Source organism: Hirundo rustica, chromosome 1 (genome assembly GCF_015227805.2).
Source record: "Hirundo rustica isolate bHirRus1 chromosome 1, bHirRus1.pri.v3, whole genome shotgun sequence".
NCBI classification, from domain to species: domain Eukaryota; kingdom Metazoa; phylum Chordata; class Aves; order Passeriformes; family Hirundinidae; genus Hirundo; species Hirundo rustica.
Genome location: NC_053450.1, coordinates 60,318,249 through 60,579,731, shown reverse-complemented (window position 1 = coordinate 60,579,731; position 261,483 = coordinate 60,318,249). Strand labels below are relative to the sequence as shown.

General features: G+C 38.4%; 2 protein-coding genes and 1 long non-coding RNA gene across 11 annotated transcripts; 1 reads left to right on the top strand and 2 right to left on the bottom strand.

The window, feature by feature from the left end:
- The first annotated feature begins 36,581 nt into the window (after nt 1-36,581).
- On the top strand, nt 36,582-144,533 carry MBP (myelin basic protein). Of its 5 annotated transcripts, none has more exons than XM_040057680.2 (10): nt 36,582-36,736; nt 61,448-61,521; nt 91,260-91,350; nt 126,322-126,752; nt 136,360-136,386; nt 138,756-138,863; nt 139,339-139,374; nt 139,943-139,975; nt 140,949-141,071; nt 142,745-144,533. In XM_040057680.2, exons 2-10 carry the CDS (start codon nt 61,471-61,473, stop codon nt 142,799-142,801), a joined length of 957 nt encoding a protein of 318 aa, XP_039913614.1. In that variant the 5' UTR covers nt 36,582-36,736; nt 61,448-61,470; the 3' UTR covers nt 142,802-144,533. The 5 variants fall into 5 exon arrangements, with proteins under 5 accessions (XP_039913614.1, XP_039913631.1, XP_039913623.1 ...); XM_040057697.1 differs by lacking the exon at nt 36,582-36,736 and adding an exon at nt 37,308-37,461; XM_040057689.1 differs by lacking the exon at nt 36,582-36,736 and adding an exon at nt 37,448-37,642.
- Nucleotides 144,534-146,244: 1,711 nt separating this feature from the next.
- Nucleotides 146,245-218,498, bottom strand: ZNF236 (zinc finger protein 236). 5 transcript variants are annotated; one of them, XM_040067415.2, is made up of 33 exons: nt 218,469-218,498; nt 208,171-208,313; nt 206,580-206,744; nt 203,750-203,928; nt 202,101-202,225; nt 198,693-198,865; nt 195,986-196,132; nt 194,122-194,193; nt 189,280-189,483; nt 187,966-188,194; nt 186,013-186,285; nt 184,063-184,266; nt 182,135-182,279; nt 179,600-179,860; nt 179,108-179,358; nt 178,381-178,482; nt 173,391-173,542; nt 172,181-172,287; nt 171,935-172,086; nt 171,599-171,811; nt 170,803-171,082; nt 170,252-170,355; nt 166,206-166,571; nt 164,141-164,286; nt 162,720-162,960; nt 161,813-161,992; nt 161,149-161,301; nt 160,327-160,517; nt 158,536-158,667; nt 157,036-157,233; nt 151,299-151,428; nt 148,352-148,528; nt 146,245-147,956 (listed from the first exon to the last, which is right to left on the bottom strand). In XM_040067415.2, the coding sequence occupies exons 2-33, from the start codon at nt 208,195-208,197 to the stop codon at nt 147,829-147,831; spliced, it is 5,607 nt and encodes a 1,868-aa protein (XP_039923349.1). In that variant the 5' UTR covers nt 208,198-208,313; nt 218,469-218,498; the 3' UTR covers nt 146,245-147,828. The 5 variants fall into 5 exon arrangements, 4 of the variants coding, with proteins under 4 accessions (XP_039923349.1, XP_058277549.1, XP_039923338.1 ...); XM_058421566.1 differs by having other exon boundaries at nt 164,141-164,256; XM_040067404.2 differs by lacking the exon at nt 218,469-218,498 and adding an exon at nt 217,962-218,062.
- Nucleotides 218,499-236,757: 18,259 nt separating this feature from the next.
- On the bottom strand, nt 236,758-239,010 carry LOC120760390 (uncharacterized). The gene is made up of 3 exons (XR_005703363.1): nt 238,898-239,010; nt 237,048-237,408; nt 236,758-236,958 (listed from the first exon to the last, which is right to left on the bottom strand). It is a non-coding gene; the product is annotated as an uncharacterized LOC120760390 (long non-coding RNA).
- Between the last annotated feature and the right edge of the window lie 22,473 nt (nt 239,011-261,483).

The window sequence follows — 261,483 nt, the reverse complement described above, 5'->3', positions numbered from 1 at the left end:
TGCACATCTAAAGAAGGAAGTTGAAAAGATGGAGCTTATATATCCTGCCACCAGATATTTTTAGAGTTCTGCACATTTTAGTTATCTGCTAGAGACATGAAAAAGGCATGATAGCATTTTTTTATTACTTACTTAGTTGAATGTTCTTGCATCTCTAGCATGATCAAAAATTCAACTTTTGAAGAAGTTTTATACACTTATTCATAGGAGATAAGGTCATTATCTTCATAGTCACCTGAAAAAAGTGATAATGCATTTCTTCTTTATTAATTATCCATTTCTCAAAATCTCCATGATGGTAAAAAACACTTTGGCATGATTTAGTTAAAAAAGGCCTACTAAGCAAATCTCACCCTGTAGTCTGACTGAAAAATGTATTTGATATTTCATATTGATTGAATTTATTTTGAAAAGTATCTGGTCTAATAATGAATCAACTCCCAGTGAAGTTCCGCTGTTACACAGGGGAGCAGAACAAAGATTCTTTTTCCGCTGTTTGACAGCCCAACATTTGAGTCCAGGTCTCCCTGGGGATTGGGTGATAGAAGGGAGAGGCTTAGCTATAAAGCTAGCATGGCTATTTCACCTCCCACCTGAATATTGGGCTCCATGTTAACCGGAACTGTAAATGTGCCCCCCTTGGCTAGGTGTGAGAAAGAGGGGTATGTAGGAAGGGAGAAGAGGGGTGTGTAGGTAGAGAGGTAGAAGTAATCTAGCTTCTAGAGACAGAGGAGCAGCCACTAGTGATTTTCCTTGTGAGGCTTTCCAAGATCTCCTTCTGGACCAGCAGAAGCATTCCTAGTGAGCAGGAGAGGGAGAGGGAGGTCCTTGCAGGAGCTCTAGTGATGACCTCTTTTAAAGCATGAGATGGATTAAACGGATAGACAGTGAATTTCAGGGTTTTTTTTGTCAGGCTTCCTTCTAGAAATTCAGGAAAAGAATCCTTTATTGATACTGTTTAATTGGCAGAACTATTCCAAAGGAGTTTATTTAACCAAATACAGTTCCCTTTTTTACATATCCACACAAATGCTGTGCTTTTGTCTACACTGAACCATTCTCCCAGCCTTTGCAACCAATGACAAAGCATAAAATTATATGTGCCATGGGGTTTTATAATCCTCATTTACTGACAGGAGCAAGATGTCAGAATCAAATAATCTGAACACTCCTTGTGTCAGAAACGGCCCCCAAACCAGTTTGACATCAGTGTGTTCTTCACCTGTTAACTTCAGATGTATCTTGTTTTTACAACATGATGAAGGAATGCTGTTATGTGGCTTTGTACAGCTTGAACACTTTGGAGTCAATTCTGGTTTTCATCTCAGAATTCCCAAGCACACCAGCCTGCTTTATTTTCTCTTGAAGTCAGAGCTGGCTCGAGTGTTAACTACAGATCAATAGACTATGTGAACAGTTGCAGATCAGATAGATAGATAGATAGATAGACAGAGTTTTATATCTAACATATAATCTAATAAAATATTCCGTGTCTTCAAAAGGCATAGAGATACAAGGCTTTCCTTCCTCCTACTGTTTTGTCTATCTCAGTTTGAAACCTGACTCATGCTTTTAACAATGTGAGATTCTTCAAACATTCTTTAAGTATACATATGTATTACATGAGTCAAGACAACTACCGTTAATGCTCACAAAGCTTTTCTTTCTGGAAATGTATTCCTGCTATATTTCAGCAATGAATATTTTGCTATCACGTTCAAAGACAGATGGGTTCTTGGCTGCTTGCTTTCGACCAAGCAGCAAATATAAATCAAGATTAGATGATAATGATACAGAAATGTGGCAAGTGTACGGAGGAATTATGTTGCAGGAAAATCCATCTTAGGATGCTCTTTTATATATATATATATATATATATATATATATAAAAAGATATATAAAGATATATATTGCTTAAAGGTCCTTGTGCTAAAACTTATCAGTGGATATCAAGGGAGTATTTTATCCTTTTTGCTGCTTAGTGTGAATTTACCTGATATTGGATCCTTTTTCCTTTCTCTATATTTGTTATCATGAAAACATGTCTGAAAAGTAATTCCTCAGTCATACTCCTGATAAAGTTTTCATTATTTCCCCTGGTGGATTCTGCCTGCTGCAGATCAAATCAGCAAGAAAATTGTCCTACCATGTACTATTTAACTGAGTGCACATCACAGTGGCTCTTTCTCTGGTAGCATTGGCTGTGTCTTGTCTTCAACAGCGGCAATTTTTGTATAAAGAGAATACTCTGAACAACAACTTTACGATATGTAGCCAGTTAATATGCAATTGGTTAACTGCAGCACTGTGAAAGTTGAAGTGCAGGGATAATGTTGTTTTCTACAGAGGTTCATGGAAAGAAATTGGCTTTTGTAGAGGAACTGGTTTTATAAGGAACCGCAGGATTCTAATTCAAAATTGGAGTAATCTCATATGGTTTACGGCTTCTAATTTAGTCTTGCTTATAACTCGAAATACCAGCAGCAACCTGCTTTGTCCCCACAGAGCTTTAAATCTTTGGGGTTTTAAACCTTTGTTCATTGAAGAGAACATTTTGGGAATAGTCAGAGGGCTTATCAAAGTCCCAAGTACATTAGAAGATGACACGCTCATTCAAAGTGCCTAAAAGAAAAACATTTCCTCTCAAGTCTTGATGGGAATTGCAGTAAAAGAAATATTTTTTCTTTAGTTTCAGAGCTATTATAAGGAAATCTATAATATATGATGGAGGACATTTAAAAGCAATGTTAAAAAACCTGGGATAATGGAAACCATTCTTCATGCTGACATACTTAAAAAAAAAGTTCCAGCAGAAACAATAATTTTTACACAAACTAGCTGTCAATGAATGTCTTCTGTGTACATATACAAATGTGGACTGTCTTTTTTTTAGGAAGAATAATTTTTCCCTAGGAATAATACTTGATGATAGATGTAAACTCTTACAGTTAAAGCAAGCATCAATTAGTGTTATAACTATAAATTTGAGAGCCACCAAATATCCTATCAATGTACAATCTGGGATCTTTATTTTTACTGAGCTATTTACAACAAATTTCTTCTTCTTCTTCTTTTTTTTTTTTTTTTTTTTTTTTTTTTTTTTTTTTTTTTTTTTTTTTTTTTTTTTTTGTGTGTGTGTGTGTGTGTGTGTGTGAAATCAGGCAGATTTCTCATGCTTGTTTGATAAAAACCAGTTCCCCATATTTCAGTTTCCTCTGCTTTCAAACCAGGGTAATAGTTTTAACATAATATCGTAAGTCTTAATTTGGATTTCCTAAATAGTTATTCATGAATGCTCTGTTTTTAAGGATTATTTCTTATCGGCTAAAACACTGACTTTTTATGTCAATAATTTTTTTCACATTGTCATTTTTTTTTGTAAATGGAAGCAAAGCTAATTTTTAAAACATTTTTCTCACAGAAATGATCACATATTTTCACCTTATAGTTAAAAAAAAAAAAAATTAAGGAAGGAAGAATTTTACTTTTGATGTTCTTCTTTTATTATAATATTTTATACCACATTATGGTACAGAGGAAGTGCCTGGTGCAGCACAGCAGGCACAGAGCGTGGTAGGGCCCTGCACGCCTGCTGACAGCAGGGCTCTTTCCCCCCTTGTTTGTCAAGTACACAGCAAATCCTATCACTTAAGGTGCCAAACACTTTAGTTTATTTTTCTTATGCTTCTTTTATTACACTGTATTTCTATTTGTTTAGCATGTTGGCACCATGGTGCAGTGTCAAGTAAAGGTTGCTATTACAATTTAGCTTGTTTCCAAGCAAAGATGCCAAGGTTTTTCCACTTACTGAGCTTTGTTTGAAAGAAGTCAAGTGAATTCACACGTTCTCTTGTCACAAAGCGCAATATCCATCTTCAGAGTACATCATCACAGAGAACAGCATGTTCTCTGTTCAATGTGAATCTATTGCTTATACTAGAACATGAAACACTAAGAATTTCTTTGGAGGGGAAGCTCTTTTAAAAATATCCTGAAGATAGCTCACATAATTTTCTTCATGTACTTGGTGCCTAACAAAAATCATTTAAGCTCTGCTGTGATGAGAATTGTTTTCATATTGTTTAAAATAGCCTGTACCGGTTGCGAGTGAGTCTTATCAAGCCCCATGGTTGTCACAGAAGGTGGATCAAACCCTGTATCACATGAGAGGGAAAACATCAAAGAGGTGGGATAAACACTCAGCATCTGACATGACAAATGCATGCAGGTTTATTTTGCAGAGTAGTCACGACCATATACCAGAGATAAATGGTGATGATCAATTTCTCTTCCAATAGAAAATCATTTTCCAGTGATTTTTCTAGAATGTTCACAAGTCAGTTCATTTGCAGCATCTGCTTCATAGACCTATTTTACTCCCACACAGGACTTTATATAATGAAGGAAAATCTCCTCTATCTATGTTGAAGGTTCATCCACTGAGTATTCCTGAGTACTCTGCAGCCATAGCTAACAACCTTGACATGACCCATTTACCAGGGTTACTTACGCAGAACTCTTTTATCAGAGAACTTTTGGCCTGCTCTTAATAAAAGGGAAATTTCTTCCTGCCAGCTGCAAAATTATCCTCATTCACAGGGTGATATGAACAGTGTATCTTGGTATGCCTCCTTCAATAACTGAGAATAAAAGGATTGGTACAACATGAACTTACCATTACTGCTCCTACTGCTGCCACAGTCCCTTCACTGACTCCAAATAAACCCTACGTGCAGTACAACGGCACTAATTCCTCTGCCTGAGCAGTACAATATCCCATGAGTATATGAAGGATGATATTGCTATCAGGCACTAGAGAGGTTTCTAATATTCTAAAGTTTTTTAAGCAAAAATCCCCTCCCCAACCCCCCTTCTATTCTTTAAAGATAATTTTTATGCAGTGTTATGGAGTCAAAAAGAGCATGCATCAAAGTGTGAATTTTACACCTAAACTGATGGAATCACAACTATTTTTGATTCATATTCTAACAGTGTGGCAAATCGTCACGAGTGTTTATGTGTGGATATGCACAAACATACATTAGCTTTAAGTTTTGGTGGGTTTTGCTTTATGGCAATCATAAAGGCATGCTCAGGCCAGGAAGGAACTAGAGCATGTTCATGAGTCATTGATCAGCCTCAGTGCAGATGCAGAACTTTCTTTTGCTAGTATGCCAGGTGGGCTATTACTGTTATAGGGAAGGGATGTAGAGAAAGAGAATGGTGCTGAGCCAGACAAATAAACAGGAGCAGCTCTTGCCTTGGGAATAGTGGGGTCCATCCCATCAAAACCTCATACTTCTTACTAAATGCCTTTTTTTCATTCTATCTTAATGGTAACATGTGCATACCCTCAATAAAAGTTGTCAGTAGGAGGCAATATGCCACAATAAAAGCAAGATTTCAGATGTTACAGTATGTCCAACATGCACTTTCCATATATATATGTGTGTGTGTATATATATATGTGTGTGTGTGTGTGTGTATATATATTCTTTTTTTTACTGGTGTTTTAATGCATCATAAAGTTCTCATGCATTAATCCACCTGCACAATATCTCTATTCCAGAAATTTTCTGGCTATGCTCAATCTTTCAGAGATGTGCCTGCAGTAATTCAGTCAGTGCAAAAACATTCCAGAAGAAAATTACAAGGCCTTTTACAAGGTTATGGCTCCTTTCTCTGGTTTCCAAAACAGAAAAGTTTAACACTGAAGTTGTTCTGTTTTCTTATTGTATTACTTTTAGGAATAGCACACATTGTTCTTGCTTTGTGCTCTGCTGCTCACTGAAATATCAAGGGTGTTACACTTGCATGGATTTGCAGTTGTGCACAAATCTGCTCTTGTGTTTCCTGCTGAGAGCTTCACCAGACAAAATGTGTTAAGAGTTGCCACTGAGAATGCTTCATTCTAACTAGCTTCTAGTGAAACATCATTCTTTTCTTCTGTTGAAGTGGCTGATAGGGGGTTTTATAGCCTTATGGAAAGACTTTTAATTCCCTGTGTCTACTAGCCACACCTAATAAGGAAACAAAACAAGAGAGACAACTTAAGGGCTGGTTACTACATCCAGTTCCCTCCTGTAGTGTGCATAGCAATTGCACACATCCTTTCATCACCATCATGTGTCGTACATGAGAGCAAGGGCAGGAAGCATTCCTTTGGGCAGTGATGTGATGAAGAACCCAAATATAATGGATATTGTCCAGTTTCAACACTTCAGCGGCGCAGAACAACCAATGCACCTACAATGAAACCACAAGGGACAATGAAAACATCAGAAACCCAGAGGAAAGGGGATAAAACCAGGAGCATCTTACCTGTAGAATGTTACTTTGTGGGGTTTTAGTGGTCACTATCTTCAAAGGCATTAATGAGTGGTTTAGACAGGCTTATATGGTGTCCTGTCAAAGGGAGACTGCATTTCAGCAGTTTCTCTCTCTGGAAAGGGAAAAGACTGCAGCTGTATAGTCACAGTACAGCTGTCTTGAATTGCACAATTCCCCCAGCAAAGATAGAAGTCCAGCCTGTGTAATGGTCTATAAAAACCACTAAGATTGTCCTTGATTTCTCTGACATTAGGGAGCAGTTCTTGGCAGAATCAGCAGTATCATAAACAGGCAGATGGTTCAGTAGCAGAGATGGAGTATTGCTGTGCTCCTTTCCTAATTTAGTATGAAAAGTGGGGTTTTTGTCTGTATTTGTACATCGATCCACCTGCATTCCCTGAATTGAAAGAAATACGCTCAGTCTCTTGATTTACATTTCTACCATGCAGAATTATTTTGTACAGTTGTTGTCTAAAGCTCAGCATCCTCCTTTTAAACTGAGCTAAAAATGTCATGTTAATGTTAGATTCCTCTTGCCTACAGAAGGGAAGCCACAGAGCACCTCTCCACTAGCATCAGCCCGAATAATGTACAAGTCCAAAGGATTCAAAAATCATCTGGCTAATGCAGTTAGAAAATAAAACAATTAAGGAAGTTTTAAAGATCTTATATGCCTAATTATTTGAAATCATATCCTGTTCTTAGACTGATATTGGGAGGAAGTTAAATAAAGTTAATTAGCAGGTATTTTGGCATTCTGCTCAGTTTAATTCTAATGCTACATCCTGCAAGGTTGGATTATCCAGAGGTTACTAATGAAAAAGATTTGGAAAATTCTGTCTTGACTAAGTGGCTGTCATGGGCAATTTTTTTACACCATTGCTGTACATCTTGTACATATTATTTTACAAGTTACCTGACCAGACTTTGCTGTCAGAGATGCAGGTGGTCACTTAGCCACAATGCTAAGGTGGGGAAATAGGAGGAACATTTTTTATTATTCAATTACTTAGAGAAAATAACAATAAACTCACAGCCTTTGAGGGGTATTCTGTTACCTGACTCACCTCAGCCTCTTAAACTGAGGAGGAAGAGGTGCTTGCAATGACAAAATACCCATCAGGAGATGGCCAGGATCTGTGCTCCAGGTAGAATAATAGTGCAGAAACGCTGGCTTATTGAGCCAGTATTCAGACTGGCAGACTGACATGTTAAAAAGCCTGAAGCACCAGATGTGTTTGGTGCACATGGTTCATCCGTGTTTCAGCTTTGCAGAAACACCAGAAGCACGTGGTGTAGAGTTGTGCTTTCTTCAAGCATCTAAATTTATGTAGTGAGACAACTCTGCTAGAGAGCAGGTCCCCACAGGTATGTGGGTCTTACCAGATCCCTCTCTGACTTCCCACTGCAGCTGGCCAGAGAGCAGGAATCATTCTGTGCCAACTGAATGCAGCAGCTTCTGGACAAGTCCTTCACTCATATGTTCAGTGTAAAGCCACGTTACGATTCCATAAGCTCCTTCTATAACCTGCTCGATAAAGAACCATGTGCTTTACTGGGGATAGGTGGGTAGGAACATGATTTTATATCTCAGCCAGAAGTCAAATCCAATTTGCCTTGGCTGGTAGGAGAATCTCTCCCACAGGATCAGCTACTAGTCTTCCCCTCACTCAGTGGTTATTCCTTCTCCCAGTCCAACTTGCTTCCATCTCTCACTTGCCCAGTCACGCACAGGATGCACAATGAAGGTCAAAATATCCTGCAGAAGGACAAACTAATGGGAAAAAATCCCTGACTGGCAATGCAATTTCATTCCCTGAATGAATTGATTGTATTAAAATCCAAATCCAGGGTCCAGTGGAACAAATGATTTTTGCAGGATGAAGCACCCAGCACAGGAGACATTACACCAGCTCCAGCCTCCGACTCCATCAGCCTGACTTCTTCACTAATACCACATTTAATGGTTTACCGTGCATCTGACAACTTCATGGGCTCCAGTGGAGTTGCATTACTTTTTCCAAGGTAATACCCCTTTCTCTTCACATTCCTTTATTTTGTTATGTGTTGGAAGAGCCTCCTGCACTGGAGGAAGGACTCTGTTCCAATCAGATCTTCAGAAATCTCACTAAAATCTTCGTCATTCTGTGTTAATAAATGTTGACGTGCAACGGCAGCATAGCACCGTGAAGGCAATGCGTGATTCTGGAGATAACTGGTAATATTTGCTTTCATATGTTTGTGTGTATAAATGTATATATATGCATGTATATATCTTTTTCTAATGTTTATATGTGTCATAGACATCTCATGCATTTGAGCCCCTGTGTAGGAGCATTCACTGAGGATCTTTCTGACTATACCCAATTTTGTAGAAGGCAGGCCTGTGGGAATTAGGACTGATGAGGAAAAGGGGCTGGGAAAAAATCACAAGATGATCTTTTACAAAGAAACAGCCCTTTTTTCCTCCTGTGTTTCAAACCATAGCAACTAAATATTTTAATCTGGTTAATATTATCTTGGTTATGAGTGACCCATATTGGTCTTATTTTCCATAATGTTCTCACAACCCCTCACTATTTGTACACATATGCATGAATCTATGCAGAATTTTATAAGACCTGGCAAAAAGAACTAGCTCCACTACCATAGAAAACAAAATCTTGGTTGTCAAGGGGTTCAGATTTAAACTTTTCTTTAGCAAGTAGAAGTACTGATAGATCTTGCATTCTGGATCTTAATTCTTGTACTACATGCCTTTTGAATGACACACTGTACTTTTGAGGATAAGCATATCTTTGGGGCTGTGGTATGTTTTTTTAAAGTAAATATTACACAGTACTGTCATTGGATCTGCATAGTGTTACCAGAAACATCTGCAGATCTTCAATTCCCTGTAATCTTATTATTTTCCTGACAGCTATAAACTAATGCTTCAAAATATAACATTTACTATGGGCAAAAATGTTTCTTCGCACCAAACAGAATTCCTCTGCTAGAGAAATAGTCCAGTCACAACATCGGTAAGGTAGGGTTTGTGGTGGTGCTGTGCCCAAGAGGAAATAGAATAATTCTTGTTAAAGTTTCAAGGTCTCAGTCCTCCACTGTGACTTTTCAGATACTACTGGGTTTTCTTTCTAAAAGTCATCAATTGTTCATGTTGCTTGACTGCAACCTCTCAGAGTCATTGTTTCCTTCGCAGCTGATTCAGTCAGAATGCAGGGAAGAGTCACCCACTATTGTAACCATTTAAAATCATTTTAATGGGTTTAGGTGTTAGACCGGCAATATTTGTTCTTGTTAGAATATTTGGACTTGAAATATTCTAACAACTAAAAAGCAGGGCAGATGCTGCAGGATAGCCTCTAATCAGTGTGTTTGTGTGTTCACACATGGTCTGGAATGGCTGTTAATAACATCAGCCAGCTGCAAGAGCTGGTAATTCTGTAATGAGAAAGGACAACTTGGATAAGTACTACCCACAGGTGAGATTGAGTTTGTGTACATATTCACCACAGATAATCTAAAATTCTCATCCTTTCTGTTATGCAGTTATCTAACCTGACTTGTGTTGTGTTTGTGTTTTCTGACAAATCCCTCTTTTTTGCCTTAGATCAGAAGTGATGTTTAGTTTCTGACATGATGTAGTGAGATGAGAAGTAACCACCTCATAAAGCTGTTGCCGGCAAGCAGAGAGACTGCAGGAGGTTGCACTGCTTCATGGTCAGTCTGCACTTTGAAATGTTTCTGTCTTGAGTCCAGAGCAAGGAGTTTTAAAGCATTGCCGTGCACAGGACTGCTGAATGACCACGTTGTTTCAGTCTAGTGAAAATGTATACTTCACATTTATGGTACTGATGGAAAAACGAAGAGCAGTCTGTATACAGGTCTGTTACTTTCCAGAATATGAAAATTCACTGCTCTTAAATAAAATGTGTTACACATACAAATCCAAGCCTTCTTGTTTCTGGTTACTGTTTCAGTCTTACACTATTCGTCCAGATTCCCATTTCTCAGTACACAGGCATCATTTTCTGAGTGATTTAATAATGGGTGTTAAGATGGACCTTTTGCAACTTACATTCAGAAATTTGAATTAGAATAGACTTCATTTCTGGCTTGATTAATTCAGTGGAGTTAACCATTACAACATTTGTTAATTCAAGGTTGGTTTAACTGAAACCATGGAGAAATATTTTCGTTGTATTAAAACTTTATCCAATGAAGACAAGCTTCTAGAAAAATGTAGAGAGAGGTTTTAAGGTGTTTAAAGTGCTGGAACTAATGCTTGAGGCTGAATCATATCGACTAGGTAAAAAAAAAAGATTGTTATGATAGTTCTGTTCAGTTTTAGTCTCAAAAATTAGCCTTTTATTCATAATGAGACAGATGCAGTTATATGAGAATCTCTGTCAAAGTAAGGCAAGAAATTAATTGGAGTGGAATATGAAAGTTTGTCGACGAACACTTAAAAATACTGCAGGTTGGGCATTCAGCAGATCAAAGAAAAACTGAAGTAGGGTAAAACTGCTGAGTTTTAAAATCCAGTTTCACAGTAAGTAGTTCAAGTTCCTGTAAGCAATGAAAATGTTCTGAAATTCTGGAGCACAGATGCAACTATCTTCTGTAATATAAAGAAACGTACTTTCTCTCCCGCTAAATGGGTTATCATCAAATCCTCTAAACAATCTTTTACAAGAAAAATGGATGCTGACCTGGCCATGGATCAGCAAAGTCATAGGGAAAGAAGCATTTTCCTCAGCTAAAAGAAAGAGAATTTCAGAGATTTGTGTTTTAAAGGGGAAAATTTTTTTTCTATACTCAGTTTGAAGTTGAATAATATGTATGGGAAGATAAACTTTTTTTTTTTTTTAAAGCTAGTTTTTTTGACTATTTATCTGAAACTATAAGCTTTTATAATTAGATATAATGGCTAAAACTTGAAAACATGAGAAGCAGATACAATACTCCAGTGAAGAAGTTTCAACATGCTTCAGTTCCTGATTTAAATTATATTTATATGCTGTGTTAGTAGTATAAAAGATTAGTGGAAGAAGATGTTGGTTGAGACAAAATTATAGAATATACCAGGCCTGGCTGTTTGATTAGGTTCAACCTACAAGCCCTAATTTCCATATTCACACCCATTCTTCAAGTGTAGACAGGTCTTTCTCCTAAACTCAGAGACTGCCAGTTGCAGGTGGTAAACATGAAACAGTGAAGTACTTGTTACAAAATTTGAATGTACTGCTTTGAGGCAACATCATTTGAACTGCTTGTCCTAGACTTCTCTGAATTTTGACATAAGTAAAAATTTATCTGATGAACAAAAAGGTCTCTGCTACTTCTCTTGACTAATGAAGTGAAATGTATTTGTTTGGGTTTGTATTGTTTTATATTTAAATCCCAAAAAATGTTTCAAATTTTGTGTTGTAGAGTGATTGCATCTTGTTGACAGCTCCTTTTGTCAGAATATAAGATCCATATAAACATCAATTCCCAAGAATAAGTTGCTATGAGGGCAGAATCAAATATCTAACTGAGTGTCTTGCAGAAGAAATGTTTGCTTAAATTTAAGTGCTGTACAAGAGAGCTGCTTAAATCTTAATGCAGTAAAACATCTTGAAACTTAATAAGTTTAAATGAGAAAAATTCGAAGGACAATTCTAAGTCCATCCTCCTTTGTGCTATGGCAGCACACATGCATGCTGATAATCAAATGGCAATGGAAATTTCCAAAATGAAAATGGAAAAGGCCTGCAGCTTGTCCTTTTAGGCTTGTCTACAATGTTTACTGTAATTCTTTCTCACTTTTAGGAAAGCAAGGCATTCAGGCTAGAAATTTCCATTCCTTGCTTTTGTAACATTTTTTTTCAGAGGGCTTGAGTAAGATCAGTTGCGCAGAGACTGGAAAAATGAAAATGTGGAGCTTTCTTAATAATGTTTACAAATAAAGCCAGAAAAGCTCTGTGACGAAAATCTCCAGTCATATCTGCCCTGAAGTACAACACAATGAAAGCAGTGCACTTTACTCTGTGGGTTGAGTGACAGAAAAAGCAGTAGCAACCTCAGAGTTTTTGCAGGAAGCTAATACCTGTGGCCAAGAAAGGCTCTTGCGGCTGTCACCATCGTTGCAATTTTGGTAGAAGGCTGTACCAATCTTGACTGTTTTTCTTGTGGGCACACAGTGTGCTAGTTACATAGTATGATAGTTTATATAATCAAACTGTGTTTGTTCACTGAAGTGTAGTTTTGCTAAGTGACACTGTAAGTGCTATGGGCTAAGTTGAATTCACTTATGCTGTTCCATAAGCACAAGCTAAGCCAAAGAGACCTTGGCTTTTTTTTTTTTTTTTTTTTTTTTTTGCATTCAAAATGTGACATTCCAGCATTTATTAGATACTTTGAAAGCAAGCTATGGACAATTCAGGCTACATAAATTCAGGGTACATAAATGAATAGAAACATCTCTCTTTAGTTTCTGACTGTATTCTTCTCTTCATGTATCAAGTGAACTGTGAAACATCCTAGTGCTGTGTTCACAAACAGCATGAAAGGTCATGAGAAAAGAAATCATTCTGTCTTTAGAGCAGTATTTCTATAGTTTAGTGTAAATGTGATAAATAAGGCATAACAATGCATTACCTGAACATTGTGAGGAAAAACATTGCCAAGATACTGAAATGCTGTCTGTCTGCAGAGCACTGCCTGGCTGCGTGCTGAATGAGGCAGGGGGACACTGGAAAATGTCATTCAGTTATGTGGCTGGACAGTGATGACCTCTACGTTTGCATTTCTTAACTTTAGAAATCTTGAGTTAATATGTTTTCTGTCTATGGTAGGTTTGTTTTGTAAGTATTGTGTATTCAAGGAGTATCAAAGTTTTTTGGAGTGTGGCAAACAACAATCCAGAGAGTTCATATTTCCTTAACTAGCAGTCACAAAATAACGACAGAGAAGATGGAGAAAGCCTCGTAATTGCTACAGCAAAATAAATAACTTTGCAGTTTTATATTATTATTTCCACTTTTTTTAATCTTTTCCTTGTTTCTGAAGACTCTGCTTCTCTATCCTGTGCTGTCACCTGCACAACAAGTGCTGAAAATATCGATAAGAACAACTATTTCCAAATCCCTTTTATTTTTAGATATTGTAATAAAAATACAATGAGCCTTCAGCAAGTGATTTGCAACATCAGAACTCTGGTTTTCACTTCATAAAAGGAGTGAAAAAATCTTCAAAAATAACAAAAATAAAATATTGAAAATTAAAAGACTGTTAAAAATTATACTGTACTAGCATTTACTACATTTTAGCGTTTAGATGTTCTTCATTCTAAAAGTGCCTCTTTTTTCCCCTTCAAATTCTGTGCTAAAACAGTGCATAAATTCCTGGCCAGATAACTGCGTGTCTGCAACAAAATGAAACTGTAAATCAAATGCAGTATGAAGCATTAGGTTAAAGGTTACTACCTTTAGACATGATAAAATATAAATAAAATAAACTTTTATCAGTAATGACAAGATTCTGAATTTTTCTTTTCTCTTCAAATTCAGAAATGGCTATGAGTATTGCTCTCAGGATTGAATTGTTAGCTGAATTCTTTATGTAAATCAAATCTGTGTAAAACAATTTTGTAAAGTTTTTTAGATCCTAAAAACTTCAGTAATTTCTCCCTAATTTATATGTGGTTTCCAGCCATTTCCCACTTAAATTTTAATAGTATATGTTATCATTCAGATGCAATAGCAATAACTTCTCTGAGCCTCACATAGATCAAAATTAAAATCTTTGACAGCCAACCTGACAGCATGATAAATATAAGCCATCTGATTAAGGCAAAACTCCTTTAATTTCTGTGGTGTCCTAGTTGCTAAAAATTAGGTAGACTCGTTCAATTCAAAGAAAAAAGGACAAAGTGTAGAGTTGCATAAATATTCAATTTATTGAAATTGTTTAAAGTTAATCTATAATTGCCTACCTTTGGACAAACCTATGCCATACATGCAAAAGAACATAATCTAACATGTATTTAAACCATTCTGCAGGTTGAATGTAATTAAATGCATGAGCATCAGTGCGAGATGGAGAATTTAGGAGGAAGAGAGTTTAATAATACCTGTATAGGCTGCCAGTTTCCTTTCTTTTATTCAGGAAGAACAGTATCCACACCAGCATTATATTGGAGTGCACTTTTCAGGAGCATTAGAGTACAATAGCATTTAAATGTTTGACAGAACTGATTTGTCTCATTTGTTAAAATGTGCCACCAAGTACCAAAGAACTGCTTAAACTGCTGGAGAAAGGGTTCAGTGGGTGTCAGATGGAAGACCATGTCCAGAAAAGGCACTAGATGGCATGGAGATGATTATTTAGGGCAGTGCAGAGAGTGGTAAGAGACTTTGGAGGCTTCATAAAACAACAATGCTTGGTAGCAATGTAAACTAATCCTTTTTTATGTAATTTCCCATTGAATACATTTAAAAATGCAATTCTGCCGTAGGAGAAGAATATTGCCCACCACTTTTAATCTTGAAAAGGTTAGGATTATATGAAATTAATCTACTGCCTTGACAGACCACAGGGACTTGTAAATTTCTACTAAATTTCTCTTTCTCTCTGCTCAGACTTTGCTTTCTCCATTTTTTACAGGAATTAACCTGAACCTTTTCGAGTTACATCTGCTGATGAAGCACAGATGCCTTGGAAAAAACCTACAGTCTGCCTAAGGTGTAACTCTGACACAAAACAGTTGCTAAAGATTATTGTAGCAAAATGGCACTGTCTTCATAATTCATTCCTAAATCAGCTGTTGGGGGAATGGCCAACATGTCTCCAGGCTCTTCTCTCCAGAATTTCCTCCTTTCTGCTATGGCTCTGTGAGTTTCCTGCTCTGGCAAAAAGACTGACGTCAAGGATAATGAATGTACTGACTCACACTTCTGTTAATGATTAAGTCATATTAAAGATTCTCCCTTTGTGTGGGCAGAGGAAGCTGGGCTTCATTAAGGGTTCAGAAGGGAAGATTAACATGCAAATTAATGCACCAGAAAATGACAGCCAAGATCTCCGGATCTGATTTCAGGCTGTGTCCTAGCTGCAGTAGCTCATGACACTTCTAGATTTAGTCAGAATTTGTTCCATTAGAATACTGTTCATACTCACAAATTTAAGCAGGATTTCCCATTGTTGAATAACAACACTAATGGTTTCTACTCCTTCTGAGAAACACAACTTGTATCTCTTCATCACTGTGTATCATTGTCACGGCTTTAGTTAACTCAGTGCAAAATCAAAGTGAAGCCCAGACAGAATCATTCCCATTTTCTTATAGTACTGCAGACAAAATAATGAAAAATAAATGGATTTGATTTATAGTTACTACCTTAGTTCAGCAAAGACTCATCAAATTTTGTGTTGCTTCTTCTCTTGGATATGTAAATAGAGAAGGTAATTTTATAACTCTGTCACTAGACAAAAGCTTTATTTTATTGCTTATTTTCAAAATTTTAAAATCTTGTATGCACAAATACACTGCTTTTTGAACTGTGAAACTTTCTCAGAGATGATAAACACTGGGTGTATGGAGGATTTGGTCTGTATTTTGTTCTTAGCAAAGGGCTGTTTACACAGGCAACAAGGAAACAAAAAGTCCTGTGCTATTAAAAACTACTACATTTAAAGCTGGGTGCACCTAAATTACTGTGCCAGGCAACTATCAGTGTCCCAACAAGACTTCCACTAAAATGAGCTATCCCTCCTATTTGTAAAGATTTGTATTTTATTTCAAAAATACTTGCATCTCCCACTAAAATATTTGGAGGTGGGTAATGGAAAATAGAATAAAATAGAATTGATGGTAACTGATTCAGCATATTCTGAAATCTTAAGCTTATTTACTAGAATTTATTGTACATTATATCACTTTGAGGGTGTCAAATTAAGGCTGTAAGCTGAAGGAACTATCAAGGGAATTAGAAGCTGGCTAGAGACTTCATTCAGACTTTTGTTAAGTGCCACTGACTGCTCACTCTTGCCCAAGCTTTCTGTTTCCATTTTTCTATAATTGCGAAATACTATTTTAATGCATAGGGTTTACCTTTTTGGCTTGATAATGAATGACTGGAGCCCACAGAACATGATAAGTACAGTTGCCTTGTTGGTTTTGTTTGTTTGCTTTTATCATCCATTTCTTGCCTTTCTATGATATCTTTAGATCATAAGTTCTTCCAGGTGAAAGCATTGTATTTTTCCATACATTCACTCAGTTCATTTTCCCTAGGTACCTTTTAGAATCATAGAATTAAAGTTGGAGAAGACCTCCAGGATCAAGTCTAACCTTTGACTGAACACCACCATTTTGTATTGCAAAGTGGCACAATTTTAATGTATTTTAAAATATAAATGTATTTTAATTGCTAATCACAAGACAAGAACAGTTATCATTTTCACCTGTAGACTTAACTTGTTTGCAAAATACTCAGATGAACATTTTTTAAGACTTTTTCCCCTTACATTTTTTCACCTTTGAGAATAACTGCTCAAATTGCTGCTTATGCTTTGAATCCATTGACAGTCAGCTATGCCTGTTTCTAAAGTTCAATCTCATGTTTAATGATTCTCATTGGAAAAGAAATAATTGCTTAGACCCATTAATTTTAAATGTACTTTGGCAAGAGTGGTTTATGACTGTTATTCCTATTCTGCTCTCACATTGTTCATCTCTGAGTGACTGCAAATCCCAGCAAGAATTCTGGGACACCTGTAATTAATGAGTACGCTTGGTTGACAAATAGACATTAGAGAAAGAATGAGATGTGCTCTGCTGAGTATCACACAAGGAAAGGATAGCTGACATGCATGGATGGTGTTCCCTTTAACACTACTTAATTCCTTGCATTTGGAAGGGATTTTGCTTTTCTTGTTTGGGGCAGGAGGGGCAGAATGTTTTGTGCTCTGGTGTAGTTATTTACAGGATCCTTTCTCCACTTCCTGTGCATTAACGTCAGTATTTTCTCTCCACCCTTCCCATTCAACATTTCAGAGTATCACAAGCAACTAAGGTCCTCAGTGTAAGAAATGGGCGCAAATAAACTAGAAGTTTAAACTGCTGTGGGTATATTTCAGATGGGACACTTTGGGTTTCACTCTGATCCATTTTCTGTGCCTAAGCTGGACCAAGAGCCTCAGAAAATACATGCCCACCCCTCTGCCCAGCAAGAGCAGCTTGACTTCTCATTCTACTTTTTCTGGGCCAGGCAGGAATGGACAAGGCGGTGACACATCATGGCATTGGCCCATGACATTGGTGTTAAAAACAAATATATAGTTCCAGCTTGTTCTCCACCAGGAGGAAAATGCTGTGGGTGTACATAAGACCGAGAAATTACTTGCAGAAGGGCCTATTTCTGGTAGAACCCTCCATCACAGTGAAAGGACTGCGTTAAAACATAGGTGAATTTCCACAGGAAGAAGAGATTTGGTCAGCATGTAACTTTTCTTGGTCCCTGCCACTAGCAGTCCCACTGTGTTACAGACAACAGCACTGAGGTGCAAATAATTCAGATAAGGCAAGCATTCTTCACTCTGCCAATTCTGTGTTTATGTCCTGGTTTGGAGACAAATTTGGGAGAAAACCCCTGTAGAGGATCCCTCTGGGAAGCAAACTCAAGTGGCCCCTCCTTCCAATTGGTCCGGTAAAAAAACTTCTTTGGAGAAAAGTGGAAAAAACTATTTTACTAAACAAATGAAGTGCATACAAGTATAAAGAATGAATAATATGAAACAATAAAACCTCTCCTTCTGAAGTGAGATGGCAAACTGAGAAAGTCCTTGCCGTGGGTGTAGCTCGGCTCTCTCTCAGCGTCTCCTCAGTCCCAGTCTCTCCAGCGCTGCTGGAAAATGCCGAGGTCCAGCCCCAGTGGGCCACAGGTGCAGCCCCCAGTGCTCCCCTGGGTTTTCAGTCCAGAGCAGGTTTAAACAGTTCCAAGAAAAAGCAAAAAAAACAGTCCAGGGAACTTCTCTGCCCTAGCTAGCTGAAACTAACTAAAAGCAAAAAAATAAATCTCTGTCCTGCAGTCTCTCCAAGCCTCCGCCGAACACCCCGTCTGCAGAAGAATGTGGAGGAGTCGGGCAGTTTTCTCAAAACAAACTCCGCGCTTCTCCTTGCTCTTAGAACCAGTCTTAAAGGCACAGGACTCAATATACAGCACAAACAGAACAGACGACTGGGGATACAAGCATCATAAAGTTACCCTAGGACAGTTTAATATATGTGGATTTTACGCTGATTTTAGGTTGATTAATGAGGTTAACTTCTTGTAATTCCAATGTATCACTGTTAGCTAAAATGTGTTCTTGTGTTGCACCCAAGAGTGGTGAAAGCTGAACTTGTTGTCACGCATCTAAGAGGAATTCCAAAGTTACCAAAGCGGATCGTGACTCTCAGTGTGGTCATCACATGCTTCAAAACAACATACGCGAAAAGCTTCCTAAAGTGAAAGTCTCGGAGTCCCAATTTGTTCCCAGATCTTTTCAGGAGACTTGTTTTGCTGGATTGGTTTGGCTAAATTTCCTTGGCCAGAGGTTTTGTAACCTGACAGAGTTGAATGTCACCAGATGCAGCAACAGTAGCATGTTAACTTTAGGAAAAAAAAAATAAAAATAGTGTAGATTATGCATATCCACCCAGCAGAAAAAAAAATCCCACTTTGTTTTCCTGTGAATCTGCTTTGAAGACTATAACCAGATATTGTATGTCAGACAGTAAACAGAATACAATTTCTGTGGGGTAATTTTTTTTTTTTTTTTAATGAAAACCTGTGACAGATCTTGTCTTTAATTTATTTCTTTACCCTTACTCCCACTTTTCTAACAATAATATTCGAATTTTTATAAATAAAAGGCACCACATTTTCCAATCAACACTCTTCACTAGCAGACTAGAGTTTCTCACAAAATGAGTAAGCAGGAGTGCATTATACTGTATTTTCAAGTTCATAAAGTGCAAGGAATGGAGTGAGCTACTCCCTGTTAATGGCAGACCCAATCCTTTTACTCTTCCATCTGTACAGATATACAAACCACATACCAAGGAAAATATGTTAGGTTTTGACTGCTTCTTGGTGAAATGTATCTTGGCCCTATCCCTATTGCATAGCATTCAAAATTAAGTGGGGAAACAATTTTTTTGAAACCTTGTTGAATTTAATTGTCTGCTTTGTTCACATGCTAGAACACTGTGTAGGGATTTCAGCCATAGGATCTGGTATTTCAGATGATGTATCTTCAGAAGGTACAGGATAGATCTAGGAATTGTCTTGGTTAATTTTTCTATATTTATTGAGAGTATTTAATGCTCCCTACCAACACAGAGTTGTTCGAGTTTTTTAGTGCATTTTATCCAGAGTCTGCCACAGTGCCTTACTCATGACTCAAGACATCAACTAACACTTAGGGATTATGTAACACATGATGCTTTCTCTTTACCACAGACTATGTCCCTCAGGGACAGTCTCCTTATAGAGGCTCATCTGATTCACAGATGATTTTGTCTGTAAGGTCATTTCTGTACAGAATATTACAGATTTCAAGATCTGGGGACTGATATCACGAGGCTGAAGGGAAGTAGTGAGGAACGAAGATGTAGTTTAATAAAACAAATAAAGCAGATGAACGTGGGTTGTTCCATGGTTTTAGTTTTTCCCCAGATAACGTTTGTGTGGGACTTTGATTTGTGAAATTTGGGTGAGATTAACTGCAGATTTCAGATTTGTGACTAAACTTTTTCAAAACTTCATAGACTGTTAGCTCTGATTTTTTTTTTAGGAAGATCCGCATTTTCTGCAGCCATTGTCACAAGTGAACCGCTTATTTAAGCAAGCAATTTCATCTGTCTTTGCATCCATTCATTCCTTATTTTGGCCAGTTTTTCTCCTGCACAATGGCCCTTAGTATATTTTTCAAATCTGCTGCTATAATTGGCAAATACAATCTTGGCAGCATCTTGCAAGGAATACTGTAATAATAATTTAAAAAATAATAAACAATATATTGTTTTGGTTTTATAAATTATTGCAGAACACAGAAATGTTAAACAAAAAGCCTTTTCTATGCCTTTCTGAGCATCAGAGATCTACACTAAAGCCTACAATTTCAGGGAGGTACAGAAATAAAGGCAGAGTAAGAGGATGGAAGAGCAGTTCCAGATTATGGACTCTCATATTACAGATAAATATGAAGTCTTAAATATCAGCTAAATGCATTGATTTTCCCATTTTGGTTTTGAATGAAATATCTTCTCTCTTCCTTTTACATAATCTCCTGCTTTTGAAATTCTTGTCATTCCACTGTTCAAAAAGGAGAAAACCCCTGGGGGCTTTAAGAGCAATGCATTGCAAAGCTTTTGGAAAGAGCTTGCTGCATTGGAAGCTCATATTGTAGTTTTACTGGTTCATTAAATATGTATGCCTCATCTCCTAGATAGTTTTCACTCCGAAGTTGCAGAGCAGCTTGTAGAGCATGTGGCTTTGTTCTATTTCCGACAAGATTCTTTTAGCCTTTAATGCAGTGGAAACCAATAATGACACTGACATTTTCCCTGCAAGCCTCACTTTTAACCATGACTTTCTCCTGATGTCTGTGGTGCAAACTCTCCATGTGATGGTGTTACTGAAATGTTGTCTCTTCTGTCACCCTCTGAGTATAGGAATATGTACTAAGGAGGCAGGGATTTATTGAGGTAACTCAGAAAATGGATTTTTTTAGGTTACCAATGTCATGCAGTTCCAGTTGAATTAAATCCCATTCTACCTCAGTTACAGTAGAATGCAAATGCAAGCATTCATTCACAACATCCCAAAGCAGCACAGCTACAAATCATTACCAAAAGAGAGATATATATGCAGAAGTGAAAGAAAACCTTGCTAGTGGACCTTAGGCAAGGTTATGTTAGAAAAATATTTCACCCTTATTAATGCAAATACTCTGTCTGTTTTTCATTTGTGGCTTGGGTCTTTTCCTCCTGCCTCATATTGCACCTGCTCAATAACCTCCAGCTAAAATGTTGCCCATCTCTAAGCTGTTTTTAGCTTCCTGTGAGGAAGCACCTTCACAGTGCATCTTCACCTATGCTTAGATCTCTGCTTGTCCCCTTCTTATCCTTTGTTGGAATATTAGGTCTCCTTCCCTTCAGTCCTTCAAGGATGTCCACAGGAACCTATTATTTTGCTCCAAAACTCATGTTAATCCATGCTTATGCAGGAAATAATCAGCCCATTCTTCTTAATGAAAACCAGGATTGTTTTCTCTCATTCCATATGTATATATTGCTTGCAGCAACCCTTTGGCCAAGGCCTATATATAATTAGCTAGTAGAGAAAACTTTCCTTTGGTGAGTAAAAGTCTTTTGTTCACCTCTTTACTGACTGCTTCTCATGTTGCAGTGTGGGATGTAGCTTTCACTGCACTTTCATTATATAGCAATCTGTACATTGAAACCATGACTGAGATCATTACACTTAGGTGCTTGTTTGCCTCTCATTATTGCCTGAGTACTGGCTGAGCTGACAATGAATTTTGGTGACTGATCTCCAGCCTCCTACTCCAAAGCATTCAATTTGATATGTCTTAGGACAGACAACAAAGCTGTAAATGTGTGGGGTGGGTGTTTGGGTTTTTTTTTTTTTGTTTTGTTTTTTTTTTTTTTTTTTTTTTTTTTTTTTTTTTTTTGTTGTTGTTGTTGTTGTTTTTTGTTTTTTGTTTTTGTTTTGTTTTGTTTTGTTTTGTTGTTTTGGTTTTGGTTTTGGTTTTTTTTTTTTAATAATTGAAAAGGCATTTTTCTACCAATCAGCACCATCTTAAAATTGAAGCTTTTGGTTAAATTAGAACTAGTCACTGTGTGAACACTGAGTATATATGCTTATTGACCTTGATTCAGAGCACCACTGATATCCAGCTTAAAACACATGACTGAATCCCACTGGAGTTCCTGTAAGCATCTGCTTGAGTGTTTTTTATGAGTAAAGATGGGCAGAAATCTTGTAGATCTACATTCCAGACCTTGTGTCTTTGTTCCACCCTCCAAAAATTAAAATCCCTATGGCTGCTTCAGTCCTGAAAAGGTTAGAGAGTTCCAGAAGATTCTGTCTTGCAGATAATATTTGTTTGTCTGGGAATATAAGTCCTCTACCTGAAGCATAATTCCTAGAAGAATTAAACCCCTGACAGTGGCTGAATGAAAATTTTGATTCTATCCTGTCACTGCTGAGCAATTCACTGTATATGCAGGATCCTATCCAGTAATAAAAAGTGATCAGTGGCTGGGTTTGTTAATTGAACTCTGTGCCAGGGCTATGACAAGACTTAAAGATCCCTCTTCCCTTTTTTAGGACCCTGAAAGATCTCCATCTAATAAATATGCTACTTCAAAAGTGAGTAGTTTCCCTTCAGGCTTCTTGGCACTTTGGGATACTTTTCTCAATCACTCAATGGGAAGCTTCAACCAATAATTTCTTTGTCTTCATGGTAGAGCAGTATGGAAAAAAGAATGTGTTGAGGATTTTTAGCTTGATTGAATGCATTTAGAAAGCATTGCCAGTATTTACACAATTCTGCTATCTTTTCATCTTATTCTGCTCAGAGATCAAATTTAGTAATTTCATTAATCTGGAGGGGGGGGGGGGAAACAGTTTCATAATAGATAAAACTGATCTTTATCAATATAGCTAATGGACTCATCATGTACTAATAGTTATCATTAACTTTGTATCTGGTGTCATGATTTTTATCTTTTCCTTTACCAAATAATTTGCATTTATTTCACTACTACAGCCTTTTTCTCTTTGATTAATAGTAGGAAAAAATAAGGAAAATAGCTGGAGTTTTTTCTCAATGAGACTAATTTTTCAAGAGCAAAAAGCAACTTACAGATTTTGTCAAATTAAAAAAAAAAAAAAAAAAAAGGCCAGAATAAACAGATCATCTCTAAGTCCTTTCCAAAGCAAATGATTCTATGATTTTATGATCCTATGATAAATCTAAGCCTGTTTGCCCCAAATAAGTGTAACATCCACTATTTTTACCTCTTTTCACAGTAGTTCAATCTGAAGCCTTGTATGACGACTGAAAAGATAATTATCAGTGTAAGCAGAGGTTAGGCACTGAATTGGGTCACAATAGCTGGGAACTTAACTCCCAGCCTTCGAATGGATTGGCAGTGACAGTTTCTTTGGAAAAAAGACAGGTGGCAGCACATCTATATTAGATATTTTCTTAATTATGCCTACAGACAATGACACTTTTACAGGTCTTACAGCACAGTACCTCCCTTGAGCAGCACATCCACATGTGCCAAAGGCTCCTGATAAAACAGGTCATCGTGTAAAAGGCGAATTCACCCACTCTGACACTTTGTATAGTAAAGAACTTTGCAACGAATGCCACTCTTTTTTAAAAGTAATCCTTGTAAAAAAAAAAAAAAAAAAAAAAAAAAAAAAGTACTTCATGCCACGTTTAGAATTTGCAAGGTCTAACCCTTAACTGAGATTTTTTCCCCAGTACAGTTATGTAATAATATGCACTGTGTCACCATTCTCAATATGACTGGATAAAGCAGAATTATTTATTTACTTTGTGATTTAATATTCAAGACATGGATACAGAGAAATTGATAACACAAAAATAATTTACTTCTAAATACATTCCTTTGCAAGGGAAATAACAGAGAATGTGAAATTGATAAGTAACAGTCTATTACTGAGGAAACATTCTTGATTTATATGCAGTGCTGAGTGATGGACTTCTGGAGTACCCATAAATACCAGTTTATGCTCAAGATATTTTATCTTAAATATTCCACTTAAACTGTGGCCTTATGGCAGGAGTTCTAATTAAAATACTCTCTTCTCCACTTAATAAAATGCATTCCGGGGGGTGGTGGTGTGATCTTCTATCACCCTGAATTAAATCTCCGACAGCCAGCTAGATTCCACGTATCACAGGAAATTCAATTCCTCTCCCCGAAGAGCTTAGAGTCTGATTAAGCTGACATCAAAGTCGATGTAGATCTGCCCATTAAGTTAAGGGAAAAGGACTGATTGCATCGGCCCGGGTTTGGAGTCAAGGATAGCAGACACATTCTGCTTCGAATAGGCAGCTTCAGTGATTGCAAGTGCAGGATGACATTCAGCAAGCTGTTCTTTGCAAGTGGAACGCCCATTGAAAGCGCTTTTTACTCCCCACTCAAAAGATGCTTTCCACGGGAAAAATGGGATGATTTTAAGTGCCACTCCCAGCACTCAGCGCGAGCAGAGCACAACACAAGATTTCGTGAGGCAGGAGATGCTGCTCAGTGTCCTAGGGTAACTTTATGATGCCTGTATCCCCAGTTGTCTGTTCTGTTCGTGCTGTAGATTGAGTCCTGTGCCTTTAAGACTGGTTCTAAGAGCAAGGAGAAGCGCGGAGTTTGTTTTGAGAAAACTGCCTGACTCCTCCACATTCTTCTGCGGACAGCGTGTTCGGCGGAGGCTTGGAGAGACTGCAGGACAGGGATTTTTTTTTTTTGCTTTTAGTTAGTTTCAGCTAGCTAGGGCAGAGAAGTTCCCTGGACTGTTTTTTTTTCCTTTTTCTTGGAACTGTTTAAACCTGCTCTGGACTGAAAACCCAGGGGAGCACTGGGGGCTGCACCTGCGGCCCACCGGGGCCTGGACCTCGGCATTTTCCAGCAGCGCCGGAGGGACCGGGACTGAGGAGAGACTGAGAGAGAGCCGAGCTACACCCACGGCAAGGACTTTCTCAATTTGCCATCTCGCTTCAGAAGGAGAGGTTTTATTGTTTCATATTATTCATTCTTTATACTTGTATGCACTTCGTTTGTTTAGTAAAATAGTTTTTTCCACTTTTCTCCAAAGAGGTTGTTTTTTTTTTTTTACCAGACCAGTTGGAGGGAGGGGCCACTTGGGTTTGCTTCCTCAGAGGGATCCTATACAGGGGTTTTCTCCCAAATTTGTCCCTAACCAGGACACTCAGCTTGTTGGCCTTCAGGATCAGCAAGAGGCCTGATGCTGAGAGGGATCTTTTAATTTTTGCAGCTTAGTTTCAATAAAGCAATCCTAATTTTAGAAATGTAATACTTCTTATGCATGTTGAGAGTTTTTGGAGACATGCATAATGATTTGAAAACAGCGATTTAAGTAATTTCTTTCCCATTTGATGGGAAAACCAGGATCTAATTAATTGTCATGAACTAAACATGTTTGGTCATTGAAAAGACACATATTTTTCCCCATCTGTCTGCAGATTAGGTAGTATTGGGGCCCTTCGTTTGTGCCAAACCAGCAGGAGGTAGGAATTTTCATTAAAAAATAGGTAGTACATATTCTTCAGAGAGTGTCATGAGCTGCAACTACACAGCATGAGAATCTGATGTGACCAAGTGGAAAAAAAAAAACCAACAAAACAACCACCCCCACACAAACAGTATTTTAGCCGCAATTATGTTTATTAATGTCACGGTGAACCTGAGGCCTTTTCATACTAAACACTGTTCCCAACGTGGAAGCAAAAGATGCTATAAGGACCTTGAATAATGGACAAGGCAGCAGATGGACACAGGCAGATGGGAAGCAGTACAACGAAATAAATTCTATCGGTCAGCCTGCCTGGCACTTGTCTCTGTCCACTGACAGCTTAACTGCACTCATGCTGCAGGTGGCTGTTTTCATTTGGGCAGGGGGGGGAACATTTTGCTTGTTGTGTTGGGGTTTTTTGGTGTTTTTTGTTTTGTTTTTTTTTTTTAACATATGCATCATTGCAATTGAAGGTATTAAAGCAAGTGGAGGGAGGATAAAGACAGAGCTCTGCAGATGGTTACAGGGAAAATTGAGGGCGCAGATAATCTGACAGTGCCATTTCTGCCTTCCTCTGTAAAGATTTGTGCCCGTTTTAGTGGGTTATAGTGGGTTATATATACTCAGGAACAAAACAACTGTCTTCAGACCTTTTCACTTCATACATTCAGTCTACCTTCATTTTGGTGAAGTTCAGCTCTCAGAGAATTTTATTGGTAAAGGGGGTGAACTGTATGTTAACCTGTAGAATCAAATGCTGTTATGCGAAGAGATATTCAATCCTTGTAGTATTAAATATGTACCTGATTTAACAACGAATGATGGGCTATTACTGTCATGAAAAATCACATTTTCCCTTGGTAGTCTTTCTACAGTAGAACTCTTTAATACTCTTCCCTCTGTCACGTTGTTTTTGAATACATTGTTTTCTTGTGTTGTGAGATGCTGACTCTTGATGGAAAAATTATGCACCAGCTACATTATTAGTGAAAACACCACAACTGTCTTCTGCTATTTTGGACATGCACGCACACACCAGCACAAGCTCCAACACAGGCTAATTTACAGAAATACTTTCACAAAACCTATCTTTGAAAAAAAATCAAAATTATGTGACTTTCCAAGTACAGAGAATAAAATATTTTTCTTATCATCTTAAAATTGCTCTTTAAAAATTATTTTAGAAGTTTATTGCTAAATTCATTGGGTTGAATATTATTTAAAATTTATCTAGAAAAAACCACTCATTGTTTTATTAATTTCTAAGGACTTTTTGAATTTTTTTTCAGGTTTTCAATGGGCTTGATGGAAAATCGTGGAAGAGAAACTTAGGCAGGTCTTACAATTACTCTTGTAATTTAATGAAAGAGTTTAATGAAAGAGATGCAAGGGTTTATGACAAGTGAAGGAAAGCTTACACAAGGTTGAAAACAATGTATGCACAGTTCTCGTCATAAGTATGTCTAAAACAGAGCTATTTTCAGAGAAAGACTTCCTTGGGCTAAAGCTGAACCTAAAGCTGAACCACAGATAAGCCCAGTCTACAAAAAACTCCTCACACTGGCACTTTTATTGGGACAGTTTCAGCCACTGGCAGCTGTTCAGCTCTGACAATTTTTTCCAATAATTTACACCTATCACTATATCATTACAATTTATAAACATAAAGGTTTGCCACCATAGGTTTATTAATTTTTAAAGACTTTTCTGAACAGTTACACAGGAGTTGATGTTCTGGGCTGAAACTTCATGACTTGACTGTTTTTACGAAATTATTAAAATACACTAAAATTTATGAATATGCTCACTTTAATTCCAAACTCATTTACTCATTGAATTTGGGTGTTTCCCAATGAAGGTGCTGACAGTAAGTTTAAAAACCATTCACAAAAACATCTGGTGGGCTTTGTTTTGCTTTGTTTCTTCTTGGAAATTCAACTTCATGCAGACAATTAACTAGCTTTTTTTTTTTTTTTCCTGTTTTCCATTTTAAATATTTTTTTAAAAATACTTGAAATGTCCTATTTTCAGTTTACATAATTTCTCTTTGTGATGAATCATATTCCAATCCTGCAACAGCTGTGTAAGCTGTACACCAATAGAGTATAAGTCACACTTTCTTTAGGATAGAAAAAAGGCATTCTTCTAAAGCACTGAACACTGGATATCTCATCCCACTAACTGAAAATCATACAAAGTCAGTTATTTATGCAATATTTAAGATTTTTTTTTTCCCCTTTAACCTTGTTGTTGCCTCTCTGCTTAGTGGCATCATTAACATGCACAAACATCCTTGTTTCAGCTGGAGTAGAAATAGCAGAACTGTACACAGTATTTTGATTACCAGTTTTACTAATACTAATTAATTAAAAAATTGCTTCTACTCTGGGAAAAGAAAAAATGACAGAAAGAAGATACTGAATCTGACAAACAGCTATCTCAGCTACCACCACTGAGTCCCTACACCTGACTTGCACAGGAAATTGAACACAAAATTTTTTTCCCAACATTTAATCTTATGGAAAACTTTGCCAGCTATTTGGGTCACTCTGTGTTGCCTCCACAAAACTGCCACAGCTGCAGGACATCAGTCGAGGTCTGGCACCGTGGTGGCATTCCTTAATCCAGTGAGTGCCATGGTGCCCATTGCTTAGTCCTCATCAGATATTTTGGACAGTCAAGAAGACGTGTGACTTTGGTGGCATGCATGCCATCAGCAGGGCAGATGACAGATTTTGAGAAGTACAGAGGCAGCAAGAAGCAGCCCCAGGAGAGAGCACAGACTGTACCTCACACTGCTGCAGATAGAACATATCTGAGGCTCTAGGAGCTGGAACTCCTTCTGGTTCTTCACCCCATGCTTTCATTTAGCGTTCACCATCTCTAAGCATTTTTACTACAAATGAAACCACCTTCTTTCTGCTCTTATCTGACCTGCTTATGACAAGCTTTTATACACTGGAAGATTTACAGGTTCAGCCCTTTTCTAATAAAGTTAATGTCATATTTGTAAGCCCCAGCCATTTCCTAGAGTACTGCTGCCTACTCTTATTTGTATTAATGCCTTTTTTTTTTTTTTTTCCTTTCATAAAGGCATGACCAAGGAAAGATTTAAAATTTTCTTTTCTTCAAGATATTAATTTTCATCCTCTTCTATCAAATTACTTGCATCCTTTCTCAGCTGGCTCCTTCCACCCATTTTATGGCCATCCTTTTTCTCTAGCTCATATCAAACAGGAAGGAATGAGGACTACTGTAGGGTGTGTCCCTGTTGAAATGCATCAGAGGCCCAAATTTTCCTTTCTTGTACCTCCTCTTACTCCCACCTTCTTCCATACTGCCTAGCTTTTCTTTCATTTCCCATTTATCTTTTTTTTTTTTTCTCTGTTAATGAAACTAAAGTTTTATGCTATTACCTAGAGCTTATCAGAAAGAGAAAAACCAGGAATGTGGTAGACTACTGCTATCTCTGAGCTGTCTATTCTTTTACCTTCAAGAGAAAGGTTTAAGATTTAAAATAACTAAACAAAAAGAAGTGGCATCATTTTCATTATTTCAGAGATCAGAGAACCTTTTAAAATCCATACAGTAGTGTATTTTGGGAAATAGAAATATTTGCCCATTTCAGAAATATTTGCCCATTTCATAAGAGCATATAGTTTTTTTACAAGACATTTATATCAAATACATTATGAAATACCTAATAATTACGAACAAAACAGACCATAGATCCACCTGGAATTATTGATAGGTGGTTACCACCACCCATTGGAAAACTCATCTTTGGACACTTAAAATTTTGTCAAATTTCAATGATTTAGGAAAATGGTTTATTTGGTCTAGGCCCCTCCCTAAAACCTCAAAACCACTGCTTAATCTATTTCATATACTAGGATTATAAAGAAAGTTTTCTTCACGTAAAAACAAGCGAGCAAACTTAGATTTTGCAATGTATGTCTAAAAATCCACATGGATTGTTGATATTTAGAGTTTAGATCTAGAATGCAGGTTAAAATTAATACTAGGTACCGCTGCCCTATCATACCTTACATTTGATTTGGCCAAGGAATAGAAAGCTTGGCATAGTCTATTCCAGAGTTATCTGAGTTAAAGTTTTCAGTATTGACTGTGGAGGCATAAGGTAACAATTACCCTGCTCAAGGCCATGTGAATCTTCCAGGACAGTCATGTATTTTCTGAATGTTTGGGGGCTGTGGATTTTCAGAGTTGAGAATTGTAGCGTTGTGACTGTAAAGACGAAGGGAATTGAAAACAATTCAATCTACCATAGTTCAGGCACACAAGATCAGAACTTCATTGACAGTGATTACTGAATATTGTATCTGTTTTGGTAGACTTAGATTTCTCTATAATTTAAATTTTTACAGGTTTTATTACAGCCAGTCAAAATAGCCATCTTTTATTACGGTTAACCTTAGAAGGTGCATAAATTTGAAGCACTTTTCTGATTAAAGTTTGATTTATCCTTCTATTCACCATGTCTGAATCTGGGGTAAACTCTAGTATTAAGCAATGCAGCGCAGCACACCCAGTAAAGGAATGAACTGCTACTGAAAACCTCTCTCTTTCAAATTGACTGCTTAGCCCATAGGATAAGTCAATCCATACCTGCCAGTCAGAAGAGATCACCAAGAACAGGCATCCTCTGGCAGAAATTGGGATACTACTCTGCTAATCCTTAAAAGTGCTACTGACATCCAGATTTTCCCCACCTCTTCCATTATAGTGATACAACACCCTGCAAGGATACTGTATCCTCCTTTCTAAAAACAAACTTCACAGGTGCAAATAACATCCTTTTGCTGTTCATATCCAGTTGGCTAACTTGCCCACTTTGCAAATGTACAATCAGGGGGAGGGAATGTTATTCATTGACAACTCGAGCTAAAGTCAGTAGCAGAACAAAGTTACGCGCAGTCCATAAACGAGCACTGTAAGCACAGTTGATAAAATTCTTTCTTATGTATACTGCACTAGCTATTTAATCTGCTAAACTGCAAGAAAAGATAATTCGCTGGTTAGCACAGTGCCACGTATGAAAGAGAAAACTATTTCCCAGAGGGGAAAGCAGAAAGCAGTGCAAGCAACTACATGCCCTATAATCGTACACTTTGCATAGATTTGTACTGAAAACTGCTGGTTTTCAGATCCCTCTAGATTACTCAACAGCAAACCCGAAAAATGGCATGATTTCCTATCCTATGAAGCTAACCCCCAGCTGCAAAATAGGATTGTTTTTTGTAGCAGGAGATTGTTTTCTGCAGTGTGAAGGGGAAGGCCCCAATTCAGTTATCAAAAATGTTTTCTGCTCTTTCTCTGCTGATACTGCCGCAGCTGTGCTGAGGCATTCTGGAGTAAGTTTTATGTGTGAGGCTGGTTGACTTCCTCTTGTTGGAAAGGCATTGAATAGCAATAAAGCAGAGCTTTGTAGATGTCTGCCCACAGTGACTACGGCTTCTCTCTTTTGCAGCAGGAGAAACTATAATGATGGCTGTCGTGTTTGAGTTTTAAGGAGTATGTTTTACATAACATAAAACTGATCTGAGCACACACTAGATTCCCTTGTAGAGACATATCTACATTCTATGATTTACTCTCAAATTGCACTGAATTCAAGAACTAGGAGGTCACAAGTTGCATGTAATACAAATCTTAGCCTTTTACAGAGTTTCACTTCAAGGATTACACTATAGTAAACAAAATCATATTGTCATTAAGTTTTATCATGCATTTTAATCCCCTTTTAATTTCCTTACAAAAATTAACTTGGAAAATAAAATGTCAGAATCTTATGATTTTATAAAGAATGACACAAAAGTTATTTCATTGTGGATGCCAGGCGACCATTCTTATTGGGAAGTGTACTACATGTGTCTTCACCAGAGCAGTTCTAAGCCTGGCTTCTTTTCAGTTACCCCTTTTGGAAACTTTCACTTGAGGACTTGGAAATCTTCATTCTTAAAGCTGAACGAAAGCATTATTCCTCTTTTTTTTCTTTCATGACAGAAAAGTAAAAGGACTTTGAGCTGGACAGCCCTGCCTGTTCCATTTGTTTCCAAGTTCAGTGTGACAGGAAGTTAGATACTTCACATGTCTGGAATAAAGATGATTTTTCCAAATGGCTGGAGAACTGGCATTAGAAACAAACCAGTACTTCAACACACTGCAGATAACGGATCGAGAAAACGGATGGAGACACAGACGGGCAGAACTTCCTCTGGCACTGAGCTGAGTGAGGACTGTTATTTTAAAAGCATCTGTACTGAAATAGAGGAAGTGTTGTGCCGGTCATCCCAAAGAGAAGTCCCAGTTCTGAAGCACATGCAATGTAAGAGCCAAGGTGTAATAAGCAAAAAAGGGAAGGTGGGAAGAACAGAGGTTCACAGTAGGTAGTCTTGTACATACTGATTTCTGTCTCTCTTTAAGTTAACTTTCCATCTGCCCACAGAAACCTTTAAAACATTCTATCATGGCTTAAAAAAACCAGGATATACATAAAAAAATTATGTATATCTGTGTGTGTGCATGCATCTGTAAGTAATTACTGAGAATAGAGACACTTTAATTTGTATAAACAAAGAGGTATTTATACACAGGCTTGTTTTCTACTCATTCATTTGTAAATTAACTGTACACAGCAGGCATGTTTTCTCTAGTGATTAAGTGAAAAGCAGAAACATGGTAATGTTCTTAACAGCACTTGAAAACATCAAATATTTTTGACGAACTTTTTCCATTAGCTTGAATGTTCGTGTCAGGAGAAAAAGAAGAGTGAAATCTCCTTTAATCATAGGACTTCCTTGACCTATATTGCAGCAGCACGAGGTGTGTTTGAAATAACTTGCGAGATGATCAGTTTCACAGAAAACTGGGTTGTCAGAGGCAATGATTAGACAGAGACAAAAAAACCCCCATAAAATGGAGAAAATTAGTTTGAAAGCCTGCTACGATCATCTTCACAGTTCTGTCTTACTACAACTGCTTTTCAATGTTTTCCTGCAAACAGGATATTGGTGGTGTCATAAAAATAATGCTCACCTCTTGAGCAATGTTTTAGAATCAGAAGACAAATGTTTAGGTCAACAATTTGGAACAAAAATTCATGTTTGACCACTGATAGGCTATTTTTGCTCTAAAATGTTATCACTCAGATCTTTTAAATGCCTGTATTTCTATTAAAAATTGCTTTTCTTTCTCATTCAGGCAAGGATATATCATATTTGCAAGGATTGTTAATTATTATATTGTCATTCATCCACTGCTGATTCATCCAGTAGGGAATCATAATTTACCAGTAGAAAGATCTTCTTTACAGTGCATATTTACAATGAGGTCAAACGTTTTAATACCCGTGGCTAGTAAGAAACTGTGAGTTCTGACAAGATTTCTGAAGAGGGTCTGTCCCCTTTTGGCTGCAGAACACCACCCCGATTCTCAAGGTTCATTGAGAAAAAAACCACAATTTTTTAGCACTCAAAGGCTTCAGAAATGGTGGCTTTTTAACTGCCCCTTTCACAGGTATTTGTTGAAGAAAGACATATGTTGAGCCATTTTTCTAAACATTTGGCAGAAATCTTCCAAAGTTTAGCCACTCATACAGAAAATTCCTAACTAGGGATTCTAGTTTAACTTTGAAATATATTGACTGCTAACACATAGCTGCCAGCCTGTGACAGTTTCCAGCATCTGCAGGTAATGGTGTTCTGTTTGCCTATATAAAGTCTGACATTGCTCAAAAAAAAAAATGCTTGCTGAGATAATGCTCTTGAATCAGAGTCTTCTTGGGAAAAGAAGTATCAAGAACTTGTGTGATTGTTCTCATAAAAATAGGTTAAGCATTGTGTTACGATTTTAAGGACTCACACATCATAAAAGTTTTTGTTAAAACACAGCAACCTCCTAAGTCTCTATAAAAAAGACTTGATTCTGAGACTGAAATGAAACTATTATCATCTGGAATTCACTGATGGTCCATTCATGAAAAATTTCAAATGAGTTCCTAATTAGGTCTAGATTATGTTTCCTCTGCATGTAGGGCTTGATATCATCAATCTTGCAATGGCAATCTCCACTGTCTCATTGATGGTTCCTCATTATAACATTTGCATTTGCCATTTTCAGTTCTTGAAAGCAAATAGCTGTTCTTTCATCTTAATTCAATAGTGTTCCATGAATTTTAATTAATTCCTTCTCTGAGTTTATATGATGTTGGTCTGGTTACCCATTATGAGGCTATTGCACACAAACTATAGTTTTCCTAATAAGTCTAATCCTTTGGCCAACAAGGTCAATTGCTTCGCATTAAGAATAATAAATGGCAATTCTAGTATAAAAGTACACATGAAATACTGTGCAAATTCTGCTCTCCTCCCATTGCCTTTCTCTGATTTGCATAAAAGAACATTTCATACCTGAATCAAGCAAATTTTTTCATGGACAGCTAATTAAAAAAAAGAAATCAAAATTATTTTTCCTGTGTAATTTGTTTCCATACTGTCTTTTATTCCAGTAGAGTTCTTTATAGTTGCCCAAAGACCGGAGGTGAAATAGTGTGTGGAGTATTTAAAAAGATGACATTTTGCTTTTCTCCCTGCAAAAGGAAGCAAACAAAAGATGGAATGATACCAGCTTTGTAGATGTGGGCACATTGCTGCTGAACATAAACACTTGCTTTCATCATTAAGTGTTTCCAGGGGCTGGCATTCATTAGTAGCATAGTTACAAGGGACAAATCAGAATGTCTACATTTCTAGCAACCAATGCTGTTCACTGATTCTAGTGTTTTTTACAGAAGTATGTCTATGAGCACACTGACCTCTGCTTACGTACAAAAATCCTGGAACAATAGGGGAAACTACAAGCTGAACAGCTGGGAGATGTTCAACACATTGAGAGATGTTGCCAGGTAACACAGCTGTACAAGGGCAGTAATTTCTTCAAACTTTTTTTCCCATATAGTGTATGACAGTGCACACTGCAATTGTGAGTCTCCTCATACCTTCACAGACATTTAGGCCTCAACAAAGAGTGTATAATTGTATGTCGAAACACACACACTCTATATAAAAATGCATATTTTTTGTGTGCACATCTGTATGCAAAGCTGTTTACATGTGTGGAAACATGACCCGCTCCACCAAGGGTGATTATTGTAGCTCAAACCTACATATAATATGAAAGAATGGAAGATTTGGGTTCTAATCTCATTACCATAATTTATTCATCTGCCTTCTGAGGGTGTGATTTTTGGATCTAAATCTCCCCTGAGAATTTTAGGCAAGGAAAGACAGAAATGACCACAAAAAAATCTGAAACTGAGTGTTGTCTCTTAAAGTTGTTAAATATTGGTTTCTTATTTTCATGCTTTTTACGCAAGTTACCATTTAAAAGTACACAAAGCTAAAGAATCAAACTCATTTAGTATCTTCCTCAAATTTCCAAGAAAAGAAGCTACACCTTTTTGCCAGTGAAGAAGTGTGAGGAAAGAGACGATTCAAAGCAGTATTTTATGTATCCTTAATATAAAATTCCCAGACTCTGAATTGCTCATAATGGTGATACTCCACCTCTTCGTTTCCTCTGCAAACCCTCCTTCCTTCTGTGGCCTTTTCTAACTCACACTCCAGCATGTTATCTGCACAGTAGTCTTCACACACTCAGTAAAGACTAATGTAAACTTCTCACTTTGCACTGTAAGGAATTAGGAAACTGGGATGTACATTTCATACAATGGAAATATTTATGCAAATAACTGTTTATTCATGAGAACACAGAGCTCCTAATCTGGCCCAAAATACTTTTCCAAGATGTCCTCCATCTTTGGAGATGAATAGCAAGATAAAAATTGGTTTACATAATGAGAAATTGGTGTCTAGCTAGCTTAGTAAGTCTCTATTTATAGAGGTTTAAACGTGGTGCAGGTGCACCAGCTGCACTAATCACCAATGAACTTTTCAAATTTAAAAAAAAAAATACACAAATTTACTTTGTACTTTTGCATTTTCGAACTGAATGGAAACACTGCCTAAAGTATTCAACCAAGTGAACTGCCCGCAAATGCTGGATGAAACGCAAGAGGCGGTTTCTCATCCCTCTGAACTCCAAACAGCCTGATCCCCGGGGGTCGTGCTCTGGAGCTCCATTCCACGAAGGCGGCTGAAGTTTGCCTGCGCCCAGCGCTAAGGTGACACCGGGTCCTGAGCTCCGGGATGCCCATCGGACAGCGTGGGATTCCCGTTGGAACAGCGAGATGCGCCGCGGTCCTCGGGCCAGGCAGAGCACGGCGATACCCGGTCTCTCTTGCGGGTGTGTGATTTTTGAGTCTAAAACAGCAGGTCCCTCCCGCCAGCCCCCGGGAATCAGATGTATCCCAGTAAGCCCAGTTACGGGAGGAAGTTCCCGGCTGCCGAGCGGGCAGCCAGCCCCGAGCTAGCAGGACAGGCAGGCAGGTTGCCATCGCTCGCCTCGCTGAGGCCAAACGCAGCTCCCAGTGGCCCAGAGCCACTCGTGTCCCTTTCTCAGCTGGAGCCCCGCGGGGGTAAGGAGCCCCCGTGCCTCCTTCGCCCCGGGGTCCCTGCCCTTCCCTGCCCTGCCCGCCCCCGCCGGCGGGAGCTCCGGCCCGCCGCTCCTTCCTGCTTGCCGGCGGCTGCCGAGGGGCGGGCGAGCGGGCGGCGGGGCGCGGCTGCGGGGCGCACCTCCCGCCCAGGTACCGGGGCACGGCCGCCGGGCTTCCAGGGGGAGGGCTGCGGTCAGGCAGGAGCAAGGGAACAAGCCACACGGCGCCGACACCGGCACCGAGTGGGGGCCGCTCCCCGCTCGCCCGCCGCAGGAGGCGCGGCTGTGTGGCGGCGGGAGGGACCCACGCGCGCTCCTGAGCGCGGAGCGGCGCGGAGCGGAGCTTCCCCCTTCCTGCTCCATCCCTGCCTCTCCCCTCACCTGGCCGCCGCTCCCGGTGGGCGGCGGGTGCGTGTGCGCACCTTGGCTGCCCCCGCCCGCTGCATGCAGCCCTCGGAGCGCCGCAGCCCAGGAGGATACGCAGGGTGCGTTGGGATTTACGAATTTCTTTATTATTATTATTATTATTTTAGAGGTTTTCTCTTTTTTTCTTTTTTTTTTTTTCCTTCTTCTCTGCGGTCGGCTTCGAGGCGGGGAGGGGAGAGGAGAGGGGCAGACTCCCCACCACCGGCGGCTCGGGGCTGTGCCCGCCCCGCACGCTGCGCTCCGCTCCGTTTGTTGTTGTTGTGCTCCGGGAAAGAGGCGGCAGAGCAAGCGGCTCCCCCGGGGCGGCGGAGGGCGGGCAGCCTTTCGGCTCGTTTCTCTTCCTCTTGGCCGTGTGAGCCCGCGTCCCGTCCTCCCCGGCGGGGCAGGCGCGGGGGCTCGGCGGCGCTGCGGGACGCCTCGGGCAGGTGGCAGCGGTAGGTGGCCCCGCGCTCTCTCCGGGCGGGGATCCCGCCCGCGGGACAGGCGCCTGGGGAGCGGCGCTGGCGAGGGCGGGCAGGGCAGGCGCTGCTGCCCGGCCCCCGGGGGTGTCTGCGGGGGGCGCGGGGCTCCCCCTCCCTCGGGGCGGCCGTGCCTTACATAACCGGGCGGGAGGCCCGCAGTCCGTACTGTGCCTTCCGGTTTCACGTCTCGGCCGTGCCCGGAGCCTTACACCGAAAGGGACAACTTCTCCTTTTATTTTTGTTTTGCGCTGTTGATTTCCGCCCCCACTTGACGGGGCCGAGGCGCAGGACAGGCGCTGGCGGAGAGCTGAGGAGCGGCGCAGGTGCTGTCCTCGCCGTGATCCCACCGCTGCCCCCTGCGCGGCTGAGCGCTCCGGCTCTGGCAGGCATTTCCTTAGGTTTCCGTGGGGAAGGTGTGCGCGGGGCTGCGGCGCCTCCGAGCTGCCGCTGGGACGCTCCTGTCAAGCGCCCGCGCTTGCTGGGGAAGGTTTGGAGGTGTTCGAGGTAACCGTGTCTCCGTGTGCGGTGAGCTGTGGCGATAGCAAAGGGCGTACTTTTAGTGCCTTCGTGTGCTTGTGGGGACTTTGTAAAAATCGCTGCGTGATTTGCCTTGGGAAGAATGTAAACATGTATTTTTGGAGTAGGTCCATCCTGGTAGTATTTCCTGTGTGCACCGCCTTATATCAGATACTGTATGTAAATAAAGTTGATTGAAATAATATGAAGACACTAGGAAAATAACAAATTCTTGCAGAGAAACAGAAGTTTTCCCCCTCTTCAGTGGAACCAGAATTGAGTCTCAGGTGATCAGGAATGATAGCGTGTGTATTGCACTGTTTTATTTTTGCTGTATCCACTAATCATTTTTAAAGAGCTGAGACTAATATAATTTTGTTGGTGTAGAGTACTGCCAGTTCACAGATGCAAGCAAGTTAACCCATAGATTGTGGGTGATTGTGTATAAAGGCTTGAAATACCTGGCTGGAGGAGTGATGAAGTGCTCCCTGTCAGTCAAGGTAAATAATAACAGAGTAAGAGAACAGTCTTGATTTATATTAATGGTTTGATTACTCTTGGCATTCAAGTAGGAAACAGTTCTCTGAAATCTTTAAATGGTCTTGGAGCAGTTGGTAATAACTGGTGTGAGTCCATCAAAACTCTTGAGCATCATGGATTGTGGGCTCCATCAGCTCTGTCTGTCATGGATTGCATTCTGAATCATTCTAAAGAGCACCCATGAGAACATTACAAATGCCATACCAGGCTATTCCCAAGTTTCTACTGGTAGGAGCCTAGAGAGGACCAGAAAAGGAGAAGCTTGCATTGATAATTCTCTGGAATACCTTCTCCAGGCAGCTGTGGCTCAAGCATTCCCATGGGTAGAAGTGTTGCCGTTGTTCTTGACCAACACAAAGTTTGTTGTTCTTTCTTTGATTCTATACTGTAGTTTTTTCAGTCTCTGAGGAAATAGGTGAGTGAAGCATTCTACAGACATTATTAATCACTGATAAGATGGGCAGAGGGCAAGTGCTTGTTTGCAAAGGCCCATGCACAGGACTTATATTGAGGGCTATTAATTTTCCAAGTAGTGTTCATGCATTAGGCTCTGATACAATACATTTGAAATAAAGCTTGCTAATGGAAATAAAAAGGCAAAGAGTGGTATCTTAATGAAATGGATTTGGATTAATTTTCACAGAGTTGGGAGAAAGCCATGAATACAATGTATAGTCAGCCTCGCTGGATTTGTTAAGTAGAGAATTAAGAACAGAATTAAGTTTATGATATCCTGTACAGCTGAAGAATGCTCACAGACTTCCAAAGCCCCTGTTCTGTCACAATAGTTAATATAAATAAAGTAGTGAATGTTACAGTCACTACTGTGATAAATTTTAGCTCACCACATGTTCTTAGTAATAGCAGTTGGAACATGTTACTTAAAAATAGTTTCATATTTATAATTGCTTAATTTTGTCCATTTATTAAAAAATTCATGACAGAATTGCTCTTACACTGGGATTTGTTTCTCTAGGTGCCAGCTCCCATATGACACCTAGAGCCTTACATCCTTATTAGAGACAAGTGTATCAGAATTCTGGAAATCATCAGCTCAGAGTGTCCTGCACATGTAGGGCAGGATTTTATCTGTTTTCAAGTCTTGAGAACGGCCAAGATGACATTGGTCACGCCACAAATTGATAGCATAACTGGGACGTGCATCCAGTTCTTTTCAGTTCTGAAAGTTTGAGAAGATGAGTGTTAGTGGTGTGTTAGATTACAGATGAAGGTACGTGGAATGGTAATGGTGCGATGAGGCAGGAGAGCAACCCAAGTGAGTGTCCCTACTGTTGTGTATCCAAAAATTTCTTACTTGTTCTTTTTGTGGTGGTTTATTCAGTACTTGATATAAATTACCCATATGGTTGAAATAGCCACTTTGGTTATTTATTCCATCAAACAGAACATATAATTTAGGTTCTAATTGCTCTGCTACATGATTTTTGTGACTGAAGAAACACATTATAACCTGTTGAGAGAAGGCCAAATAAGCTGAAATATGCACCTCATACTTACTTGACGCATAAGTACCAGACATTGTTCAGTGTTCAAACGCTGCTGTTCTCTGTTGGCTTCTTACCTGTCAAACGAGAGAGCTGTGCAAATGAATTGGTGCTCATATATTAGAACCTGGGCCATTTGGCTCAAACTTTTACTTACCAGAACCAAGTGAATTTAATTTATGTAAGAACATAACAATTTTTGATTGGTATTGGACTAATGTGGATGAAATCTAGGGGTTTTTTTGCTAAAACACTAAAAGCGTAACTAGTGTTTAATGAGGAGAAGGCTGGAAGGTTTGTAGTCTAAGACTCTGACCTTGCCTACAGGTTTAAAGTATAAACTCTACCATGTATTAAAGGACAGCAGACTTTTCTGGATCATTGGTAAAATGCTCTGTCCCGTGGTATTTAATTACCTGAATAATTTTTCTTTCGGGCAAGACGTCAGGTTGAAATTGTTATCAGTGTGAAACTGTTATCTTTCTGAGGTGAGGCTCTTAAATAAAGGACAGCAGTGATGAAGAGCAGCGGGTCAGGGACTGCTGTTTGAAATACAGATAGCTGATAATTTTTAATAAAACAGGAATTTCTCTGGATTCTTTAAAATACTCTGTTGATAGACAGAAAGGCGTTCAGAATTGTTAGAGGCTTTCAAGAAAAAAATCAGCGGGACATTGCAATTTCTGGAGAAGCCCGAGTTTATATGTATTAAAAAGAAAAGCTAGCAGACAATGTAAGGAGAATCTGAAAAAGGATATATGCCTTAGAGCTTGACTGCTCAAATCACTTGTATAACTGGAATTTCAGACAGATAACTCTAGGCTCCAGTACTTTATTTGCATATTTCTTTTGTTAGTATCCATTTTCCAGGGCATCCAGCCTTCTGCAGGGAGTGCTTGATTGGGACCTAATTAAATAATCAATATAAAATGAACAAGTTGGTCTCTGAGAGACCAATCCAGTTGCCCAAGGCAGTGGCTGGCTGCAGTGGAGATGACATTAGAGCTGTGTTACTGCAGCCTTCAGTCCCAGTTCTGGCTCTGGCTGTGTTGATCATTCTGCAGGTGGGTTGTTCTCAGCCCGAGGAGACAGCCTGTGTGTGCTGGGTTTGAGCTAAAGGGGCACAATGTGCTGGCACTGACTAAGCCCTAAGTTGAGATGTCACAATTGAAACATAGTTCTCTAAGGGTTATGCCAATGTGGGAATTCAGACAAAATATTCTTAGTTATGCTAAGCTGTGGTTTGAAAGAGTTGCACAAAACTTTGATGATGGCTTTCCCCTAGGGAGACAGTGATAGTGCCTAATCTTAGGTATTCAGTGGCATTAAATAAAGGCTATGTCGCAATCAGTTTTAGATTTTCTTTACTTCATAATTTCATTCAGGTGACTGTGGATTTTTTATGTTCATTTCTGTGGTTGTTTTCTTGTATTAGTAGCGCATGAAGAAGTGTCTTCTTCAGTCTAATCACCACATATCAAATGTAGTCCTATTGGAATCCTTGTGTCACATGAACTTCTGGATATAGTATTAAATAATTTTTGATGTTATGTTTATGATTAATAATCTTACTAATTTCTTTAAAGATGAAATTGAACTCAAGTTTTCTTGCTTTCCCAGCTGTTTTCAGAGTTTGGCCTTTGGGTTTTTTAAAACACCTTTTCTAGATGTTTAGGAAATGTATCAGTCACTCTCATCAATTTTCTATACCTCATCTTCTTCCTTGAGACATTTCCAGAGACACACCCTTCTGTAAAATGTTGATCATCCTGGGTTCAACTTTTTCTTTTAGAGACTGGCTCATAGCTTGCTGCTTTTTTTTTTTTTTTTTTTTTTTTTTTTTTTTTTTTTTTTTAAGGATTCACAATCTATTATGAACATTTATTAGTAGCTAAAGAATTTCTAAATAGCAGGCACTTAAACTGTTCCTTACAACAGTATTCAGATTTTAATGTTTTTGGGCTTTCATATTCTGAAATAAGCGTTATGTTTCTCAAAATGCTCTGTTAAAAATAAGTAGAGAACTCTAGTTAATATAGAGTGAGATCATTCCTATGAGGCTTCTTGAATCAATTGCAGTAACTGTGAAATCCCAGTTCTGTTGCTTGGAATAGCTGTAAATCTTGGACATATCCCAGGAAAGCCCACACAAAAGGCACGTGAGAGAAAAACAAGAAATTACATGGAGTTTTCAGACAGTTCATTTTTTTTTTTTTTCCTTCTGTCCTGAAGTGATTTTGAAGTAACTCAGTGAGGAAATTAGTTTTTGAAGTATTTACTTAAATATTGCTTTTTATTTTACTTCCTCCCTGCCAGAACTTTTGGAATGCCTTTCAAAGGGGAGAAACAAGGAAAATAATGAATCTGAAAAGGCTGATCAAGTCAGAGATTTTTTTTTTTTTTTTAATATACAATGACTGAAGGTAAAATAGTAGGTTTTATATATTTTTTTTAAATATCAATTTTTTCTTGACATTTGAGCAGTTTTTGAACAACATATCAGCTGTACTAGGTTTGTTTTGGATGTTGGAAGGAAAAATGTTTTTTAAATCTGACCTTTTTTTGTATTTTGTTCCAACACTTGTAAAATTTCTAAGTGTGCAATTAAAATTCTTAGCATTTATTTTTTTAAACTTGGGAAAGTTTAAACATTTGGAAATGTTTAAATTCAGGTCTTTCCAGGTTGGTGAAGTTAACAGCTGAGGGGATCTAACTATTATGAGTAGAAAGTGAGAGGGAAAGGAAAATGAAATACAAACCAAGTTATATTTCTAAAATTAATTCAAGCATGTAGTGTATTTTTTTACACGTTTACCTGGTGCATTATCTTTGGCTTCTGCTAAAGAGTTGAAATCACTGGACCACAAGTGAAAATCTGTTTGTTCTTACCTTACTTCTTACTTGGAAGTCACAAAATGCAGGTAAAATGATGCAGTTGGACAATTCATAATTATCCTTGGAATTCAGATACTTACAAAAGAGGCTTGTCAGTGTGAGAGATCAGTACTACCAGACATATAAAACCATTCTGGCTGCATTTTTGAACCAGTTTTTCTGACTGATGTTGTGAATACATGAAATACCATGAAAAATAATGTAATGGACTAAATTAGAACGAGGACTCTTATAGTGCAGTAACAGCCATCTCAATGGCATATATTTTTTCTCCAAAGATTGGAAAAGTCCTGAAATACAGCTGTTGTGTTGTTGTCAGTGCCCTGCCAGTTTTTTTTGGGTTTTGTTTCTTTTCAGTTATAAATTGGGCTGGGATAGTTTCCAGATTAGAAGGCAGTTTTATTCTAGTTATTCAAGGGTCTTCTGGGGGACAGTGTACAGCTGCTTCATCTGTTCTGGGCATGATCTTGCTGAAGTGTGGTATGGTGGTAAAAGACCAGTCATGAGGTTTGTTCATCTTTGGACTTAAGGTGTTCAAACTGCCATAGTGAAATCGTAGTTTGCAACAGCGCAATAGCTTTGGAGCCCTAAGGACAGTTGTCCTGGAATTTTTGTCTATCATTGACTTCCCTAGATTTCCTTGATAGAGTTCAGATGGATAAACTGAAGTGAGGTAGGGTAGCTTCAGGCTGGTAATGCTGGTTGGATAAAGCCTAGACTCTTTTTTTTTTTTTTTTTTTTTTAATGCAGCAGTTCTGCAGATCCCAGTGACAGCTGTAACTGTCCTCTGCCCTTCAAATCTGTACCTACACCTGTGTCTCATCAACATATCCCCTTTATCCCCTTGCTTGTTATAATATATATATATATATATAAAAAAAACTTGTATTGGCTTCCTACAGTACCCACTCCCAGGAAGTATTCCTGCAGTTTGTGACAAATCCTTCAATTACTTAGACTTTCAGTTCTTCTCAGAAAAGACTCATCAGCTTCTGGGGGTGGCAGTTCCCTATCATGCACAATATTTTACAGTTAATAGCAAAGCATTGCTTTGTGATGTTGTCTAATGTATTGCAATGCTTTTCTGTTATCCTTCTCCAACATTGTTGTTTCCTGGATGTCAGCATTGCTCTTCTAAAACAGTCCTTAGTTAAACTCTCTTGTCAGATTTTTTTTAGTTCTCTGGATGAAAAGTAGTGTTGGAATATTATCTGACAGAATTTACAGTGATTAAAATAAAGTACTTGTCCCTTAGAGCATTAAGAAGGTACAGAAGAAATTATGGCAGATTTGTGCATGCACTGGGGCTTTGGTGTTTTTTTTGTGGAGGATAGCTGTACAAGTTTGTGTCCAGAAAGGACCTGTGATACTGAAAATTATGACAGCAAAGTCAGAAACCCAAATAAGTAAAATACCTGGCCTATGTTTCCAGTAGTTCTGTGGTACAAGATAAAATACTGATGAAACATTACAGAACAGTAGCTTTGGGGATTGGTGTGTGCCTTGGATATTTATCCATGAAGAATGATATATATATAATCATTGTAATAGGAAACTTTTGGACTCCTACTGTGTTGCATTTGTAATGCTTTGATAGTTCACACCATTCTAGAGAGCTAAAATTGGAGTAAAACTCATAATCCCATGAACTACTAAAATCCACTTTCAAGTTACACAGTGATCCCATTTTAATTTGTCCTTTCAGTGGAATGGTCACTGAATAATAGTCAGAAATTTGATTCCAGACATTTTCATCTCTACATTGCTTAGCTTAAAAGAAAAAAGCACAATGCCTGGAAGGCTGACTAATGAACAGCGGCAAACTCTTTTGAAAGTGATTGCCTGTTGTGCTTCACGTATTAACAAAATTGGTGATATGAGTAGAACCTTTCCACATTTCTTAAGTCAGCCTCGATGTTAATTCTCCTTTTATTTTTCTGAAGGTAGAAAGAAGACGGATTTTTTTTCCATGGTTGTTTCTTAGCTTAATATACATACTCAAATAATTGGGACTGACTTCAAGGAGAGCAATTGCAATTATCTTGTGCTTTGGCTCTTGTTGAGTTTTTTACTATTAGATTTTTTCCTGAAATGTTGGAAGTTACTGAAGGACTGCTTGCTGAAGTGCAGAACTTCTACAAATAGAAACTCCCTGGCTCGTATTTTGTGTTATCTTTTATCTGTGCCATTACTTTGCCCTGACTTGTTCCTGGAGAAGAGATGCACGTGAGTTTCTGCAGAGCTTTCAGCATAGTCTGAGTCAGTGCTGTTCACCTGGAAGTTAGGCAGTAATTTGGCTGTGGTCTTGTTCTTCAGAAAGATATTCTTGTCAAATGGGAAATAACCCGTAATAGGCTCACATGGAAAAATTGTTGCTTTATTGGAAATTGTAGTAGGTGCCTTTCAACTGAGTTCAGGGCTGTTGGTGTTGAAAAGCTAATCTTAAACTTTGGTTTAAAAGTAAGAGTGGGTTGTGAAATACTCCATTCTTCTCCTCCTCCAGTGGTAAAATACTCTATATGTGGTTTTGTTATTGGGTTTGGGGTTTTTTTGGTTGGTTGCTTCCCACTCCCCACCCCTCAATTCTAGCTCCTGAATGCCACAACCTTCTTTATTAATGAAAGCACTGTAGGAAGATATTTGGTTCCAACTGAAGGCTGAAATTATAGCCACAAGTAATAATTTTTGTGCCTCTAGAAAGAGTGAGAAAGAAGTAATGAAAACTACTTTGCAGCATAATTGGCCTTTTATTATAAATGGCTTGCATGTTTCATCCCTGTGAGTAATATTTTGTCCATTAGGCCTCAGTGTGGCCACAAACAGCACAAAGCAACAACAAAAGTATGCTCCTTGTCTTAATGGAGTCACGTGGTAAAGCACTGAGTAGCATCATATTCAGAATTCTTAACTGCAGTTTATATATTGCCATTAGGGACTGTGATTCTTTTCCCCTTACCTAATACATATTTGCAACTTCCCAGATCACTGTTCTGCCCCCGTGCACCTTGGTGAAAAGCAAGGCCTCATCGCTTTTATAATTTACTTTTAGGTATTGAAAATTTGATCCTAGGTGGTCCAAAGCTTTCTCCAGGCTGAGCAATCCCGGTGTGCTCAGCCTCTCCTCACAGGACGTGTGTTCCAGCTGACAGCTCTCCTTGTGACCTTCCTCTGAGCTTGCTCCTGTGGCCATTTCATAACGCGGATGCAGAAGCAAACCTGCTAGTGCAGGTCCCACAGAAGTGGATTGTGCACGGAGCAGAACAATTGCTGCCCTCAGTCCACTGGCTGTGCTTCAGATTCCAAAGCCTGGGAAGCTGTTCGCTCTCCTTGCTGCTGCCAGGGGGAGGCTGATTCCTGTCTTGCCAGGACCTCCAGCTTGTTTTCGGGGGAGCTGCTCCCCAGTAAGTTGGTCTTCAGGCTATGCTCTCATGACATTTTTGTTGGTCTTATCTAAGTTACTCTGAATGGCAACCCTGCCCTCCGGCGTGTCTTCTACACCTGTAAACGTAGTGTTTGCAGATTTGCTGCGTGCTCTGCCGGGTCGCTGTGAAAGAAATTAAACAGTATCGGGTTCCTAATCTATTCACTTTGTAACCATGGGCAGATTGTGAACCATTTGAGCCTAATGAGAGAGATGTTTGGGCTTTTTATCAGCTAGTGCTTTACCCATCCAAGCTGTAACTTGCAAAGTTGCCGTGGGAGAGATTTTTGAGTATTCCTAAAATCGAGGTGGGTGACACCACTGATCTCTCAGCCACAAATGCTGTCATTTTATGACAGAAGGCAATCATATTGGAGAGGCATGATTAAACCTCTGTAAATGCATCCTCGTGATTCCCAGTGACCATCATCTCCTTAATATGCCCAGAAATGACATCCAGGCAGGCAGGCCTATGTCTGAACATACTGTGGAACTAGATTAACAAACAATGAAAGTAGGCTGGACTGTGATATTTTCTTTCCTAGTGATCCCTCAGACTTGGTAACTGGTAACCTGTGCATAATCCCTCCCCTGCTCTTCTTTTCTGGGTGCCCAGCTGCTGTCCATCTGCAGGTGATGAGTGCATGCTGGTCACAGGATGGAGCACCTGCATCTTTGGGAATGTGGTGATGAATAAGCTGGGACTTCATGTGACCTGGGGTAACGAGTTGGTTAGGAACAGGATGTCGCTTCTGGAGTGATTCCTGCTCCCTCTGTGTGTGTGTGTGACGAATTTACAAGATAAGAAGGTGACAGCAAAAGTGACAGTAAGTTTAATAATTATTTTGGCTTGATCCAATGCATGTAAATGATTATATTGGTGATCATCTTAAAGCCAGTGGGCTTTGCCCTGGGTTTTCTTTTGTATTGATTTAGTTCCATTATCTTGTCATTAGCTTTACAGTAAAAGTAATGCACGTGCAGGTGTCAGGTTGTGTGAAAAATCTGTATTTGCCTTCTGATATGCATTTTAAGCTTCTTTTTTTGGTAGCCATTTGCTTTTGTTTTGTTCTGTTGTTACTGTTAATCTGCTTTTACAACTTCTGTGTGTTGTGGCTTTTTTCCTGCTAATCACAATTTTGATATTCCCTTATCACTCATAATTTTAGGTGGTCTTTAGAAAACACCATCACCTGTCAAGTGCAGTAAGATCCACAGTAAAACTGAGACTTGCTTGATTTGCACATAGTAAGAAGCAAAGAAATTTAACCTGACTGTATGATCCTGAATAGTGAGTTCACAATGACTTATTGGGGAGTTCAGTGTTTCTCAGATCTTATAATTAGCACTACTTGCCTTACTGGTTCAGATGCCTAATTTTCCAGCTTCTGTTACTGATGAACAGTTATTACTCTGCATAGTTCATCAGGTATCAAAATAATTTTGTCACATGATGGTAGTTGTCCTTAGTTTTGTCCTGTATAGAACCATACATTTAGATATTCATTTTTATTAACTGCATTATTTTTTAGGACCTGAGAAGCTCCTTCAGAGTAAGGTTTCAAATATATTTAACAAAGCATTTCTAAAGGAGCAGTAGCTGAACTGATTGTAGGAATTACATTCTACAATTTGGAAATGTTCTAATAACCATCTAATCAGCAGTGAAATAATCAGAAATACAGTATTCATAATATGTTGTGAATGGCAGGTAAAATTAATTCATTATTTTAATGCTTCCAATAGGGTTTAATTGCAGTAAGACTTTAATACTTTAGGAATAAGATCATAATAGTTGGCAAATCATTGTCAGTATTTTAACTCAATCTTACGTGTATTCCAGAATCATACTGGCATTTTCTAAACTGAGACTGAAAAATGCATGTAGGGGGAAAGTCATATGCTAAATGATTAATAGTAAATGGTACCTCTATGGTAAATTTTAGGTATCTGAGTTCTTACTTTTATCTATAATGCATGTCTCTCTGGTTTTATGCTTATTTGTGAAGTGTTAAATCACATTTTCCTCTTGTTCACTTTAGTAAATAGTTTATTTTTGCAAATAAAAGATTAACTTGCAAATACAGTATTTGTAGAATATTACATTTTGAAATGGACACATGAATAAATGTATTTCACAATCAGCTAGCTCTGTACTTTAACCTGGGAGGAATAACCATGGCTTTGGAAAGAAGGCAGTTAAGTAATTTCATAATCATTCATGCATTACAGCAATAATACTGGCACACACAAGCATAAAAACTAGTTTTGCAGTGTCTTCCTGATACAAATAAATGCAGCTATCTTCAGTTGGCTTTCTTGTATAGGAAAAGACCACCTAAATAACTAAGATAAATTAAAGCAAAGTTTTACAACATTAAGGTTTGTTGGCACACTGATTTGAAATAGATAATAAACAGATAAAAAAGTTATTCTGTATATGTCCTTTCATGGTATTGAGTCATTTTGTGATTTTTTTTTTTTTTTAATTGATTGAGGGAAGCATTGACTTTGAGTAAGTTATTCTTATTTGTATTTTGTGTGGAGGCAAGAAATTATGGTTCAGACTGAGGAGAATGCTGAGTAGCATTGTGGTGGGACATACATAGTGAGTTTTTGGCCAAGAGAGAAGATCTACTTCTGCTTGAAAATTCTGTATTTCCAATATAAAGTAAGGCAGGTTGTGGGGGTGGAGCATGAAAAAAACTCTTTTGTGAAAAATTATATATTCTGGACGTATGGACAATTTTCAATGGGCAGATGGTAAGCAAGTGATGGGCAAGATAATTGCATTGCCAGAGTGTTATGATGTGAAATGAGCAAAATAGTAATCAGTACCAAAATGATGAGGTGCCTTTGTTTCTGTGATGTTGTGCCACCTCTTGCACATCAACTTGTGCGTGTTCCAGTCCCGCTGGACCTGGCATCACTGTGCATCTTATTCTGTTATCATCTGCCTACACCTTTTCTCCATGTGGGATTTGAGAGAGAATTTGTGGTATAATCTGCAATCCTCTTCTGTTTTAGCAGACCACCAATACCTGGTGATATTTTAAGTGCTTTAGGACTGGCTATTTGTGCTATGTAGATGGCAAGATAAGGGAAACTTCTGTGTATGACTAATTGAATATGAGAGTGAAAAAAGTGTTTACATGCAATTATGTTAAAAAACCCCCCAAAACAGTTCTGGTGATAATTGCTTTCCACTTTGCTTAGCTTCAAACCTAGAGTGTGGAGTGCTTTTAGCTTGTGTTTTTAAACATACTTGCTAGATGCTGTGAAGCCTGTGGTTTTGGGGGTGGAGCTGTGTGCTTTTCTGAGTGAATGGGGAAAACACCTTTTTTTTTTTTTTTTTTTTACTTCCCTAGCATTGCTGTATTTTTGTTTTGGAAATTTGCATTAATTTTAGCAGATGCTCAAATACCAATAGATACTTACCTATAAACAGTAATGCATTAGTGTTACTGGATGAACCAAAGAAGGTAATGAGGAAAACAGTAGCATTAGCTTAGTAAAGCCAGGTTTGGTCATTCAGAATTATTTTAAGGTTTTAAAATGCCACAGACTAAATATTAGGGACCACACAGTGGGGCAATGTTGAAATAAAGAAGGGATTATTCGTTTGGGAGTGAAGGACTCTAGCTGTAATATCTCAAACTTATCATAACTGTTAACTTAAGTAGCTGAATTCTCACTTTAAAATGTATTATAAATCAGATAAAACCTATTGGTATAACTTAATTGCTCCCAATTCAATAAAATCTGGTTTAAGTATGATGCTATGTTAAATAAAAAGCCCATTGCTTTCACTCATAGCTAACTCTTGTGAGTGTTAAATGACAGGTTTTGATTCAGGTATTGTAACCTGTATTAATGACTGTATTTATGCCATGAGTAGTTGTTGTTTGAAAGTGCTGTAGGTGAATTAAGAGTTGGATGGTAGTAGCTAGGTGGAGGTATTGTTTGAAGTAAGAAGTAAAGGATTTGGCCAAACCAGCACCTAGGTATCTCTTTTCTGGAAGGTTTTAACTCTCTTAAGGAGTGGAATGAGAAGCACTTTTATGGACTGAGTCAATGACAAGATGCACAAACAAATTGCTGGAAGAGTTTGTTGTATAGTTTGTTCTATTCATATGTGACATGAAGTTTCAGTCACAGACTGGAAATATTACTCATTATTGCATTTCCATGGAGGAGTGCTTACTGCAGTGTTCAAGGAGGGGATTTTAAGTACTGTTTTGGAGTATGGTCTTAGGGAAATGTTATGAAAAGAGCAGTCAATTTGTAAATGGCTTGGCAGATAGGGGTGAAAGAGACTTGAAGAGCCTTGTATGAGGTCCTTGTCTATCTAGTTTGTAGCCAATGAGCAAAGGCTCCTGAAAGTCAGTATCCATCCGAACAAAGTGTGTTTCACTGCTGTTGTGGCTCCTGGAGCTGTGGGCACAGAGGTGGACTCTGTGTGTCTCACAAGTGTTTCCTGAGGGCCACTGCTCACAAACTTGCAGGGGAGCTGGCTAGCCAAGACCCCGCTGTGCTGTGGTTGGGATGGAGATCAGCTCCAGCTCTTTCCCAAAGGGTTTGGACCTGTGTTTCCTGCTGCAAGGAGCAGGCTGCCAAGGTAGAGGCTGTTGAGCAGGAGTCATGTTCCATTTCTCCAGCAAATGTGTGTCTGGGTGCAGAGAGAGTTACAGCTCTCCCATACTTACACTGATCTCTGACAGGATAAAGAGGATGAGCTCAGAGTGGGGAATAAAGCCTGTTTGTCTAGTATCCTACATGCCAGTGAAATCCAGCTGGCTAAGAGCTATCCTATTTCATTTCTGTTCCCCCTTTCCACGATATTGCTGGTTTTGCGGCCTTATTTTGTTTGGGGCTTTGATTATTTTATCCTTTTTTACAGTCAGTTGTCAGTGTATGAACAGATTCAGAAAAAGGTAGGCTCTCTCTGCCCCTCCCCTGCTTCCCACCCCGGTGCTCCAGGTACACTGTTCAGAAACATGGATTGAAATATTCCCAGGCTAAAGGAGTGGCCTGTGATATTTGGGGCTGCCCTGCCATGGTAAGAACAACGCCATTCGTGCAGTCCCTGAAATACAGTGGTCACACTCTTTTCTTTCTTCAACACAGCTAGGCTTTCTACACTAGGCAGTGTTTTTCTCCTCCTCCAACACTCATTTAGCTTTGCTTTACTTAGGCTTGACAGGTCATGAGCTTTTAGTCTTATCTCTGTCTAATAGGTTCCTGTTGCTCCCCTCATCTTCGCATCTGTTCTAGTAAAAAATTCATGTTGTTAAGATACGGCTGACCAGAATTGTACCTTGTATTGAGCTGATGTTATGCTAGTGGCTTCTGTGATGACTTTAATTCTTCCCTGTCTTAGCTGGAAATATTCCCTCATGATACAATGTAGGTCTGTTTGTCTGTCTTTTTTTTTTTTTTTTTTTTTTAATGTATTTTTCCCCGTGCCAGATCACATTGGTGACTCACAGTTATCCTGTGATCAAGCCAGACTGATCTTTCCCTTCAGTATCATCTAAAACAATCCCTGGTTCCCCACATCCTGTGTGAGTGTGCTAATCACAAGCTTATTATCTCATGGTATGGGTGACCTTCTTCTATAGCTGCTTAGAGAAAAAAAAAAAAAAAAAAAAAGGTGGGGGGTGGGTTGTTGCAGTGTTTTCCGCTCTGTCTTGTGATAATCTTGAGCCTGATAGTTCACATTTTCTGTGTTTGAGACAAAGTTGGCTGAATGAGGACCTAGGATGTCAGAGAAATAACCTCGTTGTATATTGACGGGGTTCTGGTGTAAAATCATGTGAAGCTGCTTGGCTGTGTCATCGTGGCTGGAGCGTTACTTTGTGTGACTGATGGCAGAACTTGAAAGCCATGAAGCATTTGTAGAATAAGAAAGGAGGTGTGTGTTGTGATTACAAACCCTGGCATTATGTAGTAGCTGAGAATGGGTTTTCAGAATTACAACTCTGGATTTAATTTCCTGATGTCTGCCAAAGCTTCTCAAGTGGGCTGTAAGTTTTTTTATGTATTGTCCTTAACTTATCTCTGCCTGTGCTCTATATCTGTAATATGGGAGAAAGGTTTATCTTCTGGTCATGTGTTTTGTCTACTTATGTTGCAAGACCTTTAGGGAAGGAACTTCCTTGCTATCTTTGTATGCTGTCTGGAAAACCCCTCTTGGCTGGAAGCTGTGGACCCTGTCACAGATGATGGCATTTGCAACGTTTTCTTTTTTTTTTTTAAATTTAGTTAACAATAAAATAGCTTACAAGTGAAACTTGTTCAAGAACAAGATATTCTTCTGATGGGCGCTGAAAATATTATATACAAGCTTACTTTTAATCATAGAATGGATTTGAGATAAATTTTGGTAATCATGATTGAAAGCAAATACACTGCTAGTCTCCTTATTGAAACATATTTTCTCACTCCATTATTTTGATATGTTGCCAGATTTTGTAATTTTCTTTTGTACACTGATAAATGGTGAACTGCATTTGAAAACCGTGCTGAAAAAATGAGTATATGGCCTGTCACAGGCTTTTGTCTTCCTTTTAACATGGAATAAACAATCATGGTTTTTGTTTTAATGAAAGAAGGGGAGATAATGGTCTTGTGTAAATTTAGAACATTCTCATGTTCAAATGGAAATTTTCCCTTGTGTCTGTCATTGTTCTCTTCAGTAGTTATTCAGTAATGACAGTTTCTATATTGGCTTTCAATGTATCCCTGATAAAGATTGGGAAAACAACATTAGTACATGACATTTAAGATTTAGATCAAATGAGACAATGTCCAAGTACGAGCCACGAGTTCTTGAAAGCATATTTAAAGAAGCACACAAGTACAATAATTATGTCAGGGTGATGTTTCTCATGCAGATTTCAGTTGCTGTTACTCATTAATTATTTAAAATTCCAAATGCAACAACTCACAGCTTAGTGACTGTAACCTGCCGAGCCTCTGACCTAAACAATTAAAGCCGAAACATCTGGATTAAAATTCCGTTTGAGGAGAAAATAAATTGATTTATTTATTTCACAGCTATACAGTTATCCTTAGCAAAAAACTAATTTTGCTTTCTCTCCTCAGAAGGGAAAGCAAATCAGTGTGTCATCACCAGGGAAAATCCCAAACTGGGGTCATAGTATCTGTGCTTCCAGATAATAATTTATGAGCCCAGAAAAATTGCTTCTCTACAGCTTTCTGAAATACTTTGTTCTTAAATTTATTTATTGATTTCTGAGAAGAGGAGATTATAAATCTTTACTTAAGCTTCATGAGGTGTCACTTGCAACTTGCGTAGCAAACCATTTCTGAGTGGACAAATGTCTTGTTAGTGTTAATGGACTCTGGATAATAAATTTGAGGAGGCTGCCACATGACCTTTGAACATTCTTGCATGTCTTCAGTGTGCTTACAAATTAAAATACTGAGGACTGAGTCTTCATCAAGTTACTTTAAAAAGTACTTTAGGTGCAAGATTTCATGTATGAATGCTCAGACAATAAGGCCAGGCAAAAGAAGGCAAAAAGAAGTGAGAAACACAATGCACACAAAGAGAAAAATACAGGCATAGAGCTAAGGATGCATTTTTTCCATGTCAGAGAAGAAAAATTGGATTTTGTGCCTCTCTGGCGGTGTGTTTATGGGAAGGAAGGCAGGGACATGACTGTAGAGAAGTAGATTGGGCCAAAGGGAGTCAACTTGGAGTATGGTGAAAGTCAGTTCCTTTCGCAATATCAATATTTATGCCAAATGTTACAGAGGAGAATCTACAGGAAATCCATCTGTTGGCTGATATGTTTGCAGTATAGATAACATTTATGAAATCAGGGGAGAGAGAGTGAGATCAGGGAGAGATTGAGATACTTTTTTTTTTTTTTTTTTTTTTTTTTTTTTTTTTTTTTTTTTAATTGAGGAGGATATAGTGATTCAGTGTTATCTCACAGCACAGTTAATGCTGTCTGAAGGGGGTGAATCATCTCCTTGTCCCATCTGTCAGTCTGTTGAATATGAGAAGAGCAGGCATACAGTGCCTTTAATTCATGTGTGTTTAGAAGTGCAGGTGTGCACTTTATCACCATTCTCTACAAAGTGTTAATGAAATACTGATCATCAAAGTGCCTGTGCCTTCTCTGGGAAGCTTAGGTAACCTACCTCACTTTGAAAGGGAGAATATACTGCTCAACATTTGGAGAGGGCTGGTTTTTCTAAGCAGAGAACGGGAAAAAAAAAAGTGAGTTATCAAATATATCACAGTTTATTCTCTTGGCATTTTTTAATTTTTATTTCAAAATAGGTGCTAGGTCTTGTCTGTTTTCAGAGTATCTTAATATCAGAAACTGAAAATTTTCAAGTAACAAATAATTACAATTTTCTGTATCATTTCTCAGTTGCCTTTTTGTTTTGTTTTGGTTTTTTCCCCCTCTGGTACTGGTAAGATTATTACTTTGGCCTGGAATTCTCCATGATTTGAATATGAATTTGTTCTTTTTTTCGTTCTCCTGGTTAATACTTTACTTGGGTTATATATTCTTGTGCGGTGTTTCCTATTTTTCAATACTACTTAGGAATATAGGACAAACGTCTTTTAGTTGTTGACTCACTGAGGCCGAATGTTGAGGTTCACAGCTGTGGGGGTGTATTCATAAAGGAAATATGGTACTTTAGAAGCCGTGATGGTGGAAAGCACTGATCTTCGGAGTCTACTGCATATCTTATATAGAATGAGGCTATGATATGTCTCTGTTCTTAGTCTTTATACCTTTCTCTCTCTCTTTTTTTTTCTTTTCTCTCTTTTTTTTTTTTTTTTTTTTTTAATGAGATGATTTATTTTACTGTAGTATCAATTTATTTTTTTTTTTTGTCTCTGGAGCACATAGATGCTGAAAAAAATAACTGATGAATATGTGTCTGATCCTTTTCAGAAAGCTGGGAAAAATTGTTCCTAGCTCCAAGGTGTTGTATGCCATGAAGACCTAAACATATATTAAAAAGAAAATAATAACACCCAGCCTATTTTGTTTTGGTGCTCTGCGTAAAAGACAGCATGTTGCAAATTAAGTGAACCTGTTCATATTAGTGACTGAGATAAAAACAGACAAGTCTTAGTTTTGTAGGAGAGCGCAATTTTCCTTTTGATATTTACATTCAGGGGAGGTATATGTGTGGCCCTCTCTGTTCTCTGGACTGGGAGTAGCTGAGAGGCACAAATATCTCAGCAAAGCCATAGAGTACTTACAAGGAAATCCACGTTTAGTCGAGACCCAGTTGTAGGTACATTGCTGGAAGGGATGGAGCTCGAACGTGCTGGGTGTGTCTGTACCTTGCCCCAGGCCTTTGGGGTCCTACCTGGCTCCCTCCTCAGATGCACTGGAGGTGATTAAGGAGATTTCCTTATGACCCTGCAGGTGGATTGGCACAGAGTTCACAGGGCTTTGCTAATCTTAGTGTTTTGAAGACAAACAGTAAACATGTGGCTAATACCAAATGATTGTGGTCATCGATGACTTCTGTTTGTGTAAAGGAGTGTAGGTACCAACATGTGCTACATGACCTTAGGGGAGCGTTTTTCCATTTGGGAAGGAGAAATGTCCTGTTGAGAAATTTGTTTCAAGATTACATCTTTTCTTTTTCTTAATGGTTGGGGCAGGGCTGATGGTGTTCTAGCAAGGAGAGCCGAGTGGGTTGAAGGAAGAAAGGAGAGAAAAGCAAGAGAAGCCTAAGCTACAGAAAATAGGTATATGTGGCTTAGCAATTGCATTGTAATTTCATGTTGTCTAGATTCTGTTGTCTAGAATCAAGTTTGGACTACACTCAGTGTGCTGAAGTGAGATTCCTGGAAATCACATGCTTTTATAAAAAATAATGTACAATATCCTTCTCGTTGGCAATAGAGGAAAATGATAATCAAAGCAGTCAGAAAACATCTTAAACCTTGGGTCCTGCTTACCCTATGGCAATTCTAGGAAATAGTTTGCAACAACGTTTTTTCATAGAATATATTCTCTCTCAGTGTTGTAGCCCTTCTCATGTGCCATAGTGTTGCAGAAAATTTTAGAGAAAATTAAATAAATTAGCTATTCTTTGAAATGACACACGAATAAATTACTGAGCAACTGTGCTAGCACTGGGGAGTACTTGCTCAGGTAAATAGTGTTTCAGGTCTTGGCCAATCCCTCAGGGGGGTGGTTTTCTAGGCCTAGTGTCCTTGCTAAGGTACATGCAGTTATCTGTAGATATGGAAATTGCTGTAATATCTAGATAGGTCAGGACTGTGATATGCAAGGCGCTGTACAAGCATGATTAAATACATCTGTAAGTATTAAACTCCCGTTGACTTCTCTGATTTATAGGCTATGGTTGCCGCTGAAGTCTTGGTTTTGATAATTCATGATGGAAATATGTCTGGAATAATATGTTTTCCTTTCAGAGAAATATAATTGTGCAAGTCAAAAGTGAAATAAAGTTTGATTTAGGAAGTATTTTGCTCTTTTGCAATAATGAAAAATTAAATCCGCGTTAAATAACAATGAAACTTGTAAGGGATTTAAGCCACTATATTTTATGAAGTAATTTAACTGTTGAATTAAGAGGGCAGGATTGCTGGGGAGCAGTTTGTCCATGAGGCAGGTCACTTTTGTCACATGGTTGCTCACATCTGTCTGTGAAGCATCTGACTGTGGCTGCTGATGGATTTAGCTGCAGGTCACTCATTCGTGCCTGCTGGAGGTTTTCTTTCTTGGTGAGTTGGAATATTAGGTTACCACGATGAGGGAATTCTGAAGAGTCAGATGAGGCATGCCCAGTGTCTCAGTCTTGTTTTGAAAGATGAAGTGAAAGGCTTCCTTGCCTTTGTTTATCACACTGAGAGACTAACAAATCCACTCAGAGATTTCCATCTAGCTGGCAGCCCCTGCTGTGCGATGTGTCAGCTTGCTTCCCAGGAAGCTATGTAACCAGGATCTGACACTACCAAAAACAAACAAAAAAACAAACTAACACCAAAAAAAAAAAACCAAACACCCCCCCCCCCACCAACCAACCAAACAAAAACCCCCAAAACCCAAAAACCAACCAACCCAAAATTGGGAAAAAAACCCTGCAAAAACTTGGGCAAATTTGTAATGAAGAGTTTATATCAGGGGGCTACCAGAATTAAAGAACTTGCATGTTTCTTAAAATAAATTTCACTTTTTTTTTCCTAATAAGATCTGTATATAGGAGTAAAGCGTCATATTTACTTGGATAAGAATAAGTATGAATTTAGCAGGAAGTTTTAAGTAAATTCCTCAAATGTTTTTGTATTCTGTGGTTACCCTTCCCATGCGTGAGTAAGGTTAGGAGCACTTGCAGCTCTGCACTATTACCCAACATCAGTCTGGGATGAATACATATTCCTAGACAAGGTAGTAATTATGTTCTGATACTTGTAAATAGGTAAGTCCTTGCATACCTTTATTATTATGTGTAGTTCTGTTGAGTCATAATTAACTTGTGGGAAGAGGTAAGATCGTATCTAACAATCCATTTTCAGCATCGTGTGATGCACATTCAGTAGTTTATGCTTTTTAATTTGAAGTAACCATTAATGTTCAATAAAAGTGCTCCATGTGGATTGGCTTTTACAGACTGTTTTGACTCCTGAATTACAATATAACTTATTTAAAGTCTGATGACTACATGGGTGAACTTTTTTCAGGCTCCTGTGAGTGAGAAAATGCTATTTTGCGGCTAAAACTGCATCACCTGCAGAAAGTAATGCCATTGCATTTCTTGTTATATTTAGAAGGTTTGGAGAAGTGTTTTTCTGCCTTTCAGTGAAAATTGTAAATCATAAGCTTCTTTATAGGACAGTGGGTGTGTATGAGAAGATGATTAGAACCACTTGTTTAGCTGCACATATCGACAGGCAGATGAGATTGGGCTAAAAAAACGCTGCAATGATATATGTTTCTAACCCCTACATTATGCCGACGTAAGTGTATTTTTATAGGTATGTTGTGTGGAACAGAGTTTTTCCATCTCTTTTTTTTTTTATTTTGAGTGTTGGAAGTAGAAGTTTTTCACCTTGGGTAAGGCACTGGCATTTCTGTAGTTGTTGCTAGTTGTAATATGGGTTCGTGTTCTGAAGAAAGTGGGAAAGCTGCTTGGTCTAGGCTTCCATCCGGTTCTCTGTTAGACTGACTCTGTAAGAAGGTGACTTGATGGGAGGAGACACTCCATTCCATTTCCCCAGGCAAAATCCCTCGGCTGTTTTTGGAATTACTCAAAGCAGCCGGCACAGGTGGAATTACTGCTGTATCAGTCATGGATTGGGAAGTGCCAGGTCATGGCAGCAGAGCTGATTCAGCTCAGCAGGTGGTTGTGGCAAAGTGCTGAGGCAGCCGGACGGTTCTGCTGGTGGCACCTGCAGCGGTGGTTCACAACTTCCTGCCCCAATTCACTCACTTCACCCTAAAGAGCTTTTAGGTAGCAGAAGTGTTTTCAGCTTTTAGTCCTGTTAAATCAGTTTACTCTTGTGGCCTTTAATTTTCTGAGCCTCTCAGATGGTTTTAGTGTGAACCAGCAACTCTTGGTAGGGAGTTTTACAGGGGAGCTGCTGATGTGACTCCGTTCACTGCAGGCATGCAGTGTCCAATCTCATTTGTGACTCAAGCTCATGAGCAAAATTTGTCATCTCAGAGGATTTACAAAACTTGCAGGGTTTCACTACGAAGGTTTCTGGCAAATGCTGTTGAGGTCATAAGCTCCATCTCATGTGCAGGCCTGTTTTGACAGCTTACTGTCAGGTGTGATTCATGTGAGATTCAATGAAGGTATTGCATTTCCACAGTGCTTCTGTTTCTTCATTGCTTGGAGCACCGTGACTGTTCCTATGGCTGTTCATCAGTGCTGAATCATTCATGGATTCCTCTGCAAAGAAGAGTTGTTCAGTGGATGGACACTATTAGGAAGTGTAAGAAGCTGTTTCTTCACTTCATACAGAGCTGCTTAGTCTGGCAACCTGTACATTATGAAGGGGACTAAAAAGAAAATATGAATCTTTTTCCAGCTGAGATGTTTGGAATAGTTGGCTGCAAGTTCCTACAAAGATTGTAAAGTGAGTTGGAGTCAGTGACTCAACTGAAGTCAGTGACTCAGCTCATTGCACGAAGATTGGCGCAGGTAGAAACTGTGCAGTAAGGTCTCCCTGCAGACAGTAAGAACAAAAGTGTTTAAGTCTGTGTTGCAGGGTGTACTTTCATCCTCAAGTGGAAACCACCTGTGTGCTCAGTTTTTAGTCAAGTAAGGCAGATTTCTGCTTGAGGCTGAAGTGAAAAATTAAGTCTTTGTTGCTATAAAAGTTTTTAATATTTACAGGTTTTGATGTATGTATGGTTTTGCTTCCTACTTAGATATCTGCAGAACAGTTGGCACTATACAGTTTCTTTCATAATTCATGTCAGATTCTTGGAAGCCTTTCTTTGCCAAAGGCTTACTTAGAATTCTCTGTTTAATAGGTAGCATGAAGAAATCTGTAATGTTTAGGATACCCTTGCTAGTGGCAGGTTGCTTTTGTCCCTTTGGCTGAAAAGTAGTTTTATTGCTATGTGAGGAATTAATACAGGAGTTACCTGTAGCTAACTTCTCTTCAATTCAAGCATCTGCATTCATTTATGCATGAAAAAAAAAAAAAAGATAAAATCTAGTTGTGAGTGTTTTATGGGTACAAGGTGGTTGTCCCTCCAGCGTTACTCAGAAGACCGGCGGGAGGCTAAGGGGAGGCAGGAGGACAGGATCACAGATCTACTCTGCAAGTGTCATGTTGGCTTCATCATCTGTGTACTTAGACATATGTATGTTATAGACCGGTTTTGATTGTTAATTTTTTGATAAATGAGTGGAAGGATAACACATAGAACATTTGCCTTTATATTCTGCCATAGACGTCTCTTAGAGTTTTGTATTCCACTCTGGTTTCCTCATGTTGGGAAGCAGGTGATGAGGAACGAGCTGCTGCTCATAATTTGTGGAGCAAAGGCCAGTTTGAGGAAGTTTGGGTCTGAAACTCAGTGTGAATGAATTTATTTGTATTTTTCCTTGAAAAATTTTAGAACATTAAATGTGTGTGAATTGGTTGTGCTGATCTCACAGTTGGAAAGTACAGGGTCTTTTTTTAATCTTGTATGCAGTAGATAGTGCTGGTATGAAAAGACATTTGTTTCCAATTTAGCAGTAAATTTTATCTTGAGTGCATTTACTGAGTTTGGATTTTTTTTTTTTAATTTTTATTTTGTGAGACCTTGGAAATGGATTTTTGTGAGGAATTGTTTAATTGGACACAGTGATAACAGGGAACTTAGGGCAGATTGAATTCAGTGAATTGCCAAATGAGCACTGTAGACCCTCGAAATTTGAAATTTATCACTGGGGGTTGGGTGGGCTGGTGAAGTGTGTGTGTAAATAAATCTATCAGTCTCTCCAAAAGCTGAAGTAGAGATAAAAAATGAGATGGATTACTTATGACTGTCCATCACAGATGTGTACTTTGTCAAAAGCAAAGTTTCTGTCTTTAGAATCCTTTTATATGCTGTGTGCAGCTGGGGTTATAACAGTATATGAATTTATATAGCCTATTGCTGTACTTCATGCATGTAATTTTAAGTTTCATGACTTCAGATGCTGTGATGCACTGCATTCAGATCATGTCAAGGCAGCAGCTGTAAGGTCCTATACAGACACCTGCTTCTCTGACAAGAAATATGTGGCACAACCATGAGCATGATCTAGAAGCTGAAGTTTGAGTCTTGTGGTTTAACCTACATAAGCTCCGTTCGAGCTGTGATACAACTGGATGAGCCAGAAAAATACAAAGAGACAGCTGGCATTGCTTTCTTAAGTGCTCCTCATGAAAGAGGGAGCTGTAAGCAACTTGCATGTTCTAACCTCCACAGCAAATTGTTAGCAGTTAGTGTGGTGCTTTTTTCACTAATTGCTGTTTATATGATGGTAAATGTGAATTCAAAAGAACTTACTTAAACTTATATGGAAGTTTATAGTTACAAGTTATTTGTTATGTACTAAACTGTTTGTTGTTAAAAACATAGTATCAAAAGACGGCCTCTACCTAATTTCTAATCTAGTTTTGGTTTATGTGCAAATTTCAAAAAGAAAATTTTATTTTTTTCCTTCTCTTTTATGTATTTTTTTTTTAATAGAAGTAGGAAAGCTTTCTGATATTGCTTAAACATGCAAAACACGCCAGATAAGCATGGGGTTTTTTTCCTTAGGATCTTTCACAGATCTTACCATGGATTGTAAAAATTCTCCTTGTGTGTGAGGAATTTGTTATGTGTCAGAGTAAAAATTATTTTGTATTTATTTACAAATGTATTGGTTTCAAAAAATGTTGTTTTGTTTTTATCTTTTCAGAATTTGAAGTTTGGTGATCCAACATGGGGAACCATGCAGGAAAACGAGAGCACAGCGCTGAGAAGTCAACCAAGGTGAGTATAGAAAATTGAAGAGAAATTGGGAAATATGTGTTCTGTGAAATACAGGGGACAGTATTTTTAGTTGTTTACCAGATCACTGTTATCATTACTGTTTTGTAGTTTACACTGTAAAATTACCACATTTTTGAAGGAGTGTCCTATGAGATGTGGCCAGATGAAGAGTTTGTTGTGCTGGATTTAGTGAGAGATGGGATGTTCAGTCCATAGCTGATAATAATCTTCTCAATCATGGTGGAAATGAATGAAAGGGACTTAGAATGATGATATTGCAGAATGTTTTTAAGAGTCAGTGAGCAGAGATATGTTCTCTGTGTTGACAGTTTTTTCATTTGGGAAATAAAATTGGCTTCATCCATAAGTAAGACACTATGAAGAAATAGGTAAAATAAGAGGATTTCAAGGGACAGGATTGTCAATCCAAGTAGATACAGCTTTAAAAATCTCCTCCCTAGGATAAAAAAAAATAATAAAAAAAAAGAGAACTGTCGAAATGTTAAATAAAAGTTAGTATTTGATTCCTAAGCATCTGCTGACACTGTTGTGTATTCTGCGCATAATGTGGTATTCTGTTTGCCTTGTGATAATATCTTGTTTATTTGTTTTCTGTGTTATACTGGAAGAGATTTCACACTTCTTAAACCAGAACATCTTTCTATATATATTTATACGTTAAAAAAAAAAGAAACCAAAAAACCCCTCTGCTTGTTGCTAGCTGTTGCTATCTTCCGTCCACACATTCTCATCCAAAAATAACAGTTTACAGTCTAAGCCCACACTGTATAAAGCTGTTGCCCTTTGCATTGGGCATAGGATGTAAACAGATAGCTCTGGGCTTTATCTGGAGCAATGTGGGTATTTTGCTTTGCTGTGGCAGATAAGCAGCTATCCCCAAAGAGTGTACAAACCAGAATTCAGTTCCTTGCTGTCTCCTTTCGGAAAGTGCATAGTCATACTGGAAGGAATAGGGAGAAAGCAGCAGGGACAGAGGACAGCTGGCTGCATACGGTTTTGTTTTGTGTTGATGCAGTATTTTGCAAAACGCTTTTGTGGCCCAGAGTTTCGATTTGAGTACAAACAATAACATGAATCCCGAGTTGCTGTCTTGTGGTGGCTGGTCTTGCAGAACTTGCCCTTTAGAAAACTGGGTTGTGCAGCAAAGTCAAATGCACCGAACAGATACATTTATCCAAATATTTTGATCCTTTCTGAGTAAGCATGTGAGAGCCTGGAGGTGTGATACATAAAGTTTACAGAGCTTGATGGGCTGCAGTGCCCCGAATACCTCCTACTTTGGTCTTTGAGGATAAAATTTTGTTCAAAGAAAACACGTTGTATCTTCTCTCCTGCTGTGGGATCGCATGTGTTTGGTGCATCTGGATGGCAGGCGGGTGAATTGTGGGGCACTTCTGGCTTCAAAAAGCTAAAAATTCTTCAAATAGTAACAGCCTGTGCAAGAGGTGCAAATTCTGTGGGGGTTAGCGAGAGTCAGGTCACCATGAGTCTGCACTTGATATACAGGACAGAACTACATGGAAATGGATTGCTGCGATTCTTTAAAATTCCTTCTTTTTCCTGATCGGGTCATGGAGAATACTTGACTCTGCAATCAAAATAAAATTTGCTTACCAAAATTGTTTTGTGAAGCAGGAACTTAACTACTGTAGTAATATTTTCTGCCCTTCACTCATCCTCCTAGAGGGTCAAAAAACCAAACCACCAAATGCCTAAACTTTCAGATTGGCAGTGCTTGATCAAAATCTCCCTTCATGCACAGAAATGTGCAGGATCTCCCTTTATCTAAAACAGTAATCATGCCACAGGAAATTACAAGGCCAGAGATGTAAAATCAGGAAATGCATGGTTAGGGCGCTACTGTGGATTCCCTATAGTTGTCATTCTTTATTCAGTTCTTTCAGACAGCATTAAATTACTTAGTGGTTGCATTAGCCAAACCATTTTTTTCTCTCCTTTTTTCAAAGTCAAATGAGGGTTTTTTGTTGTTGTTCAGTGCTGCTGTAGATTAGAACTGTTTTCCCACTAATCTTCTAGACCTTCTGAAGGCTTGCAGAGACTTCAGTGGCAATGCTGAACTGCCTCTCCTCACTCGTAGTAATAGAACTGCAACAAAGAGGTGAACATCTCACCAAGGGTCTTTCTAAATTTCATTACTTTCACTCTCTGGGCTGTTTACTGTAAGTCCTTTCCCAAAACTGTAGGTCTGAAGGAAAAACATGGTTTTAGGCAGCTTCTTTGAACATTTGAGGTCAGACTTACAGCCACTGTACTGCTCCTGGACTAGTAGATCATTTTTCCACAGAGCTATTTTATGTGTAGTGACATTAAAGAGACCAACTGCAGCAATCGCTGTTCTTGGTTGTCCAGTAAAAGTCCTTTAATCCAGCAATTACTATCAGGTTGGTTTGGTGGTTTTTTGAGTTGACATCTAGCATCACTTTACTTTTAGTAAATTTGTGTATTTGAATTACAGAATTATAAATGGACTTCTGGAAAGCAATTACTTCATGAAATGTCTAAGGTGACACTAGCATGCTTTCAAATTAGGAAATTTACAGAAGACATTAAGATGGCTTCCCATGCTGTGACACTTCCTTCAAAATATTGTTCTCCTCTTGATATATAAATATGGCAAGCTAGAGTGATTATTCAATAAATAATGAGATAGCGTGAAATTGAGTGAATGCTTTGAAAAATATTTGACCTAAATAATGTGGAGGAGTACTTACAAAACCCTTCTGTTTTACTCACAGCAATAGCGTACACCACCTCATTTCTGTGGGATTTCTTTCTTCTATGTTTAATGGATCTGCATTTTTTAGAGTTTTGTAAGATACAAAAAAATTCCTCAATGAACCCAGCATTTTATCTTTTTACTTTGAGTGATACTAGGCTGCATCTGCTAAATGCATTAGTAAATGCTGAAGTATTTGTTTTGTTTACTTTTTTCTTAGTGTTAATACTTGAGTTTGAACTTAACATAAATATATCTAAGAACAACAATAACAAAAAGAATGGGCTGTCCTGAGCTTCTTGCCCTGAGTTTCTTTAACTTCTCACAGAGCTAAATGTAGAGGAGTAAAAAGAATAGACAGTGGAGTTTTACTGGTTCAGCATTCTAGTTGGTGTGTGCTGATTTGTCATCATTATGCTACAAAGTGCCACAATCTCTTTTGCAAAGACTAAAGCTGCCTGTGTTACAACAGCACAGTCCTCTGCTTCTCCTCATTCGAGAATTCTGCGCAGCACATTATTGCCATCCCAAAATATTTGAATTTTCTTGCTGTTTGTCAAAACTGGCTCTTAATGTCATTGATTGTTCAGGAAGAGGGGTTTGGGAGGAAGGTTTCTGGCATTGTCCAGTTACTCCACAACAACTTCCAAACACACCTGGTCCAAGTGGCTGGGTTTCCATGGTCACATAGGAGTGTGGGGAGCTGGAAACCAAGCCTGTGACCTATAACAAAAGATCAAAAAGCACTGCATTGCCGTGCCAAGGGATTGCTCAAGAAATTTATACAGGCTTGGGACATGTTGGATTATGGGAAATGCTGGATTACCTACCTAGTTTGTGTCCTTTATGTAATTGGGGTGTGCTGTAAAGAAACAGCAAGGAACCAAACCCAATTGCCACTTCTGGTACCCAGCTCTGAAAAGCCTTGGGAAATGTAATTGCAGGCCAAAACTGGAAACAGACATAATGGCTAATAGGCATTCAGTCTGCAATGTAATGTTTTCTTTGAACTAAAAATAATCATTTAATAATGACCAAGTCTTCCTGGGTAATGAACTTGTGACAAATCTGGCCTGTAATTGCCCTGTGTTATGTACCTAGATTCTATAATGTGTTTTGCAGTGGTTGATTTGATATAACTTTAATAAACTGACTGGTTCTCAGTGTTTAAGGAGAGCTCAGTGTAACTTGTTCAAGCTAAATTGCTTCAGTGAGCATGTTATCAGTAAATCTGATGGTTTCTGTACTGCTTTAGAGGAGATCCTATTTTCTCTCTTTTTCTCCCCCCGTTGCCTGGCTAATGTTGTGAAATTTGCACCCTGTCTAGGGCCGCAGTCTGGTAACACTGACAGAAAATTTTCTGTCTCTTCATGGTGAAAGGGAGTTGAAATTCCTAAGGTGACTGGCACATGATGGTAGTTGAACTGTTCATCTCATATATGCGCATTGATCTGCAAGCATAAAAGCTTTCACTACCTCTCATGGCTTAGGCTGTTTACAGACCCGAGCTGTATGTGTGGTTTTTGCCAGGTGCTTCCTCTTGGTATGCATCATAAATTATCAAAAAAGGAAAAAAAACCCAACCAGATGAAATACTATTTACTTGCCTAGTTAATTGCTCTGAAGTGTTATCTTCATAAGATGAAAGTTTATTACTTTTTAGAACCTGCAGTTTTAGAGATACGTGACATACAGATTATATGGATTTTGAAGTCTGGGTTATACTTTTCTGTAAAAAAGTAAACAAAAAGTCATATTACCATACAAAATTAATCACGAAGGCTTTTCGCTTTTCTCCCCTAGCAAAGTTGTATAGTACTGTTTTTATTTGCCAGTGTAACTGTGTGTTTTCTCAGAGTTTCACTCTTTCCTGTAAAGCAGTAAAGAGCCCAGGAACTCTTACGGTATATTCTTTGCAAATTGATGGATTGATGAAAACGCTCCCCCTTGAGCCAGTATGTTTTCTGAAGGCAAGTGAAAAGGAGAAAAAAACTTTGAAATGTTGAGAGCACCATTGTTTTCTGTGAGAGATTTGATGAGCATTTTCACCAGTCAGTTTTACAAGTTAGATTTGCTCTGTGGAATCCTTATGACCAACCAGTGTGTGCTTATGCTGGTGCCTGGTACAAGGAACTGCTGCTTTTGGAAGAGACAAGTCTCCTTCAAGGGTGTGAAGGGAAGTTCTAGGCAGTCAGGTTCAGCAATACCAGTTGAATTTGTTAGATGTCTGTTTTCCTCGTTTTTTACCATCAACCTAGCTTTGCCCTTGGGAAAATCCTCATGTGTTCGCTCTGTCTTCCTATTTCATTTCTTAACCTTCGTGCTGTCTAACTGGATGGTTTGTTGGGACAGATGCAATGTCATTCTGTATTAATAGTGGTGCCTGGAGACGTTGAGTGGAGCCTTCAGGCACTAATGTGCTTCTGTTGGTGAGATGATATCATAGTGATACAGAAATGACTGTACTGTATGAAACCTCTGAGAATGCCAGGCATGAAGTTGCTGTGACATCTATCCTCAAAAATTAACCTTAACACTAGCACTCAGTATGGTATCTGAAGTCTGTGTTAATGTTTCGGTGGGCAAATAGTTCTACTGTGAAGTTTAAAGGAGCAACTTGTGTCTAAATCCAAGTAATGTGTTTCAATACTTGACTGTTCATTTAACTCTTTGGGTGCTGAATTTAGTGTAGTCAGTTGTAGCTGCAGTAATTAATCTTTCTCATGTCTAAAATATGGCAAGCTCGTAGAAATTTTGTAAGGAAGATAAATTGTCCCTGAGGTGAAGCTGATACTCCAACACTTTTCCCTTTGTTGCATGTGAAGGCTATTGGAGGTACAGTGTTCTGCTGTGCAAGGAATGGGTGGAAAAGTTAAAAGGTGAGAAGCAAGGCAGGTGCAAGTTCTGGCCCTGCCACAGCTCCCATTGCTAATGTTTAAGGACTTGCTTGAATTGTATAACCATGGCAGTATATCACTGGATCTGTGTTTCAGTGAAAAAGTGGGTAAATGTGTGGGCAATGGTTGCATAAAATAAGTTGCAAGCATGTTTTTGTGTTTTGCATGCAGTGACTAAGTCCTAGTGCTTCTTGGTTTGGGTCTTGAGCTGGTTAAGCCTCTATGGTTGTAAAAGGAAGAGGTGCAGTCACTGTGGTTTAGGCTGGGGAGGAGGTAGGGTCTTAGGGTTTGTTCTCCCACCCCCAGCCTGCAGAACTGACTAAAAGAGGGAAGTGCACTCTGTGCTTTTTTAAGGTCTTGTGCTTCAGATGCCATGTTTTTGTGGTAGTTTTCTACAGTTCCCTCCTTGTTAGCTTTGACGCAGAGCTAGATAAATGTCCTGTCAAATGAGTTTAATGCCAGTGCCACTTAAATTAGCAAGGAGCTGGAAGAACAGGGGTGTAATGCAGTAGGCACTTTTTGTGAACTCTCTGTGAACTGTTCTAGCTGCTGAGATGACTTTTCTAGTAAATCAGCCCATACTTCAGCCTGAGAATGTTGTTCAGTGTTTTGGCACCTTCATGCCATGAAAAATGAAGGGGAGTTTGTTGAAATTTTTAATTTTGAGGAAGCAGTTAAGTGACATGAAAGGGAACAATATCTTCCTGTCCCACGTAACCTTTTGTGCTTTTACTGTTGTGGATCAGCATATGGCAGTTATGTTGTATCACCTGGTCTGAAATTGGATCAGATGAAAATTCTAGTTTGTTCCTTTGACCTTGGTTATATTTGAGAAGAAAATCTTCTGCAGTAATGTGTTACCTTAAGATGCAGTTGTATCTGTAAAATGAGTTGTGGTGAAATGTATTTGCCCTTTTAGAGAAACAGCCAAGGTTTACCTGTGGGTATCCAGTGTTAAGCCTCAGTGGAATCTCCAGTGGCTAAGACAGTGACTGGCAAACCTGCCCTTAGCACCTACTAAAGTATTAAAACTTGTTAAAAGTGCATTTTAAACTTTGTTGTCATATTTTTCCTCCTAGTGCTAATTCAGTTGTGTTTGATGCTCCTGGGCAGCAGCTGTGAGGAAGAGTTTTGGAGCCATGTTTTATTTTAATTCTCAGTTTCTCACAATTGTATTTCTGATAAGGCAACTGACTGTGCAGATAGGGTAGTTGTAAGACAGTTCTACACTATGCATCAGTTCAAAGTCAAAACACTCTCAGATCTGATGCTAAGTATTCTGTCATGAGAAAAGAGTGGTTCCACATTAAGCTGATGAAATTTTGCTCTCGTTTGTAAATTCAGCAAGTGTGTAATGGACATAGGAAGGAAAAAGTTGTAGGGCTTTCCCATGAAAAGTGTTGCTGACATTAACTTGTTTTTCCACTTCAGAAGTTGAATTTCTTGGGTAATTGGAGCTATTTGTGCAGTGAATAAATTTAACTTGTCTGCAGCTACAGTTCAGAAATTGATTTTTCCACTTTGAGCAGAAATGCTACAGAATGCTTTTTCTCTTCATTTAACATTTTCAGGCCATCTGCTTTAAGTCAATGGAAATACTTTGGTAGCATTTTTGGGGGGAGAAAAAAAAGGCTTTTGTAAAAGGAAATTGAAGAACTTTTAAGCAGAAAAATATGATGTTACTCTTGATTGCTGAGATAAGATTTACTCTTAAAAACAATCTGATCTTTCAGTGGATGGGGCCATAAAGATACCAAAATTTGCATAGAGCTGAAATCCACAAGATACATGCCAGTTAGCTGGGATGATTAGGGGGACTTCTGAGCATCAGTTGTTTTTAAGAAGAGGCAATAATGGAAATCTTGCATTTTTTGTCTCAGTGCCACAGAGTGATTCTCAGGCTGGTGTGGCTGGACTTAGAATTGAAAGCTGAATTTACAGAGGCCTGAGGGTACTCAGCTTGCTTGGAACTCTAGGCAGCTAAAAAAACATTGAAAAGACCCAAGAGATGCAGAAATCTTAGCAAGTCTGTCACCAGTGAGATAGATCTTTAAATAAGCACTTATCAAAACAGTAGTCACCATTTTTGGGTGCTCAGATTTTCCTGTTCAGTGTAAGACCTTCAGGCATGGATTCACTGGTGGTGCACATGTTTTCAGATGAATAATGGAAATACCAACATACTGGAGACATTTTGATTAAAATAAAATTGAGGCTGTGACGTTGAAGTCTGAGTCATTTGGGGTTTTTCTTATTTTGGCACTGTGGTCATAGCTAATTTATCCGTCTAGCTCCTTCCTTTATCTTCCTTCTACTTCTTTCACCCAGTTTCTTCCTGTGTGCTATTTTCTCCCAGCACCTCTGATGCAGTCAAAATGCATTGCTTTGATTTTTCTGAGGAATTAGAAATAATATTTAGTTGCTAACAGTGCTCGGAAACAGTGACGAGATGGTCTGATCAGGAAGGCATGAACTCTGTAGAAGAAAACAGAGAAAATTTGCACTCTTTTGACAATACATATCCACTGGAATAATTGCTTTCTCTTCAAGCCAGTTCTCTCTCTTCATGCTATGAGTTTCTGCAACCTTCCAAGCCTACCACAGTACATTGCTTTACAAACCAATCCAGTAGTGCCATTGTCCATGTTTGAAAGCTGAAAATCAAAGCAGTATTCTCTTATTTTTATCACCAACTTTCATTGTCACTTATACACTGTCTTGTTATGAAGTTGTTTTGGATTTTTGCATTTTTACCTTGTGCCTGTTAAAGAATTTATTACATGCAGCAAATGCAAGAACTTCTGTGTAGTCCTTTGGGGGAAATGTGGCTAAAAGTTGTCAGTGTGAAGTGGAACTGTACAAAAACTTGTAATCCCACTTCTGTTTCTTTTTTGCACATATATGTAAATATGCACACGTCTATATTGAAAAAAGTACAAGTGTATATTTTAAAAAAATTTGTAAATAAATGCAGGTGTATATTCAAGTAATGATACTGTGTTTCTATCCCTGTATGGTTGCAGATGCGCTCCGTGTATTAGTTTCAAAAGGCAAGACCAACAGTCTTTCACCCTGGGGAGTCTGCCTATTCATTCTGATCTTTCCTGTGAACTACAGACTAAATGTTTTCTTAATGTTAAGCCAGAGCTTTCTAGTGCAGATGAAACTTGCCTTATGGTGCACAGTGATTAAGCCTGAATAATCAGCCTGAATTTTTCTTTTAGACTCTTGTCTGAAATTCCAGACAATCCTGGGGTTTTGAGACTTGGAAGATGAAAGATTGGTGCATGTGAGACTCAGAATCTCAAGTCAGTACCTGTAACAGTTGAGAAATATTTATATATCATACAATATATTGAATATTTTTCAGTACTTAATATGTATTGATTTAAAATTAAATATCTTTAATATATTTAACAAATCTATAGTACCAGTATAAATAAATATATCTTCATGTTCTAGAAGAGGCTTTGGAGCTCACAGTAGGTGAAACCCACTGGATAAAGGAACAACTGTTTTGTCTTTGCACTACTGCACAGAAAATTCAGTGTGTTTGGGATGGTTGACATTATTTCTGGAGCTTGGTCACATGAGATGAGATTCTAGGTCAAGGCTGCACACGATGTTATATTTTTGTGCTGAAATAAATAACTTGTCATATGCTGCAGGGTACTTCCTGATAGGAACTTGCTGAGAGGAGGTCTTCTCCTATGGTGGGGTGCTGATCTTCAGTTTTCCTTCAGAATCAAATCCGTGTTTGGAGAAAACCAATATATTTTATTTGAGATGGATCTGAACCACTGTTATCCAATACATTCAGATTGGCTTAAGTGAAGTGTATTTGTTTGTAGGTTCTGATAATGTGCCCTGAACATTCAGCTTTAGGATTCTTTTACTTGACAATTTTAATGTTGGTATTTTGTTTCTATAATACAATATTTTTAAAAAATCAAAATAAAATATTTTTCTTTATATGCGCTTCAACTAATTTCTTGCCATGCAAGTAAAGGTATTGGCAAGAAGAAAAAAATGGGTGACATACCTAATAAAAGTTAAGCTTTGACACTTTTTTTCTCTTGTTTTGACCTCAGTGTTATGTGTTCTACTTTCCCGCAGTGTTCTCAGGAAGGGAAAAAACAGAACTACATTCAGGAGTCTTTTCAATATACCTTTGCTGTCTGTTGCCTTCTTTTCCTTTCCACTGGCATTTTGTGTATCGTTTTTTAAATTTTTTTTTATTATTATTGTATTATGCTGTGCTATATAGTCCTTATAAGGATTGATAAAACCATATATAAATGAAAGTTTTATGGAGCCTGGGGGGAAGGAGGCCAAAAGATCCTTGTCATTGGATGTGTTCAGTTAGGGTGGGGAGCTCTGGGTTCTAATACCCTCTCAACAGATTGTATGGGTGTCCTGACCACTGTCTTTAACTCCAAGTACAAGAACAACTAGTGGAGCGAGGGATGCTGAGATCTTCCAGGCATCAGATTCTGCTCTGGGATTTTGCAGAGTTCATAATGCCATAGCATAATGCAGTTAGTACTGTAATAATGTAATACTATATTGCAGCTGTTGAGTCACCTGATTATGGGAGAGCAAAGGGTTTATGGCATTTTGGAAACCGGTAGGGCTTGACACATAAACTTGGTATCGACTAAATTGCGTGTCTTTGATAATTTCTGATGGTGTCTCTTGCTGCTGTATGTAAGGAACAGGAGGGATCCTCTGAACATATCTTGCACGTAGCCTCAAGGGAGATGTCTCTGCCAGGAGCAGGAGCCCTTGGCTTGGATCCCAGCTTTGAGCTCTGGTCTCAGCAGATGACAAGTTGTCCTGGGTTTTGCCCCGTGGGGCTGCTTTAACCAATTAGGCTGCAAGCCGTGGGCTGGTGGAACAGGTGCACAGCTGCTGTCTTTGTGCTGGAGCCAGATGGCCATTTAATTGTCCCAGTCGCTGAGTAAGACTTGGCCAAGTCTCCTGCTCAGTTCTCAATTCTGCCGCTGCACTGCCAAGTTGGGTCTTGTGGCCTTAAGAAAATGAGGACTGCTGAGACAACTCTGAGCATCTGGACTTCTCTTAGTTATTATACAGTGTGGTTAGTTTCAAACCTCAAAATGGTTCATAGCCTAACGTTGTTTTCTTAAAAGAAAGAAATTGCTTGATGCTTTCCTGGGGTGAAGATTTCTGATCTGAGCTGGCGTGTCTTGCTTGTTACAATGTTATTAATATCGAGGTGACAGGAAAAAAGCTTCAAGTAGGAACCCTTATTTCAAAGGGTTGTTTCCCTGGGATTTTTCAAGGAGAACCTTTGTAGCTTTTGAGTTACCTCTTATTAGGACAAGAGCTAAGGGGAGGAATTTCGAGGGTTAAGAAAATTTTGGTTTGCTAAAGTTTTCAAAATCCTGTTTTAGAATAACATTTTTTCATTGTTCAGAAGTAAGAAATGATTATTTGAATGCTCCACTTAAGGGGAAGTGCTAGACTTTGGGGCTTGTAAACTTGCTGAATAGAATTGCAAATTAAGTGTGTTTGCTTATCTATATGCTTATACTTATTCACTTGGTTTAACAACTGCAAATGTTGTTTACCTGTAACCTCTTCAAATGAATATATTTGTTGCTTATATGTAACTCAATCAGCTGTGGGGTTGTGGTGTTTTTTGTTTTGTTTGTTTGGTTTTTTTTTGTTTTGTTTTGGGTTTTTTTTTTCAAGATAATATACTTTATTATAGTAAATCTTTTAAGAAGCTACAATTGGGGGTTGTTAGAGGCAAAGGACAGGACTAAGCAGAGTAATAACAGTGTTATTTGCAGTGCTGGGCAATTGAATTAAAAAGATGTCTAGGTATTTCCAGCAGGCCACCTCTTTAGTTCAGTGCTAAAAAGGCAGTCTCAGGGTCTAAAGTGATTATGAAGTACCATGTTGATTCAAGCTGCTTGAGTTAGACTGTCAGTCAAATCACAAGTAGCCTATATATGGAAAGGATCAAATATATATGTTAATAAAATACAGCTATTTAAGCTTTTGTGTTTAGAGTTGATGGATTCTATTCTGCATTTATTTTAAGATTTTTTTTTTTTTAATTCATCATGCTCCACCTGTTTTCTTCTGTCCTTGATCTGATTCCCTTTCTTTAGTATTGTTTTGACTGTGGCTCTGGCAGTACCAGTTCTATCCAGAAGTTACCTAGGCTATGGGTTACATTATCTCTAGGTGAAGAGCTTTGCATGGTCTGTTGTGCTTATGTCTGCAGCCTCCATTGCCCAGCACATAAATAATGCCAGCAAGTCTGCCCAAGGTCTACCTGCTCCTTTTTTATGATGAAATACCACTGAAAGAAGGGCAGTGGTAATAGCTTCTTGTTTGCCCACGGGTTTCTCTCCAGTTAAATTCTCTGCCTAGAGAAGGAGTTGAAAATAGTTGGTGCAACTTTGTTTTACAGTTGCCCACATGACTGGTTTCCTTCCTGCCAGCCTATAGAACCGAGGCATGGATTTTAGCCTTCACAACACATATGCAGTGATGTAAAATTCTATTTATGTGCAGAGGGTTACTAAGTAACAGTTGCTGAGGGAAATGCAGTCTTTAACTGTGTGACGTCTGTGCACTTAAAATTCCCAGCCAAGTAGTGCATTAGCATAGATTTTGCACTTTAATGTAATGGGATTTGCTGCCGGCAGTGTGAGCAAAACCTTGGGAAAACGACAACAGTGTAGTTTAAGGCACTGTAGTCTCTGCAGCCTGACCCTGTGGACAGGAGATGAAACCCAGATTTTGCCCTTCTACCTCATCCTCTCCATACCACACCATAATTAAGGACCCTGCTATATTTCCTAGAATCATAGAATACCCTGAGTTGGAAGGGATCCACCGAGTCCAACTCCTGGCCCTGCACAGGACATCCCCAAGAATATCGCATCACGTGCCTGAAAACGTTGTCCAGACATTTCTTGAATTCTCTCAGGCTTGGTTCTCTCCAGTGCCTAGCCACCTGCCTAAGTGAAGAACCTTCTTCTAATACCCAGCCTAAAGCTGCCCTGACACAACATCAGGTAATTCCCTTCAGTCCTGTCACTGATCACCAGAGAGAAGAGATCAGTGTCTGCTTCATTTGCCAGCTTCCAGACAACTGGGACCCTTCTAGATTCCCAAGACAGTTGAAAAATCATTGATGGAGGTCTCATGGTGACGTTGGGCAGGTCCTTGAGTATCCTGGGATGAATCCCATCGGGCACCATAAACTTGAAGGGATCCATCTGAAGAAGCAAGTCCCCTACAGGTTCAGATTGGCTGGGAGTTTATATTCTGGGGTTTGTGGTCCTCCAGTTCATGGCTATGGAGGTTCTAATTTAAATATTTGTGTGTATTTTTGTGTATTTTAATATTTGTTTGATACTTGTGTGTATACCTATATCGATATCAATATCTATATCTGTATCTATCTATATCTATCTATAGATAAAAAGGATTCCACATGTAATCAGTTTGTTTTGCGTGTGTACATTCCTTCAGGGGGAAGAAAGTTGAGTGCCAAAACCCAAAAACAATTGGGGATAGATTGGGTGTTGATAATACAAGGAGAAATTTCCTTTGATCTGTGTCTCAAGTGTGTCTCTTCTATTAACTCTGCTTCTAATTTTTCACGCGCTATCAGAGGATTTCTTTTATCTAAGGAATTTTTTTTTTCAATAAATGTTACTTGGGAAAGGTCATGTGTCTAGCCTTGAAAATGAGCTTTTGTATTGGAAAAGATTCTACTTAAATGATCAACCTTTCTGTTAAATCACACCTAGTATGACTTAGAGTAGGGCTTTGAACTGAAGACCTTTATAGGCTGATAAAGGTGATTTTTTGAACTTTCATGAAGTTTTACAGCTTTTAACTAATTTCTCTGTTACCAGGCTCCTTTTTGTCTGAAAATACTTGGAGGAGAGGGAGAAGTGTGATGTATGTAAATAATTATTGCAGTGGGAAGGTAACATGAGCTTCTCAGGCTGTGTGATTTGCTCACTGTGGCTTAAAGGAGATCTTCATTTCAGTGAGTTCTTAGGTTAATGATGTCATTATGTCAAAGTACATAAAAAATGGGCAAAAATAAATTTCTACAATGAAGTACTATCACAGTCCTTCTATAAAAGTGTCATAAATATCTATCAGGCATATCTAGTCATTATTTTATTAGATGTTAATGATGTTGTTTCAGCTGAATCCAAGGTGTTACTTGTTGATCACTGAGAAATGCAATATGGCCGGGGGTTTATCTTATGTTATTTACCTGGAGTTTATCTTATGTTATTAATCAGCATTGTCACTGTCTTGGAAGTAGTATTGTAATTTGTCAACCGTGCAAAATTTACTTCATTTATTTACTTATGACAGTTGTTTTTTTAGTTTATTTTCTTGTTCTTTCTGTGCAGATTAAAACAAACAAACAAAACCAACAAAAACCAAACAGAAAACCAAGCAAAAACCAAACCTAGTGATACTATCTCTGTAAAAGTGTATGTGTTTTCTGTTCCTGGCATTGTAAAGTCTCTTCACATTTTTGATGGGGTATAATTCTCGAGTACTGTCTGGCTGCATTTTTTGCCTGTGTTGGAGAGAGTGTAGTATCTGAGGGGTTTTGTAGTCTTTCATGCAGTTCACTCATTTTGGTTTTGAGGCCAGAAACTTTTCCCTCTGGAGAGAAATTGATCCTGAATTCTTCGTTGTTCAGTCAATCCCCTGTTTTTCCGTAACTCTTTGTGATCAGCTGTGACTGCTCTAGTGGTTTTAAACTGGTGTATTGGCCAAACTTTTCCCTCAGGAAGCTGTCATCACTGGTGGGAGTGCTGACTCTTAGCAAAGTATCTTTAGAGTCTACAGAAGAAGCAAAACAGAACAAGGGGAAAAAAATGGTCACACAATTGACACATCTGTTCTTCCAAAACCTTTTCTTGTTGCTCCATAGGGGCTCATGTGATTCTTTTCTCTCAAATGGCCAAGTTCAGGAGAACCGGAGTTAAACTGATTTGCCAATAGCACCTGCCTTTGCCATCTGCTTCAGGAGCTGCTCATCAGTTCCGAACACCTGTAATGCAACCATTTATAGTTACTTAACTAAAATGGATGCAAAAAATAAATGGAACCTTTTCTGCAAAGCTACTTTCAGGCCATTTGGCCCCTACCAATCCTCGTGAATGGAGTTAACCCATTTCAGCTGCAGAGTTCTGCATGTGCCTTTATTGGACTTCATGAGATTCTTGTCTGTTTACTTCTGTAGCCTGTCAAGGTCCCTGTCTGAAGAGCACTTCTGCCTCTGTGTACTGACCAGCCCCCCAGTTATTTATAACCCCCCTGGGTTTATAATAAAGAGATTAAATGATACTGGCCTTATTGTTGATACCTGAGGGGCACTGCTGCTGGCTGACTGACAGATGGACTCTGCCTTTGGTTGCCATCCTCTGAGCTTGGTGGTCCAACCAGTTAGCCACCCCTTGTATTCCACCTGCCCAGACTTTATCTTCTTGGTTTGACTGGAAGGGTGTAGTGGCAGGCTGTGGGAGGCTGTCATAGGCCATGCCCAAGTCAGGGGATATGGTGTCATGCTTTTCCCCTCCTCCACAAAACCAGCCATTTCATCACAGGAGGCTGTCAAGGGGTTAGTCAGACACCATTAGCCCTTGATCAATCCAGGCAGGCTGTTCCTACACACCTTATATCCATGGGGAAAAATTACTGCTTAAACCGTTATGTCATCCTAAAAAAGAAAAACAGCTAAGCATTTGAAATGCTCTGTAGAAAGCATGTCTCATTTTACCAATGCATTATCACTCCTTCAGTGTTAATGCAGAGGTTTCTGTTGAGTACAGAATGTACCAACCTTTGACGGTCTTTTATCCTTCAGTAAAGTATTGTACTTTCAAATTATTGACCAAAAAAGAAAAAAAAAAAAAAAAAGTTACTGAAGACAAATCCACATAAAAGAGAAAAGAGATGTGAAGTGCACTTTCTAGTTGGATGATTATCCTTGATTTCTTGAAACCTTTCTAGAAAGATGGACAATTGTTACAGTTACCAAGTCTTGACTGATAGCAGCCTGTATAGTGTAACAGTACAAAGTTAATGTTGAATGGTCACAGAAAAAAAGGCAATGCTGTCTGGTTGAGCTCTCAGTTGTGGTTTTTTGTGTGGGTGTTTTTGTTGTTGTTGTTTGGCTGGTTTTTTTTTTTGTTTTTTTTTTTGGTTTTTTTGGGGGTTGTTTTTTTGTTGTTGTTTGTTTGGGGTGGTTTTTTTTTTGTTTGTTTGGTTTTTTTTTGTTTTTTTTTTTTTTTTGTTAAATAGCTATAAAAGAGGAAAGATCTGAAATCTGGGCACTGGAGGAAAAGGGAAGTACAAGTGTTCCTCCCTGGATCTGGAGACATTCCCAGGCAGTGAATAGGTATGCTTGCTTGTAGAGCTTCATGCTGCCTCCCCAGAGCCTAGGGCTTGCACAGATGATGACTATAAATAGTACAAAGTAGCACTTCTTTGAATCACCTTCTTTTCTTTTTCTTTTTAACACATAGCTCTTGAATTTCAATGCAGTATTTCTCCTGAAGATGTAGAGCTCTTACTAGAACCACACTAATGAATCAAACTGGTAAATTGAATCATCTCTGAAGTGACCAGTGACAGGACCCAAGGTAATGGTCTGAAGTTGTGTCAGGGGAGGTTAAGGTTGGATTTTAGAGAAAGATTCCTCACCCAGAGGGTGTTTGGGCACGGGAACAGCTCCCCAGGGGAGTAGTCACAGCACCAGCCTGACAGAGTTTAGGAAGTGTTTGGGCACGGCTCTCAGGCACATGATGTGATTCTGGGCCAGGATGTGGTGATCTTTGCGGGTCCCTTCCAACTCAGCATATTGAATGATTCTGTGATCTTTTTAAATGATGGTTTCTATTTGGTTTTTGGCTCACCGAGTGATAAGCCAGCTGCTTACAAATTGTATTTCTGGTCTTAACCATTTCTCCTGTCTGTACATGCATGTGAGTGTTTCAGTGTCATCACTTCTGATACTTATTTACATTGGTATTAGAGAAAATGGGCATTTATTTCACAGTCAGTATGGGATTTATATTGTTTGATCTTTCTCAGGTTTAGTTTCTTTGTTTGACTCTGTATATTTGAAAAATGGTAGCTACAGCTGTTTAAAACCATACTGTCCCTGTAACAAAACAAGAAATGTCCCTGAAGAGCAGGACTGTGTATTGTGCAGATGGTGTCTTTCTTATTCAGTCATTAGATTAGCTGTTTAAGCTTGGCAGAAGGTATGAGAACAGGCTTATGAACCATTTATGTTATGGAGCACATATCATGTTGGCCATCTGAAGACACTTTGGATAGAAGCTTACTGACCACAGTCTGGTTTTTTTGTGGTGTACAAAAATGGCAGCAATTAACTCCACAGGAAAACCTTCCAGTTGCAGGTGAGTAATAGTAGGTATTTGCTGATGAATCAGGTGTCACCTGGGACTGAAGAAGCACTGAGTGTGAGATATGAGTGAGTCATTTCCTTGGGCTCTCAAGGCTTGTCTCACCACTAGTTCAGTGTGGTAAGCAGCAATACTTAACTTGAAATTACTATTTCTGAAAGTCAGGAACATGTTAAATTACTGATACATGGGGGGAAAAGTAACATTTTAGCTGTACTCCTTGCATATGAAATCACCAATATCTGCTGGAAGCTCACTACATCATTTTATGGAATTTTGGAAGAGCATTGATCAGATTGCGTATCTGACATACCCACATCTGCACGTTACAGTCTGAGCTGCATTAGATTGTAAGTGTGCTCCAGAGGAGGGCACCAAAATCTGGAGGTGTTAGTACAGCTGGTATAACAAACCAGTTGGTGGCCTGGTAGCCAGGACCCGATGAGATCAGGCTCTGAGTGACAGCCCTTAAAATGCCTGGAAGCCCCAGTGTGATCAGATGGTCTGACTTAATTTTCAATATACCAGTTGTGGGGCAACTAATGAAATTGGCTTCTGCTGTTCATTAACATCCCTATCTTCATGAGTTGTTGTTGTTTTCCTCTTCACAGAGGTCAATACAATTTGAATGCTAATTTAGACATTTCAAACAGGCTGAAAATAAACAATTAAAATGTTGTCTCTCTGGGCAACTTTGGGTAAACAATCGGGTTTGTTGTACTTTTTTCCATAATTTTTTACCTCTTAGAATTCATTATTCCCTTCTGAAATGGGAAGGTTCACCTGTTGAATACATATATTAGTATTTCAGTGTGCAGCTTCATACATGTGTTACAATGGTCGATTTTTCTTCTAATATTGGTGCAGTTGTAAGTCTACACAGTAGTTTTTGTGAGAGTGCTTCTGTGTTGGCTTAAAGCATGGAGGGAAGCATTGTTCTCTTGTTTGTTTTCTGAAAATGTGGTGGGTTGACCCTGGCTGGACTCCCAGTGCCCACCAAAGCTGCTCTATCACATGTTCAGTGCACATGAACACTGTCAAAGGGAAATGATTATGCCAGTAAGGGTTCTGCTCCTCTCTTCCTGATAAAGGATGCAGAAGTCAAAGCAAGCAGTGAATAGGGGCAGTTTCTATTTGTGTTGTGAGAATTTGAGGGATTTGTGTTCTATTGCTGTGGAGGGGAGTTGGAGTGGATTTTTTTTTTTTTTTTTAAAGATTTTTTTTGACATTCTCCTGATTTGGGTTCTATTGTTTTAGTGTTATTTAGGTGCATTGTTTTGAGTTATTTCCTTTATGACACTTTTTCTGGTCCAGTTTAGACAGTTTCTTGAAAAATGACTGCCAGCTAGAATATTTCTGAAATCGGTGAATCTCCTCTTTAGATTTTGTGTTTTGTGGTTGTTAAGGTAACTAGGAAAAATGAGGAAGAGATCCTCATTGTGCTCCCTTCAAGTGTCTTAAGCAAAACTGTAAATTAATTTTAAAAGGTGTTCTGGAGTTGCTCTGTAAAAAATATTCAGGTAAGTATTGCATACATTTCAGTGTATATTCTTTGTCTCTTAGGAAATCTCTTAGGTTATTCGTCTGTCTTCTAGTAAGTAGTTTTATTTATGTACCATTTACAGCTGTCTATTAGTTAGCAGTTGATTTATGCTTGAAAAGCTTATAGTTGCTGCTGGAAGAAAGGCCAGCCTGATGTGAGCCTATAGTTGGACATCAGACGAACAAAAAGCTTACATACACTTCACGGTGGTGCCTCTTTCCTGTCTTTCTATATCCAAGGCCATTATGTGAGGTGCAACTATATTTCTGTGCACATTGTCATTCCTTCTCATGTATTTTTTCTTTTAGAGAGAGATTTGGGTCCATGGTGCTGTGGTGAGGCTGGTGGGGCTTGTGAAATCCTTGGGCCATTACTCCCTATTGCTTTTCTTCCTTGATACATGGGCAGCCTTGATATTGGTAGGGGGATCCAGACACTGGTTATATGGCTCTGGGTCTGAGCAACAGGGGCACAGGAGCCAAGGTTTTCTCCCTGGTCCTCCCAGGCAGGGCGTAGGGCTTGGAAAGAAGTGAATGGATCCTGGAGGTCAACAACTGGTTGTACAGCTGATGTTGACAACAGGCGTTTGGCTTTTACAACCATGGAGACCCTTTCTGAGGGTCAAGAACTGCTCAGAAGAGATTGAATCTACCTGAATCTTGCCAAATCAGGCAAAAGCATTTTTGCCAACAGGCTGGCCAAGCTGGTGAGGAGAGCTTTAAATGAAGAAAAGTAAGGGAGAGAGAGATGACAACCCACAGAAAAGTGAGGAAGTGATGGAATGGGTTGGCAAGCAAAGGGCACAGGGTGATGCAGACAAGAAGAACCTTGGAAAGAATGTAACAGGGCCGAAGGCAGAGGTTGGTTCCCTTAACTATCAAGCAAATATTCCGTTTTGCCTATTGTCTTAACTTTCCTGGTGAGTCTGCATTAGACTCAAACTTTTGATAAAACTTAGTATCTTAATGTTTGTAACACTTTTTTCAATAGAATCTCTCTTTTTCCCTTTGTTTTTAATGTAGTCTTATAGTGGGGAGCTATTTTTGACACAGTAGTGTATTGATAAAGTGATTCTTGATAACATGATCAATGTCTTTTGTTATCTTCACATATTGTATGCTTGATGGTTTTTTTAAATTTACTTACATGGGAGTTAAAAGATGCCATACCATTGTTTTGCAATTATACAAACTGTTTTGTGCCTTTATCAATTTCCCTTAACTAAAAAAACCACCCTTGCTTCCACGCCAGCTGCATTTGAAAGCTCTTATCTGAAAAGAAATCTTTATTTACGTTTTGAAAAAGGCAGTTGTGTTGATTATCTTGTAAATATTGACCCTGTAAGTCTTGACGTTTGAAAGCATTTTCTTCTAAGCGGTGTTTGTGCATTTATTTACACTACACAGAGGACCTAAGCACATTCTGGGAGCATGGAGAAATAAAACTCATTTTCTTTCAAGATCGTGCATTTAACATTGGCCTCTTTAAATCAAACAGGGAAATGGAAAAGTAATTTTCTGTCTTGGGTGCATAGGCAGCTAAGTGCACAGCAAGGCCTTGTTTTTTTATGGTGGCAGAGTCCTGGGAGCTTCCCCCTTAACCAAGAGTTACATAGCAAACCTTCTTTTCCCACACTGGCTGGAGTGAGCGAGGGGCTCTCTGTTGGATTGCACCCGAGAGCTGGTTTGGTTCCGTTTTCTCCCTTTCTCTCCCCTCATGTTACTAAGATGGATTGTTTTTAGCCCCTCTTTCACTCCTTGTCTGGTTCCATGAGGGCCCTAAAAGTTTTGGGAGCAGCCCAGCTTGTAGGTATGGTCAGGAGGGAAGGACGTTCCTTGGAGATGGGAGAAGGTTGGGATCTTGGCAGGAGTGCATGCTAATGATGAGCTGAAACGTCTGTGTCGCAATATCTTGCCACTGTGGAAAGGCAAAAGTGTCTTTTTCCTAACAAGTCTCAAGCCCCCAAAAAACCTTTTGTACAAAATTTAAGAAACGTCTGTTAATTTTCTTTTATCACAGTTCAGTAACATTGATGAGTACTGTGGCCAGAATGTTCTTTGAGCCTACAAATCCTGCAGGGAAATGTAATGTATTTTAGCATCAGGCAACTTGTATGTGCAATTTTTCTTAGCTTTGGCCTAGAAATTTACTTCATGAGGCTAGAGGCTAGTAACCTAAAGCACTTCCAGTGTACTGAAAAATTTCCCTTCTAAAATTAACTACTTGATGTTAAATTTAATTCTTCTTTTAGTACCTGGCAAATAAAAGTAAATATTGCTTTATAAAAGCTGAAAATGTCTTGGTAGTTTTTAGGGAGTTGAGGGGATGTAATTTTGAATGTTTTTGAATGCTTTTTACATAGCCGCTTTTGAGCTTTCTTTCTTCGTGAGCTAGAGACTTGGAAGCAAAAATGAAATTCAAGAAGCTGAACGCTCATGTTTGGTATGCACTGGCAATTGTTTCAGAGTGTGTTTCATACTCATTAAGCTTAAAGGGGATTTGAATTTTTCTGTTGTATCCCTTGCCCATGGTGAGCAGAAGAGTGAGAAAGTGTTCTAAAGCTGCTACTGTTTCTGTCTTCTTTCTGTAACCTTAGAGAAAGCGCTATAAAGATATTTTTATTATTCAAGAGAACCAGTCTGCATCCGTGTTGAGGAAATGACCCAGACACATATTCTGTGTAATTATTTTGCATACTGAAGGACTGGTTCATGCACGTAATGGCATTAGGAATAAAATACCAGAAGTGAAGTTCTGGCTTCCCTGCAGCCCGGTTTGCTGCTGGGGAACTGGGCAGAGCTAACCTCTCCTGTTGGGTGCTGAGTTCCTGCTGTGCATATTTATTTGGCACAGTTGTGATTCAGCTCTCTGTAGCCCCCACGGTCACATGTTCCACTTCGCTCCTGCAGGCCGGTGGAGTCAACAATTTATGTTGACAAGGGGAACCTCGTGTGTTTTCTCTTAACAACGTTAAGGCCAGCTGCAGAGTCCAGATATTGGCTGTGTTGGGTTTTTGTCAAAAATACCTGTCCACTGTCAATTGGAGTACTGCAAAAGCCAGAACATATTCACACCTAGGGGCTGAGAAAAGATGTTTTGCTGGTAATGCAGGAAAGGTTAATCTCTAATGGTTGTTTACTGTTCTTAGGTTTGACAATTTTTCAGTGAATATATTTCTGAGATGCTCTGCAAAAGCTTTCATTTTATAATATATTTCACTCAAAATACCTTTGAGATAATGGGAGAAGGTGAATAGGATTTAACTGTGTTGGGTTTTTGGGGGGTTTTTTGGTTTTTTTTTTTGTACTTATCTAAGGCAACTGAGTATCTTCCTGTTCCTGGGTTACTGCAGGTTTGATGAACCAGATTTGGACACTGCTTCAGGCCTAATTTCTTATCTTTTATTTTTTTAAACAACCGTAAGCATCATGCAAATGCAGCGATGCAGCCTCCCATAGCCATGGTTGGTGGGACTCTGCAAAAGGACCGGAGCCTTTCCTCTGTGTATCATGACATCAGTTCACTTCTGCACTGAATCACGGTTTGGAGCCATGCAGTCTCCCAGATGTGCTCCTTTGTGGCCAGCTGTTTCTAGATCGCCTGCAGGGAGGTGTAGCAGAGCTATGGGTGCCTTTGCTTTCTTTGCTGTGCTGTGTTGTCCAGGTGCGGAGGTGCAGCATGGCACTGAGCCCTGCAGGAGCTCTCCTGGTGCTGCTCCCAGCCAGGATTGTGGTGCTGCTCAGTGCCCCACTAGGCCACTGCCTTGTGCTCCCCACAGACAGCTGCCACCACTTCTGCATCTCTTCCTGTGGATAAAAGGTGCAAATCACCAGGTTTACTGCCAAACTCAGTCCTCTATAGGCCCCTGAGAAGGATTCAAGACTGAAGATTTCTAATTATGCCACAATAATTTTGATCTTTATTCATTGCAAGCTGCCAAACTGAGACCTCTGGTATAAGAACTTCAGGGTATAGGGTTGAAAGGTATTTTTAAATGCCCAAAATATTTGTAATCACTCCCTGGCTAGTGGATTGTTATTTTGCACTTTTTAAAAAATGGCTTTGGTTTGTTCTTTCCCCCCTGTTAACTACTGGGCATCATTCTGTACCTAGCTGCTAGTTTTTACATCTCTGTTGTGCTTTTACAATAGATAGTCAGATGCATATTTTTCTGGTATATTGGAGATACATATATATATATATGAATATATGTGTGTGTGTATATATATATGTATATGTGAATTCAGATTTTATCAAAATGTTATAATATAGAAGTGATCTCATTAACTGTGAAGAAAACGGGATTGCTGTTGTACACTTTTGTTACAACCCTTCAGAAAGACCTCATGTGGTGGCATTTGAAAATTACCAGTCTGCTGGGGCCAGACACTGACATTGTTCAATGGATTTATGAAGCTTGTAGGGTGGTACACAGAGGGTTGAGGCTGCAGCATTAACACTGTATTTATGACTTAAACCACATCCTTTTCTTTAGAAACAGAGAGGGTGAAATATTTGCAGTTGTTCAGTATGTGGCTAAAATAAGTGCTTCAAGGAAAGTAAATTTGCACTCAGTTTAGATGAGATAAAGATGATGAGTGGGCTGTGAAGGCATTGATATTGACAGCTGTCACTTTTCAGACTGTTCTGGAAATCAGCTTGAACACCTTTTGTAAGAGACATGTGCTCTTGTGCTTGGTGTCCAAAGTACCTGTTGTTGATTTTGTCCCTTGAATGTTGTTACGATTCCTCTTTGATTCGGGAGGTCAGGAGCTGCATCCATCAACGTGCCAGGTGCTGTTTGCAGGGGAGCTGTAGGAAACCTGCCCGGGCTCAAAGCAGGTGCCACGTGTTCTTTAATAACTTTAGTTCCAGGTCAGGTGTTCTGGAGGCTGTTGGACCTCCCTGTGTTCCCAAGTGTGGGTGTAGGCCCTTGTAGTGGTCTTCACAGTTTCTTCCTATGTTGCCGGTGCGCTGCTTGTGCAGCTGTGTGGGAATGGTTGCTCTGCTCTGTAGGACCAGGGTGGGATTGGCAGAGAAAGAAACAAGTCATTGCCCTGCCAGTACTTGTCTGAATTTGATGTGATTCACGTCTGGGTTTCCTATGTATGGTTTCAGGGTTAATGTGCACAGAGTGACAGACAGTTGCTTGAAATTGGAAATATAGACCCAGAGCGTGTTTTCGTGTCTTGTCTTTACTTGTTCTGCAAATTCCTTGTGGTCCTAGGAGGATTTCTGATCCTGTCAGTATCTTAGAGTATCTACAAAGTAAAAGGTCACTCACAAAGCTTTTCCTCTCCCTCTGCCCCTGTGCACAGGGCACCTGAGATAATTTTTTTTTTTTTTTCAATTCACAGTATTAATGCAAAATTCTTGAATCTTGCACAGGATTGTCTGACCTGTTTTTTGTTTAGTTTTGTTTCCAAAATGAATGCTGTCATTTTAAGAGCATTTAACACTTTAACAGTCCCAAATGCCTTTTTTCTCTGTGGGTTGTAGGGACACATTAATGTACTCTCATTTTCTTCCTCTTGCGTGCTTGAAATTCTGTCCTCAGTATAGGGGAATACTGAAGGGACTAGTAAAAGCTGACAAGTAGCACACTGTAGGTCAATTAATTGTCTTTATCTGTAACATTCTGAGCTGAAGAGACCTCTGTTAAAAAATATGAGAGCCCCAGTGTGGTCAGGAACATTTAAAGGCGAGATATAATCTGTATTAACCCAGTTTGTAAGAACACGGAGCGGAGTGCTGATAACACCAAAGTCATGAGTTCAAGCCCAGTATGGCCATTGCCTTGAGTTGGACTCAGTGGTCCTTGTGGGTCCCTTTCAACTCAGAATATTCTGTGAAATCTGTGAAATTTCTCCACAAACAGAAGTAGTTTTAAAACTCCTTTCATAAAAGCAGGGAAGCACATAGCAAAATAGCATGGAACCGTAATGCATACGGCAAATTTTTGAGTTGGAATTCAATGTTTTTTACTTCAACCCCCTGGTATTTAAAAGTCTCAAAATAGACGGAATTAGTTTCTTCAAAGACCTGGATAATGTGTTTGAGGCATCTCAGACCTTTTTTCAAAGTGCCTTGGTCTGCCTTGGGGGTTAGTGATGAGAATCCTTTTGTTTGCAACTTCTTTTGAAAGTCTCCTTTGTGACAGCAGCATTAGCACTGTGTTGTTGAAGCTGAGAGGAACAGAAGACTGTCCTTGGAAACTCTAGCCCTCTCTTTTTCCATCACCCTGTCAGGTTTTTTTCTTTCTTTTACCTTAAATAAGATTTTGTCACACGTGCAGGAGTGTAAAAATAATTACATATAGAATTTTATAGAAACCATGAAGTAGAGGATATTGTGAGTCTTGCATGAGTCTTAGAAACTGCATGTAAAAAATGTGTAGAAATGAAAATTAAACTGAGAAAACAAAGTGTAATAGAGAGCTGGAGATAATGATTGTGATTTGCTTGATGTTTAAAGGAATTATTTTATTTAATGAAAATTAATAATAAAATTTTCATCCTTTCCTTGGCCTGTGGGGACTAAAAAATGAACTGGTGTAGGAGTTCCTGGAATGTTTTCAAGAGCTTGGAGCTGTATAGATAGCATGAGCACAAGTTTAGTCTGGCATAACCTTGTTCTGAATGATGGCAGTAGTCTTATTTGAGGAGTCCAAATCTGCCAGTGTGACACTGTTAAAACTGACTATTTACCCTCAGTGCAAGAGGCCTGGTGCTTGCTAGTGTGTGTATGAGTTTCTGTATCAGCGGGAAGGCATTTGGGAAATCTGCATGTTCAAGAAGAATTGATGGTGGAGTTCAAGAATATGTTTGAACATAGTTGTTAATGCAGGCCCAGGAGATCTCTGCTCGCCTGAAGAGAGCCAGCTGCCATTCCATGAATTCCTGCTGCTAATAAGTGTTGTCCACAGCATCTCATCTGTTGGACTGTGTTAAGCTGTGTGTGCAGAAGTTCCTCTCAATGAAAAGGAGCTAAAAATTCTGATACTTATTGAAGTCTCTTGATATGAACTAACAAGGAGTTTCTCCAGCTTTTATGAAAAGAACATAATTAAAACTTAATATGGGGATGCAGAATACAATCGTTATCGGAAAATTATGACTCTTAAGTTTGACTTACATTGTGCCCTGCTTATTGGAGCAGTATTTGGTATTTAGGGAAACATCCATGCATTTGGCAAACTTACTGATACTTGTCTCTCAATCCTGTTACTGTCACAATTTCGAAGGAGCACATATTCATGTTTTAAAGAATTTTCTTACTGTTTCCCCATGCAACTCTGTGGAAAATCAGTTACGCCTGAGAAGAGACAATGTATAGATTTTCCTGAAAGTATACTGTAGCCTGAACATCATCTATACATTTTATGAATATTAAATGAATGGTAGCCTTGCATGGTAGACTTAAGGGGAATAACATTGCAGAAGTGGAAAATCAAGAACATTTTGCAGAGTTCTTCACTTTTTAACCTAGCCTCATACTGTAGTACCTGCAGAACACAGCTCACTGTAACTCAGGATTTCTTAATATTTCCCACGCAAGTAAAGATCATCTAAGTAAGCACTGATAGCAACAAAAAAGTAGCCTTTTATTGCACTAATGGGTGTATATGTAACGTTTTTTATATTGCTGTTCATTTGTTGCGAATGTTTTGATAGCTACTATATTTTTGTATATTTATTTTTTATTTATTATTTGTATATTTACCTATCAAAGTTTTAAAATGTTGTGTAATGTGGACACTGTGGATAATGCGAAAACAGGTGAAGTGAGAAGGCACCAGGGGACAGCTACAGTGGAAAGCTGGGCCAAAAACATCTTTTAAAAATAAGGCAGATTATAATGCAATTCTAATTTTTATCAGGTCTGACTCAAGCGTAGCTGTATATATACATACTCATGCATATAGAGCTGCAGTGTATATACACATCCCATTTTGAAACTGCTTTATGAAATAATAGAAGTGGTTGTAGTCTGTCATCACCAGCTGTTACGATGCAGTAGCTGCTGGCTTGCTCCTTAGGTGTTTTATGGTATTTTGGAACATGAGTAGTAGAAGAGGTGCTTTTTTCAGGTAGACAGGGGTGGTTTTTTTGTGATTTTAGGCTTATATAATACTTATTTCATGCTAAAATCAGGTATTGTCTACTCTCCTGGGAATTGATATTGTAAAATAAATCTATTTTCCCCATCACTTCTGAAATTGTATTGAGTACTCAGCCTGAACGAGCTAGGTAGAATTACGTTTACTCTGTTATGTACAAAGGGCCTTTATTTTATAACCAGCTAAAGCACACTATAACTGTAGGTAAAGAATCTCTTCTGACACAGCTCAGGCTGTGTAAAGGGAATGTGTTTTCACTTTTTCTCTTCATTGATTGCAAGGATGGAGACACTTAAAATCTTTTAGGATTGTAGAATAAAGAATCAAGCAACTGACCAAGTCTTGTATTGAACTTTTTTTCAGTACATCTTGGTTTGAAGCATCTGGATCATTGATTGTTCTTTTGCAGTGATATGTCTAGTATGGGTTTTGGTAATACAGGTATTATATATGCCAGCAGTAATGTGTTGAGTAGATTCTTCCATGCAAAAAGCAAAGCAAAATAAGTCTTTTGAAAGTTTGCATTTTGGTTAAGAAGGCATGCCAAGCAGAATTATATCCAACGATACACTGTCATGTTTTAGGCTGGTACATCACAACTTCGCTGTCAGCATCTTGGAGCTGGCATCTGTCAACACCAACATTGTGCCTTATGCAGGGAGTAGACAGCACAGCTCTGTGTAGTGCTTTCCAGTGATTTAAGTTAAACCAAAATGTCTCAGGGTTCAGTCTTTCTAACTTCCCTGAGATTGCCAAAACCCTGTTTTCAAAGTAAGGGATGCAAACATCTCCCTGATAAGAGCTTGGAGTGACAACACATTTCACAGACACAGCTGAGTGTCTGCTGGATAGTGTTTTGTTGCTGCTGCTCTTGATGCCTTGCAGCAGGTTACAGACTTTCAGCTGTCTCCCGAGAGGAACAAGAGCATAAAGAGCAGAAATCCCTCTCCTGTACCACCACCTTTACCATACACTAAATATGATGAAATGCAATTAAAGATGGAGCCAGCAAGCATCGTCTTTGCCAAGCCTAGAGCAATAGCTCTGATCAGTTCAGCTGTCCCCTTCATTTGGGAAAGCCCCGAAGTTTTGATCATCTCAATGTATTAATTTTGTCTCATCCACGATGACACAATTTTTAGCATTTTTCTTTGCCTCTGGGGTTGACTTACCCTGCTGTAGCAGATGTCCTCTGCTGCTATTTTTCAGAGTTGACTGCTGTTCTCCATCTCTCTGGACAGCAAAGATGCAGTTGGTTTGCTGCTCACTAAAGAGCAACTAAAATAGGATGGAGAACCCAAGTCCAACATTTACAAAATCAGTGGCCTCTAAATGCAGGTGATCCTGTTAGCCAGCACAGACCTTAGCGTATGTCCCTTGTCTGAGTGGGCAGCATTTCAAACTGTGTGGCTGCACAACTGGCAGATTGTATTCTGGGGACAGGACTTAAGTTAATTGTGCTGATCATGAAGTTGTTTACCCAAAGCAAGTTGTATCCCAGTATAGCCACTACTGATTTCTAACTGTGTCCCTCCATCTTCCCAAGGGACACTAGTCAAGCCAGACCCAGGTGAGCATCTGCTAAAACTGATTTCCCTCCTCAGCTCTGAGAGGTACTGAGCTGATGGGTTTTCTGCATGGGGCACACTCAGGTTGGTGCTTTGAGGGAGTGCAGAATCCTTTCACTTTTACAAGTTCTTCCTGCTTCAGGAAGGACCTGCTGTTCCTCTGAGGCAGTTTCTCTGTCTCTGCTTTTCCCAGTTCTTGTCAGCTGCTGTGTGACACCAGTAGGCTTGCTAGGTCTATTTTCCATTTCTTTCTGAACATTCCTGCTGTCTTGCTTCAATGTCTCTCGAGTTTATGTGCCTTAAGTTTGCACTCTTCTGTTCTATAGGGAGGTTAACAGACTTAATCTACGTATCTTCTGACACCTTCCTTATTGTTATTAATAAGGGAAAATAAGAGAAATTTGGAAGTGTGCTATGTTTCTGAGAGCAGAGATGGTAATTTTTCATGAACAGATTGTATAGCAGCCTTTTCAAATATCTGTCAGTGTTTAAAATTTGTATTTCTCAAAACATCACACAAAGTCTTCCAAATGAGCACATACTTGAATAGAGCAATATGTATCCTTTAAAAAGCATAGGCATATAGTATTTCTCTTTCATTCCTTCCTCAGCTTTTAGTCAACTCTTTCCAGTAATATTTTATATCATATCAGTCCTTTCATATCCATCATTCAACAGCTGACTGCTTATGCAGTTTACTGGCTGCATTGCTGTAAGCTTGTGTATATATTTCTCTTGACTACTGAAGTAAAACACTTTTAAAACATGAGTCATTTTTTCTTTAGTAGCAAAATAAATATTTAAAACTCAATGTTTCACAGCTTATGTTTTCCTCAGACTTTCCTAGCTAGGGAATGAAATGTTTTAACTTCTGGCAAGTTAAGCGCTGAAGCTGTCGATTTATCTCTGGGCCCAGTCTAACACCAGGCAGCTAATTGGCAGACTTCTTTCAGAAATAGATAAGTCCTTGAGCCTTAAACACCCAAGTACATGAATTGGTTAAAGACTTGAAGCTCTATCTCACTTGCCTTTGCTGAATAAGGAGAAATAGTTGTGTACTATCTTCTGATCTCTTGGTTCACTAAGTCAACATAGAATATGTCAATAGAAATAAAATTAAGTATGAGGAGGAAAGGTGAAAACTTACAAGTCTCTTATGGTTTAAGATCTCTCTCTTGTTTAAGTATCTTTTCTAACTCTCCAGTTTATGTAGTCTAGTCAGATTAAAACAGACTCAAAAAAAATCAGGGTTTTCTGAGAGTATTTTTCCTTAATATTTTGCAAAACCACGTATGTGTAGCAAAGATAACAAAACCATCTGTATTCATTAGGAATATAATTAAGATATTTGAGAGCTGTAAAGGAAGGACTAATCTCAGTAAATGTTTGTTTTACAGAACGCTGAAACCAAGGTGGAGGAAGCAGCTAAGGAGAGTCCGAAAGCAGCCAGACTAACGCAGCAGTCATCAGAGGATAATGAAGTATTTGGTGAGTTACTACGAGAAGTGGAAAATGTTACTTGATGTGTTAGTACAAAGGGAATTCCCACAAAGACGTAGTGATCTACTTAATGTTGATGCACAGCATTTGTGTGCAAACTGTACAGTCCCACAGCGACCTGGGAAGTTGGAGGAAAGGACCAAGAAGAAAACAAAGATGGATCAGCAGTCTAAAACAAATCATCTCTGAGGAGAAGAAAGATTGAATCCAAATGTTCAGCAAAATTAAAGGTTTATGCAGTAAGGGTAAACAAACTTTTCTCCATCCATAATGGAGAGGATAAGCAGTGAATTCTTAAAACTGCAAAAAGAAAGATGTGATCAAATGTCAGGAAGGGAAATACAGAAACAAATACTAAAGCATTGTGATACATCATCTGGAAAGTGTGCAGATTCATCATTGCAGGCCTTGGAAAACAGGTTAGACAAGTAACTGTCTAAACTGATGTAATCATCTGCTGCCAGAAGGATAGACTGGATGACCTTTGAGAATTCTCAGAGGCCTATTTTAAATGAGCTTCTCTTGGTATTTTTCAGTGAATCCCTTCCCTGCTCTCCATATAGGTCTTGCTGATATTTGATATCTTGCTGATATGATCCTAAAGTCACATTTGACCTTTTCTTCTGCATTGAGTTTTGGAAAACAGGAAATCATAGAATATGCTGAGTTGGAAGGATCCCATCAGGATCATTGAGTCCATCTCCTGGGCCTGCACAGAGCACCCCAAAAAAACCAGCGTGTGCCTAAGATTATTGTGCAGACATCTCTTGAACTCTGTCAGGCTTAGTGCTGTGAGCACTTCCCTGAGGAGCCTGTTCCAGTGCCCCACCACCTGCTGGGTGAAGAACCCTTTCCTGATAAGGGAAACCTTATTATTACAAGTTTAGGTTGATTTTATGCTGACAGAACTCCAATAAAGAAGCAGTAGTTTAACATTAATGCAGGAGAGGTTAGGGCAAGGCTGATCATGTGGACGTTACTAAGGCTGACTGGCTTGAAAACTTTTGGGTGAGTGAAATATTTTTGAATACAGTAAGGATTTTTTTTCTTTCAAGGTACAAAAGGAATGGAGCATGAATAATTAATAATTAGTCTTTCTTACTATATATGGAAACCATTTAAGCTGGTTTTGTTTAAAATCATCTTTTCTCAGTGACATAATGTAGTGTGATTGGCACGTGAACCTGAATTCCTGGTATGAAAATTTCCAACACTGATCATATAGTGCCGGCATCTGATGAATCCACGAGTGGACTTTAGAACTAGCTTGCAACTTTATCAAGTGGCTGCTGAGGCTATTACCTCATTTCCTTGTCATTTGCTCTGCCAGTTATTTGCAGTAGATCCAGTATTACTGGTTATAAAGCCCCATGGCACGGTGTAATGTGCATCTCAAACTGTGTCCTTTCTGAGCGCAGATCTCTTGTTTTCTTTCTGTGAGAGGGGAGGAGACAGCAAAGCAAGGAGATCTTCATCTGCCTCTTTCTACCAACAAAATCTCAGGCATTTAAACCATCTGTATATTTTGATCACTAGTCCCATGTACCAGTGAGCTAACCTAGTAGTTAGTCAAGCCTGTGGTTCATGTGGGAACTGGGAGTTTAAAGATGGGAACCAAGCATGAAGTTCACTGTTGGTAGGTTTAAACTCAGCATCCAGTGATCCATACCCTGGATCAACAAATTCTTTAACTAATTGAAGTCACCAATGCAGTGTGCTATGTGGTCTTTAAAGCTAATGATTTACTAACAGACTGCTAAATTTTTCCATGCTCCGAATCTGGGAGCTGGGCTGGTTATCTAACATAAGACACTGATCAGCCTTTTGATAACTTGACACGACAAGGAGGAAAATTTCTTTCCAACTCCAAAACCAGTCAGACTACAGTATCTTATATCAACCCTCCTACCATTTTGCAAGTGACAGTCTGTTGGGTTTTTTTATTATTATTTATTTTAAGATTAGGTCAAAATGGTGGTAAAAAAGAGGAGGTATGGTGCAAATTGAGTCTATAATCTTCTTTCACCCTGGTCAAGTGAGGAAATCAAAGTGGACTGAAGGTGCAAATGAAACCACTGTAGTAAGAATCAGGGAGAATATTTTAGCAGATACAAGTTTCATGTTGTCTTGAGAATGACTGCTGTATATGCCTTTCCCTGCAGTTCCGGACAATTTCTTAAAATACCCTTATATCTTATAGGGATAAAGGATAAGCTTGAACCAGTTTTCCCTAGGTGAGTTATTTGTTCTGTAACTTAAATGATTACAGACCCTGCTCAGTTATTCCTCCTCTGGCTTGATTTATTTCAAGCTATCCCTCATTTCTTTCTGCTTTCTTTTTCCCCAGTGATGCTAATTATACCAAGCATCAAGTATGCACCAATAGCTGGTTAATTTATAGCTCCAGCTTTGACTAGAATCCCTCTTCTGAAGAATTTTTGATAGCCTCCAGTCTCTTTGAGCGGGTGCAGCTCAGCCTTCTCTTTTCACGGAGATGACTGTCTTCTGCGAGTTATTTATCTTCCCCAGAGATGCTTTCCCCCAGCTTTCTCTGGGCAATGCCACCCCCTACAGAAAGGCTAGCACGGGCAGCAGAGGAGCCTGGCGCAGCCTCTGAGCGCCCTTTGAAGAGGGGCAGCGCCCCTGGAGAGCCGCCTGCCCTCTGTGTCCCGGTGTGCGGGTGCCAGCAGGCGCTGGCGGCTGTCCCTCGTCGCTGAGCCACCCGGTGGCAGCAGCTGCCAGCCCCTGGGACTGCCAGAGCCAAGGCTCTTCAGCAAAGGAGACAGAAATCTCTCGACTGGTGCTCGTCTCCTCACTCTCCAGGCTTAGGGTTGGCGTGGACCAGGTGACAATAATGGCCTTTCAGGATAAGGGAGCTTCCTCTGCTGTGGCGAGCATGGAGTAGATGCAGTTGCTAAGGATTGTTGTACAGAGGATACCTGATGAACTGTACCATTTGAATTCCCTGGGGTTTTTTTGAAAATTCTTCCTTTGGAGTAAATGTGGTTTCTGCTGTCCCTATCAGCTGGGTCCAGTTTTGGAGGCAAACACATTATTATTGATTGAAAATATCGCGATGGTAAGGAGCCAAGTGGGGGGTTCTGTTTCAAGTCTGCTAGACCTGACAGCATTCTTTGTAGATTCAAGCCAGGTTTGATCCACTGCTGTGAAGGGACACTTGTCAACACATATAAATGTCTTAGTTTTACTGTTTTTCTTCTCTGTATGGGTTAGATTTGGGAATTACCATTCCAGAAGGCTTTTTTTCCATTTCTCTTTAATGTTTATTTTTAGACTGGGGTGTAGATGAAATGACATTGCCAACGGTGAAGCCACATTGTACAAGCTGTTTTATGAAACAAACAAATCAGGTGTGTCTTACATTTCAGACAGCTAATTCTCAAAGGCAATGAACTTTTTATACAGGAGGATGGAGTTGAGAAATGGAGCAGAAGCCTTAAGGGTATTGGGAGAAAAAAGACATCACAGTGGTGGCATTTGCAGCTATGAAATTCTGAATTGACAAGAGTTAGTTTTGTTTGCCCTTTGAAAGGATTTTCTTGTGGCAGCCAACAGAGTTCTGTTGTCTGATATATACTGAATATGCATCTGTGATGTGGAGCTAGAATGTCTTGCTCGCTACAAACTTCTGTGGAACTTGCACGTAGTCAACATGGTCTCTGTTGCAACCAGTATGTAGTCAGAAAAGGATTGTGAATTACATCTCAGCCCAAGGAAGAGAAGAACGTTGCTGGCTATGGTGCTATGCGTTTAAAGAAATGTGTCAGGAGGGAACTCAGCCTTACTTCCAGAGAATATTTTCAGAAGTTTATTTGATCCAGTGCTACTCTACAGTGGTCAGGCAGAAGCAGCAGGTGACAAACTTGTCACTTTGACCACTGGAAGGATTGGACCTTCCTTTCTTTGGTGCACTCCCTATTACATTAACCTGGAAAATGACAAAGGCAGATTTTCAGACAAACTTTATATTTTTTTCCATAGGGTTGAATTAGCATAAAATTACATGCAAGATCTTTTTGTAGGGGGAGCTGTGTATGTTGTGCCTTTCTGATGTCAGTGAAAGTCAAAATCTGCTAACTTTTCATGATGGAATATTTTGAGTTGGAAGGGACCTTTGAAGGCCATCTAGTCCTAACCCCCTGCCTTCAACTAAAGGATGCCTTCAACTAAATCAGGTTGCTCAGAACCCTGTACATGATCACCTTGACTGTTTCTAGGGATGGCGCATCCACCACCTCCGTGGGTAACCTGCTCCAGTGTTTTACCACCCTCATGGTAAAAAACCATCTTCCTTGGGAAGACAGAGTAAGACTTGACCTTTTCAAACTGGAAGGTTTCCTTTTTTATCTTGTAGATCAAGTCTAAAATTGTATTTGGATGTGGCCATTTTTCTTCTGGCTTAGAGCTTTACAGGGATTCATGCTGTGTGCCTCGAGTTGTACTGTGAGATGTTGGGTGTTTGTTGCTTGGGTTTGGGGGTGGGGTTTTGTGCATTGGTTATTTGTTGTTGGTGGGGCTTTTTGTTTGGTTGGTTTTGGTTTTTGGTTTGTTTGTTCTTTGGGTTTCTCTACTAAAAAGAGGCTAAATTAACACTTTTTTCCTCCCCTCTAAAAGGAGGGATCCTACTGTAGAGCTTTTTCAGCACCATCTGCCATTCTGCTGTTTCGAATTGCAGTACTGGGTACGTCCTGAGATGTCTTTTTGTGTGCAGAGCTCAGAGATACAGCAAGAAAATGTACATTCAGCACAATTTCATGGTGACCCTGACTCACCCCGATGCTTGTTTATGCTGATGCCTGCTGCTGTGTCCCACACAGAATGTCCTGTGAGGAGTTGTGTAAACCCACGCAGGATGAGGAACTTCTCTCTCCATGAAGCTTCCATCTGTCGTGGTTTGACAGATGCAGTCATGCTCACCGTGGCTCTTCCTTAATATGGTCCCACTGCATCCAAACATGGGAATTTTTGGATGCTGTGTATTGAATGCCAATTTGGGTTTTTTGGTTGTAGGGGTTTTTTTGTTTGTTTGTTTTTTTCCTTGGATGAGGGTTTATTGATGGTTTATAAAGGATTAAATGAGAGAATTTGTATTCAGGTCTTACAGAACATACTTAAAAAGGTGAGAATGTAAATGATTGTATGTTACATCTGTATGGATGTCACTCTTGTACCCATTTTTGCTTTTTGATTCTCACTTCAAAAAGGGAGGAGGCAGAATGTAAAGGGAGGAGCTGGAAGGCCCAAGGTCTTTATCAGGAGGTGATGCAGTCCTGTCAGGAGCTGGCTAAAAGCTGAGGGTTATTGCAGTTCAGTGACCTTACTGGGAAGCTTCTTTCATTGTAAACACAATCAATTGTGGAACACAAGCTATGACTTTAATGCAAAATAATGGCAAGCTTACACAAAAAATAATCAATCTGGTGAGACAGCAAATGGTCCTAAAATAGGTGTTATTACCGTGGTGCAGTTATTTCCTCTTGCCTGAGAGGCAAATAGGAGAATTTAGTGTCCTGTCGGTTTTTGTTATAAGCTAAGTAATGATTCTGGTTTTCCAGCTATCCACATAGTTCCACTTTCCCTAACTTTCTTTCCTTTTCCTAGTTTCTGGCAAGACTTGGCCTGTCTGCTTTCATCCAGAGACCACTGGTTTATCAAAATTACAACAGCCACCCTGGGTTAGCTTTCTGAGGTAGAAAGAACAGATACACACTTCAATTAAAAAAACAACCCGCTTGCTATTTTTTGTGCAAGTTGTTGGGTCTCAGAGGTACGGTTTATAGCTTTCCCTTTTTGGTGTGGTATTTTATGCCTACCTGCAGATGGGTTTTTTTAGGGCAAGGGCTGAATCTTGTGTATCTTACAAATCATAAAGTGTTTTTTGCAAACTGTGTGTAGTTTTTACATATGGACAAGTGAAGCTGAATACTGGAGAAGTGCTGTGGTGGAAAGAGACCCATAGGGGTCTGGAGGCAGCAGCTGGTAGGGTTTTTTGTAATTTTTAAGTTTGAAGGTTTTTATAAAGTACAGATATTTGCAACTTCTATATTAGTTCTGTGATTGGTTTGGTTATGATTCATTTGTATGGTTTTTCTTTACTTAAAAGTAGCATTCAAACATTATTTATTTCCTGGCAGCAATCTGATGCTTTAAACAGTAAGGGTAGCTCTTGGACATCTAATTCATTAGTTAATAGGCCATTAATTAATTAATGTAGTGTTTTACAGTAGTATCATCTAAATCTTTAAGATTACTTTTTGCATGTCATTGATGTTTGCTACAAAATTAATTCACAAGCACTTAAGGGCATTCTAACAACTCTGATTTGGTATGATTTTTCTTTTTTTTTCTTTTATGTACCACATGCAAGCAACATACCTAACAGAGGTCTGGGTTTTTCTAATATCATAGGGACTGGATTTGTTACTTGGGTCATTAGCATAGGCGTGGAGCTGAGACAGCGATGCCTGCTGTATTTTCAGCAGCGGTGGGCTGTGCTTGCTATAGTTAATCAGCACATAAACAATAAATGACCTATTCATTATTTTAATGCTTGCTATACAGTGTACAGGACCTGGGTGCTTTTTTCCCTCCTTGTTTATTCCGTTAGAGTAAGCCTGCATGCAGGATAGGAGGAAGCACAAATAGGCATTTACCATCCTATTGTTATCCAGAACAAGCACTGTATCCGAATGTAAAAGCGAGGATGGCCAAGGGAGGTCTAAATATCACGTGTTGGGTGGTGATACGAGGCTTTTGGCTAATTAGCTAGCCATGAAGCAAATTACTCCTTTCCCAGTGTATTTTGTCATCTTTGTCCTGTTAGCAGGCTGCAGCCCAAGAGAGTATTCTGCGTGCACAGAAGTCCTTAGTGTTCTCTGTCACTGATTCTTATGTCCCATCCTGCCGGGTTAAGGCAGGATTTTATCTGTAAATGACTTAAAAGTGCTTCTGAAAGATCCTTATTTTGGAGAAAGAAGTTGAAATGTTGCTGTTGTCCCATTTCCAGTTCTTTTGAGTCTGAATAACCACTCAGTTCTGGTTTGAGTGAAAGAAGAAGCAGAATACTTCTCTGTGGGCCAACCACTCTTCTGTCGGGTTAGCTGAAACAGATGTTGTCATTAAACTTTAATTACAACGTGGCTCACTTTTTAATGTGGTGGCTAGAAGAGAACTAGAAGGAGTTTTTGTACCATATATTAGGAGAATATGGAAACAGCAGCTAAGATTGATAAAACTTTTGTGTCTTAAAAAAAAACCAAAAACAAAACACCAAAGCCATCGACTTGGGCTTCCTGCATAATGCAATCTATGGAATTTCGTTATGCAATTTCTAGAAAAAAATCCTTAATAGCTGATTTGAGCCAGAATAATGTCGTATTGCAGATATTGTACTAAAACGGCGGGATCTCCTCAGACTTTAAAGAGTCAGTTACCCTGGTTAGAAACACTTTGCTGATGGTCTGCATCCCTTAATTACCTCTGGTTGTGTGTCTGGCCTCCATTAGGCTGCCCATAGCACACAGCATGAAAGACAGAAAGACATAACCAAACCCAGTTTTTTTTTCTTACCTGAATGCAGAAGACAAAAACCAAGGGGAAAAAGGGTAAACATCTTGCCCTCATAAACAGAGTATGCCAGTGCTAAGTTGATGCTTCCCAGCCAGTGTGCTGTTGAGTGGGTGAAATTCCAATTCCTCGCCAGGATCTGGTGGGCCTAAGAAATTCTGGGTTAGTTTTCTTAATGATAACTTCCCACTCACACCCCCCTTTAAGTCATGTTCACTCATGGTACTGTAATTAGCTCTATTGACTTTGCCAAAACTATGAATACAGTGAATCGAGCTTGAAAAATCAAAAATCCATTGACTTTTCCTTCCAACATTAAAGGGTTAGGCTGAAGTGTGGAAGAACCTGTGGATTTTCTTACGCTCAGGTTGATGCCCAAAGAGTATGGAAGGGCAGGGAGAGAGCCACTGTAGCTGCATCCTCTTGTCCAGCAGCAGTTCTGCAAAAATATCATCTTGGGTGTGTTAGTGTGGCTCTGGAAGGAGAGCCAAGCAGCAGAAAGCCCACTGTGAAAGGATTATGGAAGTAGAAAATGAGATGTAAACATCCCATGTAAGCTGTTTTGGTGGTGACCCTGACAAAATATTTTTATTTCTATGCTGGATAAAACTGAATTGTGCTTCAGCCTCATGTATGGCGTTTGCAACTGCGTCCACAAGAATGAAAATGAAACCTGATGGTGGTGGAGAGTGAAAGCAAGGAGGAATACAGAGCATTTGAATGAGTGAATGAAAATGTACAGGACTTGGCATCTGTCAGTTTGGCCTTGGCACTCCCATCGCTGTACCCTGAGCTCTGTGAAACCCCAGGGCTCCAGCACCGTGTCAGGCAGGAAATCCAATCCATACTTGAAGCTGTGGCTTTCTGTTACGCATCTGTTCGAGAAGGCTGACTGTGGTTTGGCTTAACTCCTTCAAATACATAACACGACAGCACTTGTGCAATAGTTCAGTTTTAGGCGTGGGACCGTGGCCCTTTAAGCGCTGACAAGGAGGAACAGAGCAGAAATTCACATCTGAGATAATCCATTTTTGATGAGGAAAATAGAAGTGAAAAGGACTAGTATTTACTGGTGTGCACACACTGGTACTTGTACAGAAACATCCTGGTGGCGACAAGACTGCAGTCGCACACAAGCCTTGCAAGGAGCAGGGAACAGCCATGATAATGCTGCTCTTTATTTCCAGGGCTGTTCAGAGCAGGCTCCCTCTCTAGAGCCTTCCCTATGCTTCCCTTCCCTGTTGCCAACGAAAAGCTTGGCCTTCTCTAGTCCTTTTAATAGTCCTACTTCATTAGAAGGAGCCATTTTTACGCTGGATTAAAATGTTTCCATCAAAACGGCAACTTTTAAATTAGTTTGAGTGATTTCTAGGAGCTGTCATTCATTTTGAATTTTTTTTTCCTTTTTGGTGGTTCTTGCTGTAGCATCTTAAAATTTCTGCTGTGCATCGTAGTAATCTGCTGCAGGAAGACTGCAGTAAAAATCAGCATTCTAAAGACTAAACTCAGTTGTTTAAACACGTGCATGGGCTGCGAAAAAATAATTTTAAATATGTTTATCTCAAATGACTTCAGTAGAAACAGTCTACAGATAAATTCGCAGTTCTAATTTCTGTTCTGAAATATCTGTAATATGGTTTTCTTTTAACCTTTGCTTGTGGAAATGTGAATGAATGGCCTCTTGAAACAAAAGTGATGATAGGTTTTGGGCATTTAATTAAGCCACCATGTTATGTTACAATAAATAGACTTTGTTTCATTGGACTCAGTGGAGACAAAATTAAAATATTGAAGCTTCCAAAAGAAATACTTGACATTTGACAAATGATTCCTTCTTTGAAATAAGCCTGCTTCCCTAAATGTTTATCAGGATGTGGTGCCTCTGTTTACCCTGATGGGACCTCCTGCTTCTTCAGCACAGCGACTCTGCTGATTTTAACCGAGCTGTGTCGTGGTCATGCCTGAGTTCCTACCACACTTATGGTTATGCCCAGGTTTCTACCGAGGAAGATTCTGATCTGTGGTATCTGAACTCATCAGCTCAGCCAGCAGGCTGGAGGTAGCTGTCCTTCACCCTTTCACATCAGGCACTGAGCGTGCCACTGGGGCAGCTTCAGGCAGGCAGGTATTTCCATTTTCTGGTCTACCAACGTCTTGCAGCCCAAAGTCAAACACGAGTAGCAGATAATTTTATTCCGGAACGGATGGGCCAAGTTTTAATTGCAATTTTGACATTTATTGCCATGAGAGAACTGAATTTTTTGGAAAGCCTTTTTGGGCAGGATTAGGTATAGACGTGACAAATTTTTGCCACCTTTTGCTTCAGCTATGCATCAGGCCTAAAATGAGCAAATGTAATTTTTTTAAGGCGAGGCTACGGCAGGAGCAGGCAGTAGTGTTATTCTGTTCCCTTTTACTTACTTTCAGGCTGTCCTTTGTTTTGTGTATCATGTTCAATCTTATGTATAAACTGGCCAACCTTAAAATGACCACAAGACCCTCTTGTTTGGTCTCCAGATTTTATTGCTGTAGTATCACATTCCTTCTGCATTTGTCAACACAGGAAATCTATTACAAACTAGGCAATAGATGTGTGGATTCCAATTATACAACAAGCTTGAGTACCATAGTCAGCATTAAATACAAATTCTGAAAATGTATTTATTTTGATTTATTTGCAAAAATTTCTTGAGGTAATTTTACTGCTCTAGTTCAGAATATGTAATTCTGATACGAAGATCTGAAGGAAAATTTGTTTCAATATTCATGCTTGAAATAAAACCAGAAACCACAAACTGCTAAGGCCTCTGAAAAAGGAGAGCTTCCCTCTTCCTTTTCCACCCTTGCTTTGGGAGGTCAGTGGTTGCCCAATATTGTCATGAGCTGCACAACCTGCAGAGGAAGAATAATAAGTGAGAATTAATAGAGGAACTTCACTAGATTTCAGCAGAATTAGGAACATGCTTTAACACTTCAAACTACTATCCAGATTTTGACTGAGGTATTTTGGTGGATCTGGAGTTACTGTGAGAATCAGAAGATTGGGCAAAATAACTGTTTGTCACTCCTCTGTGATAAATTCCCCCAGGCCTCAGCAGAGAGATGTGACTTTTGATTCCATTTGCTAGCAACTATAAATTGGGCATCTGTTTTAAAATCAGTGCTCATCTGATTGTAGTTTATATTTAGTGACCTGTTTTCAGGATGTGAATTGGAGAGATCAGTGAGATTAAATTGAGGAATTTCCTGAAAGTTAGAAGCCCTGGAGTTAAGACTTCTAAATGCATTCATGCTTGGGATTTTTCTTTTTTCTTTTCAGCTGCTCTCATTATTTTCATGGTAACACAGGGGTTTTTTCCCTCTGTTACCCAAGTACCATAATTCAAATGCAGACTCACTCCCAGCATTACTTCAGTCACTGTTCATCCTTCAGGAGCACCCAGTCGAGGACTGGACCTCGCTGAGCCTATTGGTCTGTAAACATCAGACCATAACAAGGTTGCTCTGCACCTGTTACTGCTGGTCCCATTTCTGAGAGGAGGTATTTCCCTGCCAGTCGGGCTGCTTTTACACCACGAGAGTATTTTGCTCTTAACTGTAAGACAAGAACCAAATTGCTCTAGGTTTTGCAGACTAACTGCAGTTTCGTGATAAAACCTGTTCTGTTTGGGTAAACTCAGTAGCAGAATCTCAACAGCACGATTATTCTCTGTGGATTTGTACTTCATTAGCAGCCTCTCCAAATGCTGCTGCTGCTCTTGACCAGAATGACAGCAGCAATGTCACACCTGTGGCAATACAGCTCTGTGAGTGGCTGCTCCCTGGAGGCAGGCATTTAAATTATTCCTCTCTTGAGCCCAACAGTCTTTTTATATTGACTTGCAATTTGTTGTTCAATTTTGAATAATTATGAGGAGGCACAAGTGTCCTTCTAGTTTCTGAGTTACTTGTTTGCCACCCACAGGTTATTTTTTTTAATGTATGTGCTGATTAAAAATGTCTCCTGCAGTGAAAATATGAGGCATTTTCCACTGTATTTTCTTGGTTCTCATGTAAAAAGACCCTTTTTAGCTCTACCTAAAGGTACCTATTAGAGGATTTCTGAGACTGAAATATTCTTGCAAATTAATTTCATTATTCCATTTAAAACGAAAATAAGAAAAAGAAATCTGTGGAGCTTGCCCCTTGAGAAAACAGAAGTGAATGTCTCGAAATCAGCATGTTATTTAAAAGCACACACTATTTTGGCTAGTGAGTGTGACACCCAGCCACAACTGGCATGTTCAAATACCTGGCTTTTCTACTCAACTCCCTGTGTATTTTCAGAGTCTTGTAATCATGCTCCTTATGAGGAATGAATTGTGGGAAAAGTCAGAACATAAGATAGCTTGACATAGGGAGCTATTTGGAATTTTCTCCTCCATCTCTGTTAGTCTGCTTGTGTTAACACAATTGTGATGCAACACTGCACCATAAAGACATGTATTTTTTAAAGGCAAGATTCATAGTTCAAATATCCTGATTTAAATAAAAATATAACCCCTCTAATTTAGCTGATTCATTTTCATTGAGGAAGTATATAATTACGTGATACTTCTGCTATTTTTATTTAGTTGTTTTATTTGTTGTTTTAATTAGAGAATAAAAAGGGATCTGGAGGTTCTCAGAATGTTGGAAAGTTGTCACTGTGCAAATAGTGCCATTTTTATCTGAGTGAAATATCCTAACATTTCTTCTTTGTAGAATTGCTAATGAGGTCACGTCTTTCTGAAAATTGCAGTTAATTTGCATTAAGTGTAGGGTTTTATAACATTTCAGATCTCCTTACAGCATTGTGGTAGCAATAGTGCATGTATTTTAAGGATATTATTTATACACAAAAATAAGGAACCGTGCTAGGAGGCTGTGTCTTCCACAGGGGGGAGGATAAAATTACAACTTGGATTAGGGAGAGGAATTTGATAAGGCATATTTATGTAGTTTCATGCTCTGTACGTTCATCTGTTTTATTCCTAGGCTGGTTTGTGTGTTAATTCAGAGAGCAGTAATGTGCACACAGCGGAGATGCATAGGCAATTCCCTTGTCTCTCTGAAGTGTAAGTTGGATAGCCCATAATTTTCTGTAGGTTTTAGCACATAGTAACAATTGGAGTTCTTGCCTGTATGCTGCTTGTGTTAAAGTGGCGTGAATCAGAGGTGGTTTGTTTCGTTGTTTGGTTGTTTTTTTTTTTTTAAATTAACACATATGTGGGTAAGAGGCGTGAATCTCATTTTTGAGATTACTGGTAAACAGCTTAATGTTTTCAACAAAACAATTCAAGAGTCGTTAAAGTGCATCCCAAGGATGTGACTTGAATGAAATATTGTAAAACAAAATTTAAGAGGTAAGAAATAAATCTTGTATGGGAGATTGTAGAACAGGGCAGAATGGAATAACCTTATTCTTTCCTAATGTCGTTATCTTTGTGTGCAGTTTCTTAGCCTAGTGTTTGGGGTTTCCCTTGGGGTTTCCCTTGTGTTTTAGAGTGTAGTTTCTTGGGAGATTTGTTTGCAGATTTTTTTTGTTGTTCTTATTGGGTGTGGGGGTTGTGTTTTTGTTTTTTTTTTTCCCCCCTCATGTTTGTATCTACTTGTGCTAAGAACATTGGATCAAATGCAATTTCAGGTTTCTGCCCAAGGCTTTGGGGAGAGACAGATGGATCTGGGAGCCGAAACACATCTGTATCTGTTCTGTCATTCTTAAAACTGCTTCACCATTCAGCACACAGGGTCTCAAGCCTGGATCTCTTAACTAAAGGATTGCTTGTATCCTAACACCTTTTATATTGGCGCGGTGGTCGGCGAGTTTGTCCAAAAAGGCAGAAGAGAAATTCCAGGTCTGTGAAAACACTTAACTTAAATTGTCCTGCCAGCAGTTCTACCTCAGCCTTTGTATGTGATAGCCAACATATCTCAGATGACCTCAGCTCTCAGGGGAAAATAAGAATAGAGGCATTCTCTGCATGCATGAGTGGTTGGAATAACACTGTGCTTAGTGATCAAATGAACAATCCCTTTGAGCTTTCGAGATAGTACCCCCTCTCACAGGGCGTCGGAAAGCATTTCTTTAACAATTATGCAACAACAAAGCACAATAGGGTCACTGGTTGCCATGATTTCTTTCTGAGGAGGAAAGTCAGAGTTTATGTTACCTTGTTGTTACTGTCTCAAGCTAAACTGGTTTGGTAGTCGAGAAATGCAGCCTGAGCTGTTACCAGATCCCTGGTTTTAGTGGAATAGGGTGCTGCAAAAATAAATATTTGAGATTTTTTGTGTTTTAACCTGCCTGGTGCCTTTTTTTTTTTTTTTTTTTTTTTTTAAATCTCCCCCCCAGCCACCGCTCCAATCTCTTTTCTGGTGTTCCTGCTTTTTCTTAAAGCAGTTTAAAGATCCTCCTGCTGTAAACAGAATCTGTACCACAGACTGTGCTTTTATGCTCCAGGTCATTTCTCCAGCCCAGTGGTCTTCCTTTTCACTGTGACTGTTTGCTTCTGTGTGACTACACTCTTTTGCTGCTGTTGTCTGCTTTTGCTTACCTTCAGTCTTTTTTGTGTGTTTTTCTCACCACATTTTCTTCTCACGTGCTGATGCATTTCTTTCTGCCAGACCTTCTTTAGCTGCATTTGCATCCTTCCACCTGGCTGCTTCCTTCCTTTTCTTCCTTATCCGCTTCTCTTTGTGGTCTTCCTTTGCTACCAGGGGTCACTACTTCAGCTGCTTTCTAGCATCTTCTCTACCACAAACACACAAAGTTCTCCTGGTGAACTTCTTGATGATTATTAACCTGGTTGCTCCCACAAACATTCTAAAGAGTATTAGCCGATCTATCTCTTTTCTTGCTCCCTGATCATCAGAAAAAGAAAAATAGAGGGGATAAAAGGTCCGTATGCCAAGGGTCAATCTGAAGTAATTCAGATGTTTCCCTTTTTGATTTTTAAATCTTGAATGTGGGACACTGCAAGCCACATACCAGTGAATATTCAAGCCTTGCAGAAATGGATATTGATGAGATGACCTGGGATAATAGCATTGCTTAGGGCTGTTGAGGCCATTCTGCTGTAATAACAAATTTTAGTGAAGACTGAGACCTATTCCGCAGCAGGATGTCTTTTATTTTCTTTGGTTTTGAAAGCTAGTGACAAAGCTGAGGTTTTCTTATGTCGTGCGTGTGTGTGTGTGTGTGTGTGTGTGTGTGTGTGTGCAAACAAGTATCTGTATGACACACGAGTATTGCACAATTAGCTGTAGAATAAATAAAAACACATATATTCTGTGTTCTCTGGGATTTTCCTATTACCTAACCTTTTCATTCTAGACGAAGAAGAATAAAAGTTGAAGATTATAAATTGCATTAGTTTAAAATTAAGATCAGGTGTTTCTTTTATTTTTTTGCAGGTGCAGTGCCCATGCCTCATTAAAATCTCAAGGAAAAAGCATGCTCTTTAGCAAAATTGCTAGTTCTCAGCTACTGAAATGGGCCTCAATATAATATCTGTATTCTCACCATAGAGTTCTACTGGTTCGTTGTTAGGTTTCTCTTTCCCCTTTTCTCCCTGCTAATTAGTTTAATGCTGCCAGCATAAGAAACATATTTTTACTTCTGTATTTGTACTATTTATCTATAACTTCAGGTTTTTCTGTACTTTCTAGCAAAGGGAATGAATTTCAGTCTTAGCCCTAGATCTCAGATCTGACCAATTACTGTGTCTAGAATCTCACTAGCTCTTCCCACTGCTTTCAGCCTATCCCAGTAGAATAGCCTGTGATGGTTGGCTTGGAGCTGCTTGTAATCAGGAAGCACAAACAGTTTGTTAGATTTTGCATTGTTGGAGGGCCAGAGGCTGGAAATGGGAAAGTATAAATTTGGCATTTGATTTGATATTCCTGCTGAGTAAAAGACACACACATTTCTCCCTTCGCACTCTTATTTTCTCCTGATGGAGGAGAAAACATATGAAAATGAGCCCAAAAGCAAAGTGGTTATTTAGATGGCAGCAAATTGCTGCGTGACTGTGGTCCCAAGGAAGAATGGGAAGGTGGGGAACCTGTGCTGGTTTTATTTTGTCTTGCAGAGGGTATTTAGTACAGCCAGTTTCCTCAGGGTCTCTCCCACTGAGATTTTGTTTATGGAGACAAGTATTTTGAATGTCTAAATCTGCTGCTGAACTTTTTTCCTTTCTCTTAATTATTTTAAGTACTGTGGATTAGTATCCTTTCTTCAGATTTAAAAAACAACCTACCAAAACAAAAAAGAGATGAATGTGCATGATATATTGACAGCATGTTACCCTCTCTGTTAAGAGGACGAAATTGGTAGAAAACAAAAAATGACATAAAATTCTTAAGCAGGCAATTTGCATGTTGTGGGTGGAATTTCTGAAATACCTGAAGGGAATTTTAAATACTCCAGAAAAACTATCAAAAAGATCATAACCTGAGTGTTTTGTAAGTAATGATGAACATTAAGCACAGTGGTGAGCTCTGCAGAATATCCTTAAGCATTTTCACATTCACAGCTCAGACTCAAAGGAAAAATTGGAAATGGGAAGCAAGAACTGGAAAAATCTGGTCCATGCAAGCTTTAGTAATGAACACTGTCAATGCCATCTTCTGAGAGCTGTATGATGTAAAACAACTGTTGGCATTTGGAAGTTTGGGCGGGGTTTGGGATTTTTTTTGGAAGAGTTGAAGGTCAAAATACCTGATGCTAGACTGCATATGAGCTTTAACCTGGCAGGCAAAACACTGACACCACCAAACCTTTCCAGTTTGGCTGGCAGTAGTGCCCCTAGCTGCGTGTGTTTGTAAGAAAGCACTGGGGGCAGCCAAACAAGACGGATAAATGGACACGTATTCGTAAACAGCAGCCGTCTGTAACATCCTGTTCCACTTGGCTAAGCACTAATTTGATTTTTGCTTCTACTTTTTAATTCGTTTTGAGCTCATTGCAATCTGTTTGGATTGGTTTGTTAGACTTGAAGTCAACAGTCCAAAAGCAGAATTTGACAGCCACTGCTTTATTGCCACCTCCTCTCTCCACCCCATTTCAAACAAAGCCTAATTCCAGGGTAGACTGGCTACACATCTGGCTTGTTTGCTTTTGATTTCCATTAGACTTTATTGCCAAAACAACCTGGTGATAGCAGTGACAAGGCTGAATTTGTCTTCCTAGTAGCTTGTCAATGTTTGCCCTAAAAAAACAATTTGATGCAAAAGCTTTCTTCAAAACGGGAAGCATTTTGGGGCCATAACTACACAATGAAAACACTCCACTTTTGGAGACCCCTCATTTTTAAATTGCTTTCAGTGAACACATCCCATTGTATGCTGAAAGAAGAGACATTAACAATTGATTAGTTACATCTTCATGGGGCAGCAAGACAAGGGAAGCAAGAGAGATGTGCACTATGGAGAGTACACTTCTGCTGGTAGGGGAACAGGCTGTTTCCTTCTTCTGCACTTGGATCTTGATCTGAGGGTCATGGCATGTGTCTCACACTGGCCATGGTCATGGGTTGAAAGCTTTTATTATTTGGCTTGTTGGTCTATTTTGCACACATACAGTACTAGAGTGTTCACATACTAAGTGGGATTGAAAATTTGGCTGATCAGGCACATAACTGATCCTGGAATCTAAAGATTTATTTCTTTACTTTTGAATTCTTTCTCAGTTATTCATTTTTGTATGTGCATCTTCTAAAACAAATAGTTGTTTCTTCTTTCTTTCAAAGTTGAAGAATAACAAGATACAAAGGAGCCCTCTAAATTGCAGGACCCCAGCAACATTTTCCATCTCTCCTAGGGCTAGGTCCTGTTTTTTCCTGAATTCATGTGATTACAGTCCCTTTACTTTCCCCTTCCACACCTTTGTATCTATGTTCCCATGTGAAAAAAACCCCTTAATGAGCAGCCTGTGGGTGACTGAGGATGTCAGAATCCTGACACATAGCATGGGCACAGCTATACCGCTAGAATGCATCTGGTATGAACAAACAAAAAGAGCAAACGTTTTCAGGCCATTTGGGGTATGGCTAAGGCCGCCTCTTAGTTCCTCAGAGGTTTTTTGTTACATAAATTTTCAATTTGGGTAAAATTGATGCAGGAAGGACTAAGGAATGCTTTGACAATACAATGGATGTTTCCCAGGGTTTGATCAGCTTAGTTCTGAGTCATGATACTGTGTAATTCTTGTAAGGGGCATGAAGCACATAGTCCCTGATACGTATGCTTAGTCAGAGGTAAAAGAGTTCCACTCAGCCATTTTTAAAATAATTTTAGCTATTGTGTAGGGCAAACAGTGTTTCGGTAGAGGAGGAAATGACATTGCTTCTCTGGTACCACTGACATCTCTCCAGTCAGCATTCAAGTGCCATGGAATTCATTGAATGTCATGTTTTTCAGAAGCAGAGCCTTGCTTGATCTATTTTATGATGCAAAACATGAAAAGACAGTCTCTGAATAAATTTATTTTCATAGAATCACTGACCCTTTAAGATACTTTCATTTTCATGTTAATTCCTTTTCTGGCTATCATTTAAAGTTTATGTGATCTAGTTAGCAAGGCCTTCTGCAGGCTTAATGCTGCTGGTACCTCTGGGTTATTAATGCTCATGTTTGTGTAGATGTTGCTGGAGAAATTGTGTATGGCTACATGAGAAACTTCACTATCAGAAGGTAACCTGGTGCACTCCTCAGGGATGTGGTGCCTCTCCATTGCAGTACATCCACCCTTGCCTTTTGCTGGCATTTATTCATTTGTTAGGGGTTTATATTTATTACAGGAATTGCCTTTGTTCTCTCACCAAGTAAGCTAGCTTTGGCTAAGTACATCAGATTTGTGTACGTGTATATGCAGGATAGTGCTTACAAAAGGATTCTGCTTACAAAATTTAGTAATTTGTCCCATTAAGTAGGTCTCAATTGGCTGTGAATCCATGCTGACTTAGAGCTGTACAGATGCTGGGTTTTTTGGATAATCTTGGACATACATCTTTGATATACAGGTTGTACATCCACCCAGCGATGCTAAAGTTCCTGTGAACTGGGCTGGGTGTCCTGCTACTCACATAAGTGCAAGTGGCTCCTACTGACTTGAATAACAGCCAAAATAATCTGTAAAAAGTAGCAAATCTATACTGCAGTGCAAGTGGAAGAATAATGGCTGAAGATGATGCAGTTTTATCTGCTGGCTAGCTGTGATGATGGTGATAGTAGCTATCATTTAGCTAGCCCTGTGCAGCTTCTAAGAACCATACAAAGAGTGCAGTAATTAAGTGAGAACTACTCTGTAAGTTAGCTTTTACAGTCTTTGGAAATCTTGACACCTTTTATTATGTGTGACAGACCTGGAAATGAGAGAAAGATGTAAGCAGCATGACTTCAACTCGCAATCATCCAGTCAAACTGTATCAAATGAAAAATTAGACTTATATGAAAAAGAATAGATGCTCCTATAATATCATGGTATAACTCCACAACAAGTTATCCTCTATCTTTTTTTATCTTTTTTAAAATATTTTTTTCATATGAATTGCAACATCTGCTTGTGCCATGAGTAGAGGTGTAGGATAATTTGACAATTGCTGATTTCAGCTAAGTTGTGTCAGCCACCTGCAAAGAATATGGACCTTAATTTTATTCCTTTCAGGTATGTGAGAAATATTTTCCTTGACAGAATAGGAAATTGGGAAACCAAAAATGGGGTGAGTGATAGACCTATCTTAATTTATTATCACAGAAAGAATTGTCAGGAGATGTGGGTGGCAAGAAGGGGATTTGTTTCAATAAATGCCTCTTTATGATACTTTCTGAAAGGCAGGCAGTCAGGGCTGGAGACTTTTGCAAGTGCAAGTTTTTGTCCTGATTTATTTTCTTACTTTTATGAAATGTATCTTGGTCTGTTAATCTGCATGCATTTGCAGGTTTTTTGGGTTTTTTTCACTTCTGTTTCTCAGGCAGTGCTGTCCACAGTGGGCATTTTGCTGCTGAAAGGGATACCCTTGAGGTTCAATCCTTCCTGTAATAGGCCAGAGGTAGTAAATGAGAGCTCAAAATTAAGTGCATTTGTCTTTCACAGCTTGATGATCTCATGCTGCTGGGGAGCAGCGGGAGTGTCCTGCCCAGCGTGGGGATGAGCTGGGGCCAGGGTGGCAGCGAGGCTGGCAGGGTCAGGCACCTCGGGGTGCCAGAGGAGCGGAGGGCTGTCAGAGCCCTGGCAGGTCCCACCGTGGGCAGGCGGACACAGGGCTGGGCACGGGCAGTGTCAGCGTTCCAGCGCCCTGGGAGCATCCTTGGTCTCGTCCCAGCTGTGTCCTGGCAGGCTGAACCTGGGCTGGAGCTGACACTGAGCAGGGGCAGGGAACTCCCACGAGTGAGTGACTGAGTGAGTGAGAAGAGACAGTGAATATGGAAGACTTCTTATTTTGCCAGTCACAATCTGTGGCTGCGGAAATGCTCTTTACAGCACTTACCTGGGAAACAAATGACTTTTTATTTTCAGAGATAAGATGAACACAGCTATTTTTCTGTCTGTGGAGCACTTTCTACCTTCTGTGAGTTGTCTGCACAACTTACTAGGAGGCAGCAAAAATGAAAACTTCCTGCTGAGAAAACCAAGGTGGAGTTGTTTATTTCTGAAATGGCTTGTGGATAGTGCTCCTGCAAACACAGGCCCAGAACCAGGAATTGTTGAGCCTTTTGCCAGCGGGCGCAGGGCTGCTGCACCCAGGAAGGTGCCAGCTGGAGGCTGCCAGTCCCAGCTCAGTGCAGCACCAAGCCCCTGCCAGCCAGGTTTGCTGGGATGAGCAGGGTGCTGCGGGCTCCAACGTGACTTCTGCTGGCCTTGGGCACAGGGGAGCAATCTCTGCCTGCAAAAAGCAGGGCTGCATGCTAAGTTGGGGTAAGCAGGACAGCGTGCTATGTGCATCTTCTGTGTACAGTTGCTGCCCTGTGATAATCCTTCAGGTGTAACCCACTGAGGTGCTCTCAGGCTCTTTGTAAAGTTTTCTAGGAGTGGTGCTTTTAGTCATTCTCGTGCTTGCTGGGTGGATTGAAGGAAATATACCCAAAGTACACTTGGGAAAAAACATGTTTATAGCCTTTCTTGTTTGTTAAAATATTGTGTAGATCAATCATACTACCATTTTAGTCTTCAGAATTAACAGCTCTTTATGCTGAGAGTGCTGGCTTCATCACATGAAAAGTGACTTTATACGTGCTCAAACAGGAAAATAAAGTTTGCGAATTCTTTTATTTTCTTTCTTTCCTTTTTTAATAGCAGTAACTCCCACGAACTGGTACAAGGCTTGGTACTGTGCAAGCAGTTTTTCACTCTTAGAATGCTGCTACTGAAAAGCAGATATTGTGTAAAGTACCATCGATCACTGCCGCGGTTTTATACAGTTTGTCACCATTGTTCTTCATATAGCATTGAGTCACATTTAGAACTATGGTACAGCTCACAAGCGTTCAGCGTGGGGAAAAAAGTCTTGGGTTATTTTAATTGAAAAAAACCTCTTAATTATTTATAATCTGGTATCACTGATTTGTTGGTGTGTAGCAAATATGTCTGATGTGGCCTAGTATAGATGAGAACAGATTTATCAATATGTTTAGGAGTGTAGGATGTCATTTATAATGATGGAGAGTGGAAAGGAGTTTCTAAAGACCTAGAATAGCTGAAATTAGAAATATTAGAGCAGATATCTATAAGATTGTTCTGGGAGATGCTTAGGTCAGAGGCAGAAATGGACTTTTATATCTGGTTTTACATTAACAGCTTTGGGATTCCCTAATAATTTCCTTGGGGTTTTTTTCTGACTAAGAGCATACTGTATCTCAGGTAAAGTCCCACCGAAATAATAGATGATTTTAAATTGATGTGTGAGCAGATCACATTTTCTCTCAGTCTATCAAGCACCATGTAAATACATCTTTTAGAAATGTAGGATTTCATGCTGTACAAATCGTATCAATGGCCTAGGCTGCTTTGGAAGTCTTGTAATTTTGCTCCCTTATCCAACCAATATAGGAAGGTTTTGTTTTCCTTTCACGCGCTACCTGTATAGATGAGCTTGTAGAACGAGATGGGGAGATCCCTGTTTCTAATTGGGACACGCAGGAGACAGCAGTGTATGATCTTGGTGTTAGCACAGCCATTTAAATTTCACTGGGAAGGGTGAGAAATTGAGTATTTCTTCTTTCAGTGCAGGAAAGACGAAGTCCCCATAGCAAACAAATCTGTGGCACCAACCATGTGACAGTAATGCTGGTTTAAGAGAGCTGTGGGCAGGTGCTGATCCAGCGGTGCTCCTTCTGCAGAGCTGTAGAGAGTTGCTGCTGGAAAGGTGTTTGTGAAGTGTAGCCTCACATGACTTTGGAAGCTCTCTGCTAATGTGGACAAATGTCAGTGATCCAGAGCAGCTGAAGCAAGTGAAAAAGGGCAAAAGGCCGTGCAGTATTTATTTTCCAAGTGGGGACCCTTTGAATTTAGATATTTTGTGTTAACACCATAAGAACATGTATGGGTTGTAAGCACAGAGTAAGTGAGGAGAGGTAGCACTTTTATCTTGTGACTCTTGTAGTTGGTTTAGAAGTAAGCATTTGTTGCCTGCTTGTACTAGCTTCTGACAGCTCTGGCTGGTATGGCGTAGGCAGGCCTTACAAGGAGAGTTTCCAGAGGTGAAGTCCTGTGCGGATATAATTTGGATTTTGCTCCACAAGAAGCCTGCCAAAGCCTGCAGCAGCATGGCAGGGGATCATGATCTTTGTGGAGGTGGAGCTCATGGGAGTCAGATAGGCAGCACAGCAAAGTGGTTTGACAAGAGCTCTGGTCCAGGAGCCTTGGGAAGGGACGTGGGAGGAAGGACTGGAAACTACTGAGGGTCAGAGAGGGAGACGGTGCTTGACCAGAGGGAACAGCAGAATGGCATGACCAGTGCAAATACTGTCCTTTCCTTCAGGATTTGAAATCCTTCAGGATTTCCTTTCTTACATCTAGACATGTAAGGCTGTGGATTCTGTAGTTCACCTTGGAGTGTAAAGTCTTTCCATGTGATTTCTGGTAATGTTTCTTTATTCCCTGATAAATGCCAGTCATTGCTTGCAGGATAGACAGATAAGGTGATTTGAATCCAGCTTCAAATGTCTTCGTTTCGTCATCAAAAAAACCCACTCATCTTTTTTTTTCCCCCTTTATCTTTCTTCTGAACGTCTTATTCTCAGCTTTCTGCCAGCATTTCTATGGAATATCATCTCTGTTGTTAGGTCCTGTGCCAGTTCAGTCAGTGCAGACTTCTTTAGTTCCTTTGGATTCATTGTTTTATTTGCTTGGTTTCAAGTATTCTTTTCTTGTTTTAGGGCTGCACTTGAGGCAATTATGAACCTGTAAACCCTGTGATAAATTCTGGAATAACCTTTTATTTCAATCTGTCTGCCAGGCAAGCAGATATTTTAATCAAATCTTATATCAATTGTTCAGGCATATGTTAGAGCTCCCTTCTGAAAAATATTTCTTTGGCTATCAGATTTTTTCACTGAGGCAGTTGCTTCACTCAGAAGTCTCTGAACAGTTTATTTTTGCTGCTTAATCCAAACTACCTCTAAAACTCTGGGGAGTTTAATTGTATTGATTGTAAAAGTGTAAAGGCCTTGAAATAATTCTTGCTAGTATTTTAACAAACTGCCCACCTTTCATTGCATGTATTGCAATATTTTTATCCCCTCCTCTCATTCTGCCACAGCAATTCCATGGCTCTGCTCCTAGGTCTGTGCTGACATTCTCCATTGTGCAGCTTCCAGACAAAGCTGTTCTGACAAGCAGCACAGAGCATGGTAGCAGAAATCCCTCTGTTCACAGCAGTGATCAGGGTGCAACATCCTCGGGTGCTGTGCTCCTGTGCCAGGGCCTGCAGAGAGACTTTAAACTGTGAGAGCGGCCCCAGCAGCATCCCTGCCATAAATGTGCTCAGCTGTGATTTCTCTGCTGACTTCGGATATGCCGTGGGGAATTTGTCTTTTGAGTCATCTTCTCCTCAAAGTTCAGAGTTAGCATCTTGATTGTCACCTTCTAAAATACTGTATTATTACATGAAAACATTTTAAAATCTGGTTAGAGTAAGTATTGCCAGGCAGACAAAAACTAAGATTTGAAGTGCTGAACATCCCCAAAGTGACACATTTGTGAAGCATTTACTGTGTTTTTAAAATTAACAGTCAGCTACTGATCTTTTAGGCAGAATAACTTTCTCAGCATCGATACCAAAGGCAGAGCTGGAGCTGCACATGGCTGCTACAGTGTCCATGAGAGAAAGGCCCCTCCTCTTAATGCCAGCACCTTGAAGTGGAGGTGAAGCAGAAGACCTGGTCCTCTGCTTCACCAAAGGGTTACAGAGGTGCTCATCTTCCACCTCAGGGATGCAGCTGATGGTGCGGCTCTTGTCCCCAACGGGATGTGAGTTTCTTCCACTTCAGGTGACTGGGTCAAGCTGGAGGTGTCAGTGCATTGCCCAGGACACAGAGGGCTCATCTTACACCTCCTGGGCACAGCTGGATATGCAGCTCACAGCTCTGCACCCTCCCAGGGCAGGGAGCTGCCCACCTGGGCTTCTTCCTCCCACAGAGCTCAGGGTACTCAGAGTAATTCATCAGTTTCTGAGATGTGACAAGCTCTGTGAACAAACTCTGTGTGTCTGGGAGAAACTCCTGCTTGCTTTTGCTCCTCTGACCTTTCACCATAGGAGTTAAGAGGAAAACCAGTTCCAAAGTGAAGATAATGTCAGACAGTGACTAATGGCTGTGGACTTGTTCTGATTGTAAAGAACTGCAGTTTAGACAGACTTGAACAACCCTACCCCATTTTGGCTTGTGTTTGTTAGAGAGGTATGTTTTGTAAGCTTCTGAAGTGCCACATCTTCAATTTTGTTTTACATATGCAAGAGTTCAATGCAATGGTAAATGGTTTATATGCTTACTTGTGCCCAGGTATTTCAGATATTTTTAGAAATATTGGCAGATATGTGCATCATATTCAGAATGTGTCATTTATACCATTGTGGTGTAACTGCAGAATTTTCTGGGGAAAAAAAAAAAAAAAAAAGTCTTCTAAAAACTGCCAGTGTAATTCCCCTCACTGCAAATTCAGTGACCGTGACTCTCTGGGATCACTTGTGCTATTAAAAGCTTCAGTTCAGAATACATTAACAAGGCAAAATGGAGAAATCCAGAGATATGGCAGTGTACATCTGAAGGATGCATGAAAATGTCAAGTTTCTTGATTACATCAAGGTGCAGGTGATTCACAGCTCCCAGAAACATAGCTTGAGTTGTGTGCTCTCCTCTCTAGGACTGCCATACTCCTGTAATTCACTTTTTACCTGGACCTGCCCTATACAAGGCAACTTTGAAGTTATGTCTTCAAACTGGCAAATTGGTGCGTTATTTTGTGGGGATTTTAAAACATTCATATTCTGTCTTTATTTTAACATATGAAAAACTCTTCTGCACTACTTGGGGCTCTGTTCCAGTTTAGTTGGGTTAGTTGGTCTCAGGAAAAGTTAACACACATGAACATTGTTATTCTGTAGGACTAAAATGCAGCTTAGAGGAATTGGAATTTATAACCTCATGCTGTAAATAGTTCCCCTCTGGTCACAAAAAAACCATGTCTTAAAGGTAGCTTATTTGGTTAACTTACTACAGGTGTGCTTTATTCTGCAGTTTGCACTTTCTAAACAATAAAATATCACTCAGACCCTTAAATCTTGGTCAAGAAAAACACAGGACTCTTATCAGGCCCTCTTTGGAGTTGCTACAATGATGGGTTTTAACAGGAAATATTCTGCAGATAGGGCGGTTTTGTTCTGCTTATCATGGTCTGAGCAACTTATTTGAAACAGCTGGTTCAGTCACTGTCCTCACCTCACTCATTTTACCAACATTTATTTTTCTGCTTCTCTACAGTATTATGAAAAAAAAAAAAAAAAGTAACTGTAACATTGGGCACCCAGTTGCACTGATGGAAATAGGTTATTTTCCAGTAAAACATAACTGATGTGGAAAATACAAGAGACAGTGGAAGTGGTGAGGTCTGATGGAAGCCCTACTCGTTTTGCCATACTTTGGTGGGGGAGGATATATCCGAGTTTTACAACCTAACAATTACTCAGACTCAGTGCATCTCAAGCAAAGAGGATGAATAATCAAACAATCTTTGTCTAATACTAATCAGTTGCACAATTTTTAAAGAGCACAAGTGCTGATGGGTCAGCAGGTGATTTAATTTCTCCTCAAGTACATGAAATGGTTTGTTACAAATGATGCTCCAGCGCGCTTTGCTGTGGGAGGATCTTTTGTAAGATATTCGAGATAAAAACAAACCTATATGTTCTAGTAACACAAAGCAACATTTTTCTTTGAAACTGGTGGGTGGATAAAATTCTTTGTTAAAGTTTTTAAAAACCTCTCTGCAGGCTGTGTGGAGAATTGCCACATGCTTCTCATAGATTCCAAATTTCTGCCATAGCAAGTCCCACTGGTTTCAACCACAGGCTCTTTTGTTTTCTGTACTCGCCTTTGTAAGCCTCAGCAAGGGGAGGCAATGCCAGAAGTTCTGGAAAACAAGAGCGAGAGGGTTTGAGCCAGGCCTACACTGCTGCATTCCTCTGCAATGGTAGGCCACCGTGTGGGCTTTGTTTCAGCTCTTCATTGTAAACCACAGGCACGGGTAACCAAGTGCCCGACTCTGTGAAAGCACGCAGAGTGCGAGGCAGTTTCTGCAGCCAAGTAGATTGGTTTTAATTACAATCTGAAGATCAAAAATTGTTCTCACTCAGGGGATGCTTTTAGCTTTTTTGAATGCCTTGTTTTACTTGCTGGTTTCTTTACCTGTCCTCACAGGCAAACAGTACCTTCACACACCCACAAGGCTCATAACACTCCTGAGCCACTTTCTCTTCCATAGCCATAGAATCATTAAAGTTGGAAAAGACCTCAAAGATTGAGTCCCACCTTTGCCTGAACACCACCACATCAACTAAACCACAGCACTGAGTGCCACATCCAGCCATTGCTTGGCCACTTCCAGGAGTAGTGACTCCATCACTTCCCTGGGCAGTCCAATTCGGAGCTTAATCACTGGTAGTTTCTTATGAGGGCGTGTCACTGACTTGCTGAAATACATACATAGCCCATTAAAAGAGACGATGAAGAGGAGATCGAGCACCATGCGGTGACAGATGATGTGCACCTTAGGCCTCCCAGCTAATTTCTTGCGTGTTGAATGTGATGTGACTTTCAGAGTAGGTTTAAGAAAAAGAAGGTCTGTTGCACCCCTGGTTTGAAGCATCATCAGTAACAGGAGGACACACGGATTTGGTATGCAACTGCTGCTCTGATTCCTGTGGTTTGAAACACCTTTGCTGACTGGATTGCTTTCATCTCTTTCTTCGACATGGGCGGAATGAACTGGATGAATTTCTTCAGTAAGAATACAGAGGAGAGAGAGTCCTTAAAGGCATAAATTAAACAGGGTGTACAAGTCTGGGGAAGGTATGATGTTCTTTTTCCTCCATCAAGTCCAAAACCTGGCTCCTGGAGTGCGTCCCCTCACAGTGGGTAATGGGATGTTAACGCATTTCAGCCCACAGTAACCACACATGCTTCCCATTAATATCCAGACTTTGGGCATGGACTGTGGTTACTACTGCACAGACTTGGAAGTGTTTTCACATCTCTGACATGCAGATGTTAGGAGTTGTGTGTGCCTTGGTGAAAATACAGAAAAGCTTTCCAGCAAGAGGACTCCTGATATACCAAAAATCTCTGACTCAGACAGTATTGCTCCTTTTTACACACTGATACCATAAAATGTAATTGCCTTCAGCAGAGTGATAACGCTGAACGTAAGCTGTAACAAATATACAGCATATTTTTAATTTCTAGTTTTTATTTTGTAGTCATTTCACAGAATCAGCCCTCTCAAATCACGAAGTTGTCAGCAGAACTAAAAATTATGTGCTGTTTGCTGATTAACAAAATAAGGTTTAGGCATGTTTATCAGGGTTCACCATTCCAGCTGGATGTCACATTGCTGTGTGTTTTTACCTAGTCAGTGATTGGTTGCATTATGGTTTTATTGGGTAAGTTTAAAAAGTCAGTATAGTTACCCTACCAAAAAAACACCACAGCAATTCCCCACATTGTAAGTACAACCTTACAGGGATCCTTCTCCCAGCAAATGTTGGCTTTACTGCAGAACAATGTATTAATTAAGGGATGTATTTATCATGAAACTGCTACTCTTGTAAAAAGCAGTGGTTCACAGTTAGATGTTAAACACTTTGGGATCATGAAGTCTAGCAGAAATAAGGGAAACAAACAAACAAAAAATCAGACTATTGATTAACCTACTGAATTTGCAAAATTAATACTACTTATTGTTTATCACTCCATAATCCATCACTACTTTTATAGACTAAATAAATGTGTATTGACATCTATGCTGTCTTCATCATGTGGTTTTTAAGCATTGGCACCCTGAAATGAAAGATGCAAACTTAAGAAAGCAGAAGATATTTGCTGTTAAAGGACATAATTTACTGGTTTTGTTGAATATAACTTTACAACTCGCCCTGTTATAAATACAGCCTTTAAACAGTTGCTGCCATGTTGAAGGAAGTGTATTTATATTAACCGGATTCTGCGGGTTGGGTACTGCTTGAACAAACTATACATACACTGAACCCAGGATTAAAATCTTAAAGTCCTTTCTTGTCCCCCCAAACGTGGGGTTGATGAATTTGATTATCCTTACGCAGATCACCAGTGACTGTTTGTGTTAATGAATGCTTCTGGGGGATCACCTCTCTCATACCGGCCACCTTCGCGATGAACGACTTCACGGGTTTATTTTCCCAGCTCTACTCTTGAGCTCTGAGAATTATGTTTCAAGTAGCTGAGGGAAGTGCTGGAAGTGGTACATCTCAGGATGATGGCAAGGTTGGTTGTCTGGTGCACTGAGGGAACTGAGAAGAAACTGTCAAGTCAAATAGAGATGTTTATTTATCCCAGTGTCAAAAGAAACAGCCCTACTGTTGGAAGCACCTTTGGCAGCCAGCGAGTTTTTCATTGACTGGCCTTTTGGGAAGAAGGTTGTTAATTGTTTCAGGAGAGACTTTATCTCTGTCTTTTACCTAGTAAAATAGATAATACTTTTGAAGTGATGCCAAAGTATGTCAAATGTTCAAGGGTTTTTTGTTTTTTTTTTCCAGCAGATCTGGAGTACATTTAGGTTAGTATCAGAAATAAAGTGAGAGGAATAATGCTTGTTTTCATCCTTCTGTTCTTATTGTCTGACAGAATTCACATTTTCCTAAGCAATTTTCAGTTTTTTCCCTACAGCATAATTGTATGCTAAAAAGTACGTATTCCTCTTCTACCTGAGCGAATGCAATATTTTTCTTTGAAATAAGAGCATAAATAATATAACTAAAGCATCAACTGCAAAGACAGTTGATTCTGTAACAGGATATGAACTACATTTTCCTCCTTTCCATTAAACATTTTTGTGTTTTCATATGAGCTCTGCTTTAAGGCTGAACTCTGCCACCTCAGCACCTCTTCTTCAGCAGGAGAGGACCAGGGAGGGCTTGGAGAAACGAGATCTTTCTTGAGTCTGAAAGAAACTGTGCCGAGTCATGGGTATTAGCAAAGGCCTAGCAATTAATAGATCCTATTTGACCTTAAAATTTTCAGTCTGGCATCTGCTCTTAGGAGGCATAATGCTTTCTGCAGAGAACAGCTAAGAGCTGGTATTCCATGAGGTATCGGGGATTCAGGAAAAGCAGCATTTTTCAGGTATTTCTTGTAAAATGGTGAGTGGAAGTTTCGTTCACCCAGACACAACAGTGCAATCTAAATGTCTAAACCTATGCTGTGCCTTAACCAACAACAGTGCAATAACTTTGAGTAGGCTCAGCCACTGATCTTTACTGGCCCAAGATGTTGCATAGAACTAAACTTGGTCTTTTCTTAAATTTAGTTCAATGGAAGTAAATACTGGACCTGGTGAAGTTTTTCACTTTTTACTGTATTTTTAGTACTAAGTTTCATGGTAAGGAAAACTTTGCCACAGCAGACCCCTTATTCACTACTGCAGCAGATCAGTGTAGAAATGTGCTCAGCTTGTCAGTGGAATGGAAACACCCTCACAACTTCTTTATTTTAGTCTGGTAAGAGCTTTATATGCTGTAAAATGTCTAATGAAAGAAGTGAGGGAGGGAAGTCAAAGGCGTGCATGTTATGCTTAGCAGGTGGCTTCTCATTTTTGTGGTGGTTTAGTCTGCAGCTTGGTGAGCCCATAGAAAAAGCTGAATTTCTTGTGCAGAAAAATATCATTCCTTCAGTTATGCTGAAGCTATAGAGAAAATTTGCCTTTGGGTGGAATTTTTTTTTTCCCTGAAAGTGATAAGCTTTGGCAAGGAGGGAGGGAGGAGAGCAAGCTGTAATGGAAGTAGTCTCTTGGTTAAGTGCAGTAGGAGTGTTAAACTCATGTGAATCTGTATCATGAGACACATGGGCACTTCTCTCTGCATTCACTCTGCTAGAAAATGGGGAGAATGTTTGTGTAAAGGCTAAATGCACCAGCACATCCGTTCTGGTTGTGTTCAGAGCTATGACCAAGTGTTTGTTTCACAATTATACTGCATGCCATCCATTTCAAACAGAAATATTTGACCAAAATTGATTCCCAACTGTTTGACAAGCATCAGATAAACCCAGTCTGTGAATTTAAGTGTCTGATGGCATATTGCCTTCTAATATGGTTATATTAGAGAAGTTAGGCTAAGAGCCATCTTTTGTGTGCAGTGTCTTAGCATAATGAGGATGAATCAAGCTTTTGCAGTTCAGATTTAACAATGCAGACATAATTATTTTCTCTGTCTTCCCAAATATTTCTGTGGTGAGGCCTAATGGCTGTGGACACGCTATTCTACAGTGGGCTGTGCTGCAGTAAAAGTCCAAACCAGGAGCTGGATTGTTGTGAAATTGTCTCAGCACAGAGTTGGAATCCAGATGTCCTCAGCAGTAGCATGTATGTAGTGATGATGAACGTGTTTCCTCTGGCCTTTCATTCTGTCAAGGGCCTGATATTACCACAAATGTTATTAGAAGCCACATGTCCCTAAACAGTGGTCCCAGCCTCTTAAATAATGCAAGGCAGGCTATTACGAATACATTTGTCCTACTGCTATAGCTTTCCAGAGTTCTTGAAATCTCAGCTGTGACAGAGGTGATTAATTTCTAGGTGTTACGTTTTGTTGTTCGAGTGACTAAACATAGATGAATCAATACCAAAAGTCAGATGTTTTAGCCAATGTTTTATTGTTAGCATTTCAGTAAACATACTGAAATAAACTTAACTCAGAATTGAGGACTATACTGCATTGTATTTCACTACCCAGTTGACATTTATAGAAAAGAGAGGACATAAAAAGTAGAAAAGGGCAAATACAGATTAATATACTGAAAAACAATGCTTTAGATGACTTAAGTTAAAATGAAAAGTTGATTTAAAAGTTCAGTAATTTCCATCTTCCTACCCTGAGAAAAGAAGGCCGATGAAAAGGAAGTAAGTGTAATTGATCACAGAAGCCTGTAGTTATGATAAAGTGTATTAAATATTCAGTGTTACAAAGTTGATTAATGTACTTTATGGTACTTGTAACGAGTAAATAATACTTCATTCTAAAGATTTCATGCAAATATTTAAGCTGCTGTCATGTATAATCAATATTTGCAATATGTTGATCTAAGCCTCTCTTGAGGACCCAAAGTAAGGTAATGTATTCCAGCTTTTATCAGCTTCATCTTCCTCATTTGTTCTACAGCATTTGTAGAGGGAGCAGCAGTAGGAATGTGAGAGGAATTACAAGTATCTGCAAGAAAGCAAGACTGGAAAGGAGTAGGAGGAGATTAAAAACTCGTAATCTTTTTTAAAACTCTTAGCTTAACAACGTCTTTCCAGGCTTTCCTCCCTGTGGAAGAAGACTACAGACTGCTGTGCACACCAGGAGGGACTATCAAAGAGCACCCCTTCCAAGTGACCCATGAGAAGGATATTTGTGTCTGAGGTCTCTTGATTGAAAATTGTCCTTTACATAGAACAAATTTCTGTGGTTGTTGAGAGGACTTGTTGTTTGAAGCATTGGGCTGAGAGCTCCCAGCCAATTAGCAGCTTAGGGAAAAAGAGTTATTTTGATTCTGAAGAAATGGGATGAACTATCAATGTCTAATCAAGCACCAAGGCCACAGTAGTTTGGAAAACACTCGTATGGGGCCTAACTCCTCTTAAGGACAATGAAGGATAGGATTTATTCTTTTCTCATTGAAAGCACCTTTGGACTTTTTCCTTGGTTTCATTAACAGACTGCTAAGAATTTTTTGTCCATCTGTATTCCTTATTTTGGAAGTCAGTATGTGTAATGGCTCTGTTCACTCTGATCGATGTGCCCAGGGAACATTGTGCCAGCAGCAGGCTCTGTGAGGTGAGGGGAAGCAGAGGTGGCATTGCCTTTCGGAGTGGTCCTTGGCTGCACCTGGAGTGCCTCATCCCTGCTTGGAGTCTGGTTCCCTCCTGCTCTTTTCGGGCTAATGGGAGGAGGTGCTTTTCTTGTGCTCTCATTTGTGCAGCTCTCAAGGATCATGTTCACTTACATATAAATAGGAGACACTTCCATAGCCTTCTAATTAATGCCTGTGGCAATTCATCCTGCTGTACTTAGTTTTACAAGGATTAGCAAAAAAAGTGCCTAAGATCTCTTCCTTCCTGGGCAACTTTCTCTTGTACAAGCCATATGGTACAGGTTGTGTGCTCTTAAGCTTTTAAGAAAGAGCTTCATCTTCCAAGGAAAAACAACTTTAAAAAATAGTAGCTATATACAGCATTTACAATAGGTTTTAATAAAAGTCTAAATATTTGTTTTTAAATTAACAAATAAGCATACATTTATATAGTCCATTAATTCTGGATGTCCTTAGGACATTATTAAAGTGGTCTGTCTCTCCAAATGCACTGGAAGACTTAGATTAGCTAGCAACAATATTAACAGTATATCTCCTACATGTTTTTATACATAGAGAAGACATAAGCATGAAGAAAATTTAGAGGCAAACTTAAATGTGTGCTTTCACTGCTGAAATAAAGCCTCCAGAAAGATTTATAATTTATAGCTCACTGCGTATGCATCGGGAGAAGCTACTTTTGTGGCACAAATACCCTTCTTTGTTGCTTACCAATACCCGTATTCAGTGGCACAAAGAACAACTGTTGTAAAAAATATTAGTATGCAGATGCTCTGGTGTTTTGTTAATGCATTTAATTAAATACAATAGCTCTTTTGTTTGCTTTTCTTTTTCTGTCCTTGAATGGATTTGTATTATGGTATAGAACCTAGGCTTAAAGTCGCTGTTAAAAATGTTTTGCAGTTTCAGAATGTGTCACATATCCAAGTTAGCTACTTTACCTTTGTTCTATTAAGAAAATCATTTGGGTATGTAAGTAGTTTCTAGTAAGTTTGAGAGCGTCTTTTGAGGAAAACTCAAATTCAAAAGCCAGCAAATATTTTCACTACTAATGAGGTCTTCAGTGACAGGCACTGGTTAAATAATTGCATTCCTGAGAGACTTTCAGATGTTTTAACCAAAGAAATTTTTCTTGAAGTTCCCCAACATTTTCTAGCTAATTTTCACAAAAGAAGAAAAAAATTGCATAGTAAAACTACACTTTATGTTTTCATATGAAAAACAGTAATGATGGCTTCTGCAAAACATGTGTGTAGGTTACAATTCGTTGTAATCAGCCTGCTACAGTCATGTGTTGTTACCCATACAGTTATTTCAGAATTATTCTCAGCCTGATAAAAGGTTTCTTAGTGCCCTGTGGGTGGGTGAAACCGTATGAAATGACTGTGTCAAATCTAAAATTGCTCTGCTGAATCAGCAAAGTACTTGAGCTCAGAGTACTTCAGAAACACAGCAGTATTTGCCAGATCCTATCCCTCCCACGGCAACAAGGACCAAATCAAATGAGAATGTAAAAAGGTAATTAGGACACCCTAAAGGTAACACATGACTAACTTATTTCTGAGCCCCCTTAACTCCAAAAGACATTTCTGACACAGAGTGTGTGGGAGGTGTTTGTGCTGAAGTTTGCTCCTCAAGCCATGACCTACTAACACTCTTTTGGTGTTCCTTGGACATAAGTCATATTCTTCAGTGGGTGCAGTTTCCTTTAGAACAGTAGGAGTCATGGTATAGACCATAAAAACCTCCTTAAATCTTTTTGTCACTGATAGAAGGAGCTACTACAGGTGAAGGAAGGGCTAAGTGTGCTGTAGCTGATGCTTCTTATATACTTTACTGGGTGCATCAGAACACCACCGTGGAGAAGGCAGGAGGCATTTCACTTACCACAAGGGTCTGTCTTGGCATGTTTCTTGGCTAAAAGAAAAAGCTTGTCAGTTGCTGGTAATTGTTTTTGTCACTTCTCACAAGCACTAAATGCAAATTTGACAGTTTTGCTCTAGGCCTTCAGCATCAGTACTAGGATATTGTACCTGGAGTGCCAGGATCATCATACATGAACAAAAACTGTCATGAGAGGTCAAGCAGGAATTACAATTTAGTGCTTTTTTGAAGTGAGGACAATTTCAGTACAATTTTTGGGTCAAAAACCCCCTTCTCCTCATTATTCCTGTTTGATCCATACTGAAGTTACAGTGAGAGATTCCAAATGAGGCCATGAGCTCTGACATTGTGGAGAGGGAACATGCATTTGTGAAGGCACAGATCTGCAATGTCACTGTAATTTTTTTTTTTTTTTTTCCCCTGTTTTGGAGAAAGAGGGCATAATTAGAGTTGCAATCTTCAAGGGAAAGTACAGGAATTCTGATTACTCACTGAAAGCCTCCTCATCCACAAGCCTTCCATGTAAATAAAGTTAATCACAGTTACGCTTCAAGTAATCTATCTGCAAGTATCTATTTATAAATGTGTCAAAAAAAAACCAAACAAAAAAACCCCCAAAACAAAACCAAAAAAAGCACACCAAAAAATCACCTAGAACTACTGCAAATTTGTGCGAGAACATCATTCTGGTTTCAGTTCCAAGATAACTTAATGTTCTTTAAGGCTGGAAGAGAACATAGTTTCATTACAACTGCACATATTACGGGTTTTGTATGAAATGAGCATCTCAAGGCAAGGGAAAGAAAGCAGCATTGTTCCAGGGCTGTTTTTCACAGGCCTGTATTCATATCTCATCCTTGTTGTTTGCAGGAGAGGCAGATGTGAACCAGAACAATGGGACCTCCACGAAGAGCCCAGCGGTGACAGACTCCAAAGGCACAGCAGATCCAAAGAATGCCTGGCCTGAGGCCAACCCAGCTGACAGGACTGGTCGCCCCCACTTGATCCGCCTCTTTTCCCGAGATGCCCCAGGAAGAGAAGACAACACCTTCAAAGATCGGCCCTCGGAGTCAGACGAGCTACAGACCATCCAAGAGGACAGTGCAGCAGCTTCAGAGAATTCGGATTTGATGGCTTCACAAAAACGCTCCTCTTTCCGGCACGGATCAAAACTGGCATCTGCGAGCACTATAGACCATGCCAGACATGGATCCCCACGGCACAGAGACTCGGGTCTACTTGACTCGCTGGGCAGATTCTTTGGAGGTGAAAGACACGTTCCCCGGCGGGGCTCGGGCAAGGTGAGCTCTGAGGAATAGAGAACTGCAAGGCTACAGCAAAATACAGTACAGTGAAAGAGGAAGGGTGGGTCTGAAAGAAAGGTCTCACTGCTATAAGGCAAGAGTTGACCTAGCCAGCGGGATGGTACTTGTAGTATAATGCTTGGCTTTTAAACAGAAAACAGCAACAACAAAAAAAAGCAAAGATCTGGGAAACAAGAGGAGCTACTCTGTGTACTAACAAGGAGTATGAGAAATCCAGGGGGCTCTAGAAACATTACCAGGAGTAATTTTTATGAGCATTTAATGTGGTGTGTTGTATGTACGTTGTGCCATTTAGAGAAACTTCAGTCTGCTTTTGTGTGTTGTTCTTAAATATTTGCAAAAGGGAGCTAGATGAGAGCACTAAATGCAAGACAATCTCTACATATCTTGGCACTAACTGAGGGACAAACTTGGAAATAGATATTAGGAAAGGAATTGTGGCCAAATTCTCAGCCTGCTTGTGCAAGGCTACGTTTAAGGTCAGTTGACAGCATTGCTGGGGAGATGGCTTGACAGATACTGTCCTGAATCCCAGATGTACAAAATAATCCAGATGCTTTATTCTGACAAGAAGTTGAGATTTTTTCCAAGTATTTCATATTAGAAATTGTATCATGAGCCATTTCTACACTATGAATTCAAAAACAAGGCATTGATGAAAGGCTGTTAATGAAATTCTTCCCTTTTCCAGGATACCTCCCTCCTTTGATAAATTATGCAGCTGGCATATTAGTTCAGTATTATTCAGGTGGCAAAGTTTAAGATGTTTTCGCTGTACCTTTTAACATGTAAATGACAGGTGGAGTTTTGTGTTTGTGTGTCCACACACTACATAAGCATTCCAATGGAACTGCTGTAGGGCTGTAAAACCCTTCTTTCAGCTGAATTTGCTGTAGCTGCTCAAGTTGTGTGTTGCAAAAAGCAGCCTTCATAGTTGCTGGCTGGGCCCAAATTTTTGAAAATCCTTTGACAGCCTTTGAGGTCTATTCAGTGTTCCACCTTGTCATTTGTGCTGTCTCTCAGTGCTGCACTGGGGCAGGACACAAACTGCCCTGTGGTTTAAAACTGATCTGTGGTGGTCCAACAGCTGTGGCTGTCAGTGTCCTTCACAGCTCCACACCTGGAAGCACAATGTATAGTAGCCCTGCCCTGAAGAGTTGTTGTTATGTAGAGACCACTGGACTAAAAATACTCCAGAAACTTAAAACTAGCAGCTTCTCACACTTGGTGGGCAGTACTAAGCAAGCTGAGTGTTTTGTTCTTTTTATTTCTCACCTTTACCAATTGGAGCATGCAATGCTATTGACAAAGATTCAACAGCCAGGCAGTTTTTTCTGTAGTAACATTTCTGTGTGTAATGTTCCTGTGTGTAATGTTCATAAATTCAACAAGCAGTTGCTGTAAGCATGAAGAAAGCTTTTTTTCTTACTCTTACTGCAACTTCCCAGCTGCTGTTTTCTGGAACCTGGTTGGCCAGCTCAACTCTTGCCGTGTAGTTCACGTACGTGTTACTTGATGAAAAATAGTGTATGAAATGTTCTTTGTACACCAAGGAGATAATACCAAAAAATTAGATTCTGCATACAGAATATACAGAGATATGTGTATTCCTGCTTGGCAATAAGTCAAACCAACTCAGTTTTTAGGAGTAATGACTAAAAAATCTCTGCAAGCTCTACAAATTCTGTATTTTATCCTTTGGCGTGAACGTGATTGCAATGATTCTCTATAGATTTTGATGTAATTATGTATGAGAGGACAGTTCATCTCTTTTATCTCTGCTGTAAAATGCTATTTTGAAGAACTTAAATGTCTGCAAAACAGAACAGAATTATGGACAATTCTGACTTTTTTTTTACCTAGCAGAAGTAGTTGTTCGGGATTTTTTTCCATAAGAGCAACTACTCATAGTGTTACAGAGTTCTGATTTGCAGATCTGAGCTGGAAGCACAGAGGAGTTGAATTGTTTTGGCAAAAGTCAGTCACATTAGGACTTCCAGTGCCAAAGCATCTCTACCACTCTTCCACACAACGATAATATTGATGTACATCCTGGGAAATATTCCTACGAAGCTCTCTTGTGGGAAGGCTTCAGTGTGGAAAGTACTGAGCAAGTGGCACAGTCATTTCAACTATTACTTATATAGCCTCTGAAACAATGCCTTTTTGGTTTCTTGTATCAAGAAAGGCTTGTGGTGTAATTTATTTATACAAGTGTAGACAGAAGAAACCTAGATGGCTCATTTGTGTCTAAACCCTAAATTTTGTCGAGGATCACTGATAGATGATGAAGGTGTTCATGGACCAGCTGAAATAGAATGAAGTCTCCTGGCAGTTTTCCAGACTCCACTCAGTAAACAGGTCTTTGCTAAATAAGATACCACTAAAAGCACCTTAAAGGATGAATTTCAAAGGCTTGAAAAGTTCCTAGAGCTGCACTGTTTATTTGCTTGCACTTTTTTCTCTTTATTTCAAAGCATTTCAAAGCAATTCTGCAGCTGCCTTTCTTGCAGGCTTCCTTTTTTAAGCCAGCCCATGCCTCAGTGGGAGCATCTCAAATCAACTACCCACACCAGCAGGCACTGGAATGCAAAGACAATACTCACTCTTTGTACAGATTTAGGGCTGACATTCAAGCAAAACACATTATAAATTCTTTGTGGAGGCATTTTCTTCTTGCATCCATAGCTAAGAAGTACATTAATGAATAATATTCACTATTGTGTCCAGAAAGGTGGGGTAGGAACAATGCTGGGACTGTTTCATGGCCTCCTTTTCTCTTGTGGAGCAGGTTCTCCCTTGCCCTGCAATTCTGAAGTTAATTTAAGAGTGCATGGAGTTGTTAAAAATAGAAATACTGGAATGTACAGAAGTACTGCTTTTTCTCTGAGGGACAGCAAATGCATTTGCCGTTTTTCTCCCAGTCCCACTGAGATTTTGGATAGCTGAAACTCAACCAAAATCAGCTTGAATTTTGTACTTTTCTTAAAAACTTTTAAGGTAGAATATCTGAAACAAAACTGTTGTTGTGCACAGCTCAAATTTAATCATATTAAAAAAGAATTTAAAATGGTGACAGAAAGAAACTGTGGTGCAGACATTTTAAATAGCATGCAAGAGAGAGCAGCATAACAATTAATTATCTCCTTTCTAATCTTTATGGAATATTTGTCTAAGCAAGTTTGTTAAAACAATCAAATGTTCTTTGTGCCTCCTAGATTCTGAGCCTGTATTCAACTTCAGTATGTACTGACTGCTATTTTGTTTCTTTGATGCAGTTGTTTATTTGTTTATGCTTTTGTAATCCTTCGGTTTATAATTTTTTTTTCCTACTAGTTTGGATTGGGAAACAAGAACTTTTCTGTCCTGGTTTAACATTTTGCATTAACATACTAAACTTTAAACTATGCTTGTGACACAGATCAAGCAAACCAAAATACATGAATTACTTTAAACAATTGGTGAGGCCAGACTTAGTGAAAGATTAAATCAATTTCTCTTTTACATTTTGCTTCAGTTTTGTAGGCAATCTTGTAACAGTCTCCTGATGCCTGAATGAAGCCTTGCTCTATTTCCTTCCCAATTTCTATGCATTTGGGTGCAAGAAATACAGAAGGTAGAGATGGGGCTTCCCCATGCTACAGACAGATATGTGGCAGGAGCAGCACTGGGCTGAAGTTCTTCTCAGCTGGAGCAGAACCAGGGTTTGGGTCAGCATTTCCAAACCAGCAGTTCCAAACCCACTCCTGAGCTAAGCAAATGCTGGAGTAGGGATCTACAAAAATGGCTGCGATAATAGGCACAAAATATAGGAACCACAGTTCTAAATAATGCCGTGGAGGGATAAATTAATTAAGATTTTTTTTTTTTTTTTTGCACTTGAACTCTATTCACATTTCCTGTGGAAGCTTTAATGTATACTACAGCACCATGAAAAATTTGAGAAGTAGTTAAATCAGTGCTAGTCTGACTAGTATATGATGTGATTTAAATAAATACTGTGATTTTAATTTCCAAATCTTAATTTTCTGGAGTGGTATTGCTTGTGATACACTGTTTTGTAAAACCTGCTGTGCAAGCAGTATGCTTGTAAAATATAGAGTTTATGGTGGTTGTAACAATAATTTTGTTTTAATCTTTTGCTTTTTATGTGCTTTATGTATTCATTAAACTGTTTATATCACAAAAACCAGTGTACTAATGATTTAATTTGTTTTAAATGCTTTAATCCATTAACAGAAGTTGCAACAAACTACTGCTTGTACGTGACAAGTTTTTCGTTCACTAAGAGGCTGCGTGTCCTTCTGCAAAATTCAGTTAGAACAGTGCATTGGACAGAAGGGAACAGAGAGGTTTCCTTCTGGAAGGAAAGGGTGGGCTTTGAATAATCAAAGCTCCTGAATCTGATGTTCTCACTTCATGGTAATAGGAACTGAATCTGGCCTCTTGTTTGCAGCAGGTAGTAACGAACGATGAATACCTAAAAATGAATTAGAGTAACAGAACTGCCGCTCTGAAGCTCATTTAGCTTGTGCAGTGATAGAGTCTCAGAGTACGTTAGATCTGCCTGGTTTAAAAAAATACCACCTGTACAAAACAAGGAAACACCCACTGGTGAGTGAGAAGTGAAAGGCCTAGGAGCCAACATTACATGGGATTGATTTTGACATGTTCATTTAGCACATGTATGACCATAAACATGTTATTTGTGCCTAACAATTAACACATTATTTAATGCACTAGAACTTGCATTTTCAAGGAAGTTACTGCTTGAAGTAATTATTATAAGCTACTAGAGGAATTTGGGAATTGGACTAGGTTAAATGGTCTTACAGTGGTACTCTGAAGTGTAAGCACTAGATTTTGATAAAGTATTAGTGATGCTTTGTGCTCATCTGACAGCAGCTGCATAGCAAGGTTTGTTCAGAAATGGGACAAAGTATTTGGGGCTTGGTGATTTGTATTACAAGTTAAAGAGGAGTTCCTGACTGGTGAGAGTGTCTGTGTACTTTATTGCTTTTACTGTTTTTTATATGGTCTTGTGCTTCTTACATTCAGAAATGTATTAGTAACATGTTCAGACAAAAATACAGATTAATCAACTGAAGCATTTGAAGGATCGTTGTTTCTAATCACTGCACAGCAAAAGGTTTCCCCCTTTCATTAAATTTCTAACAGGCGATTTCAGTTCAGTCTTAGCTTGACTATTTCTATTTCATTAATATAACAGTAGTATGTGTAATTTGCATGCAGAAGAGCATGTAAGTTCTACAGAAGAGCTCCAAGGATTCTTTTGAGAACTTGGTGAAGTTCAAAGCTTGTGGTGCCCTTTGCCTGGGCCTGGGCCTGATGGCAGAGCTGCTGGAGGGGCAGTGAGGGCAGCTTTGGGATCTTTTGGTGGCAACTAGCCTCAGCTGTTCTCTGCCATTCCTCTCTTCTTCACCTGCCTGGCCCCACAGCCCAGCTGAAAATAAGGTCTGGATTTAATTTTAAAACCATTTATAAGAGAGGGGTGTTTGTTTGAAGAAGTGCAAGGGCCAGGCAGGGACCCCAAAATGTATGTACAGATGGTCAAATACAGCTATTAAAAATTTAGCACAAGGATTTTCTCTGCCTGAGAACAGTTTAATCTGTTCACTTCTCTGCAGCTGAACCAGTCTGATAAGTAAGAAATTGCTTTATACTAAAATCTGCTATATTGTTTTTTTCTGTCACATTCCTTGCAAATGAAGAACTGCATTATCCTTAGCACTTTCCATCTTAAAATGCCAAAATAAATGACTGTTTTTCAGCTGTTTTCAGATTACACAATGGTAAATGTTGCCAGATAGAAAACCAGAGCAAAATTACTACTTTTTTTCCCTGAGCTTGTTTAGTACCTCTGTCATCACATAGCATTAGTGACAATTGCTGGCTTTCACCTTATGTACTGATGCAAAATAACACACCATGTTCCTGAAATTGTCTCCAGTTAGAGAGTTACCCTCCAAAGTTACTTGGTTTCATTTCTGAGCTGCACAAGAAACCACTGACTGCCATTTTCAGGTGATTTTACTGAAATTTTTACAAATCAATTAAAAATGTTGGTAAAGCACAAATTACTGCTGCAGACCCAAGACGAGCCTTTAGCACTCTTTGCCCTTTTGTTTATGATGCATCTGCATTTCTGATTCATCATACAATTAATGTGCCTTGGAAACCGTACAAGGCTCAGGTTTGGAGCGGTCCATCTTCCCCACTTTATACTAACACTATTATTGGAAAGTTTACAACGGTACTTCTTTCAAAGAAATATGTTATTAACCATGCCATGTCTAAATATTTCATAATAGTAAACTCTCCTTACTATTATACCTTTGCTACAAGAAAGCCTTGCCATGCTGAGACAGGCAATAGAGCTTTTAACAACCTGTATGAGAGTTTAGCTTGTCACTTGCTTACCTATTAAAGGCAGAAAAGAAATGGAACTGGGACAATCCTTCAAAGATGAGAACTGATCAAATATTTTGTGGGTGGGTGAGTGCATGCAATCTCAGATTTCCAGAAATCAAGGTTGTAATAACATTTTTCTGTCCAGCAGCTGTAAAGTGATAGTGTGCACCTGGTATTTATAGCTTTGTTTTCCAAATAATTCCCACCTTGCTTATTGTTTTACCTTCATGACTATATGAAAATACTAGAGAACAGGACATCTAAAAATTGCATAAATTTCTGCTTTCTTACCAATGGCCATACCCACAATGTTATATTATTTTGCTGTAGATGCATCTCCACCAAACACACAGCTGATCAGTAGAAACTGATCATGGTGAACACCAGGGCAGGATGCCTTCCGTATCTTGCCCATGTACAGTAAAGTCCTTAAGGCTGTGAAATTTGATGGTAGCAGAAGCTACTTGGAGAATACCTACTAGCCAAAGTCTGTTTGTTTTTTTTCCTGGTGTGATTATTCTCAAACAAAATGCAACCGAAAACCAGTCAAGAAAACCCCCACCCAAACCATGGATCACTTCAACAAAGTTTAATATATGTCATTGATACCATCTTGATAAAATAACAGAACAATACTGAGTATGCATCAGAGACTATGTCCAAGCAGATAAGGAACTTCTATCATGAAGAATATTTGAATAAATTTTTTCATCCTAGGCAGAAAAAAATGCTTCAAAAAAGTCAAAATTCAAATTAAAGCACTGGGTTGTGCCTCTGAAGCCATTTATCAAGTGTTACAACAATGGAATAAACTGGACACAGGGAAAAAACCCCAGAAGGCTATGATGGCACTGGTCTCTCATTTGAGTCCTATCATAAACCAGAATTCTCCTGAAAAACTTCCTTTTTTCCCCAGTAATTCTTTTAGCTGTTAATTTATGACCACTAATCATCAAGGCATTAAGGGGTAACAGGGTCATGGAGAAATTTAGTTCTGTATTATTGATTGGCACCTCTCATGACTGCGGAGTGTTCTCCACTGTTTCCTTCTTCTTCCTTCTGTTTCTTACTTTTCAGTCATCTCTACTCTTTACTGCCACATTTGTTATTCCTGCCATTCTGCTAAGAATTCTTTGTCTTTTTGTTCATTGCCTATTTCTAGACAAAGGCTGATCTCAGCACAACCCTGAGAGGCAGAATCGCCTGCATTTTACATCCCTCTTCCTGCCAATTCTCCTCTATACCTTTGAGCAAGTAATTTAATTTCTATCTTAACTTCCACATTAGTAAAAATTAACAGTACCATTACAAGGATGTGTGGCTCATCCTTCCTAAAGTGATTAAAAAAGCCTGCTGAATTAAGTAATTAACTATAATGTCATCAGATCAGCCAGTGGGGAAGGCGTTCAGCATTCCCATTACTTTTGGTAACAGATCAGCAAGTGGTGAACAACCTGGGACAAACACTGCCACCAAGAGCCAACTGCTACCTGGGCTGTACGTGAAGAACGAACCAACTCCAGTACAACACAGCTCTGATTTAGCAGTGCATGCTCACAGAAGTTATAATACTCCAAGAATAAGCATGGAAAAATACATCCCACATGGGCTGTGTATTCTGTTGCTGCCTGGTGAGAGCTGGGGTAGCAGCACTGGAAGGTTCTGACAAAGTGTCAGCCATGCCCAGGAACACAAAGCCCCATGGACAAAGCCCCTCCAAATCTCAAGATGAAGCAATTTCTGTATTCAAGTGCCTGTCAGATTTCTCATTAAACTGTATCACAGATTTCCATGTTATTAAAATAAGAAAAAAAAAGAAGCATATATATTTACTGAAAGCATGCATCTCAATTCCTGTTTGGAATACATATTTAGAAACCATACTGACTACCTCAGTTTGAACCTGGATAGGAATTTCATTAGAGTTTGGATTCAGCGTCTGTTTCAAGGACTAACACAAAATCAGCTGAGTGGCTTACAAACTGCCTGTTGAACTTTCAGCTTTTTTTTTTTTTCCCCCACAGAACAGAACAGAACAGTGTTCATCACGGGATAATTATCCTTAAAGATAATTTTAGTCTACCAGTACAGTTCCAAATGTCTTAGTGGGGGTGGTTAAACATTATGGACAAACTACAGGCTATGGAACAGTTTGGTTTTCTACGACAATCTAAATGCAATTTTTATTTCTATGTGAATTTGAAATATGTGGATTCTGTATGGTATCTTTTAAATTCATGCACAGCAACTCCTTAGGTATCTTGTGAAGAAAAGCTATTGGGAAACCATGAAATCCAAAGAAGCCATGAAAAAGCCCTTTGTTTTCCATCTTTATCTGGTTTGACTGTTTTAAATCAGCTATTTCCATATTACACATGTATGGATTTTGCCAATAGAGAAACGACATAAGACATACTTTAGATTTTCATCCCATATCCTAAAATAGGCAACAAAAGCACACAATAGTGATACCAAAAGGAAGTAAATTCAAGTACTCCAAAAGTATCTTAATACTGTTATTGTCACAAATGAGTATCACGGACTGATGAGGAGTTAGGGCTATTTACATGTATATGGAATCTTCAGCTATAAGTAATCCTCTTCTGGAGGATGAGAGCATTCAGAGAGATTATGGTATGCATTTAAAAGTCCCCCCTAATGCATCTAAGGTGCCAGAGCTGACATATCCTGTTTCTAGCAAGGAAAGTCAGGGATGGATTTAACGGGATTTCATGACTGAAAAAAAAAAAAAAAAAAAGCCAATAACTGCTTAACTGTAGTTTTTATACATTTTATACCAAAAGCCAGATGTTGCACAACACTGAAAAGTATGCATATATATATATATGAATATATACACACACACACACAAACACAAACTTGGGTATCTTCAGGTCACTTGGAAATGTACAAAACCCCAAATGGAGCCCATACTGTTAGAGAAGTGGCGATTTTAATTTATTTTTTATTAACAGCTCTTACAAGATACTAATACAGGTTGTGCCAGTAAATGTAATTATTCTGATGTGAAAGCACATGGCTAACACAGGGAATGCAATTCCAATGTATAGCTAATGCTGAAACGTAAAATACCTGCATGTTTTCTTTGCACTGTATTCACAGTTACTCTCTTTTTTTTTCTTTGTCTTAGTGGCCAACATACCACCATACTACCAAGGTAGGTGACAGTAAAACTAAGCAACTTTCCTGTGCATCACCAGAAAGAACCATAAAGTGTTTTTGTTTTTTTTTTTTAAAAAAAAAAAAACAAACACTCCCCTTACAGGATAACTAAGAATTTTAAGAATTCTTTCTCAGATTATTAATCCTTAAAACTATTGATTTCACAGTGAAGTTGCAAACTGTTTTTGTCATCAGATCTCCTAGTTTAAATTTACTTAAATTTACTTAAAATAAATTAAATTTCCAGTACTGGCAAATCTTTTTTATTAAAATTAAGCTTTAGGGTTCTTTCTGGCTTTTTTGAATGTGCAGCAAAGTTGACTTAGTTGAGATCCTTAACTGATGTCAAACATTTCACTAATGCTAACTGAAAATAGGAAAAGCTGAGCGTTCTTCTGTTCAGTTACTGAAGAATTATTGTATGTTTAAACTTTCTTTAAGGGCACAAATAAGAGGCATCTCCATTTAAAACTTCACCATCAATACCCAAGGGCTCTGAATTCACATTCATACTTGGCAAGTACATTTCAAAAAACACAGATATGGAAGCTAAGTATGCCTTTTATTGGCAATGCTCTCAAGACTGAAATTCCTAACAACATTGCAAGAGGTGTGGGGAGAACTCACTGCAAAAGAGACCAGTAACACGAAGAAATAAGAAGTAAATTACATCCCTTCCTAAAACACAGCTGCTCTTCCCTATTCCTATTAGATTTTAACTAGAATATTATTTAAAGCCAAGCACTTAAAACATATTTAAAGGAAAATAGGGATGATCTGAACGCATTAATGAAACACATGGTAACTGTTAACTGAATTAATTTAAAAAATCCACTTACATCCCACTATCTCAGTAGCCCATCATAGCAGTATAAATCAGATTTATTTTCTTTTTTAATTTCAAATCCATTAGAGTTTACCTTTTAACACCTATAGACATCAGTCATTACATAAACATAAGCAGTGTCTGAAAAATACCACTGGATTTTGTTTTCTGTCCCTAGGGGTCCAAAAATTGAAAGAGCAAACCAGAGGTTAAAGAGTAATTTCAGCAATGAATTGGGGGGAAACATGTAAACTACCTGTCACAAATAAAGAATAATATCAAAGGTTCTGAAGACAGACGAAGTTTGCTGATGACAATATGAATGGAAAGCACTTTATTTTCAACACCAGGAAACTCACCCAGAACAGTGATTAAAAATTACTTCAGATTTGCTACTGCTTCATACACATTAAAAGAGGAGATAATTGAAGCCTGTGATGACATTTGGCACTGCAGGCAGAAGAAAGTTTGTGTTTACAGTACAATAACCTTTCCAATAAGCCAAGTTATTAGCACCTAATAATTGATCATAACACCAAAACCAAGAAATTCAACCCTATCTAGATTCTAACACCTTATTATCCCAATTTCTCTCCCTGCCTGGGGCAATCCATAGCCCATCAGATCTGCAACACCATGGTATTTATCCTAAAGACAAGGCAGTCAGCAGATTTCAAAGGGTGATTTGAATAATGTAGATTAACAAGACAAAACTATGGCTGAAGTAACGTTCTCTAAACACTACTGGCTCTCTACTTTGGCAACACTGGAACTAGCAACCAAGTAGAAACTGCTGCAGAAATACAAGTAGGACTGACTGCCTGACACTAGAGATTTCACAGATCCAAATTTCCTATTTTCCTGCTTTTAAAACAGTTAAGTGTCCACATATCATCAGCATGCAAAAAAACCAACCCTGATAAAAACCAGCCAAACTTCTCTGCATTGGTTATTTTTTTCCCAAAGGAAATCAATGTCATAAACCACATATCTGACTTCATTTGGGCTTACTGCTCAGGAAGCTCTACTGAAAATAGAAATAGAGATTGTCACCCTCACTTGATTCCCTCATTCTAAAAAAAACATTGCTCTTGCAGCTCTTGAGTGTTACATAGTCTTTGGGAACTAAAAATGATATACGATCTATTCCTGCTTTCCAACGCAGAATGATCCAACATAATTTTAAGTTTTTTCCATTTTGGTTTATTTTCTAAAATCACAGTCTATGATCCCACTTAAGAAGAATTTCCTATTTAAAGAAAATTACAAAGTTTCTGTTACCTGAACTTTCCAATAAGAGGCTTAATTCCACACTGGGCTGTAACGTCAAGAACACGTGCATCCATACGTATGTGCAACACGTGCATATACATACTGTGTATTTGCCATTTCACAGCACTGACAACTGTAGGGGGCAATCTCCGTAGATTTCCAAAGCATATTCCTCCTGTCTTCACTCCTGACAATGATTCTTCATGCCATGGCTGCTAAGCTGTCCTTCCCAGCTGACTGGACGACGTGCCTGTTCTGCCTTTCAGGACATTCATGCAGCCAGGGTCAGCCACCACGTCGGGTCCATCCCCCCAAGATCTCAGCATGGCCGGCCTGTTGATGACAACCCTGTAGTCCACTTCTTCAAGAACATTGTAAGTCTTCCCCCCTCTTATGCACCAAAATGAAATATTTTCTTTAGAATCCATCAGTAAACAAACACTCCCCAGTCATTACCCTTTATTTTGAGCCTCAAATTGTACTGTGCCTTTTGAGCTCATTATGCCATTCAAATACAAAAATAATTATTACCTCGAAGACAAACAATACTGAAATGCTACCAAAAAAGCTTGTGAACCCCCATCAGCATAGTCAAATGCTAACCATGTCAGTTATACAGCTCCACTATATACAAGTTTTGTCCTTTTGTCTTTCACACTGGCAGTATTCAGGAATTATTACTGTTTCAAGATAGACATAAATTCAGTGTATTGCAGGCAAGCCTAATACAGCAGAAGAGCTTCTCAATGTAATTACCATTTTTAGCTCATGGGTAATGGGCAAAAGGCCTGATGATTCCTGATATTTATTTCTGCCTTCGTTTGACAACTCTTTTGTGCTGGTTTTTAGGTCTCACCCCGTACACCTCCCCCAATGCAAGCAAAGGTAAGCAATTTCAGAGACTCAAGGCATTAACAGGCTAATTCACACTAATTCAACTGCAAGCCTGATTCACTGCTTCCAACGGCACTAAGTAAAAGTTTACAGGTACCACTGGGAACAATTTAAAGCAAGAGCCTAAGACACAGAAGCCATGGTTCTCCTCCTGACTTCGTGCATGACTAATTGAAGGCACTTGCAGAGATTTTTATAGTCAATTTATGGTGTGATTGCTTTAGGTTTTGAACTAACAATAGGTTAATGCTTTCAAACAAGCCTCACCAACCAGGAGCTGTCCGGCCATTTACTCAACTCTGGGTTTCTGAAGTACATAATACTGACAAAACATGGCTACTGAAGTGAGTTCTAGTAATTACAATAAAAATTTACCTTTTTTTGCTTCGTGAAATGTACAGACTGTACAGACTGTTGTTCTCAACTCCTGCCTGCCTTATTATCTGGCCATTATTTCATAATCTTGGCTGTCTTTTCATCTTCTTCTGTGTATGGCAGACCCAGATGCTGTGTTCCATAGTGACCATCATGTCATTGTTTCTATTTCTTGCATGTACAGGGAAGAGGATTATCCCTCACCAGATTTAGCTGGGTAGGTGATGAATGTGCTTTCGGTAACAGCCCTTTTATTTACCAGGCCAAAGCATATCTTGCTCCATTGCCTCAAGCTGCTGCAGCAACGTGATAATTTTGTTTTGTCTCAAGTTTCCTATTTTGCTTTTCCTGTTCCACTTGTCTTCCTCCTTCCACAGCACTTTAAGATGGCAATTGTGTTGCTTGCTCTTATCCTGCAATTTGACAGCTCTCGCAGCAATAATTTCTTTTGCTTCAGCACAAAGGGAGCAAACCCCACTGCATGGCAAAGCTCTCTTCCCTTAAAGGCTCCTGGAAGACGCATCTGGTGCATTTTTCTTCTCCTGGGATGGACAAAAATGGGAGGGAGGGCTGGGACGAGATAGGTGCCTATTCCACTTTTGCAACTGCTTTTACACAGTTTGCAAAACTAATGCTGTCACTAACCTCAGTATTTTGCCCCACCTTTCCCGTCAGTTAAAAGTGATCTGCCTAAGCAATTCCTAGACAAGTTCTTCCCACAGTTCTCTCACAACTAATTAAATTCTACTTCTCTACCACAGGTTTGATTTTATATGAGATGGCATTTAAATTACTGGCATTTTAAGACAAAATATCAAAGCCTTCAAGCTATTAAGCATTTCTTTCACTATCAGAACACCACATATTAGCTGATGTGTTTGACATCTTAGAATTCATGAAATTAAAACATTTTAAGTTTTGTCATACAGGTTATTGTTCTGAGTATTTAATTTTTGAATATTAATTCATTTTTTACAGATTGATGCTTCCCTCAGATTTTAATCTATTCAGATGATTTCCTAACATTTTCCTTCATCCTTGTTTATTACATAAAAGATTGTTTTATTGCAACAACCTCCAAATTCCTCATTTGAATATTACATTTCAGTGATCACAAATAAAGACTACAACGTGCACATGATAATTTGAATGTGGTAATTTGCAGTATGCATTAAAATCTTTCTTTGCAGGGTGGTGAAGCACACAAGCCAGGATATGGAAGTGGAAAATTCTATGAGCATAAATCTGCTCATAAGGGACACAAAGGATCCTATCATGAGGGCCAGGGCACTCTTTCCAGAATCTTTAAACTGGTAAAGTACAACTGAACTTTAAGTACAAAAAAATTGAACTGGGAAAAAGACAAGCCTAACCACTCCAGAATGTGCCATGTTTGAAACAACCATATTTCCTTAAAGCTTCTGACGGAATTAGATTTGCATGGATAAACCAAAAGGTTCTTTCGTGGCTTAGGGACTACTTACATGATAGGACACAGAAGTAAAAATACACAGTTAGTGGCCATCAGCAAAGAAGGTAAGTCCACAATGTCCCACAAAGACCTGCACCAGGATTGGTGTTGTTACTGAACACAAAAATGATCTGGAATACGTCAGACAATGAGGTGGCACAGCTCATTGCTGCTAAATTATTTTGAATAGTGTAAATGAAAGAGAACTGATAAATTGCAGAAGGGTAGTACAGGGCAATGCTGGACACATATTTGGATGCAGTAGCAACTCCAGCAGTCCCTGCTTGTTCCCACCCCAGGTGGGAGAACTCCTACAATATGTCAGTATTGCAAGTTACGAAATCATAAAGTGGGGCAAATTAGAAAACTGTTGTATTAGAAATAAACATTTAGTCAGATTATCTTTAGTCTGGTTCAATTCCCCATTTCAAGGCACAGACAGCTGCAACAACACAGGCAATAAACAAAAACAGAACAGGAAAAAAAGTTAGTTGTGAGGATTTTTCACATTCTACGTCAGGAAACAGACACATGAAAATCACACTATATCCACTGGTAAATACTTTAAGGAAGACTGTATTTTCCCTCAAAAGCAATGACAGCAGTGAGTTCACTCGTAACAAATCACCCAGTGCACTATTTGCACATGAAGATGCCATCAGCAGTCATCTTAACTTCAGGTCAGAAGGTCTGAGATCCTTAGCAGAGCTGATCATTTCAGACTCATACTATTCCTCTCTAGGATGGAACAGATGTAACAGCGCCTTCATTTGCAGCAAAACCCCCAGTTTTGTCTCTTAAACAGTTTAGGTTTTATATCTCCCATTGTACAGTTGTTTTCCAAATGTATGCAGCACCAAGTGACAGCACAAAAACTTCAGGGAAGTAATAGGAATTCTTATGTTGCAATTTAAGAAAAGGAATGATCTCTTCAGAGGCCCAGGTAAAAATCAAACACATTTTAAGTCTTATTTTTACACTGTGCACTTGGTAGTTTAGTGGGGTTCAGGTACATCAACTATTCTATGGCTATACACTGACATTATTTGTAAAATTTCATCATTTCAACATCTGAAAATACGCATTAATGATCTCTCACGAAATTTAACATTCTCTTTTTTTGCATACTCATCACATATATTTTTAGCTTACATTTATATATATATGTATTTGAGAGATACATACACCAGCTTTACTTTTTAGGTAACCTTTTCCCAGCCATTATAATTACTGGAACTTTGATATGAGTTTTATTCAGGCCCATTTGATTTAGACCGATTGTTTACAGCAGGAGGCATTAATTACCATTTATTTATATAGTCAATGAAAATCAATCTTCTTTTTGAAGTGAAAATCCCAGTAATATTTAGTGCTATACTAGAGGCAACTGCAGGCTATTTTCATTAGATAGTATTCAAAATTTTGTCATACTTACAACAGATTGATGTTCTTCAATGCACAGCCTCAAACATATATTAATTTCTAATTAATGCAACTCTGTTCTTCCCTCCACAGGGAGGCTCTGGGTCCCGACCTGGATCGCGGTCTGGTTCCCCCATTGCTAGACGCTGAAGCTCCAAGATGCCATCCAAGGATCATGTACTCTGCTTCATAATATAACTGCCTTAAAATTAGTAACAGCTGCCACAATTACCTAGATAGATGCAATCCATTACTTAATGCCAATTAGGTTCTGCATGCAGTAGATGATACAAACTTCTATTGGCAATCCCTGAGCAACAGTTGAATGAAAGGAACACAAAAAGTAGCTTTGCTAGATGTTTTCCTTCTTTTATGTGAAGTAACAAGATCTCTGACTTTACCCGTTCTTCTTCAGGATGCCCTAACTGTATGCTGGACTCCTTTATTTCTCCCAAACACCTAATTTAAGCTCAACTATTCTGGTTTTGTTTTAGTGAACATCAGAATTACAAATAAAGAGCTATAATGTCTTGGATATTGAGCACTGCTGTTAATGAATTTTTGAGACACTGCTGTTAAAAACAAAAAAATCCCCAACATGTGCAGAAGTTGTAAGGACTGTTTATCCAAATTTTCTTTTGTTTTGGTTATTTTTTTTTGTTTTAATCTTCCTTCTCTCACTCACAGAATAATTTATTTTCATAACAGGATTAGGCAGTCATGGAAAGGTTTATCAAACATTGGGAGTTCAAGGTATGTGAAGTGTGGGAGGGGGCAGATGTTGAAGAATCAAAACGATGTGGAGCAATAGCAATAAGGAAATTCTTTCCATACCATGAATTGCTGATTGCATCCAAACCATTAGAATAAAGAGTAGATGAGGGAGAGAAAGAGGATTTCAAATTTGAGTTAGACTAATGTTATAAAACAAGGGATATTCCCAGAGAAACATCTAAGACTGCACACGTGACCACTGGATGTCACTGGTGCTTCACATAAACTCTGCTGCAACAGCATTAACTTTGCAGTACAATAAGTAAATAAGCATATAAGCAAAAAAAGTCTAATTTCTGAAAGAAAGCCCTTCAGTACTGGTATCTCAGATAGTCCTGCACATCTCACATTAGAATTTCAAATCTTTCTCTTGGTATTGCAGCAGTGTTGTATTTGGCTCATCTTCTGCCTGAGTAACACCTGGATGCCAACTAAAGGCAGTGCACCAAAGCAAACTCATAGTAAACTACTGTGAACATTTAACTGTTGTATTGTAGTTGCCTCGTAGAAATAAATTATAGCTTAGTTAGATTTAGATATAAATTGTTCACAAATTACTAAAATGAATGTGTGGAGATGGTATTTCCTACCACACTTAGGGAAAGAAAAGGCTCTTCTGAATTGCACTGTTTTATTACTTAAACTTACCATTTCTTCAAACTGTCATCTAAGTGTCTGATTAATTATTTTATTTTTTTAGTTTTAGCCAATGCACTGTAGATTACAGTTAGTGCTTCCTAGGTTGAAACAGCATTCCTAATAAGTGCCCAGTAAAAGTTACCTATAAATATCTATGTTAATCGCATTTCACATCTAGATCTATTGTAAGTTTAAATCAGTGTCCATTAATATGAAGCAATGGAAGAGGAGATGATAGAAAATACATAGAGACTAAAGAAAACAAAACTGCCAAAATTATTATGCAGACACACACATATTACATCTATTACCTTTGTTGGTTGCTATGTGTATTTTTCTATTGTAGCTTCATTCAGATGTATACTCTGCAACGTAATAGTTGATTTAATTTGAACACGTATTGTTCTTATAGGAACACAGCTTTTAAAAATAGTCACTATTGAAATAAAGTAATCAACTTGAAATGAAACTTGGGCCAGTTTTGGTTTTTTACAAAGGAAAAGGATATATATATGTATATATATTTTTATATATATATATTTAGGTCTGTTTGGTTTATTCCCCCCTTTCCCCTCCCCTCCCCGCCCCAAAGAGTTTATGAATAATATTCAGACCCTGCTCACAGGCTTCTAGTGACATTGCATGGCCCAGAAGGCTGACAACAGGACACAAGAATCATGGAATGCCAGTGTCTATGGAGTGACAGCTACAGGCCAGAGGGATATTGCAAGGCATAAAATAGCTTTGAACAGGCAATAAAATAAAATAGTAAAATATCTATGAACAGGCAATAAAAAACAGCCCCCCCTCAAAAATGCGAAAGAATATTTGAGGTAAAAAACCCAGAAAAATACATCTTTCAAAATATTGCACTGTAGGGTAACAGAATTTAACCTAAACTTCCTCCTTGCCTTCATCCCTATTCTTTCCCCTTAGTCATCTCTCTCAGAGGGTCGAAGCAGCTTTTTTGGATTTACTTCCTTTAGAGGAATAGGTATAGTTCTTTGAAAGCATTGTTTTACCAATAAAAGACATTAAAACAGCCTGAAATTTATTCTTTTAGTTACACACTAGTACTTTTGATGAAAACCAGCAGTTTAAATGGCCATTTGATTTGTAAACAAAGGATTTTTCCTGAAACAGGAATGCACAACCAATACCAGGAGTGTGTAATTTGATGTACTGAAGTAATTGACATAAACCAAAAGAAATTGTGAGTAGACACAAGCCAAAAACCTCAAGTCTAACACAAGCCTATTCCTGCATTAAACCAGAAAGAACAGAGGCTGTCCCACTGTTCACTTACCCACTCCACTATGTAGCACTTCAAGCCCTCCTCAGAACAAGAGCTCTTCTGCTTCCTTAAATAATGCATCTGCTTTAACACTGCTTTTGAAAATATCAACATGTCGGTTACCTTGTCTGTATTTGTTCTGAACATCATACACTGCTTTGTAAAGCTCCAACTCAATCTTACCAAGGCTATAAAAACCTCTGTCAAGACACTTGAAGTTCACGGGGGAAGAGGATGCAGAGAAGGAAATCAAATACAATGCTAAAAAGAAATTTTTTGAAAGTCTATTACTGTAGCTGAAATGATTTCCAAGTGCTGGAGGAGTAGCAAATTGAATTCAGGAAAAATGTCAGCTGACTCCCTAACTCACACTGTTCATTGCACACTCCCAAGACTTGCTACAGACTCGCTGCCTCTGACCAAGGCATAACACTTTGAGAAGTGACCAATTCCATTTTTTTTACTCATGCGATCAACTTTTAGGTTGTGTGTACCAAGTATCACAGAATCATTAAATGGTGTGAGTTGGAAGGGACCTTAAGGATCACCTAGTGCCAAGCCCTCTGTGCATTTATACAGTATTCCCAGAAATAAGAGGGAAAAAAGTTCATACATGGTACATGCAACACAGCACATATTACAGATAAGCAGCGTGCTATGCCATGAGGCCAGATGACTGTAAAATAAAATGTCTTTCTTAAACAGCTGAAACACTCACATGCTGCCTGGAAAGGAAGGCACTGCTGGAAGGACTTTATTCTTTACATCTAATATTCAAACACGCACTTCTGTAAACAGAGTTTTTCCAATCTCCTAGGATTCAGAATCATATGCTTAAAAAATACACGGAACAGAATTTGGAAAAAAGTAATATTATTTAGCATGTTTTTCAATTAAATATTCCACATAACAAAAGTGTTATTTTCATGTCACCAACTATATTACTTATATACATAGGCTGAACAGTTAACAAAAGAATTAAGAGATGCCCTATCAAAACCAACAGCGATTTCTTGCTTCAGCAGTCTGAAATAACTAGTTTGTATCATAGACAGAGTATAGACAATATTTACAGAAAACGGCTTTTTGGATTTGAGAACAATTATCTTTTAGAAAGTAAATTAAAGTCCAGGTCTGTATTATAGTACAACATATCCACCACTGATCTAGAAGTACTTGTGCCAACCAAACAGATGAACTCCTTCCAACAGGGATTAGTATTTACAAAATATACCGACCGGCCACACAGAGGCTCATAAACTTTAAATATATATATATACATATATAAGCACACACATATATATATATCTATATATATGTAACATAAATAAAATTCAAAAGAACAAGGCAAAAATAAGAAAACAGCTTCTGTCTTTGGAATGTCTAAAAGACAACTATGCTTTTACTCCAGTGTTTCTTTGCTATGAATACACTCAACAAGTGGCACCTTTGAAAGCAATACTCAGTCAGCTAGGTAGTTTTGCTGAAACAATGACTTAAACAACAAATAAGTTTAACATATTTCCAAAATCCACAAAGAAAACGATAAGGAATTTACAGATTCTAAGTGGTAACTGTTTACAGCACTGGGGAACATTGTATAGTATGGGTGACCTAGTGTGTATCTAACTTTCTCACTGCTACCACAAAATTGAACTTGTTTACCTCACAGATTTAGTATATGGCTGTTTTCCATAGATACTGAGATATGGACCTGCTGACCCAGTACAGCAAACAACAGAGGCTTTTAATGGAACCTTTTCTCATTTGGATTATTTTTTAAGTAATTATTGCCAAGTCCAAAACCTCAAGACTTTTACTGTAAAAATTAACATCTATCTGCCTCTGTGGTTGGAATGAAAATGAAGAAGCTCAAGAGCTTAACTCAAGAAATGCCATGAGCTCGCAGTATTTTATTTTTTTTCCCAACAAATTCTCAAAATGCACTAAAAAAGAAAGCTTTCAAAAGAAATACAGCCTTTTCCTGTGCTTTGTAAGAAAAAAAAAAAAGGGCAAAACTCCACTATTTTATACTGCATGCATCATCTGCAACACCTCATTTCCAACCTCAATTATTTCTTAAAACACATTAAAAAAATAGTTGACTGACAGTTTCATGATTTTCCTGTGAAGTTATTTTTCATCTCCATTAAAAATGGGAATCATTCTATTCTGATACAAAGTTCCAGTTTATTTTTAAATAGATATACTGGCTGTGAATTCAAAGATGAAACTGTATACATTATTACCTGAGTTCACTGATTCACAGACAACTTAGCTCAGATAAAATGAAGTTTTCCCAATACTCTTCTACAAGCTTAGAAAAAAGAATTCATCTTTTAGGTAACTTTTGTAAATAATTTAAAAAACCCTCTAATTTATTATTCTATTGTTAGTATCTCCAATGGTTGAAGCTTTAACTGTAAAGTTCAAGTGCCAGAAACATTTTTAACTTTCAAATTTCAAGGTGTTATCGAAAAACATTGCCTATACTTTGCCATTCATTTGAAGATTCTTGTACCACTTCTTCTAAATTCAGAGCACGACTAATGTCTTCCCCTTCTTGTTCTTGGTGACTCACAGGCTCTTGTACAGGACCTACCAAGGTACAAGAGAAAAAGGCAAGTGAGTATGATTTGGTGCAAGAAAAATGCAAATACAGCACTTGGGAATAAAGGAATCATGATGGGAACAGTATTATACAATTACTACAGATACTGTAAATTCATCTAATGCAATATATTGCTTTCCTGGAATCATTTTTCAACTCTGTATTTCTGTACACAGAGGTCCACATAAAAAACAAGGAACCATGAAAAGCAACAAATTGCTGTTTCAACCCAAGTTTTGGGTTGCATGTGCAACTATTAGCTTATCAACTGGTCTTTGGCTATTAGTACTTGATTCCTCAATAACTTATGGGAGGTGCTCTGTGCTCCCCTAACAAAACATATGGATCCTGCCCTCAGCAGTACTGCCACCATGCTACGTACCAGTGTAACCATGAGCCCGTTTCATATGCAGTTTCATATTGCTTTTCTGTGTAAATCCCATTGCACAGTAATCACATTTATAAGGTCTCTCTCCTGTGTGTCTTTTCATGTGGACTTTAAGAGCACTCTTCTGGTTAAACGCCTTTTCACACAGTGTACACTGAAATGGCCGTTCCCCTTTATAAGAAAGAAAAACATATTTCATGATTTTTCCTTTTAAGATTGAATTACAATTTGGAATTCAGTAAAAATTATCAAGATGATCTAGAAATGAAATAGACATCATAATTTTCCTTGAGACTTTCTCCAAACAGTGCCATAGCTCCACATTGTCAGCAAAAAATTCAAATTAAATGTCAGAATAGCTACATGAGTACTAAATCACTGATATTATCTTTCCTATCCAATTTATCACCTAGGTAAGTTATTTAACAGAGGTACAAAAAAAATCAATTTACCGATTTGACTTTTCTGTACTCAAGGAAACCATCACCATTTTACATCATGCAGAGTAATGCAGATAAAGCAATGTACTAGAATTAACAAAGTTGATGGCTTTAAGAAACTAAAAAGTCAAATACGTTAACAAAAAGAGTGTCCTGGTAATTCTACATAGGACTTGTGGCCTCCTATGCCACTAGTGATTCCCATATCTCACCAAAAGAGGCTTATTGTTCCAATTCTGCCAAAATACTTCTGATTTCTAACTATAAACACAAGAACATATTAACTTCAAAAATACTTTAAAGTTTAAAAATACCTATTTGCAAAACCAGACTTTTGCTTCAGCACTCAACACTACAACCTCTGACATAAACACACTGTATGTCATTAAGGACTTCTAAAAGCACTAAGATATTCCTTGTTACTAGCTGGCACAGTAAAGCACAAGCAGGAGTAAACTCGCTTTTCCAAGTTCTTCCTTACAGGACCAATACGTCTCTCCCTTCAGTACCTGTATATTAGTGTTCCCACCTACCTGCCAAATCCAACTCCTCATGCAATCAAGAGAAGGTCCTTTAAAGCACACACATTTTCTTTCTGTTTTTGTTAACAACTTTTTCACTAGTTTGAAGAGAAATCTAGGCTTCCTAGATTTTTGGTAGAACTGGAAGCAACTGCTTCCCTCTAATTTCAACATTTCAGCAAACTACTCTTCACTGATAAATCCTAAATAACCAGATATTTAGAGAAATAATGGGTTTTCCTTCTGGCCATTGATTCAGTAGATGCTACCCATTAGAAGTGGTTAAAAATGTTTAGTCAGGATAGAAATCACAAATGCTTTCACAGACAAGGATGGTACCTTTATGGAAACAAGTCAGTTTAGATTTAGATTAAGCTTTCCTATCATAGTTTATGTAAGTGCATCCATCTAAACACTTCTGTGCAGCACATTTTCACTCTTTTGGGCTCAAGTGATTTCTAAAACAACATCCTCTTCTGAAAGAATTACAATCATATGGACTTACTGTTACCTGACATTGCTGAAACACAAAAATAAATATGAATTTAGAAAGGTCTGTTATTACAGCCTAGCACATGAGCCTCCTAGTACAAGAAACCCAAAAATATCTAGAATTTAAGGATTTACTGAGTGAATTACAAGTCATTCCAAAACAAAAAGAACTCTTTCTATGATGGTGAAGATTTATGAGAAACAGATAAATAAAGGGACTCTGCTCTGTTCTCAGCCTCCCTGAACTGCTCTGTGCCTACTACAATTGGGCAGCAGCATGAAATGAAACTAAGCACAGAAAACGAAACTGGTTGTCTTTCCTGCTTCCTGCATATTTTGTGGAACCCTTAAACTAGGAGACAGTAACTTTTTCAAGAGTCTGTGTTATTTAAGTCAGTTTTACAAAAAGCAAATTATTGATGGTATTCTAATCTCCTTGGATTTTAACTCCTGCTTCTCTTTTCCTACCCACAGTAGAACCAGAACATTCCTTTCTAATACAGTAACCACAAAACAGCTTGATGCTGGGGAAGGAGAAAGCTCTGGTTGACTCACTGTAAGAGAGAGTCACCGTTTTGAGGGAATCTTCTTATTCTACATCACATCAAGCCAAATTCATTGGTCCCTTCCAGCTTAGTAGCAACACAGAAAACTTCCCCCTGTCCTCTCTGAGTTTAGCAGCCATGACAGCTCTTTATTGGTAGCAGTGGTAGGGAAAAGAAAGAACTTGTTTCAGAGAACTGACTCCTATATTTAGAACTCATGCTCGTAAGAAGAATGTTTGTAACGCACAGAAGGCAACAGGGAGGGTAGCTGGGCTATCATCCTATGTACAGCTTTCAATTTATAGCAGGGCAGAAGGTGAAACTTGAAAAGCACTTATAGAAAATGAGGGCTCCCTAGGAGAAGTCAGTATAGAAATTTTATAGATTAACTGTTGAAAAAAAGAAGTGGAATATGTGGAAAAGAACGCAATGAATTAAAAGCACTGGCATTAGAAACATATGACCTGTGCAAGTAGCTCAGTGACAAGGAAGCACTGCTTACAGCAGTCAGTATCAGCAGTCAAGCTTATCCCTTGTTTAACATCACTGAGCATATCCCCTCATTCAAACATTCTTCTACATGCTTGAGGATGATCATAACCAATGTCTTTAATAAAATTACTTCAAACAATGCTTTAAAATATGCTTTTATTAATCTGTTTCAAAGGCTGACAAACCTTTAGACACAAGTTCATGCACTCACATTACCACTGCACTACTGCCAATCCCAAAATATAGATCAGCTTAGAGAAGCACCTAAGTTTTCAAGTTTGCTGTTCCTCCTTTAAATTTCCAAACATTTGAGGTAAGAAGTTTACTTGCTTTTTTAAGCTTAAGTTGATATTTAAAAGCCGTTAGCTGAAAGCATAAGCAAGGGCTCTAAACATAACACTCAGATATTCATAAGAAAACCTCTCAAGTTAAAAATAATTTCTGGTGTTACCTGTGTGGATGCGACTGTGTCTCTCCAGCTGACTTGGCTTAGCGAAAGCTTTTTCACAAGTATCACACTTAAACACTCTAGGCTTCTGGGAACTCAGTGAAGGTCCACCCTGATGGGTTTGCATGTGCTCCTAAGCCAGCATAGGAAAAAAAAAATAAAATTCAGACCATTTAAAAATACTTCAGTACTTAACTGAATAAAAATATATTCACACCTTGAAGACAAAAGCAGAGGATCTTAGTCATCAGCAGACAAGCTGGAAGAAAATGGAAGCCTGCATTTGTTTTTTTCTTTTAAATGAGATTATTTTTGTGTATCAACTCTCTCTAACCATCAGTATCTTTACACTTCTGAAAAACTTCATCAATAACTGTATGTCTTTCTTTATTGGCATACATTAGTCCCTTTACTAATTATCTAAGGAAAATAAAAACCAGAAAACTAAACCAGAGTTCTTTAAATGCTCTGTTCATCTACAAAAGGGTATTTTGACAACTGTGCATTGTAAGCTAACAGAAGATTTTTTCTTCCCTCTCCTTTACAGCATCCATCTCCCTCCTTGTCTGATATGTTGGTACTGCTCAGCACCTGAATTGGTAACACTGTCAAACTGTACAGGCCTCAAAGAGGCAACTATCACAACATACACACACAGAGCTGCACGATGGCAAGATGCAAACAGAAGCACTTCACAATGGACTCTTAATCAAAAAAAAAAAAAAACCCAACGAAAAACCAAAAAATAAAATCACTAAGGTTCTTAACAGTAAGATAGCAGGATGTTTTATCTTCCTGAAGAAGCATTAATAACAGTTCTAATTTCAGTATTTTTAATACACTGATGCTGGGCCCAGATGTTTTTCAAACTTAGAAGCGTATCTTATGTTACCTATTTTATTTTTAAATTTATTTATTAATATCAAGATAAAATTCAAATTACAAAAGAAAATAAATAAAAATATATGTAACTAAAAAAAAAAATCTAATCAAGAACTGTGTGTGAAACAGTACTGCAAATACTTGTCCACTTTCTAAAATGTGCGTGGATATTCTTTTCTAGTCTATTTGATTACAGACTAAACTATTAATTAGTCTTTACTATACCTAAACAATAAGCCTTCTCGATGTCTATGAAGTCCTATTCCTCACTCCACGAACTGAAGCAAACTGTGTCTGCAGAGTTTGTTAACACTGGAAAATCAGCGAGACAGTTACATGGAAGAATATCATTATCACAGTAATTATAATAATAGAGTGTTATAGGGAAATAATATAAGGTCTTCTGAGAAAACTCAGGTATCTGTAAACCCTCGCTTAGGTGGAAATAAACAAAATCTTCTGGTTTTATCTTGCTCATTACCCCCTCAAGCACTGAAATGGCGGAAGCATACTAGGACCTACTTCAGAAAAATTATCTGAAGCCGGTTGCTTTTTCTTCCATCATAAAACCCAAACAAAACCAAACCTCCAAATCCCAACAAACCCCACCCCATCTTCTACTTGAAAGCAAACATATCATCCAGATAGCCCTGTAAAACTTTCTGTCAACTTCCTCTGAAGAAACAGTTTGTGATGCAATTCTGTTCCACTGTTCTGTGAACCTTTTATACTTTTCCTGTAAAATAAATATGTTTTTGAAAATAGTTTATGGAAAATGCAACATTCTGAAGTGTAATCATCTCTTTATAGATACAGTATTTCACTGATTGTTCATGTGATGTTTTACAACTTTATTTGTGTAATTCTTACATTCTTCAGAGAGTAATTATCGTGGGGTAGCAAACAAGTATTATCTAATTAGAAAATAAGACCAGGAAGCGATCTTTGAAATGGCTCGTGCACTCTTATACCCCATCACTCCTGAAACATTATTTGTAACCACCTTCTGAAAGTGTGGCAATAGAAATTTTGTTTCATTCCATTGTTTTAATAAGATAAGGCCTTCATGCTTTCATCTTGGAATCATGTCTGTGCCTTATTTACTATCAACAGTCAACTTCCAGATAGTTCCACTCACTGCATATTCATATGAAATTGGACAGTTTAGTCACTGTGCATGCTTTAAGATTCTCCTCTCTGAAGCTGTAAAACAGGACAGTAACCCACATCAGAAGGGGAACTGAAGTAACAGGACTGAAAAGCTTTAACACTGGGGGTGGGGTGGGTGGTGGAGGCATTTGTATACAATCTCTAAAGAGGATTTTCTTTGTGAAACTGCTGGTACTGACATCTTTGGAAAAAACACATCCAGTTAAGTACTGGCATCTAAACACTGATACCCTTACCTCATACTGGATTTTTTTCTGAAAATCCTGAAGTTTGGTAGTGCCCTTAATATTTTTGGTGATCTCCACAATTCTATCAGTATAAAATGAAGACCATGAGTAACAGATCACTGAACTCATTCTGAAATCCTAAGCCAAACTCCAATATTTATCTTTTAATTTGCTGTTAAAGACTGCTCACAGCTGAAGCTGCTATTAACAGCTTGATAAAGAAAAGAGTCTGATGAGGGGTGGAATTTGGTTTAGTACATCATGGTCCAGTGGTAAATGAAACTGTCCTTTAAGACCTTTAAGATCAAAGCCAGCCGTTAACAAGCACTGACAAGTCTGCCACTGAACTATGCCTGCTAAGACACTGTCCATAGCGCCCCATCTACAAATCTTCTAAATACTTTCCGAGGTAGTGACTTGACAGCTTGCTTTTTATAGGCTGTGCCAGTGCCTGACAAGACTTTCAGTGAAGAAATTTTCCCTAATTCACAGCCTAAACCTTCCCTAACACAACGGAGGTAATTTCCTCTTGTCCTATTGCTCATTACCCAGCAGAAGAGGCCAACCTCCCCTGGGCCACAACCTCCTTCCAGGTGGCTGTAGAGAGTGTTAAGAGACCCCCAGGCTAAACAACCCCAACTTCCCTCAATTGCTCCTCCTACGACTTGTGCTCTACCTTTCACCAGCTCTACTGCTCTTCTCTGGACACTCTCCAGAGCCTCAATATCCTTCTTGAACCGAGGGTCCAAAACTGAACACAGGATTTGAAGAGCAGCCTTGCCACTGCAAAGTAAAGAGGAACAGTCACTGCCCTGTTCCTGCTGGCCACACTCTTGCTGATACAGGCCAGGTCACCATCGGCCTCCTTGGCCACCTGTGCACTCGATGGCTCATGTTCAGCCGCTGCCAATCAGCACTCCCAAGTCCTTTTCTACCAGCAGCTTTCCAGCCACTCTCCCCTGCACTGCCTGGGGTTGTTGTGACCCAAGGCAGGACCCAGCACTTGGCCCTGTTGAACCTCACACAATTGGCCCCAACCCACTGATCCAGCCTGTCCAGACCCCTCTGCAGAGCCTTCCTGCCCTCCAGCAGAGCAACACTCCATCCAACTTGGTGTTGTCTACAAAATGACTGAGGGTGCATCTGATCCTCTTGTCCAGATCATTGATAAAGATATTAAATAGAACTGGTCCCAGTACTGAGCCCTGGGTTAACACCACTTGTGACCAGCCATCAGCTGGATTGTGATTCCATTCACCACCACTCTCTGAGCCGGGACATATAGCCAAATTTTTCCCAGCAAACAGTGAACCCATCCAAGCCATGGTGGTCTGTTTCTCCAGGTGAATGCTGTGGGAGGCAGTATCAAGGGCTTTGCTGAAGTCCAGGTAGACAACATCCACAGTCTTTCCTTCCTCCATTGAGCCAGTCACTTTGTCACAGGAAATCATGTTACTCAAGCAGGACCTGCATTTCATGAACCCATACTGCCCGTGCCTGATCTCCTGACTGTCCGGCATGTGCCACATGACTATGCTCAAGATGAGCTGCTCCATAGCCTTTCCTGGCACTGAGACCAAGCTGAAAAGCCTGTAATTTCCCAGATCCTACTTCCAGCCCTTGTAGATGGGCATCCCAGGTGCTAAGATCCAGTCAACTGGGACTTCCCCGGCTAGCCAGCACTGCTCATCATAAATGATTGAAAGTGGCTTGACAAGCTTGTCTGACAGGTCCCTTGGTACCCTTGGGTGGATTCCATCCAGTTTTATAGACAACCTGTGCGTCCCTAAGTGGTGTAGCAGGTCACTGACCGTTTCCCCTACCTCCACTGAGATGGCTATGGTGCTGCACACACCAGCACACGGACATTTCAAATATGCTACAGAGTACGCAGCACACTGGGGTAGAGCTTGAAGGGCCTCGCTGGCACACAAACCCACAAACACTGGGCGTGCTGCCCTCAAGCTTCTCTCCAGCATGTCTGGTTTTATCCCTTCCTCCCTACAAATCTAGTTTAGATGACCTCTCACAACGAGCCCTGCTAACTCCTCAGGGAAGAACTTTTTTCCCCTTTGAAGTGTAACGCATCTGCAGCAGGGCTGCTGTTGTGTAGACCAATCCATAACCAAAAACCCATAAATTCTGCTGGTGATGCCACTCTCAGAGACAGTTATTGATCTTCCAGCTCTTCCTACACCATTCCCTGAAACTGGAAGGATAGAGGAAAAGATTACTTGTGCTTCTGATCCCTCAACAAGTTTTCCCAAGGCCCTGAAGTCTCTTGTGGCTGCCCTTGAACTTCTTACTGCAACTTCAATTGCTGTCTTCCTGAAAAATCAGTTATGGACAATAACCCAAGGGACATACTAGGGTAAAAAGTTATCTTGTCATACTTTTAACCTGGGCCCAGTTCTAAGAAAACGAACTAAAGAGAGACTGGTTTGAGTTTGTTATCATTACTTAAGGAAAACAAGTATCAAGACTCTTCTGTTTTTTTCCCTAGAACCCTTCTTCTAACTCAGAGGTTGCGTTTCACAACAACACATTTCAGGACAGTTTCCAATAGTCTAGTTGACAGACAAGATCACTCCAAGGGGGTGAACTTCACAAAGTGAGTATATTTCATTAAAATATAATATCAAAGTGAAAGGAAATCTATGGAAGAGCTCTCCTAAAAGCTAATATAAATATAAAGATAATATAAATGAATATAAATACATTGCCTTTGGCTCCAAAAATTTCTTGCTATAAATTCTGGGAAGCTGGGAAAATTCAGGGAACTGATATGTTTAGTCTTTTCTTATAGCTCTTCTTCAAATTACTTCCCTTAAGTATCTTTCAGAAGTAAGATACTGGCCTGAACAAAGCACTTGTGTAGGACAGACCAATATACCTAACAGGAACATTCTATAATCCAATTAAGAACTTAGGTACACCACCAATTTTTTTAAAAGACTTGGAAGTATTAGGTTGTTCATAGTCTAGAGAAAACAGAGAAAATATTACTAGACAACAGCAATAATATAAGGACATTTTTAAAACAAACGTTTCTTCTATCACTTGTACTCACATGACAAAGCATCTACAAATGAAATGGTAAGACTGTAAAGCACGTAACTTCCTGGGATACCAAAAGATTGCCTGGAAATCAGGATTAGCACTGATGATATTCATATGCAAATAAAGTAAGTGAAATCTTTTCCTGACACTACTACTTGCATGACAGGCATTAACATTTTTCATTCTGTAGTCAATATATGCATTAAAATCATCTCCATGCTCCAGAAGAGAGCTCTCTATCCGTGCATGTATTATCACTTAGACTCCCTCTCTCAGATGCACACCTCTCACACTGTAAAGGGAAAGCAAAGACAAAGGGCTAATAGGTACCTTTTGTTAATATCACAGAAAGTCCAAAAGAAAAGGAGTTAAGAGAACAATCAACTGTTATTACCAAATACCTTGAGATGTGTTGCCCGCTTAAAGGCCTTATTGCAGATGTGGCAAACGTGAATCCGCTCCTTGCCATGGACCTCTTTGCAGTGGTGTGTCAGCATGGTGACAGAATAAAAGGTTTGGCTACACTCAAAACACTGGTGCCCACGAGTTTCTTTTTCTGCTTGACTGCTTTTACTCACATTAGGTGAAACTTCTGCCACCTGTAACAATTTACAAATACACTATCAGGTAATTTCATAAGCACATCCACATTGGTTTATTTTTCAAAATCTACCACAGCATGACAAACTTTTGGAGAGCATCTGCAAGCAACTTAGAGACACAAAAGCAGTCAGTTATCTATAAATACGAACTTATATTTCATTGCTCTAAAGAATGACACCTGTATGTATTTTAAGAAACCAACATTAATAACTATGATCTAATTGACCTAACACATCATAAATAGAACATGTGTGTATCCGTACTGTTCTACGTTCAATTTACGCTCCTGAACATCTCAGATGATCCTCAATTTGCCGCTAAACAAAATTCAAAGCCAAAAGCATTTCAGACATAGAAAAAAATTATATCTGATTTTTTAGAGGAGAAGAATATTTTCTATGTGGTTTAACTTCTCTACTGGGGATTCTATTTTCATAAGGAAGTAAACCTCTACCTCCAGAAGTACTGAAACACAACGAAAAATTGATAGAATTGGATAGTGGTGTGCTGCATTATTGTTTTGTTTAAATTAGTGAGAACTGCCTGGAAAAACTTATTTTCTTCATATAATTTAATAACCAAATTCCTTTTTATTACCAAATTCAACTTGATAGATACAGAAGAATATTAAGTACAATAACACAGAAAGCAACAAATAAAATCACCATCTGCCTAACCCATTTCTCCTATTTCAGGGCTTGCCCTACGAGGTTGGTTGAAAACATTCATTCTGCCTTCAAGAAAACAAGTCTGAACCACTTTTTCTAATACCAAAACTGCATTACTTATGTAGGAGTTTCAATTGTGATCCAAAGGCATAAGAAGTTGCAAGGACTTTATGCTGCACCATCTGAACAACTGCAACAACTTGGATACAGTAAGACAATGGAAAAAGTATACCAATAGGTGCTATTTTTTCCCAACAGCTCCAAAATTTATCTATTTTTATTATCTAAATACCACCTTGGAAATATTTGGAGCAGTCTGGGTTGAGCACATGATTATGTGATTTATAGAAAGAAACACATTATTAATTACATTTCTTTTTGGTGAGCATGTGTGTGTGTGTGTGTGTGTGTATATATATATATGTATATATATATATATAAGAAAACGGTTTTTAATTCAAAATTTAAAACATAATCTGGGTGACTAGGAAGTCACAGAGAACCTCTTCGTAATACCCTTGTTTGGGAATTACATCAGCCTTCATGATTCAAGATAAAAGAAATTATTCCAGTATTTTGATTCAATAAAAGTCCTTTACCACAAAAGATACAGAAATGTATAGTATTTACCTGATATGTTATTTCATCAGAGTTTGCAGGTTCTGAATGGGGTGTATGGCTCACCAGTATGACTTGCTGTGATCCTGATCCACTTTGGCTACCAAGACTGGAATCTGTGAGTATAGCAGGAAACTGCTGACCCTGTCAGAGAAGGTGCACCATAAAAAAAAAAAAAAAAAAAGGAACTATATTTAAAAAGTTGTATTTAAACAGCTAAATGTAGTAATATAAGTTTTTACACCTAAACAGTACTTTCCTCTTTCCTTTAGAAGGAAACATTTCAGAATCCTGTCTGAACAAATGAAACTGTTTTCCCTCCTTTTCTCCTTTAAATTTTTATCTAACCATTTAAGGCTAACAACAGCTGGAAGTTTGTAAGAAGAGATTCAGTTCCAATTAATTTTTACCAGCCTTGCATGAAATACTGAATGTTTTAGCCTTCCATTGCCTTTCTTTAACCCCTGTATTCTCCTCTCTTGCATGGCCTTCCCACAGTATCTTCCTTTATTTGAATCTCTTAATTAAACATACTTCCAAACCCCATGAAATCATGAAACAAAATCATTATTTAGGATATATGATTACTAATATCTTCCTACTTCTATTTCTACACTATTCTTAATGACTTTTCAATTTCCTCAGGAAACACAGTTCTTTTACATACTACCTTGTCCATTCACCATGATTTCTTGAAACATAAACTGAGTTTGCATAGCTATTAATACCGTTATTCAATGTTTCAATTTTATTTATGCTTGTCTTAACAGGAGGCATGAGATCTTTTTAATAAACAGCAACACTGCCAAATGTAATCAGTTAAATTATTACAAAGCCTGAAATGAAACCAAGTTCTGCTCTGTTACTCTGTGATACAAGACATAAAAAACAAATTCTTCTTAAATAAGAATTATTTAAGAAATCTTTTCTTTCCTTCCTCAGAGCAAAACTGCAGAGGGAAGCATATAACTTTGCTTCACTGGTTTTAATCACAGCACATGCAAGACAAATAGCATTTAATCTGTATACATTTATACACTTTAACAGGTCAAAAAGTAAAGAAAAATCAATCTAAACCTAGTTAAACCAAGAAAATAGAAGAAACAGCCTGTATTCAGCTGTAAGAGCTACATTGAAATGTCAACCATACAACCCATTTTCACTCTGTAGTCTTTTAATTTCATTTTTTTTTTATCTCCCCACTCTGTAGATTCCACTTGCCAATATGTCTTTGGCTCTTCATGACACCACAAAATTCTTAAGTTATGCAATAAATGAAACTAATAGTAAGTTTCTGTGGGAATGACAGTCCATACAGCATCATTCTTCTAAAACTTCTTACAATGCCACTTGTTATTAAAGATAGTCAATTAAATTCTGTCCTATTACATGCTATGAAAAGAACTGTCACAATCGCTGTTCTACTCTCCCATTCAAAACTACAAAAAGAGGAATTTACTGTATGAAATAACATATTTAGGAATATTAAGCTGTATTACTGAATAGTGACAATGAAGTAGTACATAGTCTAACATCAAAAACTGTTCTCAAACCACGTTTGAAACAGCAGAACCTATCTGTTCATTTAAGAAAACAAACAACCCTGCAAATCTTACATGCACTTCAGTTCAAACAGTTGTTTCTAGATGCTGTACACACATGGTTGGCAGAGAGAAGAAAAAATTAACTGAATGTTCATATATTATGTATTTACAGGACAAAATTATTTTCTAAGCAAAAGCTCCAATTCCTGCTCTGTAAGACTGAAACAAATTTATCTGTCAGTTCAGAAAAGCACCTTACCTGCGAAGTGATATTAAGTGTAACTGCATCAAGACCACCTGACAACATTCCCTGAGTGTCAGCAAGAGTCAAGGTGACACTACCATCTCCTCCAACTCCTGATGAAGACATTACCAAATTCTGTGCAGAAACTGCAGACTGAGATATGGGTGTTGCCGGAGGAAGGTTTGTTCCCCCTGTTGTATTAAGTTCTGGATAACAGGCAAAATGGTTAAAAAAAAAAAAAAATCTGTTACATACATAAACACTAAACTGCAAATTTATTTTAAGTGAACTTAGTAATATCTGTTTTTCATTGCCAGCATTTTCTATTGTGGAATCAACAAAATCAGTTAAACAGTTAATCAAGAACCTAAAGTTGTCAGTCAGATGATAAAATTCGAAAAATTACATTTAAATGTAGCTTGATGAACAGAGTATTGCACTCGCAGGTGGTCACATGCATATACAAACATATATAGGTGGAAATTCACATACATACTTAAAAACTCAAAATTTGAGTACTAGAGCAAATTTGGTATTTTATCACTTCTGCAGTGAAGGCACCAGATTTTGCTGTACTCCAGTTTATAGATATAATTCTTCCATACACCTCTAACTGCCTCAAAGTACTAATTTAATAAGTTTTCTTGTTTTCATTTTTTTTCTTATTGTGTGGAATAAAGTTTATTTAAACTGACATAACAATTTAAAGCTTGTGAGACAACACACAAAACACTCCATGTTCCTGAATCATGACATGCAAGATTACACCATTTCATTCCAGTATTTACTTTTTAAACAAAATATTATTTTCTATTAGAAAAATTGTTGTATGCATACCTGGAGCATTTAGTGAAGGGCCCTGAGAAAGAAGCTGATCATTGCTTATAGTTAATGTAGCACCTGTAGTCTGACTGTTGATGGTTGGTGCTGTCAGCCTTAAGCCAGTGTTCAGATCAGTGCTTCCAGAATTATGCTGAATAAGATCTTGGCCTGAACAGAAACAAGTCCTATTGTAACTGGAATTGTCTCAATATTATTCTGCTACTGTTCTTACAATAGATCATAAAATAATACAAGTAGAAAATACAACCAAAACGTAAAATTAATTTCTACACATGGAGATTTTTATGCAGCAGTTTGACATGTTTTTAAAACAGATGTGATTATGCAAATCCAGATACTAACATGTACAGAAATACTTGAGATTAGTAATATTTAGACAAGTATGGATCTTACTTATCTAGATTCAAAGCATCAACTTGATCAAGGTATAAAAATCCAGCTGTTAACTGAAGCTATAAATAAAAGAGTGAACCAATCTAATGCGCTCTCAAAGCAAATGTGTTTGGGTTTCAAACATGGATTTGGGGAGTGAGTATCCTTTAAAGCTGATTCATGTAAGAAAAAGACACCATGGGAAAACTGTGGACTGTGAAAATCCTTGTATCCTACTGTATGAAATGGAGATCTGGTATCATTAAAGATTTTTAAAAACACAAACCCGATATTGTCAGAGTGATTTCTTGAGGACTTCCTGAGGAGGTCGCAGTAGCAGAACCCGAAGCATGAGCTAGAACTTGACTCAAACTGGAATTATTTATGGTCAACATTATCTCATGTTGTCCATTTGTAGATGACACCATACCCTGTGAAGTCATGACTTGAGTAATGTCTTGTGCACCTAAATGAAAGTGGTACAACAACAAAAAAATCCATGAATATCCTTTGGAGGATTTTTTGACATAACTTTTTAGAGCAATTTATACATTATTTTCTAAGCTGCTATAATCGATACAGCCAAGGGAAGATGCTAGAACTTGCAGTATAAAGTATAAATGTCTTTCATATCCAATTTATTTCTCTGCAGTTAAGATTTTCAGAATGAAGATTTTGCATTTTGCTCAAAACTATGGAAGTTCTTAAGTACTTTCATTATATAGAATCATACAATGGCCTGTGTTGGAAGGGACCCTAAAGATCACATGGTTCCAACTCCACTGCCATGGGCAGGGACCATTTCCACTATACCAAGCTGCTCAATACCCCATTCAATCTGGCCTTGAACACTTCCAGGGATGGGGCACCCACAGCTTCTATGGGTAACCTGTTCCAGTGCCTCACCACCTTCAAAGTAAAGAATTTCTTCCTAATATCTAATCTAAAGCTACTCTCTAATTCACCTTCTGAAAAAAACCAAAACCTGTATTAAGAAAGTATAACTGTATTAAGAAGGCTGTAAAATCTGCTGAAGATGCTCAAGCAAGAACCGCAAGTTTATTTTATTTTATTAAGATGAGGTGTTTGGTGGGCATGGGTGGGGGCAGGGAGGTGACATTTTCTCACTGTGAGTAACACCCTGAGTAAAATTAAGAAATTGAACGCACAATAAAACTACTGACAGTGCTTACCACTAGCGCTGGTTGTCAGCACAGACTCCTGCTCAGACAGGGAGCCTATTGTCATGTTAGCAGATGTTACTGTGGGCTGCAAAGACAAGCCTGATATGGGCTGAATAACCACATTAGCCGGCACTGCATTTTCTGGCGCCTGGAGGGAGGGATTCTGTGGAGCCATGGTGGGATCTCCAGTCAGCTGCTGAGTCAGTAAATTACTCTGCTGTAACGTCTGCTGTAGGATACTTGGATCGATCTGAAAAACAAGTTTTCAGCAATCAATCTGAAGTTAACAAACTGGGTTAAATGAATATTCTTAAACTAAGTCCAGAATACATGTTTACTGCATAGAGAGTATATACAGTGCTGAAAATTTATAATTAATGATTTAAAACTTAATTTTAGTTTTCATATGCCTGTATACAGCCAGGCTCTAAAGTGACTATGTAACTACTCTATTAAGATTCACTTTTCCACCCTTTCTTCAGCAAAATGTATGGGAAATCATCATCAGTTATGTATCAGCATGTCTGGCCCCAGGTAAACACACTGCTGGTATTCTGTACTGTACTATTAGTGCATGTAATGCTTATCACTGTCTCCAAGCCTTTAAAAATGAAAAGACACACAGCAGAGAGAAGATTGATACCAGTAATTATTTAATTTTTCAGCTTCTAGGGGTCATTAAGGTCTCATTTCACAAGCCAACAGCTGTTCTCTATACTTAAAGATAAGATATTTTCCTCTTCAGAGATGTTGAGAAAAACAAAATGAAAATGTCTTAATTTTATGCTAAGAACTCCTTGAGCAGAGCGGCTATGAGCAACTCAATGCAACTCTGCAGATGTCCCCTCCCTGACCTTGGGGTTGTACCTGCTGCTCCTCCAACATCAATAATTCTGTACAACTGCTCAAACACAGCTAAGTTCAAGAAAACTAGTGTTTCACACATCTCAAGAACTTTTAAATGCAATCATCTCATCTCTTTCTGTCATTCCTTTTACAAGCTCAATGGGAATTCAAATTGTGGATTCAACTATTAAAAGCTTGTAAAGTAACACAGTGCCTTATGTTTAGAAAAGAACACTGTGCAATAATTTTCGCTTGTTTCAGGGGTGGGTGGGTGCCATTTTGGGGTTGAGTGGGAACCTAAAGTACTTTTGAAGTGTAAAGATAAAATACAATTAAAAGAAAAAAAAACCCAACATATTTTAAAGCAGTCTGGTAAAAAAACTAAAATGAAAGAAGCCAAACCAGAAAAATATCCCACCGTGCAGCTGTTTTTTAAGTCTTCTAACATTGTACGAGTCATACAGTATGTTACTAGCTCACTTAACTCAAGGGAACTCTTCCGGAATTACATAAGCTTTGTAAACTTTCTTAAGCCCTCAAAGCGACTCTGGAGAATTAAAAGCAAGGAACAGTGAACAACTTACCTGTAACGTTATGTTGTTAATACCAGTGGCATCTATTCCAGAAATCTGAACATTTTGTCCAACCAGATTAGCAGCAAGTTGTAACTGTATTCCTTCAAGAGTGGCCAAGCTACCATCTGTCAAGGACACAGTTAAGTCACCTCCAGCTACCAAAGAAAACAGTTATATTGTAATGTTTTTATTTACCGACTACCTCTTTCAGTGTGCTTATTTTTATAAATTAAATCAACATAAAAACTATGTACATACACATTTATTTATTACAAGAAAGACAATTTCAAGTGTATAAATTGATTATAAAGTAATTTGATTGCCTGTTTTAAAGCTTCATAAATTCCATGTGATTTAAGGATTGCTATTTAGGCACTAGCTAGTGACTTACATAACAAGAATCTCTCCAGAGTAGCATTAGAAATCCGGAGAAATTTTGTTTAGATTTCCTTGGGGACTGTGTTGCACCCAAATAAAGCAGCACACACAGAGGATGTGTGACTGACTCAGAACATACACATGAAAGTTACTGCCACATTTTGCACATCACAGACACGGTTCAGTATCAAACTGTGAAAGCTCATCCTCTGCATTTACATGGATGAAAATAAAGGTGCATTAACAAACGAAATCCAAAAGTCTTTAGATATTGAAAGGTTCTAATTTCAGAAGCTGAATAGGCCATTTCTACAAAAGGTCTTGAGAGAATATATGGGAAAGTCATCTTGTGTTTGACGTACCTTCTTCTCCAAACACCTTGAGTGTGATCAACCAGTTTCCTTTGGTTGAGGCTTCAAAACCACCTATCCTTCCCCTCCTCAAAATTCTTTAGTATAATGAATCTGGTTTACAATGCACCCAAAGAATACCTGCTCTGGCCAAAAGCCACATTACTAGTCTCAATTTAAGAAGGCCCCCTTCTAGGACATCTGAACAAGCTAAACACTGCTCCTTATTATGTTCAAAAATCAAAGTAAACATCAATCAATTTTTCATGACAAGTTTATCACTAACTGTGCCTGTCAAATAACATCACAGTATTTTCTGAACACCAACAATTTGTTCATTTTGTTTAACACTTTAGGTCAAACCAGGTAAGCTGGAATGGCTACAGTTATAAATATGAGACTGATAAAATACTCTGCATTTGTGGCCATACCTGCAAAATCACAGACACGTACTGAAAAAAAAATACCAAAGCACATAAAATCAAAATCTCACTTTCAAAAATGACACAGTCCAAGACCCACAATTTAAATAGTATATTTAAGAGTACTAAGGCAGATCTCCAGACACCTTAACACTACTCTGCACTTAAAATCGTCCCTGTCCCAAGTTTACCTGAGCACTTACACAAACACTGGGTCAGTGACCACTTACACAAAAAACACCTGAAAAAAAATTAGAAATTAGCAAGGATCATTCTCAAAAGGTCACTTTCTTGCAACATGACACAAGTTGGGTATTCTGTGCCAGTTGGCCTCAAAGAATGGCCTATGGCACATTTAATGTGCTAATGCAGCTGTAGTCACTGCCAGTTGGTGACACATTATATCCTAGGCACTTAACTAACATACACTACACTACTATTTTTTTTGCATTGCTAAAGAGTTTTCCTGCTTTGTTTTGAGGTTGAGGTTCTTCTGGTTGGTTTTCTTTTTGTGTGTGTGAGAGGTATTCTGGAGAAATAACTATACATGTATAGCAGAGGATATGCACTTAAAAGACACTCTTCATTATTCACATAAATAACCAGTGTACACAAACAGAGTAACTGTTTTGCTTTCTTTTTCTCTACAACAAAGTATTATCACAAAGAATACAAGTACTTCCTTTTCATCTGCATTTTCTTCCTCTCAGCAGTGCAATACCACAGCAGAACTGAAGAGACTTTGAGGTGAACTGCGTATATTTTTCCTTCATTCTTAAATAAGTATATTTCTATTCATGTCATCACTGTGCATCAAACCATGAATTCAGTGCAACTCTTACCTGTTTGGCAAAACTCTCCAAACTCCAATAAAAAATACATTTCATAACCTGATCTCCACACCACCACCCCATCCATTTTTACCTGACACTGAAGCAGGCAGGATAGCCTGGCCCACAAGTCCTTGCTGAAGTAAATTCTGATCAAACTGATTCGTCAAAACGGAGTTATTCATGATGAAAACATTAGGGTCTGTTGAGGATGAATTAAGAAGACTGACTGGTTGTAGACCCTCAGTTGCAGTCCGGGCAACAGGCTTCCTAACCTTCTTTGTATCCTGTTTATAATGACACTGGATGTGGGTTTTTCTGCGCCCTGATGTACGAAACCGCAAATCACAGTGCGGGCATTTGAAGGGCTTTGCTCCCGTATGCAGGCGCATGTGGACTTTTAGACTGCCTTTCGTAGAAAAAGAATTACTGCACACGTGACAACAGAACAGCTTCTGGCCTAGGAAAGTTTCAAAACCAGAAAGATAAGTGATTAAACCTCTAAAAAGATTGACAGGACTAAATCACACATTTAACAAACTCCATAACAGATTCTAACCTAATTTGAACAGATGAATTTGAAATAAATTGGACTTTATAATTTGGCTGCTTTTCAAATGAATTAAGGTTCTCAATGAAGGGCATATTAACTTCTTCCTTTTACTAAAACTCTGTATGCTTTTAAAGCTTTCATGCAGAATCTTATTTGGTCACCTTCACGCCTCTGTCATCCTCCTCATCTCATCTTCCTGTCTAATCCAGTTATTTCAACTACACAGCTCATAAACCGCAGAATTAAAAGTTTCATCTTGACCTCTTCAGCATTTGTCTCCTACTTACTTAGACACTCATTTCCTTTTTAATTCCAGCAGCTTTATTCTTCTGTTTCAATGCTGCCTCAACTAACCAGTATTAATGGATTACAAGTAGGAAATTATTAAAACTGAGGTAACAGTCTAAAGCAAAATATTAACCCCACAAAGTAATCCAGATGTACAGAAATCTGATCTATACATATACAGACCTCTTTGTCTTTCAGAGTGCCTAACATCTGAAAAATATCCTTGGTCTCAAATAGAATTTTTAATGTACTACAAGTAACAGCAAACTACAGAGTTTATTCCTTTAACCATATGCACAGCTGTGCAATTCACAAAAAGCATAATGTAACTCTCTGGCAGAAAACATGCCACTGCAGCTGAAAATCCACTATAACTCCTGTAATTCCCAGGCCTTCCAGCACAGTATTGCTTCCAAGCTAAGCAAGGGAAAGAAACCAAAGTGTTTGGTAAAGAAATCACAAGAGCAGTATGTGCCTATGATTCCTGCTATTGAGTGCTAGTTTCCGCTTACAAAGAATCTCTCATCAATTTCCTGAATTACAATTCAACCTGTATCAAATTGCAAAACCCTGGCACACTGTTGTCACTTCTTGTCCAACAAAACTAAGGAAACCTCTGACAATGTTCTGTTTCAAAAAATGGAGAAGAAAGAGCCCAAAACATGAACCAGTAAAACAACGGGAATATGGACTGCAGCAAAGTCATCTACCACATTCACAGTGCCACAAAGGAAGCCAGCCAGCAGTCTCTCCCTCTAAATGAAAAGCCTCCACCTATTGGGAGAAAGGGAGTGGGAAAACAAAAGAAAGAGAGAAGAAAACCAACAAAAAATAAGCAGGAACAAACAGAACATCTGAAGTCCTGTTATGTAAATATGCAATGAGATTATGAACTGACTCTTGGGCCTTTTGTGTAAATACTAGGAATCTGAGAAGGAAGAAGAAAGATGGTTGAATTATGTTTTCAGTCATTTAGTAGTTTCGAGTTAGCATCCACAAGGGAAGCTTGGAGGGAAGATCATCACAAATTTGGGTGAAAAGTCATTGGGGAATGGCGAACACTAAATTGGCACTGCTTCCGAATACAGCAAAAATTAAACGTGTTTTATGCCCCTGACACGCCACACTACTGACTACACAACTAACATGTTAACAAGAACTGTTACATAATGAGGAAACTCGAAAAGCAATGAAGACAGAAATCCAATAATACATGACTTCAGTTATCCCACGTTATGCTACATCAGGATGGAGGAGCTAAGTGGTCGGACAAAGAACCATACACCTCACTGAGAAACTTCCAATCTTCCAGTAAAGCCCCAAACTGATTCTTTGGATCAATGCTGATTACAGATGATATCAGGTAGGTTCCTATCCAGGCAACTTTCATTTACAGGTGAGGAACACAGCAGCTTTTCAAACAGAACTATTTTTAGGGGAATTACATTAACTAATACTGTATTTTTTGTTGTTGTTGTTCATTTAAATAAATTATGTATCTCGATATGAAACCAATGAACTATTAGGTGTAGGTATTGCCCACAGATTAAGACAGCAGTCCAGAAAGCAACCCAGGCTCAAATACAGAAAACTGCACATTAGCTAAACTTTATCCAGCACAAGCTGGCCCAAGTATAAAAGAACATGGAAAAAATGCCTGTAAGATAAAATGAATTACAATAGGGAAAAGGTGATATGGCTTTTGCAGTGAAAATTACACCTCATAAATCTGTGAGCACTCTTTGAAGAAGATCAGATTTCCACTGTATCTGGATTTTGGGGATTTTGTGCTGTTTTTTTATGAAAAGACCTTAATAAAAATGCTGTCACAGGATGAAAGGACAGAATCTTTTCATGAATTAAAGAAAAACAGTTCTAAGATTGAACACAAATGGTTTATATGGACAATTTTCACAAGGCTGGAAGTGACCAGGAGAGTTCTTAAACACTTGAACAAGAACTCAAACTGTCAAAATTGTACTATATGTAATGTGAAAGAGAGAATGAACTGCGGTTTAAGGATGATAAAATAATAATTTACAAAGCTCCATTATATATTATCAAAAAATCTGTACAACCATAAAGAGCGTGAAAATTAAAAAGGGGAAACAATTTCACTTTTTTTCTGAAAAAATATATGGGCTGAAAAAATATAATGGGCTTAGGAAGAAAATTATCAAGACTGCGAACTGAAATCAAGTTTGAACCCAGGAACTTAACTACTGCTGACGGTACTGAAGGCCATTCCTTTTCACCCAGTTTTCCTGTGTTCAGAAAACAACTGGATAAAACTAATGTAAAATACTCCATTAAAGCTAGTGAGCAAAGAGATGCAATCTCTTATTCAGAGTCCCACAGTTTGTCAACTGCTTGAACCTGGAGGTACACAGCACAATCCCTGCTTTGTTCCTTTCATTATCCTTACTATCTGCTACTGTCTGTCCTGATTTACACAACAATTTCATGTAATATGAATACTATATCTTACTGAACAACAGTAGAAAATACAAATATAGTAAAATGGAGAGCTTCCATGAGAAAAAAAATCATGTATTATAGCATTAAAAGCTATCTTTTTAAAAAAATTTTTTTGAAAAGAGATCATAATGAAACTTAATGAAACTGTATACAGTTTTAGAAATTAATTAGTTCAGGATGGAGTTTATTACAGAAGTTCAATGGTAAGAAAACAAGGATGAGAGACTTAAAAGGTATTTTGAAATTAGTGCAAAATCATAGTTGAAAAACATTACCATTAAAATCAGATCTCTCTCAGGAATGCAAAAATGTACTCTAAAAATCTAAATATTTCAGACACTAGGTTTACATTCAATTTGCAAAATTCAAACAGCTGAATGCTCAGAATTTTTGTACTCTTATTTTCCAGTTGACATAGCAGCACAAACATTAACATTTATAGGTTTTTTTTCCTTTAACTTGATTTTATAAGATTCCCTCAACTCCACCTTCTTACTCAGAAAAATCATTTATCATTGAAATACTGTTGAAGACTTGACATGAACATATTCAGGATACTATATACACAGTTTCTGCATGAGCTAAGACCATGCTTTAGAATCCTATTAATACAGAAGGCTGTATAACATGGTTTATTCAGAATGTTTTGATGTGATTCATTTGATGGTGTCACAAATACCAAATTTCCCCTAACACTGCCATCCACAGTTCCAAATACTAGAGCACAGTGAAACATAGCACTCCTTACAAAAATCTGTACTTAAACAGCTGGTGAAGAAAGCAAACAGCTTCTAAACAAAGACATGCAAAACCTTACTGACCTGTGTGTGTTTTGACATGACAATCCAGCGTGGATTTTACAGTGAAACTCTTTCCACATTCATCGCATTTATACGGCTTTTCTCCAGTATGGATACGAACGTGCCTGGTAATTCCAGCATACACGTGTAAGTGAATTTCCATGTTTATGTCAGTTTGTACCAATACTTATTTTCTACCTTATTAATTTTAGAATTAATTAAATACTTATACTAGCAATACACTACACAGAACAAGAAGATTTAAGTATTTGCATTTTTCCGACATTTTTACATGCTTTTTTAAATGCAAGTATTATTGCATATTTAATTTATTCTAAAACTTCATAACAATAATTTTAATATTGTAGAAAAATAAATATGAAAAAGCTGGATTAGTCATATTCAGAATACGTAACATTTTGACACATTTTTAAACCACTGTGGAAAAGAAAAATTTATGTAAATATTAGTCAAATTTCAACTTGGGCATAAAGCATTTTATGAAACTGTTATTGCAAGTTTCTGGTGAATTATTCAGCAAATCAAAAACATGAAAACTTTCCATTCCTCACCTGACTAAATCACTGGGTTTTTTAAAGCTTTTGGGACAATAACTGCAACAGTTGGCATATTTGGGCTCTGCTTCCAGTTCTGCTTGCTTATCTTTGATCTCACTAATTCTGTCTTTCTCTGCAGCCGACTGGACAAGAACTTTTTCTGAAACAGTGGCACTTTCTTGAGGCCTAATCTTTGCCAGTTCTGCTGTCTCTTCTTCTGTAAAAGTTATAACACCAGGACGAGATTTTCTGGAAGTTCTTTCAGAGCTCTCCTCATCATCTTCAACACATGCAACTATTAAGTAAAAAAACAAAAAAAGTCAAACCAAAATGAAAAACACATCTCTGTTCAATCTGTCAGCTCAAATTACAAAATATAGAAGGGTTTGTTATTAAATACAGAGCCACTACATTTTGTGCTTGAACTTGCACTATTATGAACTTTAAACTCTTTTAGAGGTCTAAATACTCACGTCAGTACTTCATTTTAAAAAGGCTGGATTTATGATTCTTATTTTTATAATAACTAACACAAGTTAAGTAATACATGACAAAAAAATCTTCTACTTTAGTGACATACTAAAGTAGCTATGTCACATACAATACCTTTAATGCGCTGGACAGAACTTGGAAAACTAATTTCTTTAAACAATTCAGATAACAGTGTGATTTCAGCAGCTCTGAACAGCAGATATTATCCATGCTGGAAGGCTATTTTGTACCATTACTGTTACATCATTCATGAAACCCACCAAAACATCTGTATTTCTTATGTAGTAAGGACTGTAAAAGTAAAAATAAATTCATTTACCTCCTCCTCCTGTATCTGTAGCTGCTGCTACAGCTGAGGAGACCGCCTGATGCTTCTTCATATGTTTTTTGCAGTGAACAGTTGTTCGAAAGCTTTCATCACAGAATGGGCACTTGTAAGGCTTCATGCTCATGTGAGTTGCCATGTGCCTGGTAAGGCTGCCATTAGTTGTGAAGGAGGTATTGCAAATGCTACAGCTGAATGCTTTAACTCCTTAAAGTAACAGAAACAAATAAGTAGCATGCCATTTCTTTAACTTTACTCACACAGGACACAGGATATTTACAAAACCCAAACATAGGTTAAGCTAATACAGAACTGGTATACTCTGTTTACCTGTATGTGTCTTCTCATGTGACTTAAGAACTCCCGAGGAAACAAAACCACGGCCACAGAGTTGGCATTTATAAGGTTTCTCACCAGTATGTGACCGTACATGTTGTTTCAAATGGCTGGATTTCTTAAAACCCTTGTTGCAATATTCACATCTATTAGAAGAAAATAGTTTTCATTAGTTTCATGTAGCTATCAGCCATAGAAGATTCAGGAAATTCTGTTACAAAAGCTAAAAGTGTCATATACCTATATGAACGCCTGCTTTGATCTTCATTATCCTCAAGAAAATGAGGCCGTTGGGTGTGCAATTCAAGCTCCTCTTGTGGTGACTGATCTTGTATCAAGCGAGTGGTCTAAAAATCAAAGCCTCAAGTGAATCTCAGTAACACGAGATTTAAATATAGTCTCACTAATAGGCAAGAAAAAAATGACAGCATTTACAGTCAACACAAGTAATTAAATTTATGCTTTCATTCATTTTGACAGGAAATTATGAGTGCAATGTAATACCTCACTCTTCCATAGGGAGAAGGAAAGCATCAAAATGTTCAGCTACTGAACTGGAATAAACAGACAACATCGTGTACTTACATTTCTCTGAATCTCCACAAAAATGTATCTAAATTGTCTAGATTTTCTAGTGTTTGAGGAGTTAAATTTAAAACTAGAGTGGCCATTTTAAACACTGAGTATGCAGCAAAACACAATGTTGCTGACAGACTTCACTACTTTCTGAACGTTCCTGTAAGAACAGAACAATCCTTGAGAACAAGAGTATGTTTAAAAATTTGAAGCCCAGAAATTCCAAAGCCTGCAGGCTGAAATGACTCGAACTCTTCCAGATCCTAAAACCCACATCCGTTCTCTGACAACATTTGCACTTTGCAAACAAGCTTGAAGGGACAGTAACTCATAGAGATCATCATGATAAATACATTACAACAAACTGTCTTCATGCCAGGTACTTCTACTGTCATAAGAAGTTACTTTTAAACTCTGTTTTTAGCAACTGACCCCTTTTACAAATTTAACTAAATGAGAACCATGCAAAAACATCATACAGTGCAATGTGCAAGCTCCATGAATGATCACTAAAGATTTGCAATGCTTTTTTTTTTTAATTGCTTGATTATAGATGTCTATAGAAATATAATAATTAGGAGAGAATATAATGCAACAATGTAAAATTATTTTATAACATTACATCTTCTCCTTAGTTTTAAACTCACTAAAAAGCATTTTAGTGATTTTTAAGTCTAGAGCATCAAAACTTCCTTTTCAGAAAACACTGTCAAGTCACTTATCATCCACTTTTCCAGTTTATAAACCTAACCAATCTAGAGAAGAAATCCTGGAACTTTTCTGACTTCTCATTTTACCTAATCACCAATGTAATGGTGCAAGAAAGTCACGACTGAACACAGAACAATTAATCCTGCCTTCAAGTAGTACTTACTACGTTAATAGTGTCTGTATTTGGAACCTGAAGAAGGGCTGGTGGATGATAACTCGTTGAAAGAGCCTGAGATTCAAGTGTGCTTGAATCCTGCAGCTGTTGTACAGCTGGAAATTGAGTCTGTTGATTGTAGCTGTCATTCACAGTAAAACCTGCCAGAAATTAAACAGTCATAAACCTGTAAAATACACTGATTTGGACTTTGAATAACACCACACTTTTCTGAAGACTACCTTCAAAAAGAGAATAAGTAGCATTACCATATAGTAATAGTTGTACTCTTCACTGTTGAGCATCACAACCCACACGTTTCTGGCATCTATGTAATAGGCATAACAGGGTTACTCACCGTTAGCTGGAATTCTATTGGAAAATCTCCTCCACAGAAAAACACTGTTTGAAGTTTCTTCGGGATGCCACTATTACCTTAGAGCCATTGAAATTTTGAATTTCTTGTATGTAAGCATGCATGTGTCAAACAGGTTGACCCATCTCCCTTTATCCACGGTGGTACCACGCTCCCTTAACTACACTGGAAGCCGATCACAAGGATGCAAAGCTCAGTGGGGAGGATGGCGGGTGAGTGGAGGAGATGACCCAATAGGAGAACTCCAGTTTCTGATAAAGTAACCCCATTTTCTCCTACTTTGGATCTCCTCCACATATTCCCACTCTTCAGATAATAGTAAAGTAGAGCCTCTCAAAGGCAAACTGCAAAGTGAAAAATAAATACTTTTTTATTCAAATTTCCAGTATAAAATCCTGAGATTTTTATTTGGTTTTGTTCTTCTGAAATAGCAAATCTTAATTATCTTAATTATTATTTTCTAAGGAATAAATGAAATTATAGCACCAACGATTGAGTGCCAGGGAAATACAGTTCAGATTGCAGTGGTTTTTAATGCTATTAGAGAAGTCCTTTTATTAATCCATTTAAGTCTTAATACTTCCAGTATTAAAAAAAACCTCCACAATGTCATGTGGAAAAAAACTAAACCACAGGTATCAGTCATTAACATATAGGCAACAATCTCAGTACTTCTCTGCAGTTTGCCTTTAGTGGACAAAAAGGGTGAAGATTATGAAAACAGGGTAGAAACAAACCCACATCAGATGATCACAGCATCAAAGGCCAAAAAGCAACACTTAAAGAATGTTTTTGAGCAACAGTAAAACAAAACCCTGGATGTGTTGAGTTTAAGCAGAAATTTTCCCAAAAGACACTTCCCACAGCAGAAGAATATTGTAATCAGTAGAGAAAAAACCCCTATTTGCATGCTACTGCTTCCACCACGGAATGAAAACTCACAAATATAAATACATCTTGAAAGCATTATTAATCAGGTCATAACTAGTCACCTAACCTAATGGTGAAACCTGTATATTATTTTCTCTCCTAGAAGTACCACAAGAGTACAAGAAAAAAAGATGCTAAAAGTTGGACCTTGTACCTCAATTACCCTTTGTGAAATGACAAAAAGTAGTCTGAAGAAAGCAATGAAAATTCTGCAGTGATAAGAGGGTTGCTAATTTCTACCTCTCAAATAAATTTTAGAAGTATCTTTATAGAAAAATGACATTCCCACTACATGGGATGAGAATACAAAAAAACACAAGACTCAAGAAACTGAAGCAAAGTGATTTTACTTACATGCCCTACATAAAAAACCCCAAACTATTAAATATATTACATAAAAACCTGGAACTTCTTTTTTAATCAGTAGATAAATTTTACCTTCCTTAAAGAAAGAAAAAAGAAGTTACTGTACTATGACCTATTTCATTTCACAATGTTTGAATAAATTACTGACATAGTGAAAAAATTCCCAGGATCACGCAACAAAATGCTCAGGAAGAGAAGATCTGAATGTAGAGGTATTTGAGGACAAAATGAAGAAAGAAATGCTACTTCTGAAAGTAGTTTTGGACTAAATACAAACCAAAGCTGCAATAAGAATATACATGATGCATCTCCATTTTCCTAGCATGAGGGTCAATTTCAACTCAAAATTTAAAAAACATTTGGCAGCTGTGAGCATTCTAAAGGCATTTGCTACCACCATGCTACTTCTACAGAACTGCACTAAAAAAACCCCCATACCACCAAACACAAAACCCAGACGTTCAGTGTGAGAAATTACACAATCTTTGTTTTCTGTTCTTGTTTTCATCACTGTTGTTGTTTCCCAGAAGCTTCTGACCACTCTTTAAAGAACAGAGAGTATCTTGAGATCTGTATAAGGGGAGCCTCTTACACAGTCCTCTAAACTTGGAATTGGATTTAGTGTTTTTCAGTGCAAGTAATCATTTGTGTTGCTTTGGGCTTTTTCGGCTTTAGAACATCATCCAACCTATTATCTTCTATATTAAGAAAATATAGCAAAAAATAGAATACTCTGGAAATCATTTTACTAGTAGAAAGATATGTCTTGAATGAGAAAACAACAGTATGATAGTTTGTATTAAATACAATATTTAATTTAGAAGAAATTTCACATCTTTCCTGACAGATCTTTTAAATTCTAACATTACAAACATTGACATGAACATGTGCATCTCAGCAGGGATCAGTGAATATTAATTACAAGTTTTGCTTCTTAGAGAAAGGCAACCAGCTGAACAGTACTGACTGCAAATACGTGTAAACAGTTACTGAACGATCAGAATTCTAAATCCTGAGATTGCAGATCAGCTTCTTAGGAAAGCAGACAGCATTCTAGTGGCAAGGGTGTATTTGTATGGGCTATGGAACTACCAGCCTTCGGACTTCTGGCTTTTCAAGATAATTTGCCTACCTATCATTCAACCATGCTTACAGGGACACTTTAAAGGAAGTAAAGGTGATATAATTTATATGAAAAAACATTTGGTGACAGATGATATTCAATAAGCCAAAGAATTTCAGATAAAAGACACATTTGTTTGTCCTGACTTCACTTCAAAGTCTTCAAATGAAGATGCCTGAAAGCACTACAAAGAACATAAGTCCTTTTCGTCAGCCTTCAAATCTAGCTCAAATGAATCATGATACTGTAGCACCCTCAAAGGATCTGCACCTCCTTACAAGTCTGAACATACAAGGAAGAAAATCTACCTGAACAAACAAGAAATTCAACAGAAGTATTACGAACAAACCTGAAGGAAGAAACAAAGTTCAGCCAGGTCTATGCAGACCTAGAGATTAGCCCCATCTGTCTAAAATGCAAAGTTGGGGTTTTTCCCTTAAAAAAGGAAAAAGGAAAATCAAAAAACCTTTCAAATATTTTTTTTAAACTCATATGTCATTTTATTAATAAACACTGAAGCGAAATACTTTAACAAGAATACAGCCTATAAGTATCAAGAATAAAAAAGACAGTATTCTTAAGCTTGAATGTTCTGCCTAGCTGATAGGAAAAAGAAATCAGGAGCATGAAGCACAGATGCAGACATAGGGAGAGGGTCGACCAATTTAACGCATGCATCCGCGCAAATGCTTACCTACCTGAAATTCAAAAATTTTGAAGGGCTCCAGGATCTTCAAGGAAACTTCAAAGAGTTGGGAATCTGTGGATGAGATTCCAAGTAGAATAGGAGACATCTTATACAAATGAGACTTTAAAATGCCCACACTACACATGTTCTGTTTCTCTGAACCAATTTTATAATATATTGATGATCAATCTAGATTTCTGATGATGAAAGAATTGTTTTGTGAGTTCTAGGAGTCTTTGCCCTCCCCAAGAAATCATTTGTTATTTATATAATACAGAAGATACACATACACAGAAACTGATGTTTAAATAACAAAAAAAGAGTTACTTATTTGGTTTATAAATTCTAATGAGTCATTAAAAAAACCAAACAAAAACCACCACCACTCTTCAAAATAATGTAGAGAAAAATACTGCTTTTTTTCCATAGTGTCTTCTCGTTCATTTGAAAAACTGTAAAAGTCAGTCAATGAAAATAATCATCATATTTTAAGAGGACCTGGATCAGTCTTGTGTAATAAAGGTGGAGATTTTAATTTTCTTTTCTTTACATACAAAGCAGCGCAACCTAGAGAATTGAAATTGGAAAATTATACTATTTCTTCACAGCGTGATGCAACTTACCACAGTCAATTAAGTTTTTACAAATGATACTATACAATTAAAAGGGAATGAAACTAAGAACAGAGAAGTTTGCGTGGACAGAATACCAATTACTGGTTACCAGATACACAAAGTTATTTCCCAGAGTCAGAAACAAGGAGATCAAGGGATAAGCCAGTGATGTACGCTTCCAAACCAAAACAAATGAAAACCCCTTGAACTTTCCCCACCTCAGCAACAGCTCCCCTGCCACAAAACCCAAAACAACCACCAAAACCCCCCGAAACAAAGCTTCATATTATGGAACAATTCAAGAACTCCAGCTGTGGAAAGCAAAGAAAAACAGTCATGTCTTCACTGTTCGCATGCTACACACATTTCTCTGTATTTTATAGGAAAAAATTAGATTCCAAGTGCTTACAATCTCTTAGTTTGCTAGTTTCATTGCTCTATAAAATATAAAAAAACCTACTGTGGATAGGTGAAAGTATTATTTTTACATTACTATATTCGGCATTGCATTTTTCCCAAAAGAATCCCAGTAGCTACTCACTCAAATCTTTAGACTGTGTTTCTGATCATCTCAGGTTACATGCATGTATACTGAGGGGGAAACTTGTGCAAAATGCCTACTGCCACATTAATTTCAAAGGAAATCAAGGAAAGAATATGAAATGTTTGACTATAAACCCCATACTCCAATGGCTAGGCATCAACTCATAAAAGCAAAAGAAAAAAATTAAATATTCATAATATTCTACAAAGTATAACTTCAGAGTGATAATTTTTTTCCAAGTTCTCTGCATTGCAGTTACTATGACTGCAGATGCCCACTTTAGAAATATTTTATCATAGCTATGCTGTAAAGCCACATTTATAAAAACTACTTTTTACCTCCTTTATTTATTACTAACCTTGTGATAAGCTCTGCTGATCAAATGGCTGCTGTGTTATAGTCTGTTGTTCAAACTGAGTGATGTTTTCCTGTAAAGCATGCTGGGATGTCACAAATCTATCTGAAATGGGGAAAGGAATGACAGGGGAAAGGGAGCAAGAAAAGGGGAAAATATCAAGAAAAAAAGATGTAATTAAATGTATATTTCAGTTGTTTCAAAATCCCCATCTGAGTTTTTGCATTAAAAAAATTAAACAATTATTGGCTGAACAGATATTTAAATCTTCACTTACAGTACATTTTATTTATTTTCCCCTACTGTACTTGATAACTCATTACACCATGAAAAAGAGCAAAGAAGCAAAACCAAAATACTTAATTCCACTATTACAAATAAAATAAGAACATGGAACATTAACCTCAAACCCCAGATATTACTTTCTAGTAGATTATAAAGCAGTGTTTTTTAATAACAAGAGAACTGACAGGTAAGGTTTTGTGGAGGGGTTATTTTTCTGTATATTTGATTAGTAGTTTTGCTTGCTACAACTAAAGGGTGAAAATCCTAATCTTTTTATATTTTAATACTAAACCTAAAGACCAGTGAATGAAACTGTACTATATAATTTAAGGATAAAGTAAGTAGCCTTTACTCCATGTATTTTTCTAGTTTCTGTCAAGAAACAATTATTTAAGAACTTGTAAACTTACCTCATTATAAATCTTAACATATTTCAAATACTCACCCTCATCTTGCTCTAAAGGCTGATCAGCCAACTCTTGTTCTAGTGCTGCTTCTTCTGTGCCTACCACTGGCTGCTGGTCTAACTCTAAAATAGCCTGCTGATCTGTGGTAACAGTTTCTGACTGCTGTAGCTCATCACTTTGAATCTCCACTTGCATTTGCGTAGAAACATGAATGCTCTGCTGATCTACTGTAGAATCATCTATTGAAGAAGACTGCTGATTCTGCTGAAGTTGCTGTGCAAGTTCATATCTACAAAGTAAGGTGAGAAAGTCTTTATGACTTCAGTTAGACATTAACCTACTTATATGAACAATTTTTTATTTTTACTATACACCACAATTTACTATATCTGCAAAGGTTTGCTACCCATAAATAAAAATCCTTATTTAAACATATACAGTTGCTACAAAGCAAAGCTGCCTTTTCAAGTATCTTTAAGGAATGGCTGCTGAACTACATTGAAAGATTCATGCAAAAATTGCAAGCATACCTATGAGTCTTCATGTGTTTTTTACAGTTGAGTGATGTTTTGAATGTTTTTTGACAGTAGGGACACATATATGGTCGAAGGTCATTATGGATCCCCATGTGGCGCCTGAGGCTACCACCAGTAGTGAAGGCCCCGTTGCACACAACACACTTGAAAGCTTTCAATCCAGTGTGTGTTCTAATATGTGCTTTCAGAACTCCAGCTGACACAAAACCTCTTCCACACTGAGAGCACTTAAATGGCTTTTCACCTGTATGAGACCTTTTTAAGAGAAAGCAGAAGTTAAAATAGATTTAACAGTTTGATTTACAAAGTTGTTAAAGGACTCAATTTTAAAACGAATGAAATAAACCAAACTAAGGTAACAGCAGCATGGATGGAAGAAGCTTCAATTGAGAAAATCCAGATATTAAACTTTATTAAGTTACAAACAACCTGGCAGGGCTAAAAACAATACTATCAGAGTAGTTTTCGTTGTATTCTACAGTCCAACCTCCTTTTCTGATCATATTTTGTCTCCATTACAATACTTGGGTTTCATTTTTCCATTCCAGATGGTACTGTAGTTCTTCAGGCTACTATATTATCATTGACATGTATTTTCCTCGATTCAGCTAAAAAACCATCCACAAAAGTTTGGAGAAAAAGATACGGTTCTCCTTATATGTACTACCACTACACGTTACAACAAAACTCTTGGGAAAAGAACTGTGTCCATCCCGACTACCTCCTGAACAAGGCACAAACTGTCTCTCACAATGCTATGTGAAAAAATACTCGCATGGGGAAAGCCTCTTGCTTATATTCTCAAAGTACATAGCACTTGTTATATCCTTCCTTCCAGAGGTGCTAGAGGAGTCTCCCTTTAAGGCTCTGCTGAGATGCAAAACAGATGGAAGAAAAAGTTAGGAAACAGAATGGAATGTAACAAGAATTTTAAGGATTGTAAAGGATTTAACGACTGTAGCATCCCAGGAGAGATCTAGGAAGAAGGCAATGGGAATGCTAAGAAATGGAAGATAAAAGAAGCAAGATTTAATAAAATCAGGAAAAGTTAAGGACAGTTTATGATAATAGTAACCTTGGATGCCAATGACCACCACATCAGACGTCGTAAGTATATGACAGATACTAAGACTGCTGTTTTGCTACCAATACACACAATAAAAATCAGCAGTAGGGTATCCTGACCTTCCTTGGCATGGCTGGGGGATTATTTGACACAGTTACTACAAATTTTCCTCTTTTTCAGATAAGGAAACAAGCTTTGCAAGCAATGATCAACACTACTCCACGAGGACACACTGGACACTGTCCACACAATTATCAAGCACAGCAATTTAATTATAGCAATGCCAATTTAAAAAAAACAAACATGTAAGAAAGAAAAAAGTTTCTAATTCTTCCACGAAACCTTAAACAAAGTCATGCTTCACTCAGTAGTCTGTTGAAAGATCAAAGAAACACAGCAGCAGGTGATTGGTACCCACATCACATTTTTGCATTTTCAGTATAATTCAAATTTTTTTTCATTTAAATCAATCCATCTAGAATGTGTCTCAAGACAGCAAGAAATCTAGATAGGATATTACAAAAGAAAAGATGGGATATTGTAAAGTTTCCCTTCCTCCTGTTAAGATAGTGTATAAAACCCAAGAACTGTTTCAAGGCAGTCTGAGAGTTTAAAAATACAGAGTTTGATTCGTAAAGACAGTATGAAGAGCTCACCATGATCCGAGTTAAGAGTGAGAAAGTGGTACATAGTTTACACTGCAGAAACAAGCAGACTGCCACCTGCTCATACAGATTCTTCCCTTACATTCCAGTAATCATCTTTGGTGGATTTTTTTCATATTTCTTCTTCTAATTATTTATAGTTTGTAAGTCAGAGAGCACTGTTTCATACCCTGACTAAATGTTAAATCTCATTGCCTGTAAAATCACAACCTGATCCTAACTTTGAAGATACTCTTGTTTTCAAAACAAGATTGGATTTGTTACCTCCACTTGCTCTCCTACAACCCAATTTTTTTTATGACTCCATGACTTTGTGACTCTAACAAGCACTGACTACACAGAACTTGAACTGAGCTTCAAGCAACTAAATGATCCCCAACAGTATTTACAATATTACAGTGTAAGCTCAAATTCTTTCAGGTTTTCCATACAGGACAAAAGGCAAATTTCCCTCTCAAAAAATGGGAGTTACATACAAAGCAGGCAATCTGGAGCATGCAATTTCAAAATTACCATAAGAATTCACAAACAATGCTTGTTATTTTCTACACACTGTTTTGGCAAAAAGAATCCAAGTGTCAGTAAACTAAACTGCACACTGAACACAACCACTTATACTGCTAGAACTGCACATAGGCATGAGTTAGTCCAAAGCCTCCTCCAACTCTACAAGAAAAAAAAAAAATCTGTTATCACTGGTTCAGTGGTAAAAAAGTCTTTTCAGTGACTACTATATAAATTCTGTGCCTTTCCACAAATTTGTTATGGCATACATTTCCTTTATTGTGTTTATCTTACCTGATGTGTTGTTTAAGATGACAGGATTTTTTATAGGCTCGATGGCAATAATAGCATTTGTATGGTCTCTCCGCATTATTCACAAAATTACTGTTAAAATAGTTTTGGAAGACCTGGCTATTCCTGGGGATTGGCTGGATAAGACCTGCATATATAAACACACACACACACAGAAAGGAAAAACTGATTGGTAAAGCTATTCCAAGATGCAGTAGTCTGATAAGCTAGTATTTGAAAAGAAAGTATGACTAAACTTGCAGTATCCAAAAATAAAAAGAAAATATGCATGTTTTCAGCATTTACTTAAAATTATGCATCCATCTATTTAGCATTATAGCTATTACACTGTACAAAGTATTTTAGAAGTAAGTTCTTCTTTTAGCCACAGATCCACCTCACTACAGTAGCAGCCTTGTCCAAAATAAGCATTAACTTTAGAAAAAGCTGACAGTTATGAATTTATTACTGATCCAACAATAACTTCTTCTTCCAACCTCAACCTTAGCAAATGATATTTAATCAGTGTATATCAGGTATTATCAGGTATACAATTTGACAAATATTTAAGATTCCTTTTGTGAAAAACATTGAAACAGGTAGAGAACAATTTTCAGACTTTTTTTCATAGGCTTTCAGAAAAATCAAGACTATTTTAGAAAGCAAAACATGTATCAACAGAAGTGACACTCAAAGATTAACACTATTACAAGTGAAATTTTTAGGTTCTTGACACCTCTAAAAAACTATGATTATTTTTCAGGGGGGAAGGAGTAAAAATGTGGAAATATTGTCAGGGGGTTGAAAAAGCATGACACCTAGATAAACAGTAGAACTTTTTACATTGAACATTCTAATACCAGCAGAGCTCATGTGTTATTAGCATCCATAGGAAACAATTTCTGTAGTATTTCTTGTTAATATTAATTTTTTTTCCAAAAATAAGACTTTCACTGAGCAGATCTTAATTGTATTGAAATGGAGCTTCTCTTCAAAATCGAGAAATGGCATTATACTTGTTTCTGGGGTTCACTCAAAAAAGAAATACTGTCTGGTCTGTCTGTAGCTAAGTTTGGATTCCACCCCAAAAATTTAAATTTCTTCTATCTGATACCAAAATAACCCCTACTCTTGCTTTCAGTGACTGCTGGATGCAGTGAAAGCAAAAGGATTTTTAAAGAGTGATAACGATTTTATTGATATAAGCTCAAGATATTATCAATGTAAGATTCCACCATAAAAATGACTACACAGTAGACAAGTCAGGGGTTAGCAGAATGTTCAATCAAACAACAAAGAGTAAACACCTCACCCACTACACTGACCTCTGTGGGACAACAACATACTGTTTTGTACAACTTCTTCCAAAAAGTGGTTTTACATAATCTTGTGACAATATTTATACAATACGATTTAAAATAACTGGATGAATTCTCCAAAGCAGCTTCCAGAATTAAGCTCCTCTTTTTTTTTTGAAATACGACCACTAATGATTACTACTAATTCAGTTCAGGTCATAATTACAACAAATGCTTTAAAATCACGTAACAAACTGAATCATTATTATCTGTAACCTTCATTACAAATGTTTATTGAAACATGATCATCTTAAGGAGACTCTAGGTCATAAACTGTCATCTCTTCTATACCAACAGTCTAATATTCAAATTAAACTCCTAATATAAAAATGTATATACTTTCTTACTGGTAAGGCTTATACAATTTCACTGTAAATAAAAAATACTGTTCTTATTAATTCTAGTGCAAGCAAACTATAAAATACAGCACTTTGCTGAAGTTTGTTTTTGATGACTTATTTCAACGTGCATCTTTAAGAGTGAGCTCTGAATGCTTTTGCTTGATTAAAATGCAACCTTTATGTTCCACTGAAATCCAGATTTCAAGAGAGTATGGATTTACACGCTCTTTACCTAAATCAGTTATGAGTATGGGCTCTTGCAAAGGAATGTCTGGTACTGGACCACTTGACTTTCCTACTCGAACTTTTGCGGGTTTACGTTGGTGTCGCAGCTTTCTTAGTTCCGTATGTTTAAAATGTGAAGTGATATGAGTTTTCCGATGGCCCGATGTTCTAAACTTCTTGTCACAGTGAGGACAAGCAAAAGGCCTAACACCTGCAAAATATTTAAAAAAAAAAAATTAGTTAAAAATTTTATTTCCATCAACCTTGAAATGCAGCTTTAGAATACTGATTCTCTTTCCTGTTTTTTTTTTTTTTTTTTTGCTTTCTCTCACAGTGTTTACTGTAACACAGGTTTTCAAAACAGATCTATAAAACCCAATCAAAGTAACAACTAATCTGCTGAATGGCTAATTGACTGAAACACATCACTTGAAGCATGTTATCAAGAAACTGGATGATGCAAGCGACAGCAATTTTCAAGTGTTTCAAGAAGCTCTCGTAAGAATTCCACATAGCAAGCTAAAGTCCTTCCAAAACAAACTTTTAAAGTACTGTGAGAAAAAGCAAACAGCAAACACACAGACAAATATGTGATATAATAGGATAAAAGAGAGGGAACAGGGAATGTGACAAAGTTGAAAAAATTCTACATCTGTCTCCAAAAACATCAGCTCTGTTTGACAGCAGTCAAAAAAGCACGCCAATAGAAATATCAAAGAAAGACTTTTGTAATGAAAAATCCAGTAGAAACATCTCATTGGGAGGGACTTCCCAGAGAAATTGGTAAGTTAGAGACAGGCAAAGCTGAACACCTTTCTAGTTTTGTTCAAGGGGAAATCTTGGACTTAAAAGGACTTAAACGTGACTGCATATTATGAAGACAGCTTTTATCAAGTTCAATCACAGGCAGAAAAAATGTAGAAGAATGACCCATTCTTCACAATGCAATAAATGAAACATTATCTGAAACTACAGAGCAGTTCCATAAACACAGGACTACCTGTTTTCCAAGCCACCTAGTGCTTCTGCCCTCTGAATTAATCTGAATGCTTGTATGAATAATGCCTGACTTTAAACAAAAAGGAAAAAAAAAATAAAAAATACTGGATTACAAGTCAAAAAAAAAAAAAAAAAAAAGTGGAAGGCTTTCTGCAGATGAATCCAACATTGATATTTCATGGATAAAATATATCAAACTATAAAATATGTTGGATCCCAAATGCACTTAAGCCAATAAATTATACTTTTGCAGAAGGTAATTACATAAACAAGAATTAAAGGGAAGAGCAGTACATTTATCTTGCTGCAACTTTATTTGCCCGTATGAACAAAAGAAGAACTTGGAAAACAACCAGGTAGCCTACCAAAAGCAGAACAGGAATTCTTCTTTACGGAAAGGATAGTTCAATCACATTAAAAGGTTTTGAAGACATCATGCATTATGTAAACAAAGACCATATGATCAGAGGAGTTTTAAGATATTCAGTGTAAGATGCTGAAAACAGGTAAGTTGGTGAAAACATGAAGCAACACTGTAATGTAGAACATAAAATGGGAAGTAACCAGTCGAGTGAAATTATCAAAAAGTGTGGGGAGGGAAGATGCAGAGCAAATATTAAAGGTGACTGGGGATAAAGTAAAATCAAAACTCAAATTGTGAGAACATGACTCTTTAGAAAAGACAATTAAATACATTCAGAGTAGTGATATTAGAAAGGAACAACAGCTGACTCATCATCAGAAATTTAAACATCCACATTTTTTGTAAGAGCCCAAAGTGTCAAAGCCATGAAACACTAGAAAATTATGACAAATAATTACACTCATCACATACAACACTAACTCTCTGAGAGATATTAACAATGACATAGCAGACATGTCTACAACTTAGACATTTCACAGCCTTTTCTCATTCAAGGTCCCACCCACATCATACAAAGCCATTTCAAGGCCTTACCTGTATGCAGGCGAATGTGAACTTTTAAACTCCCTGAGGTGGAAAAGCTTTTCATACAAAATTGGCACTTGAAAGCTTTAATGCCAGTGTGTGTTTTTATGTGTGCTGTTAGAGTGCTCTTCACGGCAAAGGCGCGGAAGCACTGGGGACACTTGAATGGCTTCTCATGGGTGTGAATGCGAATGTGGCGCACTAAATCACTTGGTTTTTTAAATTCTTTAGAGCAGTATGGGCAAACATGCCACCTGATTCCATTTTCTTCACGTATAGAACCTAAAACAAGGAATATCAAAATGAATGCTTTTTAAGCTTTCTAGCAATTTTTGAAAAATCCCACTACATTAATGCTACTGTACAAAGCAATCAGACCACAAAAACACTTTGTGAAATAGATGCCATCACAACATTCTTCATAGAAGAGTAACTTCTCTATCAGATATATTCTACTTCATGAAAATGGTGATGGGCTGAAATGACAAAAAAAACCCCCAAGAGAATCCTGTTGAAATTCAAATAACGCCATTTCTGTGCCTTAGAAATGTAGAATGCAGCTGTAAATGCAATACAATATACCAGTTAACTTATAAATATCAAATCTAACACAAAATTATCCAACGACTGTAAATCCTCAACCACAACCACACCAAATTACTTTATGTGTTTAACACATCTAACTGGAGAAGATATTTTGCTTGATCCTCATTTGTAAATTCAGACTTAAATTACATTTTGCAAACATGTAAAGGAAGAAAGAAGGCACAAATCCTTTTGATAGATTAACAATTTAAGGCTACTTTTTCTACAAAAGTTGTTTTATGATCCAGGAACCCTAAGGTCTGTCCTAAGGCAACAGACTTTTTTTCTCCACAAAAAATTAAAGAAACCCCTTCTAAAACCTATCCAAGTTTTTTATTAATATATGTTACTCAATATCAGACTGTTTGCTCATTTAAATTAGTTAACCTAGTGTTTCTTTTCCTGTCAACACACTAAGGTCACATTACCAAAAAACAAAAGCGGTTGTGTTTGGCTGTACAGCAGTGACCTTTTATTTTTATTTGCAGTCACAGCTAGAGAGTTCTTACTGTTAAACCTAAGCAACAAAATAATTATTACCAGAGGAAAAAAATCATGTTAATTTTTATCACAGCTATATTGAAGAAGACAAGCATTTACTTTGGATCAATTTCTCCATCCCTTGCAAAAGAAAAAGCAACATCAATGCACCTATGAAGATACTACAGACAGAGATCAAAGGCTGCATTATAGCACTGTATATACCAGGCTGGCTGCTAAAGCATAAAGGCTTTACTTGGAACAAACAACTTCTAGCAGCCATAAAGCTCAAACAACCTTGAAACTGAAGTTGCATTTAAGCACACAGAGACAAACGGCAGGCTTGCATATACACGAAACATTACAGAGGCAGAATAGTAACACGTATGTATGGTGACAGTATCATATCAGTACTGTGATTCCAGAAACAGGTGACATGAAGAATTATACATAATGCCAGCCTTCATCCTTCCCTACATCGGATCAATCAAGATCTGCAGTCCTGCCCTTATGCCTCACTTCCAAAGGGGAGGAATAGTCCTTGCAAGAACTCTACTCTGAGACACACAATGAGAACCCAGTCCTTGTCAGAGAAGGATGATGGGAGAGAATAATAGATTCACATACTTTTTTTGTCCTTTTCCAATAACTCCACTGATTTCCTCCAAAAGATTTAGACGTATCATTTCACTTCATGCCATCCTGACACATTTATTTTATGAAAATATATTTTATAATGAAAATGGTAAGTATTATTAATCACACCTTACACAGAACAAACACTGTTCACAACTAATTCACACCATATTTTGGGAAATCCCTTTATAAAGCCATAAACACACCCACAATTACTACACTCTTTACAGCACAAGAAGTAGAAAGCATTGGCAATATTACCAGGCAAAAATGGTGATTTTTTCTTAATGAACTTTTTTTCTTTTTTATCTAGTTTGTCTGTACTGTCTTGCTCCTTATCATGTTCAGCACTATTAGAATCAGCCTGATGATTTGAGAGGCTCGGGACATCTGGGTTCTGATCCTGGGCCCCAGCAGCCTTGGCCTGGCTGCAGTCAGTAGAATGTGCAGAGACAGGAATTGACGACAACCCACTGTTCTCTAATGCTTGCTAAAAAAAGAACAAAAAAACCTCCTAGTTAAGGAAGAAACATTCCACAGTTATCCCCAACTTTTCTCGAACAAGTACTTAGAAGATACAATGCAAATGTAATTAAAGGAATTAAATGTCTCATTCTCACAAAATTTCAGCTGTATTTCAAACCTGCAAACACATTATTACACAGCATTGATTTCTGATTGTGAAACTTTAGGCTGGATTTTCTGCACTTACACATTTCTCAGCAGCTGCCTTTCAGGAAACAACTTTCTTTTTATTTTTTTTAATAGCTGTCAGGATAATACTTATGTATAACATAGTTACTCTTTCCAATTCTTCATTACATTCCAGACATTAAAGAACTCAGCACAGCCAAAAGGGTGAACTTGCCCATAGCTGCACATAACATTTGTGTCTTCCAACCCCAAATTTAAATGGTACTTAAAAGTCTAGAGATGAAGAGGTACCTTACAGGTTAGCAGGCTACCACTAACATGAAAGAATATTATTCTCTGCCTTGGTCCATCCTGTTTGTGCCTTTATGCGGCACAGGCTGCAGAACAAGCACAGACAGTAATTCATCACCCTGTTACACTGTCTGTTACACTGACTCTCCTTCTGCCATTATCAAGGACAAAATATACTAAGGTTTTTAGGAAAAACATTGGCTAACCTCAGAAAAAAAAAATTCTTGCACAAATATTCAGATAGCCCTTATTAATTAGAACAGGTAAAGGCCATGTACATATTCTCATTTTTTTAACCAGATAAAAATATTTTTCCCCTCTTGAATGATACCATGTTTTAAGCACGGCATAACCTAAGGACATGCCACAGGCTGCTTCTAGGCAACAGGAAAAAAAGGCTTAAGGTATCAGTAAAAATATCTGTATACGCTTAAAGTCATACAAAGATATATTGGCGTGGTCCATACCCATTCAATAAATCTTTACAATACTTTCTCAAATGATGGATTGTTTAGAAATCCATAAGGAATGTTATAATTGAAAATACTAAGAACGAATTTCATTGAAATATAAGAAAGAATGAGAAACCAATCACTGAAATGTAAAGCTGTCCTCACACAGAGCTCTTACCTGCAAAATATCTCTACTGATCCCCACTGCAATGTTGAGCTGTTGACCAGGTTGTTGAGGCTGGTTATTTTCTACAGGACCTGGTTCTGATAACTCAAGGAGCTGCTGAATAACATCAGTGACAGTCTGCTGACCCTGATGAGCAGCAGCTGGAGACACCTGGTTTTCTGTCTGTTGAAGAAGTGGAGACCGAAAATGGGTGGCCTGAAATATACAGCAGTAAGTTTGTCAAGGAAGATCAAAAGTATGTGTTATGAACTCACCTACCCAGATCCCTTACCTGAAATATCTGGTATCTGTCCACTACGAGGATAGCTACTTATACAGGACATAAGGATTATTATACAGAGCCCCATTCCAAGTTTGCTCACCCCATTACAGAAATGCTTTTGTAAAGCTCTTTTTTTTTCACTTCTTCTCAAGCTTGAAGTTGTAAGCTTACAGCTTGAATTACATTTACTCTTAACTGTTGAACCTTCAACCAATTTAGGAAACACAGGGAGGGATCAACTACAAAACTCCACATGTAAAGTCTACATGAAAAGCAATTCCCAAAAGAAATAAACTGACATGGCTATCTTTTTAAAATTCACATTTAACTCAAGGAGGTCCTTTGTAAAAAACAACCCTCCATTAGAAACTTTTTTTTTTTTTTTAGTAAATTATCTGTGTTGCTGTATCAAACTTTTTCAGAACAAATTACTAACTTTTCCCCTTTAATTTGGAACATTTGAAACCATATAGCTTTAGAGGAATCTCTTCATATTCTAAAAATTTAAATACACATCAGGCTCCATCAAAATACTAAAAAAATTTCACAAATAGTGTAAAAATCTAATTTCTCAATCTTTAATTTGAAATTGTGTACCTTAGACTACCTAAGTAACAAATATGAAGGGAAGAAGTGATAAAGTGCCTTGGTATTTATTTTAAAAGCAGAAATAAAGATTCTTGTTTGCCAACATTTATAAACTTCTCTTCTTATGACAAAGAGACTGCACAAGTATACCATTACTGAAACAACTGTTTTCAATAATTTGTTTTACTGCAGAAAATAGAAATACATATTTATACCACAGCTGGGTATCCTAGAACACACTGGTTATTTGCTTCTAATATTCACTTCAAAGTGCATGTGCAATCACATATATATAAAAGATATAAAAGGCTATCTGCTTTCAGATTATTTTCAGCAACGAATAATCTTAGGCTTCACATTTCTACTATTTCCTTCTAATCTGAAATCTTCCCTGAGATTTTCTTTATACTAACACTTTACACTAGAAATAGTTACGATGACAGTTACTGTAGTAAATAAAGGATGGCTACAAAGAATTATATTAAGAAACATTAGCTTGACTCAGATTTTGTCCTGTGAATTTGATGAAATATTCTTAATGCCTTCTCATGAGATGATAAAAACGAAATCCTTATCTTGTTTCTCTTGCATGCACTTGAAAGTATCACTTGTTACTTTGCTGATCTAACAATTAATTCCTTTTTCACCTCACTTGTGACACAAAAATCCGTATCTCTTCAGATTCCGATTAAGCAAAAGTGCTATAAACATTACAATACGGGTGACAAACCATATTGCAATGAGAATGGCATAAACAGGAACTGATGCAAAGCAGTTTGCTGCAGAGTGTAACAGCTCTTTACGATGTTTTTTCTGGAAGCAGAATGTAAGGAAGTTTTTATGTAGAGCAGGATGCCTACACTAAAAGTGTCTAAAATTCCCCCAGGCTTTAGCAAGAGAAAAAATTAATTGCTAATGAGGGAACTTCTCAACATCATCTATGATATGAAATTACAGCATTACATGCATTTAGCCGCTGTGTCCTGCGTATTACAAAGCAGTTTATATCCAGTCTCATGGAGGTTATCTTTTTTGAACAACAATGTATACACATGCACATATAAGAAATTTGTTACTCTTAAGATGCATTGTTAATTAGATACATTGTACTTAAGATACATTGCTAATTAGAAGAAGTTTCAGAGGTCTCTTTCCAGATTTTCTTGGTAATTCCACTGTTCAACTGGAACACTGGACCTTGTGATGACCCTTGGTTTGTCTGATCTGCTGTGTAACACAGTGTGCCTGCTCTGAGTGAATTATTCCTTCAAGTAACAGTAAAAAATTACAGCAGTTCTTTAAATCAAGTAGTTTATTGTGGTTAATTTTTTTCTGTTGCCATCCAACTTCAATACATGGATCCATGAGTAAATTATCTTCACTAAAATTTCATACTTTACTTCCAGGTGTCAATTTGCCTAGCTTTGACCCTCAAAGGTGTTTCCTCTTCCCTATTAAGATGACAAACTTCTCCCTCTTCTTCAAACCAGAAGATGAGAACACATCCAAGTATTTCATCTGATGCACAAGGCAGCTAATGCACCTTGAATCTCTTCACTAATAAACACAGCATATTTTAAGGATTCTGATGGCTCTGACACCTCCTGTATCATTGAATAGAGTTTATGAATAGTGAACACTATAAACAGACAACTGTAAAAACCCTAAGAATTGCCAGAATGAAATACAGACCATACACAACCCTGGATATGGACAGACATGGTCAACAGTCCAGCTGTATGAGGTTCAACAAGGCCAAGTGTCAGGTCTTGCACTTAGATCATAAAAACCCCAGGCAGTGCTACGGGCTGGGGGCAGAGTGGCTGGAAAGATGCCTGGCAGTTTCAGACAATTCTGGGAGGAGAAGGCAATGGGATCCACTGCTCCCAACTCATACTTCACACTAGGAAAAACCTGACACTCTTCGTCACATTATCACAGAATATTTTGGGAGGGGCTCATCAGGATCATCGAGTCCAACTCCTGGCCCTGTGCAGGATACCACAAGAGTCACACCACATGTCTGAGACCATTGTCCAAATGCTCCTTGAACTCCATATGTTTTTGGTGCTGTGATCACTTCCCTGGGGAACCTTTTCCAGTGCACAACCACCCTCTGGGCTATTCCCTCAGGTCCTGTCTCTTGTCACCACAGAGAAGATATCAGTGTCTGCCCCTTCCCGGCATGAACAAGTTTTAACTGCAATGAGGTCTAAGTCTTCTCCAGGCTGAACAGACGAAGTCCCTTATTTGTGAGGTAACCATCCTCACCCTGTAATGGATGTTACACTGCCTATTGCCATGAATCTGTTTGAAAGAACTCTTTACTGTCTCCCACAGTTCTGGCCAGCTTCAACTGCAGCTGAGCCTTGGCCCCACAAAATTTTTTCTTCCTACAGCAACAAGCAGTATCTCTGTACTCTTCCCATATCACCTGACCTTGCTTCAACAGGGCATACACCTTTGTTTTCTGCCGTATTTCTAAGAGAAGATCTCTGTTCAGCCAACATGGCCTTCCTGCCTTGCCTGCTTGACTTGTGACATTTGTGAATTCCCTGCTCCTGTGCCCTCAGAAGGGTGATATTTAAAAAGTGACCAGCACTGGTATTCCCCAGCATCTGCAGAAGCATTTTCCCAGGGGTCCCTATTTACTAGTTCCCTGAGCAGCCAGAAGTCTGCTCCCCTCACATCCAGAGCTGAGGTTTTGCTGGCATTTTTCCTCCTGTCAACAGAGATTTTAAACTCTATTGCTTCATGGTCACTGTGGCCAAGGTGGCAGCCAATCTCCATTTCGCTCATGAGATCCCCTCTGCTGACAAGCAGTAGATCAAGGAGGGCATCTTTCTGAGTCTGTTCCCTTAGGACCTATTCCATAATGTTGTCATTCAGGTTTTTTAGCAATCAGGTTGTATCAGCTGTGTGACTCTCCCCGGTAAATTCTGGCAAGTTGAAACTCCCCATAAGGGGCAAGGACAGTAGACTCAGAGGTGTCCCTTAGTTTCTCAAAGAATAATTTGTCAATGTCATCCTCCTGCCTGGAAGGTCTACAGACAACTCCCACAATATCTGCATTATTTGTTTGCCTCTTGATCCTTATCGAAGCACTCAACAATTCCATTGCCAACTGCGAGTTCCAAACATTCTAACACTTCTATTACACATATTCTGTGCCACCCTTCCACCTCCTCTGCCCTGCCTACAGTGGATGGGCTGTTTATGGTGACTTTAAAGCAATACTGCCACACTTCCCAGTCCTTGGTTTTGTGGGTTTGAGTACAAGGGAAAATACTCAGGAGCTGAAGCTGGGAAGGGGAGACTGTAAGTCAGATGGTCTGTCCCTGAGATACCATGCTGCAACCTATAGCTGACAAACAAGACCCTGTATAGCTGCAACAAAAGCTGCCAGAATTCTCAGAGGGGCTGGCACGTACAGACCTTCCTGTACACTACAACTGTTTGCCATGAAGTTCCAGAAAGTCAGCCCTGCTCCATCCTTCCCCAGCTCCACAGCTCCTTCCGAGCCCCACGGTCCTCTGTTGCCTAAATTCCAATCAACTCAACTCATATGAACACAGCTCTTTCCCTCTCCAACCAAACCATGATAATCCCTGCAAAATAAATGCAGAGGGGTAAGGCAATCCAGGATTTTAAAGAATGCTTACTCTCTGATCTTTATTTTTTACAGAAAAGTATTTACCTCCTGTTGAACAGACAAGCATTAAAGCTTGTTGAACAAACTTACATGCAAAATCATGAGTGTGTAAACAAATGAGGCAACATAATCTATTCAAGAACCTTTTCCACCTCTGAATAACCAGCTGCATTCACCAAGGACCTTCCCTTCACATATTAGCTGATCTAACTTATCACAAAGTATCACAGTGTACCCTTTTTCACCAGTTAAATGAAAATTTACAAAATTATGCAAAGTTTTTTCCACTTACAGTCTTGGCACAAAAATATAACAAAAATTTCACACTTACATTCTTCCATTTGTTATCAACAGGCTGCAAAAGATTAGCAGGGGACGTTGTTAAAGGCTGGGTGACAGAGTCCTACAAAGAAATCAAAATACTTTAAATCTTTATCAAAAAAAGAAAAACATGGCGCATACAATGCAGAAAAGTAGCACAGAAAAATCAGAATATGTGACAGAAACAGAAGTCCACAAAATCATCTTAGCTATAAATACTAATGCAGCAAATGACAGCAAAAAGACAGCCTTACAGTCACTATAATTTAGAAAACATTCTTATGTATCACACGAGATTACATTCTTTGGTTGCACAGCACTTCAGGAAACTTCAGCTTTTGGCATGGGTACTTAATAAGGACATAATCATTGCTCATCCCCAGGTATGTACCAAGAGATGACAGAGATTGATGGCAAACTTCAGAATAGAATTACTGTACTGGAGATTTGTTGTTAAAGCAGCTCTGCAAGTTTTCAGCAGAATGAAGGAAAGTTATTATCTAAGAATGCTAGTGCTAATCTAAGTTTCTAAAGCAATAGAAAAAAATAGGAATAATTAAATATATGCAGATTCAGATATTAGATTAAAAATAAAAAGTATAATCCCCCTCTAATATGCAATTGACATGTCATTTTTTATCTCTGCTTCTCCTTACTGAACTTCTTGGCATCTATTTTTAGAAAGAATCTTTTTCTCCCTTCTCTCTCTTTGTTTATGCTATTGTATGGCAGTTTTTGCTATTCCCTTCTTGCATGCAAGCAGAAGTATTCATGCAAGCAGACATAATACCACACTGCTGTAATATCAATATCCTAAGCAAATCCAAACCATTTAAACAAACCAAAAAAATAAAAACAGAGCTGGTCAGGGGAAAAAAACCATGAGATAGTATGAAGGAATTCTTTTCCATCCTGCTTTTAAGATTAGGCTTGAGAAGGTAGAAATGTAACAAAAGACAGAGAATATATGTACTTAAAAACAAATCATTAGTCTTTCTTTTTATGATTTAACATGGAGAAACAATTAACATCTGCCCTGTAAAACAACTTCAGAAAATGTAAAAAAAGCTCTTCCAAACAACATTACTAGACAGTTTATTTCAAGAAGACACAGCTGGAAAATGATGTTCAGACCTCAACTTTTAACCCTCCTCTTTCAAAGTCTAGTATTACTTGTCATCACTGAACATTCAAGCATGAGCTGTAGATTAGGCATAGTAGAGGGGACAAAATGGAGAAAAGGTTGTTCTAATCAAAGAAAAGAAGAAGCTACTATGATAATTTAAATATGCACTGGCTCAAAATGCACTGTAGTCTTATGAAACCAGACACATTTTCTGAATTTCAGCTCTTTTTTGTATCTTGGTAAAGAAAGAAAAACATTAGCTGCTTCCAATAAAGCTATATTTTCTCTTTTGTAATCTGCCTAATATAGAGCTAACATTTTTAAAAAGTTATCAGATATACACAAAAGAATCCACTATGTGTTTATATGGACTAGAATTACACAAACAATTTATGAAAATGAGTTGAAACCATTATATAAAACTTCCCCATAAATTTTATTTTATCAGAGGAGGCTAAGATAATCTGTACAAACAAGAATTATACTTTATGTAGTTGCAGAAATAAACTGCTATATTTTCAGCCAAACCCTTGAATTGTAAATATTTTTTGCATATAGTTGGCCAATTTACATTTTCCCAATATTTAATCCTGTAAATTAATACCAAAAAATCACACAAAACTTGGAAAAGACAAAAAGACAGCTACAGGTCTAGAAGTTCTAACCTATCTGAAGAATTACTGGAATTAAGATATAGACCTAATTAAACTCTCAAAGGCATTTTCACAATATACCAAGCAGAGCTTACCGCTGTAACTTGAGATACATCTGTAGAAGCACTTGCAGAATTCTGTGGACCACCCATGTGCATCTTGCTGATATGTGTATTTAAACTACCCAAGCTTTTGAAGACACAGCTACATTCTGTACAGTTGTACGTAGGGCCGTTCTTCACCTTAAAAAAAAAAAAAGTTTTCCCTACATTTACCAAATTATATGTTTTTCATTATTTTTCTATATAACAAGTATACTACGTGATTATGAGAGCTAAAATGCTTTATTTTTTCAAGTTACCAATATGCAGTTATGAAATCAGGCTGGCACCTCTTGGATATAAATGAAATATAATCTATGTGCTTGACTACAATTGCTTTCCACCACTTTTCAACACTGTGAAGCACCCGACGGCAAAACAAATGTCCTGCGGCAAACGAGGCCTCAGACTTTTCTCTCTTTACCATCTCCTACCATTCCATGCTTAAAAGCAAAACTGAAATACAACTTTATCAGTTAAGATGTGCCTGAAGATGAAACTTCATATATAATACAAATGGAAGTTTGGAAGTATGAGAGAAAAAAATGCAGACAAAACCAACACCGTGAAGAGCATGGAAGTTTAATGTCTAGTTTGAAATGAATTTGAACACACAGAATGAGAAAGTGAACAGCAGCCACTTGTTTGAGACTCTCAGACCAATGGTTAAGGTAATTAAAGCAGTTAAATTTGCAGATTCCAACCATCCTCACTTTCCCTCCTCAGTCCATCACATAGCAATAACATCCAGTACCACAGTATTTGTAATGTGCAGGGAGCAACAAGGTATTCAGAAGAAAACACACTGCAGTACTTGCAATACAGTATTGGTATTTCATATTTTGTGACATTAAACTGCCAATAAGACTTTTAAAAAGGTTTTAACTAATAAAATATGCTACAACCAAACAGTGAGAATCATCTCACTCATCAGTTAGGAAGTGAGAATCAACCTGTAAGTCATTATCAGCTGCAATGTTATTTTGTAACTGTCTCAGAATAAAACAAAGAATTCATAGAGTTCCATGCAGGCTTGAAGAAAATATAGCAACAGCAAGAAAGAAAAAAAAAAAAAAAAAAAAAAAATCAATAAATTATCCAAAGCAATAACTCGACTGCAAAACACAGCATAGGATGTGATCAAGAGGTAGCATTTATTTAAAGTACCTTATCCCACAGCTTGTTTCTTTCTTACAGAAAAACATAGTAACAAAAAAGTGAAAAATGTTTTTTACTTCACCCTTAGTATTGAAAAAAAGTTAATTTAATCAATTTAAATTGTTGTTAATCAATGTTGGTGCATTTTTTTATGCAGCAAAAGCTATCACATATAGAGAGCTGTTAACTTAGAGGATGACTAGTCAGTCACACCAGTGAATGACAGAATCAGTTGGGTTGGAAAACACCTCTGAGGTCCTCAAGTCCAACCGATGACCAAACACCACCATACCAATTAGACCATGGCACTGAATGCCAAGTCAAATTATCTCCAGGGACAGTGACTCCTCCACTTCCCTGGGCAGCTCATTCTAATGTCTAATCACCCGTTCATGCAGGAATTCCTCCTGATGTCCAACCTAAACCTCCCCTGGTGCAGCTTAAGGCTGTGTTCTCCTGTCCTGTCACTGGATGCTTAGTAGAAGAGGCCACCTGGCCACAGTCTCCCTTCAAGGAGCTGTAGAGAATGATAAGGTCCCCTCTGAGCTTCCTCTTCTCCAGGCTAAACATCCCCAGCTCCCTCAGTCACTCCTCACACAACTTGTACTCCAGACTCCTCACCAGCTTCATTGCCCTTCTCTGGACGTGCTCCAGGACCTCAACATCCTTCCTGAATTGAGTGACACAATACTCAAAGTTGTATGACTTAACATAATTAAGTGTATCAAAAACTATTAAACATATCCACATACTAAGGCATATCCTACAAGTAAGAAAGCAACATGCTAAAAGGATCCTTGGTAATATTTACCATTGTAACCCAAGAATGGAAAACAAGAATGCAAATCTCAAGAGTCAGGGGAAGAGTGAGAACAAAGACAATATTGTGCATACAGGGGAAAAAAGAAGCAAAAAGCACTACCTCTACCACTTCATAATTTCCAAACCAAAACTAGGTCTCTTTCTATGGGTATTTCCAACCACAGATCACTAAAGTCTGCAAGGAAATTACCGAACAAAGTTGCATAGCACTCATTGCTAAGAAGATTGTATTACTTTATCACAGCAGTATCTTTTGAGTCTTCAAAACTGTCTGTCAAAAAGAGGAAAAAAACCAGACATAAAAGGGTCTGTAAAAGGCCACAAGACATATACTTCAAAGACAAATGGGAAGTATGTTCCGCAACAGAATTAGTGAGTTGCTGTCAGGCCTTGAAATTTTACACCATTTTCTGCTTGGCCGCTTCTGGCTTACTTTCATCTGATTCTAGCCAAAACTGACATAGGTACATTTTTGTACACCTAACCCCATTATTTATTAATCCACCCAAGTACCGAAAACGCACTGTCAAATGAAGGTTTTGCTACTTCTCTTAAGCACACATTTACTCAGACCAAGCTAAGAAAAGCTCCCAGGTAAAAGCAGCAAACCAGAACGTACACTACAGCAGTAAATCTACCCCGGCTGGAGAGCGCATAGGAACAGCAGAACTGAGTTAAGACACACGTGAGCACCCGGGACTCGACGAATCGCTGCATTTACCTCCGAGTGAACTCGCTGTATGTGTGACTGCAGGTTGCCTTTCTGGGAAAAGGCGGCGGGACAAAAGGCACAGGCGTGGGGCTTCTCCCCCGTGTGCTTGATCATGTGGGTCTGTAGCGCCCCCTTCTGGTTAAAGGCCTTCCCACACTCGCTGCACTTGAAAGGCCTCTCACCTGCAAGGAAACGGCAGCAGGGGAAGGAGATTTTAAGGAAATCTAAGTAAAAGTCAGCAGATTCCCGGGTCGAAACGAAAAATTGTGTCCATTAAAATAAAACACATACGGTATTATTTATGTCATTAGGAGGTTTTGACTATAAAATAGTTTTCCTCGACCACCAACCTCAGCATCTACTCTGATGAAAATGCAGCCTTGCGAAAAAGTTTTGACGTAGCTGATGATTATCAGTTGAAATGGGTAAAATAAAGGAAATCTAGATGAAGCAATTATTTAAAACAGCTTTCCTCACTCAACTTGTGGTTTGAAAGACCTCAGAAGCTGCTACGTGAAATCATTGGGGCAAAAAAACAAAGAGAAAAAGAAAAAAGAAACCCACATGTTGTTTTACACCAAATGCTATAAAATGCACATACCTTCACAGAAACAAACCAGGCCCAGAGGGTAAATAGACCGTAATAAATAACTAACAGTCAAAAATTTAACCTTTCATCTGATTTAAAATCAGAAAGTCTTATAGCAACACTGCAAAAGATGGTATATGGTTCCCATTCCCCAGTAAATATTACGAGCCATTCGTTCTTTGCAACCACCTACTGAAAATATGCAATGAAATAATATTTTGGAGAGTTCTGCTCAGAAAATAATCCTTAAAACTGCTCATGCTGACTATTTAAAGAAAAACTAGCCAATACTGTTACAGAAATACTGTCCCAATTTCCCAGTTTTGGTGCCCTCAGTCCTATGCATAATTACACTTTTGGTATGCTACCAGATAAGCATGAAAAACCCCACAGAAACTTCAAATTACAGAACATAAGAGGACTGCATAAACAGATTACAAAGCTATATAAACACTAATAATAAATTTCAGTTTCTTACAATCATGTGTCCTAATTAACTCCTGGAAACCTCCACTGTGAACTTAGTACCACCCTTTTTTTTCTTTTAGTGAAATAGTTCAGCTGTGGTAACACTAGGACCTTCCTTGAAAATATTTAACACCCTGCCTTTGCATATTTCCCTAGCCAAGACCAGCATAACCACACAGTACGTTATGTCTGCTGCACCAGTAAGTACTACCATGTGCACACTAAATCAGTTTTAATAAATATTTTTATATGATTTCTAATTTTATAGCTGTAATTACATCTACTTTAAACTCATTCTTAATTAAATTCTCATTGTCAGAAACAAAAGCAGCTATTTTTCTGAAATTGATTACACGCATATAACTCACTGAAGGACTAAATATCTTCTGTTCTGCTGCTTAGCGGTTTTGAAGGTGCTTTAAGGATTGCAGGTTTTAACTGTATGTTTTTAAAAAGAGATTAAAACAAAGAACACTGATTCACATCTGGAAATACAAAATTCCCATTAGGCTTCCAAATAGGCAAAAAGCTTAGCTTCCAGTAAGGGCTGCTGGTGGACACATGGAAGTATTGCTTCAGGTTGTTTGCCTATGTAAGTAAATCTCACAATAAAAATGAAATCTTAATTCTGTTGTGGAAAAGTGAAATTTCTGTATTTCTCAAGTATAACTTAATAAAATACAGATTTGAGAGAGGGGACGAGGGGCTCATTACCTATTTACTAATATGGGATTTGCAGTCCCTGAGACTTGATTTTATTCCCAGAAGGTTGGAAGTGCTTGAAATTACTAGCTAGAACAAAAAAAGTACTGCAATTAAGAGGCTAACGTAATGCTTCACATTGTGCACAGACCTGCTATTTTAACACTTAAAGACCTGGGTATTCTAAATTCTTTAAAGCAGAGTTGTTCTTTTCTACATATTTACAGTACCTCAAGCAGACAAATGACAGACAGAATGTCTACAGATTTAGAGTACTAACCCACTTCACAAATTAAACGAGTATTTGCAAGCTACTTGGAAGGTAAAATGACCTCCCAGCTTGTGCAGATTGGGACGGCATTTTCTGTCTCTGGTTTCCCAACAGACAAATGTCTCAGTCCTCAAAAAAATATAAATGCCCTTGAACTTTTTGAAGCTTTAAAAAAGCATCCACAACCAACTATAATCTTGTTTCTTTAATTTTGACTAGAATAAGTTAATGAATTAAGTAGAGCCAAGAATCTAAAATACTGAAGCTAATTTTCAGTCACCTCTTTCTGATATTACTTTCAAGCAATTGTTTTAAAGCAGGTACAAGGGTGACCTCTTGTGTTACTTTTCTATAACTAGATCTGTAAAACTTCAAAAGATTCTGAAGAAAGTGCCACACAATGGTCTTTTCTTTCCTTAGTAAGTAAGGCCATTCTTGTAAATGGCAACTCATCACATCACTGTCTGAAAAGTGATATTACACTGATAATACAAACAGAATTGCACACGCACATAAATAAATACCTGAATTTGTTAAAAACTAGACAAATAGCAATTTATTCAGTATGTATGAAAAAAACATATTGAACATCACAGAAACATCTTCAATGACGACTTTGTTTAAAGCCAAACTCCTGCTATAATATATATACTTGGTTAAAACATAAAAGCTATTCCTTCATAGTCATCTGTACACTTCAAAAGTTTTATATTTTATGCTTGGAATTTTCAATTACTTCAACAGCTTATGGTTTAAACATGCACATATTTATGACAGAAATGTAGCAGAAAACATTTCCTACTCATTCTCCAAATAGGAACAGTCACCTGAACTTCTTCAATTTTTAAAATTATAACCTAGGCTTATCACCTCCGAAGATCACTGTGTAAATTTAAATACATCAATTTAAAAAAATGCAGGACCACAATTTTATTAGTATCATTAATAAATTATCATTCTCATGTTCTTTTGCTCTTCTTGCAATTGTAAATTTTAGAACCTACTCTCTACAGCACGAAAGATCAAATTTAAAGTAGTAGATTACTGGCCCTTATCTAGGGATTCGGATATTAGGGCCCATTGCAACCCTAAGTACCAAAACTGATATTTGGTAACAAATGAAATCTATAGAGTTTTTCACATTTTTTGTGTTGTTGTTAACTGTTGTTAATCACATAAATATGGAAATTTTAAAAGCATATAGATTTCCTAAGCAAATTAATTACTTAGAGTATATTTTAAACCAATAGGTAACTGCATCTAGTGAGCCAAATGTATTAAAAACTTTTCAAGTCCCAACAGGGAGAAAAAAATATACATAATTTTAGAGGTTAATGGATTTTTGTAAAACAAAAACAAATTAAAGTAAGTACTTCCACAGCCTTACCTGTGTGTATTCTAACATGTCGTGTTAACTGACTCGGTTTCTGGAACGTCTTTCCACAGTGAGGACAGGAATAGGTAAACCCACTTCGATCAATGTTTCTGTTGTAAGATCTGGTATTTGAAACCCTGTGATTAAAATAAATAAAAAAACATACAAATTTTATATGAAATTTTATTTTGAAGACGTTTCTTTTACCCCATCATTTTTAACATAGTGCTGACTTGAAGGCCAACATAGTATCATATGCAACAGTGAAAACCCAAATTCCATAACGACACTCAAAGAACAACCCAAACAGCTCTTTTCTCAGTACCTACATACACCAAGAATTTTAGTTATTTCTACAGTAGAAATCCCATACATCTTAGAGGCTCTCTTCAGACATTTTCAGGGTAAATTCCGCCAGAAGTATACAATGACTTCACAAACATTTTCATGGGAACTTTCAACTCTGTGCAACTCTATTTTCCTTTACCTGAACATAGCCAAGTCCTTCATTCTGAACTAGAACACCCAAATCTCAAACTGGAGTACAAATGCACTTGCTGAAGTCTAGTAAGAGCAAGTTAAGAAGCTAAGAACCCAAATATTCACTGCTGGCTCTCAAATACAAATCACACTCTTCACAGAACCACAGAAACAGAGAATATAAACTCCCCAAATTAATTTCACTACAAATCAAACTAACTAGTTTATTCATCCTAACATCTCTACACAGGAGTTGTCCACAAGAAGAATGGTTTTTGTAGATGATATATTTACATAGCCCAATACAAACCTAACTTAATACTTCAAAACTTTAAATTTCTGTTTGCAGATTGGAATTTACAACACGTTTAAACCTCCTGCAACATAACTATTAAGATCTCAGAATCTGTATTAACTTCTAGTAAAAGGACTGGGAATAGACAGGATTTCTTATTTTTAAACATGTAATTTTCCTCATCTGCTTTTAATAGAAACAGTGAAAATTAAAAGAGAGAGCACCTGTCAAGACTTTCAGATTTTTTAATAGATAAAGTAAACCAAAATAAGTTTTTCTTCCTTCTAATTTAAAGTAATTCTCACCTTCCTAAAAGTAAAGTTAAACTAGAGAGATGAAAGAAAGAATAGAACAAATATTCACCAAAAATAAGAACAGCATTTACCAGGCCTCTTTTTTCCTCCCTTCATTTTGTGCTTTTTCAGATTTAAAAGAAACTCTTGGGGGGCTGTAATGAGGACCTCTTGGGAAAGATGATTAAACTGCAAAGAACAAGTTACATCTTTGCAGAATGAAAGCATTAAAACTTTTGCCATTATTATAAATGCTATGTAAAATTAATATACATTTGCTTCAATACACTGTTATTAAATCACTTTGCATCAGAGAAACTTAACCTATGCTTACAAATAGCTGGCAGATGAACTATGCTTAGTATGTGTGCCTAAATACAAAAATAGGGGGCAAAAAAAGAGGCCTCCAAAAATAACCAACCACTTAAGCAAGATTTTAAAAGCAAGTGTCATTTTAGAACAGCATACCAAAGAAAAGAAATTATCTGCGTAAGTCATGGTACTTTGCTGACTGGAAAGACTACTCCTGCTTTTCCCAGCTATCACCATAAAAGTAACATCTGCACATTTTGTTACAATCCCATGATCATCACCTTATTTTATAGTGAGTTTTCATATGCTCTTTTAGCTGTGAGGAAGTTTCAAATTCTTTTTTGCAAGACTTGCAGCTGTGAATCCTACTGCCTGCCAATTCTTGACGATGTTCTTCCATGTGTATGGACAGCTGACTCTGTAAAGTGAATTCATCTCCACACTCTGAACAGATAAGATTCTGAAAGAGATAATAGAGACTGATTTTTCAAAACAGCAGTGCACAAGCTTTGCTCAAGTAGATTAACTTATCCTTCTATGGACACTGGCAGCTGGAAGCAAGCAGCAGGAGAAGTATACAAGCAAGAAGAGTTTATGAGCCTTGTGATATAAATAATGTACAATAATCACTGCAAGATTATATTAATATTTACCTTCTAAGAAATTCCACTAGAACTGAGTTCTGAAAAACTTCATACAGCAGCAGAAACAAGCAGTTCAGTACCATCCTCACCAACGCCTATTTCCTTGGTGGGCTCGTTCAAGACACATGTGGAAGCTCACCTCAGTGCCCATAGGCTATGGTCTACAGAAACATCTCTAACAAATAACTACTTCCTAACCAAAAGCATCATAACTGTGGATTCAGGGATTTCACACTTTTATAGGTAAAAATTACATTGATTTGTCACTTTTAAACAGTAATCCCACCACAGTTAGCACTGACTTTTCTTAAGCTTTCTTGACAGTAAAGTTGAGAGAAATAAAGAGGGACACAATGTTTCTAACAGATATGTCTTCAACCCATTTAATTTATAACTTTATAAATTTATAATTTTTCCAGTTATATTAGTATTTCATATCATCTAGAACGGAAATTATACTTCTAATGTTTAATGCAAAAATGTTGCTATTTCTCTGAAATTCAGAGTAAGAATCAAATACTGCTTCTGTGAAAATGAAAAGCTCTGCATTTATTTGACTGCCTTTTGAAATCATGAATTTTATTAGTCAGTCTATTTTAGAAAACCTAAGCTGAGAGTTAATTTTTAAATGTCTAAAAATATCCATCTCTGTTAAACGTTCTTCACTGGTGTACACAAGTAACTTCAGACAGGTTTTTTGATCACCTAATCTAACCTAGATGTCATTATTATTGGATTCAAGTTACAGAGTGAGACAATAAATAACTAATACTTTTTTTTTCCTAAGACATACATTAAAATCTGAATACTTCCTGTGGGCATCTACTGTTCTTACACAATAAATTAATTTTTGATTTTAGATTTCTAAAAGTGGGGGGAAATTTTATTAAGGAAAACTTACAATTACTATGTCAAGCTCATGAACCTCAAAACTGGGGGATTTTGAATCACTTCTCAGCATTTTTCAGACATGCATCTGTATCATGTTAAGTTCCATATATACATATTTTATTAAGCACCTTCTACAAAAAAAAAAATAGCCTAAGATGAAGCATTTGAGACAATTAAAGTCTTCATTATTGCATTCAGTAGTGTGGAATTTGCTGCAGGAAAGCAAGATCACAGTAAAGCTGAAAAACTAGAAAAAAACCACCAATATATTACGCCAAACGGACTCTGCTGTAGGCAATACCAGATGTATTTTTTGGCTTCTCAAGCAAACAAAAAAAATCACCACCATGCACAGAACAAGTAATTGAACACTGTAACCTCACTACAGTTAAACCCACATTTTAACCCTAAAGAAAAGGGGCTGATCATATGCAAGATTCCCAAACTCAGAAAAAAATTTTAAAGCCTACTCATTGGATTCTGCCTGTTTTGCACTCCCTATCTCACCAGACGCAACATCTGAAGAACACTTTGGAGCCCATGATCTTCACCTGTTTAGTATCTATGACACCCAGCATCTGTAAAGCATTTCAATCTGCACTTTTTCAAAAGATCATTGCTCACAAATTATTACAAATAGTACAAATCAAATACAGTGAATATTTCTAAAAAAAACAAAACCAAAAAACACCCAAACCCCAACATCACACAAAGTAAAACATAAAAACGCAAACCAAGAGAACCTTATAGTGAAGGAATTTTCATTTTATATCCACCAAATATCAGTTTTAACTTTTTCAACATACTAAGGTGTTCCTAAAACTCAAAAGTAGTAGCAATTCTAATGCAATAAATATTTTGTGTTTCAGGTTTTTATTCACAATTTCTGTCTTGCCAGGGCAAAATGTAGCAATGAATACCATTGTGCAAGATCAACAATCCTCAAGAAGATGGGGCTTATTTACACAAGATATGTTCTTTAGGACTTTTCAAGACTACGAAGTGTGCAAAAATACGCCACTATGTATTAACTGTTTGCTAAGAATTTAACCAACACTCTATCAAAATGGAAAATGAAATTTTGAGAGGGGAAGGAACAAGTACTCTCAAGCAAAACAACCAACTACTCAAAAACAGAGGTGAGAACTGTAGGTAAGGGAAGAGCTTCATCTATTTCTATGGATGGTGAGAGTGCCTCACCATGACATCTGCCACCAAACATGATCACACTGTATTTATTATGTGTGGGTGTATCAATGTAGATTAAGTCACAGAAGTATCTTCAGAATGAAAGTATGTGTAACCAATCAGATAATGTTTATATATAGTATGATATGGTATCTATCAAACACGCACAAGTTCCTTTTGTTCATAAAGATACAATGGGAACACTTACTTATATTCAGGATATTCATTTCTGTAACTAATATTAAAACAGGCTCCCCACAAAGTCTTATACTTCTTCTGAACAATATCATTTATTCAATCCTCCAATCTAAAGCATACAGGTAAAGGATTAAATAAAACCACTCTGACAAGTCTTTTCAAAATTACATTATAAAGTTTAATGAATTACCTCCTCTTTCTCATGTAGCATAATATGTGCTTTCAGACTGGCTACTCTGGAGAACTTCTTGTTGCAGACAGGACAGGTAGGATCCTCGCCATTGTGAGTGCATTTGTGAAGTGTCAAGTTGAATTCAACATTAAATGACATTGGACACTGGTCACACCGGTGAGGCTGTTTGTTAAAATCATAAAAATAAAGACAAAATTCAGTTTTCCCATAAGCTACATATACCCTGAGTGACACATATAACAAATCAAAATGTTAAACATTAAAAAAAAAAGCAGCAATTCAAGTACCTACATAGGATAATAATAGCAATATTAATTATTTTATCTTCTTTGCATCTCACTACAGAAAATACAAATACAGCATTACAAGAAAGCGGGGGAACTATGGAAACCAGAGACTCAAAACTGACACAGTCTGAAAAGAGTGATGTTAATAGGAGAGAGGAACGAGCAAGAGATAGAAAAATATTTTCTTACTTTAACTGTGATCATGATTCACCCAGAGGGTGGTTAGGCACTGGAACAGGCTCCCCAGGGAAGTGGTAACAGCACCAGGCCTGACAGAGCTCAAGGAGGATTTAGACAATGCTGTCAGGCACATGGTGTGCGTCTTGGGGTGTCCTGCAAAGGGCCAGGGGTTGGTCTTGATGATCCTTGCAGGTCCTTTCAACTCAGCATATTCTGAGATTCCATGATCTCTCCTTAAGTAAAACTAATAATCAAAACAGCAAAACACCTGGTTTATACTAAGCCTGACTGCTCTTCACTTGGTATCTGCAAAACCAGTTGTCATTCTTTAAGAGGACTTTCACTTTTAGATGTAAAGGTTCTTATATAAGTGTGCAATAGCATGGGTTTAACTTTATCAACTTCACAACACTGAAACTTGTGCAAGTTGGTTCTTGTACACATGAATTATCTCCAAGTGCTATATTTTGTAAAAATTAATCTGCATCTAGGGCTATCTCGAAAAGTAATAAAATTATTTTCCTATCACATGTAAGTAGTTTTAGCTTTGTGAAATAGAAAGCAAGGGAAATAAATTAAATGCTTCATATTACAGATGAACTTGCAGCAAAAGCTTCATTTAAAAAGCCAGTCCAGTCTTAATCACACATCTGTATTCTTCTCATTCTTTCCCAAATTTGATTTGCAAGCAACTAAAGTGATGACATTAATCTACTGATTAATACATACATAATAAATTAGTTTACTAGTAGGGTCCTGTTAATAAATATAAGCATATTTTCTTTTTATTGCTTATTTGTAGAATCATTTTGCAAACTCTATTGAAAAAAACTCATAAATTTTGTCACCTACCTGGGTATTTTATAAATCAAAGAAAATGGCTAAAATTAAAAATTACTGATCTGGAAACAACAATCCAATTAAAGGGCATCGAAGGAAGGTCCTATCTCAAAGGAAACATGAGAAAACATGAAAGAAAAGTGTCACAAAACTCTGAGATCCCTAAGTAATAATTATTAGTGGTGTGAGTGAAAAGAAATGGAAAAGATGTCTTGTGTTAGCTTCACTTGACAGTATATGAAAATGCCATGTACACTTGTTATATCAACCACAATTCATACCTTGTCATTCTGCTCATGATCCCTCATATGGCGCTGGAACTGGGTCTCTCTTGGAAAAGACAGCAAACAAATCTCACACTTATGGAAGTTGGGTACTTGGTAGGGAAAATTACCGCCCTCTGTATTTGGTGTCAGAACATCATCTACAAAACAAGCAACAAAACATTTCTATGAAGTCATATTTTATCTACTTATAATTTATTGTATAAAACAGAATAATTTGAAGTAGAAACCACTCCAATTCCTCTAAGATTTTTGACTTATCCAACACTGTAACTTCAAGGGACCTGGAAGACCTCAGGCTTAAGTAATGCTGCTTCCATTGACACAGGATCAGCCAAATATATCTGTACCTCAAACTGCCAGTCACTACAGACACAAATAATCACTTTCTCCAAGTAATTTGAAAAAAAGTCTTTCTGTGTTTCACAAACATACATCAAGCTTGAAACAAAATGAAACGTTGCAAAAAAACACTATGTATAAGATACTGCCACGGGTTACTTTTAATAATATTACATCATATGTTTCCAAAAAAGTTTTTTAAAATTACATCGTCAGCAGTTCTAACTACACAGATTTCTGCCCTTCCTCCCTTCTCTTTCTCTCTCTTCCCTTAAGAAAAATTTAGACATTCTCTTTCTTCTCCTTCTGGCATTATAAAACCATTATTAAAACATATTTTAAAACCTTTAGAGTTGTAAAACCAACACCAATGTCTCAAACAGTTGAGAGAGATGCAATAACTGCAAGTCTAAGTGCATACATATTAATTTAATGGAAAGAGATGTATTTTTCTTTAAACAGTCCCAGTCTAAACCCATGGTTTTCTTTTGAACTCCTAGTCATGCAACTTTTGATACACAAGTTGCAAGCTTCTACATCCTCCTGCTCAAATATATGAAGTCAATCCTATAAAAACCTTATATAAGGAAAACATTAATCTGAGGAAGTTAAACATATTTTACATTTGAGAAGATGCTGTATTACTAAGGAAGTTATCTTTATTTAAGAAAAACTTTAAGAAAAGCAACTGGCAGAAGGGGTCGGCTTGTGCTGCAGGTAAGGGTCACAAAATAGAAAAAAAATCTATAGAATTCAGTTTTAAACACAGCCACAACTAAAGCTGCATCAACAACAGAACACAAAAAGAAGGGAACACTGATTTTACTATCTAGACATACAAGGTTTCTGATGTTTCTCTTTAAGTCAGTACTTTTATCCACATATGTAAGAATCAGGCACAGGAAGTAACAACACAAGTAGAAGTTTACAGCATCCTGTTTACATTTCCTCAGAGAAAACTGAATATTATAATTCATATAGTATTTCCACTCTACTGCACCCACTCCAAAGTCCTCTCTCATTCACCACATCATTTACAAAGGGGTATCTTATGTCCTGATCTTTTTTCTTTTTTTTTTCCTGCTAAAATTCTCATAAACCAACTTTGAAAGTGTGTAGTTGAGGATGCTGTAGGAAACATCTCAGCACAATATATTCTGGGCAAGAAATCACAACGAAAAACAATGCCCTAGGGACTTACACTTCCCATTTCTGGGCAAAGTCACTGAATTAAATTTTGCTTTGCAAAGTTTAGTTATCAAGTATCTCTCTGTACCAGAATGATACAAATATCACTAATCTTTATCATGTAAGTGTAAACTGACACTTACTTCACCCTTCAACAGACTATAATTCCATAGTATGCAGACACTATCAATGACAACCCTGAAATGGTCACATTTCTTCAAAAGCTGAAAACCACAGCTTTAATTACAAGACACGATTCTTTAAGCAATCTTGTAATAAATATGCCTGAGTAGGAAAAGATACAAAATCAGTGTCTGTAAATAATGGCATCACAAGAGAAGTGAAAGAAAAATCTACTCCTACACTTGGGCTGTATGAAAACACAATGCATAAGGCTTTCCTTTTCCCTGGAAAAAGGAGTAATTGTGAGCCTGACCTCTCACTTTAAATTGACAACTGAAAAATGATCCAATCCATGACTTTACAAAGGCCTTCAAACCTGCTCCTTGAGCCAAAGAGATTATTATCTTCAAACAGTCACTCTTGAGATCAAAGGCACTGGCAATATGCAAAAACAATGTCTAAGCAACTGAAGTAGCAAAAACGTAGCAGTGACATCATCAAAGGTGCTAACTTCTCTACACTTAGAAACAAAACGCCAATATGCTCACTAGCTTCTGAATAGTACTGCCAAGTGGCATCAATCTTGGATCAATAATATATCTACGTATCATTTTTATTAAAATGTGTATCATATCTGCATTGACCACAATACTGATTAATCTACAGGCTGTGAATTTTCTTCTGCAATTTAAAATGGAGCTTTACTGAACAAAAAATTAAATATTTTGTAATATTTCTACAGAATTTGATTACTACAATACTATGAAATCAGACCACCTGATGCAGTACCTGAAAGTTCTTTGAATTTTCTGTAAAAAGACAGAAATGATCACCACTAAAATAAACAGAAAGGGGCAACAAATGCATGATCTTAAAATATTTCACAGAAAAGAACAGAAAAACAGCCTGAACGTCAAAAAAATTAGGAGTTGAACATACCACATCCCATGCCAAACCATTACAAAGTTCTCAAGACTAGTTCATGGATGATCATAAACCCTGAGCTGCCTCCAAGCTGTTCCACATACCCAAAGGCACTCAGATCCCATGGAAGAAGAAACAGAAGGCACCCATATTGAAAATGGTTACATCTGTAACATTTTAAGCATTACTTTTTCAAAGAAAATTTTTGTAACTCTTTCCAAAGCCAAAAACCAGGGTATTTTGATCCTGTCTTTCAAATTGCTAAAAAGAAAAGGAAAGACATTTGAGACTGGACTCTAGAATCACTAACAGGACTGTAAAGCCCAACTTCCCTTAACAGTTGACTCTCAGTGCAGAAATCCTTAAGGACAAGGCACAGCAGATCAGTTTAGGTTAGACTTCAGAAGTCTTCAAAGGCTCAGCCATTGGGAGATCAGGCTGAAGTCTGTTCTAGGTAGTTACAGCCAGTATGTCCACAAAACCAGTTCAGTTTGGACATTAAAGAATTCTGAAAGTTCAATTGCTTCACTTTTACTCAGAGGGCAGGACTGCTATCTAAAACAGGTTTAAACTAAAACACAAACTCATTTCTTCATTAACACTACGTCTGAAGTAGCCTGTGGGAGAGATGAGACTATAATGTCATTTTTCCTTTGTATTGTCACTAGAACAGTCTGGTCCTCTATCACCTACCAAATACTGGATATTTCAGAGAGTTGCACAACTCCTTTTTATTAAAGACTTAGGAAGCTATTTTATACCTTACCCTTCTACTAACAAGGGGAGTATACAGAAAAATAGCCCACCTGAAATCAAACAACTGGGTAACAGCAAGGCCTAAATTGTTATGCTGTGTTTAGAATTAGAAGGACAGTATAAACAGGAAAGACACTGTCAATTAAAGAAGTGAAAAGCAAGTGAGCCATATTTTGACTTTTCAGGCAGGTGTCATAGCCTTGTGAAGTATGACTCAGGTGTGTTTTCATTTCAATGTTATTAAAAGTTTCAAAAATAAAATAACTATTTGACAAAATTTATTATAAGAATTAGTATCCCAATGAAAACTTAATTTACATTGATACCTCTTTCATAATAATTCAAAGTAATAACCTACACTACTATATTTCAGACAAATCAGCAATAAAATAATCTTTCCCTATATCAGAGGAAAAAAATGCTTTTGGTGCATCAGCTTGGATCATCAAACAAGCCAAATGCTACAACATACTGAATCTATATTAAAGACCAATACTTTTGAATACCAAAAAAGACATGCAGACAAAAGAGAAGCTGGCAGTGGGGCATGAATCCTGCATTTTAAATGCACTGAGAAATTCGTTAATTTAAGAAAAAAAAAAAATAAATTTAACAACTCTAAACATTCCCTGGTACCCAAGCGAAAAAAATCAAAAAACTAAAAACTGACACAACTGACGCATTTGATTGATACATTTATCTTACTAGCAAGCCACAATAGCCAATAAATAAATAGCCAATATGATGCTCATGCTTTCATAAAAATAAAAGAAACACAAATTAAGCAATCTATTTATTGTCAGGTTATATTCTGGCAGATGAAAACACAAGTCTGCTTTTTTAAGCATGAATTAATGCAATTCAGAATGCCACTCAAGCCAAAAACACAGAATGAAAAGTTTGAGGTTTTAGTTCAAGAAGACATTAACTGACTAAGATGATAACACAAACTCAATTACATAAAAAACTGGCATGCTCTTACTAGAGAGCAGCTTCTTACTGGTATCTGTAAACACAGAGGGAGAAAACAGAAAACGACCATCAGAGTAACGTGAAAAATATGTGAATCTTTCAGGTCTGCACACTACAACAAATGATAAACCTTGCTGAACAGAAAGAAAGTTTCAAACATTTGCATTTATTAGTATTAGCTGCATAGAAACAGTGCAGAACCTACTGCCACTTTCTATTTTTTTTTTTTTTTTTTCAATTTGCATGTCAGTCTAGCTGCAACATAAATCAACTTTATTCCTTCACAGCTTGGGACAGACAGTCAAGTATCAAGACAATTAACCTAAACAGGGAGCATTTAGCTCATTATGCACCATCAAACACATCTTTTGTCAACATGCACTGTCAAACATATTTTTGTCCGTATTCTCACAGTTTGTCCAAAGTGCCCCAAAACAGACGAATTAGATTTGCAAGTACCTATCAATGATAACAAACTTTCAGTTTAAAGATGGTCTTACTTGAATACTTTTAATGTCACAACCTGCAATGTCTTTGCTGAATTTATTGTCCCTCACAGAGCAGCAGCAATCACTTTGGGTGAACTCAGCTGTGATACAGCCTTCACCACCACTTGACCTCAGGAGCTGAGTCAGCAAGCAGGTGCTCTCAGCTAGAAGCCACTGATGACAACTCAATGTGGAAGGAGGAAGACAGAATTAGAGCACTCCCAGCTATTCCCTCCTTATGTAAGCAGCACTGTGCCTCATGGCAGCCCACAGCCCTCTCTGCAAGGCGCAGATGGACTCATTCAGCTGTGAATGCAGCACAGCCTTATTAGATCTCTAATAACCTCCTCGAATTCGACTGAGAGGACATTGCAAATAAACACTCAAGCTTGTGAAATTCATGGATGAAAACCTGTCACTTACGTTAAATGGCAGCTGGCAAGCCTAGGGACAAAAGGGTCTGACCCTATCAAAACCTATTTACTAATTTATGAGTGGAAAGAAAGTGGTAGGACAAGAGAACAAAACAGGGATGGCAATACTGACATTTCCTCGTACTACACTTGAACTCGTAAAACACAAATTATAATGGATCATTAAAACATTTTGCTTAGTTCTGCAATCATAAAAGCAACAGGTTAGTTTAAATCTAGCTCAGCACTTAAAAGCAGCAGGCATTCCTCCTGACTTCTAACGGGAAGAGCAGGAAAAGAACTAACTCTCAGTCCATGTACTGTGCCAAAACCCAGAAATCAATTAAGATTTGCCCATATAAGACAAGGAATTTTTATTATGCTTTGGTCAACACTTAATCTGGAACACACTGCTGGGATGGACATTCAAGGGCCAGTCACTTGGCATATGCCAACACAAAGTAGATGCACTGCTTTCAGGAGCAGAGGCCAGACAGAGCACAGCCACACTGCTGCTGCAGAGAAGTCTGAATTAACTGTCTGAGGACACAGAATTCACAGCTCCATCACAGCCAGTTAGATGCTAAGTAGGTTGCTCTGGGTCTGGCTGGGATAGAGTTAACTTTCCTCCTATCAGCCCATATGGTGCTGTGTTTCAAATTTGTGACTAAAACAATGCTGCTAACATCACTGCTTAAGCTATTGCTGAACAGTGCTGCATAGCATGAAGGCCTTCTCTGTTTCTCACTTTGCCTCCACAGTGGGTAGGCTGAGGGTGGAAGAAAGGCTGGAGCTAACACAAAGGGATATTCCAAGCCATAAACCATCAAGCTCAGCAATATAAAACCGGGGGTAGTTCTTCCAAGGTACTGACTGCTCTTTGCTCAGAGACTGAGCACCAGACTGTACTTCTGTGAGTGACAGCAAACATCACTTGGTTGGGCTTTTTTGTTGGTTGGCAATTTGTTTTTGTGGGGTTTTGTTTTGGTTTGGTAGGTTTCTTACCTTTTTTTTAAAAAAAAAACTTTCCCCCTTTATTTCCTCAACTACCTTTGTCTTAATCTACAAGCTTTTTCTTGCTCTTGCTATTCCCATTTTGTCGGAGTGACAGTTTTTCTGACAGCTGCATATGAATACACCAAGCTACCATTTTTCAGCTGTCTGTTTTCACATGATTTGGATTTCTCATGTTTGAAACCATGACCTTTACCTCTGCCCACCACTACGCTGCTAACAGAAACTTCTGAATGAACTAAATGATTTACTACATGGTCTTCTCTCTTCCAGAGAGTGAACACACTCCAACTGCAGCAATAAAACTCAAAAGAGAGGCATGGGAGATCTCAAATAGGAATTTTAATTATATTTGGAAGCACTTAATGCATGGGAATAAATGAGATATGAAGGTATGAGCACATGCAATAAGAAATAAAATTTCTGCAACTGGCAGAAAGCTATGGACAAGGGACAGAACAAAGACTGAAGCTAGCACACAGACAGAACACAACTTATTTAACTGCATAGTTTACTTGGGAAAAGTAAGAGTGAGGAACTAGTGTGAAATTAAAGCACACCAGTGTAATCCAAGTTTATAATTTTTTTTTACCCAACGTGCCCCTTGTACATAAATGTGGATTTTTGTTTTTACTGCAGAACAGTGAGATACCAGACTATCACCATTAAAGCCTAAATATGAACTTTTTCTAGGGCAAAAGCTTAAGCACTTCTTCCTCCTGCACATTTTCAAAAGGAATTATCTATACCTATTATATTTAAGAGATTTAGTGCACACTACACAACTGTACCACAACCTCTTCATTCTTGCATGCATGACATCACTCACCTATTCTCTTGTCAGTCAGAGGTCACCACATAAAACCCTAACATACAACTACTAAAATAATCTTCATAACAAAAATGTGGTAAGATTTCACTGGTGCGTTCAAGTTTCATTTTTCTCCAGTAATATAAAATTGGAATGTAGATTGATTTTCCCCTAATTCAACGTACCCACACCCTAAATGCTGCTAGAGGACTGACCGGCAGCAAACACAGCCAGCTCTGCATACAGACTTAAAACTATGTAATCTTTGTGTTTCCTAGCTTTGTCTATTTAATATTTATCATTCTTCATGTGTGAATTCTGTAACAATTCAGGCCCTCCGAAGACATGAAATACTCAAGTTTTAACTGCACTCATAAAGGAATTCAGTTCAAACTTGTTTAAAAGTAGCTCTTGGGTTTAATAAAGGACATACACTCTAGGCTTAAAAACTGCTTCAGTACACCCTGAAATATTTCATTTTGCTGTTCAAAGCATTCCTTTCCTGCTATTTGAAAATTATCAGATAGCAAAAGTCAAAATTGTGCATTTCGTGTTGCCGCTAGTCAGTGACAAACATCACAGGTAAAAACAGAAAGGGCCTCACTATGGAAGGAGACTCCACAACTCCCTTTCGTAAGCACTGCCTGTGCTCAGTCCACCCTCATGCTAAAGAAATGTTTCCTTATGCTCAGACAGAACCTACCATGTGTCAGTTTTGACCAGAGAGATCAATTTCATCAGTTCAACTGAGTTTATAAAAAAGTGAAAGATGGCTTGGGGAAAACAGTACAGTAACAAAAAAGAAAAAGAATCTTCTAAAATATCAGCTATTGACGTAAAGATATTATTTTGACTACTGCTGCCTAGAGTTCATTTTTTCTTATCCAACTTATTTAATTTTCCTAGAACAAAGAACTTGTTCTAGTTTTTGACTTGCATGGTGGTTAAAGTAGTCTAAGGAAGGTACATAAAACATTGCTGATCCACCTTTATTTTCTCCCAAAGCAGAATTACCACAAACATACAGACCATACGACTACAGAGAGCAACACTTCCATGAAAGACATCAGCACAACACGACTGTAGGAATTCCAAGGACAACACTTCAAAAAACCTAAACCCATGCAATTTCCTAAGTAAAAGATAGGAAACTTATTTTTGTAAACACCTATTTTCTAAATAAAATTCCTCCTGGTAGAAGTGAAACCAATGAAATGCACAACCAGTTTTTGAAGTCTGTATCTGAACAGGACAAACAGCCAAATGTCCCGAGAACATAAATTTCCCAGATTCAAGCTGTGCGTTCAGCTGGAGCTTCCTCATTCATGACCTTTTTTTGTCACAGAGAAGTGCAGAAAAAAACATGCCACTTGCCAACATTGACTTTGCTGCTTTCCCAAACTGCTGAAATCTCAAGGACCAAAAGCACCAGAATCCACAAAACTTGCCTATTTAGGGCAATCATGTCATTTATCTCTTAAGCCCTGTGATAGCACTAGACCTTGTATTCTCAACGGCTGTCTGCATTCAAATCATCTCTATGAAACAGTATCATTAACAATTTGTCAAATTTCTTTTAAAATAAATGAAAATGTGAAAATTAGAGAATGTGATGAAACCCACAGTAAGTCTTGCCAGCCATACACACCTCTTACCATAGAAATAGCCTAAGATCAAGGTCCAACAACAAGTAAAATGAATACAACTACTAGGCTGTAGTCATCTGGACAACTTGTCTCAATTCTCATCCTTTTCTCATTCGTATACCATGCCATTACCACAGGAGTTCACACACCCTATGACACATGCACACTCTTTCAAAAACTACTAGAGAACTAAGTAGATCTTCACGTAGATTTTTAGTTTAAATAATCAAAACAAACAAACAAACACCTCAACCTCCAAAGCTGGCAATAGCAAAAGTTCTTTGGGACCTTCTTTATACCCTTGTTACTTAGTGATCAAAAGCTAAGATCAATGGCCACAATATAATTAACAACAACAACAAAAAAAACACTAAATCCAACCACTTCTGGTAGGAACCTGTGGCCCATCTGGCTTTCCATACTGTAGAAAAAAATTGTGCCCAATTTCCCAATGGTCACATAACAGTACAGCTCTTTCTTTGCCTGTCAGCACATTTCAATTCTAAGCAAAAGCATTCCACAGAAGGCTCACCTACACATTCCCCTTACAGAGCCAGAGATCATCTACAAGCATTAAGAAAACAAAATATTCTGAATATAAACTGAAAATATTAACTGGCTTTCATGACTGAAATAGCCATGGTTTTAAATGCTTTATGAAATCTCTCTCCATTCTACCTGTTAAAAAAATACATATCTGAAATAAATATCTACTGCTACATGCTTGTGTCGAAGAAGTTATGTATGAGGGTTTCAGGCCTACCTGAACCACAGCATTTTTTGTTTCTGGGCCTTATTCCGATATTGCTCATAGAGCCACAGTAACATCAGCAGGAGCAAACTACACAAAAGAGCCATAAAACTCACCAGCTACGAACTGCTACCAGAATAAAAAAAAAAAAAAAAAAAAAAGCGCCCCAGCCCATCAAACCAATCGTGCCCTGAAAAGCACTCTCCAGACATCAACGACAATAAAATACAATCAAAATTGAAGCAGGAGACTAATACATATTGGGAGAGAAAGCCAGTTTTGTTTGAGGTTTTTTACACATATATTCACAAGGAAAACGACTGCAAACATGATTTTAAAGGAAAAACAACAAAAACAAACTTAGAAATAACGTCGCCCTTGCAAATCAGAGAGATGGACGAGTTGAACTTCATTTCCCATTTGTTTATGACGCTTTATTAGAAGGTCTCGTTAATTTGGCCGGGGAGAAGGAGGGGAGGGAGAGGAGCAGCGGAAGGAGCCGGAGCCTTTCCGTGCTGCCCGCCGCAAGCCGGCCCGAGCTCTTCCTCGGGCGCCGGGGCCCGCACCGCGGCAGGAGGAGGCCCAGGCCCGAGGAAGCCTGCTCCGCCGGCCATCACAGCCACGGCCGCCGCTCCCCCGGCGGGAGGCTGCGGCTCCACTCCGCCGCTGCCCGCTCGGTATCATTCCGCAGGGCCGGGCCCGGCTCCCTCCGCTCCCCTCTCCTCCCCTCCGCCCTCTCGCCTGTACCCTCGCACAATAGACCCGGCCTTCCTCCCCCATATCCGGGGACTATATGCGGAGCCCGCGGAGGACTTCTCGCCTCCCACCCCCGGGCGCGGATCGCGCCCGCCCGGCCGCGCTCGTTACCTGCCTCGGCGCCGGCCTCGCCACTCTCCCCGCCGGGCTCGGGGGGCCGCCCCCTCGGCATGGCCGCCCCCGACCCGTCCCTCCCGCCCCCCCCCGGCGCACGCACACACAGACACACCACACACACACGCTCTTGGCAACGGCGGAGGGGGGACGGAGGGGCGGGGACGGGCGGGCGGGCCCGGCCCTACACACGGGCTGCGGGGGGCGGGCACCGGCGCTCCCGGGAGGGCGAGCGGGGCTGCGGGGGACTCACGGCGGGGCCGGGCCGGGCCGGGCCGGGCGGGCGGGGGGCGCACGGCGGGCGAGGGGCGGTGGCGGCGGCCCCCGGTGCGCATGCGCCGGCCTGTGGCGGGGTGGGGGGAGCTCGGTACATCCGGGTGCGGCAGCGGGCGGGGCGCGCAGGGAGCCCTGGTGGAACGGGCTCGGGAACGGGAACGGGAACGGAACGGGAACCGGGCCCGTCCGGGTTTGGCGCAGTGGATCTGCCTGGCTGCGGCTCTCTCCTGGTCGCGTACCTGTGTCCCGTGCTGTAGCTGACCCTGCCTTGGAAGAGAGGTTGGGCTTAGGGATCCCTCCCAGCTCTGACAGTTCTGTGATTCTGTGAGGGTGGGAGTCTCAGAGCTTAAAAGTTAAAAGGACTCGGCCGGAGCAGCGTGGTTAATAGCCTGAAGTTGTGTCAGGGAAAAATTAGGTTGGATAGTAGGTACTAGGAAACGGTTCTTCATCCAGAAGGTGGTTTGGCACTGGAACGGGCTCCCCAGGGAAGTGATCACAGCATGAAGCCTGACAGAGCGCAGGGAGTGTTTGGACGATGCTCTCAGGCACATGGTCTAACCTTGGGGCTGTCATCTGCAGGGCTGGGAGTTGGTCTCAATGATCCTTATGGGTCCTTCCAGCTGTGGGTATTCTGTGATCCTGTTCCCTGTGGACAATTGTTCCTCGCCTTCCCCTTGCCCACCCTCCATAAATTCTTGTTTTAGGCCGAGGGGTGCAAAACCTGAGCTCATGGGACTCACTTGGTGCCCAGGAAAGCGGCAGCCTCCAGCCCAGAGGGCTGCTGTGGCAGACAGGGTTTGGTTTGCTGCTGAAGCCGACTGATCTCGCTGGAATTGTTTGGCCTGTCTGTGCCCAGACCAAGCTTTGCTACCTGAACCAAATTGCTGCCTTAGGAGATCTTAGAACCACAGGGTGGTTTGGGTTGGAAGGGACCCTAAAGATCATCTCATTCTAACACCCCTGCCCATGAGTGGTAACACCTTTGGCTAGAGCAGGTTTTTCAACTGCTATACAATCTGGCCTTGGAACATTTTCAGGAATGGAGCATCTACGGCTTCTCTGGGCAGCTTGTGCCAGTGTCTCACTACCCTCACAGTAAAAATTCCTTTCTAGTGTATAATGTACCCTCATTAGTTTAGAGTCATTCCCACTTGTCCTGTCACTCCTGAGTGAGCCTTGTCAGAAGTCCCACTCGAGATCTTGAGAGGAGTTGTCATAAAAGATCACTGGGTCATTTAATAGCAATTTTTTAGTACCATAAGCCATGATGTTTGATTCTGTCCCTGTAACCTGTGTGAATAGAACTGCACTCTCTGGAAAGATACCAATAAAGTTGCATATGCTTTTCTTGACAGCATCGTCAGCACTTCATAGATTTCACTGCTTCTAAAGACACTGCTGTATGTCATCGTTCAATACACAAGGGTTCAGCTTCTAAAATTAGGTGTTTATTACACCTCTTTCTTGCTGAATAAAACTTAATACAACACTTATTTTTGATGAAGGACTTGATTCCTCTTCTGTTGTGTCTATAGTTTGACCTGTTTAAGACTCCAAAGCTTTCTTGTGGGTTATGGAGGTTTTCTGCAACTTTTTATTTTTAAATGCCTTCTTAAAAGAAGTATATTTCTGTACAGAGGGAACTGGTATGAGAATACTGCCTGCAGTGATCAAACTACCTTTTTACAATTTTTTTGGCTACTCAAGTCTTACAGCCAAAAATGGATCCAAAGCCCATTGCCACTGAACTGGCTTGCTGCTGCTTATTTGCTATACTGTTAAAATGCTCAAGTTCTTCTCACTGCTTTCCAGGATGTCCCTTTTTCCTCCACCCATCCCATATGCCAGCGTATGTCCAATTTCTTTATTACAAACTACATAGTGTTTCAATAGCCTGTATTAAAACACATTTGATATGGTGCATTAACCAGGCTGGATGATCCTGTCCTCATTTGTTACATTTATTACTTTAATGTCACTTTTTGTTGTCTTTGCAAGTAGTATTAGTCAGGTACTTTAGATCACTGATCAAAAAATAGGGTGGGTTGGGTACTGATATCTGTAAACTATAGTAGCAGAGCATTACTTATTAGTTTTCTCATCGTTGAATGTTAATTATCACTTCCTTAATTCATTTATCTTGTTCCATTGCAAATGGATGTTGGGTTTTTTCCTTAAGTTAAAGCCTTTCAGATACCTAATTAAATTATGTCTAAAGACTTGCCTTAAGCAACCCAATTTAATCATATCAAAGAATGAATTCAGATTTTTGGAATGCAAGTTTTTGCTTCTTCCTGAAGGCTAAGGTTGGGTAAGCAATATTTAGATAATTTCACATTCTGTCTGCCAATAAAAAGTGTACTGTTTCTAATTTTCTCTGCAGAAGCGCAGCATTGGTGTTTAAAATGGAAAGGAGGACTGAAGCTGGTGTGACCATTGACTGGGGCTTCTGTGAGCTCGCTGCTCGCTGCAGCCCAGCTGCAGGCAGGAAAAGAGAGAAGAACAGCAGTGGCCTCTGGTGGCTGTGGGATAGTTCTGTGCAAAAATATTAAGATCGCTGTTCGTTCTAGCGCTGAATGACAGCCTACAAGTGCATGAAACAAAGTGACAGCTTTTTGCGTGATTTCAGAGAGGCCCGAGGGACAGGAATCAAAACCAAAGAAATTGAACTGAATCAGTATGTGGAAAAACTTTGCACAACCTCATTTTATATACTTCTGATTTTATTTTAACTTTGTTATCAAGATTGTCTGGGGTTTTTTTGTTAGTGTTTTGGTTTTGGTGGGTTTGTTGTTGTTATTTTTGTTGAGGTCGTCTGCTTTAGGATTAAGAACCTTCAATCATGGGTTTATTTTCAGTTTTAAAAAGACCTGATGCACACTTTACAGGAATGTAAATGAGATTGTATGTGCAGGCAACTTCTGTCTGTACAGATAGTAATGAAAATTGTCTAATGCAAAAGCCAACTTTCATTTCTATTTTAGCTTTTTAACATTATTGTTCCCTGCATGTCTTTCAGTGTTCAGCAGCAGTACATACAATTGTGTTTCATTTTGTATTGCAAAAGTCTGTTCATTATCTCTTCCAAATTTATGTGGTATATTTGTCATTGCCTATCAGTCTTCTAACACTTCTGCATCACTCTCATTCTTTATAAAACTAGCTCTGCATACAAGGAGAATAGACTTTTTTTTTTTTCTTCAGAGCCTTAAGAAGCTTGTGGTACTGAGAGACAAGTAGTTTATGAAGAGTGTATGGAATATGTGTTGAAGAGCATATGAATTTTTTTATTAAAAAGGAAATTCAGTGGTATATCATATGCCTAACTTTAAAGACATTTTCAAGCTGTCTAATCTCTGTGTAATTTTCCTTCTTTGTCTGCATGATTGACATGATATTTTTCCCCTGCACTTTGCAGCTCCTGGAAGAAATGTACTGCATGCATTGCTATAACTTCCATGATACTTGTCAGTGATTCTGTTGTCTGCATTTGCAGATGTGCTGATATTTCAAAATATTTCATTTTTGTATTTTGTAAATAATAAAATCACCAGTTACAGTCTCTCTCTAAAGTCTCTGGCATTACTCCAGAAGTGCTACACAGGACATTCTCGTTTTTGGGGTGTGCCTAGCATTATAACCCAGTGCCTCCTCAGGTGAGGGCCTAGAAGACCATTACTTAGGCTCTGCTGTCCATCCAAAGAAAGCATGGGTCTGTGTCTCAGATGGAGTCTGTAATGTAATACAGAGAGTGCAAGATGGTTAGCCTTTAACTCTTTCTAGGATTAATTTTATCGGGTACCACTAATTTCTAGGCAGAAAAGCAGCTATAGTGTCATCCCTTAAAATATGCAACGTTAAAAGTTTTGTTTATTTCGTACCTACAGATGAACTATAAGCAACAGAGAGTAAAGTTAATACAAGGCCACAGAACAAACTGAGTTCTAGGTTTTACTGCCACAAGTAATCCTAGATGTACTGCTGAATTTTGAGGCAAACTAATGAAATTCAGTGAACCATTTCAGGAAAGCTAATTACTACGTAGGGTACTATTTGCAATTGTCAGATACTGTTTTACTATTGGAAGATATTTTTTTCAGTTGCTTATGGCTTTGCCATACTTGAAATCATTGGACCAAAATGTCCATGCCAGCTGTCTCACTGCTATTGATTTGAACAATTTGAACAGTCTGCTTCTATATTGTCAGGTTATGTATCAACCTTGGGGTTTTGTTTTGTTTCTGTTTGTTTATTTGTTGGTTGGTTGGTTTTGGGTGGGGTTTTGGGGTTTTTTTGATTTTTTTTTAATTTAAGAAGGCACATGAAATCATTTGTTCCACTCACCAGTGAAACCAGTGGTTGAAAATTTTGATGTTAGCATGAATTTTAATCCAGGAGGAGTCCATTCCAATAAGACTTCACATTTATTCTTTTTCTGTATGTTTTAAGCAAATTACTAGAATTTGCTTAATTTTTTTTTTAAATTTTTATTTTTATGTTTCATTTTAAAGATCATATGACATCTCTCTGTCCATGTTTCCCAAGCTGGGGAAGGCAGGACAGCATTTCCCTTGAGTTAAGACTGTATATGTGTAGTATTCCAGACTGGAAAATCCCTCAACAATTTGCTTAAAATCAGGACATTTAGATAGGTAAAACACCTTTTGAACTCTTACGTTTTGGCTTTTGCACGTCTGAATGCTTGTGAAGTAGAAACTAACATACTTACAGTGAATGCATTTTTGTGTCTTGGTTTGGCTTCAGTCAATGGCATTTTAAGACAAAAGCATTGCAATTTTCCCAGTGTGCTGAAAATGCTGATATACCAAAGTAGTTCTGTAGTTCTGTAGTTCCGTAGTTCCCTGTTCAGCCAGAAATGAGAGAAAGAGAGGCAGTCTCGATATCCTAGATACACAGTACACCCCTCCATGGAAGGGAGTTTTGAGAGCTGTCATCAATTTTCATAGAATGCTTCGGGTTGGAAGGGGTTTACAGGTCACTGAGTTCCAACCCCTCTACCGTGGATAAGGAACCTTCCACTAACCAGTTTTGCTCCCAGCCCCTTCCAGCCTGGTCTGAAAACTGTATTTGCCAACTGTTGGCACAAAGCAGTAAACAAACTTAAGGCTGGCTTAGTGCTGTTGCCAAAATGAAATAAGCAGTCCTGGGAATAGGAACTTTATGGTCATAGTGCATAACCTGGACTAGAACCTGCAGTAATGTGGAAATGTCAATAAAAGCAAGAGTCTTCTGTCATATTGCTATAACAGCAAAAGCTAGAATAGGCCTGGTGTATGTTAGAATGTATGAAATTGGTAAAATTATACAGTGTGAGAACTGCAGTGTGCATTGTTTATGAAGGATTTCACTAAAGAAGTAGCTTTCCAATGTTAACGTATTAACTTCCAAGGAAAGGTAAATGTTTCCTGCTTTGCTGGGTTGTTTGTTCATTTATCAAAGAAATGGTGCCTCCTACACTTTCTTGATATCCTTTTGTGTGGCTAAAGGACTTGGGCTTCCAGCACGGTCAGCTCTCTTGCTCCTAGAGGTGTTATTCCTGTGGAAAATAGTACTTTGATGAAAAACTAATTCCCTGTGAAAATAAAGTGTTTACACTCATTATAGACACCCACATATTTAATGAAGCTAATGAAAGCTAAATGCCCCTTGAATAATATCCATAAAAATCTCATTGGCAACCATGAGGCTGCATGTACAGTTCAGCATTTTAAGAGGAAATTCAGTATAGTAAGGCAGGGTTGTAGTATATTGTGATAGTATATTGCGATAGTAGAGCTCTGCTAAAGGTGAAATCTATTTGAGACCAGGACGACAAATCAAATAGGAACACTGAGCACTGAGTCTAGCAGCTTCTTCTTTTAACATTTGCCACTGAACTTAGATATTTCACATCTGTGTGACTTTCACCTTCTGCCAGCTGGGTACTAACTCTGATCATCTAAAGGATAGACATTACATTTGTTGTCAGTGTCAGAGTTGTAATTGGATTCCAATGAATTCATACAGAACCATGTTATCTAGTTTGGCTCCTACACTGGGATTTAAGGTCTCCTTCCACGTTTAAAACCGAGCACAGGTATCACCATTTTTTTGTGCAGCTTTCCTAAGAGTGCAGTTTTCACTGTCACATTGATCAGTCTGAGGCTCTATGACCAGAGCTGTTTATTTTCTATTGCATTTGAGTCTCCTGTTTCTCTCCTATTTATGTAAATAATGTATACCCTGTGATGCAGGTTCTCCACTGGCTGAGCTTTAATTTCTCTTTTGGGTCTAAGATGCCTGGAAGATGTTCCAGTCCTTCACATACAGCCTGCTAATCTTTCAGCAGTTTTCCTGCAGGGTTGCCAGTGTATCACATACTCTAGCTAGTATGGCGTGTTGATTTTTTAAAATTGTTGAATCTGTTTTAAATAATTTGTCAGAAATCTCTAATAAGTTTCATTATTTCTTTCAGTGACACTAGTTTCTGTGTTGTCTGCACTACATGAAATCTCAGCCTGTAAGCCTTCTCTGTATGTTTTCTGTGTGTGTATTTTTGGGGGATTTATTGCATGGTCCTTGTAGTTTTATGGTCTTGCATTATATAATCTTAATCTATCTTGTTACGGTTTCAATTTTGTTTTCTATTCACAAGTAATAATGTAGGAGTCTTCATAACCTACTAGGTTCACTGATGCCTTACTGTGAACTTGGCATTTAATTTCCTGTTTGTAGGCTGCCTTGTCTTGATGTCTTATGATAGGCCGAGGCTTATGTTTTCTGTTTTATGTTGCCTTCTTGTTCCCTTCCTCCTTCTTCCACTCCTCTTCCCTCTCCTATTTCCTTTTCCCTTGACTACAAGTGTTGTCACAACAATTTATTCTGTTGCAAATGTATGACCCCAAACAGAAGATCTATCCATCATCTTATTTTTTCTTCATAGTACATCATAAGCAATTTTGTGTGATCTTGTGATTTGTTTGTCTTTTCTGCTCTGTATTGCTTTTTCATGGTTTTGGTGATGGGAGTGGGTTCTTGGACAGGCCTTTTGCTGTCTTTTTGTTCCTTTCCTCTCTTAAATGCCAAATTGTCCCTACGACTGCTCTGTTGGAGAGTTGCTGTCCATATTGTGTTTGTCTGTATCTCCTCATAATGTTATTATGAAGCTTTTGCACATTTTTGTTCAATATCCTGCAGCTTCATTCCAATTTCTAAATGATGAGAATTTTAATCTGACAATTCTAGAATTCAGCTTTCTTACATGATTCAGTATTGGTCTTCCCCAGATTCTTGACCACAGCTGTTTTTCTGTTTTTTAAAAAATCTCTTTCATTAATTCTTGAGAGAATGTAAAATCCTGGAAGTCCTCTAGAAGTATGAATTGCCATGGTCTTTTCTTCATATGTCAAGGTGCATATTCCATTGGAATATGTAGTCGCCTTTACAAGTAACGAGTACAGTCTCAGGACATCATTCTGCCCTCTACAGATTAAGACCCCTCCTGCAGAGCAGTTTCAGAAATAAGGCTTTCCTTTCATAGAAATTACACTTCACATATTCTTTTCACTATGAAGACTGTGTTTGAATCATTGGTCTTTTCACGTGAAGGATATTTTAATAGAAAAAAAAATCTTTGTACTTGGACACTACTTGTATTTCTTTAACTATTGTATTTTTCCATATTTGGACATGCTACAGAGCCCTAGTATCTGGATGCTGCATAGATCCCAGAAGCTTGAACAACTCAAGTGCACAGGAGATGTTTTTCTCCCAAAATTTTCAGTGGAAACAAACTTACAGACTTCAGAGTTAGACTATGCACAAGACTTACCCTGAAGTAGCAATGTAGGCTAAATTCTTTGATCCTGAGGAAGAAAATATTGTTTCCCAGCTTCATTCTTGAAGGGCAAAGATCTTAGCTGCTGGAACCAGTGCTAATCCATTCTTTTGATAGAAAATTAAAGAAGTTTTATCATTTCACATGCCCATATTTTTCCTACTTGTTGATGGGTGCCTCTCACTCTAAATCACACAGAGAGATATTAATATAAATGAGCTCACAGTGAGAAAACACAAAATGAAGTATGTGCTTGTGAAAGTAAGAAAGTAAGCAATTATATTTCCTTGAACAACAGCAATATTATTAAAATACTACAATTTTCTTATAAATATTTATTAGAAAAATCTGATAGAAATATTTCTGTCTTCAACTTAAGCCTGAACTTTTCTAGATCAATGTAAGTATCTGAATGTTCATGTTCATAGTCTTGTAATTTTGAAAACTTGTGCAATAGCAAACAATACAATATAATTAATTGTTTTGTGTTTTCACAGTGTTAATTCATGTGAAGAAACATTGCTTAGACAGAGCCCTTCTGGGGATGTAACTGCACATTGTGAAATAGTTGGTGGCTGTTCTCACTTAGAAATTCCCTCCCTACCATTCTCACATTGATTTTTCTTCTCTGTACAGCTTGTCACCCTGGGCTGTGCTGGCACGATGGTACAAGAGAGTACACCATACTTGAAAGTTGGAACTGACCCCATTTTAGAGGATTTGTATTTTTTGCTTTTGGCAAGCACAATATACTGGTGCCAAACACAAATGCCATCCCCCTCAGCCAGATATTAAAGCTGCAAAAATCAGGGACACAGATTTACTAGGACTTAGAAACATTGCTTCATACAAGGAAGACATACGAGAGGGGTCATTAGGAAACTGGGCTTCTGGCACTTAAAAGCAGGAGTATCATGAGCTTGTAAACAAAGAAGTGTTGAGAAAGCCAGTATGTTCAGATGAACATGTGTTTTGGAGTGGAAATTGTGGTACTGGTAATGCTATGGGATTTCAGATACATCAGTCAAAGCAGAGAAAAATCAAATAGGCTGCCAGTTAAAGAAGAAAATGTGGCAGAAACAACTGCTTAAAAACTAAGATACATGATGAGGGAAGCAAGTCTAGCCCTAAGTGGAAGAAGTGGCATAGTACACTTATGAGAAACTTGATGGAAGAAAGTTAATCCCCAGAATATAATGCCAAAACAAAAGCTTTATTGATGAAGGTGAAAATTAAGCAGGCCTTCATGGTGGTGATGTGGTGTTACTTGCTTCTTAAAAGTTAGAATATAATGAAGAAACTCCCTGCTTCCTCAAACAACCTTATGAATCCACATGGACTGAAATTCAAAGCATAAACCAAAGAAATGTGTCCTTTGGTTGGTAACTGCTCAGCAAAGATGGTAACACTGGTTTCAGTATCTAGGACCATCAAAGAGGCAGCCAAGTCAGGCAGTAGGATAACTTTGGGCTGCCTTATTTGCCTACAGTGACAGGTGGAACACCATGGGACTGTAACATGGAGCATCAGTAGATGGGTCTGGGGCAGCTGGCTGGGCAGAGCCCAGGAGGGTCTGCAGCCTGTGAGCTGGGTCAGAGCAGCTGCCAGGGGCTGTCCTAGAGCCTCACAGCTCAGGGATTGCTCCGCAAGCTGCTGCAGCACACTCGGCTTCAGTGTTCTTCTAGGAGCTGTTGCAGTGTATTAATTTGGTTTATATTGTATTTCATTTGTATATTGGGTTTTCGTCTGTATCCCCTGTTTCCTTGGATAACGTACCGTGTGGTTTGTCCCTGCTCCGCTGTGCCAATCCTCCCACACTGGAATGTAACCCAACTCTGTTCCACTCCCACCTTGTCCCTGGTTGGGTAGTGGCTTGTCCCTGCCTCTAGCCCCTTCCCCCTGGGTAAAAGCCCTGGGACGGGGTGGGTCGCTCTCTTCTACCAGGAAATGGGGACCAGATGGAGATCCGAATTCTGGAGGGGCTGGACCCCAAAATAAAGCCCTAATCTCCCCCCACCCCCGACAAAGAGCAGACTCTTTCCTTTTGCCATCAACAGACACCTGCTCTCTCTAACCAAGAAGGTTTGCAGCCTCTGGGTAGCTTTTACCCTGGAAGGAAGATTCCTTCTGAAGTAGTTTCTCTCTCAAGCTAGCCGAAATGGAGCACGGGCTCCGAGGCAGAGAGCGAGCCGCTACAAGGAGCAACCTCAGTTTGGGTCCTCAAAAAGGGGAACTGTGGGAAAGAAGCACCTTGTTTAATTGAAAAGGTCAGCTAAGAGAATAGAATCCTCTTAGCTCGCTTGGAATTTTTTTTGGTCACCACCACACTGGAAGCATTAGGCCAATACAGCTCCTTTATGAAGAAAAGTGTGGGAAATGACAAAAGAAAACCCACATACTAAGGAGCGAGTGGCAAACATAACAAAAGGAAGGAGAAGCTCTGCAAAAAGATGATGTCCCTATTTAAAGAATAAAATGAATTGCATATTCTGGCAGGTAACACATAAAAGCACAAGAAGACATGAAGAATTTTGAGGAGCATCTAGCAGAGGAATTCACAAGTACTAACAAAACTTTCTTCCAATAAATCAAAAGCAGGAATTAAGCCAAAATTTGAAGGGCAGGGATGGTAATTGTGGCATGAAGATAACACTCAGGAGGGTTAGGCCATTGCAGAGGAGTTACATTAATTATTTTCATCAGCACTCATTGCACAAGAGGCAGGAGATTCTGATCGAGAGTTGTCGTTATGAGAGACTCCTCAGAGTTCTGGGAGAATTCAAGCCTGAGAGAATTTAATGACTCCTAAAACATGACAGTGGTAACTTTCTCAAAGCTGCCTTGGGACCCAAGGATAACTGAAAATCTGAAGGCAACTTTTTAAAAACTTCTTAACAAGAGACCTGGGGAAGTACAAAATTCTTAAGCATTTTTTAAAGCATGATATCTGTACCCTGAAGAGTAGCTATCAAGAACAGAGTTACTTAATATCTTGATAAAATGATGGTTGCGTTTTGCCTTTCTGAAGCTTTATCAACAGTTACGTGGATAACTGTGATGTGGTTGATGTGGCTTACTTAGTTTTTCCAAAAGGCTTTTGAGAAATGTCTTACAAGAGGCTTTTAGGGAAACTTCCCACCATGTCACGAGAGGTAAGACCCTTGTATGTTTAAATGCTTAGAAGGCAGGAGTAAATGGTCAATTTTCACAATAGAAGGTAGTGACAGATGAGGTTCTGTATGATCTATGCTAGAGTCTTTGCTGTTCAACAGGATTATAAATTACTTTAAAAAGCATGTTAGCACTGAGGTAATCAAGTTTGATGATACTAATTTATTCAGGGTAGTAAAACTTGGTGACTGAGCAATAAAATGACAGCTGAAATTCAGTGTAGATAAATGTTCAGTGATGCACATAAAGAGAAGAAATACTAATTTCACTTCCATGAACTGCCTGAAATGAGAGTTGGGAGTTATGATCTATAGTCACTCAGAAACATCAGTGTTCAGTAGTGTTCAAAAGAGTAAATCAAGTATCAGGAGCCATTGTATTTGCCCATGTACATGTGGAAAGCTCTATATAGTGCTCATAGGTCACTCATATTTATTTTATAGATATTGTAACAGCAAAGGCTGATGGGTTTACTGAATTTAGAAAACTAGAGGCAAATTCAGAGTCAAACACCCAAGTTTTCTGATTCCAAATTCTCTTCAGACATGATGAAGAAAAGAAGGTGTAAAATCATCCAATTAAAAAACAAACTATAATTTCATTTGTAGGTCTTAGTTGTTGAGCAATCAGCAGTTGCAATTTTAGGGATGCCAGTAATTGCAAACAACATTTATTTTATGGAGAATATTTCCTATGTAACATGAATGGAGTAATATCACTTCTATGAGAAGAACAAATTATTTTGTAATAGTATATGTCTGGACTCAGTTTCCAGGTATGCAGTCACCTTCACAGAAGCCAGATGCTGACTTTCTGTGGGGAAGGTTCGAACAACTGCAGGCTCATCTTCCATATGAGTTATCTCCTGGGCTACCTAGGTCACTGGCACTGAACTTCATCATTATTTTAGTACTAAAGAAGCAACAAAAATGTGTTATCCTTTTTGTGGACACATAAGTAAAAGGAAGTGGAAAATTATGGTGGTTTTTAAAGATCAGAGAAGTGTCAAGACATTAGAGTTGTGATTTAATGCTTCCTCGTTAAAATGCCTGTTGCCTCCTATGCTTTTCCTTTTGATTCCTTCTCTTTTTTCTTTTTAATATTTGTTCTTTTCGCTGTCATTGCATGTCCTACCAAACTTGTCTATTCTTCTTCTGTTTTATACATCACATTGCAACACCTCTGTCCTTATCATCCTGCATACTTTGTCAGTGTTTGAGTTCCCTAGCTGTCTTTTTTCACTCCTGGTGGTTTGTCAGAGGCAAAAGAAAGTAGACTCTTCAAAGACATTGGATACAAAATCTTAATACTTTTCCATTTAAATCAAATGGGAAAGTGTTATTGTCTGATTTTTCTGGGGCTTGTGGCTTGGCAAAGTATGAATGCCTCTCTAGGGAACTTCAGTGAGTGAAAGTGCTGATTTTCAAGTTCTTTTTCAAAGGATGTAGATAACTGATTTTTTAAAATGAAATAACTGAGAGTCCGTATGAAGTAAGCAAGCTGTTATCCCCCACACAATTATTGAAAATCACAAGTTTGTCTGAAACACTGACTCTCTTTTTAGCCTTTGATTTAATTTTGAAGATGACACTTACTCCAGAAAATATTAGCCACACAATCAAGCTGAAAATGGTCTTATGATGAAAAATGTTAGGCAATCTTAACAGCAGGTGTCAGTGTGAACTCTGCCTTTCTAATTAAGGGTGAAACTAATCTGATTAAGAAGTTTCAGCACCATCACATAATACTCTCTGTTGTGGATCTTAAAAACTCTTTTATTATTCAAAGTGCTTTCCAAATATTGTTCTTTCACATGTCAAATAGTTACTGTATCATAATCAGGCTATTTTTCTGTCTTTTCAGCAATTTTCACTAGCAGCAGCACCATAATAAAAACCTTGAAATCATGACTCTGAAAGAAGCAACTATAATAGTAATATATGAACTATATAAATAGTTTGATGTTATATAATATCTATTGAATTTGTTTTATAAGAGAATGTAATAAATAAGTGATGAGGTTGATTGAAAAGGCAGACTAAACTATGAAAAGATAAACAGAATACAATTTTGAAGAGATTTCAAGAATCTCTTTTTCAGGTATCATCAGTAAAGCAAAAACAACCTAGAGTAGAAAGTCACTGAGGCATGTAGTAATAAAAATCAATTGTCTGCAGAGCTGGCTGAACAAGCTGTAAGACATTAATGAAAGGAATTAAATTAGAATTACCTGGAAACTAGTAAAGTGGGGGGTTAATGTGGAAGAAATGAACACTTTTATCACAATATCCATTTAGGTGTTTCTTCTTCCCTTCTGTCTTTAGCCAATTCCTTTGCTTACCCATGTCTTTGCTAAGTGTGAAAAGATATTTTGTATTTTTGAAGATCTTTGGAGTGCCTACCTATATTTCTTCTCCAGTACAGGTATTCCAATTACTGCATTGTTGGGATATTTATTCCTATTTTTTTTTTTTTTCCCCAAGAAGAGAGGCATAGAAATTTCTATCAATGTGATTGTTTAACAGTGTGTTCTTTGTGAAAGCTGAGGATAATCACAGATAAAGCATCTGTAGATTTATTCTGTGGGTAGATTTGTGATAAAAAACTCAGCCAGTCTAGAAGATACATTTAAGATAATGATTATTTCAAAAGTTCTGATATACATATATAAATATGTGTGTGTGCATTTTTAATATATACATTCATACATATATATATATGTGTGTGTGTATAAACACACACATATATACATACATTTATATATATGCAGATGAACAAGTCTGGAAGGCAGCCAGGGTCTCCCTGCTGAGAATTTCCCTGGCTGCCTGCTTTGGCTGGCACCTACCACACTCTGCTCCTGTGTCACAGAGCTGCAAGTACCTTGTCCTTCAGCTGTATTCAGTCAGTGCATATAGAGGAGCTTTCACTAGGATACGGAACAGTGTGAGTCTGTCTTGAGAATCAGTGATCTGTAATTACCTCCATCACTCCGCTTCCTCTACACCCCCAAAAACTTTCCGTATTTTTGGCTGCGTGTTTTGGATGGCTCCCATGGTGTACTGCCTGAGTGACTCCAGAATGGCAATGTATTATCTTCCTGCTTGCTGTAAGGTAGAAAAGCTCTGCTACTCCTCACATTACACATGGGGAGTTAAGCCCACACTGTGTTTCTTCCGACTCTGAAATCTGTGTTTGCATTCAAAGAACCAAATTGTCTGAAGCTGTGTCTATATTGTCTGGAGGAGCTCAGTCCTGCTCTCTGCCTCAGATTTCTTTTTTAGAGAGGCATCTTGATTTTCCAGATGAGAAGCAAAGTGATAGTCAACTTGCAGGCGGTCCCCAGAGAATTTTGCTTTTGGCCCCAAGTGACAAGGCAGTATAAATACAGCAGTGATTTAAAAGCCAGAGCTACTGCAGTAATTAGGCGTCCATAACTTCAGTACAGCACAACTAAATTTAATGAGATTTGGACTCAAGAGAGGAATCCAAAGCCCAGATTTTGGGGACTAGACACAGCTCGGATAACCGAGAAACATTGTATTCTGAGGAGTCATCTGGAATACCGCAAAGGTACCAGTAAAAGATTTGTCTGAAAACTCATTCTGTTTGAGACTTGCATGTCTATGCTAAGACAGCAAGGTAAGAACCTAGATTTCCTCTGAAAGTAAGTACTTACAAGTAGGAAGGGAGCAAAGTAAACTTTGGTTGTCCTGTACCATCTATCCCAATGGCTAGAGCATTCAGCCTGCAAATGGGAGCCTCTGGGCCCTCCATTTTGTCTCTCTTTAACTGGAAGTATTTAAAATCATCATCTCTTTGGGGCTGCCTTTACCGTTTGGGTAGCTGTGATCTGCTTAAACAAATTTTACTGAAGGCAGAGAGGAAGCATAATCCTGTACCTTTCAGGTTAGACATTGCTGACTAGGCTGTCAACGATTTGTCCAAAACAAGAGAGGAACTCTGCAGAAGCACAAATTAATGCTCTGCTCTCTTGGCTTCCAAGACTTGAGGTGGTGGGCACTCATCTCTGGTTACTGGTAGCATTGGATGGTGGCATATTCTACCTCTAAATGTGACTCCAGCCTGACGTACTGCGTGGGATTAATCAATTCACAGGAAAAACAAGCTGCACCTCAAACAATTTCTGAATTTAGCTGAATTTTGTGTCACATCTGCTGCAGTGGGATTAAAATAAAAGGGGAGGTGGCTTGTTAAAAATCAAACAAACAAACAAAACCAAAATAACACCACCACAACACCCACCCCACCCCACCCCCCCACCCCCCCTTATCCATATGGATTTGGTTATTAAAAGTCACTCTAACTGAATAAAACTTTATTGACTTGGTCTTTACCTTCCTTAAGTATCCTACTTGCCCTGAACGCTACTGAGAAAGAGTGAGAAGTGTGTCTATACCCGCAAATAACACCATTCCCAAGAATATCCCCATGCCCAGAAGCCAACTGGCATGGACTGACTCACAAGTACACCAGTAAACAAACACGGCCAGCCTCCAGAACTGGCTGACTGGATGCAAATCCTTTAGTGCTAATGGTCTGTGAGATGTTGTAATTGCATGCCTGGGAATTGCTTGGGAGAAAGCTAGTTGGTACAGGCCAAAAGCATGTGAGGGACTGCTCTAAGAATTTCAGACCAGTCATATTCCAGTGTCTGGAAACAGTCACAGGTACTGTTTAATTCACTGGCATAGACATAGCCTTTGGTTCACTGGTGTATTCCACAAATTCTTTCTAGCTGCTCAGAGATGATAAAGATTGGTGATTATTGGTGGGGAAATATTAAAAATTAAATCTTGGCTCAAATGCCTGCTTTGTTGTGGACCTTTATACTTTCAAGAAATTCAAATTTATGGTTTGGTTCTGGATTATTGGTCTTGTAGTATTTATCTTGTTAGTGTAGCAAACCTTTTAATGTTTCATAGTAATGTAAAATAACTTGAAGATATCTTCATGTTTTAGAATTAATTTTGTGGCCTTTAGGGCAAATTTAGGAGTCAACAACTAAATTTGAAGTGCTTTGTGTGATTCTGGGTATATAAAAGCAGTCATCTGTGCAGTTTTCTCTCTCTCTAACACCTATTGTTTTCTTTGATAACAGTTACTTATTTAGAAGATATTATAATTTTAAAACTGTCATTCCAGAAAACAGATACCTTTACAACACTTTCAGGTTTCGCAAAACATGTCTTCATTTTCTTGTGCAATTAACTGTGCTTATTGTGGAGGAATTGAGTAAAATTATAACTGTGTTCCATATTAACTTAATACAGAAAAAGTAAAGCAATGGTTAGGTGTGAACAGACTACCTATTTGAATTATCTTAATCTGTTCATTATCACATTTTTAAATCTTCTAATTCCTACTTCCTATGATGCCTTAAGTTTTAGCTTTCATATTTTCCATATTCTGTACTGCATTAGTATATAACTCTGAACTTTATATGGAGTGTTAGCAAGTTCTCTTCACAGGGTAGTTTGACAAAACAATAATTTTCCAGCCTGAGAACCAAGGATGCCATTGCAGCTTCAGACCCAAAAAGTATAAACAACAGTAAAAGAGCAAACTGGGAGGATGGTAGTTCATAACCTGAAGCTGTAATTGGACAATTGACCCCAATAAGTAAATTAACCAAAAATAAAAGTGTGAAAACGTGTCATCCATCACCATTTGAGCCATGGGTGTAGCCTTGGCCAGGTTCTTGTACTGCTCAAGGTGTATCCTTGAAGGCCTGTTTAATAAATACCTACTTTATTCCTTTAACTATGTCTAGCCTCTCTTCCAGGTAGTCTCTAAAGGCATCACCTACTGCCCACTAAACTTTTTGTGCGTTAGCTAAGAAGGAATAAATAAACCACCCTGAATTTGAAAACATACTTGTATGCACACAACACATGCAAAATAACTATTTAGACTTTACATTGAATTTAACTAATTTTACCAATTCTTTCAGTCTTTTGATTGCAAATCTTATATGAGAGGGAAAAAAATTGAGGTTTTTACCCCATCATATATTCTTTTCTCTTGGAAAAGGAAATCAACTCAGCAAAAAGAATATATATAAAGAATTTAGCTTTAGCCTGAACAAAATATTTATTCATTGAAGTATTTTATCTGTGTTGCTTGTTATTTACAGAACTAATTTAAACCCCTTGATTTCACAAAAGGTCAGACAAAAGCTTCTGTCACAGCCCTAATGCCCTTCATGGGCCTCTTTGTACTTTATGTGAGATTTTTCAAATTATGATGGTAAAGGAGCAAGGCCCTTAGAGAATCACTCTGAGAATCCCATGGTCAGTATGTTGTCTCACTTTTTTGTGATGAGTTATGTTTGCATATTTCAAAGACAAAGATTTGCAGAAAATTAGCACATAAAACTGTGGTGAAGCAACATAAAAAATCAGAACACAAAGAAAATGGCAGCTGATACTACAGCACACTCTCAAAAGGCCTTCTGGTATCCAGCTAATAGAACAGACCTGCACTATTAGATGGTGTCATTGTTTATACAGGGTTGCATATACTAACTGAAAGGTTGTAGTAAATTTAAATTAATACAAGCAATTTCATTATAAAATAAAAAAATAAAGCTAAATAAGCAAGCAGTAAAATCAGTACTCTTCCGCTGTGCTATATTTTACCATCAGCTGAAAAAATGTGATCTTAAAATTCATTCCTTTTGCTTTGTTTCAGCATCACTAATTCATTTAAATCCTTCCTTCTTCTACAAACAGCCTAGTCTCTGTGCTGTGACAGGATATTCTAGTCCTATTCCAAAATATTGTGAGACTATTGATATAAAGGAGGAAAAAGGACATAAAAATATGTAGCAAACAAAGCTAGGAATGATGGTTAGAAGAGTCAAATTTTAGATGTTTTATCTAGATCTGAATTATCATTGAAGCACCTATTCTAAAATAAATGTCAATAAGTGTGAGTTGAGAAAATGTACTTTTTGAGAAAATGAACTTTTTCCATGTTATTTTATTGCAGTAAACATGCATAAATAAAATATTGTGATTGCCAATTTTCATTAACAAAGCAGTTCAATAAATAGATCTTTAGGACCGGGAGTGACCCAAGATAAATAATTTGTTTAATGTACACCATGAGCAGAAGACTGCAGTCAGTGTCCTCAATGTGTAAAACCTGTGAAGTTTGGTGTTTTCTTGTAGACTTCTGACCCTAGAAACAGATACATTAAAGAAAATCACCAAAGGTATGGAAATCATGACACAGATAAGTTCTCAGCATTAGAAATTCATGTCACTTACTCATGTGTTGCCACATCTCAAACCAGCTATATCATATCCGTTGTAGCTACTTGGTCCTGTTGCATCTCCCCAGTCTAGGGAACTTCAACAATTCCAGCAAGTTGTGGAGTGTTCTCTCAGATTCCCACTTAATTTCAAATGCAAGAGAAGGTTGCAGTGGTTGGTGCTGGTTGGCTGGGTGACAGTGTGGGATCTGTGGTTTGCTGCAGTTTGTAGTTTACAGTCTTCTCCTGGGGAGCTGAGGGACACAGACAGCGTGCACCTGAGCCAGCTGCAGCTTTCTGCTTTAATCACAACTGGTGGACAGTTAACTGCAGAGATTTAACAGTGGAAGTAGACAATGTTGAGGAAAGTCCTGGTACTATAAAAGAAAAAGACATAAAGAGCATTTAAAACAATATTTTTATAGGGCGAGATGATGGAAGTACAATTTTCTCTTTAAATTTAGGGAAATTTGATCTGAATTGATCTCTTACAGAACTAATTTATACGCCACACGTCTCTAAAATGTCAGGCAAAATCATCTTTCACAAACTTGATAGTTCTCATAAGTTCCTATGTATTTTCATGTCCACGCAGATTGTTGACTCAATGTGACACATCAAAAAAAAAAAAAAAAACCTCCACAGTCTATTAAAACCAGAGAAGGGACAGAGAAGTAGAGTTTCTTTAATGCATAAAATCCAACTGAAAATGGAACAGGCATGAAAAGGACTTGAAGCAGAAACTGTGGGATACTTTCTAATCTTGAAAAGGTATCTGTTGGAAATTACCTACTGATGAAGGGTTGCCAGACAGAAGAAAAGATCTGAGGATTAGCACTGCAGCTGGAGGATTGGTGAAAGGGTGATATGAAAATAGAGGGCAGAAGAAGGGAGAAAGGAGGCTGTGCAGGCAATTGAAATTTACAGACACCTATTAAATGCGATGACATAGAGGAGAGATGAATGGATGGGTTGTATGACCCAAACCCCCATATGTCATAGGACAAAATTAAGGAAGAGATCTCTAGGGGAGGAGGAGATGAGCCAAAAAAACAGGTGTAAATCACTGAAAAGAGTGGAAAAGGAGCACACAGAAACAGAAGACTTATTTTCTGGAAAGAACAGGAGTTACCTCTAGGAAAGTGGGAAAATGGAGATAGACAGGGAACAGAGCAGGAGAGATAACAGTATAATACAGGAGACTGTGAATTACAGGAACATAAACTTATTGGTTGGAGGAATTTCTGAAAATCATCTAGTCCACCTGCATAGTTGGTTGAATGAGGAATTTTCAGCAGATGAACAGGTCAGCAATGGCTTTGTTTGGCTCAGTCTTGAAAACCTCCAAAGACGAAGTCAGTGTCTCTGTCCTGGTGCTGTATCACACTTAGCAAAAACATTTTTTGTAATATCCCATTGGAACTTCTCTCATTGCATATTGCTGCTATTGCATCTTGCAAGACTGTCTGCAACTACCATGAAAAATTTGTATTGCCCCTTAAGGCAGTTGCAGGCCACTGTTAACTCACACCATATTTTCTTCTTCACCAAACCAAACCAAACCAATTTCTCCTCACCAATGTGAGAAGCTGTGCCTGCAGCTTGTCCTGTCAAGTTTGGAATAGCTTCCAAGATGAAGATTCCACAACTTGAATGGGCAGCTTGGTTCGATGTTTGACCACTTTCCCAGTGAAAACATTTTTTTTATAAGTTTCAATAGAAATTTCTCTTGTTGCCATTCAGGATCATTGCCTTGTTCTTTTTTCATGGCATAATCAAAAAGAAACTTCCCATGTGATCTTATAACAGCAGAATAGCCCCCATTAAACTTCCTTTGTGCAGGCTGAACAAACAGGGCTCCATCACCTCCTTGGTGGGATGTGTTCCAGCCTCCTAGTCATCTTGGTGGCACTCAGTGGATTCATTCTGGTATGTCCATATCCTTGTTTTATTGAAAAGCCCTGAAATGAGCATCAGCTGTGGCCTCTTAATTACAACATAAAGGAGAAAACCCCACTTTATTTGACTTGGTGACTACACTTTTCCCAATACAGCTGTCATGGTTTAATCCCAGCTGGCAGTGAAACCCCCTGGGGCCACTCCCCAATAGAAGAGAGTGGGAAGAGAATTAGAAGGGTAAAAGTGAGGAAAACTTGTGGGTTGAGATAAAGGTTTAATAGATAAAGCAAAAGCCATGCATGCAAGCGAAGCAACACAAAGGATTCATTCACCACTTCCCGTGGGCAGGCAGGTGTTCAGCCACTCCCAGGAATGCAGGACTCCATCACAAGTAATGGAGAAAGCATCATTCTGAAAGTCCCCCTCTTTTCTTCTTACCCCCACTTTATGTGCTGAGCATGATGTGGTATGGTGTGGTACAGTGTGGTATGGAATGCCCCCACCACAAACAACAAAAATAAAACAGATTCTAAGGGCTGGTTTTGGAGGAAGGTTTTGGTTACGAGGGTTCTGAGTCACTGAGAATTTTTTATGAGGAATCTGAAAATGGACTGCACTTAAGTGCTGGAGTGCTGTTCTTCTGCACAACTAAGAGGAGCTTTAAAATAGAAGCTTTAAGCTGTTCTCATATTTACAGCATTGTTTAAAATGTAGTGCAGCTGTACATAAATTACTTCACATTTTGGAATCAGCCTGGCTGCAGCACAAGGTTGCTTTGCTTATGCAGTTCAACCTGATGTTTAGAAATTGCTTGCACAGCAGGGGAAGACTGACATGGAGATTCATGTTAATTTCCACACTTGGCAAAGGTACAGAGGAAAAAGAAAAATTAGTAAAATAAAAGTACTGTACTTGTGAGAAGAGCTAAATTTAAATCACAACATCTTGTCTAATCTCCTTCCATTCCTTTTCAGCAGATTTAAAGTATTTAATACCTTGATGTAGTACTAAAATTGCATGAGGAATTACAAAATAAAGCAGAGATTGAAGTTAAAAAATAAATGCCTCACAAAATGTGTGCTTTTTTGTGCCCCAGCCCTTCTCTGCACTCCCATCAGATTTGAAACATTTGAGTTCCACTGAGAAATAGAGTGACACCCAATATCTCTGCAATGCCTTTCCTGATGTGTTGTAGGCTCCCTTCACCTGTTGTTTCATGTATGGTAAATATGTGCAAATCTGGTTTTCAGCCATAAGTATAAAGAGCAGAAGTTCTCAGAGCAAAAAATTCTGCTGTTGGACTTTAAGCAGAGCATCTTGCATTTTAGGTGGTTGCATTTCATTGGTGGGTATTTTTCCACTGCAGTGGAGCTGGAAAACTAGATGATCTTTAAGGTCCCTTCCAACCCAGTTTATTCTATAATTCTATTATTCAGTCCTGGTTTTTCATATTCTGTGATTCTAGTCCTGGTTTTCATTCTTGATGCTTTCAAATATCTGAAATCAACAGATTTCATGCTGCTTGTGTCATGATCATTAAAGAAAAATAGCACCTGAAACCAATGGGCAGCATGGGCACTGATGGAGTTTACCTCATTACTGATGTTTTACCTCCTGAACCCCATCTATAAGGGGAAGAAAAATATGAGAGAATAAAATGGCTGTTCAGCTAAGGGACAATGCTGGCAGAATAACAAATACCTGGGGAATGACCATAATTAAATTTAATATGGGAATTTAGAATTCTGACTGTTGGAGAGGTATTATTTTGGACCTGCATTTCAGCTGAAGTAATGGAGTGTGAAAAAAAAGACAACTGCATTTCAAATTATACTATTCTGTTCATGTGGTAGAACTCTGGACTTAGAGTAACACAAAAGGCACTTTTAAAAAGGCTTGTTGGCATTTACACATCAGTTTTAATTGGTATAAATACAAATATAATGCCACCTCCTTGAAACTGGGTGGTTTTCATCTTAAAATAATAAATTTAGTTTGATTCCTGAAAGGGGGTAGGCAAGGTGGGCTTACAACAATCTTTATTTTCTCTGGGAAAAGGGTGAGTATTTTTCCACATCTGCCTCAGACACAACATGGTTGTTGCTTTCCAAAGAGAATTGTTTTTAGGGAAAAGCTAATCAGATTATTACTCATTTTTCAGAGCAAGCCATTTGGGTAAAATGCCCAAAGGTATCCAGACTGGGGCAAATTTTTCCTGACAGTAGTTAGTATGGCACTTTCTTAAAAGGCATAGAATTAAATTACTACAAAAGGAAACTATTATATCAGTTGAAACTGTTAATATATAGTCATAGTAGCATGATCTTTTATCACTTTACACATATAATTGTGTCATTGATTTTTAAACAGTGCACTGGGAAAACTGAATCATGGTTCTCTTTTTAATAAAACTCCACTAACCTTCAGGGTTTAACATCTCCATATAAATAAATCTTATGTGTTACATCACACTTTGGAACCTCATGACAAAAAAAATCTGTTATATTGTGCTGTAAAACATGCAACTATTTCTGAGATTGCTGTTCTATAAATGTGTGGAAGGTATGTTTCTCAGTTTTGGACATAAAGATGAAATTCATTGCCTTTAGTAGCAGTGGTTAGCCAATATTAAGAGCCTGTCCCCATTAGCAAGAGAAATGGAGAGCAGCCCAATGGTGACAATCCTGGTAATTTACAGGAATGTATGCAGCATCCTGTTTTCTAGGAAATAGTCAAAATAAGCACTGTGAGACAGCATCTTTTTTCAAAACTCAAAATCTGCCTGGCTTTTGAGAATTTTTTCCCCAAACAGCTCTGCGCATCTTGCTCACAGAGGTAAGCCCTTGACGCCTCTTGCTTTCTTCTGGGTTTCTCCTCGCCTCATATGTATGCATTGGTAATCAGTCTCACAGCACTCCAGGGACCCCCTCCATCTCTCTCATCTTCTTGAATTGCAACCTCTTTAGTTAGTTACTTAGTTACCACTCCCCACTGGGGCCCTTACTTGCTCCTTCCAGTTAGGCTGCTGAAAAGCCAGTTTCTACTGCCCTTTTGATTTTACTCGCCTCTAAGTTAGAGAAAGCATCTCTTCTCAGCATCCAACGTGCCAAAATTTTGCATTTTTTAAAAAGCTATTAAGTTTTAAATCTAAACCTACTGTTTATTGTTGTCATATTTGCTTTGGAGTAACTCTTACCCTGGTCCTGGAGTACTGGAGCAGGATGGTGGTGGAGCACCCGTTCTTTCCCTGTTTGTGTCAGTGCTATCCTGCTGACTTACTGGACTGGGTGGTGAGTATGCCAGCGCCACAGCTGTGGAGCTTTTTTGATCAGCCACAGCAGTAACTGAGCATTCGCCAGGAAGGATGAGGAAGTTAAAGAAAAGGGACTAGGCACACCTGGGAAGGATGGATCCATTGAGGTCTCAACTGAAGCAGCCCACAGAAGGCTCCAGGATGTACCTGGAAATGTGGAGAATATTCCCATGAAACATTGTCCTACCCTTGATCAGTTTCTGATTATATGCCCCTAAGCAGACATGTTGACTTTTTGTCATGGGGCTTCTTGCTCTGTCTGGTTATGTCAATCCCAGTATTCATTTAGGAGCAGAAAAGGAGGGTGGATTGCACCTGGAAGACAATATGAGATGAACTGAAAGTAGAAAGCAAGTGAACTAACCTTTGAAATAGCTTATGAGAAAATGTTATTATTCTTCATCTCCTGCAGTTTGGAGGTCCCGTTCAGCAAAAATACTCAAGTTTTTAGCGTACAGTCTATGACATGCCAGAGAGGTTTCAAATTAATTGTCTTTAAGTGGTGTGTTTGATGGTGTCATGTCTTTCTAGTCATGTAATCCAAATTTAAAAAAATGGTTGAGATCACTCTGGAAATTGCTGTCTTTGAAAATGAATGAAACCTGCTGTCTAATGCTCTGCAGGATATTAATTAGGTAATCCTAGTAGCACCTACCTTTGCATTTGAACTTTGTTACAGATACAGAGAGGGAAAATTAACAAACTATTGGGACATAGGAAGTGGCCATGTTGAATTCTCCGTGTGCATTCTCTTACTTCAAGTAGAAGTGTAGCAGCCTGTCCTTTAATTGAGAGAAAAAGCACCTAAGATTATAGCAGGAGAGGAGGGATGTGTATTTGGTTACCTCACAAGAGCTGACACACAGCAATTCAGTACCCAATGGTACCTTCTTGGTGTGTCAAAGCCTTACGGCTTCAAACTGATATTTTCTTACATTTTTCTCATTAATTCTCTGCAATGAACCATATATTTATTTTTTGAAGTCTTGGAGAGAGAAAAATCAAATTATGACATCTTGCAATTTTGACTGCTGGAAAAATAATTACAAGGACAGTTATTTAGTTTATGATGAAAGTTGCAGCAAAACTGACCTATGCCTACTTTGACAAGGTTTAATTTCTGTAAAGCTTGTGTCCACAATGCTAGTATGTATTTAGTTCTCTACTTAGCTGCAGTCCATTTTTAGCCAGCTTTGTTTTTGACTAAAATTTTTTTTTCAGCACCCTGCAAATATAATGCACTAAATTAGTCATGGTCACAGTGAGTTCATGTTTTGAAACATTTTGGAAAAAAAAAAAAAAAAAGTTAATGCTGCTGAGTATAAATACATGTAATGAAAACTTCCAGGCAGAAGACACTGTAGTGACACTATCATGCCAAAGCAATGATTATTTTATAGGTGATCAAAGTGTCACTCATATCTAAGAAGTTCCTGATTAAACAGAAAGTTGACGCATCCTCAGCCCCCATATCCTACCATATTGTCAAGTTAACACTGCCATAAATAACACCCCTGGCACACAATTTCATATTATTATTACTTTATGCTTATATCAAGTGCAGGAATGAAGGCAATGAATTAAGGGCACCTTTATTAATTAGTGTCAGGAGGAGTGACTGACCACTTAGTGGTGAAGAACATGATATCGAATACTAAACTTTTGTCTTTTACTTTAGTTCATGTTTCTAACAAAACAATCAAAAGAGCAGAAAAAAACCCAAAATCTACAAACTCAAATGGAAGCTGCAGGCACCTCAGCAGGAGAAAACAAGCATGGTGCAAACACAGAATTATGTGTATGGATGGATCAACAAGCATTAGGCCAGAGAAGGGCTGCCCAACAGGCTCGACACAAGGACTCATCAACCCCTTGTCACTGCAAGGCCACTCCGTATTACTCAGTAATACAGTATTGTTGAATTTTGTCCTGAGGGACAGAGCACCAGGGGGACCTTGACAGTCTGGAGAGCTGGGCCAACAGGAATATCATGAAGCGCAACAAAAGGAAACGCAAAATCCTAACCTGGGGGAAGAACAGCCCATGCATTGGTGCACCCTGGGGGCAGACTGCTTGGGAAGCAACTTTTCAGAGAAGGTTCTGGGAATGCTGGTGGACAAAATGACCATGAGCCAGTAAAGTGCTTCTGCAGTAGAGAAGGCCAGCAGCATCCTGCGGTGCAGTGAGAGCAATGTCAGCAGGTCAGGAGAGCTGATCATTCAGCTCTGCTGAGCACCGGTGAGAACATATCTGGAGTGCTGTGTCCAGTCTCAGATTCCCCAGTACAGAAAGACACGGATGCATGAGAGTGAGTGCAGTGAAGGCCTGTGAAAAATGATTAAGGAATTCAGTGAAGTGCTACAAAAATAGTTAAGGAATTGGAGCATCTGACACAGAAAGAGAGACTGAGACAGCTGGGACTGTTTAGTCAGGAGAAAAGAAGGCTCAGGGATATCATATCAATGTGCATAAATAGCTGATGATTGGGATAATATGGGGCCAGAGTCTTCTCAGTGGTGCCTAATGAAATGACAAGAGGGAATGGAACAAGATGAAATAAAGGAAACTTCCCTTGAACATCAGAAAACCTTTTTTCTTGTGAGAGTAGTGGAACTTCAGAAGTGATTTCGCAGAAAGGCTGAAGAATTGTTATATTTTAAAATACTCAGAAGCCAATGGGACGCTGTCCTGAATAACTTGTTCTAGTTGTCCCTGCTTTGGGGGAAGGAGGGCAGGAGGTTGGAGCAGGTGAGGTCTCTTTCCACCACAAAGAACCAATGAATAACAGCATAAACAAAGGCATAAAAGTTGCTTAAGAAAAATAGTCTGAAAGACGCTATAAACTTTAAAAAGAAGATACCAAATAAATTGTAGCCCAAATTATACAGATTAGAAAGGGATTTGCTGAGCATATATTTAATAAGTTGATGGATTTAAGCAACACAGGGTTAACTCTATTCTCTTACTAAAAGATTCTGACATATTGAATAATTACAAGGACCACCATGTACCCAGTTCTGTGAAATGCAACTTACTTTACATATTTTGGTTTTGTATGCCTGTTTAGAATCCTAGGGAAATACATAACTGTGACATGTGAAGCCTATGATGAACATGAATGAGGAACATACAAAGTGGGTGTTTAATGAAAATTTGATGTAATTGTAAATGTTAAGTCAAAATATGCTAAAACTTGAGATAATGTCTTCTTACAGAATTAATGTTTAGCCTGTTGAGAAGGTGATTCTTAAATGGTTTTCACTCTAAGGATCATAACAAGAATAGTTGAAGACTCTTATTTTGTAAAAGAGATATAAATGGGATAGGAATCAAATGTAGTTTGCTCTTGGCATGTTTCATGCAATTACAGGGGAAAACATGATTAATAGCAGTGAAATTCATGGTTGATTAAAAATAAAATATAATGCCTAGAGAAAGGCCACAGATAAAGCTAAATGCATTTATATGAAAATAGGCATCTGCAAGTAAAAATCTGTAGCAGTGGTGAGCCTAAATATAGTTCCTCTGAATTGTGGGGAATAAATATTACCTCTGAAGTTGTGAGAAAAGTGAATCTTGTCTAAAGACAAAGCGCATTTGTTCAACGCACAAAAAGACTAATTGCTGCTAGAAATCTGTTCATTTTGCTACTCACACAGTAATGATCCTAGCATATACAAAAGGAGATTTTCAGGGAAATGGAGACAGGCGTCAAGCATGGGCTCAAGGTGACTTGGCGCTGTGTTCCACGTGTCACCACCCAGCAGTCAGTCACTGCAGCTGACTTCCTGGGCATCATTATTTTATAGGGCCAGTAGAGTGGGGCGCAACAGACTGCCCTGCATCTTAAAAAATGTATCTGTCATTTTGATTTTCTACATGCAAAGGAGCTTAGGGGACTGAAACCCACCCCTATATTTAGACACTGGTGGAAGGAGAGCGTGAGACTTCCATTATTTGCAAATTAGGTGCATCTGCCTACAGATATTATGGGAATTCTTTACATTGTTCAGGAAAAGAAGAGTATGAAGTATATATTTAAGCTGCTATAATGAAACACATAAGAGTCTTCTTCTAGCAACCTCTGAACCTGAAGTGTGTGAGACAGACTTGGTGATGAGGATAGTGTGTAAATGTGGGTCAAATATAAGCACTGGACTAAAATAATGCTCATAAATGATGTATCCAATCTAGTATGCCATAAATGTACATACTCAACATCTGAAACTGGCCAAACTGAGTAAAATAAAGGGAAATCAGAAATGTAGCCTGAGGCAAGTTGCTTTCTTTCATCTACTTTAGGCATCTCCCACTAAAGGAGAAAAAGAGCTAAAGCAACCAGGCATCCTAACATTTTGCCATATTTACATATGTTTAAATTATGCCTTATTGCTACAATTAAAAAAAAAAAAATCCTGATATTTTTGCAACTTTGCTTTTACCTAAGCAGTTGAGGGAAACTGTATCAAGAATAAAACTAAACATTGCATATATACTGCTGTAATGAAGGGAAGAGTAGAGGGCAAAGAGGAAAATTCAGGGAAGTTTAGAAGAGTATCACGTGTTCAAACCTCATGTAACAGATGTAACTCTTTAGAAAAGACTGAAACTGTATCAGAGCTGAGTTCAATCCGCTGATGTTGCAAGAAGACAAAGATCCCAGTAGATTATTTGTGGGCTGGACAAAATACTGTATTCCCTGTTCAGGAAGCTTGTAGCAAATACAGACACAGATGGGAATCCACAAATACTTAATTTATAAGTACCATACCAGTTTGTACAAATGAATAGTTAATTACTTGATGATCTATTTTGCATATCGCCGTTCAAAAATATTTTGTGTTCTTTTTTGAAACTAAATACCCAGGTAGAATATAAATAAGGGGGGGGGGGGGGGGGGTGTTTGTAATTCTGATAGGTAATATATATGTCACATAGATATCTAAATCCCACTGCCCTGTAATAAAATTTTGAAAGAAATCAAGGTACGCTTTTTCCTTGTCATTTGTTCTTTTCAGTTTCTGTCACTGCAGCTTTGTTAAAGCACAGTCCAAACCTTCCCGTATGGCATCTTTGGGACTTTCCTACACATACATTTCAGTAAATGGGCTTCAGTCCAAATTTTGATTCCTTTCTCTTCTGTTGTTCAAAACAATTGACATCAAACTGAAACATGAAAGAGAGAAGAAAAGGTTGTTTTCTCTACACAAAGAACCACAGCAGTGTTTTACATTTTCCATATGAATACAATTATTGTTCGTCTCTTGCTTGCACAGTGCATCCTACATTTGGATTTTGGCAGGTAAAGTTGTGCTTGCTGAGCTCGCTGACGCTTTGTCTAATTCCAGGCAGCACTGTAGGCTTCATTATTGTCCACTAGACACTTCCCCTCCCCCATAGCTACTTAAATCCTTTTTAAGATCAGTTTTCTGGAGTCCATCTGGCATTTTCAGACCCCTGTTATGAGGCCACTGCACTACTGGGGTGTGCTGTGAGCTGCGAGAGGCAATCGTGCTCTTACATACACACAGCAACAGAAGTGCTTTCTGTTTATACTCCTCCGCATGGTATCTAGAATCTAATTTCAAACACATTAATGCTAAAATAAGACTTCCAACTACTACTTCTATTTATGAACTTCAATCTTTCTCAATCCTATCTTTATTGGGGGAAAAAAAAAAAAAAAGTTTATAGATCACATATCCCATGCAAGGTTCTCTAACGCTTCATTTAAGCAACATTAGAAACTGCAATCTGTGGAAATTACCCGAGAAAATTTGTTGCTTTTTTTTTAGTGCAGCTTCTTTCTATACAATTTAGTTATCAAAGTCTCAAACACTGGTTATATGTCTGAAGCATTTGAAGATGAAATAAAAAACAGCAACTGATAAAGAGGTTGAGTTTGCACTGTTTAAATCCTGATCTGTCCAGAATAACAATTTAAACCAAAGTTTTAGTAAATAAGGATGAGGGAGCCTGTTCTGTTGATCCTTGTAACTGACACAGGTAACCTATTTATAAGCAGATGAACATTAGTTGGTTTGGAGCTTCTGACTCCTCTTGCACCACCTGCCTAATCATCCCTTCTGGGGCTGCTTGAGCATGAGTCTTCCTGCACTGAGCTTTTTCCCTGCTTCACCTTGTGTAACCTGTTCAAGTGCTCCCTCACGTCAGAATGGCTCGCTCTTGCTGTTTGAAGCATGTGGCACCAAACCCAGCAGCGCATTTTGGGTGAGGACACTGAGCTACTGGTTAAAAGTGGACAGTTTCTGCTCTGACAGCTTGACAAACCTGGTAATACATTTTAATGGTGACCTGGAAAATCAGTTCTCAGAAAAATCCCTCTAGCAGTCAAAATATATAATGGAACAGTCATTATCACTATATTTAATGAAAGACAGTAGTTCAATCATGGAACCTGTGGCATTCAAACAAAAATAAAGTATTAGGTTTAGTAAAACCTACCTTGAAAATGACTTTTGTAAATCTGGAGGTATTTTTCATATACTATTTGAAAGTAATCATCGGCATCTTTTCTGATCCAGGAAATATCACATACAGGACAGCTTGTCCACTATCAATTTACAAGTTTTCCATGATACCTAGGACAAATGAAATTGTTCAGTCTAATCCTTGGTTTTCTAGTAATGAAAAATAATGTTTGAGTGTTTGAAGACACTTTGCTTCATTGATGATGATGAAGTATTCTGAATCTGTGGCAAGCATCTAGAGTAGTCTTCTTTTGCTGAGTAGTAGCAAAATCCAGAACTTTGGAGTTGAGTTTTTCATATGAAACAGAAATTAGCGACTAGTCAATTACTCATCTAATCTAATTTCTGCATTGAAAGATTATGCAGAAGTTCCTTTTCTGTAAATAGTTTTAGGAACAAAGAGCTTAAGGGTAATTGCATTAGACACTTCTGTCCTGCAACCAACCATCACCCAAATAACATTAAGTTGACCTCAGTCTCTTTCTCTGTCCTTGAGAGAAGGAAGAGTGCGGCCAGGCAAAATTCAGAGATAACTATCACGATTGGAAATGTTTAAGTTTCACCATCTTCTTGCTCATTATTACTCCCTCCTCAGCTGAGATAGATGAATCAAGTCTGTTAAATCACTGCCTTGAACAAATCAGGAAAAAAACAGCTTGGCTGTCCTAACTCCTAACTGTAATTGGACAATTCAGCCCAATATGCAAATGGACCAAAACTTATAAAAGCCTGAAAACTTGTGATCTGTCATCCATCTTAGGCGTAGCCTCTGCCGGGCTCTTGTACTGGCCAAGGTGTACCCTTTGAAGGCCTGTTTAATAAATACCGACTTTATTCCTTTAACTCTGTCTAGCCCCTGTTCCAGGCAGTCTCTCAAGGCATCAGTGACAGTTCATGGCACCCAGGTGACTTGAAAGGACGAGAATGAGGGGCATACCCAAATTGTTTCATTAAATCATCTGTATGGCCAATGAGCTTCTGCTGAAGGCTCATTTAAATACTTGTGGACAGAGGAAGAGGAGTGGGTGCTACAGTGATTTCTACAACAATTGTTCTTTTCACAACTGGGAAACTCCTAGCCAAAGGCTGCATACCGCTTGTTTATAAAAAGCAGATGAGTCTGAGCATCCCTCTTCTTCTCTTTGATTCCTTTCTCTTCATTATGCTTTCTGTTGGGGTTGTGTAATATAAGGGAACTTCAAGGATCCAGATGCCATTCAGAATGAAAAATAAAATTATCTGGTCACAGTTAATTACTTTTTGGCAAAATATTCTCTAAAGCATTATCCTAAAGATGTTTACACATCTTTAACCTCCAATGTATCTTAAATTCTTCTATAATAGCTTTAACTTCAAATGCACTGTACCAATTAACATTCCATTTTTTTAGTTCAGAATAATTATTTCATTAATATTTTAATGACTATGACGATGTAGTGCCCTTCATATATAGCACTAAAATGTTAATTATAAACATTGCATCTATTTTGCTGTATAAATTCTCTTGTAGAATCAAATTACTGACCTTTTTCTCATTTAATCCTATTTTCAGAGCCGCCTTACAGCATTTGACAGTGGAAATTAGAAACTTTCTGAGAGCCAGCTCAATTGTTTTCTTGGGTTTTATCACCTTAAATTCTTACCTGGAGGAAACAAAATCAAATGAAATCAAAATTAGCTGAAACAAAAATCAAAAGTGACTGGTTTTATAGGCCCATTTTCCCACATTACTTCAGATGTTGTCTGTTATGTTCATACCATGAATAATCAGGAGGAAAACACTTGGGGGGTCACATAGGTCAATAAACATCTGGCTTATGAAGTGTTGCCCCACTGCCTGTATTATGTTGATAAAATTACTTTAGTCAGGAGAAAGAAATATAAAGTATACAATGTAAGTGGTAAATTTTCCCGTCCTGACATATGGAAGATTTGCATGTGTAATTTACATCAGCATAAATCTCAGTTTATCAAAATGAAAGTCTATCCAAAATTTCAAGAGGAAAAGAAGCATGGGGTGTGTGTTTTGGGGGTCTGTCTCCATCTGAGTGTGTGTTTAGGGTCCTCTGTCCATTAGGATGAGACCATTCCAGATGCTTTATACTTCTCCAAGCAAGTCGTCTAAAGGCACTGTTTCTTTTTGCTTGGAAGCAATTTTAATCTGCTCTAAATGCAGATCAGCAGCAAAACCCCCCAGCTATACAAATTCTAATAGTCACGCTCTTCCCCAAATTCTCCTGTTTATCTCTTGAGCTTTTGCAAATGTTTGAAATTCCTGGAGAAATCCATCCTCACCTGCACCCACTAGCAGATTCACGAAAAGAATATATAATGAGAAGGTGCTGTGCTGTCTGTGTTATCGGGAACAGCACGCTTAGCTTGCTTTAATTCATGTGGCAGAGAAGTGCTTTTCTGATAAGTCAGTTTTCTTATTTTTATTGCTGTTCTTTGCATGGCTTTTATGTTCTCTTGTGATGTTACGAAACATTTTCTTTGAATAAAGATTGGGCTGCTTGTTGGATTTTTGAAAACTTTCTATGTTAAAAAACAAAATTGCTTTGGGCAAATTTTGTTTTCTTTTTTTTTCCAAGGAAAATTCCTGTTGACTTTAAATAAGGGCTTCAGGGGTTAGCTGTCCAAGAAAAATGAATGTATGATCACAGGAAGAGATTTCTGACACTTTCCCTGGCTAGGGGCATTCATCACATATTTGAATGGAGTGTTGCCTCAAATGGATCCAGGAAAATAAGTATTAGTTTATGAACTCCAGTTATTGTGCAACCAAAGTGCAATAACATTATCCAGTATGTTTAGGTGACAATATTTTGTCCAGAGGAGAGACAGCAAAAAGTAATAGATGTGATAGAAAGAAAAAAACTGTCCTACATTAACTGAAGTAATTTTTTTCCAGTCACAAAATTAAGCACAGGGCATCTGCCATAGACACCTAATTCTAATGCTTACTCCAAGAATCTTTTTTTTTTTTTCACTTGAGGCAAATTGGATCATATTTCAAACAACTTTACCTGTCAGCCTGAAATGAAAATTACCAGAGACTTGGTACTCACAACATAGGTAATGAAATATCCCCAGCAAGGCATCGTATCTGCGATCATCGTATGCATTCTCCCAAACAGGAATGACAAAATCCCAACATTGATCTTTTAGTCTGTGTTTTGGGAAATTAGATGGTAGATAGTTACCAAGAGATGCAATAACATCCTCAAGAAGTCATCATCTGGCATTTGTTAGGTAGGTCAGCTTCCAGTGTAGCCAGTTGCTGTCTGACCTAGCCACTTCTCTTCCTACATTCCAAGTAAGTCACCTCATCTGTACTTATCTGGCCACTTTCTCAGTTTTCACACAGTCAGACATGCTCATAAAACTGTCCTAAACACCTTTTCCACATCCTTCAACTATTCCAAACAGGTGTGGTGATATATCAGGATTTCATCACTGTTGGCCATGGTGGATTTGCTCCGTAATTCCTACAATTTTTTTAACCTTTCCCTGGAACACTGCAGGTGTGTGCTGCATGCCAGCAGCCAGCAGGGTTGGATCTACCTGTGTAGAAGAAAGGCCAAAAGAACCTTGTGCTCTCCAGTGCTCGGAACTGTTGGAATTGCAAGGAGTTGGATGGGTGCAGCCACTGCTCCATAGAAGGAGTTTGCAAGATTCATGTTTTTAAGCTGCCCTTCAGGACACAATCAGGTCCGTGTATTTTGGTTTAATCAGTAGAATTGCTCTCTCCAAATTGTTCTCAGTGCTATTATTTGTGCTCTGCGAGTCTTGGTGATGGCTTCCACGTGGTACATTTGGTAGACATCTCTTGCCTTCTTCAGTATCCCCTGCTCTTTTGTTAACATTTACCAACAACAAAAACTCAGCTTTGAGGGTTTTTTCTTTCACTTCCTATGTGTTAAAAGCTGTGGCAGCCTCAAAAAGAAGGAAGCTTTGGGTTCAAGTAGAGAGATTCACATTTTCTATGTTTGGAGGACTCTTTGTTCTCCTTCGTGGTTATTGCAGTCACATTTGCAGGTCATGGCAGGTTTGGCAAAGCCTGCGAATCCTGACGGTGATTCTGCACACTGTCCGCAGCATGTATGTCAATGACCCCAGCATCACTGGCCTGCTGCTAAGCCAGCTCTTCTGGAACCAGTGTCATTTCTGAATACAAGTCTCATTTCTGACCCCTGTGTTCCTGCCTTAATGCTTCCAAATAGGTATTTTGGGAAGAATGGATGGCATGAACAGAATTACTGCAGGACATCTGTAGACACCGTCGTCCTGACCTGATCTGCTTTAGAGTAATTATTTATGATTGTTATAGAGATCAGAGTGCCTTGAGTTTATTTCTAAGCTTGGATCTTGCACGACATGTCCATTTTTTGCTATATAAATTTAAAATTAAAATATTGGAATATATATCACGATTCCAAGTTACACTCTTAAGTCTGCCTTCTGGCACTTAAATAAATGGCCAGGTTTTTAAATAATTACTTGCAGCTGCCATCAAAGTCAATAGAAGAGCTGTAGCGAGGTGCAGGCAGCAAACTTCAAGACAGAAAATACAAAGAAAAGACAAATTTAACCAGTATAGTATCAACCTGAGGCACGTGCAGAAGGAAGATATAGAAATTGTACCCTTAAGATGGATTCTCCTAAATAAGAGGCTCGCTGTGGATCTGTCCACTAGTTGGCAGGCATAGCAACGCAGTCAGCTATCCTGTGAATGCATCCCTGGCTGCTCCCGAATCTCTGCTGAGGCGTCCTAGCAACTGTGTGCAGGCGCTGCACTGTGCAAATGCACAAGCATGAGCAGGATCAGTGGAACCTGCAGGGGAGTTTTCCAGTGGCTGGTGCATAAAGCATTTCTCTGGGACAGAGTGAAACACCTGACAAACAGGGATGCCAAGGTTAAGTGTATCTCCAGGACTGCATTCATTTTTTTGTTCCTTAAAAACACCTAACAGCTAGAAATCATAGTTCTGAATGCATAGCTTGGAGGTTTTCCCCTTCCCTTCAAATCCTGTTCCTGAGGGTTATGCAACTGTATAAGTGCCTGCAGCAGATGCTCAGAATACTCGCACTCTTTCATGGATTACATGGGTCACTTCAAATTTAGGGACAATAGGATCTTACAGGTCAGATTTACAGTACATTTAACAATCCTGCCTTGAGAGCGGCCAGTGCAAAAGGTCAGCAAGGACTGAACTCTCTGTTAGGTAGTAGTGTACACTATTTTTTTCCCCTCAATACTATGTTTCAGAAAAATGCCATTACGTATCAACAATTTTAGTTGGCTTACAAGAGGTGGTGAATTTTTACAGTTTTTCATTTTGCTTTCTGCCTTTGCATCCCACATATAACAACCCTGTAACATTTATTCTGGAGCAAACTTCTTGCTCATTCAGGAAACCAAGAAATGAGTCACTCGGCTCCCATTTCACATGAACATCTCACTCCATGTAGACACAGAGTCACAATTTCATTTTCTGCAGTCTGTGCATTATCCGATGTATTAACATGCTTTCCTAGGCTCCTTCTACTCTTTCACTTTTCTGTAGCTGCTGGAGAGACTTTTGTCAAAGGGGTTTTTTTTGTACTGAGGCAAAAATCCTGTCAACAGAGTGCAAAAACATGTTTAATGGCCTCTAGCTGGCTGCAGATGCCCACATTTCTGAATAGTACTCAACATCAGAAAACTGAACATAGTATTAATTAAAGCTTTCTTTTCAAATGATGCCAAAATAGAATATTTTCTAAAAAAGACCTCACTTTTCCTCCAACATGAAGTAAGATGAAAGACATTTACTCTGTGATTTCATTTGCATTCTCTGAAGTGACTCTCTGAAATGTGCTTTGGCAATAAAGAAAGCACTTGTTGCTGAAAAGCAAAAACAAAGTATTACTTGTCAGTCTTTATAGAGTGTATCTGCAAATGTGAGTCTTGCATGCAAAAAATTAGTAGTGGTGTAAAACCGGACGTGTAAGGCCACACACCAACTGGTTAGAAGATCCTAAAAGGAATTTCTTTTCCTGACCACATTAAATTTTCCACACCAGACATCTATTTTAAGGTTATTATACAATTATATGCTAAAATTTATATTTGGCATGTGAAACATGTATAGATAGTACTGAAGAGAGATAAAGCAACTGATTTTCAAATAACCCCCCTTGTTTTACAATGTAGCAAAAAGTTTTACAGTATTTTATTTTGTATCCATGCATCTCTGTAGTGCTGCATAAATAGCCTCTCGACATTTTTATTTCCTTTTATCTGTATAGATATAAGCATTTCAATGAAAAAAAGGAAGAGAGAATTTAAATAAAGCATAAATGATCAGTGAAATGTATAGGAGTTGCTTATTGCCAGGGCAAGCAAGTATATGTTCAGGGTTACACGAGTAGCATCCAAGTTGTGTGGAAGTTGTGCTTGTCCCAGTTCACCAAATTGGAAAACAAGCTGGTAATTGCTTTCTCCCACAACTTCCAGGCCGCATACTGTGCTTTCATTTCCACAAAGACAAAGCTGAAAGGACAAAACTGCAACAGATTGCCCAGAGAGGTTGTAGATTCTCCTTCGCTGGAGATATTTGAGAACTGTGTGGACACAATCCGGTGCCATATGCTCTGGGATGACCCTGCCTGAGCAGGGAGGTTGGGTCAGATGAGCCACTGTGGGCCCTCTCAACCTGACCCATCCTGTGACTCTGATTTTGTGAACAGGAATTGTGGTCTCAGCCTACACAGAGTTAGGATGTGACTGCAGCAGAAGTTTGGCCCCACCAGCTGGGGAGACAACACAAAAAACATGCAGCACTTTGGGCTTCAGAAACTATTCAGGGCAAGAAGAAACCTCCTGCTGTGTTCCACTCGGAAAACCCCTTCCAACTCCCGTGCAGTTCAGGAAAAGGGTAAATAACTCTGTGCAAAAACCCAGCAATGTGCTGGCAAAGCTTTCTCCAGCTTAAATCTCTATCTGCCTGCTCTTGCCTGCCTGCATGAGGAGAATACTTAATGTGTCAGCAGGATCTGCATCTCCTCTTTTACTGTGTGCTGAGGAACATGTGGGTACCTGGTACCCTCTGTCCTCCTTAAGTTACTATGCATTAGCAGGATACTAGGGCTATACTTCCTGCCCAGCATTCTCTATGTCTCATTTTAAATTATTAAGTCCTGTTGTTCTTGCTGAAGGACTTTTATAATGTCGGCAAATACTTCTGCTAAATTTTACAACTCCTCAAAAAAAACAAGTTTTACTGTGAGAAGTCAAATTAATGATGCTTGATTTATGAAGACTTGTGCAACTGCATCTTCAGGGACCTAACGGACTCAAAGCTTGTTTCCATACTAGGATTATTCATAACAGGGCTCTCTCATGTCTACTGTAGACTTTTTAATGTTTAAAAATTTCATAACCATCCTTTGACTTACCAGAAAAATATTTCCACAGAGACAATAGTGCAAGACTGGAACAGGAAGCCCAGAGAAGCCGTGAAGTGTCAGTTCACAGAGGTGTTGTGCTTTGCACTGGAAAAGTTCCTGAGTAAGCCTTGATAACCCATTTTGAGAGGGGCTTTGTCCAAGTGGTTTCCAGAGGTCATTTCCAAGCTAAACTATTCCTCGTTTCTACATTAGCAATGGAGTCTTGTTCATACGTCCCCATCTATTTTTGTGGCACTGCTCTACTGCACCTATATGCCACTGAATTGGGTCGAATTTGGCAAAAGGGTCTCAAAGGTTACAAAAAGACATCATGCATCGTGACCACATAATTCTTACTGACTTGCAAAGGTAGGATGCGCATGAAAAGAAAAGCAGTTTTGTCTGCATAACAGGTTCAAAAATTGCTGAGGTACAAAATGTAACATAAATATTGTTTTAAAAAATGTATTACTTAATATTGGGCTTTGAATTGAATTAATTTTCCATATAGATTTTAATTTTCTATATAGATTTTAATTTTCTATATTAATGAATTTAGCATCTATATTAATATGTTAACCTATATTTATTCTTAGAGTGACTCTTGGGCAAATTCTGACCTCTGCAACACTGATGTACATTGCTGAATTAATATCAAACTAAACAAGAGTAGAATTTATCCCAGTGATTCAGACAAGTTATTCTGGCTATTTCAGTACAGTTTTATTAAAAAAAAATTATATCTTAAGAAATAAAACTATATCTATGCAGTGAAGATAGTTGTGCCTAAGAAGACAGAAAATAAACAACAGCAGGTTTCTTTTTTTGTTTGTTTGTTTTTTAATGTAGTCAAATAATTATTTTACAAAACCTACAACTGTATTTTGTTACTTCCTATTTTTTATAATTTCTTTCATGAGATACAGGATATACAATATTAGAGAAGGCTCTGGGACACACAAAGGCTAATTCATTTGAGGAACATCACTAATGTCTTGACCCACAGGACTGAAGGCTGAGGAAACTTGGGACATGAAATGCACTAAGCCTGCACAGAACAAAAAGATTGCAGGAACATTTCAAGTGTTACTTGTTTATAAATTATAAAACCCCACAAAATTGCATGACAGTTTAGTTTTTCTAAATCAGTGAGATTTATGATAATGCAGAAAGTGAGAACACATATCTTTAATGTAACTTGGGAAATTAATTTAGTTGTAAAACAATGATTCTTTTGGAAAGATTTCAATTCTTTCTACAATAGAAATAAACCAGTTTCTGCTAGCATAGTGAATGCTGCATTGGTGTCATCTGGTGGATGGATACCATGTCTGACATGGTATCCACGCTAAAAAAAGCCAGAACCAGTCAAAAATCTTATTTTGGGAAGCATTGCACCCCTTTCTTTACCATTTTCTCCATCCTTGCAAAGGAAACACTAGAAATAAAGTGTTTCTAAATCAAGCCCTTAAGATCCCTTTCCATGCTATTCTAAAGATCCTAGATTTGTCAAGACTTGCTGAAATGTCTCTATCTCCAGAAGGATGAAGCAAAAGCAATAATAATTCTATAACTTTATGCATAACTTAGAGAAAAATTAAGATTTTTGAAAAAGGTGTTTATACCAGTTTTCTTTAACTGGTGTAAATTGGTCTGCATCCCTTAATTTCTGAATTTATACCTGGTAAAATTGCACATGGGTTTAGTGCTATCAAACAGTCCCACAGGAAACTGCAAGGTGACTAATTTAGCACCACAGTACACTCTGAAGGTATCTTGTCTAAGTATCCAATGAAATATAATCCAGAGTTGTAACCAAGCTGTCTTCTGGGCCTGAAGCACAGCCCTAGCTTGAAAGTGCTTTCTGCAGCTCCCTGTGAATAGAAGTGGGTTTACTTTCTTTGCAGAAACCCACCTTTGGGGAGAGCTGGTACATCTGGTACCAGTGGATGATTGCTGCACCTTGAGCTGTTAACAGCCTTGCTAACAATATTCTTGTCTCCCTGGCAGCAATTGCAAGGTGGATGATAAGGATGCAGAGAAACCATCATTTGGGGAGTTATACACCTTTAATGTCGCCTTTGCTCCACTTGTGGCACGGAGTTTCTGCACTGATGGCCAGGATCTAAGTCCTTCTCAGACTTCTAGCACGTACAAAGTGCACTGCAAACAGAAATACCTGTACAGTGTCTTCCAGTGTTGCTCAAGGTAACTGAGATTACCATAAAAATGGTAATTTTTTGGTGGTGCTCATTTTTTTGCAGTGTTTCTATGCCTGTACAAGGTGGCAGCCCTCACTGTATTTTGGCAGTCCGTGTGATTTTCATTCTCAGATGCCAGGCTTATATACGTAATATATAAAATAGTCTGTTTGCACTAAAACAAGCAATATTTGTCCAGCATTTATGGTGGCAAGTAGGTGTTGGGCTTTATGCCGGGCTCTGCTCTGTGTTTGGGTAAATCAAGTCACTGCTATGCAGGAGGATGTATGTCTAAATATGGAAAGTATGTCTAAATTTCTGGAGTGCCTTCTGATTACCAAAAGCTATAGAGGAAGAATGGGAAAGAAATTATTCAGTCATAGCTGACTAAGTTGGTTGGGGAAAGTGGTAAATTTTTAAAAGAAGAGACCCATTGGCATGAGGCTGAAGGATGTGCCCTTTAAAAAGGGTCCAAAATTCCTAGGAAACTTGTACCTTGGTCACTATGCAGCATATCCCTGTAGTGTCCTTCAGCTCCAGTTGCAGCTAGTTAGAGGAACACTGACCTATGATAAATGAAATCCCAGACTGGATGTGTGAGAGGCAAGGGGATAGTGCACAAGCCTCATAGCCAAAGCATAAATATTCTTTTTTCCAAAGGCAAAATGGTAGTGTTGCAGAGAAATTCCCTTGGATAATTGTAGCGGTTCCACCCATAAGGATGAGGAATTCAAGTCTGTCTTCTGTCTCTAGCCAGGGAGGGAGTTTTGTAGCGCTGTGAAAATCCCTGTTGTTGTAGCTAAGCTGACTGCCTGCAGCTGCCTTGGGTGGTTAGCAAAAGAAAAAGTAGGTTAACTCTACTTTGTACTGTACAGAGTAGGCTTCACTGAATCTTACCTTTTGTAAAGAATAAATAATAAAATCCCCATTGCTTCTCAGCATAGCTTAAAATCTATAGAAAAAAAAAAAAAAAAAAAAAAAGAAGTTCCTACTTTGGTGTTTGTATAATGCCTTGTTGGTGACTAAGGTGCTCTGTGATGAGACAATTAAGGTAATTCTTCTTTCTTCTTTACTTAAGGAATCACTCATAGATATTAGGATTCATCAAAATCTATGATGGGTAATAAAGGGAATACATTGTCTGCCAGATTTAGAGTAAATTCAGCAGGAAATAAACATGCTATTAGAAAACACGTAATCTGCAAAGAAAAATTCTTCTCTGGTTGTGTCCCTCCATACTTGAAAACTTTATCCTTGTCTGACTGCTCCACCCTGGATCAAAAATACCCCACAAAACAAACCTAAAAACAGTGTCACAGAACAAAATTTCCCCAACTATTAGTTAAAGAAATTGAAAATGGAAGTCCAAAGTAGGTCAGCTTTAACCAACTGACACAACTTCTAAGGTCAGGAAAAGCTTCAGTCATAGTTTGTGTTCCTTTGCTAGGGAAATTATTACACAGTAATGTCTTGGGGCTGTGTGTTTGCTGGTGCTGCCAAAACAAGTAATTTCTGTGTTTGCTGTGAGGAGCATTCCTTCTCTATCATATGACTACGAGATGGACATAATGCTTCACTGTAACAGCACTGACTCACCCTGTGCTTTACGCCAACACTTAATGTCATTCATGCTTAATAAAACTGCAGGGTTCTGCTTTTCCACCCACTTTTTGTTATTTTTCTTGAAACCTACCACAGTACAAGAAAAGTTATGGCAGCTTGATATAAAATGCTTATTTTATATTCTCCATTCAAATATATTTGACAGCATTCCTGAGAAAAAGTTCTCTGAACAGCCACACACAGATGGCCAGCACACAGCTGAATGACTGCGGCATTCTTTTCAGAGAAACAGGTATATCAGGTGATCTGATTGACCAGTCTTTTTGTTTGATTTGCAAAGTTCACTTGGAAATCACAAATTCATGGAAGCCAAAATTCCCCCCAAAACCCCTCCAGCTCACATCAGCAAACTTGACCCACTTCTGGTCTCCTCAGCTCAAACCCACCTTTACACCAGCTGCCACGCTCCCTTTGAATGACTGATGTGAAGAGAGTCTGTTAAATATTGCAGGTAAAAACCTTATTAAAAAAATATTAAATCAAACATGTTTCCCTGCAATGCTGTAAGCCCAAACACAACAGCAGCAGTGTGGTAGCTAATGAGAAATTCCATGTTGAAGCACCTTAGTCCCCAGCTCCAAGACATACTGGAGGAAGGCAAATGCCAGCTCTTAATGCCACCTCTTAATGCCACGTTATGTCTTGCCCCGCACACATGTCCAGAAGGATTTAACTCTGAGCAGTGAGCAGCTGTAATTCCAGCTCTCTCCCCTCCAAGTAGAACAATGAGGAAATTCAATAGGCCTGAGGATTACAGAACAGCAAGGGTAGGTGGGCTGTGGTGGCTTTCTTCATGCTGTGCTGCAAACACACCTGAACAGCCACAAGAAATTCAGTGGCAAAATCCCGAAAATTGTAGTAGAGCACGCAATTTTCATGGACTGTGAGAATATAGCATCCAGTGAAATTAGAGGTGTTCTACATTTGGTTCTTATTGTAGTAAAAAAGAGTGGAGTAAAAAAAATATTGTATTTTGCTCCTGTGTTCAGTTCCTGAAGTCTTATGCCCCAGCAGGGATCTTGGAAATACACAGGATTTGGTGAACTTTACTTTCTCCTAAATGGAACAAAATTATCATTCAGAAATATCTGTAGCAGTTCCAGGAATAAATTGTCTCTCTTATTGATTTAGCAATACCAAGGCAGTAGAAATTTCTCGGTTCTGTATAGAGGGAATTGTCCCAGTTTTCATTGTAGAAACAGAACTGAAATAGCCAGTTCCAGTAAAATGTTATTCTATTAAAACCACTATTATTGCACTTTAGCTGTTTGTGTGTTTTAGTTCTTCTCTTTCCAGCCTGAAAAAAAGTCACACCTTTCAGTAATATTGTTCTTCCAGTAAAATTAGTAAACTGGCTTCTCAGTGTAGTATCAGCTTGATTAACAGCTACCATACTCAAATGCATGACCTCCTTGCCCAGGGAGCCTTTAGGGAGAGTGTGGAGAGTGAATATAGATGTGATAATGAGTGGGTGAGTCACACATTTGTGCCTGT

What these genes read in the sequence shown, in the direction of transcription:
- MBP (XM_040057680.2), top strand. Translation starts at nt 61,471, where the DNA reads ATGGGGAACCATGCAGGAAAACGAGAGCACAGCGCTGAGAAGTCAACC. An exon ending in CATACCACCATACTACCAAG is followed by an intron (nt 136,387 to 138,755) that starts GTAGGTGACAGT and finishes TCTGCCTTTCAG; the next exon opens with GACATTCATGCAGCCAGGGT. An exon ending in CTCCCCCAATGCAAGCAAAG is followed by an intron (nt 139,375 to 139,942) that starts GTAAGCAATTTC and finishes TTGCATGTACAG; the next exon opens with GGAAGAGGATTATCCCTCAC.
- ZNF236 (XM_040067415.2), bottom strand. Translation starts at nt 208,197, where the DNA reads ATGAGGGATCATGAGCAGAATGACAAG. An exon ending in AATCACTCTGACAATATCGG is followed by an intron (nt 161,302 to 161,812) that starts GTTTGTGTTTTT and finishes GTTTCTGTTCAG; the next exon opens with GCCAAGATCTTATTCAGCAT. An exon ending in CACTTAATATCACTTCGCAG is followed by an intron (nt 158,668 to 160,326) that starts GTAAGGTGCTTT and finishes CTTCTCTGACAG; the next exon opens with GGTCAGCAGTTTCCTGCTAT.